The 284,926-nt window shown below is 48.3% G+C and overlaps 11 protein-coding genes, 2 long non-coding RNA genes, 3 other non-coding genes and 2 pseudogenes across 21 annotated transcripts; 10 read left to right on the top strand and 8 right to left on the bottom strand.

The window, feature by feature from the left end:
* Positions 1 to 82,535: 82,535 nt before the first annotated feature.
* On the top strand, positions 82,536 to 82,609 carry TRNAN-GUU (transfer RNA asparagine (anticodon GUU)). Its single transcript has one exon. It is a non-coding gene; the product is annotated as a tRNA-Asn (tRNA).
* A 93-nt stretch (positions 82,610 to 82,702) lies between these two features.
* TRNAN-GUU (transfer RNA asparagine (anticodon GUU)) lies at positions 82,703 to 82,776 on the top strand. The gene has a single exon. It is a non-coding gene; the product is annotated as a tRNA-Asn (tRNA).
* A 1,156-nt stretch (positions 82,777 to 83,932) lies between these two features.
* Positions 83,933 to 95,435, bottom strand: LOC541883 (RPD3 histone deacetylase homolog). Its single transcript, NM_001111549.2, has 13 exons — positions 95,113 to 95,435; positions 93,652 to 93,853; positions 93,402 to 93,548; positions 93,186 to 93,298; positions 89,023 to 89,234; positions 87,836 to 87,900; positions 87,343 to 87,513; positions 87,163 to 87,252; positions 86,103 to 86,456; positions 85,395 to 85,588; positions 85,139 to 85,295; positions 84,578 to 84,642; positions 83,933 to 84,445 (listed from the first exon to the last, which is right to left on the bottom strand). The coding sequence occupies exons 1-13, from the start codon at positions 95,277 to 95,279 to the stop codon at positions 84,280 to 84,282; spliced, it is 2,103 nt and encodes a 700-aa protein (NP_001105019.2). The 5' UTR covers positions 95,280 to 95,435; the 3' UTR covers positions 83,933 to 84,279.
* Positions 95,436 to 119,803: 24,368 nt separating this feature from the next.
* Positions 119,804 to 124,580, top strand: LOC103647816 (uncharacterized hydrolase YugF). Of its 2 annotated transcripts, XM_035965478.1 has the most exons (11): positions 119,804 to 120,248; positions 120,336 to 120,433; positions 120,596 to 120,693; positions 120,805 to 120,854; positions 121,315 to 121,410; positions 121,595 to 121,684; positions 121,978 to 122,067; positions 122,568 to 122,663; positions 123,704 to 123,769; positions 123,949 to 124,148; positions 124,261 to 124,580. In XM_035965478.1, exons 1-11 carry the CDS (start codon positions 120,015 to 120,017, stop codon positions 124,268 to 124,270), a joined length of 1,128 nt encoding a protein of 375 aa, XP_035821371.1. In that variant the 5' UTR covers positions 119,804 to 120,014; the 3' UTR covers positions 124,271 to 124,580. The 2 variants fall into 2 exon arrangements, with proteins under 2 accessions (XP_035821371.1, XP_035821372.1); XM_035965479.1 differs by lacking the exon at positions 122,568 to 122,663.
* A 592-nt stretch (positions 124,581 to 125,172) lies between these two features.
* On the bottom strand, positions 125,173 to 137,928 carry LOC109944397 (PLASMODESMATA CALLOSE-BINDING PROTEIN 3). The gene is made up of 4 exons (XM_020549149.1): positions 137,852 to 137,928; positions 126,419 to 126,687; positions 125,861 to 125,897; positions 125,173 to 125,615 (listed from the first exon to the last, which is right to left on the bottom strand). The coding sequence occupies exons 1-4, from the start codon at positions 137,926 to 137,928 to the stop codon at positions 125,348 to 125,350; spliced, it is 651 nt and encodes a 216-aa protein (XP_020404738.1). The 3' UTR covers positions 125,173 to 125,347.
* An 828-nt stretch (positions 137,929 to 138,756) lies between these two features.
* On the top strand, positions 138,757 to 143,533 carry LOC100191741 (uncharacterized). 3 transcript variants are annotated; one of them, XM_008668830.4, is made up of 11 exons: positions 138,757 to 139,201; positions 139,289 to 139,386; positions 139,549 to 139,646; positions 139,758 to 139,807; positions 140,268 to 140,363; positions 140,548 to 140,637; positions 140,931 to 141,020; positions 141,521 to 141,616; positions 142,657 to 142,722; positions 142,902 to 143,101; positions 143,214 to 143,533. In XM_008668830.4, exons 1-11 carry the CDS (start codon positions 138,968 to 138,970, stop codon positions 143,221 to 143,223), a joined length of 1,128 nt encoding a protein of 375 aa, XP_008667052.1. In that variant the 5' UTR covers positions 138,757 to 138,967; the 3' UTR covers positions 143,224 to 143,533. The 3 variants fall into 3 exon arrangements, with proteins under 3 accessions (XP_008667052.1, XP_008667053.1, NP_001130641.1); XM_008668831.4 differs by lacking the exon at positions 141,521 to 141,616; NM_001137169.1 differs by having other exon boundaries at positions 138,948 to 139,201; positions 142,902 to 143,508.
* A 632-nt stretch (positions 143,534 to 144,165) lies between these two features.
* On the bottom strand, positions 144,166 to 146,072 carry LOC100273994 (uncharacterized). The gene is made up of 4 exons (NM_001348899.1): positions 145,863 to 146,072; positions 145,372 to 145,605; positions 144,814 to 144,850; positions 144,166 to 144,568 (listed from the first exon to the last, which is right to left on the bottom strand). Exons 1-4 carry the CDS (start codon positions 145,921 to 145,923, stop codon positions 144,301 to 144,303), a joined length of 600 nt encoding a protein of 199 aa, NP_001335828.1. The 5' UTR covers positions 145,924 to 146,072; the 3' UTR covers positions 144,166 to 144,300.
* An 8,840-nt stretch (positions 146,073 to 154,912) lies between these two features.
* On the top strand, positions 154,913 to 155,482 carry LOC103647814 (uncharacterized). Of its 2 annotated transcripts, none has more exons than XR_002267721.1 (3): positions 154,913 to 155,011; positions 155,104 to 155,207; positions 155,378 to 155,482. It is a non-coding gene; the product is annotated as an uncharacterized lncRNA (long non-coding RNA). The 2 variants fall into 2 exon arrangements; XR_004856429.1 differs by having other exon boundaries at positions 155,104 to 155,294.
* Positions 155,483 to 185,522: 30,040 nt separating this feature from the next.
* On the top strand, positions 185,523 to 186,314 carry LOC103647813 (protein PELPK1). Its single transcript, XM_008672319.2, has one exon. It carries the CDS (start codon positions 185,604 to 185,606, stop codon positions 186,096 to 186,098), a length of 495 nt encoding a protein of 164 aa, XP_008670541.1. The 5' UTR covers positions 185,523 to 185,603; the 3' UTR covers positions 186,099 to 186,314.
* A 5,092-nt stretch (positions 186,315 to 191,406) lies between these two features.
* Positions 191,407 to 192,569, top strand: LOC100383538 (hydroxyproline-rich glycoprotein family protein). Its single transcript, NM_001176186.1, has one exon. It carries the CDS (start codon positions 191,457 to 191,459, stop codon positions 192,243 to 192,245), a length of 789 nt encoding a protein of 262 aa, NP_001169657.1. The 5' UTR covers positions 191,407 to 191,456; the 3' UTR covers positions 192,246 to 192,569.
* A 1,169-nt stretch (positions 192,570 to 193,738) lies between these two features.
* LOC103649290 (PH, RCC1 and FYVE domains-containing protein 1-like) lies at positions 193,739 to 195,224 on the top strand (annotated as a pseudogene).
* Positions 195,225 to 212,134: 16,910 nt separating this feature from the next.
* LOC111590950 (U1 spliceosomal RNA) lies at positions 212,135 to 212,290 on the bottom strand. Its single transcript, XR_004856740.1, has one exon. It is a non-coding gene; the product is annotated as a U1 spliceosomal RNA (small nuclear RNA).
* An 8,522-nt stretch (positions 212,291 to 220,812) lies between these two features.
* On the bottom strand, positions 220,813 to 223,231 carry LOC100272487 (uncharacterized). Its single transcript, NM_001146956.1, has 6 exons — positions 222,738 to 223,231; positions 222,547 to 222,644; positions 221,784 to 221,880; positions 221,598 to 221,683; positions 221,427 to 221,519; positions 220,813 to 221,309 (listed from the first exon to the last, which is right to left on the bottom strand). Exons 1-5 carry the CDS (start codon positions 223,114 to 223,116, stop codon positions 221,466 to 221,468), a joined length of 714 nt encoding a protein of 237 aa, NP_001140428.1. The 5' UTR covers positions 223,117 to 223,231; the 3' UTR covers positions 220,813 to 221,309; positions 221,427 to 221,465.
* A 5,338-nt stretch (positions 223,232 to 228,569) lies between these two features.
* LOC103649289 (uncharacterized) lies at positions 228,570 to 229,555 on the top strand. The gene is made up of 2 exons (XM_008673592.1): positions 228,570 to 228,911; positions 229,004 to 229,555. Exons 1-2 carry the CDS (start codon positions 228,570 to 228,572, stop codon positions 229,553 to 229,555), a joined length of 894 nt encoding a protein of 297 aa, XP_008671814.1.
* Positions 229,556 to 230,932: 1,377 nt separating this feature from the next.
* On the bottom strand, positions 230,933 to 239,168 carry LOC100276814 (uncharacterized). 2 transcript variants are annotated; one of them, NM_001350172.1, is made up of 7 exons: positions 238,353 to 239,135; positions 232,988 to 233,204; positions 232,301 to 232,780; positions 231,845 to 232,051; positions 231,617 to 231,754; positions 231,360 to 231,546; positions 231,063 to 231,219 (listed from the first exon to the last, which is right to left on the bottom strand). In NM_001350172.1, the coding sequence occupies exons 1-6, from the start codon at positions 238,982 to 238,984 to the stop codon at positions 231,364 to 231,366; spliced, it is 1,857 nt and encodes a 618-aa protein (NP_001337101.1). In that variant the 5' UTR covers positions 238,985 to 239,135; the 3' UTR covers positions 231,063 to 231,219; positions 231,360 to 231,363. The 2 variants fall into 2 exon arrangements, with proteins under 2 accessions (XP_035820580.1, NP_001337101.1); XM_035964687.1 differs by having other exon boundaries at positions 230,933 to 231,546; positions 238,353 to 239,168.
* An 11,035-nt stretch (positions 239,169 to 250,203) lies between these two features.
* Positions 250,204 to 251,832, bottom strand: LOC100280366 (C2H2-like zinc finger protein). The gene has a single exon (NM_001153292.1). It carries the CDS (start codon positions 251,565 to 251,567, stop codon positions 250,419 to 250,421), a length of 1,149 nt encoding a protein of 382 aa, NP_001146764.1. The 5' UTR covers positions 251,568 to 251,832; the 3' UTR covers positions 250,204 to 250,418.
* Positions 251,833 to 252,412: 580 nt separating this feature from the next.
* Positions 252,413 to 254,594, top strand: LOC103647811 (uncharacterized). Its single transcript, XR_563066.2, has 2 exons — positions 252,413 to 254,100; positions 254,215 to 254,594. It is a non-coding gene; the product is annotated as an uncharacterized lncRNA (long non-coding RNA).
* LOC103649288 (ribosomal protein eS1 pseudogene) lies at positions 257,335 to 273,042 on the bottom strand (annotated as a pseudogene).

Raw genomic sequence — 284,926 nt, 5'->3', positions numbered from 1 at the left:
TCAATATAACGTGGCCGATGTGTGAGGACCTTTATCCTTTTTCTTTTCGGTGCTGGCTCACTAGGAGCAACTGCAGCTTCTTCTTTCGCAGAAGTTGTGCCTTTTTTTTGCCCTCGAATGGGATAACGATAGTCAGGGTAGACGAACCCGATTGCATCAAATACCCGGTTGAGTCTTTTCTTTTTCCGGCCTCCGAAGGCTGCCGACAATGCAGTATCTTCGGCCTTTGAATAAACCCCAAGTAGTTCATCACTTACATTTTCAATGCTTTTTAGCCAGTCATCATCTGGCTCAACGAATTTATCTCCAAACTTGAAAGTATATTTCAGCCTGATAAGTCCACCTTCGTCAGCCTCCTTTATGGTCTCTTGCGGCATTTCCCATTTTTCCGCGAGCGGCCATACTCTGAAGGCAATATGCTCTTGGACCAAATCCCTCGTTCCAATAAAAGAGCAAATAACTCCGAAGGCTCTCTGGCATTCTTCGGCAGCTTCATTCATTTCAACCTTCGGCCTCCGTAGGCCGAAGCTTTGCCAAATAGGGCGCATAATTATACCTTTAATATCTTCCCGTGTTTTAAGGTCATTCTTCACATAAAACCATTCTGTCATCCAGTCGCCGGGCCATCTCTTCCGAAAGGTTGGCACGGGACAGCTTGACCCGGACCGAGAGACGAAACTGTAGCAGCAGAAATTATTGTGATACTGTTCCTTACCCCAGGGTTTTGTCTCGTATAACAATTCGTGTATGTTGCAGAAACTTTTCGCATCAGGTTCCAGACCTTGGCTTCTCACGGCCACATGAAAATATTCATCTTTATGATTGCTTCGGGGGTAAGTTGGTGAAGGTAGATTTCAAATATCTTCAGCACCTCTACGACAAAGCTGCTCAGGGGAAATCGTAGCCCAGCTTTCAAAAAGCTTCGGAACACTACGACTTCATTTTCCTCAGGAGTCAGACAAGTCTTTTCTCCTTCGTCGGCCCTCACAACGGACAAGTCCCGGAAATATCTTCCCCTCATGCTGACAAGATGATTTTCTTTGATACTTGATTTGCCGAAAACCGCATGGCTTGGTCGCCAAGGGCGATCTTCGGAGTCTTCACCACCACTATCCACATCATAACTGTCGCTATCATCAGTATCTTCAGATAAACCTTCTAAAATCTCTTTGGTGATCTTTTCTGTATTGGTCTTCGACATTGCTACAAGAAACCCCAGGTTTTTCTCTTCAGAGAGACTCAGCTTCATCTCGACAGCAGCCTTTTTATCTTCAGACATCTTCGAAAATGCTAAAAAACTGTTTTCAAAGACGAAGCTTAAAAACTTAAAAAGCCAAGCAAGTGTTGGTGCGCAAGAGCTAAAAATTGAGTAAGCAAGAGCAGATGGCAAGAAAGCGTACCAAGTGAGCTCGTGGTATGCTCTTATTTATACGCCCAGTGCATTGAAAATTGGAAAACCCCGCTTGTCAGTGAATGTTGCTATTCTAGCAAAGGAAAGGTGTTTTTTCGGACCTTCGGCTTAAGGCCTTCGTCCATGTCGCAATCTAAATTTATTATTCTAACAAATCAATATTGCGAGGGGCTACTGTTGGGGGCCTTCGGCTTCCGAAGGTCCTCAAAAACATGATTTAACGATGTTTTTGGAGTATATGTGAATAGGTATCTTCGGACTCGAATCAGTACCACAGTGGGAGAAGCCCAAAGAATACGAAGGTTGACACAGCGCCGAAGGTGTGAGCAGGAAAGCTTCGGCGTGATAGCAGAAAAGGAAACCGACTTAAAGATGAAAAGGCTATTTAGACCTTGGTGGATTACTATAGAATTACTACCAAATGTAAAGGGCATGGGTGTAATTTTACATGGACTGTGTCCCGCGCCTATAAATAGGTGAACAGTGCCCCCGTACTGTTCACGCTGACTTGGCATTTGCTTTTGCATCACGCTTGTACTATTACCTTCTTTTAAGTCGAAGGTACATTTGTAATTTGATCTCATTTCTATTTTTCCATAGTAATAATATAGAAATGAGTTAATAATAATATATAATTGTTTATGTTATCCTTTACATTTCATATGTCTTCTTCTTCATTATTATATGTTGTGTTTATGAAGGTAAGTCCTTCATAACCTTCGTCCGAAAATCATTATATCCTCAAGGGAAATAATGCTTCGAAGGACGAAGGACTTTAACGTTTAACATTTTTTGTGTTGCCTTGTTCTTAACTCATAGCATTTGAGAATAAGTCCCCAACAGTTACATTTGTTAGACCTAACACATGTTCTCCCTTTAGAAGTTTGTGAAGGTTCTTCATCCCCACATGTGCTAGACGGCGATGCCACAACCAGCCCATGCTAGTCTTAGCAATTAAGCATGCATCTAGACCGGCCTCCTCCTTTGCAAAATCAACTAAATAGAGTTTGTCGTCTAGTACACCCTTAAAAGCTAATGAACCATCACTCCTTCTAAAGACAGACACATCTACATTTGTAAATAAGCAATTATACCCCATATTACATAATTGACTAACGGACAACAAGTTATACCCGAGTGATTCAACTAAAAACACATTAGAGATGGAATGCTCAGATGAAATAGTTATTTTTCCTAGTCCTTTAACCTTGCCTTGATTCCCGTCACCGAATATGATTGAATCTTGGGAATCTTTGTTCTTGACATAGGAGGTGAACATCTTCTTCTCCCCCGTCATGTGGTTTGTGCATACTGTCGATAATCCAGCTTGAGCCCCTGGATGCATAAACCTGCAAGGCAAATTAGGCTTGGGTCTTAGGTACCCAACTCTTGTTGGGTCCTACAAGGTTAGTGACAATAGCCTTAGGGACCCAAATGCAAGCTTTATCTCCCTTGCATTTTGCCCCTAATTTCCTAGCAATCACTTTCATATTCTTTCTACAAATTTTCAAAGGAAGCATTGCAAGCATGGTAAATTGTAGAAGGTTCATTAATTACTTTCCTAGGAACATGAACAACATTTCTCCTAGGCATATGATGAATAACATTTTTCCTAGGCATATCTCTACCATGCACATAGGAAGAACTTGAAGCAATCATGGCATTTGAATCATAAGCATTACATTTCCTATGATAACCATTTCTAGAAAATTTTCTATCATAAATAAATGCATGATTCTTTTGAATACTACTAGCCATAGGAGCCTTCCCTTTTTCCTTGATGAAAATAGGAGTCCTTTGGCATGTTAAGTTCTTGGCTTCCTTCTTAAAGCCAAGCCCATCCTTAATTGAGGGGTGTCTACCAATAGTGTAGGCATCCCTTGCAAATTTTAGTTTCTCAAAGTCATTCTTGCTAGTCTTAAGTTGGGCATTAAGATTAGCCACTTCACCATTTAATTTCTCAATAGAAGTAAGGTGCTCAACACATGTGTCAACATTAAAATACTTACACCTATTACAAATTACTACATGTTCAATACATAAGCTAGATTTATTTGCAACTTCTAGCTTAGCATTTAAATCATCATTAATACTTCTTAAGCTAGCCATAGTCTCATGACAAGTAGATAATTCACTAGAAAGCATTTCATTCCTTTTAACTTCTAAAGCAAGAGATTTTTGCACATCTACAAATTTATCATGCTCTTCATATAAAAGATCCTCTCGCTTTTCTAATAATCTATTCTTCTCATTCAAAGCATCAATTAATTCATTGATCTTATCAATTTAAGTTCTATCTAAACCTTTGAATAAACTTGCATAGTCTACTTCATCATCACTAGATTCATCATCACTTGAAGAAGCATATTTAATAGTACTTCGAGTACTTACCTTCTTCTCCTTTGCCATGAGGTAGGTGTGACGCTCGTTGGGGAAGAGAGATGATTTGTTGAAGGCCGTGGTGGCGAGTCCTTCGTCGTCGGAGTCGGACGAAGAACAATCTGAGTCCCACTCTTTTCCAAGGTGTGCCTCGCCCTTGGCCTTCTTGTAAACCTTCTTGTTCTCTCTCTTCCCATTCTTTCCTTGTTCCTGGTCACTATCATTATCGGGACAGTTAGCAATAAAGTGACCAATCTTACCACACTTGAAACAGGAGCGCTTTCCCTTCGTCTTGCTCTTGTTGGGATGCTCCTTGCGACCTTTGAGCGTCGTCTTGAAGCGCTTGATGATGAGGGCCATTTCATCCTCATTTAGCCCGGCCGCCTCAATTTGCACCACCTTGCTAGGTAGCGTCTCCCTGCTACTTGTTGCTTTGAGAGCAACGGTTTGAGGCTCGTGGATCGGCATTGGGCCATTCAACGCCTCATCAACATATCTTGCCTCCTTGATCATCATTCACCCGCTTACGAACTTTTCGAGTATTTCCTCGGGCGTCATCTTGATGTACCTAGGATTCTCATGAATAGAGTTTACAAGATGAGGATCAAGGACAGTGAAGGACCTTAGCATAAGTCGGACGACATCGTGGTCCGTCCATCTCATGCTCCCATAGCTCCTTATCTTGTTGACCAGGGTCTTGAGCCTATTGTACGTTTGGGTTGGCTCCTCCCCCCTGATCATTGCGAATCTTCCTAGTTCGCCTTCCACCAACTCCATCTTGGTGAGCATGGTGACATCATTCCCCTCATGCGAGATCTTGAGGGTGTCCCAAATCTGCTTGGCGTTATCCAAGCCGCTCACCTTATGGTATTCATCCCTGCACAATGATGCTAACAAAATGGTAGTAGCTTGTGCATTTCTGTGAATTTGTTCACTGATAAACATGGGACTATCCGTACTATCAAATTGCATTCCATTTTCTACTATCTCCCATATACTTGGATGAAGAGAGAACAAGTGGCTACGCATTTTGTGACTCCAAAATCCGTAGTCCTCTCCATCAAAGTGAGGAGGTTTACCAAGGGGAATGGAAAGCAAATGAGCATTGGAACTTTGTGAGATACGAGAATAATCAAAAGAAAAGTTTGAATTGACCGTTTTCTTTTTCTCGTTATCGTCGTCTCTTTGTGAAGAGGAAGACTCGTCGCTGTCGTAGTAGACTATCTTCTTGATCCGCCTCTTCTTCCCGTCCTTCTTCTTTTGACTCGAGCCGGAGTCATTGGCTTTGTCATCCCTCGGCTCGTTGAAGATGGACTCCTTCTCCTTATCATTGACCACCATCCCCTTTCCCTTAGGATCCATCCCTTCGGGCGATTAGTCCCTTTCGTGAAGAGGATGGCTCTGATACCAATTGAGAGCACCTAGAGGGGGGGTGAATAGGTGATCCTGTAAAAACTTAAAACTTAAAGCCACAAAACTTGATTAAGTGTTAGCACAGTGAAATCAAGTGGCTAAGGACCAAGCTCTTGTGAAACACAATAGTCACAATAAGAACAAGCACAAGAGACACGATGATTTATCCCGTGGTTCAGCCAAGTACAACACTTGTCTACTCCACGTTGTGGCGTCCCAATGGACGAGGGTTGCACTTAACCCCTTTCAAGTGATCCGAAGATCCACTTGAATACCACGGTGTTTCTCTTTCTTTCACTATATCCCATTTGCGAGGAATCTCCACAACTTGGAGCCTCTCGCCCTTACACTTTGATGATCACAAAGAAGCGCGGATGTAGGGGAGGGAAAAGCAACACACACAAGTCTCAAAAGCAATAGCACAAACACGCACACTGGTCACAACTTGAGCTCTAAGATCACACACGGAGTTCTCAACTCAAGAGGAGCTCAAATTGCTATCACAACGAATCAAATGCGCTAGAATGAAGTCTTGGTGCTTAGAGATGATCAAACAATGCTTGGTATTTTTCTCCATGCACCTAGGGGTCCCTTTTATATCCCCAAGGCAGCTAGGAGCCGTTGAGAGCAATCCAGGAAGGCAATCCTTGCCTTCTGTCGGGTGGTGCACCGGACACTGTCCGGTGCTGATTGCTTTCCTATTCTGGCGCAGCCGACCGTTGAGGATTTGGAGCCGTTGGCACACCGGACACTGTCCGGTGCCCCCTTCTGACCATTGGCTCGGCCACGCGTCACGCGCGGATTGCGCGACCGACCGTTGACTCGGCCGACCGTTGGCTCACCGGACAGTCTGGTGCACCACCGGACAGTCCGGTGAATTTTAGCCGTACGCCGCCGACGAATTCCCGAGAGCAGCCTTTTCACCAGAGCCAGCCTGGCGCACCGGACACTGTCCGGTGCACCCAGACTGAGCAGCAGTTGGCTGTACACAGCCAACTCTTTTTTCCTTTTGTCTTTTCTCTGATTCTAGCACTTAGACAAATATGTTAGTACACAAAACCAATGTACTAAGTCTAAAATCATACATTCTTGATGTTTTGCACTTCATCCACCATTTTGCACACTTTGCACTTAAACCATTTGTGTTGGGCACTTAATCACCAAAATATTTAGAAATAGCCCAAGGGCACATTTCCCTTTCAGGCTCCCTAGGTTCTGGAGCTACCAGTATTGGTAGGGACACCAGGTGCTGCTTTAACTCTTGAAAGGCTTGTTCCGCCTCTTCGGTCCAAGAGAATGGGCCGGACTTCCGCAACAGCTTGAAGAAAGACAGCGCCCTCTCAGCCACCCTTGAAATGAAGCGGCTAAGGATGGCTAATGACCCCATAAGCTTCTGGGCGTCCTTGATACATGTTGGAGGCCTCATCGCCTCAATTGCTTTGATCTTCTCTGGGTTTGCTTCAATGCCCCGGTGCGAAACCAGGAAACCTAGCAACTTCCCTGCAGAGACACCAAAGACGCACTTGTCCGGGTTCAGCTTCGTGCGTGTAGCCCGGAGCTTGTCAAAGACCAGGGTTAAGTCTTCCACTAGGGTCGACCTTCTCTTAGTCTTGACCATGATGTCATCGACGTATACCTCTACTCTGTCCCTAATCAGGTCCCCGAAAGTCTTACTCGTCGCCCGCACAAATGTCGGCAAGGCGTTTTTCAGATCGTAAGGCATTACGACATAGCAGTAAAGCCCATCCACTATTACAAAAGCGGTATGCTTCCTATCTTCCCTAGACATCTAGATTTGAGGGAAACAGAGTAAGCATCTAAGAAGGACAAGAGGTCGCACCCGGAGGTAGAATCCATGATTTGATCTATACGTGGAAGTGGATATGGGTCCTTGGGACAAGCTTTATTAAGGATGGTGTAGTCGATGCACATCCGAAGCTTCCCGTTTCCTTTGGGACGATGACTGGATTGGCCAGCCACACTGGATGATGAACCTCTTCTATGAAGCCGGCGTCCAGCAGCTTCCGAACCTCCTTTCGGATGAAGTCCTGCCGCTTAACGGACTGTCTCCGAGGCTTCTGACTCACCGGTTTGGCATCAGGGTGGATCTTCAGATGGTGCTCGATCACCTCCCTGGGGATCCTGGGCATCTGCGATGGCTCCCATGCGAACACGTCGTCATTTTCCTGGAGGAAGGCGACGAGCGCGAGTTCCTATTTTTCCTCCAGATCACCCGCAATGCGAGTGGTCTGGGGGGAATCCGCGTAGAGCCGGACGGCCTTGACGGGGACGTCGTCCACTCCAGATGGCCGCACCTTTGGCACCTTGGTAGGCGACTTGGTACCGGAGGTCGAGGGGCCCCTCCCTCCGTCGTCCGAGCAAGCAGTTTCTGCCGCCAGGGCGTGCAGCTTCTCCACAGTCGCAAGCGCAACGGCGCGGTTGCCCCGCACGATGAGGACCCCGACTGGAGACGAAATCTTGAGGACCAAATACCCGTAATGGGCAATGGCCATGAACCGGTACAGGGCTGGCCTGTCAATGATGGCATTGAACGGGAGGTTAACCTCCGCAACGTCGAACTAGACGTTCTTTGTGCGGAAGTTTTCCTCTGTCCCGAATGTAATTGGGAGCGTGATGCTCCCGAGGGGATACACCGGTTGAGCGCCCACTCCGAAGAATGGGCGAGAGGGTCCCAGTCGGGACCCTAGGATCTGCAGCTGCTTGAACGTAGCGCGGCTGATGATGTTGAGCCCAGCCCCACCGTTGATCAGAACGTGATGCAGCTTGATGTTGGCAATGACAGGGGCGGTGATGAGCGGCAGTATGCCGGCCCCTGCCATGTTCTCGGGGCAGTCGGATGCCCCGAAGGAGATAGCGGTGCTCCGCCACCGCTGACGTAGGGCTGCCTTCGGGACCCCTAGGGTCGCCGACAGGACCTCGTGGCGCAGCGACTTCACGTTCCTGCGGGAGGTGAGCTCCCAGCTTCCGCCGTACATCACGTACAACTTCTTGCGGCGGTCGGTATCATCACCGGAGTCGGAGTCTCCAGTGAGGATGTCATTGAGGACCTGCTCGGGGGACTGATACCTGAGGTCCTGTTCTCCCATGGCCACGTCACCATCATCGATCCTCTCCTTGCCAGACCGGCGACGAGGCGGGGAGCCGTCCTTGGAAGTCTGCTCGCACCGCTCGCTGACGCGCTTCGCGAGCTTGATAATCTCGCGACACTCCGCGGTGCTGTAGCGACTGTTGTGGTGCACAGGGCATGAGCCGCTGTTGCCTCCTATTGGCCGTGGGCGCTTGTTGTGCTCGTTTGGGCCCCCAGTCGCGGCTGCGACGACTGGAGCTGCAGACGGCAGCCTCTCATGGCCGCGGTTCTTCTTCTTCTTCCTTTTGCCGTCCTAAGCGACGGCACCCGAGTCACCCATCTGGGCAACTCCGGTCTGTGGTGTCGAGTGCCATGCACGACCCTCAGCAGCTCTGGCACACTTGTCAGCCAGATCGAAGAGCGTGGTGACATTTTCCACGTCATGCGTGGCCAACTTCTCCAGCATCTTCTCATCACGTACCCCCTGGCGGAAAGCGGTGATGATGGAAGCATCGGTGATACGAGGTATAGTCCCTCGTACCTTAGTGAAGCGGGAGATGAAAGCCCAAAGAGTTTCCCCGGGTTCCTGCCTCACTGCATGGAGGTGAGCCTCCACGCCATGTTGTTGATAAGCGCTAGCGAAGTTCGCTGTGAACTGCACGCAGAGCTCTTCCCAGGAGTAGACCGATCATGGGGTGAGGTTTATGAGCCAGGTCCGGGCTGGCCCAGACAAGGCTACATGGAAATATGTCGCCATTACAGCAGTGTCTCCACCTGCTGCTGTAATGGCGGTGACATATACCCGTAAGAATTCCGACGGGTTTGACGTACCGTCGTACTTTTTTGGCAGGTGTGGCTGGAACTTGGATGGCCAAGTCACCGCACGGAGATGATCCGCCAGTGCAGCGCAGCCCACGCCGGCCAATGGGACACCCGCCTAGATCCGGGCGCCTGTTGGAGTTTGCGGTGCGACCGCAACAAAGTCGTAGTTGAGGTTGCGACCCTCGATGTTCTGCCGGCGCTCACGCGCCCTCTCTAGAGTGACTCGGGCATCCTGGCCCGTACGCCTATGGTTGAGTTCTGACCGCAGGTCATCAGGCCTCTCCAGAGAGACTGGAGCGTCCTCTCCCGCATGCCTGTGGTTGAGCTCCGCCCGCCGGTCCTCAGTCGGTGCAGCCCTCACCGAGGGTGAGCGCACCGATGCCGATGCCTCATGTTGACGCCAGGATGACCGAGGCCTAGGCTTGCTGAGCCAGAATGAGCCATGTCGAGCATACAGTCGACATCGTCACGCCACTGCTTCATGGCCCTGGCAAGGCCGTGGAGCTAGGAGGGTGGCGCAGCAACTCCCTGGCTGCAAACAAGGCCCCAGGCGCAACCCTTGACGCTCTGGATGTCTGCGCAGGAGTGCGCTGCTGCGCAGAGCGCACAACAGCAGCACCAGGCGCAGGGCCGATGGAGGTACGTGGCGTGGAGGACACAGCTTCTTCCCATCGGGAATTCCTCGAGAATGAAGTCGTGGTGCTCGACGATCTGAACCATGGTGTCGAGCAGGAAAGCAAGCAAAAACCTAATGCCAAGCCCCTACCTGGCGCGCCAAATGTCATAGAGGAAATTCTCCGGCCGGGTGGCGGAACGCACCCACCCTAAATCCTAAGATGAGGAGGGGCCTAAGCGTTTTGCTTGTCTATCGGGAGACCAATGAACACGAGGATTTAGAGTGGTTCAGGTCGCCAGAGCGTAATACCCTACTCCACTGTGTGTTGTATTGAGTCTATGAGCTTGAGAGCTTGTATGCACTTGTGAGTCTGAGAGTCTGAGTCAATCTGCCTTGTAATGTTGTGTGCCCTCCCTTTTATAGCTCAAGGAGGGCATGTACAAGGATGATGAGCCTGACATGTGGGCCCAGGAGCAAAATGGAGAGAATACATTATAGAAGTATATAATGCGAGTACGCCTGAGCAATCTTCTAGCGCCATGATATTCGTAGTCCATGTAGTATTGATATGCGGTGGCTGCTTCCTCGGTAACGCGTGAGTGATGATGAGCATAGTGCACGCAGCAGTATGGGCGTATTGCCTGCTAGTTGAATGGACAGGCATGTCGCCTGCGGAATGGACTGGTCGCCGCCTGCCCACGGAATGGACATGTCTCATTAAATGCGGAGGTGGCACATCGCCTGCCAGTGGAATGGACAGGGCTCAATTAATGTCGAGGCGGCACATCGCCTGCCAGTGGACTGGACAGGCGGCCGCCTTATCCGCAATAAACGCAGAGGCCGCGCAGCCCAGAGGCCTTACGTCAGGCCCCGTCCATTGGCTTACGTCACGTGCACCATGCCACGTGGCAGCATCGGGGCTCCGCCTGAGCGGGGAGCAGAAGCGTATACGGTAAGGTCCGGACACGTGTCGGCTCCGGACCCCCGCCTGGCCTTGATTAAGGCCTGGGTATTCTCTATCCCAGAATCTCGGGACCCTGCTGTGAGTGGCCCGGACCCCACACAGAGGGGTCCGGAACCCATCCTAGGGGTCCGATTTGCGCTCGTGGAGGTCCTGGACCTTACCCGGAGGCCCGGTCTGTATATACAGGGGTCCGACACTTTCCCATGGGGGTCCGGACTCACTGTTGATACCTTGGAATATATCATCTTCTTTGGCCACGTGGTGGTCCCGGAGTCGTCCACGTGGTGGGGTCGGGTGCTGTTGCTGGCACAGAGTAGTCGCCCGAGGCTGGGGCGAGCCATGGTCTGGTCGCACACACAGTTTCTTTACCACGTGACTAAAGATAGCCGCATGGGTACTGCGTCTTCGTACGGTAGTAAGGGGTACCCCTGTTTTAGGGTACTGACAAAGCCGATCCTAAGGAAGTTCACCTTAGGGCCGTAAAAAGAATCATGAGATATTTAGTTTATACTCCTAAGTTTGGACTTTGGTACCCCAAGGGATCCACCTTTGATTTAATAGGATATTCAGATGCCGATTGGGCAGGGTGTAAAATTGATAGGAAGAGAACATCAGGGACTTGTCAGTTTTTGGGAAGATCCCTGGTGTCTTGGGCTTCAAAGAAATAAAACTCAGTAGCTCTCTCTACCGCTGAAGCCGAGTATATTGCCGCAGGTCATTGTTGTGCGCAATTACTTTGGATGAGGCAAACCCTCAGGGACTATGGCTACAAATTGAGCAAAGTCCCTCACCTATGTGACAATGAGAGTGCAATCCGCATGGCGGATAATCCCGTTGAACACAGCCGCACTAAGCACATAGACATTCAGTATCACTTTTTGAGGGATCACCAACAAAGGGGGGATATCGAGATAGCTTGTGTTAGCACCAAAGAACAATTAGCCGATATTTTTACCAAGCCATTAGATGAGAAAACCTTTACCAAACTTAGGAATGAGCTAAATATACTTGATTCTCGGAATTTTGATTGAAACATTGCACACATAACACATTTGTATACCTTTGATCATATTTCTTTTCTGTCTACGACTATTGTGTTTTCAAGTGTATTTTTAAGCTAAGTCATAGATTGAAAGGGAAATGGAGACTTCGGCGAAGACAAGGCTTCCACTCCACTCTATCGGTATCATTTACCCTTCGTCGTCACTCCACACTACTCTTCGATTGGTATAATCTTCACTCATATTTACTTGTACCAATGGGAGAGAAAGTAAAATGGCTCACAAAAGACTTCGTTTTTGGCAATTAATGCCAAAGGGGGAGAAATATGTGGCGGAACTGCCCGAATTATTCCAATTTAAGTGCCTAAGCCCTGCCTTAGAGGCTAGACCACACTTAAATGGGAATAACCCGTCAATCCCTCGGATCTAGTCCGACACGGCCACTGACAGGATCAAGTACCACAATCTCACTCGATGGTGAGTCACAGAGCAAATACAATAAAGCATAAAACCATGCATGTAAGAGTATTAAATTATTACATCATCATCATCGGAGTTTTTGCAAAAGTAACAATCATTGTTTGAAGTGCAGCGGAAATAAACTAACGGTAAATAAACAGAGAGATGGGGAAGCCTGTCCCATCACTCCTCATGCTCCTCCTCAGCCGAGGTAGGGTCCCACTCGATAGTCCAACCCGGTGGCAAGATGGACGGCCAAGTCACTCCAGCAACCATGTCCTCCAGAGAACCTGTAAAATTATGCCACAAGCAAGGCTGAGTATACTAATACTCAGCTAGACTTACCCGGTGTGAGGAGTCTACTCCTCTACCTCTAGACATGCAGTTGTTTGGCTGTGGGGTTTGGTTGCCAAAAGCACTAGCTGAGTTTCTAAGTCAAGTTTCAACTTGGTCAAATTTAAGTGTGACTCTCTTAAGGCTAAAAGTGTACTATCTACTCATACATGGTATCAAACATTTTTAGCAATCAACCTCTTTTGTCAACTCATCACATTTCCACTTGTTACTCAATGTAGCAGCATGGATCAAGCAGTCTCATTAGCTGCGAGAAGCAGACGATTCGAACCGAGTTTTTATCCTTGCAAGGTAAACCTAAACACATGATATGTAGGGGCACTCCGTCCCCACACACATCAACCATCCCCATCGATTCCCCGTCAGCAGATTAGGGCTCACCGCCTTGGCGTACAATGCCTCACTGACCCCGACTGCCGTCGTGCAGTGACCGCACTTGTACCCACCATAACCGGAATGGGAGACCACGTCTCAGGTCGCGTGAGGGGTAAAGTCTACTGCCAGGTTCAATCAGGTACTAGGCTTACCGATTTACCATATTTCTCGGCATGTGCTTAGTACGTTCAAATGCTTGACTCACGGTACCACACCTTAATCCTTAATCCAATTTTTATCCCGTAGACAACCAATCCCCATGGATTGTTGCCCACAAACCAACATCAATATGATAAGAAAGTGGATACAGCCAATTCCTGACCTCGCGCGAGTGCTAGAAAAATCACTCGACTTCTACCGAGATCCTAATTAATAAAGCAGCTACTCGACTTAGCATACTAGTATTCATCTCAATGGGGTTCCTGAGATCATGCAACTAGGGTTTCAAACAACTCCTACATTTAAGTGCACAATCAATCCTACAATCATTAAGTATAGTAAAATAGCATAAATAACAGGTTATGCATAAACCGGGGCTTGCCTTCCAAAGCAGTGGCAGACAGGTCCTCTGGTGCTGGATCTGGGGCTACCTCCTGAGCAGCTCCTTGCTCCGGCACGAGGACGTACTCTCCGTCAGCAAGGTTACAGTCTATCGAAATGCAATGAACATGTATGTCATGATTATGCAGGATTTAATAACATTACGCTAAGAGAAGAAAAACTAAGTTAATGAGTAACTTAGGGTTTCTGGGTCATACGTGGCTTTTAATGGTTTATGCTTATCACTTCTAGGTTTAGGTTTTTTTGCTAGGGATAGGCACAGGGAATTGGTATGGCCTCTATATATTTCAGTGGACAAGTTATAAAGGGTTTTAGGATGACACAACTTTTCTATTATTCATCTTTCCCTTTTCTTTATTTTCTTTTTATGGTTTCTAGTGTAGGTTTGAACTACGACAGTGGTTTAATATTTCCAAAAATTCTGTAAAAATTACAGTGGGCTGCTATGGGTCACTATAGCCTTATTCTAGGAATTTGGGGTTTAAAATAAAAAGGCTATGTTTTAGACAAAAATGACAAAAGTTGTGTAAAATGGGCCACTTTGCACTACATCTCTTAATTAGGGTTGGGTTATGCCCTAAGGGTTATTTTTGTTGGCATCTAACAATAATAATAGGCTTCTGTGCCAAAAACCACAGAAAGCTAAGGGATGGTTATTTAGTTATGATTTTCTAAAGTTAAATACCAAAAAGGCACTTTCTACTACATTATTATTTGAAAAATGTCAAACAACAGATTTCATATTTTTCCTAAGTTCCTAATAACAAAACATTAATTATTCCAAGGGTTGAGGTGTTTTCACCTTGGGGTTATTTTTGTAGGGTTTTTCTAAATTTTCCTTGTTTTCTAAAAATAGAAGGGATCCTACTTATTTCATACTAAACCAGGGTGTAATAGATTTTTCTAGTAAACTACATTGAATAAGTACTCTAACAAAAATGGGGGTGCCCTCTGGTTCATTATTTAAATCACCTTTTCTATTTTTCTTAATCTTAAGCATATTGTAAATTAAATGGCAAAAACTAACTTAATGGGTTGGATAGAGAGTTTTAGCATTTTTAAACAGGTCAGTAGGTGGATATAAACTTCTCCAAATTTTTCTAACCCTAGTCAAATAGTGCAACTATTTTTATTCCTATTATTTAGCTTTTGATCAAAACAATAATTAAATCAGAACCTTATAGTTTTCTGTAGTACATAAAGGTTTTATATTTTTCCTAAGCAGTTTACATTATTTAAAGTCTGACAAAATTGGTTTGACCAAAATTGGATGAATAAAACAGAAGTTATGAATTAGTAAAGTTCTGTTCAAATTTAAAATCAGATTTAATAAAGGTTTTCTGGAAAAGCAGTTTACACCGAGGACCCAGGGGTATTTCCAAACTAACTCTCTCAGTTATACCCCCACGCTACTATTCATTTGAGTCACTGACAGTTCACAAAACCCCCCAGACTTCTTTCCTTCTCCCCCGCGGTCCTTCCCTAGGTTTAAACAGTGCCCGCAAGAAAGAAAAGGGTGGTGCGGCTTACCGGCGGCGAGATAGGTCCGGCGAGGGGCGGGGTTGGCTCGGGGAGGCTCTGGCGGTCACAGCGATGCACGGCTCGACGGCGGGGATGGCCGGAATCGCTCGGTCCACGTGCGCAGGCGGGTGTCCTCGTCGGCGGCGGGTGTGCCGGCCAAATCACGGCGATCTGGTTCAATCCAATGGCACGGTGAGCTTCACGGGGTGACGTAGAGACTGTGTGTGAAGCGTCCCGATCCTCTGGGACTCAAATGTGATACAATTACTAGTCCCAGGAGGCTAGTAAACACATTTATACATCAGATGTTTCCAGATCTGCTTAAACGAGACAAACCTATAAAGGTGGCGATCAACTTTAAGAGTTGGTCCACAACTCAGGACATATCATCAGAGTGGGGCTGAAGCAGCCCGGTATATGTAGTGAAGCAATTCAGCGGTCCAACAGCCACAGGCAAGGTTGGGAACAGTCGTAACTCTTACCCGATCTCCTTGTTCTGAAAAAAATAAATAAGCAAGGGTGAGTACAAACGTACTCAGCAGCCCACCTTCACCCGCGGAATGGAGAAATCAGATATAATGCATGGAATATGTGGAGCTCAAGATATTTTGCAGAAACAGCAATATTTTATGCAGAGTTGTTTTGAAAAACATTTTGTATTTTTGCAAAGCGCATCCTCTCCAAAAGGAGCAGGAAGTTTTTCAGTATTATAACAAAATCCCCTGGACTAAACCATCCAGGTATCTCAGCAGTTTCCCACTGGTTTTCCTTTTCAAAAACAGCTACTGGACTTCCCGTCCACCATAGCTCACGGCTCAACCGCCAAACCTTTTTAAAAACCCACTTTTCTCAAACCATCTCTTTTTTTTGAAAACAAAACATTAATTGTCATACCATACCAGACTCGTCCATTCCTGTGGACACAGACTATTCGAATAGGTTTTCAAACTCTGCGCAGAGGTGTACACTTTACCCACTAGTCCGGCTCTGCGATCTCATGATCAATGAGATCTGAATCCGAATCTCTTTCTTTCCTCGCACGTCCTAACCTTAACAGTTATCCGGAAGGAGTCAGGCCACCGCCATGTCCAAACCGGACAAAACTTTCCCCCTCCTTATCCTCCTGGTGCTCCCCAGCCTTCATAACCCTGGGGTCGGACCGCACGAGTTCAGATTGAGTGACTGCCCACACAGTCTCGAGTGGTTGTACTATTAAAGAGTACAGGTAGTGAAGATGACAAACCGGTCCTTATATGAGGGGACAATCCTTCTGCTCACGCCTAAACCAGCTGAGCCAACACCTTAGGCCCTCCCCTAAACCAGGGAGTCCCTGATTATCCCACTCACAAGGTGATAAGGGTGAAAACCCTTCATCACACACATTTTGAAAAGCATTTTCTTTTGAAAACTCACACCTGTTCTCAAATCATTTGGAACATATATATCAGGGATTGATTGCGGCAAGCGGCTGGGTGGCCATAATAACTTGTCTCAAAATCATATCATGCATAAAATAACAGGCTGAGGGTTGTGGTTGAAACATCATAGGTAATTTATGCATCAAAGGGATCCAGTGAGCTTGTCGTGCTTATTCGGCGAAGGGGGAAGGGAGCTCGCGGAACTGGCTTCTGGCTCCACCGCCTAGCGTAGACTTGCGGATCTGGCCTCCACGAGACGGCACGAACGCTCCGATAACTATGCAACATGAACAAGCAAACATACAAACGAGCAAGTATACCAACAAATATTTAGTATAGTGGTCAGAATAGTGATACATGGATGGGTAGAGTCTTGAGTAGAATATGTGTCATGTGGTGTTGAGATACTACTAGTGGTGGAGCGGAGGTGCTTACCAGGAGGGTGGACTGGAGGCGAAGCGACACTATGCGTGTAGCCGGCAGAGCAGAGTAACTGAGTGAGTGGGGTGTTTGCCTTGGCTAAGGGTGTTGAGTGTGTGTGGAGAGGGAGAGGGTAGCTGGGTGTATTTATAGCTGGGTGTATGTGGTGTAGCACAGTGAAGTTCACTGTTGGTGAGAATAGTGACGAATGAATCGTCTGACTTAGTATGAACAGGAGAGTTATAGGCAGAATATGGGACAAGAGTATTTTGGGAGTTTTCTGGAATATGGACCATGCTTAAGGGATGACATGGTTGGGTAGGGAATAGTTTGATAAGAATTTAGAAACGAGATTTATTGGAATCTGAGTTTGGGAGCCTGGTTCGAAGGAATCTCAAAGTTAAGTGTGCTCAACTTGGAGAAACCTGGGATGGGTGACCAGATGGGAAGTTCCCTACTGGAAGGAAAATCACAGTCACCAGAGTTCGTATGACTGGAATATGGGTCTGGCTGGTCTTATGTGGACTGGACAACATGATGGATGAGTAGTTGAAATTTGGGATGACTAGATGACCGATGAATAGTAACGATGATTAGTAACGATGAATAGTGGCGATGGAAAAGAAATTATAGATATCATCGATGAATAGTAACGATGGTGAATAGTAATGATAAATAGTAACGATGATGAATAGTGTATGTGAATAGTAACGATGAATAGTAATGGTGAATGGTGATAGTGAATAGTTCGTATGAACGAACGATGAACGATGAATAGGAACTATGAACGAACGGACGAACGATCGAATGATCGGACGAACGAACGATCGGAATTTCGATAGCATAACGGCAGGAAAAGATTATTTGGACGAACGAACGGACGAACGATCGAATGATCGTACGAACGAACGATCGGAATTTCGGCAGCATAACGGCAGGACAAAGATTATCTGGAAGAACGATGAATAGGGACTATGAACGAACGATGAACGATCGAATGATCGAACGAACGAACGATCGGAATTTCGGCAGCATAACGGCAGGACAAAGATTATCTGGAAGAACGATGAATAGGGACTATGAACGAACGATGAACGATGAATAGGAACTATGAACGAACGATGAACAATCGAATGATCGAATGAACGAATGATCGGAATTTCGGCAGCATAACGGTAGGAAGAAGATTATTTGGACGAACGAACGGACGAACGATCGAACGATCGGACGAACGGACGAACGAACCATGAACGATCGGACGAACGATCGAACGATCGGACGAACGAACGAACAAACTAAGAACAGGGGACGAACGATCGAAGAACGATCGAACGATCCTTGTGCTAGTGTGTGCTTGTGTGGAACATGGAGTGGGTGTGTGTGTGGGGGGGGGGGGGGGAGAGTTGCCATGAAATGGCTTGGGGTGGGATGAGAGGAGGCCCTTGCCCCTCTATTTATAGCCATGGTGGGGAGATTAGGGGAGGGATGAGAGAATTAGTGGGAGGATGAGATGATTAGTGGGAGGTTAGCATGTATTTGTCTTGTACAAGTGAGATTTGCTTGTAGAGCTCACCATATGACACTGGAGGCATACATATACGTATGAGCATGAGGAAAGTTATGAAGAAAATATTTGTAGGGACTTGAAAAATGATTCTGAAGGTATTTCTCAAGAGGAAAATACCTGGAGATATATTGGTGGAATATTTGGGCAATATTTCTGGAAAGAACTTGAGGGGGATTACTGGGGAAATATCTGGGCGGTATTTCTGGAAAGAAATTGAGGGTGATCACTGGGGAAATATTTGTAGGATATTTTGAGGAGGATTTTGGAGAGAATATAAACCACTATATTTTATTTGCTGATATCAACTCGCAAACAAACATTTTGAAATGAAATTTGAAATTCATTTTGAATTTAGAGCGAGTTTGAGAAAATTTCAGGATTTGAATTTTTGGGATGCTACAAATCTACCCCACTTAAAAGGAATCTCGTCCTCGAGATTCGGCTTAGAAGGGTTATGGGTATAGCTTTACTTCAGCTACATATCTTCACTTTGCAGACTCTTCGAGGAGATGGAACTTCAACAAAATCTGGCCTTTGAGGGGCATCCGGTTGCTGATTGCAAACGCTGGTTCTGGCTACTCAAGAATCATCTTCAGGCTTCTAGCTTTTGCTTGGCAGCTTGCTTATTGAAGGAGCATAGATGCCAACACACAAACCTTTCTCTTGCGAACTCCCACATGGATTCCTTCCTTGATTGTTCTTCTGGTGCTTCATCAACGGAACTTGGGTGACCACTTCTCATCCAGAAACTTATAAGCTTTGGTGATCTGGTCCTCCACAAGCTTGCTACAGGCCTTCTTCTTTTTCTCCATGACAGGAACCTTACTGGAATACTACCCCACTTAAAATGAATGAGGGTAGATCTCCTGAATCTTGGGGATTTGAACTCCTTGAAGTACCTCATAACAAGGGTGTTACGGGGCCTCCTTCTGCTGTTGCTGCTTGACTAGGCTGCGGAGAGATGACTGGCACAGGGTTGATTCTGGGAGAACCTTCTTCTTATCTTATCTTCACTATCTTCTTTTCTCTTCTCACTTTTCACTTTTCACTGCCTCTTTCTTTCTCTTTGCTCTTCCCACTGGAGGATTCTATCGATGAGTATTACCATCATACAGAGGAGGAAACCAAAGACTATGAACCATGTGCAACAGTCTTCAACCCAAGAATCACCAAGCATTGTGATCTTAGGGGCGAGGGAGTGGAAAATGGAGTTGCTTGCGATTTGGCAGAGGGGATTTATGGGAGTTGAGGGAGCTGGTGGGGGGATTTATAGGCGAGCGTTGGCGTTCGGTTGCGGAGTAGTGGTGATGGAGTAGGTGCTACGTGGCAACAGGTGCGACGGAGGGGAAGGGGGGCCTGGTGCCAGCGATGATGGCGGCGGTGGGTGCGCTGCAAAGGGGGGGTGGGTGGCGGTAGTGCGCTGCAAAGGGGGTGTGGGGCGGTGGTAGTGCGCATGGAGGCGGGCACGCGTGCGAGGGGCACGAGTGAGTGGTGGGGTCAATGACCCTGATGTTTTTGGTCTCTGGTTCCAAGAATCTTTGCCTCTCTGTATGGTAATAACTCCTTTTGTCCTCTTTTTCCGTTTACTTTGACTCAGGGGCAGCGTTTTGATTCTCACGGTCGGTCCTTTTGACTGAGCGCCTGGACAGGTTCCTTCTGTAGCTTATTCTAGGCTTCAAGGGTAATCTTCCCGGTATCTTCTTGGGTAAGGCACTTTTCTCTTGAGATGGGTTAAGATGAGAATGGAAGCATAAGGTGAGGATTGGATCTAATTTGTGATCTATGTTTTTAGAGAAAACCTTTCTTAAAAAGAACGAGAACACACAAGCTCAGCAATGATAAGCACAAACAAATCAAATGTTTTGAATAAGGGAAGAATAGAATTTTTCCAAAGTACGGACTACTCAGATTCGAGGGCTAAGCATAACTACTATTGCTTGTCTCCTGGATTGAGAACTATGCTAAACGCAACTTATGAGCACTAACGTTAAAGCGTCACATATGCACTCAAAAGGGGAGAAAACATCAAGCGAAATTCATTTTGAAATGCCCTAGGGGGCCACACAATTAGAGTTTTGCAAAACACGAGTCTACATGATTACCTCTCATACATGCAGGGCTCTAGCCAAAGTGAAGAAAAACTTCACTACCCAATGCATGCAGAGGACTGGGCATAACTAACTTCAGACTAGGCAGCTTCTCTTCTGGCAAGGCTGGCTCACAACTTCAATCTGAGACATCACCTGGATGGGTTAAGAGGGAGCTGATGTTGATGACTTCTTCCAGCATTGATTGAGATTGCAAGACGGGGTCGAACTCTTTTTCAAGCGGGACTGACTCTTGTAGCTCTTCAGAGGGCGGTGGTGCTGGCCGGGTGCTTGCAGCTTCTTCCTTGACTTCAAGGGATGGTGCTGGAATCTTCTTCATGGTGAGGGGCTCAAACAACTCCGGCTGGGGATCTTGGGAGGACTCAGGGTGCTCTTGCTTATCCATAGCCTGAGGGAAGACTGGAATTCCTTCCAAGACTATGGCTCCTTCTGGGAGTTCCCAAGCCTTCTTCTCTCCTCTGACAGAGACCGGGTGACCTTCAAGAATCTGGGGATCTTCAGCTCTCATGGGTTGAACTGGGTTGGATGGAGCGGGCTCTTCGATCCGCAGGGCTCTACGTTGGTTATGGGTTACCAAGTAGGCCTCCATCAACTTTTGGACATGCTCATCCTTGGCTTGCTTCAGGGCTTCAACAGCAATGACTTCACGACTTTCCAAGGCAGCTACACGGGCTTGAGCTGTGGTGAGATCCACATGGAGCTGACGGTTGAGCTTCTCTGCATCTTCTGCTCGGGCAATCATCTGACGGTGGTGCCGGGCCAAGAAATCATACTGGGCATCCAGGGTGAGCAGGTATGCAGTGAGGTACACGACTGTGGGGTCATCCTCAAGCAGCTGCTGCTCTTCCAATGCACGCATCCTGGCCATCCAAACTGGACGGTCTCTCTGAAAGGGCGGAAAGAATCTGAGCGGGGTGTCGGCCACTTCTTCTTCATAGATCTGACATAGGGCCCTCAATGCCTTGCGAGCGACGACTTGGCAGGTGTCTTTGAATCTGTGTCCAGCAGCAGTGACACTCCATTCCACATGGTGTGGACTGGATCCAATGTATACAGTCACGACACACTTCTCTGTGCCATGCTCGACGAATTCACGACCATCATACTCTGGCTGACTCCTGATTCCGAGACGAACTGTGCATGCTCTCAGCAACTTGGGGAAACCATCTTCATTCTGGCAGAAGCTGGTTTGGCACTGAACCTCCATCTGACTTCTGAGAGAAGGAAAGGGGGAAACATTTTTGAAATGAAGGGATGAGAGCAAGAATTTTTTAAGAAAATAGTTTTGACTCAAAAACTTTTGATCAGGCTAAGGGTTACGTCCTGCGGCCAACCTAACAGCTCTGATACCACCTGAAGCGTCCTGATCCTCTGGGACTCAAATGTGATACAATTACTAGTCCCAGGAGGCTAGTAAACACATTTATACATCAGATGTTTCCAGATCTGCTTAAACAAGACAAACCTATAAAGGTGGCGATCAACTTTAAGAGTTGGTCCACAACTCAGGACATATCATCAGAGTGGGACTGAAGCAGCCCGGTATACGCAGTGAAGCAATTCAGCGGTCCAACAGCCACAGGCAAGGTTGGGAACAGTCGTAACTCTTACCCGATCTCCTTTTTCTGAAAAAAATAAATAAGCAAGGGTGAGTACAAACGTACTCAGCAGCCCACCTTCACCCGTGGAATGGGGAAATCAGATATAATGCATGGAATATGTGGAGCTCAAGATATTTTGCAGAAACAGCAATATTTTATGCAGAGTTGTTTTGAAAAACATTTTGTATTTTTGCAAAGCGCATCCTCTCCAAAAGGAGCAGGAAGTTTTTCAGAATTATAACAAAATCCCCTGGACTAAACCATCCAGGTATATCAGCAGTTTCCCACTGGTTTTCCTTTTCAAAAACAGCTACTGGACTTCCCGTCCACCATAGCTCACGGCTCAACCGCCAAACCTTTTTAAAAAACCACTTTTCTCAAACCATCTCTTTTTTTTGAAAACAAAACATTAATTGCCATACCATACCAGACTCGTCCATTCCTGTGGACAAAGACTATTCGAATAGGTTTTCAAACTCTGCGTAGAGGTGTACACTTTACCCACTAGTCCGGCTCTGCGATCTCATGATCAATGAGATCCGAATCCGAATCTCTTTCTTTCCTCGCACGTCCTAACCTTAACGGTTATCCGGAAGGAGTCAGGCCACCGCCATGTCCAAACCGGACAAAACTTTCCCCCTTCTTATCCTCCCGGTGCTCCCCAGCCTTCATAACCCTGGGGTCGGACCGCACGAGTTCAGATTGAGTGACTGCCCACACAGTCTCGAGTGGTTGTACTATTAAAGAGTACAGGTAGTGAAGATGACAAACCGGTCCTTATATGAGGGGACAATCCTTCTGCTCACGCCTAAACCAGCTGAGCCAACACCTTAGGCCCTCTCCTAAACCAGGGAGTCCCAGATTATCCCACTCACAAGGTGATAAGGGTGAAAACCCTTCATCACACACATTTTGAAAAGCATTTTCTTTTGAAAACTCACACCTGTTTTCAAATCATTTGGAACATATATATCAGGGATTGATTGCGGCAAGCGGCTGGGTGGCCATAATAACTTGTCTCAAAATCATATCATGCATAAAATAACAGGCTGAGGGTTGTGGTTGAAACATCATAGGTAATTTATGCATCAAAGGGATCCAGTGAGCTTGTCGTGCTTATTCGGTGAAGGGGGAAGGGAGCTCGCGGAACTGGCTTCTGGCTCCACCGCCTAGCATAGACTTGCGGATCTGGCCTCCACGAGACGGCACGAACACTCCGATAACTATGCAACATGAACAAGCAAACATACAAACGAGCAAGTATACCAACAAATATTTAGTATAGTGGTCAGAATAGTGATACATGGATGGGTAGAGTCTTGAGTAGAATATGTGTCATGTGGTGTTGAGATACTACTAGTGGTGGAGCGGAGGTGCTTACCAGGAGGGTGGATTGGAGGCGAAGCGACACTATGCGTGTAGCCGGCAGAGCAGAGTAACTGAGTGAGTGGGGTGTTTGCCTTGGCTGAGGGTGTTGAGTGTGTGTGGAGAGGGAGAGGGTAGCTGGGTGTATTTATAGCTGGGTGTATGTGGTGTAGCACAGTGAAGTTCACCGTTGGTGAGAATAGTGACGAATGAATCGTCTGACTTAGTATGAACAGGAGAGTTATAGGCAGAATATGGGACAAGAGTATTTTGGGAGTTTTCTGGAATATGGACCATGCTTAAGGGATGACATGGTTGGGTAGGGAATAGTTTGATAAGAATTTAGAAACGAGATTTATTGGAATCTGAGTTTGGGAGCCTGGTTCGAAGGAATCTCAAAGTTAAGTGTGCTCAACTTGGAGAAACCTGGGATGGGTGACCAGATGGGAAGTTCCCTACTGGAAGGAAAATCACAGTCACCAGAGTTCGTATGACTGGAATATGGGTCTGGCTGGTCTTATGTGGACTGGACAGCATGATGGATGAGTAGTTGAAATTTGGGATGACTAGATGACCGATGAATAGTAACGATGATTAGTAACGATGAATAGTGGCGATGGAAAAGAAATTATAGATATCATCGATGAATAGTAACGATGATGAATAGTAATGATAAATAGTAACGATGATGAATAGTGTATGTGAATAGTAACGATGAATAGTAATGGTGAATGGTGATAGTGAATAGTTCGTATGAACGAACGATGAACGATGAATAGGAACTATGAACGAACGGACGAACGATCGAATGATCAGACGAACGAACGATCGGAATTTCGACAGCATAACGGCAGGAAAAGATTATTTGGACGAACGAACGAACGAACGAACGATCGAATGATCGTACGAACGAACGATCGGAATTTCGGCAGCATAACGGCAGGACAAAGATTATCTGGAAGAACGATGAATAGGGACTATGAACGAACGATGAACGATCGAATGATCGAACGAACGAACGATCGGAATTTTGGCAGCATAACGGCAGGACAAAGATTATCTGGAAGAACGATGAATAGGGACTATGAACGAACGATGAACGATGAATAGGAACTATGAACGAACGATGAACGATCGAATGATCGGAATTTCGGTAGCATAACGGTAGGAAAAAGATTATTTGGACGAACGAACGGACGAACGATCAAACGATCGGACGAACGGACGAACGAACCATGAACGATCGGACGAACGATCGAACGATCGGACGAACGATCGAACGATCGGACGAACAAACGAACAAACTAAGAACAGGGGACGAACGATCCTTGTGCTAGTGTGTGCTTGTGTGGAACATGGAGTGGGTGTGTGTGGGGGGGAAGAGAGTTGCCATGAAATGGCTTGGGGTGGGATGAGAGGAGGCCCTTGCCCCTCTATTTATAGCCATGGTGGGGGGATTAGGGGAGGGATGAGAGAATTAGTGGGAGGCTGAGATGATTAGTGGGAGGTTAGCATGTATTTGTCTTGTACAAGTGAGATTTGCTTGTAGAGCTCACCGTATGACACTGGAGGCATACGTATATGTATGAGCATTAGGAAAGTTATGAAGAAAATATTTGTAGGGACTTGAAAAATGATTCTGAAGGTATTTCTCAAGAGGAAAATACCTGGAGATATATCGGTGGAATATTTGGGCAATATTTCTGGAAAGAACTTGAGGGGAATTACCGGGGAAATATCTGGGCGGTATTTCTGGAAAGAAATTGAGGGTGATCACTGGGGAAATATTTGTAGGATATTTTGAGGAGGATTTTGGAGAGAATATAGACCACTATATTTTATTTGCTGATATCAACTCGCAAACAAACATTTTGAAATGAAATTTGAAATTCATTTTGAATTTAGAGCGAGTTTGAGAAAATTTCAGGATTTGAATTTTTGGGATGCTACAGTGTGCACAAGGAATCGGAAAATGGTTCAGTGGATTACCCGGTCCACGCACTCCGGCGGGGTTGTGAACTCCTGCGACCGTGGACTGGCCTCTCCGGCGAAGCAGGCTTCGATTCCTCGCTCGGGGAGCTTCATCGGGGTGTGCTCACTCGTCTCCGAGGGTTGGACGGGGTTGGGAAAGGCTGGGCGAGCCGGTCTACGGCGGCAGGGCTCGGGTGGCCACAGACACGCCACGTACGGGCAAACGGCGGTGAGTTGAGCTCCGGTGAGGGTTGAGCGGGCGCGGAAGAGTGTGGTCGACGCCTGGGTGGGCTTTATAGGCGCGGGCGCGGGCCATGGCGTCGGCTGGCCGTTGGCGCGACGCAGGGCGCGCGCGGGCGTGCTCTGTCGTGCACAGAGCGCGTCGAACACGTGGAGCTTTTCTTCTGCCCGTGTTCCATAGCTCACCCAAGTTGCAAACGTGCGAATCTTGGCAAAAATCTGGCGCGAGTCTTTTCCTGGCACCTAGGGTTGTCTCTCATCCGTGAGTTGCCATGGCAGATATGGCCTAGGTAGGGAGATCTTCGGTCGCCAAATCAGGTATGTCACTCTGCCCACCTCGCGACAAAAACCATGCCAAGGCATGTCAAACGTCAAGGTCTCGGGCTCAGCTTTTTCCAGTGGGTGCCCTAGGTGGTATGCCACATTTTTGGTATAGAACATAGGTGGTTTTGGTGCCATCTTCAAGGTGAACACGGCTGATCTTTAGTGTAGGTGTAGTTTTTTTGACTTAGAGGGAATTTGAGAGCTCTAGCTTTCTCTCCACTTAAGGAATGGATTTGGGGTTTCTCCAGGGGTCTTTTTGCAACATTTCCTTCCCACAATTGCTGGTTATAAAGTTACTTAAAGTTTGGTTAAAGATTAACTCATGGTTTGCACAATTGCTTATTCTCTCCCCCTTTCAACCATGGCTTTGGAAGGTAGGGTTCAAGAGGGGTCTAGGGTTTACTCCCCCCTTGTCCAAAGTGGTAATTGCACACAACTAGGGTAATGCTTTTGGTCATTCACATCTCTTGGTTAAAACCTAGCCTCCAAGGCTCTTACACTTTGCTCCTTAAGTTTCTCCCACATGTGATCACAGTCCTTAGTGCCAAGGTGTGCTCTAGCCATGGTAACACCTGAGGTGTTACAGCCCTCCCCCCTTAAAGGAATCTCGTCCCGAGATTTTAGGCAGAGTCCTCTAGAGGGGTGCTACGAAAGCGTGTTGGTGTGATGTTCCTTCTTTCGTTCAAGTTTCTCTAGTTAACTGCTCTTCGAATGTCATTCTCTTTGCAACTTCAGAAGGAAGCCCTTTTTAAGTTAATTCCACAACTTAGACTATCCTTGCTATCTAAGTTTTTCTTATAATTGTATTCAAAGGGCAGGTGGTGGTGGGGGTTTTGGGTTACATACCGACTCCTTTGGCCAGAAAGTCGGGGAAGCGAGAGCGTAGAAAATCCTCAGTCTCCCATGTAGCTTCTTCTGCCGAATGGTGACTCCACTGAACCTTATACATTCTGATTGATTTTGCCCATGTTGATCTCTCCTTCTGATCCAATACCTTGACGGGGTACTCTTGATAGGACAAGTCTGGTTCTATCTCAATGTCTGGTTCCGGTAGCACTTCAGTGGGTAGGTGAACACATTTCCGCAGCTGAGACACATGGAACACATTGTGAACTGCTGACATGTGAGGTGGCAACTCCAATTGATAGGCTACGGGTCCATAAGCCTCCTTGATCTCGTAGGGTCCAATGTAGCGAGGAGCTAACTTGCCCTTGATCCCGAATCTCTGGACACCCTTGGTGGGTGATACCTTAAGATAAACATGATCTCCCACTTCAAACTGTAGAGGCTTCCGCCTCTTGTCATGATAGCTCTTTTGTCTGGCCTGAGCAGCTTCTAAGTTCTTTGTAATAACTCTGACCTTTTCCTCTGCTTCAAGTACCAAATATGGCCCAAATATTTCCCTTTCTCCTGCTTGAGACCAATTCAGCGGGGTTCTGCATCTTCTCCCATACAAGACTTCAAAAGGCGCCATCTTTAGACTGGATTGATAGCTGTTGTTATAGGAAAACTCAGCCAAGGAAAGACACTTGTCCCAATCCTTTCCGTAGTGTAGTACACATGCCCTTAACATGTCCTCCAAAATCTGGTTTACCCTTTCTGTCTGGCCATCTGTTTGGGGATGGTATGATGAGCTTCGTATGACATGGGTCCCAAGTGATTCCGGCAATTGTTCCCAAAATCGTGCCACAAATGGTGCTCCTCTGTCTGAGACTATAGTCCTTGGTATCCCATGCAAACGAACTACCTGGTCGATGTAGATTTCTGCATACTTCTCTGTCCTGTGGGTGGTGTGTACTGGCAAGAAGTGAGCGGTCTTGGTCAACCTGTCCACAATAACCCAAATGGAATCATGGTGCCTGGAGGTATTGGGCAATCCTACGATAAAGTCCATGCAAATGTCCTCCCATTTCCAAGATGGGATGGGAAGGGGTTGCAAAGGGCCTGTTGCCTTCAAATGACTAGCTTTGATCCTCTGGCAGGTGTCACACTCGGATATGTACTTGGCAATTTCCCTCTTCATTCTGGTCCACCAATATAAAGATCTGAGATCATGGTACATCTTGTTGCTACCAGGGTGCATGGAGAACTTGGAAAGGTGAGCTTCATCCAGTATCTTCTTTCTGAGCTCAGGGTCCTTGGGAACAACCAATCGATCTCCAAACCATAGAATTCCCTTGTTGTCCTAACGGAAGCACTTGTATTTCTCTGCCTTCTGCTTGATCATTTCTTTGATAACTTGAACACCCTTATCTTCAATCTGTGCCCTGGCTATTTGCTCTTGCAATGTGGGCTCTACCGAGATATAACTTAAATCACCTGAAGCAACAACTTCCAGGTTCAGCTTGCACAATTCATCGCACAGGGTGGTAACTCTTGCATCCATGCTCATACAATTGCACTGAGCCTTTCTGCTCAAGGCATCTGCTACAACATTGGCTTTGCTAGGATGGTAATGCACTTCCAAATCATAGTCCTTGATTAACTCCAACCATCTCCTCTGCCTCATGTTCAGATCTGCCTGAGTGAAGATGTATTTGAGACTCTTGTGATCAGTGTAGATGTTACAGTGAGCTCCCATCAAGTAGTGTCTCCATATCTTAAGAGCATGAACCACAGCGGCCAATTCCAAATCATGGGTAGGGTAGTTCTGCTCATAGGGCCTGAGTGCTCGGGAAGCATAAGCGATGACTCTGTTATCTTGCATTAAGACACATCCCAATCCCGTACCAGAAGCATCACTATAAACCTCAAATGGCTTGGTGTTATCAGGTTGAGCCAGCACTGGGGCTGTTGTCAAATGCTGCCTCAAAGTATGAAAGGCATCTTCGCACTTTTGGCTCCAATCATACTTGACTCCCTTCTTTAACAGTTCAGTCATTGGTTTGGCAATTTTGGAGAAATCCAGAATAAATCGTCGATAATACCCTGCCAATCCCAGAAAACTCCGAATTTGCTTCACTGTAGTCGGGGGTTTCCAATTCATCACCTCTTGCACCTTCTCAGGATCAACTGATATCCCATCCTGAGAAATGGTGTGACCCAAGAATTTAATCTCCTTCAGCCAAAACTCACATTTAGACAACTTAGCATAAAGACGATGATCGCGCAGCCGCTGAAGCACGATGTGCAGATGCTCAGTATGTTCGTCTTCATTCTTGGAATAGACCAGAATATCATCAATGAAAATGACTACGAACTTGTCCAATTCTGGCATAAAAACTGAGTTCATCAGGTACATAAAATAAGCCGGGGCATTGGTCAGCCCAAAAGACATCACCAAAAACTCATAAAGCCCATATCTGGTTGAGAAAGCAGTCTTGGGAATATCACCGGCACGGATCTTGATTTGATGGTAACCTGAGCGAAGATCTATCTTGGAGAATACCTTGGCTCCTACCAACTGATCGAACAGAACATCAATGCGGGGCAGTGGGTATTTGTTCTTGATAGTCACCGCATTGAGAGGGCGGTAGTCAACACACATTCTCAAACTCTCATCCTTTTTCTTCACGAATAAGGATGGGAATCCCCATGGTGAAGTACTTGGGCGAATAAACCCCTTGTCCAACAATTCTTGCAATTGCTTTTTCAATTCTGCCAATTCCGCGGGAGGCATCCTATAGGGTCTCTTGGAGATAGGAGCAGTCCCGGGTTGCAATTCTATGGCGAACTCAATGTCTCGGACAGGCGGCATCCCAGGCAATTCATCCAGAAAAACATCTGGGTAGTCACAGACCACTGGGATCTTTTCCACTGGGGATTCTATCATAACGAAGGCACAAGAACGGGTGCATCCCTGGTCGGGCAGATATAGTGTAGTTTCACCACAAGTTGGTGAGTGCACCTCAATGGCCCTAGCTGCAATATCAATAACTGCTTGGTGCCTGGTTAACCAGTCAGTTCCCAATATAATATCCACGCTATCCAAACCCAAAATGAGGAGGGTGGTTTTAATTACAAGACTACCAAATTTTATGGGCACATGTCTGTTGACTAGATATGTGGCAACCCTGCCCCCTGGTGTTGAAATTGTGATACCCCCATTGGTGTGGTGAAAAGGCAACTGGCACTTGGCACTAAATTTGGCACTGATAAAACTATGCGATGCACCAGAATCAAAAAGAATAATAGCAGGATAATTCAAAACTGTAAAGATACCAGTCATGACGGGTGCTCCCTCTGGAATATTAGCCATGGTGGTGAAGTTTAGCCTGCCCTGCCTCACTTGCACCTTCTGCCTCTTGCCTTGATTTTGATTAACATTCTGCCCCTGCCTCTGCTGGTTCCTGGGGCAATTCTTGGCATAGTGTCCGGTGTTGCCGCATGTGAAACACCTGTTGTCATTTGCCTGGCGATACTGCTGCTGCTGCTGCTGATTGTTCCTCTGAGCTGGAAACTGGGTGCGGTTGGGTGCCTGCTGCTGCTGCTGCTGTGGTCGGATCACCCATCTTCCTTGTTGTTGCTGGGGTCCCCTGTTCTGAGTGTCGGACACAATCCTGAAGCGCTGTGGCTGAGCGGAGGGTCCTGCCACAGGGGTCTTCCTCTTCTTTTCTGCCTATCGGGCTGTGATGCAGTCCTCCTGGGAGATAGCCATGTTGACCAACTCATTGTAGCTGTTGGCCCTGACGGTGTTGAGACGGTCACGGAGCTTAGTGCTGAGCCCCCTCCTGAACCTGTCTCTCTTCTTCTCATCCGTATCTGCATGATACCCGGCATACTGGCACAAATCATTAAAAGCCTGAGCATACTGCAACACTGTCCTGTTGCCCTGAGTGAGTGCTAGAAACTCATTGAGCTTTCGGTCCATAATCCCGGCTGGTATGTGGTGTCCCCTGAAAGCTGCCTTGAACTCTCTCCATTCCACCTCTCGGTCCTCTGGCTGCATGGCAAGAAAATGGTCCCACCAAGTCCTTGCGGGTCCACGAAGCTGCTGGGTGGCGAACCTGACTTTAGTGACCTCTGAACAAGCTCCATGGAGTAGCGGGAATTTGGATTCCACTACTCTTAACCACACATATGCATCAAGTGGGTCCTCTGCCCTTGTGAACAATGGAGGCTGGGTACTGAGGAACTCCTGGTAGGTAGCTGCCGCGGGGTGACGCTGATGGTCTCCACCACCATAGTGCTGAGGTGGTGGCTGACGCTGAGCCAGCTGCCTCAAGATCTCATTCTGCTGAGCCATTAGCTCCTGCAGAGTGGGAGGCGGTGGCGGCGGTGGAGGAACGCGCTCATTCTGGCCACGGCGCTGTCTCCCGGCCATCTAAAAATCACATATATACTTAATACCATATCTCCAAGTTCAAGGTTTAATCGCGGCGAAAGAGTCAAAAGCAAATTGATAGATTCCGACATAAACCAAAAAGCATAAACTTTCCGTCCAAATTTAAAACTGACATCATCCATCAACCATGCTTCCAGAAGAGTTTATCACGGTTACATCAATGGTCCCAAAAAGACTCAACTCTACCTAGCCTAGTACCCTATGGGTGCAAAAACTAAGCTAGCTGCGAGGAGTCCTACCATCACCGACTTCTAAATCTATCCCTGATACCTAGTGAGCGAACGAGGCAACACTCGACTCGGGGGAAGGTGGTCTCCCGGAGCCAGCAGTGTCCACGCTGGAGGCAGGCTCCTCTCCTCCCTCAATGTCGTCGTCCTCGTTGGCTTCCATGTCCTGGATCTCCTGGTGATGCATATCCAGGTGCTCATTAGCCTCAGCCAGCTGCTTCTGAGTGTTAAGGAGCTGATCCTCGAGAACCTCGATGATGTTCTCCCTGGTCCCCACTAATTCCTCCAACTCCTGGATCTCATTGGATAGCTGCTCCACCTGCAAATCCTTTTCCACCATCTCAGTGGATAAATCAACCACAAGCTCCTCTCTGTTGTCCAAGGTGATCTTGGTCGCTTCCAACAATGCCATCAGATGGGACATCGCCTCACCGCGCATCACTTGCAGACGGTACAGAGCATTCATGCACCGTACAGTCAAGTGTGCAGTCTGACCTGGGTAGATGGCCCATATATCCTTGGCATGCTCCACCCGATCCTTCCACATTGGGTCGTCCTCCCTTTCGGCGGGGAACAAGCCAATGGGGTGGGTAGCCAGCTCCAAGGGATGGAATCCACAGAAAGTGGTCAACCCGTGCAGAGCAATCGCCTCTATCGTGTCCTCAGCCCGGTATCCAAAAGACTCAGAGTCCAATGAACGCCAGCATGGCTGTAGGGGATGAGGCTCCAGGGTCATCCTCACCCTACAGCGGGGCACTCGATGCTTCTCAAACTGCTGCACCGCGTACTGAGGAGGCGTCGTGTATCCGGCCCCCTGAAGTACCTCCCACAAAATGTCCCGTGCAAGCCCGTCAGTGTGGGACAGTGCATTTCCGTCGTCTGAGGATCCGTGGGAAGCCATCTGTGTACGGTTAAGCGTAAGTAAAAGAAAAAGAATTATAAAAAGAACAAGCAAAATAAAACTCAGCTTCTCTCCGACTATAAAATGGTATTAGGATACTTAGTTGGTCATCATTTTGTTTTTAAGTCTTTACTCAATTATCCATTTGCTTAATTAAGAATGCATGCATGCTCGTCCTGAACGACCTCTCATTAATGTAAAGGGAATGGGGAAGAACCCCCATCCTTTAAAGTGGCATGTAGGGCCTACTCAGTTAGCCACCTAACTACCCCTCTATCATCCTAAGGCTTCACGTCCTAGGTCTACCCTGATCGTCCTACGATCTATCCAACATTGTTTCTATCAATTTTTACTTCAGAAAAGGGATGGTATTTATATTTTATTGATTCCTCTGTGGTGGTACAAGCTCCGATACCAGCTGTGGCGGAACTGCCCGAATTATTCCAATTTAAGTGCCTAAGCCCTGCCTTAGAGGCTAGACCACACTTAAATGGGAATAACCCGTCAATCCCTCGGATCTAGTCCGACACGGCCACTGACAGGATCAAGTACCACAATCTCACTCGATGGTGAGTCACAGAGCAAATACAATAAAGCATAAAACCATGCATGTAAGAGTATTAAATTATTACATCATCATCATCGGAGTTTTTGCAAAAGTAACCATCATTGTTTGAAGTGCAGCGGAAATAAACTAACGGTAAATAAACAGAGAGATGGGGAAGCCTGTCCCATCACTCCTCATGCTCCTCCTCAGCCGAGGTAGGGTCCCACTCGATAGTCCAACCCGGTGGCAAGATGGACGGCCAAGTCACTCCAGCAACCATGTCCTCCAGAGAACCTGTAAAATTATGCCACAAGCAAGGCTGAGTATACTAATACTCAGCTAGACTTACCTGGTGTGAGGAGTCTACTCCTCTACCTCTAGACATGCAGCTGTTTGGCTGTGGGGTTTGGTTGCCAAAAGCACTAGCTGAGTTTCTAAGTCAAGTTTTAACTTGGTCAAATTTAAGTGTGACTCTCTTAAGGCTAAAAGTGTACTATCTACTCATACATGGTATCAAACATTTTTAGCAATCAACCTCTTTTGTCAACTCATCACATTTCCACTTGTTACTCAATGTAGCAGCATGGATCAAGCAGTCTCATTAGCTGCGAGAAGCAGACGATTCGAATCGAGTTTTTATCCTTGCAAGGTAAACCTAAACACACGATATGTAGGGGCACTCCGTCCCCACACACATCAACCGTCCCCATCGATTCCCCGTCAGCAGATCAGGGCTCACCGCCTTGGCGTACAATGCCTCACTGACCCCGACTACCGTCGTGCAGTGACCGCACTTGTACCCACCATAACCGAAATGGGAGACCACGTCTCAGGTCGCGTGAGGGGTAAAGTCTACTGCCAGGTTCAATCAGGTACTAGGCTTACCGATTTACTATATTTCTCGACATGTGCTTAGTACGTTCAAATGCTTGACTCACGGTACCACACCTTAATCCTTAATCCAATTTTTATCCCGTAGACAACCAATCCCCATGGATTGTTGCCCACAAACCAACATCAATATGATAAGAAAGTGGATACAGCCAATTCCTGACCTCGCGCGAGTGCTAGAAAAATCACTCGACTTCTACCGAGATCCTAATTAATAAAGCAGCTACTCGACTTAGCATACTAGTATTCATCTCAATGGGGTTCCTGAGATCATGCAACTAGGGTTTCAAACAACTCCTACACTTAAGTGCACAATCAATCCTACAATCATTAAGTATAGTAAAATAGCATAAATAACAGGTTATGCATAAACCGGGGCTTGCCTTCCAAAGCAGTGGCAGGCAGGTCCTCTGGTGCAGGCTCTAGTGCTGGATCTGGGGCTACCTCCTGAGCAGCTCCTTGCTCCGGCACGAGGACGTACTCTCCGTCAGCAAGGTTACAGTCTATCGAAATGCAATGAACATGTATGTCATGATTATGCAGGATTTAATAACATTACGCTAAGAGAAGAAAAACTAAGTTAATGAGTAACTTAGGGTTTCTGGGTCATACGTGGCTTTTAATGGTTTATGCTTATCACTTCTAGGTTTAGGTTTTTTTTGCTAGGGATAGGCACAGGGAATTGGTATGGCCTCTATATATTTTAGTGGACAAGTTATAAAGGGTTTTAGGATGACACAAATTTTCTATTATTCATCTTTCCCTTTTCTTTATTTTCTTTTTATGGTTTCTAGTGTAGGTTTGAACTACGACAGTGGTTTAATATTTCCAAAAATTCTGTAAAAATTACAGTGGGCTGCTATGGGTCACTATAGCCTTATTCTAGGAATTTGGGGTTTAAAATAAAAAGGCTATGCTTTAGACAAAAATGACAAAAGTTGTGTAAAATGGGCCACTTTGCACTACATCTCTTAATTCGGGTTGGGTTATGCCCTAAGGGTTATTTTTGTTGGCATCTAACAGTAATAATAGGCTTCTGTGCCAAAAACCACAGAAAGTTAAGGGATGGTTATTTAGTTATGATTTTCTAAAGTTAAATGCCAAAAAGGCACTTTCTACTACATTATTATTTGAAAAATGTCAAACAACAGATTTCATATTTTTCCTAAGTTCCTAATAACAAAACATTAATTATTCCAAGGGTTGGGGTGTTTTCACCTTGGGGTTATTTTTGTAGGGTTTTTCTAAGTTTTCCTTGTTTTCTAAAAATAGAAGGAATCCTACTTATTTCATACTAAACGAGGGTGTAATAGATTTTTCTAGTAAACTACATTGAATAAGTACTCTAACAAAAATGGGGGTGCCCTCTGGTTCATTATTTAAATCACCTTTTCTATTTTTCTTAATCTTAAGCATATTGTAAATTAAATAGCAAAAACTAACTTAATGGGTTGGACAGAGAGTTTTAGCATTTTTAAACAGGTCAGTAGGTGGATATAAACTTCTCCAAATTTTTCTAACCCTAGTCAAATAGTGCAACTATTTTTATTCCTATTATTTAGCTTTTGATCAAAACAATAATTAAATCATAACCTTATAGTTTTCTGTAGTACATAAAGGTTTTATATTTTTCCTAAGCAGTTTACATTATTTAAAGTCTGACAAATTTGGTTTGACCAAAATTGGATGAATAAAACAGAAGTTATGAATTAGTAAAGTTCTGTTCAAATTTAAAATCAGATTTAATAAAGGTTTTCTGGAAAAGCAGTTTACACCGAGGACCCAGGGGTATTTCCAAACTAACTCTCTCAGTTATACCCCCATGCTACTATTCATTTGAGTCACTGACAGTTCACAAAACCCCCCAGACTTCTTTCCTTCTCCCCCGCGGTCCTTCCCTAGGTTTAAACAGTGCCCGCAAGAAAGAAAAGGGTGGCGCGGCTTACCGGCGGCGAGATAGGTCCGGCGAGGGGCGGGGTTGGCTCGGGGAGGCTCTGGCGGTCACAGCGATGCACGGCTCGACGGCGGGGATGGCCGGAAACGCTCGGTCCACGTGCGCAGGCGGGTGTCCTCGTCGGCGGCGGGTGTGCCGGCCAAATCACGGCGATCTGGTTCAATCCAATGGCACAGTGAGCTTCACGGGGTGACGTAGAGACTGTGTGCACAAGGAATCGGAAAATGGTTCAGTGGATTACCTGGTCCACGCACTCCGGCGGGGTTGTGAACTCCGGCGACCGTGGACTGGCCTCTTCGGCGAAGCAGGCTTCGATTCCTCGCTCGGGGAGCTTCACCGAGGTGTGCTCACTCGTCTCCGAGGGTTGGACGGGGTTGGGAAAGGCTGGGCTAGCCGGTCTACGGTGGCAGGGGCTCGGGTGGCCGCGGACACGCCGCGTACGGGCAAACGGCGGTGAGTTGAGCTCCGGTGAGGGTTGAGCGGGCGCGGAAGAGTGTGGTCGACGCCTGGGTGGGCTTTATAGGCGCGGGCACGGGCCATGGCGTTGGCTGGCCATTGGCGCGACGTGGGGCGCGCGCGGGCGTGCTCTGGTGTGCACAGAGCGCGTCGAACACGTGGAGCTTTTCTTCTGCCTGTGTTCCACAGCTCACCCAAGTCGCAAACGTGCGAATGTTGGCAAAAATCCGGCGCGAGTCTTTTCCTGGCACCTAGGGCTGTCTCTCATCCGTGAGTTGCCATGGCAGATATGGCCTAGGTAGGGAGATCTTCGGTCGCCAAATCAGGTATGTCACTCTGCCCACCTCGCGACAAAAACCATGCCAAGGCATGTCAAACGTCAAGGTCTCGGGCTCAGCTTTTTCCAGTGGGTGCCCTAGGTGGTATGCCACATTTTTGGTATAGAACATAGGTGGTTTTGGTGCCATCTTCAAGGTGAACACGGCTGATCTTTAGTGTAGGTGTAGTTTTTTTGACTTAGAGGGAATTTGAGAGCTCTAGCTTTCTCTCCACTTAAGGAATGGATTTGGGGTTTCTCCAGGGGTCTTTTTGCAACATTTCCTTCCCACAATTGCTGGTTATAAAGTTACTTAAAGTTTGGTTAAAGATTAACTCATGGTTTGCACAATTGCTTATTCTCTCCCCCTTTCAACCATGGCTTTGGAAGGTAGGGTTCAAGAGGGGTCTAGGGTTTACTCCCCCCCCCCCTTGTCCAAAGTGGTAATTGCACACAACTAGGGTAATGCTTTTGGTCATTCACATATCTTGGTTAAAACCTAGCCTCCAAGTTTCTTACACTTTGCTCCTTAAGATTCTCTCACATGTGATCACGGTCCTTAGTGCCAAGGTGTGCTCTAGCCATGGTAACACCTGAGGTGTTACAAAATATTAAGCCCAAAGCAAAAGGACCGCACCACCACCAATATCAAAAAATTTCTAGAATTTTTCAAATTGGTATCTAGATGAATGATATTTTTAATTGGTATTTACAAAAATCAGTACAACACTATTGAAAACTAAGAGGAGAATTTTATTCAGGGGGAGTTTTGTTTAGTCAAAGGAAAAGCATTTGAAACAGGGATAAAATTTCGAATCTTGAAAATGCTTCTCGAAAATCTTATTCACATACCTTTGACTATTTGCAAAAAGACTTTGAAAAGATTTTCCCAAAGGAATTTGCAAAAACAAAACAACTGGTGCGAGCGTGGTCCAAAATGTTAAATAAAAGAAAACCAACCATGCATATCTAATAGAAGTATAAATTGGTTTAATTCAAAGCAACCTTTGCACTTACTGTCGGCGTTTCGAGACCGGGGGGGTCCCTGGGCCGACGAGTGAAATGTCGTCGTGTGCCCCAGCCCAGATGGGTCGGCGCGAGACGGAGCACGAAGGGGGGAACCAGAGGAGGGAGACAGGCAAAAAGGGGAAACCCGCGGCCTTCGTGTTGTCCTACGCCCAGGTCGGGTGTGCTTGCAGTAGGGGGTTACAAGCGTCCGCGTGGGAGAGAGCGAGGGACTCTACGCGTCGCCCCGTCCTCCCGTGCGGCCAACCTTCTCTAAGAGGGCCCTGGTCCTTCCTTTTATAGGCGCAAGGAAAGGATCCAGGTGTACAATGGGGGTGTAGCAGTGTGCTAACGTGTCCAGCGGAGGAGAGCTAGCGCCCTAAGTACATGCCATCGTGGCAGCCGGAGAGGTCTTGGCACCTGGTTCGTGTGGCATCGTGGCCATCGGAGGAGCGCTGGAGCCTGGTGGAGGGACAACTGTCGGGGCTGTCGAGTCCTTGCTGACGTCCTCCTGCTTCCGTAAGGGGGCTGAGAGCCGCCATCGTCATGGAGCGTGCGGGGCGCCATCATTATTTATCTGGCGGAGCGAGCCAGATGGGACGCCGGTCTTGTTCCCCGCAGCCTAAGTCAGCTTGGGGTAGGGTAATGATGGCGCCTCCTGATGACGTGGTCGGTCCGTGCCCTAGGTTGGGCGATGTGGAGGCTCCTCCGAGGTCTAGGTCGAGTCCGAGCCCCTGGGTCGGGCGAGGCGGAGACCGTCGGCTGAGGCCAGGGCTGAGTCCGAGCCCTGGGGTCGGGCGAAGCGAAGTTCGTCGTCTTCCGGGGCTTAGCCCGAGTCCGAGCCCTGGGTCGGGCGGAGCGGAGTTCGCCGTCTTCCGGGGCTTAGCCTGAGTCCGAGCCCTGGGTCAGGCGGAGCGGAGTTCGCCGTCTTCCGGGGCTTAGCCCGAGTCCGAGCCCTGGGTCGGGCGGAGCGGAGTTCGCCGTCTTCCGGGGCTTAGCCCGAGTCCGAGCCCTGGGTCGGGCGGAGCGGAGTTCGCCATCTTCCGGGGCTTAGCCCGAGTCCGAGCCCTGGGTCGGGCGGAGTGGAGTTCCCTATGGTGCCTGAGGTCGGGCCTGATTGCCTGTCAGCCTCACTCTGTCGAGTGGCGCAGCAGTCGGAGCGGCGCAGGCGGCGCTGTCCTTCTATCAGGCCGGTCAGTGGAGCGGCGAAATGACTGCGGTCACTTCGGCTCTGTCGATCGGAGGGCGTGCGTCAGGATAAAGGTGTCAGACCACCTTTGCATTAAATGCTCCTACGCTTTGGTCGGTTGGTGTGACGATTTGGCCAGGGTTGCTTCTTGGCGAAGACTGGGCCTCGGGCGAGCCGGAAGTATGTTCGTCGCTGGAGGGGGGCCTCGGGCGAGACGGAAATCCTCTGGGGTCGGCTGCCCTTGCCCGAGGCTGGGCTCGGGCGAGGCGTGATCGAGTCCCTCGAACGGACCGATCCCTGACTTAGTCGTACCCATCAGGCCTTTGCAGCTTTATGCTGATGGGGGTTACCAGCTGAGAATTAGGAGTCTTGAGGGTACCCCTAATTATTGTCCCTGACAGTAGCCCCCGAGCCTCGAAGGGAGTGTTAACACTCGCTTGGAGGCTTTTGTCGCACTTTTTTGCAAGGGGACCAGCCTTCCTCGGTTGCGTTTTGTTCCGATGGGTGCGCGCGAGCGCACCCGCCGGGTGTAGCCCCCGAGGCCTCGGAGGAGTGGTTTGACTCCTTCGAGGTCTTAATGCCTCGCGCAATGCTTTGGCTGGTCTGGTCGTTCCCTCATGCGAGCTGGCCGTAGCCCGGGTGCACGGTCGGGTCCCAAGTTCTCGGGCTGGTATGTTGACGCTGTCAACGGTTTGGCCGGAGCCGGGTTTGCGAGAGCAGCCCCCGAGCCTCTGCACAGGGCGAGAGGACGGTCAGGGACAGACTCGACTTTTTTACATACGCCCCTGCGTCGCCTTTCCGCAAGGAGGAGGGGGGAAAGCGCCATGTTGCCCTCGGAGGGCGCCGAACATGCTGTCTCCGGTGAGCTGCTGGCGGGTAATCCGAGCGGACGTCCGTGCCCCTTTTGCTAGGGGTCGGTTAGAGGCCCAGAGGCACGCCCAAAAGTACCTGCGGGTGATCTGCCGGACCCGGTCCCCTGTTGACGGGGTCCGAGGGCTCGATGCCTCCCTCTGATGGGATTCTGTTACAAGATCGTTCCCGTTGGTCTCGGAAATGTCCTAGGGTACCTCGGGAGCGTAGCCCGAGCCTTGGTTATGTATCGAACGTACCCATGGTCATCCCTCGCTCTATGTCTGAGGCGGCTGTGAACCCTTCGAGGGCCAGCCTTCGAACCCCTGATCAGTAGTGGACGCGGAGCCCGAGTAGCCTAAGGCGGTCGTTGAACCCTTCCGAGGGGTCGGCCTTCAAACCTCTGACCAGTAGTGGGTGTGGAGCCCACACGCTCTGAGGCGGCTGTTGAACCCCTCCGAGGGGCCAGCCTTCAAACCTCTGATCAGTAGGGAGGCTCGGAGCCTGTTTCCTTCACGGAGAAGGATCCTTTTCGGGGTATCCCCCTTTCCCGGTCCCTGTTGTAAGAGAGAGAAAGAGGAAGAGGAAAAGGATACGAAATCGAACGACGCGGCGTACCTTTTTTGACGCGGTCGTTATGGCGAAGGCGAAGCGTCGCTTGCTTCTCCTACCAGAGGCGCCGCCTGTCCCGCCGCGGAGTCAATGCGACGGGGCGAGTGGTTCGCGGGGCGGCCGTTGCGCGTGCGCGAGCCGTTCGAAGAACGGAACATGGGCGTGCCGTCTTCACGCCGTGAGAGAGGGTTCTCTCGCTGCCCCCGGATGGGACGTAAGCTTGGCTGACGACGTGACCGCTGCTCCTGCCCGCCTGCCACCGCCATTACTGTCGGCCCATTTTTGGCCGTATTGACCGTCGCGCCAGGCTGGCGCTGCTGGGTCGTGCGTAGGGTTGCCTCGAGTCACGGTACTGGTTCCGCAGTCGAGGAGGCGTGGCAGTGGCGCGAGTGGCGGTGCAGTTGCTCGCACGTAGCATCCGGCATGCCGGTTGCATGATGCGTGGGCCTGGGCCTCCATGCTGGGCGTGTCGGAAGTCGGAGAAGTGCGCCCACTTGGCGCGGTTGCATGCCGCCTGCATGGCTGCCCGCCCTTTCACCCGCTGGTCTGGGCGAAAGTGGAGGGACGCTTGTAACCGATGGACGGTTGCATGCACCGCGCGCGGCGGTTTGGCTTCTTCTGCCCTGGGCCAGCTTGCATGACGCGTGGGACCCAGCCCCCGCGCCGTAGGGGGAGGACCTTGGAGCGTGTTGGAGAAGACTCAGCCCATGACGGCTGGGGACGCAAGTAGGGAGAGTCGCCTTTAAAAGGAGGGTGACCCCCTTGAAAGGCGACCATGTCTTCGCGCTCGCTTATGCATCGTGTCTTTCCACCTTCCGAGCCCCCGGATGGGGGACACCCGTAATTCTTCCGCCTTGTCGTTGGAGGAACGCAACTTCGGGGAAGTTGGTACCTTTCAGCCATCGTTCGACTTCAAGGATTTTCATCACGCGGCCCGGCTACGTCCCCTCGCCGGTGGTCACCCGAGACGGTGACCACCAGCCCCTGGATGGGGAGAGGCAAACCGGGCTGCGATCTTGGTCCCGCACTCAGCTTCAAGGATGTTCATCATCCTTGCTGGGGCGGAGAGCGAGGCGAGCCGGGGCTCTACCTCCTGCGCGGGTCGGCTGGCCACCTCCTCTTCTAGCTTCTGGTGGTGGAAACCATCCTCCAGCTCTGCGGAGGAGGCGTCCTCCAGCCATGCCGGGGAAGGCGAACTGTGGCGGAACCACCCGAATTATTCCAGCTTAAGTGCCTAAGTCACGCCTCAGGGGCCGTAACACACTTAAATCGGAATAACCCGTCAGTCCCTCAGATCTAGTCTAATAGAGCCACTTAACCAGGATCAAATTCCACAATCTCACTCGAAGGTGAGTCACAGAAGAAATACAATAAAACAGGAAACCTCAAATTAAGTACTGAGTTATTACATAAATCGGAGTTTTCGAGTAGCAAATAAAGTTCACAAAATAAAGTGCAGCGGATAATCGATGTCGTCGGTATCGAGGAATTGGGCAAGGCCTAGCCCACTACTCCTCGTGCTCCTCTCGTGCCGGAGCAACATCCCACTCGACCGTCCAACCCGGTGGCAGGGTGGTAGGCCAAGTCACACCATCAACCATTTCCTGAATGGTACCTGCAAAAATTGTGCCACAAGCAAGGCTAAGTATACTAATACTCAGCTAGACTTAACCGGTGTGAGGAGTCTACTCCTCTACCTCTAGACTATGCAGCTGTTTGGCTGAGGGGTTTGGTTTGCCAAAAGCACTAGCTGTGTCTAAAAGCAAATTTTAGCTTTTCAAATTCTATCATCATTAACTTAGCTAGATTTGCTCCTTCTAAGCATACATGGTAACAATCATTTAGTTCAATCAACAAGTTATCTCATGTAACCTCATTTCACTTCTTACTTGATGCAGTACAAGGGGTCAAGCAGTCTCATTAGCTGCGAGAAGCAGACGTTTCAAATCGAGTTTTATCCTTGCAAGGTAAACCTAAACACACGGCATGTCAGGGTACTCCGACCCCACACATGACAACCGTCCCCATCGATTCCCCGTTCGCGTCCAGGCCTCACCGCCTTGGCATACAATGCTCCACTGACCCCGGCTGCCGCCGTGCAGTGACCGCACTTGTACCCACCATAGCTAGCATGGGAGACCCAGTCTCAGGTCGCATGAGGGATAAAGTCCGCGCCCGGCTTCAATCAGGTACTAGGTTTACCGGTTACCATTTTTCCCGGCATGTGCTTAGTACGTTCAAAAGCTTGACTCAGGTATCCACACATTAATCCTTAATTCCTTTTTCCCGTCTCATGGACAAGGCATCCTCCCTGGATCCAAATCCATAGACTAACATCTATCCCGTTATCAAGATGAATACAATCAATTCCTGATCTCGCGCGAGTGCTAGAAAAATCACTCGACTTCTACCGAGATCCTGATTTAGCATAGCAGCTACTCGACCTAGCATACTAGTATCCATCTCAAAACGATTCCTGAGATCATGCAACTAGGGTTTCAAACAACTCCTACACTTAAGTGCACGGTACAAGCCTACAAACATTAAGTGTAGTAAAATAGCATATAATAACATGGTTATGCATAAAACCGGGGCTTGCCTTCAATTGCTGGGGCTGCGGGGAGATCCTCAATAGCAGCCTCTGAAGCCTGCTCCTGGTCCTCCTCTTGGACAGGTCCTTGCTCGGGGATGAGCACGTACTCTCCGTCGGCAAGATTACAATCTAATGAATGCAATGCGTAAGATATATGCATGGTATGATATGTGCTTTTAGAAATTACAACTTTAAAGGTGTATGATCTTCTTGAGTTAAACAAAGTTAACTTTACTTATGTAAGACCCTTGGGTGGTACACTTGGTAAATTGGTTCAAACTTAGCTAAGGTAAGTGGTAGGTTTACTTTTGGGGTTCTACTGAATTCCTTTTTAAGCCTTAGTGAGAATTGATAAGTATCCAAGATAGGCTTATTGGGGTGAGGTTTATTTCTTCTTTCCTTTTCTTTTATTCTCTTAAGGTTTTGGAGTAGGTTTGAACTACAAGTTGCTTTTATAAAATTCTGAAAATTCTGCAAACATTACAGTGGCTTGGTACTGGTGTATGTTTCTCTGTCTCAAAATTTGGGGATCAGAAAGTGAATAGTTTTCTTTGGACAAAATTACCAAATTTTAGGGCAGAAGGGGTGCCTTGAACTACAACTATTATTTAACAGTGGGTAATTCTCTAGAACTTATTTTTGCTGGCTTTTAGGTGTTATAACATGACTTGATACAAATTTCTAGTCATTAATACCTTTTAATTATTTTTCTATGGTTTTCTCAAGTTTCTAGCCAAATGAGTGCTTTCTACTACCACTATATTTGAAAAACATCAAACAACAGAGTTCTGATTTTTCTTGGTTATTATTTTGTGCAAGAGCAATCATTCTGAAGTTTGGCCTCTTTTTGCTTAAGGGAAGGGGTGGTATGCATTATTTGAATTAAGTGGCCTTTCTCTTAAATCATTAGCAATGGGTATGAGTTTGCTTCTTATTCATGGGTTTGCATTTTTCTCTGGTGGTTTATCTCATTATGGACTTAGCAAATTTTTGGTTGCCCATTATTACATCATTAGGGGTTGTTCATGATTTATTTGGAAAATGCCTCATTACCATTTTATATTTATTTTCCTTACTTAAAATGTTGGGCTGAGGTGTTCATTATTTATGCAGTGGGGCTCTGGTGGTTGTAAGTCCACTGGATCTTTATGACTCATTTTGGTTATAGTTTTGCTACTCTAATAATTGATTTTCAGTCCATATAAGGCTAAATAAAACATTTTAATTTAAAACTGGTCTGGATTAATAGTCTCTGTATTTTTCCTAGGTTCTCTGTTACATAAGCAAACTAGGAAAAATAATTTTAATCACTGTTCATTAATTTCTAATGCCTTTCTGATTTTTCCTAAGTTTTGGGCAAAATAGTTTTAAATGAATAAGCACATCATAATTTCTAATGCTGGGGTTCCTACTATTTTTAAACAGTGTCTAAATGAGGTTTGATCATCTACAAATTTTCTTAAGTTCAGCACAGAAGAAAAACTAATTTTCCTTAATTAAACTAGGTTTGGTAAGTTTCTATTTTTAATTTTAAACTCTAAAATTTAGAACAGAAAGCATAGGATTTATCATTTTTAAATGATAGATCATAATATTCAGGAGCTAGCAAAATTAGTTTGACAACTTTTTATGAAGAATTCATCAAGTTATGGGTTTTCTAAGTTCTCTGGTCATTTTAAAAAGATTAACAGAATTGGTTTAATGGAAATCCACTTTGCACTAGGGTCCCTGGCGGGTTTTTAAGTTTTCTTCGCGGATCAGTCCTTAAGCTACTATTCACATGAGTCACTGACGTTGCAGAAAACCCCTCGGGTTCTACAAATCCTAACCCGAGGTCCTTCGTCTAACTCAAACAGTAACCGCGGTGGAAGAAAGGGCGGAGGGGCTTACCGGCGGCGAGATTGCTCCGGTGAAGTGGTCGAGGACGTAGGGGAGGTCTTGGGGATCACAACGGTGTGCGGGTCACCGTCGGAGATGGCCGGAGTCGGTCGGTCCAGGCACGCAGGCGGGGATGCTCGTCGGCGGCGAGGAGTCCGACCTGGTCACGGCGAGATAGAGCAATTGGATAGGTCAGAGAGGTTCACGGGATGCCAGAGAAGATATGGGTGCAAGGAATTGGTCGGAGACTCACTGGATAGCTCGGTCCACGCGCGGCGGCGGAAGACCGAAGTCCGGTGAGGTCGATCTCGGGCCTCCGGTGAAGTCCGGCCGGGTCCGAGGGCTTGGCAAGCTTCACGGGCTACTGGCGGAGCTAGCCGAAGCACTGTCTCGACTTGAGGATGACTGGAGTGGGCTGGCCACGGTGGCCGAAGCTCTGGCGGCAATGGCGGGCGGAATTGAGCTCGCCGGAGCTAAGGAGAGGTGGTTGGCCGGTGAAGGTGAGTGTGGGGCGAAGTGAGGCGCGCCCGGGGAGGCTTTATAGGCGCGGGCGGGCACGGCCGAGGGCAAGGGCGCGCGGCGGACTTGACCGGACGCCGGGGCGAGCGCGCGCGGGGGTTGGGCGAGCTCTGGCGTGCCGACCAGGGTCGAACACGTGTGCCCGTGCGTTCTGCCCAAGCTCTGGCGCGTGTGGTCGCTAATCCGAGCCTGCTCTCGCCTTAGTCAGTGCACAAAACCTCTTCTCCTCCCTACAAGCTACCAATCTTGTGTGGGGGTCATAGGATTTTGCCTACTGGTTGCAGAGATATGGAGCGAGGAAATCTGGTCTGTCTCCCTGCCCAAACCCGAGGCAAATCCAAGGTTTTGTCGTGTCTAGGGCTCGCGTCCCAATGCCATCTTCTGGCACACTACAGAGGGATTAGTTAGACACAATTTTGTCAATGGGGCCATTAGGATTCGAGTTAGGGATCAAGGTGAACATCCCTGATCTTTGGCTCAAGGTCTGGATTTCAGAATTCTGAAATTCAGAATTCCCATTAAGTCCCACATGAGAAGCTTGATTTGGGGTTTTATTTGAGTTATTTTGGCCAAGCTTTCTCAACCTTTCTTGTTGCTCATTAAATATACTTCAATTTTTATAATTAGCTCAAGTCATAATTTTAAACTTTTTATCCCCTTTTTCTTATTTTCTTGAATTTTGCTCATGGGGCTCACTTAGGGTTTTTATTAGGGTTGCACATTCTTACCTTTTTAAAAGACTCAATTGTTTTTCTCATGATACTTTTAAGTATATACTTGGTGAATCCTTTATTACTTAAGTTAATTTGATGCTCATGCTTACTTTGATTCACATAAAATAATGGTTCTTGGTTTGGCATTTTAAGAGAAACCCTAGGTGACACTGGGGTGTCACAGCCTTCCACCCTTAAAGGAATCTCGTCCCGAGATTCGGGCCAGAGTCCTCCCAGGGTGAAGCGAAGGGTGAGACTTATAGGAAATGGGTGATTATTGTTATTATTAGGGTAAAACTGCTCTTCGAATGTCATTCTCTTTGCAACTTCAGAAGGAAGTCCTTTTAAGTTTTACTTCATAGTTACTTCATTCTGAATTAAGATCATATTTTTGAAAATTAGATTCGAAGGGCAGGAGGAGGGGTTGGGGGTGATTACGTACCAGCTTCCTTAGGTAGGCAATCGGGGAAGTTGGATCTCAAGAATTCCTCGGTTTCCCAAGTAGCTTCCTCCTCTGAGTGATTACTCCACTGGACCTTGTACATCTTGATCGATTTAGCCCGAGTTGATCTTTCTTTGCAATCCAGAATCTTGGAGGGGTACTCTTGGTACGATAGATCTGGCTCTATCTCCAATTCTGGCTCTGCTATGATCTCGGTCGGCAATCGAACACACTTCTTCAGCTGAGATACATGGAATAAACTGTGAATGGCAGACATCTTTGAAGGTAACTTCAGCTTGTATGCCACGGGTCCACATGCTTCTATGATCTCATAAGGTCCAATGTAACGAGGGGCTAGCTTGCCTTTGATCCCAAACCTCTGCACTCCCTTGGTGGGTGATACCTTGAGGTATACAAAACTTCCCACCTCGAACTGGAGAGGTTTCCTTCTTTTATCATGATAGCTCTTCTGCCTGGCCTGAGCAGCTTCTAGATTCTTCCTGATTAGCTTGACCTTCCTTTCGGCTTCAGTCACTAAGTCAGGTCCAAAAACTTCTCTCTCACCAGGTTGAGACCAATTGAGTGGTGTCCTGCACCTTCTTCCATAGATAGCTTCAAAAGGTGCCATCTTTAGGCTGGATTGATAACTATTGTTATAAGCAAACTCTGCCAAGGAGAGGTGCTTATCCCAGTTCTTGCCACTATCGATTGCACTAGCTCTCAGCATATCCTCCAGAATTTGGTTTACCCTTTCCGTCTAACCATCAGTCTGTGGGTGGTAAGCTGAACTCCTGATTAGCTTGGTTCCCAAAGACTCCTGCAATTGTTCCCAAAATCTGGCAACAAATTGGGCTCCTCGGTCAGAAACAATGGTCCGAGGTAATCTGTGCAAACACACGATCCGGTCAATATACAATTCTGCATATTTCTGAGCCTTATCAGTGGTGTGCACAGGAAGAAAATGTGCCACTTTCGTCAATCGGTCCACAATAACCCAAATGGAATCATGATGACGAGAGGTGTTGGGCAGACCCACAATGAAATCCATGCTGATGTCGTCCCACTTCCACGAAGGTATGGACAGTTGTTGCAAAGCTCCAGCTGACTTCAAGTGGCTTGCCTTTATCCTCTGACAGGTGTCACATTCTGATACATACTGGGCTATCTCCCTCTTCATTCTGGTCCACCAGTATAAAGGCTTCAGATCATGGTACATCTTGGTGCTTCCCGGATGCATAGAGAATTTGGAGAGATGAGCCTCATCCAAAATTTTCCTCTTGAGGTCCTGATCTTTAGGAATCACCAATCTGTTCTTGAACCATAGCACACCTTTTTCATCCTGGCGGAAACAATTATACTTCTCAACCTTCTGATGGAGATTCTTCTTGATAATTTGCACTCCCTTGTCACTGAGCTGGGCCATGATAACCTGGTCTTGCAAAGCTGGCTCAACCGAAATGTGAGACAAAGAACCAGAAGGAATCACTTCAATTTGCATCTTGCTCAACTCATCACACAGGGTGTTAATGCGAGAATCCATCGGAACACAATTGCATTGCAACTTCCGACTCAAGGCATCTGCTACCACATTAGCTTTTCCTGGGTGATAATGTACCTCCAGGTCATAATCCTTGATCAGCTCTAGCCATCTTCTCTGCCTCATGTTGAGATCAGCCTGAGTAAAAATGTACTTAAGGCTCTTATGATCAGTGAAGATGTTGCAGTGGGTTCCCATTAGATAATGCCTCCACATCTTCAATGCATGAACCACTGCTGCCAACTCGAGGTCATGAGTGGGATAGTTTTGCTCATGAGGCCTGAGTGCTCTTGAGGCATAAGAAATGACTCGGTTGTCTTGCATCAAGACACAACCTAGCCTGGTGCCAGAGGCATCGCAATACACATCAAAAGGCTTGCTGCTGTCGGGTTGCGCCAATACTGGTGCTGTGGTCAGATGCTGCCTTAATGCATGGAAGGCATCTTCGCACTTCTGACTCCAAACAAAATTGACTTCTTTCTTCAGCAACTCAGTGATAGGCTTTGCAATTCAAGAGAAGTCCGGAATAAATCTTCGGTAATAACCAGCTAATCCCAGAAAACTCCGAATCTGGCGAACAGTTGTTGGTGGTCTCCAGTTCATCACCTATTGCACTTTATCAGGATCAACAGCTATTCCAGCCTGAGAGATAGTGTGACCCAAAAATTTGATTTCCTTTAGCCAAAAATCACACTTGGATAACTTGGCATAAAGGTGGTGCTCTCGCAGACGTTGAAGCACTACATGCAAATGCCCGGCATGTTCTTCTTCGTTCTTTGAGTACACCAGAATATCATCGATGAAAACCACCACGAACTTGTCCAATTCCGGCATAAAAACAGAATTCATCAGATACATGAAATATGCTGGTGCATTTGTCAGCCCGAATGACATCACCAAGAATTCATATAGCCCATATCTGGTCGAGAATGTCGTCTTTGGAATATCACTTGCTCGTATTTTGATCTGATGGTAGCCAGAGCGAAGGTCTATCTTGGGAAACACCTTGGCCCCGACCAACTGGTCAAAAAGAACATCAATGCGAGGCAAAGGATACTTGTTCTTGATAGTTACCGCATTAAGAGGGCGGTAATCTATACACAGCCTCAAGCTTTCATTCTTCTTCTTTACAAACAGTGTTGGACATCCCCAAGGTGAAGTGCTTGGGTGAATAAATCCCTTATCCAGCAACTCTTGCAATTGCTTCTTCAATTCTGCCAACTCAGCGGGTGGCATTCGGTAGGGCCTCTTGGAAATTGGGGTCGTTCCCGGTTGCAACTCGATGGCGAATTCAATATCCCGGTCCGGTGGCATTCCTGGCAATTCATCAGGAAAGACATCTGCATACTCACAGACCACTGGGATCTTTTTCAGAGTTAGCTCCGTCATAGAGAAAGCACACGACTGAGTAGAATCCCGACTAGGCAGAATTAAAGTGAAATTCCCGCATAACGGAGAATTAACTTCCACGGTACGGCTGGCTACATCAAGCACAACTTGGTGCAAGGTCATCCAATTTGCTCCTAGAATAATGTCCACATTTTCCAATCCCAACACAAGAAGAGTGGTTTTGACAATGTGGCTTCCCAGTTGAATAGACACACTTGGTTTAATTGATTAGTTGCAATTTTACCCCCAGGTGTGACTATCATGAATGACCCTTTTGAGTGAGAGAATGGCAGTTTGCATCTAGCACTGAACTTTTGGCTAATGAAACTATGAGATGCACCAGAATCAAACAGAATTAAAGCAGGTTGATTATAAACTGAAAAGGTACCGGTCATGATAGGAGCTCCTTCAGGTACTTCCTCCAGAGTAGTGAAGTTGAGCTTCCCTTGCCTGACTTGCACCTTCTGCTTTCTTCCCTTGTCTTGATTTGGTGCTGGCATCTGCCTCTGCTGGTTCTTGGGACAATTCTTGGCATAGTGGCCCACATTGCCACAAGTGAAACACTTGTTCCCATTGCCCTGGCGGAACTGCTGCTGCTGCGGAGGCTGATTGTTCCTTGGGGCGGGAGCTGGGTAGCGGTTGGGTGCCGGCTGGTGCTGCTGCTGAGGTGGCCTGATCACCCATCTGCCTTCCTGCTGCTGAAAACCCCTGCTCTGATTGTGAGAAACAATCCGGAACCTCTGAGCCTAAGCGGATGGTGCTGCCATTGGTGCCTTTCTCTTCTTCTCTGCCCGGTGAGCAACAATGCAATCCTCCTGGGAGGCCATGTTGACCAACTCATTGAAGCTATCAGCCTGGACAGTGTTGAGTCGTTTCCGCAGCTTGGTATTGAGACCCCTGCGGAAGCGATCCCTCTTCTTTTCATCAAAATCAGCATGATACCCTGCATACTGGCATAAGTCGTTGAAGGCTTGCGCATACTGCAGTACCGTGCGGGTTCCTTGATTAAGGGCCAGAAATTCATTCAACTTCCGATCAAGAATGCCAGCTGGGATGTGGTGTCCTCTGAAGGCAGTCTTGAATTCCTCCCAAGATACTTCACGATCAGCGGGGAGCATAGCACGGAAGTGGTCCCACCAAGTCCGAGCAGGGCCGCGAAGCTGCTGTGCGGCGAAGCGAGCCTTGGCCTCATCAGGGCAGTCTCCTGTGAGGAGGGGAAACTTGGACTCGACGACGCGAAGCCACACGTCGGCGTCCAACGGATCCTCTGCCTTGGTGAACAAGGGCGGATGCGTGCTCAGAAACTCATGGTAAGTTGCCATTGCCGGAGGTCGCTGATGATGGCCTCCACCATGCTGCTGAGGGTGGGGCTGGCGCTGCAAGAGCTGTCGTAGAATCTCATTCTGCTGGGCCATCAGCTCCTGCACTGTGGGAGCTGGAGGAGGTGGCGGGGGAACCTGCTCGTTATGCCCGCGACGCTGCCTAGCTGCCATCTGAAAACAGAGATTGCCGCCATTGTTATCCCAACTCACAGTTCGAACGACAAGATATCATCTCATATGGAAGGAAAAATGCCATAATCATAATATTAGGTTCGAAATGAAGATAACATGGTGATAAATATCCCACAGATTTCAAAAGTTCACAGGGTTACATCAATCAGGGGAAAGTACCCATAAGCCTAGTCCAAAATGTGATATTACTAAGCTCGCATAGGTTTCTATCCGCCTAAAAGTGTCGAAGTGACTGCTTAACCCTGAGCGGTGGAAGCGACACTGGATACGGGTGAAGGAGGCATCGCGGAGGTAGTCCCATTGGCACCAGGGGCTGGTCCTAGCTCCTCGGGAGCCTCTTCTCCCTCGCTTCCTGCTTCATTGGCCTCCATCTCCAAGTGGTGCATGTCCAAGTGGTTGTTTGCTTCTTCGAGTTCCCTCTGCACATCGTGAAGCTGATTCTCCAAGACATCAATAGTGTTGTCTCAGATCTCCACCTGCTGCTCCAGGGTGGTGATGCGCTGGCTCAGCCTCTCCACCTGCACATCCTTCTCCACCAACTCCGTGGATAGGTCGACCACAAAATCTTCCCGACTGTCGAGAGTGAGCTTGGCAGTCTGAGCGGTGTTAGCAAGGAGTGCCATAGCATCGCTCTGAAGGGCCTGAAGACGGTACAGCGCACTCATGCACTGGACGGTGACCCTCCCAACCAAGTCAGGATACATTGCCCACATATCCTTTACATGGCTCACGCGGTTACACCACATGGGATCATCCTTCTTCTCAGCAGGGAAGAGTCCCAAGGGGTGCATCACCATCTCCAGGGGATGGTAGCCACAGAAAGTCGTCAGAGTCTTCATGGCTGCTGCTTCAACGGTGTCATCCGTCCTGAGTCCAATCGTCTCAAAGTCAAGAGAACGCCAACCCGGCTGAAGGGGATGAGCCTCCAAAGTCAGCCAGACCCGACAACGAGGTACCCGATGCTCCTCATACAACTGCATCGTGTACAAAGGGGGCGTAGGGTAACCGGCGGAGTTAAGCACTTCCCACAAGATGGAAGGAAAGCCATCGCGAGAAAGGAAGTCAGAACTGAAACGAGAGTCTCCTCCACTGGCGGGGGTGGGTGAATTCATCTGCGGAAGGGAATCAAAGGTAAAGATTATGGTGGAAGGAAAAAGAAAAAGAGAGCCCGGATGGTTTTAAAGAAAGGGGGGTTAGCTCAAATTTTAATTCCTCTTTGTGTTTTATAATGCATGCATGCTGGAAGAAACGTTGCCTCTCAAAAAGAAAATAGGGTGCTTTTTAGGGCATCCTTAAAATATAAGTACTGGCCCATGGGGCCTAATTAGTTAGCCACCTATTTCTCCCCCTATGCCTAAGGCCTTTCGTCTTAGGTCTAGCGGTCTAGTCCTGACGATCCCTAGCAGTTTCTAGGCAAGTTTTAGATTTTGAAAATTGGTATTCATGGTTTATTGTCCTCATCTGTGGTAGAATTTGCTCCGATACCAGCTGTGGCGGAACCACCCGAATTATTCCAGCTTAAGTGCCTAAGTCACGCCTCAGGGGCCGTAACACACTTAAATCGGAATAACCCATCAGTCCCTCAGATCTAGTCTGATAGAGCCACTTAACCAGGATCAAATTCCACAATCTCACTCGAAGGTGAGTCACAGAAGAAATACAATAAAACAGGAAACCTCAAATTAAGTACTGAGTTATTACATAAATCGGAGTTTTCGAGTAGCAAATAAAGTTCACAAAATAAAGTGCAGCGAATAATTGATGTCGTCGGTATCGAGGAATTGGGCAAGGCCTAGCCCACTACTCCTCGTGCTCCTCTCCTGCCGGAGCAACATCCCACTCGACCGTCCAACCCGGTGGCAGGGTGGTAGGCCAAGTCACACCATCAACCATTTCCTGAATGGTACCTGCAAAAATTGTGCCGCAAGCAAGGCTGAGTATACTAATACTCAGCTAGACTTAACCGGTGTGAGGAGTCTACTCCTCTACCTCTAGACTATGTAGTTGTTTGGCTGAGGGGTTTGGTTTGCCAAAAGCACTAGCTGTGTCTAAAAGCAAATTTTAGCTTTTCAAATTCTATCATCATTAACTTAGCTAGATTTGCTCCTTCTAAGCATACATGGTAACAATCATTTAGTTCAATCAACAAGTTATCTCATGTAACCTCATTTCACTTCTTACTCGATGCAGTACAAGGGGTCAAGCAGTCTCATTAGCTGCGAGAAGCAGACGATTCGAATCGAGTTTTATCCTTGCAAGGTAAACCTAAACACACGGCATGTCAGGGTACTCCGACCCCACACATGACAACCGTCCCCATTGATTCCCCGTTCGCGTCCAGGCCTCACCGCCTTGTCATACAATGCTCCACTGACCCCGGCTGCCGCCGTGCAGTGACCGCACTTGTACCCACCATAGCTAGCATGGGAGACCCAGTCTCAGGTCGCATGAGGGATAAAGTCCGCGCCCGACTTCAATCAGGTACTAGGTTTACCGGTTACCATTTTTCCCGGCATGTGCTTAGTACGTTCAAAAGCTTGACTCAGGTATCCACACATTAATCCTTAATTCCTTTTTCCCGTCTCATGGACAAGGCATCCTCCCTGGATCCAAATCCATAGACTAACATCTATCCCGTTATCAAGATGAATACAATCAATTCCTGACCTCGCGCGAGTGCTAGAAAAATCACTCGACTTCTACCGAGATCCTGATTTAGCATAGCAGCTACTCGACCTAGCATACTAGTATCCATCTCAAAAGGATTCCTGAGATCATGCAACTAGGGTTTCAAACAACTCCTACACTTAAGTGCACGGTACAAGCCTACAAACATTAAGTGTAGTAAAATAGCATATAATAACATGGTTATGCATAAAACCGGGGCTTGCCTTCAATTGCTGGGGCTGCGGGGAGATCCTCAATAGCAGCCTCTGAAGCCTGCTCCTGGTCCTCCTCTTGGACAGGTCCTTGCTCGGGGATGAGCACGTACTCTCCGTCGGCAAGATTACAATCTAATGAATGCAATGCGTAAGATATATGCATGGTATGATATGTGCTTTTAGAAATTACAACTTTAAAGGTGTATGATCTTCTTGAGTTAAACAAAGTTAACTTTACTTATGTAAGACCCTTGGGTGGTACACTTGGTAAATTGGTTCAAACTTAGCTAAGGTAAGTGGTAGGTTTACTTTTGGGATTCTACTGAATTCCTTTTTAAGCCTTAGTAAGAATTGATAAGTATCCAAGATAGGCTTATTGGGGTGAGGTTTATTTCTTCTTTCCTTTTCTTTTATTCTCTTAAGGTTTTGGAGTAGGTTTGAACTACAAGTTGCTTTTATAAAACTCTGAAAATTCTGCAAAAATTACAGTGGCTTGGTACTGGTGTATGATTCTCTGTCTCAAAATTTGGGGATCAGAAAGTGAATAGTTTTCTCTGGACAAAATTACCAAATTTTAGGGCAGAAGGGGTGCCTTGAACTACAACTATTATTTAACAGTGGGTAATTCTCTAGAACTTATTTTTGCTGGCTTTTAGGTGTTATAACATGACTTGATACAAATTTCTAGTCATTAATACCTTTTAATTATTTTTCTATGGTTTTCTCAAGTTTCTAGCCAAATGAGTGCTTTCTACTACCACTATATTTGAAAAACATCAAACAACAGAGTTCTGATTTTTCTTGGTTATTATTTTGTGCAAGAGCAATCATTCTGAAGTTTGGCCTCTTTTTGCTTAAGGGAAGGGGTGGTATGCATTATTTGAATTAAGTGGCCTTTCTCTTAAATCATTAGCAATGGGTATGAGTTTGCTTCTTATTCATGGGTTTGTATTTTTCTCTGGTGGTTTATCTCATTATGGACTTAGCAAATTTTTAGTTGCCCATTATTACATCATTAGGGGTTGTTCATGATTTATTTGGAAAATGCCTTATTACCATTTTATATTTATTTTCCTTACTTAAAATGTTGGGCTGAGGTGTTCATTATTTTTGCAGTGGGGCTCTGGTGGTTGTAAGTCCACTGGATTTTTATGACTCATTTTGGTTATAGTTTTGCTACTCTAATAATTGATTTTCAGTCCATATAAGGCTAAATAAAACATTTTAATTTAAAATTGGTGTGGATTAATGGTCTCTATATTTTTCCTAGGTTCTCTGTTACATAAGCAAACTAGGAAAAATAATTTTAATCACTGTTCATTAATTTCTAATGCCTTTCTGATTTTTCCTAAGTTTTGGGCAAAATAGTTTTAAATTAATAAGCACATCATAATTTTTAATGCTGGGGTTTCTACTATTTTTAAACAGTGTCTAAATGAGGTTTGATCATCTACAAATTTTCTTAAGTTTAGCACAGAAGAAAAACTAATTTTCCTTAATTAAACTAGGTTTGGTAAGTTTCTGTTTTTAATTTTAAACTCTAAAATTTAGAACAGAAAGCATAGGGTTTATCATTTTTAAATGATAGATCATAATATTTAGGAGCTAGCAAAATTAGTTTGACAACTTTTTATGAAGAATTCATCAAGTTATGGGTTTTCTAAGTTCTCTGGTCATTTTAAAAATATTAACAGAATTGGTTTAATGGAAATCCACTTTGCACTGGGGTCCCTGGCGGGTTTTTAAGTTTTCTTCGCGGATCAGTCCTTAAGCTACTATTCACATGAGTCATTGACGTTGCAGAAAACCCCTCGGGTTCTACAAATCCTAACCCGAGGTCCTTCGTCTAACTCAAACAGTAACCGCGGCGGAAGAAAGGGCGGAGGGGCTTACCGGCGGCGAGATTGCTCCGGTGAAGTGGTCGAGGACGTAGGGGAGGTCTTGGGGATCACAATGGTGTGCGGGTCGCCGTCGGAGATGGCCGGAGTCGGTCGGTCCACGCACGCAGGCGAGGATGCTCGTCGGCGGCGAGGAGTCCGGCCTGGTCACGGCGAGATAGAGCAATTGGATAGGTCAGAGATGTTCACGGGATGCCAGAGAAGATATGGGTGCAAGGAATTGGTCGGAGACTCGCTGGATAGCTCGGTCCACGCGCGGCGGCGGAAGACCGAAGTCCGGTGAGGTCGATCTCGGGCCTCCGGTGAAGTCCGGCCGGGTCTGAGGGCTTGGCAAGCTTCACGGGCTACTGGCGGAGCTAGCCGAAGCACTGGCTCGACTTGAGGATGGCTGGAGTGGGCTGGCCACGGTGGCCGAAGCTCTGGCGGCAATGGCGGGCGGAATTGAGCTCGCCGGAGCTAAGGAGAGGTGGCTGGCCGGTGAAGGTGAGTGCGGGGCGAAGTGAGGCGCGCCCAGGGAGGCTTTATAGGCGCGGGCGGGCACGGCCGAGGGCAAGGGCGCGTGGCGGACTTGACCGGACGCCGGGGCGAGCACGCGCGCGGGTTGGGCGAGCTCTGGCGTGCCGACCAGGGTCGAACACGTGTGCCCGTGCGTTCTGCCCAAGCTCTGGCGCGTGTGGTCGCTAATCCGAGCCTGCTCTCACCTTGGTCAATGCACAAAACCCCTTCTCCTCCCTACAAGCTACCAATCTTGTGTGGGGGTCATAGGATTTTGCCTACTGGTTGCAGAGATATGGAGCCAGGAAATCCGGTCTTTCTCCCTGCCCAAACCCGAGGCAAATCCAAGGTTTTGTCGTGTCTAGGGCTCGCGTCCCAATGCCATCTTCTGGCACACGACAGAGGGATTAGTTAGACACAATTTTGTCAATGGGGCCATTAGGATTCGAGTTAGGGATCAAGGTGAACATCCCTGATCTTTGGCTCAAGGTCTGGATTTCAGAATTCTGAAATTCAGAATTCCCATTAAGTCCCCACATGAGAAGCTTGATTTGGGGTTTTATTTGAGTTATTTTGGCCAAGCTTTCTCAACCTTTCTTGTTGCTCATTAAATATACTTCAATTTTTATAATTAGCTCAAGTCATAATTTTAAACTTTTCATCCCCTTTTTCTTATTTTCTTGAATTTTGCTCATGGGGCTCACTTAGGGTTTTTATTAGGGTTGCACATTCTTACCTTTTTAAAAGACTCAATTGTTTTGCTCATGATACTTTTAAGTATATACTTGGTGAATCCTTTATTACTTAAGTTAATTTGATGCTCATGCTTACTTTGATTCACATAAAATAATGGTTCTTGGTTTGGCATTTTAAGAGAAACCCTAGGTGACACTAGGGTGTCACACGAACTGTTGCTGCCCAGCTAGGATGCAACATTCCGCCCTCTTCCTCGCTTTCATGGCGAGGGTGGGAGCGAGGACCTGCCGGTGCGCTTCGGAGCGGCCCGCGTTTGCCGGCGCGGAGTAGGTGCTGACGTGGTGGCGGCCGGAGGAAGCTTCCCCACCGTCGAGGTCGTCAGTGCCGCCTACGGGCCGGCCTCCGGCTCTTTGGCTTTGATGGCTGGTTCGCATCCCTTGAGCGGGGACGCGAACGAGAGCCTTCCGGTGGCTGCGTCCGTCCTGGGACCATGGATGCTGCTGCAGAGGTCGCCGGCGAGTCACCCGGAACTTGTCGCCCCGCAGGCTCCCCGGTACGGAGGTTGTTCATACCCGCAGGGACGGAACCGGAGTTCCGTTTGTGATGGCACCTTGAATGCCGGTCTTTTGTTCATCGTGGCTGTCGGGGCCTGAACATGTATGTATTTTTGGCGCGGAGACGTGTTTTTTCCTCATTTTCGAGCACTAAGACTCGCCTGTTGGTTGTCTGAACCGCTTCACCAAGCGTGAGTCACCCCGTGCAAAGGTGACGAGTGAGGTATCCGTATCCCGGAGGCGTAGAAGTCCCTCGGCTCGGTCGGCCTTGTTGTCTGAGGCTTCTCTTGCTTAGTTAAAGGAACCCCTCGGCCGCTCTTCGATGAGCCGAGGCCAGGGGTAGCGGTGTCAGCACGGACAGAGGCATAGTTGGCTCGAAAAGAAGACTTGGTCGGCCGGAGCCTGGCCGGGTCGTCCGTTAGCGGGGCCGACGCCGGAGTTGATCTGCCGAGGCCTCGGGCCGGGCTGTTGTCTTCGAGGGACAGTTGGCCGAGGCCTCGGGGTGACCAGCCGAGCCGCCTGCTCGAGCCGGATTCTCGGAGAAGTCCCTGGCGGCGATGGCCCGGACGTGATGATGACGTCATCCTTCAGAGTGGAGATCCTCGAACCGTGTCGCCGTCCGAGGCTAGGTCAGACCTCGCTGAAGGTGTAGTTGACGCCGAGGGTGCTGCTGCTCCCTTCAACTGTCGAGATCCGAGCCTGCAGGATCGGATGATCTTGTAGTGTGTGTTTCCTGTGGCCGCCGAGGCCCAAACACACTCTCGCCGTGTTGTAAAGCTGCGCTTCTTTTCCTCTTGCTTCGAGTATCTGGACTTTTTCGTCGGTAACAGAGTTGTCTGTGCGAGCGAGAGTTGCTATTCATGGAAGGTGATGAGTGAGGTATCCGTATCCCGGAGGCGTAGGAATCCCTCGGCTCGGTCGGCCTTGCCGCTTACGCGCACTCTTGCCCGTCCATAGGGTTCTGCCACCGACGCAGCCGAGAAGGCCCGAAGAATCGTTTCGGCAGAGGAGTTTTCGAGCGTGAAGACTTGTTCGATCCATGGAATCACCTATCCGAACGCGAGTTACTTATCGCAGAAGGTGATGAGTGAGGTATCCGTATCCCGGAGGCGTAGGAGTCCCTCGGCTCGGTCAGCCTTGGCTACTTACGTGTACTCCATCGTTTTCAGGATCCACTTTCGAAGTAGTCGAAAAGCACGAAAGACATTCTGGCAGAAAGGATCTTTTTTCGAGGAAAACTTCGACGCAGAGGGGGTTGCCCCCTTTTAGCCCCCGAGGGAGGGTCGAGCTTTGCCGAGGCAAGGCTGACCCTTCCTTGATGACTAAACTTTGCGTGGGAGCGAGGTATATGAACAACTTGAAAACATCTTAAGGGTAGAAGCGACGTAGCTGTTGGATGTTCCAAGCGTTGCTGTAGACCTTGCCTTGGTTGTTGGCCAGCTTGTATGTTCCGGGCTTCAGAACTTTGGCGATGACGAACGGCCCTTCCCAGGGAGGCGTGAGCTTGTGCCGCCCTCGGGCGTCTTGTCGCAGCCGAAGCACCAGGTCGCCCACCTGGAGGTCTCGGGACCGGACCCCTCGGGCGTGGTAGCGTCGCAGGGACTGCTGGTACCGCGCCGAGTGTAGCAAGGCCATGTCCTGAGCCTCTTCCAGCTGGTCCAGCGAGTCTTCTCGATTAGCTTGGTTGCTTTGGTCAGCATAGGCCCTCGTCCTCGGGGAACCATATTCTAAGTCTGTGGGCAAGATGGCCTCGGCCCCATAGACTAGAAAGAACGGCGTGAAGCCCGTGGCTCGGCTCGGTGTTGTCCTCAAACTCCAGACCACCGAGGGGAGTTCCTTCATCCATCGCTTGTCGAACTTGTTGAGGTCGTTGTAGATCCGAGGCTTGAGTCCTTGTAGAATCATGCCGTTGGCACGCTCCACTTGCCCATTCTTCATGGGGTGAGCCACGGCGGCCCAGTCCACCCGGATGTGGTGATCCTCGCAAAAGTCCAGGAACTTTCTGCCGGTGAACTAGGTGCCGTTGTCGGTGATGATGGAGTTTGGGACCCCGAAACGATGGATGATGTTGGTGAAGAACGCCACCGCCTGTTCGGACCTGATGCTGTTTAGGGGTCGGACCTCGATCCACTTGGAGAATTTGTCGACGGCGACCAACAGGTGCGTGTAGCCCCCGGGTGCCTTCTGCAAGGGGCCGACGAGGTCCAGACCCCACACAGCAAAAGGCCAGGTGATGGGTATCGTCTGCAGAGCCTGAGCGGGCAGGTGGGTCTGCCTCGCGTAGAACTGACACCCTTCGTAGGTGCGGACGATTCTAGTGGCGTCGGCCACCGCCGTTGGCCAATAGAAACCTTGCCGGAAGGCGTTTCCGACAAGGGCTCGAGGTGCCGCGTGATGGCCGCAACCCCCGAGTGTATCTCTCGTAGGAGTTCCTGACCTTCGGCGATGGAAATGCATCGCTGGAGGATGCCTGAGGGGCTGCAGTGGTAGAGCTCCTTCCCATCTCCCAGCAAGACGAACGACTTGGCGCGCCGCGCCAACCGCCGAGCTTCGGCTTGGTCGAGGGGTAGCTCTCCTTGGTGGAGATATTGCAGGTACGGGGTCTGCCAATTTCGATTAGGCGTGACCCCGCTTCGCTCCTCCTCGACGCGCAGTGCCTCACCCTCGGGGGCTGAGGGTACCTCGGGCTGAACCGAGGGTGCCTCGGGCTGAGCTGAGGGTGCCTCGGGCCAAGACGAGGGTACCTCGGACTGAGCCGAGGGTACCTCGGGCTCGGCCGAGGGTGCCTCGGGCTCGGGCGTGTCGTCGATCTTGACGGAGGGTTGATGCAGGTCTCGGGGGAAGACGTCCGGGGGAACCGTTGTTCGCCCCGAGGCTATTTTAGCCAGCTCGTCCGCAGTCTCGTTGTAGCGCCGGGCGATGTGGTTGAGCTCGAGCCCGTAGAACTTGTCTTCCAGGCGCCGAACCTCATCGCAGTAGGCCTCCATCTTCTGGTCGCGGCAGTGGGAGTTCTTCATGACTTGGTCGATGACGAGCTGCGAGTCACCGCGAGCATCGAGGCGTCGGACCCCTAGCTCGATGGCGATCTGCAACCCGTTGACCAGAGCCTCGTACTCAGCCACATTGTTGGACGCCGGGAAATGGAGGCGTAGCACGTCGCGTAGGTGCTTTCCGAGGGGCGAGATGAAGAGCAGGCCCGCGCCTGCTCCTGTCTTCATCAGTGACCCATCGAAGAACATGGTCCAGAGTTCCGGTTTGATCGGAGCTGTTGGGAGCTGGGTGTCGACCCATTCAGCCACGAAGTCCGCCAAGACCTAGGACTTGATGGCCTTCCGAGGGGCGAACGAGATTGTTTCGCCCATGATTTCCACCGCCCACTTTGCGATTCTACCCGAGGCCTCTCGACACTGGATGATCTCCCCCAGGGGGAAGGATGACACCACAGTTACCGGATGAGACTCGAAGTAGTGTCGCAACTTCCGCCGCGTCAGGATCACCGCGTAGAGCAGCTTCTGAACTTGTGGGTAGCGGATTTTGGTCTCAGACAGTACCTCGCTGATGAAGTAGACTGGCCTCTGGACGAGCAACGTATGCCCCTCTTCTCGTCTCTCAACCACAATCGCGACGCTAATCACCTGAGTGGTCGCGGCGACGTAGACCAAGAGGGCTTCTCCGGCAGCGGGGGGCACCAAGATAGGCGCATTCGTGAGGAGCGCCTTCAGGTTCCCGAGGGCTTCCTCGGCCTCAGGGGTCCAAGTGAAGCACTCGGCCTTTCTTAGGAGGCGGTACAGAGGCAGACCTCTTTCGCCGAGGCGTGAGATGAAGCGGCTTAGAGCCGCAAGACATCCCATGACTCTCTGTACGCCCTTCAAGTCCTTGATGGGCCCCATGCTGGTGATGGCTGCGATCTTCTCCGGGTTGGCTTCGATGCCCCGCTCGGAGACGATGAACCCCAAGAGCATGCCTCGGGGTACCCCGAAGACACACTTTTCGGGATTGAGCTTCACGCCTTTTGCCTTGAGACATCGGAATGTCACTTCAAGGTCGGAAAGGAGGTCGGAGGCCTTCCTCGTCTTGACTACGATGTCATCGACGTAGGCCTCGACTGTCCGGCCAATGTGTTCACCGAACACATGGTTCATGCACCGCTGGTATGCCGCACCCGCATTCCTCAAGCCGAACGGCATGGTGACATAGCAGTACATGCCGAAGGGCGTGATGAAAGAAGTCGCGAGCTGGTCGGACTCCTTCATCCTGATTTGGTGATACCCTGAGTAGGCATCGAAGAAAGACAGGGTTTCGCACCCAGCAGTGGAATCCACGATTTGATCGATGCGAGGCAGAGGGTAGGGAACCTTCAGACATGCTTTGTTTAGACCAGTGTAGTCTACACACATCCGCCATTTCCCTCCTTTCTTTCTCACAAGCACAGGGTTGGCAAGCCATTCGGGATGGAATACCTCTTTGATGAACCCTGCCGCCATTAGCTTGTGGATCTCCTCGTCGATGGCTCTGTGCTTTTCTTCGTCGAATCGGCGCAGAGGCTGCTTCACGGGTCGGGCTCCAGCTCGGATATCCAGCGAGTGCTCGGCGACATCCCTCGGTATGCCGGGCATGTCCAAGGGACTCCACGCGAAAACATCGGCGTTTGCGCGGAGAAAGTCGACGAGCACCGCTTCCTATTTGGGACCGAGCTCGGAGCCGATCCGGATCTGCTTGGAGGCGTCCCTGCTGGGGTCGAGGGGGACGGATTTAACCGTCTCCGCTGGCTCGAAGTTGACGGCGTGGCGCTTCACGTCTGTCACCTCCTTAGAGAGGCTCTCCAGGTCGGCGATGAGGGCCTCGGATTCAGCGAGGGCCTCGGCGTACTCCACGCACTCGACGTCGCATTCGAACGCGTGTCGGTACGTGGGGCCGACGGTGATGACCCCGTTGGGGCCCGGCATCTTGAGCTTGAGGTAGGTGTAGTTGGGGACGACCATGAACTTCGCGTAGCATGGCCTCCCCAGTACTACGTGGTAGGTTCCTCGGAACCCGACCACCTCGAACGTGAGGGTCTCCCTTTGGAAGTTGGAGGGTGCTTCGAAGTAGACGGGAAGGTCGAGTTGTCCGAGGGGCTGGACGCGCTTCCCGGGAATGATCCCGTGGAAAGGCGCAGCACCTGCCCGGACCGAGGTCAGACCAACTCGCAGGAGCCCGAGGGTCTCGGCGTAGATGATGTTGAGGCTGCTGCCTCCGTCCATGAGGACCTTGGTGAGCCTGACGTCGCCGATGATGGGGTCGACAACGAGCGGGTATTTCCCCAGGCTCGGCACGTGGTCGGGGTGGTCGGCTCGGTCGAAGGTGATGGGCTTGTCGGACCAGTCTAGGTAGACTGGCGCCGCTACCTTCACCGAACAGACCTCCCAACGCTCTTGCTTGCGATGCCGAGCCGAGGCGTTCGCCGCTTGCCCACCGTAGATCATGAAGCAATCGCGGACCTCGGGGAACTCTCCTGCCTGGTGATCTTCCTTCTTGTCGTCGTCGTGGGCCCTGCCACCCTCCGCGGGTGGCCCGGCCCTGTGGAAGTGGCGCAGAAGCATAGCGCACTCCTTGAGGGTGTGCTTGACGGGCCCCTGGTGATAGGGGCACGACTCCTTGAGCATCTTGTCGAAGAGGTTGGCACCTTCGGGGGGTTTCCGAGGGTTCTTGTACTCGGCGGCGGCGACAAGGTCCGCGTCGGCGGCGTCGCATTTCGCTTGCGACTTCTTCTTGCCCTTCTTCTTGGCGCCGCGCTGAGTTGACGCCTCGGGGGCATCTTCCGGCGGGCAGCCCTGGGGCTGCTTGTCCTTTCGGAAGATAGCCTCAACCACCTCCTGGCCAGAGGCGAACTTGGTGGCGATGTCCATCAGCTCGCTCGCCCTGGTGGGGGTCTTGCGACCCAGCTTGCTCACCAGGTCGCGACAAGTGGTGCCGGCGAGGAACGCGCCGATGACATTCGAATCGGTGATGTTGGGCAGCTCGGTGCGCTGCTTCGAGAATCGCCGGATGTAGTCCTGGAGAGACTCTCTCGGCTGTTGTCGGCAGCTTCGGAGGTCCCAGGAGTTTCCAGGGCGCACGTACGTGCCCTGGAAATTGCCGGCGAAGGCTTGGACCAGGTCGTCCCAGTTGGAGATCTACCCCGGGGGCAGGTGCTCCAGCCAGGCGCGAGCGGTGTCGGAGAGGAACAGGGGGAGGTTGCGGATGATGAGGTTGTCATCGCCCGTTCCACCTAGTTGGCAGGCCAGTCGGTAGTCCGCGAGCCACAGTTCCGGTCTCGTCTCCCCCGAGTACTTTGTGATAGTAGTCGGGGTTCGGAACCGGGTCGGGAACGGCGCCCGTCGTATGGCACGGCTGAAAGCCTGCGGACCAGGTGGTTCTGGCGAGGGACTCCGATCCTCCCCGCTGTCGTAGCGTCCCCCTCGCCTGGGGTGGTAGCCTCGGCGCACCCTCTCGTCGAGGTGGGCCCGACGGTCGCGGTGATGGTGCTCGTTGCCGAGGCGACCCGGGGCCGCAGGCGCTGTGTTGCGCGTGCGCCCGGTGTGGACCGAGGCTTCCCGCATGAATCGGGAAGTTGCGGCGCGATGTTCCGAGGGGTACCCCTGCCTTCGGGAGGCGGAGCTTTTGGCCCGTCGGACCGCGGCGTCCTCCAGGAGATTCTTGAGCTCTCCCTGGATTCGCCACCCCTCGGTGGTTGATGGCTCCGGCATCGCGCGGAGGAGCATTGCCGCTGCAGCCAGGTTCTGGCCGACTCCACTGGAAGCGGGTGGCGGCCTCATCCTGACATCGTCGGCGATGCGGTGCTGGAAGCCCTGGGGTAGATGACGCATTTCTCCGGCCGGAGGTTGGCCCGCCCATTCCTGCCCGACGTCCCGGCGGATCGGCTCAAGTGCTCCTGCTCCCTCGTCGAGCCTGGCCGGCACCCCGCGGATTTGCTCGAGCTGTGGGTCATGACCCCCCGCCTGAACGGGGACCACTGCTAGCTCCCGTGGGATGTCAACGCGAGGCACAGGCCTAGGGAGATCACCGTTCTCCGGCATACCAAGATGGTTGCCTTCGGAAGGACCCCCTAGATCGACGTGGAAACATTCACGACTTGGGCCGCAGTCCTCGTCGCCGAGGCTGCGGCTACCGTCGGAACAGTCGGAAAGGCAGTAGTCGCACGCGGTCATGAAGTCCCGCATGGCACTGGGGTTACCAAGTCCGGAGAAATCCCAACAGCAGTCGGGCACGTCGTCTTCCTTGGACCCAGAGGGCCCGTAGGTCGAGACGTCCGTCAGCCGGTCCCAGGGTGACCGCATACGAAACCCCAGAGGGTTTGGACTCGCCTCTACGAGAGCGTCCGCCAAAGCGAAGCCGCTTGGTGGGTCGAGGCTGAATCCGAAAGGCATGAGATGGGAATCGGTGGGTACCTCTTGGTCGACGGCGGTGACGAAGTCACGTCAGGGACTGACTGCACCGTCGTCTTAGGTACGAGGGTGACGCCCAGCAAGCCTTTCGCGAGCGTGCTGGCGTCGTCCGTTTGCTTGGGATTGGCGCGTTGCGGTGAGACGACGCTCATCTTCGTCTCAGACGCGAGGTCGATGCCCGACGTGCCCCCCGTTGGGGCGCCGTCGACTCGCTTGACAGCCGACGAGGCGCTGCCTCCTGCTTGGCCTTGGTTGCCCCGCCTCCTCCTCCGTCGGCGGGGGAGAGGATGGGGTGATCTCGAATGTTGTTCTTCCACCACGTGGGGAAGACGTTGTCGATTCCGCCGTGGGCGGGCGGGCTGTCGAACGCCATTGTCGTTTTCGCACGGCGGGGGAAGTAGTATCATGTCGTAGCTGCCGTCGAGGGACATGAACTCAAGACTCCCGAAACGGAGCACCGTCCCGGGCTGGAAAGGTTGCTGAAGACTGCCCATCTAGAGCTTGACGGGAAGCTGTTCGTCAACACGCAGCAGGCCCCTACCTGGCGCGCCAACTGTCGGCGTTTCGAGACCGGGGGGTCCCTGGGCCGACGAGTGAAATGTCGTCGCGTGCCCCAGCCCAGATGGGTCGGCGCGAGACGGAGCATGAAGGGGGGAACCAGAGGAGGGAGACAGACAAAAAGGGGAAACCCGCGGCCTTCGTGTTGTCCTGCGCCCAGGTCGGGTGCGCTTGCAGTAGGGGGTTACAAGCGTCCGCGTGGGAGAGAGCGAGGGACTCTACGCGTCGCCCTGTCCTCCCGTGCGGCCAACCTTCTCTAAGAGGGCCCTGGTCCTTCCTTTTATAGGCACAAGGAAAGGATTCAGGTGTACAATGGGAGGTGTAGCAGTGTGCTAACGTGTCCAGCGGAGGAGAGCTAGCGCCCTAAGTACATGCCATCGTGGCAGCCGGAGAGGTCTTGGCACCTAGTTTGTGTGGCGTCGTGGCCGTCGGAGGAGCGCTGGAGCCTGGTGGAGGGACAGATGTCGGGGCTGTCAAGTCCTTGCTGACGTCCTCCTGCTTCCGTAAGGGGGCTGAGAGCCGCCATCGTCATGGAGCGTGCGGGGCGCCATCATTATTTATCTGGCGGAGCGAGCCAGATGGGACGCCGGACTTGTTCCCCGCAGCCTGAGTCAGCTTGGGGTAGGGTAATGATGGCGCCTCCTGATGACGTGGTCGGTCCGTGCCCTAGGTTGGGCGATGTGGAGGCTCCTCCGAGGTCGAGGTCGAGTCCGAGCCCCTAGGTCGGGCGAGGCGGAGACCGTCGGATGAGGCCAGGGCTGAGTCCGAGCCCTGGGGTCGGGCGAAGCGGAGTTCGTCGTCTTCCGGGGCTTAGCCCGAGTCCGAGCCCTGGGTCGGGCGGAGCGGAGTTCGCCGTCTTTCGGGGCTTAGCCCGAGTCCGAGCCCTGGGTCGGGCGGAGCGGAGTTCGCCGTCTTCCGAGGCTTAGCCCGAGTCCGAGCCCTGGGTCGGGCAGAGCGGAGTTCGTCGTCTTTCGGGGCTTAGCCCGAGTCCGAGCCCTGGGTCGTGCGGAGCGGAGTTCACCGTCTTCCGGGGCTTAGCCCGAGTCCGAGCCCTGGGTCGGGCGGAGCGAAGCAGAGTTCCCTATGGTGCCTGAGGCCGGGCCTGATTGCCTGTCAGCCTCACTCTGTCGAGTGGCGCAGCAGTCGGAGCGGCGCAGGCGGCGCTGTCCTTCTGTCAGGCCGGTTAGTGGAGCGGCGAAATGACTGCGGTCACTTCGGCTCTGTCGATCGGAGGGTGTGCGTCAGGATAAAGGTGTCAGGCCACCTTTGCATTAAATGCTCCTGCGCTTTGGTCGGTTGGTGTGGCGATTTGGCCAGGGTTGCTTCTTGGCGAAGACTGGGCCTCGGGCGAGCCGGAAGTATGTTCGTCGCTGGAGGGGGGCCTCGGGCGAGACGGAAATCCTCTGGGGTCGGCTGCCCTTACCCGAGGCTGGGCTCGGGCGAGGCGTGATCGAGTCCCTCGAACGGACCGATCCCTGACTTAGTCGTACCCATCAGGCCTTTGCAGCTTTATGCTGATGGGGGTTACCAGCTGAGAATTAGGAGTCTTGAGGGTACTCCTAATTATGGTCCCCGACACTTACCTTATGCAAACTAGTTCAATTTTACACTTATATATTTGCTTTGGTTTGTGTTGGCATCGATCACCAAAAGGGGGAGATTGAAAGGGAAATAGGGTTTAACCTTTTCCTATAAATAATTTTGGTGGTTGAATGCCCAACACAAATAATTGGACTAACTAGTTTGCTCAAGATTATATATTCTACAGGTGCTAAAGGTTCAACACAAACCAATAAAAAGACCAAGTTAGGGTTCAAAAAGAAAGGAGCAAAAGAAACCGAAGAGGACCCTGGTCTGGCGCACCGGACTGTCCGGTGCACCAAGAGCGATCAACTCCAGCTCCTCACCTTCAGGTTTCTGAGGACGCGCTCCACTATAATTCACCGGACTGCCCGATGTGCCACCGGACTGTCCGGTGCACCAGCGAAGCAACGGCTCCAGCTCAACGGTCGACTGCAACTGTAACGCCCTGAATTTGGGGGTAGAATTTTTTCTTCTTTTCTCTCACCAAATTCAGGCGTTACCCTTTTCTTTTCTCGTTCCCTCGCTAAACCTTGATCTTTTCCAAAGTTATAGCGGAGTTCGGCTTGGAATTCCCGTGTAAAGAAAAACCCTAAATTACTTTATGATGTTTGATGCACCATGCCGAGCTGTGCATTCTTTGATTGCTTAGAGATGTAAGTGCATTCATCTAGAAAGATCGGATTTCGAAAAGGAGAAAAAAACCTTTTCTTTCTTTTTCTTTTTTCTTTCTCTCTCTCCTCCCTTTTTCTCTCTCCCGGCCGTGGGCCGCCCCGGCTCGGCCCAGCCCCCCCCCCCCCCCCCGCGCCCCTTTGGGCCCATTGGCCCAGCCGCCCCCTCCCTTTTCCCCCAATTCCCCCAAAATCCCTCTCCCTCCCTCTCATTCTCTTTCTTTCCCACCCCAGCCGCCGCCCCCTGCCCTAGCCGCCGCCCCCCTGCAGCTCGGCCGCCCCGCCGCTCGGCCGCCCGTCCCCGTCCCCGGTGAGGTCCCCCTCCCCCTCTCCTCCCTCCCCCATCTCCCCTCCTCTCTCCCCCGCCCGGCTCGGCCACCGCCGCTCCTGCGCCCCGGCCCAACCGCCCGCCGCCCAGCTCGGCCGCCGCCGCCCCTGCGCGCCCTGCCCCGCCCCTGGCCGGCTCGGCCGCCCCTGCGCGCCAGCTCGGCCGCCCCCTGGCCGGCTCGGCCCCCCCTGCCCCGCCCCCCCCCCCCCCCCCCCCCGCCGGTTTGGCCGCCCCTGCCCCAGGCCGGTTCAACCGCCCCCTGGCCGGTTCAACCCCCCCCCCCCTTGTTTTTATTTTTTTATTTTTATTTTAGTTTCTTTCATTACTGTTACTTATTTTATTTTAGGTAGGTTAATCATTGTTCATGTTATTGAAATAGGAAACTTAATTTATAATTTCGTTACACTAGTTAGTTCATATAATTAATTGTTTATCCAGTCCAATGTTGATCAACTAAAAATGACTAGGTTTCCATTAGTGCATATAACTAAATTCTTTTGTTAGAACCAATTGTAACCAATCATTAGTGCATAAGCTTTAACCCCCCCGCGAGACCTTTTCCCGTTTCTTTCTAGCCATAATGAATGCGATATCGAATGTCATACTTGATGCATATTCACTTTATTTGTTCCCTTGTATGATGTATTGTTTGTTTCCCAATTTGAATGGATGGATGTATGTATGCTTGCAATCGCATAGAGAACGATCCGGTCGAAGAGCCCGAGGAACTCGCAGGAGAAGCCCCTGAGCAGCAGTCGTTTGGTGGAGGCAAGTGTCCCTTGATCTATCTCTGTCCTATTCATTATTTAATTCACCTCCCGCTTTACACATTTATGCCTAAGGATTGACTAGCTTTTGTTAACCATGTCCTTGTTCACCTATTTGGGTTGGATTATTATTGTTTAGCTTTATGCTATTGCTCAACTATAATCAATGAACATGATGAGATCATCTATGATACGCTGTTTTCCCCTTTCTTATTATGATGTTGTACTTGTGGTCTTCAAGGGGGCTCGAGCGGTTTCTCGAGTGCCTCTCCGTAAGGACCTGTTCTATGGATGACCGCCCGGGAAAACAGTGCAACCATGAGGGTGGAATGGGATGCCCTTAGCTGAATAATTAGAGGATCCGGGGTGTAGTTCACTTAGCCGTCGTGCCGTCAATGGGGCTCGGTGTATGCGGCTCGCTCCGCCAAGTTTGGGTTCGCCCCTTGGGGAGGAGTGCGGTGCATTTAGGAAACCTAACGGGTGGCTACAGCCCCGGGGAATCTTTGTAAAGGCTACGTAGTGATGCCCTGCTAGGCCACCTAGGTAGTGGTCAATGGGGAGTAGCTCTCTCCGGGCAGAATGGGAATCACGGCTTGTGGGTAAAGTGCACAACCTCTGCAGAGTGTTTAAAAACTGATATATCAGCCGTGCTCGCGGTTATGAGCGGCCAAGGGAGCTCCAGTGATTAGTGGTACTTGATCAGAGATACTTTGGTACAGGTGGTTATGAGATCGATGATTCTAGTTATGACTATGGTACTGGTAAGTGGTATTCTTTCCGTTTGGAAAGGGTACATCGGGTTAATAACTTGGGTTAATGCTAAAACTTGGCTTTCTACTAGTAAGTAATAATCTGACCAACTAAAAGCAACTGCTTGACTTATCCCCACATACAGCTAGTCCACTACAGCCAAACAGGATACTTGCTGAGTATGTTGATGTGTACTCACCCTTGCTCTACACACCAAACCCCCCCATCCCCAGGTTGTCAGCATTGCAACCACTGCTCAGGAGAAGATGAAGCTGTGGAAGGAGACTTCCAGGAGTTCCAAGATTACGACGAGTTCTAGGTGTGGGTTAGCGGCAACCCCCAGTCGGCTGCCTGTGAAGGCCGCGTTTATCTACGTTTCTTTTCCGCACTTTGATTTATTGTAAGGACTATATGGACGTCTCAGACGTATGATGTAATCGACTATTTCCCTTCTTAATACTATTTTGAGCACTATGTGATGATGTCCATGTTATGTAACTGCTGTGTACGTGAATAACTGATCCTGGCACGTACATGGTTCGCATTCGGTTTACCTTCTAAAACCGGGTGTGACATAAGTGGTATCAAAGCCGTGCTGACTGTAGGACCGCTAACCTAGAGTAGAATGGTCGTTCTAAGGACTATAGACCTCTGTCCCTGCCTTGACTTTGATATCTCTTCAAAAGTTGGTCATGCCGACCAAACCTATGTTCTACTATATATTATACCTTGCTGAAAATCATGTTTTATTCTAATCCTTCATTTACTTATGATTCATTATTTGCTGGTCACATTAACTCTGTTCTCACCCTTTTGCTTGCGATGTCTTTTGTAGATGGCTCGACTTAGACACACTGCACGAAAGTCAGTCATTCCCTTCTTACCCTCCCGCCTTGCTGAGCGTCCGCTTCGCCGTCCCGTGGCCGGACAGTCCAGCCACTTGGAGAGACTACACCACCGCCTGCGTGAGGAGCAGGAGCGTCGACGACAGGAGCAGCAGGGCTCTTCTTTCTCGCTCCACCAGGAGATAGAGTCTGTGAGGAGCTGCTCCCCCGTGCTTCCTCTGGAGGCGCCCCCTGCACCACCACTGGGCGCCCCAGCTTCTGGAGTAGCTGCTGGAGGAGACCCAGACGACGGAGGTGGCGACGACAGCTCGAGCCACGACACCGACTTCTCTGCTAACCCTGAGCCGGAAGGATGGGTTGCTCGACCCATCACTCGTGACGCTGCTCGCGGGTGTCACTTCCACGATGCGCTCGACACCCTGCTACGTCGGGCATTTAACCGGCATACTTGGTCCGTCGAGTATCGCTGTGTGGTCTACCAGCATAGTCGCGGGGTCTACCCGGACCGCTGGGAGGCAACCTGCTTGGTGCGCTGCCCGGAGGACAGTCTCCAGGGTGCGGAGGCCTGCTCAGAGCACTATTCTATCTCTGAGCGGGACTCAGCTGAGGCAGCCATGCAAGATGCTGCACGGCGTGCGCTTTCGCACTACTGCTCGGTTTTCGGTGGGGCAGCTGACGGTCTTGACCTGAAGTATTACCCCCACCGTCCATCTGGCAGCACAGGAGGCGTGATTGTCTCACCTGTCGGTGAGGGCAATCCTAGGTTGAGCAGCACAGTCAACCTAGCCGCCGTGCTAAACACGGAGCTGGACCATGCATTAGACGAGCTGAGTAGGGCTCGTGCTGAGATCGCCCTGCTGCGGGCTGAGCGCGCGGAACGTCGTCACTTGGATGGTGGTTCCCCCGCTCCCGTCGGGACTCAGCACCCGTACCGCTCACCTCAGCGTGGACACCAGTCTTATGGCAATCCCGCCTGCAAGACCAAGATAACTCTAGAACCATAGCTCGTTAGAGTTAGATCTTGTAATTAATACGAAATATATACGTAGAAGCTTCAGTCTTAGCGTTAGTCTCGGTCTTGGTTAGTCTTAGTTAGACAGGGTAGTTTGCTATATCCTGTGCATCTATGTTTGTCATGATGAACTATGTTTGGTTTGGATCTTTGTAATGACTGTCACCAGAGTGTGGGTATCCCCCGCATTTTGGTTTACCTATTATGTTAATGGAGTTAGTTATATAGTTGGGAAACCTTTTATTCCACTTTCCTCTTATTCTGAGAAGCTGTGTGGTCTGTGTTGGAGATCAGTGAAGATGCTCATCTGTTCAGTGCTGTTGAAGAATTCTATACTCTTTTCTTATGCTGCAAGATTTGCCAGATCAGTTCTGATGTGTGGTTGCATTCTGCAGATGTCAGAGAACAGGCGCAGAGGAGGAAGGCGTGCTCAGCAGGAGCGAGCCGCTCAACAGGAAGAGGTGCCCCAGCAGCAGCATCTGCCGCCCCCGCCCCCGATGTCGATCGAGCAGATGTTTCTGATGCAGACTCAGGCAGTTCAAGCCATCGGTCAGACTCTGGCCGCCATTCAGCAGCAGCAGCAACAGCAGCAGGCCCCACCTCAGCCTCAGATGCCTCAGATGCCCAGAGACAAGTGTGCTGAATTCATGAGAGGTCATCCACCAACGTTCGCTCACTCTTCTGACCCCATGGATGCTGAAGACTGGCTACGCACTGTGGAGCGTGAGTTGCATACCGCTCAGTGCGATGACAGGGAGAAGGTTCTGTATGGTCCCCGTCTGTTGAGAGGGGCAGCCCAATCATGGTGGGAGTCTTACCTCGCCACCCATGCCCACCCTGACGCCATCACCTGGGAAGAGTTCAGAGGTAGCTTTCGCCAGTACCATGTTCCTGCAGGTCTGATGACAGTGAAGAAGGAGGAGTTCCTGGCCCTCAAGCAAGGGCCATTGTCTGTCAGTGAGTACCGGGACAGGTTTCTGCAATTGTCTCGCTATGCTCCTGAAGATGTCAACACTGACGCCAAGCGACAGTATCGTTTCCTGAGAGGCTTGGTTGACCCTCTGCAGTACCAACTGATGAATCACACCTTCCCGACATTCCAGCACCTGATTGACAGAGCAATCATGACAGAAAGGAAGCGTAAGGAGATGGAGGATCGTAAGCGCAAGAGTAGTGGACCCCAGCCTGGAAGCAGCAATCGTCCTCGTTTCTCAGGCAATCAACCTCAGCAGTTCAGGCAGAACCAGCGTCCACCTCAGCAGCATCAGCAGTTCCAAAGGCAGTATCCTCAGCACCAGTACCAGAACCGTCAGAGCAATCAGTCAGGAGGTCAGTTCCAAAGGCAGAATCAGCAGGCACCTCGTCTTCCTGCCCCCGCAAACCAGCAGAACAATCAGGCAGCACCAGCTCAGGTTGGAAATAGAGCATGTTTCCACTGTGGAGAGCAAGGCCACTGGGTGATGCAATGTCCGAAGAAGGCAGCCCAGCAGCAGTCAGGCCCCAATGCCCCAGCAAAGCAGAATATGCCTCAGCCTGGAGCAGGCAATCGCTCTCAGCCACGCTATAATCATGGAAGACTGAACCACTTGGAGGCTGAAGCAGTTCAGGAGACCCCCGGCATGATAGTAGGTATGTTCCCAGTCGACTCCCATATTGCAGAAGTGTTATTTGATACTGGAGCAACGCATTCTTTCATTACTGCATCATGGGTAGAAGCACATAATCTTCCAATTACTACCATGTCAACCCCCATTCAAATTGACTCAGCCGGTGGTAGAATTCGAGCCGATAGCATTTGTTTGAATATAAGTGTGGAAATAAGGGGGATAGCGTTTCCCGCCAACCTTATAGTAATGGGCACTCAGGGAATAGATGTCATCCTAGGGATGAATTGGCTAGATAAGTATCAGGCAGTTATCAGTTGTGATAAAAGGACAATCAAGTTGGTGTCCCCACTAGGAGAGGAAGTGGTGATCGAGTTAGTCCCGCCTGAGCCAAAGAAAGGAAGTTGTTATCAGATAGCTGTTGGTAGCAGTGAAGCAGACCCAATTGGGAGGATCAAGGTTGTGTCCGAGTTCCCAGATGTGTTTCCAAAGGACTTACCGGGTATGCCACCAGAGCGGAAAGTTGAGTTTGCTATAGAGCTTCTTCCCGGAACCGCCCCTATCTCCAAGAGAGCTTACAGAATATCTGGACCAGAGTTGGTTGAGCTTAAGAAGCAAATTAATGAGCTGTCAGAGAAAGGTTACATTCGGCCAAGCACCTCGCCTTGGGCCGCCCCTGTCCTATTTGTGGAAAAGAAAGATGGCACCAAAAGGATGTGTATCGATTATCGAGCTTTGAATGAGGTCACGATCAAGAACAAGTATCCCTTGCCCAGAATAGAAGATCTGTTCGACCAGTTGAGAGGAGCCAGTGTGTTCTCCAAGATTGATCTGAGGTCAGGTTATCATCAGCTCAGGATCCGACCTTCGGACATTCCGAAGACGGCATTCATTACCAAGTATGGTTTGTACGAGTTCATAGTGATGTCTTTTGGTTTGACCAATGCGCCAGCGTTCTTCATGAACTTGATGAACAGTGTATTCATGGATTACCTTGATAAGTTTGTGGTGGTATTCATTGATGACATTCTGGTTTATTCTCAAAGCGAAGAGGAGCACGCAGATCATTTGAGGATGGTATTGCAGAGATTGCGAGAGCACCAGTTGTATGCAAAGTTGAGAAAGTGTGAGTTCTGGATCAGTGAGGTCCTGTTCTTGGGTCACATAATCAACAAAGAAGGATTGGCTGTGGATCCAAAGAAAGTGGCAGACATTTTGAACTGGAAAGCGCCAACAGATGCTAGAGGAATCAAGAGTTTCATTGGAATGGTCGGATATTATCGGCGATTCATTGAAGGGTTTTCGAAGATTGCGAAACCAATGACAGCGTTGCTAGGCAACAAAGTTGAGTTCAAGTGGACCCAGAAATGCCAAGAGGCCTTTGAAGCGCTGAAAGAAAAGTTGACTACAGCGCCTGTCCTAGTCTTGCCTGATGTGCACAAGCCCTTCTCGGTATTGCGATGCTTGTTACACAGGTTTGGGATGTGTGTTGATGCAAGAGGGAAAAGTTGTGGCTTACTCGTCCCGACAGCTGAAGGTTCATGAGAAGAATTACCCAATCCATGACCTAGAGTTGGCAGCAGTGGTTCACGCACTAAAGACATGGAGGCACTACCTGTATGGACAGAAATGTGACGTTTACACAGATCACAAGAGTCTGAAGTACATATTCACTCAGTCAGAGTTGAACATGAGGCAACGAAGATGGTTAGAGTTGATCAAAGATTATGAGTTGGAGATTCATTACCATCCAGGTAAAGCAAACGTAGTGGCAGATGCTTTGAGCAGAAAGAGTCAAGTCAATCTGATGGTCGCTCGTCCGATGCCTTATGAGTTGGCCAAAGAGTTTGACAGGTTGAGTCTCGGTTTTCTGAACAATTAGCGAGGAGTCACAGTTGAGTTGGAACCTACCTTAGAGCGCGAAATCAAAGAAGCGCAGAAGAATGATGAGAAGATCAGTGAGATCCGGCGACTGATTCTAGAAGGCAAAGGCAAAGATTTTCGAGAAGATGCAGAAGGCGTGATATGGTTCAAAGACCGCTTGTGTGTTCCCAATGTCCAGTCCATTCGGGAGTTGATTCTTAAGGAAGCTCATGAGACAGCCTATTCGATTCACCCTGGCAGTGAGAAGATGTATCAGGATCTGAAGAAGAAATTCTGGTGGTACGGAATGAAGAGGGAAATCGCAGAGCATGTGGCTATGTGCGATAGTTGCCGAAGAATTAAGGCAGAGCACCAGAGACCTGCTGGATTGTTGCAGCCGTTGCAGATCCCTCAGTGGAAATGGGATGAAATTGGTATGGATTTCATAGTCGGATTGCCTCGCACTCGAGCCGGCTACGATTCCATTTGGGTAGTAGTGGACCACTTGACCAAGTCAGCCCACTTCATACCTGTCAAGACCAACTATAGCAGTGCCGTATTGGCAGAATTGTATATGTCTCGGATCGTTTGTCTTCATGGTGTGCCAAAGAAGATAGTGTCAGACAGAGGAACGCAGTTCACCTCTCATTTCTGGCAGCAGTTGCATGAAGCTTTGGGCACGCATCTGAATTTCAGTTCAGCTTATCATCCACAGACAGATGGCCAGACCGAAAGGACCAACCAAATTCTTGAAGACATGTTGAGAGCATGTGCGTTGCAAGATCAGTCCGGATGGGACAAGAGATTGCCTTATGCAGAGTTTTCCTATAACAACAGTTACCAGGCCAGTTTGAAGATGTCACCATTTCAGGCGCTTTATGGAAGGAGTTGTAGAACTCCGTTGCAATGGGATCAGCCTGGAGAAAAGCAAGTGTTTGGGCCAGACATTTTTGCTTGAAGCCGAAGAGAACATCAAGATGGTCCGAGAGAATCTGAAGATAGCGCAATCAAGACAGCGAAGCTATGCAGACACAAGAAGAAGAGAGCTGAGTTTCGAAGTCGGAGACTTTGTCTATCTGAAAGTGTCACCGATCAGAGGAGTCAAGAGGTTCGGAGTGAAAGGCAAGCTAGCACCCCGCTACATTGGTCCGTATCAGATTCTTGCAAGACGTGGAGAAGTGGCCTATCAGCTCAGTTTGCCAGAGAATTTGTCTGCTGTGCATGATGTCTTTCATGTGTCTCAGTTGAAGAAGTGCTTGCGTGTGCCAGAAGAGCAGTTGCCAGTGGAAGGTCTTGAGGTCCAGGAGGACTTGACCTACGTTGAGAAGCCAGTGCAAATCCTTGAGGTTGTAGACAGAGTCACCCGAAGGAAGACCATCAGAATGTGCAAAGTCAGATGGAATCATCACTCTGAGGAAGAAGCAACCTGGGAGCGTGAAGATGATCTGATGGCCAAGTACCCTGAGCTCTTTGCTAGCCAACCCTGAATCTCGAGGGCGAGATTCTTTTAAGGGGAATAGGTTTGTAACGCCCTGAATTTGGGGGTAGAATTTTTTCTTCTTTTCTCTCACCAAATTCAGGCGTTACCCTTTTCTTTTCTCGTTCCCTCGCTAAACCTTGATCTTTTCCAAAGTTATAGCGGAGTTCGGCTTGGAATTCCCGTGTAAAGAAAAACCCTAAATTACTTTATGATGTTTGATGCACCATGCCGAGCTGTGCATTCTTTGATTGCTTAGAGATGTAAGTGCATTCATCTAGAAAGATCGGATTTCGAAAAGGAGAAAAAAACCTTTTCTTTCTTTTTCTTTTTTCTTTCTCTCTCTCCTCCCTTTTTCTCTCTCCCGGCCGTGGGCCGCCCCGGCTCGGCCCAGCCGCCCCCCCCCCCCCCCCCCGTGCGCCCCTTTGGGCCCATTGGCCCAGCCGCCCCTCCCTTTTCCCCCAATTCCCCCAAAATCCCTCTCCCTCCCTCTCATTCTCTTTCTTTCCCACCCCAGCCGTCGCCCCCTGCCCTAGCCGCCGCCCCCTGCAGCTCGGCCGCCCCGCCGCTCGGCCGCCCGTCCCCGTCCCCGGTGAGGTCCCCCTCCCCCTCTCCTCCCTCCCCCATCTCCCCTCCTCTCCCCCCCCCCCCCCCCCCCCCGCCCGGCTCGGCCGCCTCCGCTCCTGCGCCCCGGCCCAACCGCCCGTCGCCCAGCTCGGCCGCCCCTGCGCGCCCTGCCCCGCCCCTGGCCGGCTCGGCCGCCCCTGCGCGCCAGCTCGGCCGCCCCCTGGCCGGCTCGGCCGCCCCCTGCCCCGCGCCCCCCCCTGCCGGTTTGGCCGCCCCTGCCCAGCCGCCCCTGCACGCCGCCGGCTCGGCCGCCCCTGCCCCAGGCCGGTTCAACCGCCCCCTGGCCGGTTCAACCGCCCCCTGGCCGGTTCAACCGCCCCCCCCCCCCCCTTGTTTTTATTTTTTTTATTTTTATTTTAGTTTCTTTCATTACTGTTACTTATTTTATTTTAGGTAGGTTAATCATTGTTCATGTTATTGAAATAGGAAACTTAATTTATAATTTCGTTACACTAGTTAGTTCATATAATTAATTGTTTATCCAGTCCAATGTTGATCAACTAAAAATGACTAGGTTTCCATTAGTGCATATAACTAAATTCTTTTGTTAGAACCAATTGTAACCAATCATTAGTGCATAAGCTTTAACCCCCCCCCCCCCCCCCGCGAGACCTTTTCCCGTTTCTTTCTAGCCATAATGAATGTGATATCGAATGTCATACTTGATGCATATTCACTTTATTTGTTCCCTTGTATGATGTACTGTTTGTTTCCCAATTTGAATGGATGGATGTATGTATGCTTGCAATCGCATAGAGAACGATCCGGTCGAAGAGCCCGAGGAACTCGCAGGAGAAGCCCCTGAGCAGCAGTCGTTTGGTGGAGGCAAGTGTCCCTTGACCTATCTCTGTCCTATTCATTATTTAATTCACCTCCCGCTTTACACATTTATGCCTAAGGATTGACTAGCTTTTGTTAACCATGTCCTTGTTCACCTATTTGGGTTGGATTATTACTGTTTAGCTTTATGCTATTGCTCAACTATAATCAATGAACATGATGAGATCATCTATGATACGCTGTTTTCCCCTTTCTTATTATGATGTTGTACTTGTGGTCTTCAAGGGGGCTCGAGCGGTTTCTCGAGTGCCTCTCCATAAGGACCTGTTCTATGGATGACCGCCCGGGAAAACAATGCAACCATGAGGGTGGAATGGGATGCCCTTAGCTGAATAATTAGAGGATCCAGGGTGTAGTTCACTTAGCCGTCGTGCCGTCAATGGGGCTCGGTGTATGCGGCTCGCTCCGCCAAGTTTGGGTTCGCCCCTTGGGGAGGAGTGCGGTGCATTTAGGAAACCTAACGGGTGGCTACAGCCCCGGGGAATCTTTGTAAAGGCTACGTAGTGATGCCCTGCTAGGCCACCTAGGTAGTGGTCAATGGGGAGTAGCTCTCTCCGGGCAGAATGGGAATCACGGCTTGTGGCTAAAGTGCACAACCTCTGCAGAGTGTTTAAAAACTGATATATCAGCCGTGCTCGCGGTTATGAGCGGCCAAGGGAGCTCCAGTGATTAGTGGTACTTGATCAGAGATACTTTGGTACATGTGGTTATGAGATCGATGATTCTAGTTATGACTATGGTACTGGTAAGTGGTATTCTTTCCGTTTGGAAAGGGTACATCGGGTTAATAACTTGGGTTAATGCTAAAACTTGGCTTTCTACTAGTAAGTAATAATCTGACCAACTAAAAGCAACTGCTTGACTTATCCCCAGATACAGCTAGTCCACTACAGCCAAACAGGATACTTGCTGAGTATGTTGATGTGTACTCACCCTTGCTCTACACACCAAACCCCCCCATCCCCAGGTTGTCAGCATTGCAACCACTACTCAGGAGAAGATGAAGCTGTGGAAGGAGACTTCCAGGAGTTCTAAGATTACGACGAGTTCTAGGTGTGGGTTAGCGGCAACCCCCAGTCGGCTGCCTGTGAAGGCCGCGTTTATCTACGTTTCTTTTCCGCACTTTGATTTATTGTAAGGACTATATGGACGTCTCAGACGTATGATGTAATCGACTATTTCCCTTCTTAATACTATTTTGAGCACTGTGTGATGATGTCCATGTTATGTAACTGCTGTGTACGTGAATAACTGATCCTGGCACGTACATGGTTCGCATTCGGTTTACCTTCTAAAACCGGGTGTGACAGCAACTGACACCTGCAAAAGTGCTACAGTGCGCGAACAGTTTGCGCAGAGTTAGAGCAGCTACCAGAAGGCGCACCGGACAGTGAACAGGGACAGTCCGGTGCGGCACCGGACAGTCCGGTGCGGCACCGGACTATCCGGTGCGGCACCGGACTATCCGGTGCCACATGAAGACAAAGCTCCAACGGCCGAAACCGTCAGAACTCTAACGGTTGGGTGACGTGACTGGCGTACAGGACACTGTCCGGTGGCGCACCGGACTGTCCGGTGCGCCCATCGACAGCAGCCTGCCCCAACGGTTGAATTGGTGGTTGGGGGCTATAAATACCCCCTACCACCTCCACTCCAACCATCCAAGCATTCACTACTCCTCATTCAATACAAGAGCAAAATACAACACTCCAAGACACAAATCAAAGCCTCTGATCCAATCAAAGTCCACAATTCAACTCTAGTATTTTAGGACTTGTGAGAAGATCATCTTGTGTTCTTTGTTGCTCTTGTTGTTTGGTTGACTTTCTTCTTTCTCTCATTCTTACTCTCAAAGCCTTGTAAGCGAAGCAAGATACACCAATTGTGTGGTGGTCCTTGCGGGGTCTAAGTGACCCGGGAAATCAAGGAAGAAAGCTCACTCGGTCTAAGTGACCGTTTGAGAGAGGGAAAGGGTTGAAAGAGACCCGGTCTTTGTGACTACCTCAACGGGGACTAGGTTCATTGGAACAAAACCTCGGTAAAACAAATCACCGTGTCATCCACTTTATTTTCTTGGTTGATTTGTTTTCCCCTCTCTCCCGGATTTAGATTTTATTCTAACGCTAACCCCGGCTTGAAGTGTGTTTAAAGTTGTAAATTTCAGTTTCCGCCTATCCACCCCCTCTAGGCGACTTTCATAGTGCGGCGCCGCTGGGTCGTGTGGTCGGGTGGGGAAGAGGGTCCCCGACCGTTGATCTGGTCACAAACAGTCCTGATTAGAGCGCGCTTACCCTTTCGCGCAAGCAGAACTGGGCTGTAAATCTGGGATCATGCGAGCGAGAAGCGATGATGGTTATTTTTAATCCGGAGCTAAGGGTAAGCTCCTGGAAACGGTCTAAGACTGGTGACAACACGAACCACAGGTGTGCACGAGGGCAAGGACATGTTTGGTTGAATGTCTAACGTGCCAAAAATTGTCACACATTTTCCGTTACACTCGTCTAAGGGTAGACACTCAAATTCTATGTCACACATTAAATTCATGCCAAAAATTGGCTGCATGCCGAGCTGTTTCGTTGGCCACAAGCGCAAGCTGTAGGGGAGAGCAGAGCGACCTTCGTGCCCCTCTAGTAGGGATGACAATGGATGTGATTTATCCGCGTACCCGCGGATAAAAAACCCGTTGGGCACAGTTTTGGGTACGAGTCTATATCCATGGATACGGATACGGGTAGCACTTGATATCCGTTGATATTTTTAAAACGGGTACGAAAAATCAGTATCCATACCTAAATACCCGAATATCCATTAAAATATCTCGTAATCCTGTCCCACAGGCCCACGGGCCACAGCCCACAAGGCCACATGCCTAGGTTCCAGGCTTCCAGCGAAGCCCTCGCTCGGTCGCTCTTGCTCCAGACCCTCTCCATCTCTCCTCTCCCACCCCTACCACGACTGTCGCCTAGAGTATAGGTACAGTACGTACATATAATTGTTGTTAGGATTTAAATATGTTGTATGTGTAGTGGCCAACAGATATATCCGCGACTGTCGCCTAGAATTTGCTGGATTTAAATATGTTGTATGTGTAGTGGGCAAACGGATATATCCGCGGATATCCATTACCATGGGTAACGGATGTGGATACTGTTTTTTATCCATAGCGGATAACGGGTACGGGTTCAGATATCGGATATAAATCGCGGATATAGATGTCCAGAGATACTATCCGCGGATAGTTTATCCGTTGCTATCCCTACCCTCTAGTCTCGTTTTCAGACGTGAGATTTGGAGCACAGGACACCGAATTCGTGGGAAGATCAAGCTGTGCCCGGTGCAAAGCCATGGATGGCTTCGAGGTACTTCCTGGGAGGGTTTTGCCGGGATGGAGGAGGGCAACCGACTGCGGATGGCGCCGCCGCCGCAGGGGCCGGCGGGAAGTCCGACGAGATCGAGCTCAGCCTGGGCCTGTCCCTCGGCGGACGCTTTGGACGCAAAACGTCGCTCTGGAAACGCTCGGGGGCGCGGCGCGGCCGCGTGCAATTTCGCGAAAAGGCGGTGTGGAAGGCGAAAAGGCCACACCGCGCCCGCCGGCCCGCCCGCAAACCGCCCGGGCTCCTCCCCACCCGCGCATCCCTGCCGTCCGCGCCCGATCCCGCGGTCTCCCCGCGCTCGGCGGGACGCGAGTTGCTTTCCGCAGCGGGGGTTCGGAATTCCGAAAGCAACCCGTGCCGCGCGCCGAGGCCGGGGACCACCGGGGCGGCGGGGAGGAAAAAGGGGAGGGATCCCCCGTTTGCCGTCGGTTGGCACGGGCCCCGCAGCCGTCAACGTGCCGGCGTGCCGCTGCACGCGCGACGCCACGCCACCCGCCGCGCTAGTGGGTTGGGCCGGCCTTGGCCGCGTGAGTCACTGGTTCTTCTGGCCAGTGGCGGCGTACGTATGCGTGCGTGCGCGCGCGAGGGCCGGTGCCACTGCCATGCCATCGCAGCGCCCCGCCCGGCACAGGCTCTTCTTCTCAGGCGCCGTCGTGTCACCTTTTTGTCTTCGGTTGCGCGTTAGGCAGGCTGTCGCGTGTGTCGGTGTGTGCGCGCGCTCGTTCCGTTCCATCCGCCGCGCGATACCAGCGTCCTCCTCCGCCGACGTTGTTGAAAACCAGCCACTCATGACTCATCCTAGCTTCCTGCGGCAACACAGGCTGTCTGGTTCATCCTTCCGCGCGGAACCCTTCTTCGACCGTGGCACGGAACCGCGTCGTCGCTTTCTGCCGTGATGCTCCCAAGATCCGACGACGTGCGAGTTCTGGTACAGGTTCGGAGTTAGGTCGCGTGTTCTTTGTCGCTGGTGACGGCGCAGTTAGCTACGAACGAGAAGCCATCTTTGGGTGGTGGAGATTGCGGCAACGATGGTTACGACGACGGAGCTTCCCGAAATACAATGGTACCCCAGCCAGCCTAGGAATGAGGGTCTTGAAGCACAAATGACGGGTGCAGCTCCACGGACAATTGGCCGTGCATATGAGCTCTAGAAGCTCCTGTGCGGCCTCGGACATCTAGAATGTAACATTATTTTGTTTTTGTTTGTTGTAAAAATGAACTAATCTATGTGAAGTTCCTGTAAAATCACTCCATTTCTCTAATAATACGGAGTGAATCGTCATAGAAAGCTTATCTGACCTCTTCCATTATACCTGGTCACCTGGGTGCATTTGCATCCTTGATCAGAACAGTCGTCTGATGTATCTAAATTACAATTTAGTCTCCTTCTAGCGTATGATTTTTTTTAAAAAAAACAATTTTGTCTTGGTGAATCTGTGAATGTATCTAAATTACACAACACTTGTATAATGTATCTAAATTAAATAAATTAGCTGGAATAGCTCAGTTGGTTAGAGCGTGTGGCTGTTAACCACAAGGTCGGAGGTTCAAGCCCTCCTTCTAGCGTATAATAGATTTTTTTTAATTTTTCAATTGTGTCTTGGTGAATGTATCTAAATTACACAACACTTGTCTAATTTATCTAAATTAAATAAATTAGCTGGAATAGCTCAGTTGGTTAGAGCGTGTGGCTGTTAACCACAAGGTCGGAGGTTCAAGCCCTCCTTCTAGCGCGTTTAAAGGATTTTTTTATTTTTCAATTGTGTCTTCGGTGACCTTTCGTGACTTCATGTTCTGATTTTTTTTTTGACTTTTTGTCGATACATTTCCCCCCTTCTTTGCTGCTGAATTAATTGTGCCTTCGTGAGCTTTTGTATTTTTAACACAGTTTTACTCCTCAATTCATCATGACTTTGTTTGGTTTTTGACAATTTGACCCCTCAGTTCATCATGTTTTAGTGAGTTTTTGTGTTTCTGCCACTCTTACCGGTCAATTCATCGTGAGCAACTGAGCATGGTCTGGAGCTATGACAACATTTCTTTTGTTTAATTGTTGTCTCTCTCTCTCTTTTTGGCTGTTTAGTTCAATACATATACACTTTGTTCATCGTGAGCACATACTGCCTGGGGCTACCAATCAGCTCATTGTGAGCACTCTCTGGAGCTCCAGGTAATACATAATTTGTTTTCCTGTTTTTGCGCTACTCAGTTCATCGTGAGCACTGGTTGCTACTATTAGCAACGTGGATCCAAATAGGGTCTGCCAGACTGCCACAACCACAAGGCCCACATCAAGTCTGGTGATGGGGCTCACCGGCCGCTCAACCCACACCCTCTCGCTACCGTGAGGCTATTTGGTTTAGCTTTTTTCTGACCAGCTTTTCTGAAAATCTGGCTTCGGAGAGAATCTGACTCTACCGTGAGGCTATTTGGTTTAGCTTTTTTCTGACCAGCTTTTCTGAAAATCTGGCTTCGGAAAGAATCTGACTGTAAGAAGAATCTAAGTATCATTACGATTACGTGTGATTACGTATGAAGGAAGATAAAGTTATTCATAGGGCTCAGAATATAGAAAGTGACGAATTCCTACTTTTACAACGACTCAACCGATTATGTGTTTATGTTGATTTTGAATGGTTTTTGTTCCAACGAATTTTATAAAAGCTGACTAAAAAGCTAAGCGTTTGACAGTCCACATCAGCTTTTGGTGACCAAAAGCTGAAACAAACAAGGCCACAAACAAGGCCACGTCAACTGGCCAGAGCTGCCGCTTGGGCACCAGGCGCGGCCGGCCAAGAAGGCGGAGTGCCAATCCGCTTCGACGAGTGGATATTACGCTGCCCAGCAGCAGCAGCGGTGGCGGCCAAACAACAATAACTCCAGGCAACAGAACATAATGCAGTAATTGCACAAATACCATCACCAGCATGCCATGCAAATACTACGGTATGTCAGACAAGCACGATACCAGTGCAGTGAGAGCACCTGTTGCAACCGCCAACTAGTGTTGCTCCACCCCGACACAGCTAGTGTTTCTCCCAGAATCAACCAGCCAGGGGAGATCACCGTTCACCAGTAATCAAGCTAGGGCAAGCTCGAATCATGCTTCCCAATTCAAATTGGATCCAAGTTCTCCATTTGCGGACAATGAAGGTTTCCTGGTGTCGCCACGCTAACAGATAGTGTATCCTTGCTACTCCTTACTGGCTGTACAAAAGCACACGCTGAAGCCGCCTTCACAAGGCTCTTGCAGCAGCAGCGTTGATGTAGCTGGCAGCTCCGTCCGCATCCATTTGCTTGCCTTCCACTAGTCCCTTTATCAGAGTGGCCGCATACGTCTCTGATGGAGGTGCTAAACGCAGCTCACCAGATTTATACCTCTCAATATCTGATGCGGGGCACCTGCACAGACCAGAGGAAAATTAGTTAAGAATCACATTGCAGGGAAAACACATTTCGGACACCCTTCAAAAAGTTGCATTCAACTGCCGTTCAGAAGGGTGGATGGGACTTCATGAATACAATGAAACTCACGTCATAGTTAGAATTGGAACTTCATCCTCATTCCCAAGATAAAGTACATTGGAGTACCAGCTATCCTGCAAGAAATTCATCCAACAGACATTAGATATATTCCAGAACTTTTGAGACTCAATATTGCCACATAGATTAAACATGGTGTCACAATTATACTGGTAAGGCTGGGTTTGAAATTCGTCCACTGATGACATGACACGATACTGTTTTTCTTGTGTACTTTTATCTTACTAAAATCAGCCTTCATTTCAAAGGTTTTGGAGCTCTGCCAACCTGATCATACAATCATTTCTAAGACCAGATGAACTTGAATACTCAAAGAGGCCTGTTCTGCTCCATGCTAAACAGATCAATATTAAAAGTGACCTACATCTCTATGGGAAAAAGATTTGTCATCTATCAATAAGCTCTTAGAACAGCAGTCAGCCTGTCATACGTTTAGCAGTAATGTTTTCAACAGCATGCTAGTACAGTGTTATTTAATCTCATTAAAAATCATATAGAAATTCTGTACAAAGGGAAGGGTACAATTGTAGAAGTGGGACAAGCAAATCAAACCTTAATAGGTTCAAGATGAACAGCTCTGTTTGTAGATATAAACTTGATTTCAGATGAACCAATCAAAGGAGAGTCAGGATACACAGTGTTTCCGTCTTTGCCATCCTCCAGCACTAAACGATTCTCCTGAAACAAGATGTCATTGAACTGCTCCAACCTGTTGAAGACAGGCAAATTAGATGAGATGTCAGGTACTAACAGAATGACAACATGCCACCCTGTCTGAATTGAAAAATCAATAACGTGTCATACATACGTTATTTTGTACATGCAGACATACGACTTCTCATTGTAGTTTATCTCAGGGTTGAGAAAAGCCACACCACCAGTTCCCCAACAAGGGGTAGACGATCTACCGAAAAGCAACCTGTGAGGTACAGTCTTCCACACGGTTCCTTTTGGTGAGCTTGTGTCACGTGATCCGCAGCATGGTATATTCATACCCTCAGCCTGCCCCAGATCAAAAGAATGGCAAATTTATCTCTTAAAGCATATTGCTTATATAAGATAAAACATCAAGTATTGACAGGAACACTGGAAACCAATTTATTCCTTAAGTATTGGCATATATCCCAAAAGAATCACGAAGGTCTCAAATACTGCGACATCAAACAAGCAGATCAGACTGATAAAAGGACCAATGCTCTGCAAAACATTCAGGATGATGCTAATCTGTGGGGTCTGGCTGGGGCAATAGACCTTAGAAGAATCTAGCCTTAATTTGCTGGGTGGTTGTCTTTTAGTCTGTTTCAGAGGGTTGTTTGGTTTATCTGTACTCTGGAGGGAGTGTCTTGCCCCCCCCTTCTTATTTTATCTTTTTTTTCTCCTGTTTAGTTGGTTGCCTTTTGGCTCTTTGTATTTGGTCTTCTCTAGACCTTTCTCTTCTTAATATATTTAATATGCCTGTGTATTCGAGAGAGAGAAACCAATGCTCCATGAAAAAACATTGAGTTTTGAACTTTACCTTCCCTCCTTGAATATAACATAGAAATCTTGGTCTCCACATGTTTGATCCAAAACTGGCATACCAGACATCAGTTTTCGATAAATCTGATCGCCACTCAAGAGATAAATCAGATATTTTTTTGGTCAGCACAACAGATGCATTGTTATGTACTTTTACTGAATCAACTGGATGCTGTTCTGCTGCTGAGCAACTTGAGTTAGTCTTCACTGCAAGGCTGTCATCATCAAGTTTCATCTTTGAGAGGTGTTCACTTATAGCAACACCAGTAGCTTCAATAACACTGACAGATGCAACAGTGCCAAGGAGCTCATCAACATCTTCACTATCAGATTCAGAATCAGAAGCGTAGAGCTGTTCATTAACACAAAGAAATACAAAAGGAAAATTATTCAAGCCTGACTATTGGATTAACGTGTCTATATAAATTTTGTCTCTTCCATCAATGAGTTTCAGTGCAGCACGCCACATAAATTATATTAAAAAAATGTAACATCATTAATGCAAATATAAACTGTAGATAAAATTGTCAATAAATTTGAGCTATATAACTCACATCTGATTTTTACCATGTGGCATCGAGGAGTTAGGATCTAGCAATAGACATGAAGCATTTATACGGAAGGGGGGGAGAGAGGGAGCGAAAGATGTCTTGATGACATGTCATGTGGGTTTTGGCCTTTTGGCCCACACTGTCAGCATACACAGGGATTTCACAATCAGTGTTAGCATTACACAGGGAATTCAAGATCATTTGGTTGCTGATACAGAAGTGTCTTTTCTCAATAGTTCATCAGGTGCTCTTAACATGGTTCATGTTCATGCAATCACATTTTGAATAAATTGAACTACAATACACTATTAAATCATGCACTGGAAAGTTCAATGTCATAAAAGGGTAAAAGCTGGAACTATTTTGACAATGTATCACCAGAAAAAGAAAAAAAATGAAGAAGATAGGGTCAAGCCACCAGAAAGCATGGCTAAGAGATAAACATTTCTTACACCAAAGCACAATTCATTAATCCAAGAGTAGTCCAAATGGGAAAAGGGAATATACCTCGCTTGGTGCAGGCTTAATCCTCAATGATACATTTTCTGGCAACTTGCTACTCAGAACAGGCCAGCATGTCTTCAATTCATTGCGTACCTAGCCAACGTGAAATTCAAAAGACAAAGCGACTATAAGTATCCAAATAGAGTAAAGAACTAGACAGCAATAGTGTATGCAGACCATTACCGCTTGTATTACTCTCCATGTAGATTCAAATGGTTGCATCTCTGGAGTGTTGAATGTGAATTTGTCTCCCAAGAGAACTTTTGCACAAGCACAAACTGAGTTCGCTATGGACCTAAGGTTATAACCTCCTTCAAGGGCCATCACTATCCTTCCTTGAGCAAATCCTAACAACTGCAGAATTTGGCATACAGATGAGAAGGGCAGGCAATGGGATTTTTTAAATCTTTTGTATAGACTTTGCATGACACGCCAAAGGGCCAAGATGCATATAGGAAACACTAGATAGATGGAAGAAATCAAATGAAAATTCTAACAGGCATAAAAGATGCAATGTTAGAGGCTTCAGACAACTTTGATCCATTTAACGTATTCCAGTTAATCTGAACTGTTTGAAAGTTCAAGCAACATTAATGTCTACTTTAGGGACAAGAAAGTGCATGATGTGATGAAAATTGAAATATGATTAAAACCTGTTTTTTCTGCAACTTCATACCTTTGTTAGTAGCAGTGCATATCCATTTGGTGTAATGCAGCACCCACCGAGAGGATCACCCAATGCTGACCATAGAATGGAAGATAGATATCAGAGTAGAATTTCAAAACCAATGGACGATAACCAGACATGATTTTTCACCAGCTTCGTCTTTCAGGTGTGTACCACCACACACCTCATTCACAAACATACACTAGAGTGAAGTGGAAATCAGAGTAAGAGCATGTTATGGCGTGGCTGGGTGTCTAGGGCTGGTAGTGGTGGCGGCGCGCCCAAGCTGCACAGGGCGTAGCCGCTGGTAGAGGCGGGGTGAGGTTTTTTCCCCTCGGCTATGTTGCTGGTAGAGAAGAGGAATAGGAGATAGATGAATTACTGCTTGATTCTATTACTTGCGTCGTGTGGCTTATATAGTCCTTGATCTAACAAGCTTTCTTAAAAACTCTCCTTGATCTAACAAACTTTCCTAAAATCTCTCCTAAAAAGTAAAAACTCTCCTTATCTTATTTGCTAACAATTCTATCCTTACCTATTTGCCAAAAACTCTAAACAAACTCTACTAGGCCGATCACATCTTGATCTGGCCGATTACATCTTGACCGTGCCCCCTATTTTGGCGCTGGTCTTGCCGGCGTCGTGCAAACGTCCGGCCCCACATGACAGAGCACATACATGAATTGGAGTTGCTGAACTGTCTAGGCTGCAGCTAGCCAATGCCTTCGTATAGAAGCAAAAAATCACAGAAAAGTAAGGGCCATGCTGCCTGCTACTTGTTACTATGATTGCTACCTACTACTGTACATGTTACTATAGCCCACTGCTGTCATATTGACTAGGAGGAAGGAAGTAGTCACTGTTCCTATGAGTTATGACAAAAGAGAGATGTGAGAGTAGCAGATTATTTTACAATGACCTACCACAAAGATGCACGAGAACTCCAATAGTATAGATTCTAATATAGTGTATCCACAGTTCAATGCTGAAACAAAGCTTCACAAGGTTATAAATTCATCGGCAGAAACCTCACTTATTACACAACAATATAATCAGGTAGATAAGTTGTACTAGTCTGAAGTTAGGCCATGGAATATTTAAAAACGCTTGCCAGCACAACATTGCCTTGATTTACATAAATGTTTAAAGTATCAAGTTCCTAAGTCAGTGAAATAGAAGAATTTCCAACTACATACCTGCATCAAACCCCGCTGATACCAGAATTATATCAGGATCAAAAACTTTAGTGACAGGAAGCAGTACATGGTCCCATGCAGCAATATAATCAGCATCACCACACTTGCCATGCTCCCAGGGAACATTGATGTTATACCCTTTACCAGCTTCTTCCCCGATGAAACAATGAGAAGCATCCCCTTCAGAAGGATAGAAGCTTCCATAATCAAATCTACAAAACAAACATTAGAACAATAAACATTTATTATATCTTTAGAACAATAGATATTTTATTATAGCTTCATTAAGGTGACTACAAATGATAGAGATAAACAGAGGTTTTGTGGCAGATTTTCTATTCCATTAAGCCACACCACAAACCATGGAAGGATTGGGTACATATAGAAGAAGCAAACTTGGAAACTAAGAAAGCTTCAGCGTATGCTATAGTAGATGCTAATCTAGGATTCTAGGTGCTAAGAAAGATAAGAAGATAAGGTGCTGACATATGCACCAACTAATCCTAAGATAAGCACAAGGCTTAGTCTATCAACAAACACACACTTTCTTTTTTTTCTCGAACACGCAGGAGAGTTGTGTATCATTATATTTAAGAGGAAAACAAAAGTTTAGGCCAAAAGATGGACCAAATACAACACCTCCTTATGGAGGCCAGAAGCAGGCATACAGAAAAAGATCCATCAAGAAAAACAGTTAGGCGACCTCTCTCCTAAACTCTGAACTATGGCCATAATATTCTAAGACCTGCAGCCCCAGCCAAGCCCCAAAGTCTAGCATCCTCTTTAATATCTTCAATAATTCGGGAGATGCTTGGAGATGCCCCATCAAATACACAAGTGTTTCTATGCTTCCACAGTCGCCAAGCCACCAGCAAAACAATTGAGTTGAAGCCTTTCCTTTGGAGTTTAGGGACAGCTAATTCAAACTTACTCCACCAATCCTGAAAGTGAGCAGCATCTCTTTCTGGAGAGACTTGCTGCAGCCCAATGAGGGAAAGAATATGATGCCAAACTTCCCGAGCAAAGACACACTGTAGAAGGATATGGAGAATAATTTCTTGTCCCTGGTCACATAGGAGACATTTAGCAGGGTGGTCCAATCCTCTGCGAGCCAATCTGCCAGCTGTCCAACAACGGTTTAGAGAGGCCAGCCACATAAAGAATTTACATTTTGGAGGCGCCCAACTTCTCCAAATCCTTTCTGCTGGTTCGAACAAGACGGCTGCACCAAAGAAGCGGTCATAAGCAGATTTTGAGTAATACCCAGAAGCAGTGGGTGTCCAACAGTGCTGGTCAGGTATTCCTGGGTGAATCTGCCCATGGAGCCAACGATCAGTCCAGAAACAAGTTTGGGTGTCGTCCCCCACTAAAGAAACCATCGAACAAGCCAACATAGCAGCAACATTGGTGTTTATTTTAATATCTAAGTCGCTCCAAATTCGATCCGGCTGTGTTTTCTTCAACCAAATCCATCTCATGTTCAGGGCCCAGCCAAGAATCTCCAGGTTATGGATTCCTAGCCCTCCTAAATCAAGGGGTCGGCACACCCTTTCCCATCTGACCAAGCAATGACCACTTTTAATATCCTTGCGACCCTTCCACAAAAAAACTCTTCTAATCTTGTCAATGGCCTTGATAACCCACTTGGGGCATTGAAGAGCGATTAAGTGGTAAATTGGGACAGCAGTCAGGACTGCCTTTACCAATACTGCCCTTCCAGCCGGCTGCAAAAAGGAAGCCTTCCAGCCAGGCAGCTTGTCAGCTATCTTATCAATGAGACCAAAAAAATCATTCTTGGACAGCTTGCGAACAGAAAGAGGAAGACCCAGGTATTTGCAAGGAAAAGACTCCAGAGTACAAGGCAGCAAGGTTTGGGCTGCATTAATGTGCTGGTCACTGCATTGGATAGGTGTCAAGGAGCACTTGCTAATACTCGTTACCAGACCGGAAGCCTCTCCGAAGATCCTCAGAATTCCTTGGTCAAAATTAATTCCTCTTCCCTTGGTTGCAGGAATAAAACCACATCATCCGCATAAAGGGAAATGTGTTGACCATTTCCACGCAGCAAGAGAGGTTGAAGCAGCCCCTGTTCACATGCTCTTGTGAACAAGGAGTTCAGGACGTCCATGACCAAAATAAAAAGCATAGTGGACAGAGGGTCCCCTTGCCTTAATCCTCGCCAGTGATAAATGATATCTCCAGGTTCACCATTGACCAAGACTCTAGTAGAACAGGAGGCCAGCAACTTGGAAAGCAAATTACACCATACATACCCAAACAGTCTATGATCCAAGATTCAAGTGACTGTATTGATTGCAACAACGGACATGTTCCATACTTTCCAAAGGACCAAAAAAAGAGAGCTTTAAATTCACAAAAATTAAGATTATGCAAATCAACCACAATAACACTACTGTGAACTAAAAAAAATCTATCTTATATAAGCATGTAAATGGCATTATACATAATAAATTTATAAGTTTGATATGCCACATCAGTGGAACTGGTTAGATGGTTCGAGGAGACTTCTTGGTATTGGGAGAAGAATAATCCGTTCTCAATCAGAACAGTTCAAGGTTACAACAATATATACACAAACCCTAAAAGGCCTAGTGGGTTAGGCCATAGAATGATAGAACGCCCATAACACACAGCCATAAACGATGTTGTCTAACACCCACCACAATAGAAACTCTAGCTACAACTGACTTTGAGACTGGATCGAGACTCTGAAAACACCAAGAATGGTAGACCCTTGGTGAAGATGTCTGCAAACAGCGAGCTAGTCGAGACATGGGAAACACGAACGTCCCTGATGGCAACGCGTTCACGGACGAAATGGAGATCAATCTCAACATGTTCTGTGGGCTGGTACTAGAGCGGGTTGACAGAGAGGTAAATAGTGTTGATGTTATCGCAATATACGAGGAGGGTACTCCTGGTGACCGGGTTGTGGAGTTCCTGAAGAAGCTGATGGAGCCAACTCGCCTCGGCCACGCAATTGGCGATGACGAGGTACTCCACTTTGGCACTGGAGTGGGAGACCAAAGACTAACGCTTGAAGGATCAGGAGATGAGCTTGTCCTAGAGGAACACAACATAGCCGGAGGAGACCAGAAGAAGAATGACGAGGGTGGCGGCCACCAGGCAGAGGATGAGGCTCAAGAAAGGCTTGATACCATATTGGGAGAAGAATATGCCATTCTCAATCCGTACAGTTCAGGGTTATAACAATATGTACATAGACCCTAAAGGGCCTAGTGGGTTGGGCCTTGAAGGCCCATAACACACAACTATAAAATGAGGTTGTCTAACACTTAGCCACATATCACAAGGAACACCATGTGAATCCATCATAAAGTTGATTCATACAACAATAGGTCCCCTTGAATATTAAAGGCCAAAGCATGAATTGGTTAGTGTGGATACAACTGAATAATGCTAAATAGACATGACTAAGAATCTAAGATTGTGTATGTGACAAGTGCAAGGTGACTTCTACTAAGAAGACAATAGGCACCAAATTTGAGAGGAAAGGGATCTAAACCTTGGTAAGAAGAATGAACGCCGCACCATCCAACTAAGCGCGGGTTCAATTCCTATCACTATGGCTGAAGCATTCAAGAGTACCATATTCTTACAAACTTCAATGGCCACAGTAACTGTTTAGTTTAATAGGTTCCATGACACAATACATTAGGTGAAGAAATTAGATCTATAAAACTGACCCCCCCGGTGATTGCGCAAGAACCAGGTCGTTTAGCCAGTCACGGAGCGCTACGAGAATATGATTTCATTATTTTCATTTGTAAAGGGTGAGTAATGAACAAAGTGAATTTGTAGAATGTGAGCACAAATCACACTGGATTGCATCATATAGTCAAACGGCATCAAAATGCAGCTCACTTACTCTACCCTAGAATATGCTGTTGATACCATACAGATAATTGGAGGCCTTAAATTATTCTATTAACTGCAAGTTTCCAGTGTTTCCAAGGAAAGTAAACCATGATATGGATGATATGGACGTTCCAAGAACAATTATTCTCCAAAGAAAAGAAAAAAACTGTCATAACTTTGCTAACATAATTTGTAATGGTACTGAAGCTGCTCTGAAGTCTAAAAGAAAGCCAGCAAAGAAATATCAAAGTGTTTGGTCAAACCTGTGAACTGAGAAGAACAATACACGAGGATCATCGTAAAACATTTTCTGTGTGCCATTTCCATGGTGAACATCCCAATCGACAATCAATATCTTCTTGATACCTAAATCAGGCTGCAATATAAAGAACAAAGTTCAAAAGTGAACAAATGGTCCCCCAAAAAAACAGGCGTGCGCGCGCGCACACACACAGAGGGAGAGAGGTTTCAGTATATACCCTCTCGTTTAAGAGATAATTAGCTGCAACTGCCACATTGTTGAAGAGGCAAAATCCCATAGCCTCATCATGTTCTGCATGGTGGCCTGGAGGTCTGACTAGAGCAATAGCAGAACTTAACTCACCTGCAGCAACTTTCTCAGCTACCTAATTGCCAAATAATCCACTTTTCAGTTATTTCCTACTAATAAGGTGGGGTATAATAGCAGCAGAAAAGAAGGAAATGGGCTTATGTAACATGTAAAATGACCTCTATGACAGAACCAGCTGCAAGAACAGCAGATTCCGAGGAACCCTTATTCAAGTAAATGGAATTGAATTTCCTAGCAATCTTGTTCCTGCTGGCATCATATATTGTTGAGCTAATTTCCTTCATCAGCTTTATATGCCTCTTGCTGTGAACAGAAGCTATATACTTGTCCTCAGCTTCCTTTGCCTTAAGGGCCACACACCTGGAAGAGAATTATGTTACAGTAGCATTGCTGAACCCCACCGCTGTCCTCAATATATAAGAAAAAAAATACTACCCTAACTAGCTAAGCAAAATAGTGAACCAGATCAACATAACAAAGCTGTAAAGTTGGCGTTTAAAGTTTAGTTTACTAGCATCGAACTTAAAGCAACACATGCATCTAGAATACTATAAACAACTTCATGGTGTGCAACCGAAAGCGGTTTTTTAAAAAAAATGATGCATTGTTTGAACCAAATTGTTGGCACCGATCTGGGCGCCAGTCACTAGAGATGTACCGCCTGGCGGTGCCCTCTGCAGCAGCGCGGACGGTCCGCGGCCCTGAGTCGGACGGTCCGCGATTTCACTGTAGGAGCGGCTCCTTCCCTGCGTCGCTCCGGACGATCCGCGCTCTGTGCGGGACGGTCCACAATGGCGCAGTGTCGTCTTCCTCCTCGCGGGAATGTATATCTCGCCCCCTAGGGAGAGATCCTAGGTGCTTCGGGTCAGCAGGCCATCCGGGGCGTCCCCAGATGGTGTAATGTTGCCTAAGGATTAAAAAATCAGCTCGAGGAAGAGACCTAAAGACATTCACCCTCCTAGCAGATGACCAGGTTTGTTAGGGTGAGATCCAAGGGTCGTCTTGGGATCGGCAGGCCAACTAAGTCGGATCTAGTCGACGTAGAGTCGAATAGGGGTGCATGTAGATATATAGAAAGCTACAACTAAAAATATGTTACATCTACTCATATGGCAGAACTGATAAAGAAAGGTAGATAAAGCAGATTAGTTCGATTGAATATGTTCGGGTGTTCTTAATCGGTCGTACCCGTTTATATTTATGGGGGAGTAGGTCTGTAACTGTTCATAGGCGAGATCTAACGGATTCCATTGATAGATTAGGATAACCACGCATGAAGATAAATATTCTCGCCCGTTCTCATCTGGTCGCGAGGGTGCGGACCGTAGAGGCCGGCCATGCCAGGTGCCAAATATGGTGCTCAACACAAATGTTTCATAAAGTTATTTTCAGATCGAAATGGGCCGCCACAGCAACAACATCGGGAGAGCACTCAGAGCAGAGTCAAGCAAGAGTCATGGGCCCACAGGCGGCGGAGGCTTTCGTTTCGTTCCAGGCAATTCGAACGGAAAAGGAACACCAAGGGCACCGGTTCGCCGTGCAAGTCACCCATCCCTACCAAAACCACGACTCTCACAGCTCGACACAAGGGCGCGGGAGGGCGGCCTCTGGCGCCATACCTGGACGCGACGCCCGCGGCGTTGAGCTTGCGCCAGATGGAGCGCAGCCGCTCGGGGTTCTCCGGGTGTTCCTCCCCGTTGGGCGTCGCGTGCGCGCACATCCGCTCGTCGTACAGCAGCCCCACCAGCGGCGCGGTCACCGGGGGAGCCGGAGCCGGCTCCGCCATCGCGCGGTGGGGATCGGGGTGGCGAAGCACCGGCGGGGATCGGGGTCGGGGTCGGGGTCGGTGGACGCGAAAGGGGCGAGCGAGGCGAGTGGAAAGCTGGGGTTCAGGCGTATCGACGACTCGACGTCCGCTCCGACGACTCAGTTGGAGGGCTTGATGTCGGATGTGGGTCCGACCTGTGAGTGGTAGCGACGGGCTTTCATTTGAGTTGTGTTGGCTCGATCAGATGGTGTTCAACGGTTAGTCTAAGGTGGTGTTTGATTTTTAGGAACTAATGTTTAGAAAAATTTCATCTTTCGTATTTCATTTTCGTGCCACATCAGCAATCTATGTCCTTCTATAGCATCTATTTTTATAGTTATTTTCTCTATATTTTCCCTATACTCCACCTCAAATGTATAATATCAATTTTCTCTCTCGACAGAAGCAAGGGGAGAGAATATCGCTCTACCGTACGGGAGGTATAGCGGAATCCCTCAACCGTTGCATGAGTAGATAAACGCTAGCGTCACTAACTAAACATGTGTTTGGGTGTAATGACAGAATTGAATAAGATAGAATGATCTCTTAAATAAGATAGTTTGGTTCAAAATTAGGGGTTGAAATAAAACTATCCCAGTGTTATCTTTTAACATTGGAGGGACGAGAGAGAACGCCAGGGGACGTCCCTATCATATCTATCACAGCTCTTCCGTGACTAAATGCATCCTAAATCGAGAGGAGGGGAGGTCTCGCCATAGGCGTCGTACTTGCTCCCTCAAAAATGCCATCTCCCTCCATCCAAAAAGAATACTCTATTTGTCCCAAAATAAATTTTGTTTTAGGTAACTAATAAATTCATACAATATCTGATATATATATATATATATACATTCATCATCATCGATTTGAATATAGACATAAAAAGAGTTAAAACGAAAACTATTCGAGAACAAAAGAAGTATTGAGTAAAGTGTGATAGTGATCTCTAAACTTGTTTAGATGTGTCAAGTCAGTGCCTAAACTCTCGGAATAGTCAATTATGTTCCTAAACATTATTCTGGTGTCATTTTAGTCCAATCCGATGTGAACAGGACTTGGTAGCTAACGTGGCATTGCCACCGTGTCGTCCATGTGGCACGGCATCATCGGAGTAGAATGTGGCGAAGACGAGGAGGCGGCCATGTGGCAAGGTCGTGCAACGTCTTCCCACGTCAGCTAATTAGATCATGTTCACATCCGATTGGACTAAAATGGTATCGGAACAATGTTTAGGGGTCTAATCAACTACTCTGAGAGTTTAGATATCGGCTTGACACACGTGAACAAGTTTAGGGGGCCATCAGCGCACTTTACTCAAAATATTATTATAGTGAAAGCTTCTAACTAATGTCAACTTTAGCTAGCTAACAATTAGGTCATGTATCCAACAAAACCTTGAACACTCTCCTTTGGTATAAAGCACGCACTACTTAGGCCTATAGTAGTTTTACCCATCTCGCCCTTATTTTAAACCTCACTCAACAAATTGTGCAGTTATAGAGAAAATAATGTTTTATATAGTCATATGGATAATCTGCCAGCTACATCCTCATTAGAGGTAGGAGGCAAGAGAAAGTGCAGGAGAACTTGGCCAAGGATTCCAACCGTATCTAGTCAAAAAAAAATAATTCCAGATTTCATGTTTAGTCCAGAACTCACTAAGTCACTATAATCTGCTGGAGTGACTGAGCTCAAGTACAAAAGAACTAGAATTTGCTGCATTTATTACTACGTACTTCCTAAGGACACACTATATATAAGACCGGGCAACTAACTCCAGCGCTAGGCCCAACAGTTCAATAAGCACACCCAATTAAGAGAAAGACCCAATCGCCCCAAAAGACTAGTCCAATTGGGGAAGGGTGGCTCTCCATTTTAAAGTGGCTTCCTCCTACCAAGTTAAGCGCTGTGGGATAATTCTGAGGCTCACACGGTCACCATCCGACTACAATTGGGCCAACTAGGCCAATTGCGTCTTTGCCAACGGGTAATAGTGGAGGATGTCCTCATCATTCCCACCTTCTTAAAATGGGTCCTAGCTCAATGTTTTTCGTTACGTGATGATTCAAATAAACATGTTCGCTGCGGTTTGTTGTTGCTTTAATTTGACTGCGGTTACGGTGTTAGGGACATCAGCCCATTGTGTCTAACGGCCCATGCTGGCCCAGGTACCTAAGGGGAAATACTACAAAGACGCAGTGGAGTCACCACGAAGGGGGCACGAAAGGAAATATCAGAACCTCTTATTGTTCATCTTCCTCCTCCGTCTACTGCTGTTCTTCTTCCAACAACTCTCATGTACCTCCAGTCGTCTTAAACCTTCTAGAGTTTCTTCTCCTACCTCGATTCTTCTGCTATCTTCCTACCTCGATTCTTCTGCTATCTTCCTACCTCAACTCTATTACTTTGTAATTGCTTCTATTGAGTTGAATCAATATACTCCGTTGGTGTAGTTGTTAACAATTGGTATCAGATTTCTACGTTCCTCGGCCCTCTCATCCATGGTGTCTTCATCACCGATTGATGCCCACCTTACCAGGGCGCTGCAGCAACAGACTCGTGAGATCCTCTCTGAGCTCGACAAGCGCTTCGCCACGATTGACTCCAAGTGGGCGCGCCGAGTCGGCGCTCCGGAGTCCCAAGCGGTGGAATCCGCTCAACACTGCGATGAGTTCTCCTCCGCCCTCTACGCCGGCGTCGAGGCACATCTCTCGGCGGCTACCCTACAGTCTACGGGTACTCGTGTCGCTGCCCTGCAATCTGCCCTGCATGTGTTCGATGCAAGGCGTCCACGGGCGCAGTGGAGGTCATCCGTGGAGGTCCGGCATGTGTTCGCAGACCGCGACATCAGTGAACAACCTGCCGGAGTCCATGGCCGCCTCGACAATTCCACCACCATCACCATGGGGTCCAACATCAACCCGGATGGCGTAGCTGCAGGTGGCGCCGCAGATCGACCAGTTCGTGCAGCAGCGGCAGGCTGGAGCTGCGTGCCAAATGCCGGACCTGTTCCACACAAGACCGACGATGCAGCACCTGCTCGCGGCTACACGGGAGTAGCAACACCAGCCCCTGGACGGCATGGTCGTTGCTTACCACAGCAAGCAGCACGCCACGACCAGGAGGGGAAGTACTGCTCTGGTAATCCATACTTCTGGCAGAGAGCGTCCACGGACCCATTGGTTTCAAAGACCGGTGCTCGCAAGTTGTTCGATGAAATGCCCACAAGCGACCGGAGATCACCAGACCGCGTCCTCGACGTCACTATACGCCAGGTCTGTTACCCCATGTCTGAGAGTGTGCTTCATGCAGTTTTTGCTCCTTATGGAAGGATCGAGCGCATCCATGTCATTGGGGGTTTAGATCCTGTGTTGGCTAAGGTAGTATTCCAATTAAAGCATGAAGCTGCAGAAGCCTATGGGGATTTACATGGCCGGAATATTTATGATGGGTGTTGTCAGATGGAGATCAATTGGGGATTCTCCCAGGAGCAGGATGTTTCTCGCTCCAGCGTTGAGTCCAACCTTCGAAGCTCTAATGCTTCTCATGCACGGCGATCTATTGCTGGCGTTACAAACAATGGTGTTCACAAGGTTCTATTCCCTGTTGGTCAACAAAGTGACAACGAACCTCCAAGTGCAGGCCTCCGGTATGCTACAGGAGGTGTCTACAACGAGAATGGGAGTGTAGTAGGGAGATTGGGGAACGATGACTTTGGTTCCAACAATCACACCTTTGATGAAGGGAGTGTGGGCAAGTTTGAGAATGGAGAGACTCATTCACATTTGGATCCATATGTTGAGTCGATGGCACTGCTTCAGCCGGCACAGGAAGCGTTTGAGAATGAGATCCAAAAGTTTGTGGAAATCAGGAAAGATACTGACGAAGATTCCACAAGTAGCCAAAGTGAAATAGAATGGAACAGCTCGCCTGTAGAAGAGTTAAATGATAAGATAAAGATGCTCGAGTCGAAGCCGGAAGAAGCCACCATGCTCATCAAGGAGCGAGATTCACAAATACTTGAACTAGATGCACTCAACCATGTACAACCACAGAATACCATAGCATGTAACGACGATCTGCTGGCTCTACAGTCTGATGTAGACCCGCTGCTCTTGGAGAAGATGGAGGCAAAAATTCAGTGTTTTATCCTTACAAGAGCTTCACGCGATTGGACACTCCTAGCCAAGGATCAATTTGCTCGTAGCGAGGCACTGAAATCCCTTCTAACAGATCACAAATCCTTAAAAACCAAACTGCAGCATGCCGAGAACAGGGTGATGCTGCTGGAGGATTGGACTTTCAGACCTACGGCAACCCAAGTTCAGAGCGCATGTTACTTCACTTATAGAGCATCACATCAGCACAAGTGGGGTGGTGATTTCACTGACCAAATTAGCGTCAGCATGTGGCTGTACAGTTCAGGCCAATCTAATTCATTTCAAGTATTGCTAACATGGTGTTTTGCTTATTGCTCGGCATACAACTTGCTTGATGGATTCCTCTCAAAGGATAACACCAAAAAACTACAAATGCCATGGGATCCTGGTTTACAAAATCTACATCGACTCGAGGGCGAGTCGATTTTTTTAAGGAGGGGAGAATGTTAGGGACATCAGCCCATTGTGTCTAACGGCCCATGCTGGCCCAGGTACCTAAGGGGAAATACTACAAAGACGTAGTGGAGTCACCACGAAGGGGGCACGAAAGGAAATATCAGAACCTCTTATTGTTCATCTTCCTCCTCCGTCTACTGCTGTTCTTCTTCCAACAACTCTCATGTACCTCCAGTCGTCTTAAACCTTCTAGAGTTTCTTCTCCTACCTCGATTCTTCTGCTATCTTCCTACCTCGATTCTTCTGCTATCTTCCTACCTCAACTCTATTACTTTGTAATTGCTTCTATTGAGTTGAATCAATATACTCCGTTGGTGTAGTTGTTAACATACGGCTACTACATTATTTTGTCTCTATAGATTATAGCTACAGCAACTGCAGTTGCAGGGCAGCCGAACCATAGTCTTTACTTGTGTGTGATATAATTCGATGTCAGTAGAAAACACATAGTTAATCACATACCATTCGAATCAATCAAAAACAACACACATTGGGAGGATTTCAGACTGGTCTGCTCGGCCATGGCTTCCCTTAACTAGTCCTCTGACGCTCTCTCGACTGGTTCTTCAACACCAAGTAGCTCCTCTTGTGTTGCCCAACTGATAATGCGACAGCGTACTCCAAGCTGTTATGTTTCTTTTCAAGAGTGCTGAATTGCTCTAGTTGCTTGCCCAACGCTTTCATCGTCTTTACCAGATAGAAGTCACGTTCCAAGGGTTAGGATTCGAGAAGGCAACAACACAAGAACAACCGACATAACGCGACGGTAGACGATGGTCTCAATGATAATACTCCATCATCCACTTTTTTTATTTGTTACGATTTAGTTTAAAAATAAATTAGCTGACGATAAATATTCGAGAACCAAGATAGTAGTAACTAAAGAGTTAGACTCATGAGAGAGGTGAGCAATGATCAGTTTGAGTCTCATCGTCACATTACGTTCCATGCAAAAAAAAATCATATGAGAATGAGAAATCAATGTTTTATATAACTTTTGTGAAGAGATAAAAATTATTAGAGCATGAAATAACAATTTAAAACGCCATTTTTTTAATTCGTGTCGTGTCGGCCTAAACACGGTCCATGTTTTGGTCTCTTTTTTTTCTTGGTGACGAACCATGTTTTGATCTCTTATTTTTCGTGTCGTACCATATTGTGCCAATCCCAAATAAACTCGGACCAAATTTTCAGGTCTAGTTGTGCTAATCCCAAATAACTTTTTTTTTGTTGGATTTTTTTTTGCGGCCAGAAGCATCGAAAATAAGCTATTTTCGTCGGCAAAGAACCTATTTTCGGTGGCTTATTGTAACTGCTGTAGTGATATTTTTATTTTTTACTACAACGTAACACCTCAAGATTACCGAAGTGACATACTCAAACTGTCTCTGCAGCATGCGAAAACACATCCATTACACCATTCCGAACACACGGATCGGAGCTCGACCGATGGATGGATCGATGTCGTCTCCCGGGCCGGACACATTCCGTATGATTGGTTTCCTGGTCGGCTGTGTCCAGGCCCGTGGAATGCGTTGACCGTAGCTGCGTGTTTGATTGTTTACCTGCACAGCACCATCCGAGCCTGTATGCATGGGTGCAGGCCAGATCTAAAAAGGGCTCGTTCACTTGCATGTCCAGGGCGCGGGGAATCGGCCGTATCCCGCGGGACAGGATTAGGCGAGCCTGCATGCGCTCGCGCATGCATCCAATCATACGGATTGCAAAGCATGCTCTAACCGTGGATCGAGATGTATCCGCGAGCGCATGCATCCAATCATACGGATTGCAAAGCATGCTCCAACCTTGGATCGAGATGTATCCGTGGTGCAGTGCAGACGCAGCGACACAAGCTGCAATATATAATGTTCATTGTTCACCGATCATCGCCCTGGTCCGGAGAATCCGGCTGGGATCCCGATGCGGGGCACACGGCGTGGACAGTGACAAACTATACACGCGCACGCACACAGGGACCAGCATGTGTACAGTGTACTTGTCTAACCGCAATGCATTCAGGACAGAGGCTATAGCATCATATGGGAGCTCAGCTCAATAGCATGCAGGCGTCACCCATCAATCGAGGTGCACATCGTGATCCTACCGCAACCACCAGCGTTTCCCCGTCACTCTCGTCTCGTCATCATAGGACTACTATCCTTTCTCACGTTGGGCGTCAAGACGTGCGGTGCGCGACCGCCGTGCCGACGCATGCATTGCATCGCATGGCTCCGATCCAAAAATCTAGCTGGCTAGCACCTAACGATGGCGATGGCGCGTGTGCTAGGGGCCTACGCCGGCGGCCACCAGTACCACCATCTCGTGTCGTGCAGTGCTTATTAGCTAGATAGCCGCCTGCCGGCCATGCCCCGATCTCCATGGGCAGGCGCAGGTCGAAGCCAAGAAGTGGCAGTAGAGACGTGGCACCCTGGCGGCCATGCCCTGCAGAGAGAGCAGAACCACCGACATGACGCTGCCCGTGGCAAAGACCGGCCACCAACTGAAGAGGACTCTACTGGATCTATGACGAGACGCGACACCATTTCGATCGGTACATCTATCATCTAACTTGTACATAGCATGCACGTACTTCACAATGGTTTCTAGTCGCTGACTGTCGGCGTTAAGGGCTCATTTGGCAATAATGTTTCGTGGAATCCTTGCTATATATATAGTAGACAAACTGGAGCACCATAGAATCAAAAAAAGTGTTTTCACCGATTTCTTTGTCGGCTTCTAGTCTATGGACGAACAAAGATAAAAAAAGAAAATAAACTTCTACTATACTCCCTCCGTTTCTTTTTATTTGTCGCTGGATAGTGCAATTTTACACTATCCAGCGACAAATAAAAAGAAACGGAGGGAGTATATATTAGTGGTTATTACAACGAACGCGTGAGAATGTCGCAGGTGAAAATAGGGAGAGCCCACCAAGACCTATAAAGGCTTCAGCCTACTACAAGCAACTCTTGTGTGTTATAGGTGTACATTTGGACCGAGTCTGATGGGCTAGCACGAAGCACGGAAAAAAGCACGGCCCAGGCACGGCACGACCCAAAATATTTTAGTGTCTGTCGGCGTTTCGAACCCGGGGGTCCCTGGACCGAGGAGTAAATTGTCGCCGCGTGCCCCAGCCCAGATGGGTCGGCGCGAGACGGAGCGCGAAGGGGGAAGAAGCCGGAGGGAGACAAGCGTAAAAGGGGAAACCCACGGCCTTCGTGTTTGTCCCGCGCCCAGGTCGGGTGCGCTTGCAGTAGGGGGTTACAAGCGTCCACGCGGGAGGGAGCGAGCGGCTTACGCGAGCGCCGTCCCGTCCTTCCTCGCGCGGCCAACCCTCTGTAAGAGGGCCCTGGACCTTCCTTTTATAGGCGTAAGGAAAGGATCCAGGTGTACAATGGGGGGTGTAGCAGTGTGCTAACGTGTCTAGCGGAGGAGAGCTAGTGCCCTAAGTACATGCCATCGTGGCAGCCGAAGAGGTTTTGGCACCCGGTTCGTGTGGTGTCGTGGCCGTCGGAAGAGCGCTGGAGCCTGGCGGAAGGACATCTGTCAGGGCTGTCGAGTCCTTGCTGACGTCCCCTTGCTTCCGTAAGGGGGCTGAGAGCTGCCGTCGTCATAGAGCATGCAGGACGCCATCATTACTTGTTTACCGGGGCGAGCCAGATGGGACGCTGGTCTTGTTCCCCGTAGCCTGAGTTAGCTTGGGGTAGGGTAATGATGGCGCCTCCTGTGACGTGGTCGGTCCGAGCCCTGGGTTGGGCGAGGTGGAGGCTCCTCCGAGGTCGAGGTCGAGTCTGTCTTCCAAGGCCGAGGTCGAGTCCGAGCCCCTGGGGTCGGGCGAAGCGGAGTTCGTCGTCTTCCATGGCTGAGCCCGAGTCCGAGCCCTGGGGTCGGGCGAAGCGGAGTTCGTCGTCTTCCGGGGCTGAGCCCGAGTCCGAGCCCTGGGGTCGGGCGATGCGGAGTTCGTCGTCTTCCAGGGCTGAGCCCGAGTCCAAGCCCTGGGGTCGGGCGAAGCGGAGTTCGTCGTCTTCCGGGGCTGAGCCTGAGTCCGAGCCCTGGGTCGGGCGAGGCGGAGCTTCCTATGGCGCTCGAGGCCGGACTTGGCTGCTGTCAGCCGCACTCTGCCGAGTGGCGCAGCAGTCGGAGCGGCGCAGGCAGCGCTGTCCTTTTGTCAGGCCGGTCAGAGGAGCGGCGAAGTGACTGCGGTCACTTCGGCTCTGTTGACTGAAGGGCGCGCGTCAGGATAATGGTGTCAGGCCACCTTTGCATTAAAAGCTCCTGCGATTCGGTCGGTCGGCGTGGCGATCGGGCCAAGGTTGCTTCTTGGCGAAGACTGGGCCTCGGGCGAGCCGAAGGTGTGTCCGTTGCTTGAGGGGGCCCTCGGGTGAGACGTGAATCCTCCGGGGTCGGCCGCCCTTGCCCGAGGCTGGGCTCGGGCGAGGCGAGATCATGTCCCTTGAGTGGACCGAGCCTTGACTTAATCGCACCCATCATGTTTTGCAGCTTTGTGCTGATGGGGGGTTACCAGCTGAGATTAGGAGTCTTGGGGGTACCCCTAATTATGGTCCCCGACAGTAGCCCCCGAGCCTCGAAGGGACTGTTAATACTCGCTTGGAGGCTTTTGTCGCACTTTTTTGCAAGGGAACCGGCCTTTCTCGGTTGCATTTTGTTCCGGTGGGTGCGCGCGAGCGCACCCGCCGGGTGTAGCCCCCCGAGGCCTCGGAGGAGTAGTTTGACTCCTTCGAGGTCTTAATGCGTTTCGCGATGCTTCGGCCGGTCTAGTTGTTCCCTCATGCGAGCTGGCCGTAGCCCGGGTGCACGGTCGGGTCCCAAGTTCTCGGGTTGGTATGTTGACGTTGTCAACGGTTTGGCCGGAGCCGGGTTTGCGAGAGCAGCCCCCGAGCCTCCGCACAGGGCGAGAGGACGGTCAAGGACAGACTCAACTTTTCTACATACGCCCCTGTGTCGCCTTTCCGCAAGGAGGAGGGGGGGGAAGCGCCATGTTGCCCTTGGAGGGCGTCGAACATGGTGTCTCCAGTGAGCTGCTGACGGGTAATCCGAGTGGACGCCCGTGTCCCATTTGTTAGGGGTCGGCTAGAGGCCCGGAGGCGCGCTCCAAAAGTACCTGCAGGTGATCTGCCGGACCCGGTCCCCTTTTGACGGGGTCCGAGGGCTCGATGCCTCCCTCTGATGGGATTCCGTTACAAGATCGTTCCCGCTGGTCTCGGAAATGTCCTAGGGTACCTCGGGAGCGTAGCCCGAGCCTTGGTTATGTATCGAACGTACCCAGAGTCATCCCTCGCTCTGCGTCTGAGGCGGCTGTGAACCCTTCGAGGGCCAGCCTACGAACCCCTGATCAGTAGTGGGCGCTGAGCCCGAGTGGCCTGAGGCGGCCATTGAACCCTTCCGAGGGGCCGGCCCTCGAACCTCTGACCAGTAGTGGGCGCGGAGCTCGAGCGCTCTGAGGCGGCTTTTGAACCCCTCCGAGGGGCCAGCCTTCGAACCTCTGATCAGTAGGGGGGCTCGGGGCTCGTTTCCTTCGCGGAGAAGGATCCCTTTCGGGGTATCCCCTTTCCCGGTCCCTGTTGTAAGAGAGAGACAGAGGAAGAGGAAAAGGATACGGAATCGAATGACGTGGCGCACCTTTTTTGACGCGGTCGTTATGGCGAAGGCGAAGCGTCGCCCGCTTCTCCTGCCAAAGGTGCCGCCTGTCCCACCGTGTAGTTAATGCGACGGGGCGAGTGGTTCGCGGGGCAGCCGTTGCGCGTGCGCGAGCCGTTCGAGGAACGGAACACGGGTGCGCTGTCTTCACGCTGTGGGAGAGGGTTCTCTCGCTGTCCCATGAGGGGACGTGAGCTTGGCTGACGACGCGACCGCTGCATTCGCTCGCCTGCCACCGCCATTACTGTCGGCCCATTTTTGGCCGCATCGACCGTCGCGCCTTCTCCCGCGGCTGACTGGCCCGTGACCGATGCGCCTGGCTGGCACTGTTGGGTCATACGCAGGGTTGCCTCGAGTCGCGGTACTGGTTCCGCAGTCGAGGAGGCGCGGTAGTGGCGCGAGGGGCGGTGCAGTTGCTCGCACGTAGCAACCGGCGCGTCGGTTGCATGACGTGTGGGCCTGGGCCTCCATGCTGGGCGCGTTGGAGTCAAAGGGGTGCGCCCACTTGGCGCGGTTGCATGCCGACTGCATGGTTGTCCGCCCTTTCACTCGCTGGTCTGGGCGAAAGTGGATGAATGCTTGTAACCGCTGGGCAGTTGCATGCACCGCGCGCGGCGGTTTGGCTTCTTCTGCCCTGGGCCAGCTTGCATGACGCGTGGGACCCAGCCCCCGTGTCGTAGGGCGAGGACCTTGGAGCGTGTTGGAGAAGACTTAGCCCGCGATGGCTGAGGACGCAAGTGGGGAGAGTCGCCTTTAAAAGGAGGGTGATCCCCTTGAAAGGCGACCATGTCTTCGCGCTCCCTTATGCATCGCGTCTTTCCACCTTCTGAGCCCCCGGATGGGGAACGCCCGCAATCCTTCCACCTTGTCGTTGGAGGGACGCAACTTCACGGAAGTTGGCACCTTTCAGCCATCGTTCGGCTTCAAGGATTTTCATCAGGCAGCCCGGCCACATCCCCTCGCTGGTGGTCACCCAAGACGGTGACCACCAGCCCCTGGGTGGGGAGAAGCAAGCCGGGCTGCGGCCTCTGCCCCTCTCTCAGCTTCAAGGATGTTCATCATCAGTGCTTGGGAGGGGAGTGCGCCGAGTTGGGGTCGGTCTCTGCGCGGGCAGCGGCCCGCTCCTTCCCTCAGTGATCGGGGGGAAGGGCGTTCGCCGTTCGTGGCGCTGGCAGCTGCCGCGTGCCCGGCTCTCTGACCCGAGCGGCTTCGGAGCCGCTTCCGGCGCCGCCTTCCGCCACGGCAGCCGAAAGAGGTTTCTCCGCCGACGAGATAGTCGGTGCCGCCCACGGACTGACCTCCAACTCTACGGCCTTCTGCTCGTCCTTACCTCTCGAGTGAGGAAGTGGGCGAGGTCCCTATGGCAGCAGCATCCGCCCTGAGGTCATCGCTGCTGCTGTTCGGCCCCTCGGAGCAGAAGTCGTCGTCGTCGTTGTTGGAGCGGGCGGCGGCGAGCCACCCGTCGGCCTTCTGTTGCTCCGCAGGCCCCCCAATCGTGTGGGGTTGTTCGTACCTGCGGAGGTGGAACTGGAGTTTCGTTTGTAATGGCACCTTGAGTGCCGGTGTCTTGTTCATTGTGGCTGTCGGGGCCTGAACATGTATGTATTTTCGGCATGGAGCCGTGTTTTTTCCTCATTTCGAGCACTAAGACTCGCCTGTCGGCTATCTGAACCGCTTCACCAAGCGTGAGTCGCCTCGTGCGAAGGTGATGAGTGAGGTATCCGTATCCTGGAGGCGTAGGAGTCCCTCGGCTCGGTCGGCCTTGCTGTCCGAGGCTTCTCTTGCTTAGTTAAAGGAACCCTCGACCGCTCTTCGATGAGCCGAAGCCGGAGGTAGCGGTGTCAGCACGGACAAAGGCAGAGTTGGCTCGAAAAGAAGATTTGGTCGGTCGGAGCCTGGCCGGGTCGTCCACTGGTAGGACCGACGCCGGAGTTGAGTCGCCGATGCCACGAGCCGGGCTGATGTCCTCGGGGGACAGCTGGCTGAGGCTTCGTGGTGGCCGGCCGAACCGTTTGCTCGAGCCGGATTCCTGGAGAAGACCCTGGCGGCGATGGCCCGGGCATGGTGCTGATGTCGTCCTTCGGAGTGGAGATCCTCCGACCGTGTCGCCGTCCGAGGCTAGGCCGGACCTCGCCGAAGGTGTAGTTGACGCCGAGGGTGCTGCTGCTCCCTTCAACTGTCAAGATCCGAGCCTACAGGATCGGGTTATCTTGTAGTGTGCGTATGTTTTCTGCGGCGGCCGAGGCCCAAACATACTGTCGTCGTGTTGTAAAGCTGTGTTCCTTTTCCTGTTGTCTCGAGTATCTGGACTTATTTGTCGGTAACAGAATTGCTTGTCCGAGCGAGAGTTACTTTTCGCGGAAGGTGGCGAGTGAGGTATCCGTATCCCGGAGGCGTAGGAATCCCTCGGCTCGGTCGGCCTTGCCGCTTACGTGCACTCTTACTCGTCCATAGGGTTCTGTCACCGATGTAGTCGAGAAGGCCCAAAAAATCGTTTCGGCAGAGGAGTTTTCGAGCGTGAAGACTTGTTCGGTCCGCGGAATCACTTATCCGAGCGTGAGTTACTTATCGCAGAAGGTGATGAGTGAGGTATCCGTATCCCGGAGGCGTAGGAGTCCCTCGGCTCGGTCAGCCTTGACTACTTACGTGTACTCCGTCGTTTTCAGGATCCACTTTCAAAGTAGTTGAAAAGCACGAAAGACATTCTGGCAGAAAAGATCTTTTTCCGAGGAAAATTTTGACGCAGAGGGGGTTCCCCCCTTTTAGCCCCCGAGGGAGGGTCGGGCTTTGCCGAGGCAAGGCTGACCCTTCCTTGATGACTAGACTTTGTATGTGACCGAGGTGTATGAACGACTTGAAAGCATCTTAAGGGTAGACGCGACGTAGCTGTCGGATGTTCCAAGCGTTGTTGTAGACCTCGCCTTGACTGTTGGCTACCTTGTACGTTCCGGGCTTCAGAACCTTGGCGACGACGAACGGCCCTTCCCAGGGAGGCGTGAGCTTGTGCTGCCCTCGGGCGTCTTGTCACAGCCGAAGCACCAGGTCGCCCACCTGGAGGTCTCGGGACCGAACCCCTCGGGCGTGGTAGCGTTGCAGGGACTACTGGTACCGCGCCGAGTGTAGTAAGGCCATGTCCCGAGCCTCTTCCAGTTGGTCCAGTGAGTCTTCTCGATTAGATTGATTGCTTTGGTCGCCGTAGGCCCTCGTCCTCGGGGAACCGTATTCTAAGTCTGTGGGCAAGATGGCCTCGGCCCCATAGACTAGAAAGAACGGTGTGAAGCCCGTGGCTCGGCTCGACATTGTCCTCAAACTCCAGACCACCGAGGGGAGCTCCTTCATCCATCGCTTGCCGAACTTGTTGAGGTCGTTGTAGATCCGCGGCTTGAGTCCTTGCAGGATCATGCCGTTGGCACGCTCTACTTGCCCATTCGTCATAGGGTGAGCCACGGCGGCCCAGTCCACCCGGATGTGGTGGTCCTCGCAGAAGTCCAGGAACTTTCTGCCGGTGAACTGGATGCCGTTGTCGGTGATGATGGAGTTCGGGACCCCAAAGTGATGGATGATGTTGGTGAAGAACGCCACCGCCTGTTCGGACCTGATGCTATTTAGGGGTCGGACCTCGATCCACTTGGAGAATTTATCGATGGCGACCAACAGGTGCGTGTAGCCCCCGGGTGCCTTCTGTAAGGGGTCGACGAGGTCTAGACCCCACACAGCAAACGACCAGGTGATGGGTATGGTCTGCAGAGCCTGAGCGGGCAGGTGGGTCTGCCTTGCATAGAATTGACACCCTTGACAGGTGCGGACAATTCTAGTGGCGTCGGCCACCGCGGTCGGCCAGTAGAAGCCTTGTCGGAAGGCGTTTCCAACAAGGGCTCGAGGTGCTGCGTGATGGCCGCAAGCCCCCAAGTGTATCTCTTGTAAGAGCTCCTGGCCTTCGGCGATGGAAATGCATCGCTGGAGGATGCCTGAGGGGCTGCGGTGGTAGAGCTCCTTCCCGTCTCCCAGCAAGACGAACGACTTGGCGCGCCGCGCCAACCGCCGAGCTTTGGCTCGGTCGAGGGGTAGCTCTCCTCGGTGGAGATATTGCAGGTACGGGGTCTGCTAGTTTCGATTAGGCATGGGCCAGCTCCGCTCCTCCTCGACGCGCAGTGCCTCACCCTCGGGGGCCGAGGGTACCTCGGGCCGAGCCGAGGGTGCCTTGGGCTGAGCCGAGGGTGCCTCGGGCCGAGCCGAGGGTGCCTCAGACTGAGCCGAGGGTGCCTCAGGCTGGGCCGAGGCCTTCTCGGGCTCGGGTGTGTCGTCGGTCTTGACGGAGGGTTGAGGCAGGTCTCGGGAGAAGACGTCTGGGGGAACCGTTGTTCGCCCCGAGGCTATTTTAGCCAGCTCGTCTGCAGTCTCGTTGTAGCGTCGGGCGATGTGGTTGAGCTCGAGCCCGTAGAACTTGTCTTCCAGGCGCCGAACCTCATCGCAGTAGGCTTCCATCTTCGGGTCGCGGCAGTGGGAGTTCTTCATGACTTGGTCGATGACGAGCTGCGAGTCACCGCGAGCGTCGAGGCGTCGGACCCCTAGCTCGATGGCGATGCGCAACTCGTTGACCAGAGCCTCGTACTCGGCCACATTGTTGGACGCCGGGAAATGGAGGCGTAGCACGTAGCGTAGGTGCTTCCCGATGGGCGAGATGAAGAGCAGGCCTGCGCCTGCTCCTGTCTTCATCAGCGACCCGTCGAAAAACATGGTCCAGAGTTCCGGTTGGATCGGAGCTGTTGGGAGCTGGGTGTCGACCCATTCAGCCACAAAGTCCGCCAAGACCTGGGACTTGATGGCCTTCCGAGGGGCGAACGAGATCGTTTCGCCCATGATTTCCACCGCCCACTTTGCAATTCTGCCCGAGGCCTCTCGGCACTGGATGATCTCCCCCAGGGGGAAGGATGACACCACAGTTACCGGATGAGACTCAAAGTAGTGTCGCAACTTCCGCTGCGTTAGGATCATCGCGTACAACAGCTTCTGAATTTGTGGGTAGCGGATCTTGGTCTCGGACAGTACCTCACTGATGAGGTAGACTGGCCTCTGGACGGGCAATGCATGCCCCTCTTCTCGTCTCTCAACCACAATCGCGGCGCTAACCACCTGAGTGGTAGCGGCGACGTAGATCAAGAGGGCTTCTCCGGCAGCGGGGGGCACCAAGGTGGGCGCGTTCGTGAGGAGCGCCTTCAGGTTCCCGAGGGCTTCCTCGGCCTCAGGGGTCCAAGTGAAGCACTCGGCCTTCCTTAAGAGGCGGTACAGAGGCAGGCCTCTTTCGCCGAGGCGCGAAATGAAACGGCTCAGAGCCGCAAGGCATCCCGTGACCCTCTGTACGCCTTTCAAGTCCTTGATGGGCCCCATGCTGCTGATGGCCGCGATCTTCTCCAGGTTGGCCTCGATGCCCCGCTCGGAGACGATGAACCCCAAGAGCATGCCTCGGGGGACCCCGAAGACACACTTCTCGGGATTGAGTTTTACGCCTTTCGCCTTGAGACATCGGAATATCGCTCCAAGGTCGGAAAGGAGGCCGGAGGCTTTCCTCGTCTTGACTACGATGTCGTCGACGTAGGCCTCGACCGTTTGGCCAATGTGTTCGCCGAACACGTGGTTCATGCACCTTTGGTATGTCGCACCCGCATTCCTCAAACCGAACGACATGGTAATATAGCAGTACATGCCGAAAGGTGTGATGAAAGAAGTCGCGAGTTGGTCGGACTCTTTCATCCTGATTTGGTGATACCCTGAGTAGGCATCGAGGAAAGACAGGGTTTCGCACCCAGCAGTGGAATCCACGATTTGATCGATGCGAGGCAGAGGGTAGGGAACTTTCGGACATGCTTTGTTTAGACTAGTGTAGTCTACACACATCCGCCATTTCCCTCCTTTCTTTCTCACAAGCACAGGGTTGGCAAGCCATTCGGGATGGAATACCTCTTTGATGAACCCTGCCGCCATTAGCTTGTGGATCTCCTCGCCTATGGCTCTGCGCTTTTCTTCGTCGAATTGGCGCAGAGACTGCTTCACGGGTCAGGCTCCAGCTCGGATATCCAGCGAGTGCTCGGCGACATCCCTCGGTATGCCGGACATGTCCGAGGGACTCCACGCGAAGACGTCAGCGTTTGCGCGGAGAAAGTCGACGAGCACTGCTTCTTATTTGGGATCGAGCTCAGAGTCGATCCGGATCTGCTTGGAGGCGTCGTTGCTGGGGTCGAGAGAGACGGATTTAACCGTCTCCGCTGGCTCGAAGTTGCCGGCGTGGCGCTTCACGTCTGGCGCCTTCTTAGAGAGGCTCTCCAGGTCGGCGATGAGGGCCTCGGATTCGACGAGGGCCTCGACGTACTCCACGCACTCCACGTCGCATTCGTACGCGTGTCGGTACGTGGGGCCGACGATGATGACCCCGTTGGGGCCCGACATCTTGAGCTTGAGGTAGGTGTAGTTGGGGACGACCATGAACTTGGCGTAGCATGGCCTCCCCAGCACTGTGTGGTAGGTTCCTCGAAACCCGACCACTTCGAACGTGAGGGTCTCCCTTCGAAAGTTGGAGGGTGTCCCAAAGCAGACGGGTAGATCGAGTTGTCCGAGGGGTTGGACGCGCTTCCCGGGGATGATCCCGTGAAAAGGCGCAGCGCCTGCCCGGACCGAGGATAGATCGATCTGCAGGAGCCCGAGGGTCTCGGCGTAGATGATGTTGAGGCTGCTGCCTCCATCCATGAGGACCTTGGTGAGCTTGACGTTGACGATGACGGGGTCGACAACGAGCGGGTAATTCCCCGGGCTCGGCACACGGTCGGAATGGTCGTCTTGGTTGAAGGTGATGGGCTTGTCGGACCAGTCTAGGTAGGCTGGCGCCGCCACCTTTACCGAGCAGACCTCCCGACGCTCTTGCTTGCGGTGCCGAGCCGAGGCGTTCGCCACTCGCCCACCGTAGATCATGTAGCAGTCGTGGACCTCGGGGAACTCTCCTGCCTTGTGATCTTCCTTCTTATCGTCGTCGCGAGCCCTGCCACCCTCCGCGGGTGGCCCGACCTTGTGAAAGTGGCACCGAAGCATGGCGCAGTCCTCAAGGGTGTGCTTGATGGGCCCCTGATGATAGGGGCACGACTCCTTGAGCATCTTGTCAAAGAGATTGGCACCTCCGGGAGGTTTCCGAGGGTTCTTGTACTCGGCGGCGGCGACAAGGTCCACGTCGGCGGCGTCGCGTTTCGCTTGCGACTTCTTCTTGCCTTTCTTCTTGGTGCCGCACTGAGTTTACGCCTCGGGGACATCTTCCGGTAGGCGGCCCTGGGGCTGCTTGTCCTTCCGAAGATGGCCTCAACCGCCTCCTGGCCAGAGGCGAACTTGGTGGCGATGTCCATCAGCTCGCTGGCCCTGGTGGGGGTCTTGCGGCCCAGCTTGCTCACCAGGTCGCGGCAGGTGGTGCCAGCGAGGAACGCGCCGATGACATCCGAGTCGGTGACGTTGGGCAGCTCGGTGCGCTGCTTCAAGAATCGCCGAATGTAGTCCCGGAGAGACTCTCCCGGCTGCTGGCGGCAGCTTCGGAGATCCCAGGAGTTTCCAGGGCGCACGTACGTGCCCTGGAAGTTGCCGGCGAAGGCTTGGACCAGGTCGTCCTAGTTGGAGATCTGCCCCAGAGGCAGGTGCTCCAGCCAGGCTCGAGCGGTGTCGGAGAGGAACAGGGGGAGGTTGCAGATGATGAGGTTGTCATCGTCCGTTCCACCCAGGTGGCAGGCCAGCCGATAGTCCGCGAGCCACAGTTCCGGTCTCGTCTCCCCCGAGTACTTTGTGATAGTAGTCGGGGTTCGGAACCGGGTCGGGAACGGCGCCCGTCGTATGGCCTGGCTGAAAGCCTGCGGATCGGGTGGTTCAGGCGAGGAACTCCGATCCTCCCCGCTGTCATAGCGTCCCCCACGCCTGGGGTGGTAGCCTCGGCGCACCTTCTTGTCGAGGTGGGCTCGACGGTTGTGGTGATGATGCTCGTTGCCGAGGCGACCCGGGGCCGCAGGCGCTGTGTTGCGCGTGCGCCCGGTGTGGACCGAGGCTTCCCGCATGAATCGGGAAGTCGCGGCGCGATGTTCCGAGGGGTACCCCTGCCTTCGGGAGGCAGAGCTTTCGGCCCGTCGGACCGCGGCATCCTCTAGGAGATTCTTGAGCTCTCCCTGGATACACCGCCCCTCGGTGGTAGATGGCTCCGGCATCGCGCGGAGAAGTATTGCCGCTGCAGCCAGGTTTTGGCTGACCCCACTGGAGACCGGTGGTGGCCTTACCCTGACATCGTCGGCGATGCGGTGCTGGATGCCTTGGGGTAGGTGACGCACTTCTCCGACCGGAGGTTGGCCCGCCCATTCCTGCCCAATGTCTCGGCGGAACGGCTCAAGTGTTCCTGCTCCCTCGTCGAGCCTGGCCTGCATCTCGCGGATTTTCTCGAGCTGTGGGTCATGACCCCCCGCCGGGACGGGGACCATAGCTAGCTCCCGAAGGATGTCAACGCGAGGCACAGGCCTAGGGGGATCACCGTTCTCCGGTATACCAAGATGGTTGCCTTCGCCGGGACCCCCTAGATCGACGTGGAAACATTCACGACTTGGGCCGCAGTCCTCGTCGCCGAGGCTGCGGCTACCGTCGGAACAGTCGGAAAGGCAGTAGTCGCATGCAGTCATGAAGTCCCGCATGGCACTGGGGTTACCAAGTCCGGAGAAATCCCAACAGAAGTTGGGCTCGTCATCTTCCTTGGAACCCGAGGGCCTGTAGGTCGAGACGGTCGTCAGCCGGTCCCAGGGTGACCACATACGATACCCCAGAGGGTTTGGACTCGCCTCTATGAGAGCGTCCACCGAAGCGAAGTCGCTTGGTAGGTCGAGACCGAATCCAAAAGGCACGAGATGGGAATCGGTCGGTACCTCTTGGTCGACGAGCGGTGACGAAGTCACGTCAGGGGCAGACTGCACCGTCGTCTCAAGTACGAGGGTGACGCCCAGCAAGTCCTTCGCGAGCGTGCTGGCGTCGTCCGTTTGCTTGGGGTTGGCGTGTTGCGGGGAGATGGCGCTCGTCTTCGTCTCAGACGCAAGGTCGATGCCCGACGTGCCCCCCGTTGGGGCGCCGGCGCCGTCGACTCGCTCGACAGCCGACGAGGTGCCGCCTCCTGCTTGGCCTTGGTTGCCCCGCCTCCTCCTCCGTCGGCGGGGGAGGGGACGGGACAAGCCTGAATGTTGTTCTTCCACCACGTGGGGAAGACGTCGTCGATTTCGCCGCCGGCGGGCAGGTTGTCGGTCGCCATTGTCGTTGTCGCGCGGCGGGGGAAGGAGTATCATGTCGTAGCTGCCGTCGAGGGACATGAACTCAAGACTCCCGAAACGGAGCACCGTCCCGGGATGGAAAGGTTGCTGGAGACTGCCCATCTGGAGCTTGACGGGAAGTTGTTCGTCAACACGCAGCAGGCCCCTACCTGGCGCGCCAACTGTCGGCGTTTCGAACCCGGGGGGTCCCTGGACCGACGAGTAAATTATCGCCGCGTGCCCCAGCCCAGATGGGTCGGCGCGAGACGGAGCGCGAAGGGGGGAAGAAGCCGGAGGGAGACAGGCGTAAAAGGGGAAACCCGCGGCCTTCGTGTTTGTCCCGCGCCCAGGTCGGGTGCGCTTGCAGTAGGGGGTTACAAGCGTCCACGCGGGAGGGAGCGAGCGGCTTACGCGAGCGCCGTCCCGTCCTTCCCCGCGCGGCCAACCCTCTGTAAGAGGGCCCTGAACCTTCCTTTTATAGGCGTAAGGAAAGGATCTAGGTGTACAATGGGGGGTGTAGCAGTGTGTTAACGTGTCTAGCGGAGGAGAGCTAGTGCCCTAAGTACATGCCATCGTGGCAGCCGGAGAGGTTTTGGCACCCGGTTCGTGTGGTGTCGTGGCCGTCGGAGGAGCGCTGGAGCCTGGCGGAAGGACAACTGTTGGGGCTATCGAGTCCTTGCTGACGTCCCCTTGCTTCCGTAAGGGGGCTGAGAGTCGCCGTCGTCATAGAGCATGCGGGGCGCCATCATTACTTGTTTACCGGGGCGAGCCAGATGAGACGCCGGTCTTGCTCCCCGTAGCCTGAGTTAGCTTGGGGTAGGGTAATGATGGCGCCTCCTGTGACGTGGTCGGTCCGAGCCCTGGGTTGGGCGAGGTGGAGGCTCCTCCGAGGTTGAGGTCGAGTCTGTCTTCCAAGGCCGAGGTCGAGTCCGAGCCCCTGGGGTCGGGCGAAGCGGAGTTCGTCGTCTTCCGGGGCTGAGCCCGAGTCCGAGCCCTGGGGTCGGGCGATGCGGAGTTCGTCGTCTTCCGGGGCTGAGCCCGAGTCCGAGCCCTGGGGTCGGGCGAAGCGGAGTTCGTCGTCTTCCGGGGCTGAGCCCGAGTTCGAGCCCTGGGTCGGGCGAGGCGGAGCTTCCTATGGCGCTCGAGGCCGGACTTGGCTGCTGTCAGCCGCACTCTGCCGAGTGGCGCAGCAGTCGGAGCGGCGCAGGCGGCACTGTCCTTTTGTCAGGCCGGTCAGAGGAGCGGCGAAGTGACTGCGGTCACTTCGGCTCTGTTGACTGAAGGGCGCGCGTCACGATAAAGGTGTCAGACCACCTTTGCATTAAATGCTCCTGCGATTCGGTCGGTCGGCGCGGCGATCGGGCCAAGGTTGCTTCTTGGCGAAGACTGGGCCTCGGGCGAGCCGAAGGTGTGTTCGTTGCTTGAGGGGGGCCTCGGGCGAGACGAACTTTGTATAGAGATGATTATACTCTTTTTCCTTCTAACAAAATGATTTGTAAACGAGGTAGTCATTGCATAACTATGGTAACTTTAATACAAATATTAAGTTTGCTTTTGTTCAAAATTATTTGTCTTATCTTTTATTTGTTTGTTTTTTTGAATTTAGGGCTCTCATGTGAATTTCGGACCAAAAAATGAATTTCGGACCCTAATGTGAATTTCGGTCTTTTATAATTTCGGACCGCATGAAATGAGCCCGTCACGACCCGAAATTCAAACGGATCGGACCAAACCGAAATTCAAACAATATGGGCCTTTTCGGGCTTGGGCCCGGCCCGAATGTACACCTATACATGTGCCGAGAACTCGAGATGATAATGCCCACAGGTTGATAGGAAGCAGGACTGATGACATAGTTCACACAAACTTTTAGGCCCCGTTTGTTTCGTTGGAATTGAATTCCATTTTAATAATTATAATTTAGACAAAACTAATTAAGTTCATATATTTATATATGTAATATATTTGTATATTATCTTAAATCATATGAGAAAGATAGTTATATACTACATTCATGTTATAACGAAACAAGTAGAAGAGTGTGCTATAAGTTGTACATCGGAAAAATAGCATGTAAATCTATAGAATCAATTTCCATCTCACACCCCATGAATTTGAGATAGGCTTATATGATAACTTTGGAAAGTGGTGGAATGTCACATTCTAAAAAAATAATCTATTCCAATAGTAAGATTCTAATTCCTCAAAATGAAAGGAAACAAATGGGACCTTAAGGAAAAATTCTCATTATGTCTCTACGACTTTGTTCAATACTTTATTCTGTCTTCGTAAATGTTATAAAATATTCTATACCACCCGGATACAATTTCTTAACATTTCATGCCACCGTCAAGTAGTCAACTACTTTGACTCTGACGGACTAGATAAAATAACGAAATTACTATGGTTATGTTTGGTTCACGAAATGTAACGTAAATGTTAATGATAATTGTTTACACTTGAGTACCAGCGGTAACAAATTTGAATAGTCTGGTATCATTTTTCAGTGTGGTATCCAATTACGTTTTGACTAAAACAAACATGATTTATCGTTATCACTTATCCATTACATTATAAATATGTGAATTAAACGACACCTAAATGCTTTTCTTACAGAATAACAATATCTTAAGTACTATTCTTACAAAATTATAATCCCTTAAATGCCACTCTTAAGTACACAATTATTCTTTTCCATTAAATTTAACATATATGATAATTAGTAATTTTAACATATCCAGTCATTACTACTGGCTTCGTCTCAATTTATAATTCATTTGACTTATTTTTTACCAAGATTGGCCGGCTCGTCTTATTAAAAAAATTTATGAAAAAAAAATTAAAAACAAAAAACATATTTAAAGTATATTATAAGCTAAACCATATCACAATAAAAATTAATAATAATTATATTTTTTTATTAAGATGAGTTGATCAAACTTAATGTTGAAAAGTCAAATGAGTTGTAAATTGGAACAGAGTAATAATTAAAATTTTCAGCTGTTTAGCCCACTTGTAAATTAAAAATTTAAATCATCGTGTAACTTGCTTATGTCTACAAGAGCAGTTATTTTCTTAAGACACCTAAATTATATAAGCTGTATTTTGGTGAAATGCTAGTAGGGTAAAATATTATTTTGAAAATGATAAATAAACTGAAATAAACTACTCAATACTAATTTATTTTAGCTTATTTACGGTTTCAAATTAATATTTTACCTTTATACTATTTTATTATAATCCAAATTATATATAATTTAAGATAAGACTGAAACCAACAGACCATTAGTCGTTATCTCCCCATCATTTTCCAGTACCCTCCCAAAGACCCGTGTCGCATGCACAAATCAATCAATCAATGGCCAGTCAGTCTATTCAGCCATTCCAGTGGGTGGAATGGTCGCCCCCAATGACGTCAGTGTCTGGCAAGCATGCAACGACGTTTCGACTCACAAGGGTAAAGTTTGGTCCATATCAAACCAGCTGTTTGAATATCGATTCGAATATCAAATATAATGTAATTACAAATTTTATTTTATAGATGAAGGCTAAATAATGAGAAGAAATCATTAAGACAAATAAATATATTATTATCAAATGTTTACCTAGCATCACATGAGGAATCAATCATAATACATCTATTATTCATTTGTGTGTCTATCTACGAGATTTTACCGTGTTATAGATGTCCTTGCCAATCATAAAACAACCTCCACGTGTTTCTTCCTGACGAGTCTCCTTCGAAAGGTGTTTAGGAGTTTACATGGCGATAAATATGATCAACATGAGTTTAATCGATCTCTAGAGATCAGTTTTATCATTCTGCTATGTTCCTCGCTGCGTGTCAATGCTGACGCACTAGCTCTTACTGTCTGACTCTTCCTTCGTTAATAAGTGCTGATCACATGACCATTTTATCGTGTTGCAGCATTGTCAAAGACAACTGCCGTTGTCAAGAGCAATGGACCATTCACAAACAGGTACGGTGTTTAAAGAAAAAGAACCTGCATTATTTGGTGTACGACATCGACACCATAACCCCCTTGCTAGCCTCATCGAGGTGGGAGACGTGGTGATGGTGTTCCCTCATCACGGTCATTGCGATATGAGAATAGTGCTGTCTCCGGCGACTCAGTGAGCAGTTCGTGCTCGGTGTCATCGAAGGAAACCCCGCGCCTGATCTATACCTCTCTATGGTAGACATGTTAAGCTCCGTTCGTTTTAGATCAAATGTACATTCATTAATTAACCTATAAATATACCTATAAATATAATTTGTATGTATGTCTTTATTTATTATCATTAATTGAATATTGATAAAAAAAAGCTAAAAATAATTATATTTTAGTATAGAGGGAGTAATGATTTTAAGAAATAACATGCTCTTCTAAATATCATCCACATACGTGGATGATATTTAGAAGAGCATGGTATTTCTTAAAATCATTACTCTCTCCGTATCGATTTATATTGGTTCTACAATATTTTTGTCCTTTTCAATTATAGTCACAGTAGTCTAAACAATTGACTTTAATCAGAAGCGAACAATTTTTCTAGCTTTAAGAAGACTCGTAATCCAAAGCCTTGTTCATTATTTTTATATCTAATGGATTAAAAAGGACGAAAGATTTTGACTTAATGGCCCTGTTTGGCACAACTTATTTTCAGCTTCTTCACAAATTTAAGCAGAGGTTCCGCCAAACAGGCAGCTTCTGCAGCAGCTTATCAGTTCAGCTGCTTCTTAGAATACACTAAAAGCAGCCAACAAGCAGAAGCTGCTTTTCACCAGCTTCTCAGATAAGCTGCTTTTTCAACAAGCACCCGCTGTGCCAAACAGAGCAAATATACTCACTCAAACCCTCTCTAGAGAGGGTGCCCCAAGTTGGGTGTTTCTCGCATTTTTTTTGTTTCCGCCGAATCTTTCCTTCCCATTCTCTTTCGTCTCGTTCGTGTTAAAAAATCACATCTGCCTAGCCCGTGGCCGTGGCATGGCAATGCGGCACCACACGATGCCACGCGGCCTCCACCGTCCTAGCGCCCTATAACACCCGTGCAGCGGAGTGGGCATGGCACACAGCTCCAGGCCACGAGACCGTCCAGCGCGCGGGCAGGCGCGCCGCTAAACTAAACCCGACCAAATGCCGCCTCTCCTCACCTCCTCCTCCGTACCGGCGCTGCCGCTGGCCGCGTGGTCCAGGTACCGCCTCAGGGTTGCGGCTTCCAACGCCGCCTCCGCCCCGGACGGGGCCGGCGCCACTGCCAGATGCACCAGCACCGGCGGGTTCCCGTCCTTCCTTCCCGGGGCGGTGGAGCGCATCCGCGACGGCGCTGCCATCCGCCTGGCCAAGCGAATCGAGCGCGTGCCCGTCCAGGCGAGCCGATTTCTCCCGATTTACTGTGCTGTCGTACGCTCAAATGCGCAATGGCTGAGCCTGAACTTATCCTATCTTCATCTTCAGACCAGTTTCTCGGGTAGCGCGATATCGAGCAGCTGTGTGAGGCCGCTCAAGCAGCAACAGGACGGTGATCCGGTCGTGCTGCTGCATGGATTCGACAGGTGGGCTCCAAATTTCTAATGCACAGCAAAGTTCGTTGCTCAACTAGGTCAGGTTTTTAGTGCTAGCTGGTCATCATTGCTCGAGGAGCCTGTCCCAATATTGAAATGCGGTGGTTCTGCTATCTGCTATCAGTGTGGACCATTTTAATGTATCGTCTACAGTTCTGTTCTAGAATGGAGATACACCTACCCATTGCTCGAGGAGGCCGGATTGGAGGCTTGGGCTGTGGACATCCTTGGGTGGGGCTTCTCTGATTTGGGTACGCCCCATCCTGCACACCATGTGATCTGGTTTGGTTACTGTACCTGGTAAGGTTGTGATTTCGTACTTTGTAGGCCCCTTGTAATATCTTTGCTTGTCTCGTTCGTAGAAACACGGCCGCCATGTGATGTTGCATCCAAACGCGAGCATTTTTACCAGGTACTATGAAAGTACTACTATCGCTGGTGCTGTACCCTGTGCTAATTTCCACGTGATGTGTCCTTCTCCTTTCGTGAACTTATTTCTGATTTTAATATGGCAAATGCTAGAATGACACTGATAGTAGCTGATCTGAGCAACTTAATTAACACTATAGTACATGATTCAGCAACTTAGCATGAGAGTAACTGAACAACCGTCCTTGTCAGGCATGCTATAAAATATAGAACTTCCAGTTTACTTTCCACTTCCCTATTTATTTCTCAAACACGTCACTTCGCTAAGGAAAAAGTACGACAGAGTATGACACCGCACCCACCGTTTCTCCCTGTACCCAGCAGTTCAGCCAATTAAGACCAGACAGTTCTTGTCGTGAACTGACGCCACTATCTAATGGTTACATTGATCTGTTTTTTTTTCTTGGTTACAGTGATGTGATCCTTACAACTTTTATGTGTAGTTCTGGAAATCTTACATCAAAAGGCCTATGGTGTTAGTCGGGCCCAGCCTTGGTGCTGCTGTTGCCATTGATTTTTCAGTCAACTACCCCGAAGCGGTACATGCTTAAAATACTTTTGTTCTCTATATTTCTTTACTGCAGACTACAGAGCAGTACACAGGTATCTGTAGGGCTTTCTTTTATGTGAAGCTTGGCTACCGTGCGATAAGCCTTCATACAAGACAGATCTTACAAGTCTGAGAGTTTTTATATTCCAGCTAATTTAAGCTTGGTTTCACAGGTCTCGAAATTGATCTTCATTGGTGCAAGTGTATACTCTGAGGGCCCAAAAGATATGACCAGGATGCCTAAATTTGTTTCATATGCTGGGGTGAGTCATTCTGATTTCCACGCTAATCTTATTTGTTTTTCTTTTACATGTTACATGTTTTATTTTGGATGTCGCAATGTCCGTATTTTTCATTAGGTGCTTAGTAATATTATCACTTGTTGGTTATGGCTGTGCTAATTTTTTCTCGATAATGATGGTTGTGCTACTTAAGAGGAATGTTTCATGTTGACCTATTATCTCTAATTGGATGAAAGAAATCTTGTGGTGTGTGTCTGTATTGACTGGGCAACTGGACTACTGGAGTAAACTGATTGTTTTCTTTGCTTCCCCAGGTGTTTATATTGAAGAGTCTTCCACTGCGATTTTTAGCAACAAGATTGGCATTTAAAAAAACTCCAAATGAATTCTTTGATTGGGTGCAAGTAAGCCTCTATGGATCACTTTCAGATTTAAAAGGAATGCGAAAATAAGATAAAATCATGTCCTAGTTGCTGCTCTAGTAGTTTTCTCTACCTTTTGGAATTAGGGAGAAGCCCACTTTCTCTTCCAATAAAGTCTGTCTTTCTCCAATGCTGTAAGAAACTGGCGGTAACAGTGTCTCTGTTGGAACTACTTATACAATAATCATGTTTTTGTAGATGGGAGCAAACAGATTAATCCAAAATTTCCTGATTCATGCTAAAATTATATTGAAAATAAAATTATTACCTGCCACTCCAATTTTCCTTTTCTCTGTCTGACATCCTAATTTTAACAGTGCAAAATTATTGCCTTAACTAATCTAATAAATTTTGCAAACAGGCTATTCAAGCTATTTTTTTTTTTTTGAAAGGAAGCGGCAAAAGCTATTTTAGTTTCCTGTTCCTCTGTGTCTTGAGCATATGAAGTTAGGCATTTTGACATGATTCCCCTAAAATTTCAGATTGGCCGTCTGCATTGCCTACTTCCCTGGTGGGAGGATGCTACAGTAGATTTTATGATTAGAGGGGGTTATAATGTCATAAACCAAATAAAACAGGTTCTTTTCTTTAAAGACTCTGCTTATGAATTTTCACTGTCCAAGGATGTTAAAGTTTCTATTTTTATAGTTCATCCGTGAATTGCTTTTGTGTTTAGAATTGAAGTTCCTTTGTGGCATATATTTAGCGTGCCAAATTTTATATCATGTGTCCTTAGAGCCATGCATAATCTTCCAAATCCATTTAACTAGTAGTACTCAATTCATTACTTTTGTGTCAATTATCCCTGGACCTCCTTGATCTTTTGGTCTTGTCATCATTTCCCACCTGGCCATGTGCGACTTGTGTTTTTGCCCAGCCCCTTGCCCGAAAAAGTTTGCTCTTATAGAGTCCATCTTACTGTGTGTCCCATCAACCTGTAGAAGCCCATGGTATAAGTTGGGATACCCCTTAAACAAGTATTGGTAAGAATTAGGTTCCCTTGATTTTACTCTTCGATGGTCCTAACTTTTGCTCATTTTACTGAAAATTTTCTGTAGATGACGATAAGGGCAAGTGCACATCTGATAAGATATATTTTTGTTCTCCGTATAAGGGCTTTCAACTGTTTCCTTGTCATTAACAAAACCTATTGAGTGAGAACTGCAGTACCTTGAATATTCCATGTTCTAAGTGAAAACACCAATAGGCTGTTGCACTGTTGTTCGTCATACTCTTGCCAAGATTAGAGTGTATGGAAGGGATGCTGCATGTTGCATCTAGGGGTGGTAATGGATCACGATCCAAATATTTCTTCAAAATAAGTTAGGGTCTTTAATTAATTTTAGATTAAAAATGAATAGAAATAGAGTCCAATCCTAATTTGATTTGATCCTTAAATTTTATAGTGTGAAATCTAGAGCCCATTACCAGCCTTAGCTGCATCATAGCTTTACAGTACACTGTATATTACTGTCACTGTATATTACTATAAATTTTATAGTGTGAAATCTGGATGCTAGCTCCCACCTTTCTGGATCAAAGCTAGGCATGAAAAAGAAATAGAATGGGTTCAGTAGAACAGATGCATTACTAATGATGTTCCTGTTTCTCTTTACAGGTGAAGCATAAATGCCTGATCCTGTGGGGAGAGGATGATGGAATAATAAGCAGCAAACTAGCATATGTAAGTTGACATGTTATGCTTTGCGGAGCACCAATTTGAAGTTGTACTGGCATTTAAAAAGCGAGGAAATTCTAGCTAATGCCGTGTCAACACAATAACAGTAGCATAAAGTAGCATCAGTGTGTGCCCTGTTAGATATTATATTACGCTCACGCTAGCTGTTACTGCATCACTTGCAGAGGTTGCATCAGGAACTCCCAGACGCTATTCTGAGGCAGGTCCGGCAGTGTGGCCATATTCCTCACGTGGAGAAGCCAAGGGAGGCCGCAAAACATGTTCTTGAATTCCTCGCAAGAAACACGTCAGACAAGTCAGACCAGTCTCCTTCCGAGCCGTCAGACAAGTCAGACCAGTCTCCTTCCGAGCCGTCAGTAGTCGTGTAAGCTACCATGATTACTATCCTGCTGGATGCTTCACTGTTCGTGCATTCAGTCGTGAACACCGTTGTACCGATTTAATCGCTCAATTTCATATGCCCGGAAACGGTACAGGAACCGCTGAGCAGATCACAGATCCTTGAAGGGTAGGCTGTACAAAGTGGAATGTTTGGCCATGGATGATGGATACAGTCGCTAACTCGCTATGCTCAGCCAAGCTGCTGCTGCGGAAGGCTGAAGCTGAACTCGGCGATGGTTCTCAGCGACACTAGAAGATAGGTTGTTGGTCAGTTAGGACTAACTGTACTGTACGGTAGCACTGCAATGCAAGGGACGCAGTGGATGGGAGCATGACAATTTCGGCTGTTGCCAGTACTGTAAATTATGCAATGTAAAATTATTTGGAGTTTGCAAGGGCATTGCCCTTTTCCCTCGCCGTTGATATCCAGACAGCGCCGCCATCGGCACAAGCCAAGCTAGCAACCGAGACTGTTTTCACCTTCCCCTTGGTGGAGCAACGGCGTCAGGACTCAGGAAACACAGGACTGGACTTGTTATGCAGGCCCGGGTCATGACTCATGACACCGCGCTTCTCCCGCGCAGGCGCAGCAGCACGCGTGCTCTGCTCTTGCGCGCGCGCGTCATTACCACTCCGCGCCGTAATTCGCCCGGCCCCGTCACCGTCATCAGGTAGTAGTACCCGTCAATCATGCTACTCGCCGCGCGACGCCATGTGCGGCCGCACGGAACCAGCGCCCCCGCCGGCCCTCCATTGGTACCATGCTGCGCTTTGTACAGCCGGGCAGCCTGTGACCGCATCATTCATCGCTAGTCACGCACGCAGCTGTCGGCTGGATCCAGGACGCCGTCGTACGACGCCCGCTGGCCGGCCCCGGGCGTGGGACCTGTAGGTTTTGCAACAACTTTGCGCATCTACCTGACGTCCTGTTTGGTTCACATGTTTTTTTTTTGACCCATGAGCGGTGGTTCTGCTCTGTTTGACCCATGAGCGCCCAGGCGGCACCGAACAAGAAGCAGGCGCTAGTGGGATGCATTAGTTTTTTTCCCCAATAATTCCCACCCTTTCTCCATAGATAATCAGAGTACTCCTGAACTACATACACCTCCCAAAAGGGCAGCGCTTTCTACTACTACTAGCATGCAGGCAGTAGGTTGTTGTTTCCGAGGTCATGTGAAGGCGTCACGCGAGCACGATGGCGGAGAGGAGGAGCGCGACGAGGGCAGCGCACAGCCCAGCCTCTGGGAGGAGGAGCAAGCCCCCCGCCGCCGCCGCCGCTGTGTCCATGCCTGCTGGTCCTAGGCCGCCGAACCCGGTACCCGTAGTGCCTGCAGTCCCCATGCCGGTAGTGCCGGCTGTGCCTGCGCCTGTCCCGGCGGGCGTCAAGGTCCCTGGGCCTCCCGCTCCTCCCATTGTGCCGCCGGTGGTCGGGGTCACGGTTCCCGCGGCGCTGTGTAAACAAGGCAGTGCTGTTAGTGTTGTGGCTGGTAATACTGATACACGACACACATGCTGAATGTTCCGCGATTCTTAAGTACAAAAAATCCGCCGAACAAACTGCATCCCGGCCCAAAGATCTGGTGGCGCAACATGATGCTCAACTTCCTTGGGGGTGTACCAGTTCCCAAAGCGCGCAGGTTTGAAACATGAACTACATGGATCATGGTGCACAGTTAATTTAAGCTCGCCACGTACCTTGCACTGGTGGTGGGGTAAGAGCAGCCCGAAGAGCCTGAAAGTTTGGAACACAAAGGTCATATAAGGTACTACAGGTAGGACTCTGAATGGGTGGTAAAAATGGACAGTGTCACAAGACTGAAGAGCATGGAAGCAGCAGAACACAGACACCACACACCATAGAAGACATTGGAATCTGGCTTTGGAGTTTGGAGTCATAAAACAAAACAAAAGACCGCGTTACAGTTTACTTTCCCTTTTGGAAAAATCGGGGGGAAAATTGGACGCACTTTGATGCCAATGTCTGCCCAGTAGACACTATGATAGGGTTTTACTTTTAGGGTCGAGAATAATAAAGCATATATACCGCAAACAGCTTTGCACTTTGCAAATCTTATTTTACAGTTATTCGCTCAGAAAGTTGGTGTTTTTTTTCTTCTTCTTCCTATTATTAGTTATTAGGCGAGGCTACAGTGCTACACCGATAGCCAAAATTAATTACCCTGTACAGAACCCGATTCCTTGAAGCTTAACAATGCTACACGGCATGCATGATCGTTCGTTGGTTCCACTTACTCGGGTCGCTGGTGGTGAGGGTGGCGGTGCCGGCGAAGTCGCAGGTGGCGCCCTTGGCCTTGTTGTTCTGGTAGTAGCTGTTGGCGGCCCAGGAGCAGTGCGCCGGGACGGTGTTGGGGTTGTAGCACGCCCCGGTCTCATGGATGGAGTTGCAGTCCGCCCCGGAGCCGCACGCGTAGTCGATGGTCTTCTGCAGCGCCGTCCTCCGACCGTGTCGCCGTCCGAGGCTAGGCCGGACCTCGCCGAAGGTGTAGTTGACGCCGAGGGTGCTGCTGCTCCCTTCAACTGTCAAGATCCGAGCCTACAGGATCGGGTTATCTTGTAGTGTGCGTATGTTTTCTGCGGCGGCCGAGGCCCAAACATACTGTCGTCGTGTTGTAAAGCTGTGTTCCTTTTCCTGTTGTCTCGAGTATCTGGACTTATTTGTCGGTAACAGAATTGCTTGTCCGAGCGAGAGTTACTTTTCGCGGAAGGTGGCGAGTGAGGTATCCGTATCCCGGAGGCGTAGGAATCCCTCGGCTCGGTCGGCCTTGCCGCTTACGTGCACTCTTACTCGTCCATAGGGTTCTGTCACCGATGTAGTCGAGAAGGCCCAAAAAATCGTTTCGGCAGAGGAGTTTTCGAGCGTGAAGACTTGTTCGGTCCGCGGAATCACTTATCCGAGCGTGAGTTACTTATCGCAGAAGGTGATGAGTGAGGTATCCGTATCCCGGAGGCGTAGGAGTCCCTCGGCTCGGTCAGCCTTGACTACTTACGTGTACTCCGTCGTTTTCAGGATCCACTTTCAAAGTAGTTGAAAAGCACGAAAGACATTCTGGCAGAAAAGATCTTTTTCCGAGGAAAATTTTGACGCAGAGGGGGTTCCCCCCTTTTAGCCCCCGAGGGAGGGTCGGGCTTTGCCGAGGCAAGGCTGACCCTTCCTTGATGACTAGACTTTGTATGTGACCGAGGTGTATGAACGACTTGAAAGCATCTTAAGGGTAGACGCGACGTAGCTGTCGGATGTTCCAAGCGTTGTTGTAGACCTCGCCTTGACTGTTGGCTACCTTGTACGTTCCGGGCTTCAGAACCTTGGCGACGACGAACGGCCCTTCCCAGGGAGGCGTGAGCTTGTGCTGCCCTCGGGCGTCTTGTCACAGCCGAAGCACCAGGTCGCCCACCTGGAGGTCTCGGGACCGAACCCCTCGGGCGTGGTAGCGTTGCAGGGACTACTGGTACCGCGCCGAGTGTAGTAAGGCCATGTCCCGAGCCTCTTCCAGTTGGTCCAGTGAGTCTTCTCGATTAGATTGATTGCTTTGGTCGCCGTAGGCCCTCGTCCTCGGGGAACCGTATTCTAAGTCTGTGGGCAAGATGGCCTCGGCCCCATAGACTAGAAAGAACGGTGTGAAGCCCGTGGCTCGGCTCGACATTGTCCTCAAACTCCAGACCACCGAGGGGAGCTCCTTCATCCATCGCTTGCCGAACTTGTTGAGGTCGTTGTAGATCCGCGGCTTGAGTCCTTGCAGGATCATGCCGTTGGCACGCTCTACTTGCCCATTCGTCATAGGGTGAGCCACGGCGGCCCAGTCCACCCGGATGTGGTGGTCCTCGCAGAAGTCCAGGAACTTTCTGCCGGTGAACTGGATGCCGTTGTCGGTGATGATGGAGTTCGGGACCCCAAAGTGATGGATGATGTTGGTGAAGAACGCCACCGCCTGTTCGGACCTGATGCTATTTAGGGGTCGGACCTCGATCCACTTGGAGAATTTATCGATGGCGACCAACAGGTGCGTGTAGCCCCCGGGTGCCTTCTGTAAGGGGTCGACGAGGTCTAGACCCCACACAGCAAACGACCAGGTGATGGGTATGGTCTGCAGAGCCTGAGCGGGCAGGTGGGTCTGCCTTGCATAGAATTGACACCCTTGACAGGTGCGGACAATTCTAGTGGCGTCGGCCACCGCGGTCGGCCAGTAGAAGCCTTGTCGGAAGGCGTTTCCAACAAGGGCTCGAGGTGCTGCGTGATGGCCGCAAGCCCCCAAGTGTATCTCTTGTAAGAGCTCCTGGCCTTCGGCGATGGAAATGCATCGCTGGAGGATGCCTGAGGGGCTGCGGTGGTAGAGCTCCTTCCCGTCTCCCAGCAAGACGAACGACTTGGCGCGCCGCGCCAACCGCCGAGCTTTGGCTCGGTCGAGGGGTAGCTCTCCTCGGTGGAGATATTGCAGGTACGGGGTCTGCTAGTTTCGATTAGGCATGGGCCAGCTCCGCTCCTCCTCGACGCGCAGTGCCTCACCCTCGGGGGCCGAGGGTACCTCGGGCCGAGCCGAGGGTGCCTTGGGCTGAGCCGAGGGTGCCTCGGGCCGAGCCGAGGGTGCCTCAGACTGAGCCGAGGGTGCCTCAGGCTGGGCCGAGGCCTTCTCGGGCTCGGGTGTGTCGTCGGTCTTGACGGAGGGTTGAGGCAGGTCTCGGGAGAAGACGTCTGGGGGAACCGTTGTTCGCCCCGAGGCTATTTTAGCCAGCTCGTCTGCAGTCTCGTTGTAGCGTCGGGCGATGTGGTTGAGCTCGAGCCCGTAGAACTTGTCTTCCAGGCGCCGAACCTCATCGCAGTAGGCTTCCATCTTCGGGTCGCGGCAGTGGGAGTTCTTCATGACTTGGTCGATGACGAGCTGCGAGTCACCGCGAGCGTCGAGGCGTCGGACCCCTAGCTCGATGGCGATGCGCAACTCGTTGACCAGAGCCTCGTACTCGGCCACATTGTTGGACGCCGGGAAATGGAGGCGTAGCACGTAGCGTAGGTGCTTCCCGATGGGCGAGATGAAGAGCAGGCCTGCGCCTGCTCCTGTCTTCATCAGCGACCCGTCGAAAAACATGGTCCAGAGTTCCGGTTGGATCGGAGCTGTTGGGAGCTGGGTGTCGACCCATTCAGCCACAAAGTCCGCCAAGACCTGGGACTTGATGGCCTTCCGAGGGGCGAACGAGATCGTTTCGCCCATGATTTCCACCGCCCACTTTGCAATTCTGCCCGAGGCCTCTCGGCACTGGATGATCTCCCCCAGGGGGAAGGATGACACCACAGTTACCGGATGAGACTCAAAGTAGTGTCGCAACTTCCGCTGCGTTAGGATCATCGCGTACAACAGCTTCTGAATTTGTGGGTAGCGGATCTTGGTCTCGGACAGTACCTCACTGATGAGGTAGACTGGCCTCTGGACGGGCAATGCATGCCCCTCTTCTCGTCTCTCAACCACAATCGCGGCGCTAACCACCTGAGTGGTAGCGGCGACGTAGATCAAGAGGGCTTCTCCGGCAGCGGGGGGCACCAAGGTGGGCGCGTTCGTGAGGAGCGCCTTCAGGTTCCCGAGGGCTTCCTCGGCCTCAGGGGTCCAAGTGAAGCACTCGGCCTTCCTTAAGAGGCGGTACAGAGGCAGGCCTCTTTCGCCGAGGCGCGAAATGAAACGGCTCAGAGCCGCAAGGCATCCCGTGACCCTCTGTACGCCTTTCAAGTCCTTGATGGGCCCCATGCTGCTGATGGCCGCGATCTTCTCCAGGTTGGCCTCGATGCCCCGCTCGGAGACGATGAACCCCAAGAGCATGCCTCGGGGGACCCCGAAGACACACTTCTCGGGATTGAGTTTTACGCCTTTCGCCTTGAGACATCGGAATATCGCTCCAAGGTCGGAAAGGAGGCCGGAGGCTTTCCTCGTCTTGACTACGATGTCGTCGACGTAGGCCTCGACCGTTTGGCCAATGTGTTCGCCGAACACGTGGTTCATGCACCTTTGGTATGTCGCACCCGCATTCCTCAAACCGAACGACATGGTAATATAGCAGTACATGCCGAAAGGTGTGATGAAAGAAGTCGCGAGTTGGTCGGACTCTTTCATCCTGATTTGGTGATACCCTGAGTAGGCATCGAGGAAAGACAGGGTTTCGCACCCAGCAGTGGAATCCACGATTTGATCGATGCGAGGCAGAGGGTAGGGAACTTTCGGACATGCTTTGTTTAGACTAGTGTAGTCTACACACATCCGCCATTTCCCTCCTTTCTTTCTCACAAGCACAGGGTTGGCAAGCCATTCGGGATGGAATACCTCTTTGATGAACCCTGCCGCCATTAGCTTGTGGATCTCCTCGCCTATGGCTCTGCGCTTTTCTTCGTCGAATTGGCGCAGAGACTGCTTCACGGGTCAGGCTCCAGCTCGGATATCCAGCGAGTGCTCGGCGACATCCCTCGGTATGCCGGACATGTCCGAGGGACTCCACGCGAAGACGTCAGCGTTTGCGCGGAGAAAGTCGACGAGCACTGCTTCTTATTTGGGATCGAGCTCAGAGTCGATCCGGATCTGCTTGGAGGCGTCGTTGCTGGGGTCGAGAGAGACGGATTTAACCGTCTCCGCTGGCTCGAAGTTGCCGGCGTGGCGCTTCACGTCTGGCGCCTTCTTAGAGAGGCTCTCCAGGTCGGCGATGAGGGCCTCGGATTCGACGAGGGCCTCGACGTACTCCACGCACTCCACGTCGCATTCGTACGCGTGTCGGTACGTGGGGCCGACGATGATGACCCCGTTGGGGCCCGACATCTTGAGCTTGAGGTAGGTGTAGTTGGGGACGACCATGAACTTGGCGTAGCATGGCCTCCCCAGCACTGTGTGGTAGGTTCCTCGAAACCCGACCACTTCGAACGTGAGGGTCTCCCTTCGAAAGTTGGAGGGTGTCCCAAAGCAGACGGGTAGATCGAGTTGTCCGAGGGGTTGGACGCGCTTCCCGGGGATGATCCCGTGAAAAGGCGCAGCGCCTGCCCGGACCGAGGATAGATCGATCTGCAGGAGCCCGAGGGTCTCGGCGTAGATGATGTTGAGGCTGCTGCCTCCATCCATGAGGACCTTGGTGAGCTTGACGTTGACGATGACGGGGTCGACAACGAGCGGGTAATTCCCCGGGCTCGGCACACGGTCGGAATGGTCGTCTTGGTTGAAGGTGATGGGCTTGTCGGACCAGTCTAGGTAGGCTGGCGCCGCCACCTTTACCGAGCAGACCTCCCGACGCTCTTGCTTGCGGTGCCGAGCCGAGGCGTTCGCCACTCGCCCACCGTAGATCATGTAGCAGTCGTGGACCTCGGGGAACTCTCCTGCCTTGTGATCTTCCTTCTTATCGTCGTCGCGAGCCCTGCCACCCTCCGCGGGTGGCCCGACCTTGTGAAAGTGGCACCGAAGCATGGCGCAGTCCTCAAGGGTGTGCTTGATGGGCCCCTGATGATAGGGGCACGACTCCTTGAGCATCTTGTCAAAGAGATTGGCACCTCCGGGAGGTTTCCGAGGGTTCTTGTACTCGGCGGCGGCGACAAGGTCCACGTCGGCGGCGTCGCGTTTCGCTTGCGACTTCTTCTTGCCTTTCTTCTTGGTGCCGCACTGAGTTTACGCCTCGGGGACATCTTCCGGTAGGCGGCCCTGGGGCTGCTTGTCCTTCCGAAGATGGCCTCAACCGCCTCCTGGCCAGAGGCGAACTTGGTGGCGATGTCCATCAGCTCGCTGGCCCTGGTGGGGGTCTTGCGGCCCAGCTTGCTCACCAGGTCGCGGCAGGTGGTGCCAGCGAGGAACGCGCCGATGACATCCGAGTCGGTGACGTTGGGCAGCTCGGTGCGCTGCTTCAAGAATCGCCGAATGTAGTCCCGGAGAGACTCTCCCGGCTGCTGGCGGCAGCTTCGGAGATCCCAGGAGTTTCCAGGGCGCACGTACGTGCCCTGGAAGTTGCCGGCGAAGGCTTGGACCAGGTCGTCCTAGTTGGAGATCTGCCCCAGAGGCAGGTGCTCCAGCCAGGCTCGAGCGGTGTCGGAGAGGAACAGGGGGAGGTTGCAGATGATGAGGTTGTCATCGTCCGTTCCACCCAGGTGGCAGGCCAGCCGATAGTCCGCGAGCCACAGTTCCGGTCTCGTCTCCCCCGAGTACTTTGTGATAGTAGTCGGGGTTCGGAACCGGGTCGGGAACGGCGCCCGTCGTATGGCCTGGCTGAAAGCCTGCGGATCGGGTGGTTCAGGCGAGGAACTCCGATCCTCCCCGCTGTCATAGCGTCCCCCACGCCTGGGGTGGTAGCCTCGGCGCACCTTCTTGTCGAGGTGGGCTCGACGGTTGTGGTGATGATGCTCGTTGCCGAGGCGACCCGGGGCCGCAGGCGCTGTGTTGCGCGTGCGCCCGGTGTGGACCGAGGCTTCCCGCATGAATCGGGAAGTCGCGGCGCGATGTTCCGAGGGGTACCCCTGCCTTCGGGAGGCAGAGCTTTCGGCCCGTCGGACCGCGGCATCCTCTAGGAGATTCTTGAGCTCTCCCTGGATACACCGCCCCTCGGTGGTAGATGGCTCCGGCATCGCGCGGAGAAGTATTGCCGCTGCAGCCAGGTTTTGGCTGACCCCACTGGAGACCGGTGGTGGCCTTACCCTGACATCGTCGGCGATGCGGTGCTGGATGCCTTGGGGTAGGTGACGCACTTCTCCGACCGGAGGTTGGCCCGCCCATTCCTGCCCAATGTCTCGGCGGAACGGCTCAAGTGTTCCTGCTCCCTCGTCGAGCCTGGCCTGCATCTCGCGGATTTTCTCGAGCTGTGGGTCATGACCCCCCGCCGGGACGGGGACCATAGCTAGCTCCCGAAGGATGTCAACGCGAGGCACAGGCCTAGGGGGATCACCGTTCTCCGGTATACCAAGATGGTTGCCTTCGCCGGGACCCCCTAGATCGACGTGGAAACATTCACGACTTGGGCCGCAGTCCTCGTCGCCGAGGCTGCGGCTACCGTCGGAACAGTCGGAAAGGCAGTAGTCGCATGCAGTCATGAAGTCCCGCATGGCACTGGGGTTACCAAGTCCGGAGAAATCCCAACAGAAGTTGGGCTCGTCATCTTCCTTGGAACCCGAGGGCCTGTAGGTCGAGACGGTCGTCAGCCGGTCCCAGGGTGACCACATACGATACCCCAGAGGGTTTGGACTCGCCTCTATGAGAGCGTCCACCGAAGCGAAGTCGCTTGGTAGGTCGAGACCGAATCCAAAAGGCACGAGATGGGAATCGGTCGGTACCTCTTGGTCGACGAGCGGTGACGAAGTCACGTCAGGGGCAGACTGCACCGTCGTCTCAAGTACGAGGGTGACGCCCAGCAAGTCCTTCGCGAGCGTGCTGGCGTCGTCCGTTTGCTTGGGGTTGGCGTGTTGCGGGGAGATGGCGCTCGTCTTCGTCTCAGACGCAAGGTCGATGCCCGACGTGCCCCCCGTTGGGGCGCCGGCGCCGTCGACTCGCTCGACAGCCGACGAGGTGCCGCCTCCTGCTTGGCCTTGGTTGCCCCGCCTCCTCCTCCGTCGGCGGGGGAGGGGACGGGACAAGCCTGAATGTTGTTCTTCCACCACGTGGGGAAGACGTCGTCGATTTCGCCGCCGGCGGGCAGGTTGTCGGTCGCCATTGTCGTTGTCGCGCGGCGGGGGAAGGAGTATCATGTCGTAGCTGCCGTCGAGGGACATGAACTCAAGACTCCCGAAACGGAGCACCGTCCCGGGATGGAAAGGTTGCTGGAGACTGCCCATCTGGAGCTTGACGGGAAGTTGTTCGTCAACACGCAGCAGGCCCCTACCTGGCGCGCCAACTGTCGGCGTTTCGAACCCGGGGGGTCCCTGGACCGACGAGTAAATTATCGCCGCGTGCCCCAGCCCAGATGGGTCGGCGCGAGACGGAGCGCGAAGGGGGGAAGAAGCCGGAGGGAGACAGGCGTAAAAGGGGAAACCCGCGGCCTTCGTGTTTGTCCCGCGCCCAGGTCGGGTGCGCTTGCAGTAGGGGGTTACAAGCGTCCACGCGGGAGGGAGCGAGCGGCTTACGCGAGCGCCGTCCCGTCCTTCCCCGCGCGGCCAACCCTCTGTAAGAGGGCCCTGAACCTTCCTTTTATAGGCGTAAGGAAAGGATCTAGGTGTACAATGGGGGGTGTAGCAGTGTGTTAACGTGTCTAGCGGAGGAGAGCTAGTGCCCTAAGTACATGCCATCGTGGCAGCCGGAGAGGTTTTGGCACCCGGTTCGTGTGGTGTCGTGGCCGTCGGAGGAGCGCTGGAGCCTGGCGGAAGGACAACTGTTGGGGCTATCGAGTCCTTGCTGACGTCCCCTTGCTTCCGTAAGGGGGCTGAGAGTCGCCGTCGTCATAGAGCATGCGGGGCGCCATCATTACTTGTTTACCGGGGCGAGCCAGATGAGACGCCGGTCTTGCTCCCCGTAGCCTGAGTTAGCTTGGGGTAGGGTAATGATGGCGCCTCCTGTGACGTGGTCGGTCCGAGCCCTGGGTTGGGCGAGGTGGAGGCTCCTCCGAGGTTGAGGTCGAGTCTGTCTTCCAAGGCCGAGGTCGAGTCCGAGCCCCTGGGGTCGGGCGAAGCGGAGTTCGTCGTCTTCCGGGGCTGAGCCCGAGTCCGAGCCCTGGGGTCGGGCGATGCGGAGTTCGTCGTCTTCCGGGGCTGAGCCCGAGTCCGAGCCCTGGGGTCGGGCGAAGCGGAGTTCGTCGTCTTCCGGGGCTGAGCCCGAGTTCGAGCCCTGGGTCGGGCGAGGCGGAGCTTCCTATGGCGCTCGAGGCCGGACTTGGCTGCTGTCAGCCGCACTCTGCCGAGTGGCGCAGCAGTCGGAGCGGCGCAGGCGGCACTGTCCTTTTGTCAGGCCGGTCAGAGGAGCGGCGAAGTGACTGCGGTCACTTCGGCTCTGTTGACTGAAGGGCGCGCGTCACGATAAAGGTGTCAGACCACCTTTGCATTAAATGCTCCTGCGATTCGGTCGGTCGGCGCGGCGATCGGGCCAAGGTTGCTTCTTGGCGAAGACTGGGCCTCGGGCGAGCCGAAGGTGTGTTCGTTGCTTGAGGGGGGCCTCGGGCGAGACGAACTTTGTATAGAGATGATTATACTCTTTTTCCTTCTAACAAAATGATTTGTAAACGAGGTAGTCATTGCATAACTATGGTAACTTTAATACAAATATTAAGTTTGCTTTTGTTCAAAATTATTTGTCTTATCTTTTATTTGTTTGTTTTTTTGAATTTAGGGCTCTCATGTGAATTTCGGACCAAAAAATGAATTTCGGACCCTAATGTGAATTTCGGTCTTTTATAATTTCGGACCGCATGAAATGAGCCCGTCACGACCCGAAATTCAAACGGATCGGACCAAACCGAAATTCAAACAATATGGGCCTTTTCGGGCTTGGGCCCGGCCCGAATGTACACCTATACATGTGCCGAGAACTCGAGATGATAATGCCCACAGGTTGATAGGAAGCAGGACTGATGACATAGTTCACACAAACTTTTAGGCCCCGTTTGTTTCGTTGGAATTGAATTCCATTTTAATAATTATAATTTAGACAAAACTAATTAAGTTCATATATTTATATATGTAATATATTTGTATATTATCTTAAATCATATGAGAAAGATAGTTATATACTACATTCATGTTATAACGAAACAAGTAGAAGAGTGTGCTATAAGTTGTACATCGGAAAAATAGCATGTAAATCTATAGAATCAATTTCCATCTCACACCCCATGAATTTGAGATAGGCTTATATGATAACTTTGGAAAGTGGTGGAATGTCACATTCTAAAAAAATAATCTATTCCAATAGTAAGATTCTAATTCCTCAAAATGAAAGGAAACAAATGGGACCTTAAGGAAAAATTCTCATTATGTCTCTACGACTTTGTTCAATACTTTATTCTGTCTTCGTAAATGTTATAAAATATTCTATACCACCCGGATACAATTTCTTAACATTTCATGCCACCGTCAAGTAGTCAACTACTTTGACTCTGACGGACTAGATAAAATAACGAAATTACTATGGTTATGTTTGGTTCACGAAATGTAACGTAAATGTTAATGATAATTGTTTACACTTGAGTACCAGCGGTAACAAATTTGAATAGTCTGGTATCATTTTTCAGTGTGGTATCCAATTACGTTTTGACTAAAACAAACATGATTTATCGTTATCACTTATCCATTACATTATAAATATGTGAATTAAACGACACCTAAATGCTTTTCTTACAGAATAACAATATCTTAAGTACTATTCTTACAAAATTATAATCCCTTAAATGCCACTCTTAAGTACACAATTATTCTTTTCCATTAAATTTAACATATATGATAATTAGTAATTTTAACATATCCAGTCATTACTACTGGCTTCGTCTCAATTTATAATTCATTTGACTTATTTTTTACCAAGATTGGCCGGCTCGTCTTATTAAAAAAATTTATGAAAAAAAAATTAAAAACAAAAAACATATTTAAAGTATATTATAAGCTAAACCATATCACAATAAAAATTAATAATAATTATATTTTTTTATTAAGATGAGTTGATCAAACTTAATGTTGAAAAGTCAAATGAGTTGTAAATTGGAACAGAGTAATAATTAAAATTTTCAGCTGTTTAGCCCACTTGTAAATTAAAAATTTAAATCATCGTGTAACTTGCTTATGTCTACAAGAGCAGTTATTTTCTTAAGACACCTAAATTATATAAGCTGTATTTTGGTGAAATGCTAGTAGGGTAAAATATTATTTTGAAAATGATAAATAAACTGAAATAAACTACTCAATACTAATTTATTTTAGCTTATTTACGGTTTCAAATTAATATTTTACCTTTATACTATTTTATTATAATCCAAATTATATATAATTTAAGATAAGACTGAAACCAACAGACCATTAGTCGTTATCTCCCCATCATTTTCCAGTACCCTCCCAAAGACCCGTGTCGCATGCACAAATCAATCAATCAATGGCCAGTCAGTCTATTCAGCCATTCCAGTGGGTGGAATGGTCGCCCCCAATGACGTCAGTGTCTGGCAAGCATGCAACGACGTTTCGACTCACAAGGGTAAAGTTTGGTCCATATCAAACCAGCTGTTTGAATATCGATTCGAATATCAAATATAATGTAATTACAAATTTTATTTTATAGATGAAGGCTAAATAATGAGAAGAAATCATTAAGACAAATAAATATATTATTATCAAATGTTTACCTAGCATCACATGAGGAATCAATCATAATACATCTATTATTCATTTGTGTGTCTATCTACGAGATTTTACCGTGTTATAGATGTCCTTGCCAATCATAAAACAACCTCCACGTGTTTCTTCCTGACGAGTCTCCTTCGAAAGGTGTTTAGGAGTTTACATGGCGATAAATATGATCAACATGAGTTTAATCGATCTCTAGAGATCAGTTTTATCATTCTGCTATGTTCCTCGCTGCGTGTCAATGCTGACGCACTAGCTCTTACTGTCTGACTCTTCCTTCGTTAATAAGTGCTGATCACATGACCATTTTATCGTGTTGCAGCATTGTCAAAGACAACTGCCGTTGTCAAGAGCAATGGACCATTCACAAACAGGTACGGTGTTTAAAGAAAAAGAACCTGCATTATTTGGTGTACGACATCGACACCATAACCCCCTTGCTAGCCTCATCGAGGTGGGAGACGTGGTGATGGTGTTCCCTCATCACGGTCATTGCGATATGAGAATAGTGCTGTCTCCGGCGACTCAGTGAGCAGTTCGTGCTCGGTGTCATCGAAGGAAACCCCGCGCCTGATCTATACCTCTCTATGGTAGACATGTTAAGCTCCGTTCGTTTTAGATCAAATGTACATTCATTAATTAACCTATAAATATACCTATAAATATAATTTGTATGTATGTCTTTATTTATTATCATTAATTGAATATTGATAAAAAAAAGCTAAAAATAATTATATTTTAGTATAGAGGGAGTAATGATTTTAAGAAATAACATGCTCTTCTAAATATCATCCACATACGTGGATGATATTTAGAAGAGCATGGTATTTCTTAAAATCATTACTCTCTCCGTATCGATTTATATTGGTTCTACAATATTTTTGTCCTTTTCAATTATAGTCACAGTAGTCTAAACAATTGACTTTAATCAGAAGCGAACAATTTTTCTAGCTTTAAGAAGACTCGTAATCCAAAGCCTTGTTCATTATTTTTATATCTAATGGATTAAAAAGGACGAAAGATTTTGACTTAATGGCCCTGTTTGGCACAACTTATTTTCAGCTTCTTCACAAATTTAAGCAGAGGTTCCGCCAAACAGGCAGCTTCTGCAGCAGCTTATCAGTTCAGCTGCTTCTTAGAATACACTAAAAGCAGCCAACAAGCAGAAGCTGCTTTTCACCAGCTTCTCAGATAAGCTGCTTTTTCAACAAGCACCCGCTGTGCCAAACAGAGCAAATATACTCACTCAAACCCTCTCTAGAGAGGGTGCCCCAAGTTGGGTGTTTCTCGCATTTTTTTTGTTTCCGCCGAATCTTTCCTTCCCATTCTCTTTCGTCTCGTTCGTGTTAAAAAATCACATCTGCCTAGCCCGTGGCCGTGGCATGGCAATGCGGCACCACACGATGCCACGCGGCCTCCACCGTCCTAGCGCCCTATAACACCCGTGCAGCGGAGTGGGCATGGCACACAGCTCCAGGCCACGAGACCGTCCAGCGCGCGGGCAGGCGCGCCGCTAAACTAAACCCGACCAAATGCCGCCTCTCCTCACCTCCTCCTCCGTACCGGCGCTGCCGCTGGCCGCGTGGTCCAGGTACCGCCTCAGGGTTGCGGCTTCCAACGCCGCCTCCGCCCCGGACGGGGCCGGCGCCACTGCCAGATGCACCAGCACCGGCGGGTTCCCGTCCTTCCTTCCCGGGGCGGTGGAGCGCATCCGCGACGGCGCTGCCATCCGCCTGGCCAAGCGAATCGAGCGCGTGCCCGTCCAGGCGAGCCGATTTCTCCCGATTTACTGTGCTGTCGTACGCTCAAATGCGCAATGGCTGAGCCTGAACTTATCCTATCTTCATCTTCAGACCAGTTTCTCGGGTAGCGCGATATCGAGCAGCTGTGTGAGGCCGCTCAAGCAGCAACAGGACGGTGATCCGGTCGTGCTGCTGCATGGATTCGACAGGTGGGCTCCAAATTTCTAATGCACAGCAAAGTTCGTTGCTCAACTAGGTCAGGTTTTTAGTGCTAGCTGGTCATCATTGCTCGAGGAGCCTGTCCCAATATTGAAATGCGGTGGTTCTGCTATCTGCTATCAGTGTGGACCATTTTAATGTATCGTCTACAGTTCTGTTCTAGAATGGAGATACACCTACCCATTGCTCGAGGAGGCCGGATTGGAGGCTTGGGCTGTGGACATCCTTGGGTGGGGCTTCTCTGATTTGGGTACGCCCCATCCTGCACACCATGTGATCTGGTTTGGTTACTGTACCTGGTAAGGTTGTGATTTCGTACTTTGTAGGCCCCTTGTAATATCTTTGCTTGTCTCGTTCGTAGAAACACGGCCGCCATGTGATGTTGCATCCAAACGCGAGCATTTTTACCAGGTACTATGAAAGTACTACTATCGCTGGTGCTGTACCCTGTGCTAATTTCCACGTGATGTGTCCTTCTCCTTTCGTGAACTTATTTCTGATTTTAATATGGCAAATGCTAGAATGACACTGATAGTAGCTGATCTGAGCAACTTAATTAACACTATAGTACATGATTCAGCAACTTAGCATGAGAGTAACTGAACAACCGTCCTTGTCAGGCATGCTATAAAATATAGAACTTCCAGTTTACTTTCCACTTCCCTATTTATTTCTCAAACACGTCACTTCGCTAAGGAAAAAGTACGACAGAGTATGACACCGCACCCACCGTTTCTCCCTGTACCCAGCAGTTCAGCCAATTAAGACCAGACAGTTCTTGTCGTGAACTGACGCCACTATCTAATGGTTACATTGATCTGTTTTTTTTTCTTGGTTACAGTGATGTGATCCTTACAACTTTTATGTGTAGTTCTGGAAATCTTACATCAAAAGGCCTATGGTGTTAGTCGGGCCCAGCCTTGGTGCTGCTGTTGCCATTGATTTTTCAGTCAACTACCCCGAAGCGGTACATGCTTAAAATACTTTTGTTCTCTATATTTCTTTACTGCAGACTACAGAGCAGTACACAGGTATCTGTAGGGCTTTCTTTTATGTGAAGCTTGGCTACCGTGCGATAAGCCTTCATACAAGACAGATCTTACAAGTCTGAGAGTTTTTATATTCCAGCTAATTTAAGCTTGGTTTCACAGGTCTCGAAATTGATCTTCATTGGTGCAAGTGTATACTCTGAGGGCCCAAAAGATATGACCAGGATGCCTAAATTTGTTTCATATGCTGGGGTGAGTCATTCTGATTTCCACGCTAATCTTATTTGTTTTTCTTTTACATGTTACATGTTTTATTTTGGATGTCGCAATGTCCGTATTTTTCATTAGGTGCTTAGTAATATTATCACTTGTTGGTTATGGCTGTGCTAATTTTTTCTCGATAATGATGGTTGTGCTACTTAAGAGGAATGTTTCATGTTGACCTATTATCTCTAATTGGATGAAAGAAATCTTGTGGTGTGTGTCTGTATTGACTGGGCAACTGGACTACTGGAGTAAACTGATTGTTTTCTTTGCTTCCCCAGGTGTTTATATTGAAGAGTCTTCCACTGCGATTTTTAGCAACAAGATTGGCATTTAAAAAAACTCCAAATGAATTCTTTGATTGGGTGCAAGTAAGCCTCTATGGATCACTTTCAGATTTAAAAGGAATGCGAAAATAAGATAAAATCATGTCCTAGTTGCTGCTCTAGTAGTTTTCTCTACCTTTTGGAATTAGGGAGAAGCCCACTTTCTCTTCCAATAAAGTCTGTCTTTCTCCAATGCTGTAAGAAACTGGCGGTAACAGTGTCTCTGTTGGAACTACTTATACAATAATCATGTTTTTGTAGATGGGAGCAAACAGATTAATCCAAAATTTCCTGATTCATGCTAAAATTATATTGAAAATAAAATTATTACCTGCCACTCCAATTTTCCTTTTCTCTGTCTGACATCCTAATTTTAACAGTGCAAAATTATTGCCTTAACTAATCTAATAAATTTTGCAAACAGGCTATTCAAGCTATTTTTTTTTTTTTGAAAGGAAGCGGCAAAAGCTATTTTAGTTTCCTGTTCCTCTGTGTCTTGAGCATATGAAGTTAGGCATTTTGACATGATTCCCCTAAAATTTCAGATTGGCCGTCTGCATTGCCTACTTCCCTGGTGGGAGGATGCTACAGTAGATTTTATGATTAGAGGGGGTTATAATGTCATAAACCAAATAAAACAGGTTCTTTTCTTTAAAGACTCTGCTTATGAATTTTCACTGTCCAAGGATGTTAAAGTTTCTATTTTTATAGTTCATCCGTGAATTGCTTTTGTGTTTAGAATTGAAGTTCCTTTGTGGCATATATTTAGCGTGCCAAATTTTATATCATGTGTCCTTAGAGCCATGCATAATCTTCCAAATCCATTTAACTAGTAGTACTCAATTCATTACTTTTGTGTCAATTATCCCTGGACCTCCTTGATCTTTTGGTCTTGTCATCATTTCCCACCTGGCCATGTGCGACTTGTGTTTTTGCCCAGCCCCTTGCCCGAAAAAGTTTGCTCTTATAGAGTCCATCTTACTGTGTGTCCCATCAACCTGTAGAAGCCCATGGTATAAGTTGGGATACCCCTTAAACAAGTATTGGTAAGAATTAGGTTCCCTTGATTTTACTCTTCGATGGTCCTAACTTTTGCTCATTTTACTGAAAATTTTCTGTAGATGACGATAAGGGCAAGTGCACATCTGATAAGATATATTTTTGTTCTCCGTATAAGGGCTTTCAACTGTTTCCTTGTCATTAACAAAACCTATTGAGTGAGAACTGCAGTACCTTGAATATTCCATGTTCTAAGTGAAAACACCAATAGGCTGTTGCACTGTTGTTCGTCATACTCTTGCCAAGATTAGAGTGTATGGAAGGGATGCTGCATGTTGCATCTAGGGGTGGTAATGGATCACGATCCAAATATTTCTTCAAAATAAGTTAGGGTCTTTAATTAATTTTAGATTAAAAATGAATAGAAATAGAGTCCAATCCTAATTTGATTTGATCCTTAAATTTTATAGTGTGAAATCTAGAGCCCATTACCAGCCTTAGCTGCATCATAGCTTTACAGTACACTGTATATTACTGTCACTGTATATTACTATAAATTTTATAGTGTGAAATCTGGATGCTAGCTCCCACCTTTCTGGATCAAAGCTAGGCATGAAAAAGAAATAGAATGGGTTCAGTAGAACAGATGCATTACTAATGATGTTCCTGTTTCTCTTTACAGGTGAAGCATAAATGCCTGATCCTGTGGGGAGAGGATGATGGAATAATAAGCAGCAAACTAGCATATGTAAGTTGACATGTTATGCTTTGCGGAGCACCAATTTGAAGTTGTACTGGCATTTAAAAAGCGAGGAAATTCTAGCTAATGCCGTGTCAACACAATAACAGTAGCATAAAGTAGCATCAGTGTGTGCCCTGTTAGATATTATATTACGCTCACGCTAGCTGTTACTGCATCACTTGCAGAGGTTGCATCAGGAACTCCCAGACGCTATTCTGAGGCAGGTCCGGCAGTGTGGCCATATTCCTCACGTGGAGAAGCCAAGGGAGGCCGCAAAACATGTTCTTGAATTCCTCGCAAGAAACACGTCAGACAAGTCAGACCAGTCTCCTTCCGAGCCGTCAGACAAGTCAGACCAGTCTCCTTCCGAGCCGTCAGTAGTCGTGTAAGCTACCATGATTACTATCCTGCTGGATGCTTCACTGTTCGTGCATTCAGTCGTGAACACCGTTGTACCGATTTAATCGCTCAATTTCATATGCCCGGAAACGGTACAGGAACCGCTGAGCAGATCACAGATCCTTGAAGGGTAGGCTGTACAAAGTGGAATGTTTGGCCATGGATGATGGATACAGTCGCTAACTCGCTATGCTCAGCCAAGCTGCTGCTGCGGAAGGCTGAAGCTGAACTCGGCGATGGTTCTCAGCGACACTAGAAGATAGGTTGTTGGTCAGTTAGGACTAACTGTACTGTACGGTAGCACTGCAATGCAAGGGACGCAGTGGATGGGAGCATGACAATTTCGGCTGTTGCCAGTACTGTAAATTATGCAATGTAAAATTATTTGGAGTTTGCAAGGGCATTGCCCTTTTCCCTCGCCGTTGATATCCAGACAGCGCCGCCATCGGCACAAGCCAAGCTAGCAACCGAGACTGTTTTCACCTTCCCCTTGGTGGAGCAACGGCGTCAGGACTCAGGAAACACAGGACTGGACTTGTTATGCAGGCCCGGGTCATGACTCATGACACCGCGCTTCTCCCGCGCAGGCGCAGCAGCACGCGTGCTCTGCTCTTGCGCGCGCGCGTCATTACCACTCCGCGCCGTAATTCGCCCGGCCCCGTCACCGTCATCAGGTAGTAGTACCCGTCAATCATGCTACTCGCCGCGCGACGCCATGTGCGGCCGCACGGAACCAGCGCCCCCGCCGGCCCTCCATTGGTACCATGCTGCGCTTTGTACAGCCGGGCAGCCTGTGACCGCATCATTCATCGCTAGTCACGCACGCAGCTGTCGGCTGGATCCAGGACGCCGTCGTACGACGCCCGCTGGCCGGCCCCGGGCGTGGGACCTGTAGGTTTTGCAACAACTTTGCGCATCTACCTGACGTCCTGTTTGGTTCACATGTTTTTTTTTTGACCCATGAGCGGTGGTTCTGCTCTGTTTGACCCATGAGCGCCCAGGCGGCACCGAACAAGAAGCAGGCGCTAGTGGGATGCATTAGTTTTTTTCCCCAATAATTCCCACCCTTTCTCCATAGATAATCAGAGTACTCCTGAACTACATACACCTCCCAAAAGGGCAGCGCTTTCTACTACTACTAGCATGCAGGCAGTAGGTTGTTGTTTCCGAGGTCATGTGAAGGCGTCACGCGAGCACGATGGCGGAGAGGAGGAGCGCGACGAGGGCAGCGCACAGCCCAGCCTCTGGGAGGAGGAGCAAGCCCCCCGCCGCCGCCGCCGCTGTGTCCATGCCTGCTGGTCCTAGGCCGCCGAACCCGGTACCCGTAGTGCCTGCAGTCCCCATGCCGGTAGTGCCGGCTGTGCCTGCGCCTGTCCCGGCGGGCGTCAAGGTCCCTGGGCCTCCCGCTCCTCCCATTGTGCCGCCGGTGGTCGGGGTCACGGTTCCCGCGGCGCTGTGTAAACAAGGCAGTGCTGTTAGTGTTGTGGCTGGTAATACTGATACACGACACACATGCTGAATGTTCCGCGATTCTTAAGTACAAAAAATCCGCCGAACAAACTGCATCCCGGCCCAAAGATCTGGTGGCGCAACATGATGCTCAACTTCCTTGGGGGTGTACCAGTTCCCAAAGCGCGCAGGTTTGAAACATGAACTACATGGATCATGGTGCACAGTTAATTTAAGCTCGCCACGTACCTTGCACTGGTGGTGGGGTAAGAGCAGCCCGAAGAGCCTGAAAGTTTGGAACACAAAGGTCATATAAGGTACTACAGGTAGGACTCTGAATGGGTGGTAAAAATGGACAGTGTCACAAGACTGAAGAGCATGGAAGCAGCAGAACACAGACACCACACACCATAGAAGACATTGGAATCTGGCTTTGGAGTTTGGAGTCATAAAACAAAACAAAAGACCGCGTTACAGTTTACTTTCCCTTTTGGAAAAATCGGGGGGAAAATTGGACGCACTTTGATGCCAATGTCTGCCCAGTAGACACTATGATAGGGTTTTACTTTTAGGGTCGAGAATAATAAAGCATATATACCGCAAACAGCTTTGCACTTTGCAAATCTTATTTTACAGTTATTCGCTCAGAAAGTTGGTGTTTTTTTTCTTCTTCTTCCTATTATTAGTTATTAGGCGAGGCTACAGTGCTACACCGATAGCCAAAATTAATTACCCTGTACAGAACCCGATTCCTTGAAGCTTAACAATGCTACACGGCATGCATGATCGTTCGTTGGTTCCACTTACTCGGGTCGCTGGTGGTGAGGGTGGCGGTGCCGGCGAAGTCGCAGGTGGCGCCCTTGGCCTTGTTGTTCTGGTAGTAGCTGTTGGCGGCCCAGGAGCAGTGCGCCGGGACGGTGTTGGGGTTGTAGCACGCCCCGGTCTCATGGATGGAGTTGCAGTCCGCCCCGGAGCCGCACGCGTAGTCGATGGTCTTCTGCAGCGCGGCCTGCGACGCGTCCTGCCTGCACACGCACCATTCTGCACCGAGAGAGAGAGAGATCTGGTCATCAGAGCTTATTTACAAGGGTCGCTACAGGAGAGGTTGATGGAAACCCTTTTTACGTTCCAGAAACGAGCTTTGAAGCACAGCAGGTAAAAAAAAAAACGGGCGCAGAAACACAGAGAGCAGGAGTAGGAGTGGCGATTCGGCAGAAGGATGAACAAGAAAGCCCGCAAACAATTATGGCAGTCCAAAATGGCAGAGGAGAAGGTTAGAAAAAAAGAAGAGGGCTCACGTGCTGCGGCGAGGGTAGAGGAGAGGAGGAGAAGAAGCACCGTCACCAGCAGCGCCTCCATGGCCTGCCGCTGCCACCCACCAAGGTCTCTTCTCCCGTGTCCCAGTCACCAGGACGCGCCTGCCAGCACGCGAGAGATCTCCGCACGGAGAGGAGCAGTGCGGTCGGACTCGCCGTCGCCGGTGGAGAGAGAATGAGGCAGAGAGATTCGGAGGCGATTGGGGGGGGGGGGGGGGGGGGGGGGGGTGAATGAGGGAGGGTGTGTGTGCAGTGCAGGGGCTGGCGGTCACTCCTGGACTGTCTGGAGGACAAGCAGAGCGGCTGGCTGGCTGGCACAGTGGCACTGCCGGTATGCGGAGTGCGTGCACTGTGCACTGGGTGTAGGACGAGTATCCGCCGGCACGGGCGCCTACGACTGCTACTCGCATCGGCGACGGTTAGACCTCGCACACCTGACACCACCACCACCTCTGCTTTTGCAGGTTCCCGTTCGCCGCCCTACGTTCTCCCCGCCACGCCGGTACGCCACCGCAGCAGAACCAGAACACGCCAACATGTTTCGTGTGGAATTCGCCCTCCGCTTTGTGCGCCCAACTTTGCAAAAAAGCATCTGGTTCTTGCTGCCGCTTTCTCTCGAGGAAGGAATTGAAGCAGGGTAACGGAAGCGGCATAAAGTGAAGTCTTGCTGTCCGCATTGCATTCATTCTCTGGGCGATGGTGGCGACACAGAACCTGCGCTGTTGTTGTATGGGGACGGTCAGTTTTTTTCAGTCGTCAGGTTTACAGCGGACTGCTAAATGCCCGCACAGTCGTTTTAGCAAAACCCGTCTAAAATCAAACTAAATATAGGATATGTCGAGTCTATCATTTTTTAATCCTAAATCCTATAGACTCCTCTATCTTTCTCTCAGCACCTAATATGTCTACGATACTAGGATTATTCTCAAGGCGCGGGGGCCATATATGCCTGGCACAGGATCAATTTGAGATTTGCAGTATAATAATCCTCTCTTGAGCGCGGATTGTCCGCTGCTGGAGGAGGTAGTTTTGAATTTGCAGAGCAGAAAATAACCCAATGTGTGTAGTAAACTCCCATTTATTACTAGTTACTACGGCGAAAAGTCAGCAACGAACTTTTTTCCCCAGTACTGTCTGCCGTGGTGGCAGAAGCAAACGGTCGCATCATCAGTCAGCAGAGTAGTATGCGGTCGCCGAGGATTTCAGTACGACTCATTATTTTCGGGAGGTGTGTACCCAGCACATTCCTACTTGCAGTCATGCTTGGAGGCTGGGCGAGGCATTAAAACCAGCTACTCTAACTGATATAGTTATAATTTATAAAGATAAAATACTTTAAAAATAATATAATTGATATAAATTAAAGACAAACAAGCAAATTTGCTTTCGATCTTTGGATCTTGCTCCAACACCTTGCTCGCAGTGGGACGGCCAATACACACCCAACCAAGTTTTAAACTAGAAATGACATGGGATATGATACATAATAGACACACAAAGCCACATTTATATCCACTAGAGAAAAAATATCCTATATCTGTACCCACTACGGTTAGCGGGTACCCATACCCACTAATATTACAATAGATATGATCATTTGAATTGCAAAAGTAAATACCAAATACAAAATGTTGAAATCACATACCTCATCCATATTGAAAGATGCTAAAAAACATATTATCTTTGTGCCAGCATGACAAAATTATCGAACCCAACATAATTTTATTACAAGATCAACAACGGTCAACATTAAACGACAACATCGTACAAGCTCATGCATGAGATACACTACACCAAACTCATACACTTCCTACGGTTTTTAACTTTCTACAGCTTTTATAACAAACCGTAGGAAATAAATAACTTCTGAGAGGCAACTGTTAGCTCTAGGAAATAAACATAACTTCCTACGGTATTTTATAAAAGTTGTCGGAAGTTAAAAAACCGTAGGAAGTTAGCTAACTTCCTACGACCTCCTCTAGGAAGTTAGGTTTTAGCTGTTGACCAGTCAAACGAAAAGCTAACTTTCTACGGCTGACTCTAGGAAGTTAGCTGTCCAGCTAACTTTCTACGACCTCCTTTAGGAAGTTAGGTTTCAGCTGTTGACCAGTCAAACGAAAAGCTAACTTCCTACGGCCTCCTGTAGGAAGTTAGGTTTCAGCTGTTGACCAGTCAAACGAAAAGCTAACTTCCTACGGCTGGCTCTAGAAAGTTAGCTGCCCAGCTAACTTCCTACAACCTCCTCTAGGAAGTTAGGTTTCAGTTGTTGACCAGTCAAACGAAAACCTAACTTCCAACGGTTAGCTCTAGACCCAGCTAACTTCCTACGATCTCCTCTAGGAAGTTAGGTTTCAGCTGTTGACCAGTCAAACGAAAAGCTAACTTCCTACGGCCGGCTCTAGGAAGTTACTTAACTTCCTACGGCCTCCTCTAGGAAGTTAGATTTCAGCTTTTGACCAGTCAAACGAAAAGCTAACTTCCTACGGCCGGCTCTAGGAAGTTACTTAACTTCATAGAGTAATTGTACAAACTCTAGAAAGTTACGTAACTTCCTACGACTTTACTCTAGGAAGTTATTTTTTTATTTTAAACCTCTCCTCATCTCTTCTCTCACCTTTCTCAACCCCGTCTCTCACCTTCCTACGACCAGTCAAGCGAAGCGAGCCAACCCAGCCATGGAGAAGGCGATCGATCGGCAGCGGGTCCTCCTGGCGCACCTCCTCCCCTCCCCCTCCCCCTCCGCCACCTCCTCGCAGCCTCAGCTTGCGGTGAGCGTCCCGATCTGCTGCTCTGTTCATCCCTCTCACTCTCACGAACTGTATCGGATCCGATCGAATTGGGTTGGCTGATCGATTCCCTGCTGCATCTGTGTGACGGTGCAGGCGTCGTCGTGCGCGGCCGGGGACAGCGCCGCCTACCAGAGGTCCTCCTCCTTCGAGGACGATGTCGTCGTCGTCGCGTAAGCCTCCCTCCCTCTTGCCTCCAACGGCCCCCTCTCTCTCCGATATACTCTTTTCTTCCTTTTCTGTTCCTTTCCTCCTTTTGTGATCCTGCTCGATAACTTTAATTCAGGCATTCTAAATCTTAAGTCTGCTTTTGTGCCAGAATCTTGTGGAGGAGAAAGAGAAAAAAATAAAGGAGCTAAAGGACAATGTTGCTGCTGTCAATTTTACTCCATCCAACAAACTGGGGAAATGCTAATGGCTAAATGTAGAACATTGCAAGAGGAAAATGAAGAGATTGGGGCGATGGCATCAGAAGGAAAAGTAAGCCGTTTTGCAGACTCCTGCTTAACTTTGCAACCATATAAATTTGGATATGCTTTCTGGTTGTTTTTAATATCATCGAAACGGAAAGTGTCCTTGGTCATTTTCTTTTGAGACAACAGACTTCATCAGAAAAGCTAGATCTGCTCTTATTTTTCTGAAGTACCCCCACTTTCATTTTGTAGGATGCTTTATGGTTTGGAGAAGTATTTAAAAGACATTATATTTAGAATTACTACAAAATTAATGTTAAGTTAAAAGGTATGTGAAATATAAATATATTCATACAACTTCACTACACTAAGTATGCATAAAATTTGACTTCCTAAGATGCTAATATGCCCCTGTAAAAGGAGATGAACTTCTAACCATCTCAGTTTTCACCATCTCGCAAGCTCTAGAAACAAGGGCATTTCCATTCCAATACAAAATCTTAGGATTTTGATGGTGGCTGAAAATCTTATGATTTTGAATTTTGGTGCATGTCCTTGCAGGCATGTGTTCTTCCTGCCCCCAGGAGATCTTTTTGTGGCAATTATGCCAGAGTCGTGAATCAAATTTTGCAAGGCCTGACCAATGTGCATGTATTACCCTCCTTCTCCCACTCCTCATTCTGTCAGTTTTATCTGTGTTCTAGATATGCTTATACCTGAATGGTATTTTTTCTTATGTTTTTTCTCAAGTTGTGGCTTAGGTTGCCTCTGGAGAAGTCCGAGCCTATGGATGATGATCTTGATAAAATAAAGAATAACAGTCACACGATATTTTTTTGAAAATTTAGTGTGCCTGGAACATGATATAAAAGTATTTTAGCATTATACACAATGCACATGTTTATGTGTTTTCTTTAGTTACAGAGTGAAATTAGGCTCATGGGAATTATGGAATTCATTCAGATTGCTATGTGACCATAGTAGCCAACTATGTGTGGCACTTGATATTTTTTGTAAGTGTCATACTTGCCCATACCAGTACTTTTGCAGCTATTTATTATTTTAATCTCTAATGCAATAGTATTGGTTGTGACGGAACCTCCCAAGTAATTAGGCCCACCTACAGTTGTCCTTGTCTAACAGACATCAGACACCCTGTAGATGTTCCTAAGTCACTTGACAAGCTCGGTATCATTCCTTACCTTACCAGGAACGTCTCACCCGTCTTGCAGACATTACAGAACATCGGAGATAAAGAAATGCGGAAGCAGTTACATAAACTTACATTTATTTCAAAAGCAAGCTTGAGTTATTTTATTACAGACCAGAGCTAACAGTGAGTGCAGAGTAGTAATATTATACAAACCAAGGGAGGCACAGACTCCTCCCGATAAGCTATAAGCAAAAGATCCTAAGTGGAGGACCGAGTCCTCCCGCACTTCAGTCTTGTTTTTCCTCGTTTGGTACCACCTTAGAGCAAAAGCAACAAAAATTTGTCGCTTCCTCACCTAAAAACAACAAAGGGATAAACCCTGAGTATGAAATACTCAGCAAGTCTTACCCGACTAAGGAAAAGACTCTCAAGGGTATGCTGGATAAATAGGAGTCAAGGAGAGGCTTTAGCAAAAATCAACTTATACTTTTGCAGAAATAGCTTACTAAAGTGAGTCCTTACTTTCAATCTTTTAACGCCATATTAAGTATTAATAGACTCTATTTGCATCTAGTCTAATTTCACATTACATCAAGACAACATCATTTTTATCCATCGTGTTCACTTCCTGACTTACGTTGTAGAAAAGTGACCAAGTCTTCATAACCGCGAAGGTACGGCGATCCGAATCGATTATACTCAGCTGATGATCTCCAATCACACGACATATGTAGCACTTAACCCTTGCATATGTCAACCCGCCACCGGGGTTCTTAAGACCGGATCAGGTTCACGCAAACCGAGAGCACAGATACACCACCGTCCAGCCTCTTGCCATGGAGGGTACACGCTACTCTCGCCACCGCTCCACGCCCATTTCGTGTTATCTTATTCCGGCCTTAGTCTGCCCGAGGCAAGGCTTACCCATGACGAGGCATGTGACCAGTTAAAGGGTCCTCGGTCAGCACGCCTACATACGCGTTAATCCTTAACCAACCTGGGTAGAACATCACCTGTTCCTAACCCAAGTCTCAATTTAAGTATTTCCATCCTTAGGATTGTGTCTGTTCCTTAGGATGAAAGAGCATCATAGGGAACTTTGCAGTAAGATCCCACTATTGCTCCAAATGAAAATATTCTTGCAGGTAGAAGCCATCCTCTCCATGGTTAAATTGAGGACAACCTCTATCCACAAGATCTAAGCAAGGCTAAGCATTTTTGTAAATCATAATTTTGATACTTCCCAGAAGTATCTATAAAGGTATGGATATCAAGGAAAGCAATGCATCAAAGGGTTTCAAGTAACTCCTATGAACCTAATGCACATTTCACTAGACTTAAGTGTGCAAAAAGTATTTAAAAACACAAGGAAAGGGGTTGCATGCACCGGGGCTTGCCTTCGTTCACAGGTGAATCAGGCTCAGATCCACAGATATCAAAGTAGAAATGATTCCCGGCCTGAGACTCCGAAGGTGGTGGTGGTGTCTCCTCTTCAGTTACTTCGATTTCTTCTTCACGTTCTAATCATAACCATACATATGTATAAGGATGGATGCCATGGGATGCTCATGAGGATGCAAAGATAATATAAACTTATTATCTATATCTTGAATACAACTTTCCTTCACGGGATTCCGGGAACTTAGGGTTTCCGGAGTCGGTAAAGGAGTTCATAGGGCAGGGGGGGTGGTTTTGGGGTTTGGTGATCAAACAAGGTCCAAAACAATTCAAACTCTACCCAAGGCTTCTAAATAATGTTTTAAGTTCCCATAAAAAGTTTGGGCATTTTTGGACTTACCAATTATTTTCTAAAAATCCATAACTAATACTTTTAACTACTTTAAATACCTTAAAATTTCTTATTTCCACTAAAAATCATAAAACTATTTTTACTAAATTCTAGGGAAAATAAGAATCCTAGGAAAATTGGTCTCATATTTTTAGGATTTTTCTGTAATTTTCTACAGGTTTTCAAAGTTCTACTGAAAAAGAAAAGGAGAAAAGTTAAACAGTGTTGGGCGAGAAGCAGCCCATACGACCCAATCCTCAGAGAAAACGGGGCGCGCCCGCGCCCGCGCTGGCATTTATGCAGAAAAGTCCTCGGGTTCTCGGCTATCTGGAGATAAGTTCCTTTACTGTTTCGCCGTGTCGCTGACAGATTACAAAATAGCCCTTCGGTTTCTATTCCTTCGCACGGTGAAGTCCTCGATGACGGCAGCGCACGGAGGAGCTCCGGCGAGCTAGCAGGCCGGTCGATTGGGGAAAGGACTGACACCCTTCTTCGGTCGAAACCGAATTCACACCCCAACCATCGATTCCCCTAAGTTAATTGCACATTTGGTGAACTAATATGGTCTGGCCACGGTGAGCGCGCGGATAAACCAAAGATTCATGCGTTCCCAATGGTCAGTGGACCTCTAGTCTAATTGGACGGGTCAGCAAGCATTGTAGGCATGTGGGAATGCTTAAACGAGGGAGAGGGAGGGTTGGACTGACCGGAGTACGGCTGGCCGTAGTGAGCAGTTCCTTGCGGTGGCGGAAAGTGAATTTGGGGCGAACGTGAAATTGGAGAGCTGTGGGAAGTAATCGGAGCTGCGCGTGGGTTCTCTGGACGCACAATTACCTAGCGGCACTGGCCGAGGCTCCAATTTATAGGCAACTTCGACGGTGGCTGGGAATTTTAACGGCGATGTGTGGCGGTCGGAGATAAGGAAGAGGTCTGGCGTCGTGGTTACGTGTCCCCAGCCGTGGCGAGCTCATCGGCGATGATGGGACGGCAGTAGGGAGTCACGGCGGTGCCATGGAAAGGCTCGGACACGCGGCGGGCACAGAGATGGCACGACGGCGGCGAGCGGCTTTATCTACGGCGGTGAGCAAAAGGGAGAGGGGTACCGCGGCGGAATCCACTGAGTCACGGCGACCACCGGTGAGTAACTCCGGCCAAGCTCAGGAGATGGTGCCACGTGCGAGTACTCTTTTCCCGGCGTTATCCATCCTTCACCGTGAACGAATCCGGGCGGCGATCAACGACGGCGAGATAAGCTGTCGTTCTGATCCACCCAAAACACTATACCATGGCACTTTCCTTATTCAGTCGCCTGACAAAGCAAGTTCAGGTCACATTTTCTCTGATTTTCAAATGGCAACACATCCAGTGACCTATAGCAAAGTTGTAGCGCTATACACCATCTACAATTCGACTATAGGGACTGAGCTTATTTGATCACCAGATCATGGTTGAATTCAATACCAAAGATGTCTCTGTTACACTAAGAATCTGAATTTCAGAATAAACCAGCCTGACAGCCAATCTTTAGGCTTAATTATTTCCAATATTTACTTAACAACTCTGCTCACACTCTTAAGCAAAGTTGTGCTCCTATGATGGGGCTATAATTTTGATGTGGTGACCTAGGGCAAAAACCCTATATTTCAAAAGATACAGGGCTCCAAAGTTGAACCAACTAATCTGAATTTCAGACTTAGGCTCTATAGTGCTTAAGAGGGGATTTTTGCAAATAAGCCCAAAACTTAGGGTTTAACTTGCAAATTCACATATTTGTGAACCAAATGACTTAAAATACTTATTTGGCTTGGTTTTTTGCACTTTAGCCCAAAAGTGGACTAATTTTGCACATAAGCCCCTAGGGTTTAGTTTTAGGTTTTTCCAGGGTTCTAATTAGGGTTTCTGGTATCCCAAGGGTATAAAAAGTGATTCAAGTTTATTCTTGGGGTCATTTTATGACTTTTACCCTAAAGCTTTTAGGTTTTCTCAACTTGGGTTAAGTTTTACCCCTTTAACCACTATTTAGGGTTAAGTCCATTAACCAGGGTTTCATTTGCAAAAACATTAAAACAATACAACTTGTTTGAAATTTTTGCCTAGTGAATGCACTCTAGGTGTGTCAAACATATGCAATGCCAATGCTTATGATGTCATGCTCAAGTTTTAGTTACAGTAACACCAGGGGTGTTACATTGGTGTTAACAAAGATTCATTCTTCTATCAGGAGCACTCTGCCATCAATAAACTCATTAGCAAGGTGGTTTGGAGAGCCTATAAGGGTTGCTATTCTGCAAACCGAGGTAATCACACAATTTTTTTGATCTAAAAATTCACGTTTATGTGTCAGCCAATGATAACTCAGGTCACCGCTTGTTGTTTTGCCTCACAGGCTTTTCTTACAAATGCAAAAGGATATCCTTGTTTATCAAAGCACCATCAGAGTCTGCTAACTAGATTTTTTAAACATTCTGTTCAGGTTTGTTATTTTTATTGCCTTTATGCTTACGCTTAGTCAACATTTCTATTTTCATATCTTCAGAGTCAATGATCCAATCATGTTGTATTTGCCATTGATTCTATAGTAAGGCAGACTTAGTGATGGAGGCTCCCACATGGGTGGGGTCTAGGGAAGGGATAAACCAAGGCAAGTTTCCCCCCACAAATGCGGAGAGGCTGCTTTAAACCTGTGACCTGGTGACTGAGTGAGAGAACTCTCACCACTGCATCAGACCTGCCCTTCCCATTGATTCTATAATAAGGATAGATCCAATGTTGGTGGCTCCCACATGATTCTGATCTAGGTAAAGAATAACTGAGGCAAGCCTTACCCCTGCTGACATCTTGTACCGTATAAGTGTTCACAAATATTTTGATTTGATCTATTTTGGGTGATGAAACAGAGTTTGATCAAATTGGAGGGTTGGGAAAGCCTGGTTACTGTAATTTCTAGTGACAAGCGGTGTTGGGACGCCCCTCAAAAGGCAGATGTTTTGGTATGGTGATATTTCTTTCTTGGAAATGGTCATGCTATACATTTCCAACCTGTTAGATTTTAAAAACCCTCTTACAAACCTATATGAATCAGGTCAGTGAATTGCTTGGGTCCTTTGGTGACAATGAACTATCTCCTGAGTGTCTTGATGGTGCTCAGAGATTCTTGAAGCCTGATGGGATTTCCATTCCTTCATCGTAGTGGACCTTTTCTTATACATATATTTTCTTAATTCCTGATGTCAAAAATATGTTAAATAATATCATTTGTTTGAACTAAATGAGGTCTGTGCCGATTGCCTTGATCTACACCCTCTTCTCTCACCTATTTATCCATAACATCTGATTACTGAATCATCCATGCTTAGGCCTTTGCCTCTCAGTTTGTCTATTGCTGCAACAAGTTGGGGCTGGACCGTTCCAAAGTAAATGTAAATGGAGGCGTGATTGCCCTTGGACACCCTCTAGGTGCAACAGGTAATGGAACATCTACTTACCTGCTATATTTTTTTCTGAGCAAAGTCGATTAAACTTGTGATTCTTTGTATGTTCAGGTGCCCGGTGCGTGGCTACTCTTCTAAATGAAATGAAGCGCTGGAGCAGAGACTGCAGATTTGGTGTTGTCACCATGTGTATCGGTTAGTCTTACTTATCAGTTATCACATACTAACGTGTATAGGCAAAGCATGTCAACCCATAGATGTAATTTGATCTTCTGTAGTTGACCATGATGCGTCGTAACAATTGCAGGATCTGGAATGGGGGCAACAACTGTGTTCGAGCTGTGTTCGGCCTGGCTGGAGGTATCTGAAAGGGAAATAGGCTTACACCTTTTCCTATTTGATTTTGGTGGTTGAATTGCCCAACACAAATAATTGAACTAACTAGTTTGCTCTAGATTATAAGTTTTATAGGTGCCAAAGGTTCACAATAAACCAATAAAAAGACCAAGAAAGGGTTCAAACAAAGAGAGCAAAAGACAACCGAAGTGTGCCCTGGTCTGGCGCACCGGACTGTCCGGTGTGCCACCGTACAGTGTCCGGTGCACCACCGGACAGTGTCTGGTGCACCAGGGAACTCAACTCCAAACTGCTCACCTTCGAGAATTCTGGGAGCCTGAGAGCACCTAGAGGGGGGGGTGAATAGGTGTTCCTGTAAAAACCTGAAACTTAAAGCCACAAACTTGATTAAGTGTTAGCACAATGAAATCAAGTGGCTAAAGAGAGCTCTTGTGAACCACAATTGACACAGTGAGAGCAAGCACAGGAGACACAAGGATTTATCCCGTGGTTCGATCAAGTACAATACTTGCCTAGTCCACGTTGTGGCGTCCCAATGGACGAGAGTTGCACTCAACTCCTTTCAAGTGATCCAATGATCAACTTGAATACCACGATGTTCTTCTTTCTTTACTCTTTCCCGTTTGCGAGGAATCTCCACAACTTGGAGCCTCTCGCCCTTACAATGAGATAATCACAAAGAAGCACAAATGTAAGAGTGGGAAGAGCAACACACACAAGCCTCAAAGCACGAGCACAAACACGCACACAAGTCACAACTTGAGCTCTAAGATCACACACGGAGTTCTCAACTCAAGAGGAGCTCAAATTGCTATCACAACGAATCAAATGCGGTAGAGAGATGTCTTGGTGCTAAGAGATGATCAAAGAATGCTTGGTGTACTCCTTCATGCGCCTAGGGGTCCCTTTTATAGCCCCAAGGCAGCTAGGAGCCGTTGAGAGCAATCCAGGAAGGCAATTCATGCCTTCTGTCGACTGGTGCACCGGACAGTCCGGTGCACCACCGGACACTGTCCGGTGCTGATTGCTTTCCTATTCTGGTGTAGCCGACCGTTGAAGATTTGGAGCCGTTGGCGCACCGGACACTGTCCGGTGCACACCGGACAGTCCGGTGCCCCCATCAGACCGTTGGCTCGGCCACGCGTCACGCGCGGATAGTGCGGCCGACCGTTGGCTCGACCGACCATTGGCTCACCGGACAGTCCGGTGCACCACCGGACAGTCCGGTGATTTTGGCCATACGCCGCCGACGAAATCCCGAGAGCAGCCTTTTCACCAGAGCCAGCCTGGTGCACCCAGACTGAACAGCAGTTGGCTGTACACAGCCAACTCTCTTTCCTTTTGTCTTTTCTCTGATTCTAGCACTTAGACAAATATGTTAGTACACAAAAACCAATGTACTAAGTCTAGAATCATACCTTTGTATTGATTTGCACTTTGTCCACCATTTGGCATAGTTTAACACATAACCATTTGTGTTGGACACTTAATCACCAAAATACTTAGAAATGGCCCAAGGGCACATTTCCCTTTCAATCTCCCCCCTTTTGGTGATTTATGCCAACACAACAAAAAGCAACATATAGAAGTGCAACATCAATGCAAATGAGAACAAGAATTTGTTTTGATTCAAATTTGGCATATTTGGATCATTCTTTGCCACCACTTGGTTTGTTTTTACAAATTAAACTCAATTTCCTATCTCTAAGTCAAATTCACTTGTTGATGCATAGAGAAAGGTATTCCAAGAGAAATTGATCAAAGATTCAAAACTCCCCCTTTTTCCTATAATCAAACATTCTCCCCACAAGAGACCAACTTTTGACAAGAAGAGACATAAGAGTATTTTGACAAATCAAAAGCTCTAACTCTACTATTTTCAAAAATCTCAAGTGGTAGCTGATCCATTTCTTGCTTTGGCCTTAATTTCTCCCCCTTTGGCATCAAGCACCAAAACAGAATCATTTTTGGCCCTTAAACCCCATTGCCTCACCAAAATCTTCAAATAAGAATAAAAGGCAATAAGAGTATGGAGATGAACTTGGAGTAAGTTACCCTCTCATCGGAGTGCAGTGGAAGCCTTTCATGGTCCAAGTTCACATTTTCCTTTCAATCCACCTTTGAGACTAAATCAAGTAAACTCAAGCACACAGTTAGTCTCAAAGGGTCAAGTTGTAGCACATCTCCCCTAAATATGTGCATCACTCACACATGGACTTTTGAGGTCCGGGGAGTGCTTGTACAACTTGAACACTATAAATAAACAACAATATGCATAAAGGAACATGATCAAAGGCATAAGGCACATGTATGCTATAGATCAATCCAAGTTCTGCGAATCTAAGACATTTAGTTCACTACGTAGCCCACAAAAGGTCTTCTCATCTAGAGGCTTGGTAAAGATATCAGCTAGCTGGTTTTCGATGCTAACATAAAACACTTCGATATCTCCCTTTTGCTGGTGGTCTCTCAAAAAGTGATCCTAGATGTCTATGTGCTTTGTGCGGCTGTGTTCAACAGGATTATCCGCCATGCGAATAGCACTCTTATTATCACATAGGAGTGGGACTTTGCTCAGATTGTAGCCAAAGTCCCGGAGGGTTTGCCTCATCCAAAGTAGTTGCGCGCAATACTGTCATGCGGCAACATACTCGGCCTCAGCGATGGATAGGGCAACAGAAGTTTGTTTCTTAGAACTCCAAGACACCAGGGACCTTCCTAAGAATTGGCACGTCCCTGATGTACTCTTCCTATCAACCTTACATCCAGCATAATCGGAGTCTGAATATCCAATTAAGTCAAAGGTAGACCCCTTTGGATACCAGATCCCGAAGCAAGGCGTAGCGACTAAATATCTAAGAATTCGCTCCACGACCACTAAGTGTCACTCCCTTGGATCAGATTGAAATCTAGCACACATGCATACACTAAGCATAATATCCGGTCTACTAGCACATAAGTAAAGCAAGGAATCTATCATAGACCAGTATGCTTTTTGATCAACGGACTTACCTCCTTTGTTGAGGTCGACGTGTCCGTCAGTTCCCATTGGAGTCTTTGCGGGCTTGGCGTCCTTCATCCCAAACCGCTTGATCAAGTCTTGCGTGTACTTCGTTTGGGAGATGAAAGTGCCGTCCTTGAGTTGCTTCACTTGGAACCCAAGGAAGTAGTTCAACTCGCCCATCATCGACATTTCAAACTTTTGAGTCATCACCCTGCTAAACTCTTCACAAGACTTTTGGTTAGTAGAACCAAATATTATGTCATCGACATAAATTTGGCACACAAATAAATCGCCATCACACGTCTTAGTGAATAAAGTTGGATCGACTTTCCTAACCTTGAAAGCATTAGCAATTAAAAAGTCTCTAAGGCATTCATACCATGCTCTTGGGGCTTGCTTAAGTCCATAGAGCGCCTTAGAGAGCTTACACACGTGGTCGGGGTACCGTTCATCCTCGAAGCCAGGGGGTTGCTCCACGTACACCTCCTCCTTGATTGGTCCGTTGAGGAAAGCGCTCTTCACATCCATTTGGAACAACCTGAAAGAATGGTGAGCGGCATAGGCTAACAATATGCGAATTGACTCTAGCCTAGCCACAGGAGCAAAAGTCTCCTCAAAGTCCAAACCTGCGACTTGGGCATAACCTTTTGCCACAAGTCGTGCCTTGTTCCTTGTCACCACCCCGTGCTCGTCCTGTTTGTTGCGGAACACCCACTTGGTTCCCACAACGTTTTGCTTGAGACGTGGCACCAGTGTCCAAACTTCATTTCTCTTGAAATTGTTGAGCTCCTCCTGCATGGCCAACACCCAGTCCGGATCTAGCAAGGCCTCTTCTACCCTGAAATGCTCAATAGAAGAGACAAAAGAGTAATGCTCACAAAAATTAACTAATCTAGAGCGAGTAGTTACTCCCTTGCTAATATCACCCAATATCTGGTCGAAGGGATGATTCCTTTGAATCGTCACTCGAACTTGAGTTGGAGGGGCATGTTGTGCTTCTTCCTCCATAACATGATCATCTTGTGCTCCCTCTTGATCACACGCCTCTTCTTGATGAACCTGTTCATCGTCTTGAGTTGGGGGTTGCACCATTGTTGAGGAAGAAGGTTGATCTTGCTCCTTTTGTTCCTATGGCCACACATCTCCAATTGCCATGGTGCGTATTGCGGTCGTTGGAACGTCTTCTTCATCTACATCATCAAGATGAACAACTTGCTCTCTTGGAGAGCCATTAGTCTCATCAAATACAACGTCGCTAGAGACTTCAACCAAACTCGATAATTTGTTGAAGACCCTATACGCCTTTGTATTTGAGTCATAACCTAACAAAAACCCTTCTACAACTTTGGGAGCAAACTTAGAATTTCTACCTTTCTTCACTAGAATATAACATTTGCTCCCAAAAACACGTGAAAGCATCTAGGCCCCTGGTTGGTTTTAGTGATTAATGACAACGTAATATTATATGTGACTAACGTGTGTTTTGCAGAGACAAATGGTAAGTTAGGTCGCATGACAGGTAAAAGTACTACAAGGGTGAAAACAATCCCGGAGATAAGAACTCGAAGCGACGGCTAAAACGACGGAACAAAAGGTGAAGGTCTAAGGAGTCCGAGTGTCAAGGAGATGTGGACACTCGCGATTTAGTTAGGTCTTTTATTCTCTTTTAGCCGTACTATAAAGAGGGGTTGTCGATGAGTAGTTTGACCAAGAGAGTTCTAGTGTAGTGTTGGTGCACAATCACACTCATATACAGTGCTAGGTGTCACTCTAGGACTCACACACAAGTTAGAACGAAAACCGATTTGAAAATCAGCTGAAAAACAAGACTTAGTGTTTCTGGCTTTGGGGCACCGGACTGTCCGGTGTGCACCGGACTGTCCGGTGCACCCTCTGCCAGGTGGGCCAGGCTGGTCCACGGCAGGGACTCTCCCAGTCGCAGAAACCCGAGAGCGCAGCCTTCGGAAATGAATTTTAGCGGCACACCGGACACCGCACCGGACTGTCCGGTGTGCACCGGACAGTGAACTGTTCACTGTCCGGTGCGCCATGAGTCCAACGGCTAGCTGTCAGAACTAGCCGTTGGAAGTGACCGTTGGCGCACCGGTGGCGCACCGTTGGCGCACCGGTGGCGCACCGGACTGTCCGGTGCGCCATCACGCAGCAAGTTTCCTGTAACGGCTAGTTGGTGGGTGAGGGCTATTTATACCCCTTCCACCCACCATATTCAATGTCTTGCACTCCACATTTATTCCAGCACCTTGGTAGAGTATTGCAAGCACCAAATGCCTTGTGAGGAGATTAGAGAATCATAATCCACGTTTGTTCCTCATTAGCGCTAGTGAGAGCCACCTAGAGCACACACCACTTGCATTAGGCTTCTCTTGGTCAAGCGAAAGTCTATGGCTTGTTACTCTTGGTGATCGGCATCACCTAGACGGCTTGGTGGCGTTGGGAGCTCGGTGATCACCGTGAAGATCTTGTTGGTGACCCGACTCAAGTTTGTAAGCGGTCTCGAGGGATCCACCGCGCCGGAGTGGCAAAGGATCATCTCGTAGTGAGCACTTGGTTCTTGAGAGGACCAAGGGGGAGCGATACCCTTGCGCGGGTGCTCCAACGAGGACTAGTGGAGAGTGCCGACTCTTCGATACCTCGGGAAAAATTGGAGGAGTCTTCTAAACTTTGCTTTACATTCCGCACTTAATTCAAGCACTTTACATTGTGTATTTGTTTAGCAAGTATTTGAAGTATTATCTTATCTTTGTTGTATTTCTAGTATTATATTCTTAGTGCTAGTTGTTGGGGTGAAGTTGGGCTCTTGTTTAGCTCTTGCTTAGGTTTTAATTAGTGTTGATTTTTAGAAAAGCCCAATTCACCCCCCCTCTTGGGCATCGTGATCCTTTCAATTGGTATCAGAGCCTTGTTGCTCATAGATTAGCTTAACCGCTAGAGTTACGATGTCCGGTGGGGATGGACCTCCTCCCGTTTTTGATGGTGACGATTTTCCTTATTGGAAAATTCGTATGGAAGCATACTTAGAGGCTATAGACATCGGTGTCTATAAAGCCGCCACACAAGGGTTCCCCGAACCTAGAGACGCCACAAATCTTGTAGGTGATGAGTTCAATTATGAGAAATGGAATGCGAAGGCCAAAAACACCCTTTTTAGAGGCCTTTGCAAAGATGTGTTCAATAGAGTTCGGAATCATAAAAATGCTCATGATTTGTGGATGGACATTTGTGCTCTACACGAAGGAACTAGAAGTGAACGTGAGGAAAGATATCACATAGCTATGCGAAAGTTAAATTCCTTTGAAATGCTTGCTAATGAAAATGCAAACGCTATGTACTCACGACTTAATATTCTTGTAGAGGAAGTCAATGGATTGGGGCTTACTCAAATCTCACAACCGGATGTTGTGAGGAAGATTCTCAGTGTCCTCCCAATAGACAAATATGGACACATTGTCACTGTGCTACATCAAATGGATCTTTCAGTTACCACACCTACACAAATTTTGGGAAAGATCAATGCTCATGAGATGTACATGCACATCAACAAAGAAGAATCATCTTCCAAAAGAAAGGATTTGGCTCTCAAAGCAAATCATGAAAGAAAGGGAAAAGCGAAAATACAAGTTGAGGAAGAATCCTCAAGTGATGATGACCTTGATGCAAACATTGCCTTGATGGTAAGGAAGACCACCAAGATGTTGAAGAAGCTAAATAGAGAAGGCATCAAATTTGATTCAAGAAAGAAGAAGTTCTTTTCCAACAAAAGAAAGCCCATTTCTGAGATGGACTGCTACAACTGTGGTGAGCTTGGTCATCTTGCTCATCAATGCAACAAGCCCAAGAAGAACAAGTTCAAGGGAAAGAAGGAAGATGACAGCGATGATGAAAAGAAGGAAAAGAAATTCTTCAAGAGGAAGGATGGGAAGCAAAAGAGGTTCCACAAGAAGAAGAATGGAAAGGCCTATATTGTTGGCGACTGGCTCACCGACGTCGAATCATCAAGTGGATCTTCTTCAAGTGAAGAAGAGGATGATGAAAAGGTTGCGGCCATCGCCGGGGACTTCTCTTCACCACCACCATCGCTATCATCCACTTCTCACCTATGCCTTATGGCTAGGGGTGAACGAAAGGTGAACTACAAGACCGGTGGGAGCCATTGGGTTATTGACAGTGGATGCACACAACATATGACAGGCAACCCACGGATGTTCACCTCATTAGATGAGAATGTTGATGGTCAAGATAAAATCACATTTGGAGACAACTCAAAAGGAAAAGTGCAAGGACTTGGCAAGGTGGCAATCTCAAATGACTTATCAATTTCAAATGTTCTCTTAGTTGCACCTTTGAGCTTCAATTTATTATCAGTGGGACAACTCTGTGATCTTGGACTTCAATGCTTATTCACTCCATCAGAGGTTATTGTAACAAAAATGGATGATGAATCAATGGTATTCAAGGGATTTAGATACAACAACCTCTACTTAGTGGATTTCACTTCAGAAGATGCAGACTTAAGAACTTGCCTCTTCACCAAAGCTTCTCTTGGATGGCTTTGGCATAGGAGGCTTGCACATGTTGGAATGAGCACACTCAAGAAGGTATTAAAGAAAGATATGGTTAGAGGATTAAAGGATGTGGTGTTTGAAAAAGACAAGCCATGCAGTGCATGTCAAGCTGGAAAGCAAGTTGCTAATACACATCCTACTAAAGCTTTCATGTCAACATCAAGGCCACTGGAACTACTACATATGGATTTATTTGGACCTACAAATTATGTCAGTGCCGGTGGCAACCTCTACTGTCTAGTGATTGTTGATGATTTCTCAAGATACACTTGGGTGTTCTTTCTCCATGACAAATCTGAAGTTGCATCTATATTCAAGAAGTTTGCCAAGAAAGCTCAAAATGAATTTGATTGCAAGATTAAGAAGATTAGAAGTGACAATGGCAAAGAATTTGACAACACCAACATTCATGAGTACTGTGATGAAATTGGGATCAAACATGAAGTATCTGCCACATATACACCTCAACAAAATGGAGTTGTTGAAAGGAAAAATAGGACCTTGATCACTCTTGCAAGAACAATGATTGATGAGTATAACACACCGGAGAGGTTTTGAGCCGAAGCTGTCAACACTGCTTGCTATGCATCAAACAGGCTATTTCCTCACCGGCTACTTGCGAAGACTCCTTATGAATTGCTAAATGGGAAAAAGCCAGACGTCTCTTTCTTCCGGGTGTTTGGGTGCAAATGCTACATCTACAAAAAACGCCATCATCTAGGGAAGTTTCAAAGACGTTGTGATATTGGTTTTCTTTTGGGTTATTCATTAAAGTCCAAAGCATATCGAGTATTCAACCATGCCACTGGCGTGGTAGAAGAAACATATGATGTGGAATTTGATGAGACTAATGGCTCCCAAGGAGCACTTGAAAATCTTGATGATGTAGGTGATGAGCCACTTAGGGAAGCAATGAAGAACATGCCTATTGGAGCTATCAAACCAAAAGAAGATGAAGAAGAGGTGCAAATCATTGACAGGCCTTCTTCATCAAATGTACCACAAGATGATGAAAAAGATGAGAGGCATGCAAATGAAGATACATTTGTCTCTCATGAACAAGCAAGGGTACAAGCCGAAGATGTTGATGCTCCAGGATCTTCTTCCCAAGTGGTTGACAGGAGAAACTCATCACTACTTCAAGCTCATCCTCAAAACCAAATCATCGGGAGTCCTTCACAAGGGGTTATTACTCGATCACATAAACATGCTAATTTTATTGAACATCACTCTTTTGTTTCTTGTGTTGAGCCTACTTGTATAGATGAGGCGCTACAGGATCCGGACTGGGTGAATGCCATGCATGAAGAATATAACAACTTCACCCGTAACGAAGTTTGGACCCTGGAGAAGCCCCCACAAGATGCAAGAATCATTGGAACAAAGTGGGTGTTCAGAAACAAACAAGATGATCAAGGTGTGATTGTAAGAAACAAGGCAAGACTTGTCGCAAAGGGATTTTCTCAAGTTGAAGGCTTAGATTTTGGAGAGACCTTTGCACCGGTTGCTCGACTGGAAGCCATCCGTATCCTACTTGCATATGCATCATGTTATGATATAAAACTTTATCAAATGGATGTAAAAAGTGCATTTTTAAATGGCTTCATAAATGAACTTGTATATGTTGAGCAACCGCCTGGATTTGAAGACCCTAGATATCCTAACCATGCTTACAGGTTGTCCAAGGCGCTTTATGGGCTAAAGCAAGCTCCAAGGGCTTGGTACGAGCGTCTTCGCGATTTCCTCATCGAAAAGGGCTTCAAAATCGGGACCGTCGACACAACTCTCTTCACAAAGAAACATAACGGTGATATTTTCATTTGTCAAGTATATGTTGATGATATAATCTTTGGCTCGACAAATGACTGTCATTGCAAGGAATTTGGTGAGTTGATGTCGAAGGAGTTCGAGATGTCAATGATTGGTGAGCTAACATACTTCCTCGGCTTTCAAGTCAAGCAAATGAAAGATGGTAACTTTCTCTCACAAGAGAAGTATACCAAAGACTTGTTGAAAAGATTCAACATGGAGAAGTGCAAACCAATCAAGACCCCCATGCTTACAAATGGACATCTCGACTTAGATGAGGGAGGTAACCCGGTTAATCAAACTCTCTACCGTTCTATGATTGGTAGTTTATTATACCTTACCGCATCTAGGCCCGATATTATGTTTAGTGTCTGCATGTGTGCTAGATTTCAATCCAATCCTAAGAAAGCTCATCTTCGCGCTGTTAAGAGAATTCTTAGGTATCTCAAGCACACCACAAGCGTTGGTCTGTGGTATCCCAAAGGAGCTACTTTTGATTTAATTGGCTATTCCGATTCGGATTATGCCGGTTGCAAAATTGATAGGAAAAGTACTTCTGGGGGATGCCATCTGCTTGGTAGATCACTAGTTTCATGGACATCCAAAAAGCAAAATAGTGTTGCCTTGTCAACTGCCGAAGCGGAATACATTGCCGCAGGTGCTTGTTGCACACAGATTTTATATATGAAACAAACTCTTCTAGACTATGGCGTAGTTCTAGAAAAGGTACCTCTGTTGTGTGATAATGAGAGTGCTGTTAAAATTGCTAATAATCCTGTACAACACTCTCGCACCAAGCACATTGATATCCGTCATCACTTCCTTAGAGATCATGTTGCTAAAGGAGATATTGTTTTAGAAGGAGTGAGATCGGAAGATCAATTAGCGGATATTTTCACTAAGCCACTTGATAAGACCCGCTTTTGCATATTGAGGAATGAACTAAATATTCTTGATCTCAGAAATTTTATGTGAAATGTCAAATGGTGTTGTCACTTGCATTGCATATTTAAATTCCGTGTATTGCATCTAGGGCTTGTCTAACCTAGTTGAGATAACCGCCAATAAAGCGAGTGAAAAAGCTTAACTCGGGTCAAACTTGACAAGTCTTAGTTTTTAAGCTTTTTAGCACTTAAATTCTTACTTTTCATGCAATAATTGGTTCTTGAAATATGCATAAGGTACTGCACTTAGGGGGAGTATTCAAAACTCAAATCACTCTTGAAAACCCCTAGTGCAAGCACAAATGCAAATTTCACCATTTGCCTATTTTCTCTAAAAATTATCTAGCCTATGGCAAAATATTTTGAAAAATATATGAGGGTGCCAATACCTATCCCAACAAGTGTTATTTTGTGTGATTATAAGTTGGGATTTGGTTTGGTTAGGAGTTAGATAGAAAAATTCAAAATTTTCCAAACTCCCCTCTGTCTGGGCTCACCGGACAGTCCGGTGTGCACCGGACACTGCACTGTGCAATGTCCGGTGCACCGGCAGCCGCGCGCAAAATCTCTCTTTTCCTGTGCGCTGTCCGGTGGTTCACCGGACATCTACTGTGCGCTGTCCGGTGTGCACCGGACAGGCACTGTAGACTGTCCGGTGCGCCCATATCGCGTTTTTAAAAATGCCTCCAGCCCGCAGAACCGAGCCAGAGGCACAACTGCTCTCTGTCTCACGGCTCTCTCTCTGCTCCTGGCGACTCCGACTCCCCCGCCGGCGATCTCCACCGGCGTCCTCCGTCTCCGGCCGCGCTCCGGCGATCTCTTGCGGCTTGGGCTCGTCCTTCCCTCTCTCTCGGTCAGCTTCTGCCCTGTCTCTCTTTCTCTCTGTGTTCTTAGCAGTTCACCACCCTTTGATGCATTTCCAAATCTTTTTGAATTCCTGTCAATTCCTGTGAATCCAATTGGTGGTATGAGTTTCAGTATCTCTCTTGTGTATCCCTGCAAATTTTTAGCTCCTTCGGGAGGGCATTCCCACCTCAAATGGACATATACCTAAAACCCAAAATCCCCGCCCACCAAGTGTTCGGTGAAATGCCTAAACCAGCCAAACTTGCTCCAATTGAACCCAAATTTTTCAGGCACCTTCACCACACTTCCAGTAACCTACTTGCAAAATTTCACGCCAATCCGAGATCCCAGGCTTAAATTTCACCAAAATTCCCGATTTGCGCGATCGTTTCCGAGCCGAGTGCCCCAAACCCTATTTCTTCGCCTAAATTCAAACCAAGCACACACTTCACTCATATTGACCTATATAAACCTATTCGTGAAGTATCGGCTCAATCCCATATCGTTTCGTGCCTCAATTTGAATTCCAATCATCCTATGTCTCTATTTGTCTGTCAAACGTCGTTTTCACGGCTTTTGACTTATCGATCGTCCCGTCTCATGCCATATCTCTTTGTGTATGTATTTATTCACATTTCATATGCTTATGACTATGTGACTAATACGTGCTCACCTCTTCTGTCATTTCAGTGACCTTGTGTGACCGTGTGCCGTCTTCCGTTCTGCCTGGATCGTCACCTCCAGTGTGCGCTTTCCAGGTAGACATCTCACTCTTTGCTAAATCTATCAGTCACTATTTGCTCTGTGCTTAGTCTCTCTATCTCATTTGCAGACTTTAGTTCAGGATGCCGCGCACGAAGAATGCGTCGGCGTCAGGGGGTGGCGATGACGAGGACCCTCGTCGCCCCTTCAGGCAGGTGAAGGGGAAGACTGTCTTTTTGGAGCAGCAGGAAGGCCGCAAGAAGCGGCGTTCGGACAGAGAGGCTCGTGCAGCAGCAGCAGCTGCAGCAGCCGCTGCACAGGCAGCCCTTGGAGATCAGCCGGATGTTCCTTCAGATCAGATTGCTTTCCGTGCTCGTCGTCTCGCCTCCCGGTCTCGCTCCTCCACTCACACCTCCGCTTCCACTCCGCCACCCACTCTGCCTGCCCCAGTCACTCCTATTGCTCCATCCACCTCCACCGCCATACCCACTACCAGCACCACGCCAGCTTCCACTGCTTCCCCTGCCCCCGCTCCCGCTTCCGCTCCACCTGTCCCTCCACCTCGCTTCCGGGAGCGTGATGAGACTGAGGTTCGTCCTCTGGCTTCGGATCCTCGTCTGTTTGATCTTCAGCGTGCTACTGCAGCCCGGGTACGTCGGTTCAGGTACGTACCCGTGGAGTCTTGGCTGCCAGCTCAGAGAGACCCCGCAGCAGGAGTTCTTTTCAGCACACGGATTCAGGAGTCTTTCTTCAGGGCTCAGATGTCTGCTCAGATTGCGCTACGAGTTCACCGCCTATTGGATCTTCCAGCCTTCTTGCTAGCAGCCAGTGCTGAGTCTGAGGCGCATCTCACCTACTTGCCAGGCCTTCTGTCCTTTCTGACTATCAGCGGCAGATATGTTGAGGAGTGGGTCCGCGTCTTCTATGCCTCTGTTTGGATTGACCCGGATCACCATTGGATGAGGTTCCGCTTTGAGCGCGAGGATGTCACGATCACTGCCAGTCAGATCAGACAGCTTTTTGGATTCCCTGAGTCGACTACTCGCCTCCACAGTCTCTGCTACGGCACTTCAGATCCTCCACGTCGCCCTCACGGTGGTGTGGCTCCAGGGACAGCTCACGTCGCGGCTCTGTTCCGCCCGCCTTTTTCAGATGGGTCGCGACGTTCTCCAGCAGACTTCACTACGGCAGCGAAGTACTTGTATGAGCTCGTCAGACGGACACTCCTGCCTAGGATGGGATACAGGGAGGCCACCACTCATATTCAGCTTTGGCTCCTTGGTGCCCTGGTATCCCACTCTGAGTTTGATGTTGTTGACTTTCTGATCTGTGAGATTGAGGATACTGTTCTGGATGGGATTCGTGCTCGACGACAGCTGCCCTATGCTCACTACTTGTGCCACATCTTTGCGCAGCTGATCCAGCCACCTCGTTTTCAGAGTACCCTTGAGGCCTCACGCCTTGTGTTTGGATCTTACCGTCCTGCTCCTGAGATTCCAGTGCCAGCTTATGCTCCTGTGTTTGACACTCCGGCCGAGGATGCTGCACTTCGACAGTTTGACACCCAGGGTGCAGCAGCTGATGATGATGATGATGATGATGATTTTGGGATTCCTCCTCCGCCTCCGCCTCCTATGCCTCCACGCTCCCATGATCATGAGGCTGGGAGCTCTAGTGCTGCCCCTGCTACTCCTCCGGCTATGGACCCTGCTCTTGCTTCGATTCTCCAGACTCTCACTCAGCAGCAGGCTCACCTGGCTGCCGAGCAGGCCCGTTTATCAGATAGGATGCTCTCCATGTTTCAGAACATGCAGGACAGGCAGGATGCACTTCAGCAGCAGCTTATTCAGGATAGGGCAGAGAATAGGGCATTCATGGCCCTCATGCTTCAGCATTCTGGTATCTCAGTACCTCCAGTTCAGTCTGCTCCGCCTTCTTCGCTTCACTCTCCAGTGGTGCCTTCGATCTTGTCTGCACCCCCTGCTGTCACCTCTCCGCTCCGGCCGGTCACCTTGGCGTTCACTTCTCCGGTTCTCAGCTCTATCTGCCCGCAGCCGCCAGTGCCACCAGCATCTGCTGTTACCACTACCGCTGTGGTAGTATCTGTGACCGCTTCTGTTCCGGTAGCTCCTGCAGCGCTGCCTGCGTCCGAGTCAGTACCAGCTCCAGCTTCTACCGCAGATCCTGGATCCGAGACTGACTCTGACCCTCCGTCAGCGTTCGCTCTGCTACCTCGACCTCGACCGGATGCGCCCCCGCCGCCTCCTCCTGCATCAGATGTTTAGGTCCCTTTTGGTGTTTGACGCCAAAGGGGGAGAGATATGAGTTGTGAGAGCTAGGGGGAGTTAGAGAGTTAGTAGAGAGTCAGTGTCCTTTTGATGTAATATTTGTGCCTGCTACTCTCTGTACTAGCTTTATGTTTCTGGCTCACAAACTCGTCATATACTCTCGTCGCGTATGTTTGACTGTGTGTACTATGTTTTCACCTTATATCATATCACCAGTCTTCTAGCTCTTGTTTCATTAATTTACTTTCTCTTTTATATGAACAAGAATCTTATGATGTGTATGCGCTCACTCTTATTATTATGGTACACCTTCCTTCTGTCAAAAATTACTGAGTATAACTAACCATTCTTTCTATTGACAGAATCTTCAAAACAAACTCTCTCACAAAACTTGTAGGGTTGTCATCAATCACCAAAAAGGGGGAGATTGAAAGCATCTAGGCCCCTGGTTGGTTTTAGTGATTAATGACAACGTAATATTATATGTGACTAACGTGTGTTTTGCAGAGACAAATGGTAAGTTAGGTCGCATGACAGGTAAAAGTACTACAACGGTGAAAACAATCCCGGAGATAAGAACTCGAAGCGACGGCTAAAACGACGGAACAAAAGGTGAAGGTCTAAGGAGTCCGAGTGTCAAGGAGATGTGGACACTCGCGATTTAGTTAGGTCTTTTATTCTCTTTTAGCCGTACTATAAAGAGGGGTTGTCGATGAGTAGTTTGACCAAGAGAGTTCTAGTGTAGTGTTGGTGCACAATCACACTCATATACAGTGCTAGGTGTCACTCTAGGACTCACACACAAGTTAGAACGAAAACCGATTTGAAAATCAGCTGAAAAACAAGACTTAGTGTTTCTGGCTTTGGGGCACCGGACTGTCCGGTGTGCACCGGACTGTCCGGTGCACCCTCTGCCAGGTGGGCCAGGCTGGTCCACGGCAGGGACTCTCCCAGTCGCAGAAACCCGAGAGCGCAGCCTTCGGAAATGAATTTTAGCGGCACACCGGACACCGCACCGGACTGTCCGGTGTGCACCGGACAGTGAACTGTTCACTGTCCGGTGCGCCATGAGTCCAACGGCTAGCTGTCAGAACTAGCCGTTGGAAGTGACCGTTGGCGCACCGGTGGCGCACCGTTGGCGCACCGGTGGCGCACCGGACTGTCCGGTGCGCCATCACACAGCAAGTTTCCTGTAACGGCTAGTTGGTGGGTGAGGGCTATTTATACCCCTTCCACCCACCATATTCAATGTCTTGCACTCCACATTTATTCCAGCACCTTGGTAGAGTATTGCAAGCACCAAATGCCTTGTGAGGAGATTAGAGAATCATAATCCACGTTTGTTCCTCATTAGCGCTAGTGAGAGCCACCTAGAGCACACACCACTTGCATTAGGCTTCTCTTGGTCAAGCGAAAGTCTATGGCTTGTTACTCTTGGTGATCGGCATCACCTAGACGGCTTGGTGGCGTTGGGGGCTCGGTGATCACCGTGAAGATCTTGTTGGTGACCCGACTCAAGTTTGTAAGCGGTCTCGAGGGATCCACCGCGCCGGAGTGGCAAAGGATCATCTCGTAGTGAGCACTTGGTTCTTGAGAGGACCAAGGGGGAGCGATACCCTTGCGCGGGTGCTCCAACGAGGACTAGTGGAGAGTGCCGATTCTTCGATACCTCGGGAAAAATTGGAGGAGTCTTCTAAACTTTGCTTTACATTCCGCACTTAATTCAAGCACTTTACATTGTGTATTTGTTTAGCAAGTATTTGAAGTATTATCTTATCTTTGTTGTATTTCTAGTATTATATTCTTAGTGCTAGTTGTTGGGGTGAAGTTGGGCTCTTGTTTAGCTCTTGCTTAGGTTTTAATTAGTGTTGATTTTTAGAAAAGCCCAATTCACCCCCCCTCTTGGGCATCGTGATCCTTTCAACACGAAAGTATGATACATTGGGTTTGTTACCGGTTAGGAGTTCGTACGATGTCTTCTTGAGGAGGCGATGAAGGTAGACCCGGTTTATGGCGTGGCAAGCCGTGTTCACGACTTCCGACCAAAACCGCTCGGTGGTCTTGAACTCTCCAAGCATCGTCCTCGCCATGTCAATGAGCGTCCTGTTCTTCCTCTCTACCACACCATTTTGCTGTGGTGTGTAGGGAGCGGAGAACTCGTGCTTGATTCCTTCCTCCTCGAGGTACTCCTCCACTTGAAGGTTCTTGAACTCGGACCCGTTGTTGCTCCTTATCTTCTTCACCTTGAGCTCAAACTCATTTTGAGCTCTCCTTAGGAAGCGCTTGAGGGTCCCTTGGGTTTCTGTTTTATCCTGCAAAAAGAATACCCAAGTGAAGCGGGAAAAATCATCAACTATAACAAGACCATACTTACTTCCTCCTATGCTTAGGTAGGCGACGGGTCCGAAGAGGTCCATATGAAGTAACTCCAGAGGTCTTGATGTGGTCATTACATTCTTGCTGTGATGAGCACTTCCCACCTGTTTACCTGCTTGACAAGCTACACAAGGTCTATCTTTTTCGAAAGTCACATTTGTTAGTCCTAACACATGTTCTCCCTTTAGAAGTTTGTGAAGGTTCTTCATCCCCACATGTGCTAGACGGCGATGCCACAGCCAACCCATGCTAGTCTTAGCAATTAAACATGCATCTAGACCGACCTCCTCCTTTGCAAAATCAACTAAATAGAGTTTGCCATCTAGTACACCCTTAAAAGCTAATGAACCATCACTCCTTCTAAAGACAGACACATCTACATTTATCCGAGCGATTCTACTAAAAACACATTAGAAATGGAATGCTCGGATGAAATTTCTATTTTTCCTAGTCCTTTAACCTTGCCTTGGTTCCCATCACCGAATATGATTGAATCTTGGGAATCCTTGTTCTTGACGTAGGAGGTGAACATCTTCTTCTCCCCCGTCATGTGGTTTGTGCATCCGCTGTCGATAATCCAGCTTGAGCTCCCGGATGCATAAACCTACAAGGCAAATGTAGGCTTGGGTCTTAGGTATCCAACTCTTGTTGGGTCCTGCAAGGTTAGTGACAATAGCCTTAGGGACCCAAATGCAAGTTTTATCTCCCTTGCATTTTGCCCCTAATTTCCTAGCAATCACTTTCTTATCCTTTCTACAAATTGCAAAGGAAGCATTGCAAGCATAATAAATTGTAGAAGGTTCATTACTTGCTTTCCTAGGTACATGAACAACATTTCTCCTAGGCATATGATGAATAACATTTTTCCTAGGCATATCATGCACAATAGAAGAACTAGAAGCATGCATAGCATATGAATCATAAGAATAATTCCTATAAGCATTTCTAGAGAATTTTCTATCACTATAAATGAAAGCATGATTCTTTTGAATACTATTAGCCATAGGGGCCTTCCCTTTCTCCTTGGCGGAGATGGGAGCCTTATGACTTGTTAAGTTCTTGGCTTCCCTCTTAAAGCCAAGCCCATCCTTAATTGAGGGGTGTCTACCAATAGTGTAGGCATCCCTTGCAAATTTTAGTTTATCGAATTCATTTTTGCTAGTCTTAAGTTGGGCATTATAGCCACTTCACCATTTAGTTTTGCAATAGAAGTAAGGTGCTCAGCACATGCATCAACATTAAAGTCCTTACACCTATTGCAAATCACTACATGTTCTACACAAGAACTAGATCTATTTGCTACTTGTAGCTTAGCATTTAAATCATCATTAACACTTTTTAAACTAGAAATAGTCTCATGGCAAGTAGATAATTCACAAGAAAGCATTTCATTCCTTTTAACTTCTAAAGCAAGAGATTTTTGGACATCTACAAATTTATCATTCTCTTCATACAAAAGATCCTCTTGCTTTTCTAACAATCTATTCTTGTCATTCAAAGCATCAATTAATTCATAGATTTTATCAATCTTAGTTCTATCTAAACCTTTGAATAAACTTGCATAGTCTATTTCATCATTGCTAGATTCATCATCACTTGAAGAAGCATATGTAATAGTATTACTAGTGCATACCTTCTTTTCCTTTGCCATGAGGCAGGTGTGATGCTCGTTGGGGAAGAGGGATGATTTGTTGAAGGTCGAGGCGGCAAGTCCTTCGTCGTCGGATGAAGAGCAATCTGAGTCCCACTCTTTGCCAAGGTGTGCCTCACCCTTCGCTTTCTTGTAAGTCTTCTTCTTTTCCCTCTTCTTTTCTTGATCCTGGTCACTATCATTATCAGGACAGTTAGCAATAAAGTGACCAACCTTACCACACTTGAAGCAGGAGCGCTTCCCCTTCGTCTTGCTCTTGTTGGGATGCTCCTTGCGACCTTTGAGCGCCGTCTTGAAGCGCTTGATGATGAGGGCCATTTCATCTTCATTCAGCCCGACTGCCTCAACTTGCGCCACCTTGCTAGGTAGCGCCTCCCTGCTACTTGTTGCTTTTAGAGCAATGGTTTGAGGCTCGTGGATTGGGCCATTTAACACCTCATCAACATATCTCACCTCCTTGATCATCATTCGCCCACTTACGAACTTTCCAAGTATCTCCTCGGGCGTCATCTTGTTGTACCTAGGATTTTCACGAATAGAGTTTACAAGATGCGGATCAAGGATGGTGAAGGACCTTAGCATAGGCCTGACGACGTCGTGGTCCGTCCATCTCGTGCTTCCATAGCTCCTTATTTTGTTGACCAGGGTCTTGAGCCTGTTGTAGGTTTGAGTTGGCTCCTCCCCACTGATCATCACGAACCTTCCTAGTTCACCTTCCACCAACTCCATCTTAGTGAGCATGGTGACGTCGTTCCCCTCATGCGAGATCTTGAGGGTGTCCCAGATCTGCTTGGCGTTATCTAAGCCGCTCACCTTATGATATTCTTCCCTGCACAATGATGCTAACAATACAGTAGTAGCTTGTGCATTTTTGTGAATTTGTTCATTGATAAATATGGGACTATCCGTACTATCAAATTGCATTCCATTTTCTACTATCTCCCATATGCTAGGATGGAGAGAGAACAAGTGACTACGCATTTTGTGTCTCCAAAATCTGTAGTCCTCTCCATCAAAGTGAGGAGGTTTACCAAGTGGAATGGAAAGTAAATGAGCATTGGAACTTTGCGGAATACGAGAATAATCGAAAGAAAAGTTCGAGTTAACCGTTTTATTTTTCTCCTCGTATTCGTCGTCCTTTTGGGAAGAGGAAGACTCGTCGCTGTCGTAGTAGACTATCTTCTTGATCCGCCTCTTCTTCTTCCCGTCCTTCTTCTTTTGACTCGAGCCAGAGTCAGTGGCTTTGTCGTTCCTCGGCTCGTTGAAGATGGACTCCTTCTCCTTATCGTTGACCACCATCCCCTTTCCCTTAGGATCCATCTCTTCGGGCGATTAGTCCCTTTTGTGGAGAGAACGACTCCGGTACCAATTGAGAGCACCTAGAGGGGGGGTGAATAGGTGATCCTGTAAAAACTTGAAACTTAAAGCCACAAACTTGATTAAGTGTTAGCATAATGAAATCAAGTGGCTAAAGAGAGCTCTTGTGAACCACAATTGACACAGTGAGAGCAAGCACAAGAGACACAAGGATTTATCCCGTGGTTCGGCCAAGTACAATACTTGCCTAGTCCACGTTGTGGCGTCCTAATGGACGAGAGTTGCACTCAACTCCTTTCAAGTGATCCAATGCTCAACTTGAATACCATGGTGTTCTTCTTTCTTTACTCTTTCCCGTTTGCGAGGAATCTCCACAACTTGGAGCCTCTCGCCCTTAAAATGAGACGATCACAAAGAAGCACAGATGTAAGAGTGGGAAGAGCAACACACACAAGCCTCAAAGCACGAGCACAAACACGCACACAAGTCACAACTTGAGCTCTAAGATCACACACGGAGTTCTCAACTCAAGAGGAGCTCAAATTGCTATCACAACAAATCAAATGCGCTAGAGAGATGTCTTGGTGCTAAGAGATGATCAAAGAATGCTTGGTGTACTCCTTCATACGCCTAGGGGTCCCTTTTATAGCCCCAAGGCAGCTAGGAGCCGTTGAGAGCAATCCAGGAAGGCAATTCTTGCCTTCTGTCGACTGGTGCACCGGACAGTCCGGTGCACCACCGGACACTGTCCGGTGCTGATTGCTTTCCTATTCTGGCGTAGCCGACCGTTGAAGATTTGGAGCCGTTGGCGCACCGGACACTGTCCGGTGCACACCGGATAGTCCGGTGCCCCCATCAGACCGTTGGCTCGGCCACGCGTCATGCGCGGATTGCGCGGCCGACCGTTTGCTCACCGGATAGTCCGGTCACCACCGGACAGTCCGGTGATTTTTAGCCGTACGCAGCCGACGAAATCCCGAGAGCAACCTTTTCACCAGAGCCAGCCTGGCGCACCGGACACTGTCCAGTGCACCCAGACCGAACAACAGTTGGCTGTACACAGCCAACTCTCTTTCCTTTTGTCTTTTCTCTGATTCTAGCATTTAGACAAATATGTTAGTACACAAAAACCAATGTACTAAGTCTAGAATCATACCTTTGTATTGATTTGCACTTTGTCCACCATTTGGCATAGTTTAACACATAACCATTTGTGTTGGACACTTAATCACCAAAATACTTAGAAATGGCCCAAGGGCACATTTCCCTTTCAGAGTCGCTCCGCTATAATTCACCGGACTGTCCGGTGTAGCACCGGACTATCCGGTGTGACAGCGGAGCAACGACTACTTCACGCCAACGGTCATCTGCAGAGAGAAGTTAATGCGCTACAGTGCGCGCAGAAGTCAGAGCAGAGCCAGAAGGCGCACCGGACAGTCTACAGGACCTGTCCGGTGGCCTAGAAGACAGAAGCTCCAACGGTCAAACCCTAACGGTCGGGTGACGTGGCTGGCGCACCGGACAGTGTCCGGTGGCGCACCTGGCTGTCCAGAGCGCCATGCGACAGCAGCCTCCACCAAATGACTAGTTTGGTGGTTGGGTCTATAAATACCCCCAACCACCCACCATTCATTGCATCCAAGTTTTCAGCCTTCACACCTCATACAAGAGCTATAGCATTCAATACAAGACACAAATAAGAGATCAAATCCTCTCCCAAGTCCAAAGACAATTCCAATCAAATAGTGACTAGTGAGAGAGAGATACGTGTGTTCATTTGAGCTCTTGCGCTTGGATTGCTTTTGTTCTTCCTTCTTTCTTGATTCCAACTCAATTGTAACCAAGGCAAGAGACACCAATTGTGTGGTGGTCCTTGTGGGGACTTAGTGTCCCGTTTGATTGAGAAGAGAAGCTCACTCGGTCTAAGTGACCGTTTGAGAGAGAGAAAGGGTTGAAAGAGACCCGGTCTTTGTGACCACCTCAACGGGGAGTAGGTTTGCAAAAACCGAACCTCGGTAAAACAAATCACCATGTCATCCGCTCTTATTCGCTTGTGATTTGTTTTCGCCCTCTCTTTCAGACTCGCATTTAATTCTAACGCTAACCCGACTTTTAGTGTGTGCTTAAGTTTGTAATTTCAGATTCGCCCTATTCACTCCCCTCTAGGCGACTTTCAATTGGTATCAAAGCCCGGTGCTTCATTAGAGCCTAACCGCTCGAAGTGATGTCGGGAGCATCCGCCAAGAGGGAGATCGGGACCGGCGACAAGTCCGCAAGCTCAGGGAGAACGCACTCAAGGGAGTCCGCCCACAAGCACAAGGAGGAATCCTCTTCCTCCATCAAGTCCCAACAGAAGATGAAGAAGGTGGACTACTACGAGACCGACTCTTCGTCACCCTCCACCTCTGGCTCGGAATCGGCATCCACAACTTCTAAACGCCATGAGCGCAAGAAGTATAGTAAGATGCCCCTTCGCTATCCTCGTATTTCAAAACGCACTCCATTACTTTCCGTTCCATTAGGCAAACCACCTATGCTTGAAGGTGAAGATTATTCTATGTGGAGTGATAAAATGAGGCATCACCTAACCTCACTCCACAAAAGCATATGGGATATTGTTGAGTATGGAGTGCAGGTACCAAAGAAGGGAGACAAGGATTACAACTCGGAGGAGGTCGAACAAATCCAACACTTCAACTCCCAAGCCACTACTATACTCCTCGCCTCTCTAAGTCGAGAGGAGTATAATAAGGTGCAAGGGTTGAAGAGCGCAAAGGAAATTTGGGACATGCTCAAGACCGCGCACGAAGGAGACGAGGTGACCAAGATCACCAAGCGGGAGACGATCGAGGGGGAGCTCGGTCGCTTCATGCTTCACAAAGAGGAGGAGCCACAAGCGATGTACAACCGGCTCAAGACCTTAGTGAACCAAGTGCGCAACCTCGGGAGCACCAAATGGGATGACCATGAAATGGTCAAGGTTATTCTTAGATCACTCGTTTTCCTTAACCCTACGCAAGTTCAATTAATTCATGGTGATCCTAGATACACACTAATGTCTCCCGAGGAAGTGATAGGAAAGTTTGTGAGCTTTAAACTAATGATCAAAGGCTCCAAACAAATCATCGAGCGAGGCGCCACCTCCACACCCGAGGTGCAACCCGTTGCCTTCAAAGCGACGAAGGAGAAGAAGGAAGAGTCTACGTCAAGTAGGCTCCCCATGGACGCCTCCAAGCTCGACAACGAGGAGATGGCTTTAATCATCAAAAGCTTTCGCCAAATCCTCAAGCAAAGGAAGGGGAGAGATTACAAGCCCCGTTCCAAGAAGGTGTGCTACAAGTGTGGTAAGCCCGGTCATTTCATTGCTAAATGTCCATTATCTAGTGATAGTGACAGGGACGACGACAAAAAGGGTAAGAGAAGAGAAAAGAAGAGGCACTACAAGAAGAAGGGCGGTGACGCCCATGTTTGCCGGGAGTGGGACTCTGACGAGAGCTCCACCGACTCCTCCTCCGACGAGGACGCCGCAAACATCGCCGTCACCAAGGGCCTTCTCTTCCCCAACGTCGTCCACAAGTGCCTCATGGCAAAGGACAGCAAGAAGAAGAAGGTAAAATCAAGATTCTCCACTAAGTATGCAACCTCTAGTGATGAGGATAATTCTAGTGATGATGAGGATAACTTGCTCACCCTTTTTGCCAACTTAAATATGCAACAAAAAGAAAAAATAAATGAATTGATTAGTGCTATTCATGAGAAGGATGAACTCTTGGATAGCCAAGAGAACTTCCTAATTAAAGAAAACAAAAAGCATGTTAAGACTAAGAATTCTTATGCTCTAGAAGTAGAAAAATGTGAAAAATTAACTAGTGAGCTAAGCACTTGCCATGATGTTATTTCCAACCTTAGAAATGAAAATGCCAAACTTATTGCTAAGGTTGAGAAATCAAATGTTTGTGATGATTCAATTGGCAATCTTAGAAATGATAATGCTAGTTCAATTGCTAAGATTGAAAAATTGAATGCCTCTCTTGCTAGCCTTAGAAATGAGAATGAAAAATTAATTGCTAAGGCTAAGGAATTAAATGTTTGCAATGTTTCTATTTCCAATCTTAGAGATGAGAATTCTATCTTACATGCTAAGATTGTTGAACTAAATTCTTGCAAACCCTCTACATCTACCGTTGAGCATGTTACTATTTGCACTAGATGTAGAGATATTAACATTGATGCTATTCATGATCACATTGCCATGATTAAATAACAAAATGATCATATAGCAAAATTAGATGCTAAAATTGCCGAGCATGAGTTAGAAAATGAAAAATTTAAATTTGCTCGGAGTATGCTCTATAGTGGGAGACGCCCTGGCATTAAGGATGGCATTGGCTTCCAACAGGGAGGCAATGTCAAACTTAATTCCCCTCCTAAAAGATTATCTAACTTTGTTAAGGGCAAGGCTCCCATGCCTCAGGATAACGAGGGTTACATTTTATACCCTGCCGGTTATCCCGAGCACAAAATTAGGAGAATTCACTCTAGGAAGTCTCACTCTAGCTCACCATGCTTTTATTTATAAGAGTGAGACATCTAGTTCTAGGCAATCAACCCGTGCTAAATTGCCTAAGAAGAAAACTCCTATTGCATCAAATGATCATAACATTTCGTTTAAGACTTTTGATGCTTCCTATGTGCTAACTAACAAATCAGGCAAAGTAGTTGCCAAATATGTTGGGGGAAACACAAGGGGGTCAAAGACTTGTGTTTGGCTACCCAAGGTGCTTGTTTCTAATGTAAAAGGACCCAAGACCATTTGGGTACCTAAGAACATGGCCTAAAATTGTTTTGTAGGTTTATGCATCCGAGGGCTCAAGTTGGATCATCGATAGCGGGTGCACAAACCACATGACAGGGGAGAAGATGTTCTCCTCCTATGAGAAAAACCAAGATCCCCAAAGAGCGATCACATTTGGGGATGGAAATCAAGGTTTGGTCAAAGGATTGGGTAAAATTGCTATATCACCTGACCATTCTATTTCCAATGTTTTTCTTGTAGATTCTTTAGATTACAATTTGCTTTTCGTTTCTCAATTATGTAAAATGGGCTACAACTGTTTTTTTACGGATATAGGTGTTACTGTCTTTAGAAGAAGTGATGATTCAGTAGCATTTAAGGGAGTGATAGAGGGTCAGCTATACTTAGTAGATTTTGATAGAGCTGAACTCGACACTTGCTTAATTGCTAAGACTAACATGGGTTGGCTCTGGCACCGCCGACTAGCTCATGTTGGGATGAAGAATCTTCATAAGCTTCTAAAGGGATAGCACATTTTGGGACTAACCAATGTTCATTTTGAGAAAGACAGGGTGTGTAGCGCATGTCAAGCAGGGAAGCAAGTTGGTATTCATCATCCACACAAGAACATCATGATGACCGACAAGCCACTTGAGCTACTCCACATGGATCTATTCGGCCCGATAGCTTACATAAGCATCGGCGGGAGTAAGTATTGTCTTGTAATTGTGGATGATTATTCTCGCTTCACTTGGGTGTTCTTTTTGCAGGAAAAAATCTCAAACCCAAGAGACTTTAAAGGGATTCTTGAGATGGGCTCAAAATGAGTTCGGCTTAAGGATCAAAAAGATTAGAAGCGACAACAGGACGGAGTTCAAGAACTCACAAATCGAAGGCTTTCTTGAGAAGGAGGACATCAAGCATGAGTTCTCTTCTCCCTACACGCCACAACAAAATGGTGTAGTGGAGAGAAAGAATAGAACTCTATTGGACATGGCAAGAACCATGCTTGATGAGTACAAGACTTCGGATCGGTTTTGGGCTGAGGCGGTCAACACCGCTTGCTACGCCATCAACCAGTTATATCTTCACCGAATCTTCAAGAAGACATCTTATGAACTCCTCACCGGTAAAAAGCCCAATGTTTCATATTTTAGAGTCTTTGGTAGCAAATGCTTTATTCTTGTCAAAAGAGGTAGAAAATCTAAATTTGCTCCTAAGGTTGTAGAAGGCTTTTTACTTGGTTATGATTCAAACACAAGGGCATATAGAGTCTTTAACAAGTCCACTGGACTAGTTGAAGTTTCTTGTGACATTGTGTTTGATGAGACTAACAGCTCTCAAGTAGAGCAAGTTGATCTTGATGAGCTAGATGATGAAGAGGCTTCGTGCGTCGCGCTGAGGAATATGTCCATTGGGGATGTGTGTCCTAAGGAATCCGAAGAGCCTCCACAAGCACAAGATCAACCATCTTCCTCAATGCAAGCGTCTCCACCAACTCAAGATGAGGATCAAGCCGAGTATATTGTCGCAGGCCATTGTTGCGCGCAATTGCTTTGGATGAGGCAAACCCTCAGGGACTATGGTTACAAATTAACCAAAGTTCCTCTTCTTTGTGATAATGAGAGTGCAATCCGCATGGCGGATAATCCCGTTGAGCATAGCCGCACTAAACACATAGCCATTCGGTATCATTTTTTAAGAGATCACCAACAAAAGGGGATATCGAGATTGCATATGTTAACACCAAAGAACAATTAGCCGATATCTTTACCAAGCCATTAGATCAGCAAACTTTTACCAAACTTAGGCATGAGCTAAATATTCTTGATTCTAGGAATTTTGATTGATATTTTGCACACATAGCTCATTTATATACCTTTGATCATATCTCTTTCATGTGCTATGACTAATGTGGTTTTCAAGTGTATTTCAAGCTAAGTCATAGATTGAAAGGGAAATAGAGTCTTCGGCGAAGACAAGGCTTCCACTCCACTCCATTGCTTATTCATCCTTCGCCGTCACTCCGCAACACACTCTCCAATTTGGTATAATCTTCACTCATATGTTATTTACCATAAGGGGAGAAAGTAGTTGAAAGGGCTTATATTTCACTCACAAGTATCCGTTTTTGGCGATTCATGCCAAAGGGGGAGAAAGTATTAGCCCAAAGCAAAAGGACCGCACCACCCGCACCACCACCAATTTCAAAAATGTAGTCTTTCAAATATGGATTAAGAAAAGATTTTGGTATGTTTTTCAATTGGTATCTTACTTATTGATATAATTTCAAATTGGTATACCCTCTTCAAAATTAATATCTAAAACCCTCTTGAACACTAAAAGGAGGATTTCATTAAGGGGGAGTTTTGTTTAGTCAAAGGAAAAGCATTTGAAACAGGGGGAGAAAACTTCAAATCTTGAAAATGCTTCTCAAAATCTTATTCATATACCTTTGACTATTTGCAAAAAAACTTTGAAAAGAATTTCCAAAACTTTGCAAAACAAAATAAGTGGTGCAAGCGTGGTCCAAAATTTTAAATTAGAAGAAAGCCATCCATGCATATCTAGTAGAAATAATTATTGGTTTCATTCCAAGTAACCTTTGCACTTACATTATGCAAACTAGTTCAATTCCGCACTTCTATATTTGCTTTGGTTTGTGTTGGCATCAATCACCAAAAAGGGGGAGATTGAAAGGGAAATAGGCTTACACCTTTTCCTAATTGATTTTGGTGGTTGAATTGCCCAACACAAATAATTGAACTAACTAGTTTGCTCCAGATTATAAGTTTTACAGGTGCCAAAGGTTCACAATAAACCAATAAAAAGACCAAGAAAGGGTTCAAACAAAGAGAGCAAAAGACAACCGAAGTGTGCCCTGGTCTGGCGCACCGGACTGTCCGGTGTGCCACCGGACAGTGTCTGGTGCACCAGGGAACTCAACTCCGAACTGCTCACCTTCAGGAATTCTGGGAGCCGCTCCGCTATAATTCACCGGACTGTCCGGTGTGACAGCGGAGCAATGGCTACTTCGCGCCAATGGTCATCTGCAGAGAGCAGTTAATGCACTACCATGCGCGCAGAAATCAGAGCAGAGCCAGAAGGCGCACCGGACAGTCTATAGGACCTGTCGGGTGCACCACCGGACTGTCCGGTGGCCCAGAAGACAGAAGCTCCAACGATCGAACCCTAACGGTCGGGTGACGTGGCTGGCGCACCGGACAGTGTTCGGTGGCGCACCGGACTGTCCGGTGCGCCATGCGACAGCAGCCTCCACCAAACGGCTAGTTTGGTGGTTGGGGCTATAAATACCCCAACCACCCACCATTCATTGCATCCAAGTTTTGAGCCTTCACACCTCATACAAGAGTTATAGCATTCAATACAAGACACAAATAAGAGATTAAATCCTCTCCCAAGTCCAAAGACAATTCCAATCAAATAGTGACTAGTGAGAGAGAGATACTTGTGTTCATTTGAGCTCTTGCGCTTGGATTGCTTTTCTTCTTCCTTCTTTCTTGATTCCAACTCAATTGTAACCAAGGCAAGATACATCAATAATTGTGTGGTGGTCCTTGTGGAGACTTAGTGTCCGTTTGATTGAGAAGAGAAGCTCACTCGGTCTAAGTGACCGTTTGAGAGAGGGAAAGGGTTGAAAGAGACCCGGTCTTTGTGATCACCTCAACGGGGAGTAGGTTTGCAAAAACCGAACCTCGGTAAAACAAATCACCGTGTCATCCGCTCTTATTCGCTTGTGATTTGTTTTCGCCCTCTCTTTCGGACTCACATTTAATTCTAACGCTAACCCGACTTGTAGTGTGTGCTTAAGTTGTAATTTCAGATTCACCCTATTCACCCCCCCTCTAGGCGACTTTGACCATCACTCGTCTATGTAACCCGATGGTGATCGGCGACCGTGAGCTTCCATGTTATTGCGTTCTGATACTTGAGACTTTTATTATGACTATGTATGAGATACTATCTCTTGTTATTACTGGATGATGATATGTGTCCTATTATGACTATGGATGAGACTTTTGTGATGTAATTGATGAGACTATGGATTTAAATATTGTTATGTGATTGTGTGTGAGATGTATTATGTGAAAATATGTTGTGCTATATAGCTGTTGATATATTTGTTATGTTGTGGAATGTGGTGTAAAATAAAAATAAACAACATTTATAGTGCTGGTCAAATTAACTTCCTAGAGGCTTATTAAGTCGTAGGAAGTTAGCCAGCTAACTTCCTAGGGGCTACAGTAAGCCATAGGAAGTAAGCCAGCTAACTTCTTAGGGGCTACGGTCAGCCGTAGGAAGTTAGTTGTAGAAAGTTAGTCAGCTGACGGTGCTGACGGTGTGAAGCTACTAACTTCCGAGAATCTACTAACTTTCGAGAGGTTTTTTTGGCTGTAGGAAGTTAGCTAACTTCCTAGAGGGCTTTAGAAAGTTAAGCTAACTTCCGACAAAAAATTTCCGAGAGCCAAACTTTCGACGTGATGGCTTAACTTCCGAGAGTTTAGCTAACTTTCTAGAGTTTAGGTCTAACTTCCTAGGGTTTAGGCTCTAGGAAGTTTACTACTTTGGTGTAGTGAGAACAAGCTCCTTAATCCAGACCCACGTGCCATATGTCAGCGAGTTTCCTATTGAGCAGCGGGTATGAGGCAAGAGAGAATATACCCATGCGTACCACGTGGATATAACAAATGACCCAATAAAATACACCAAATCCATATATGTACAAATGACCCTGCGGCTGTAGGGCAGCAGACCTATATGCCTTTATCAGCAGTAGGACTGAGCAGACAAAGGTGGCTCGCGAGTCGTCTCGAGCCTAGCCGAGCTAGCCTTATTGGCCGAGCTCTCTTCTGGGAAACGAGATGGTGCACGTATTGAACCTGAACCTAAAATGATGACGGAAAAAAAACGACCACAACCTACTGCCACACCCACACGCATCAGCAGCTGAGCTACCATGAACCCGATCCGTTAATTTTATGGGCCAGATGATCTGCAAGGACGACGACTCTTGCGATCGAGGTGTACTTGGCCATCTGAACTGAGGGAGATAGAAGCTACTCCCTCCGTTTCTTTTTATTAGTCGCTGGATAGTGCAATTTTGCACTATCCAGCGACTAATAAAAAGAAACGGAGGGAGTACTAGTTACTGCTGCTATAGATTTTCGGTAGCCTAACAACCACCAGTATAAGCACACAGAAGCTGTGCAGCACACACGTGTTACCAACAACGCCACTGTCCACGGCCCGTAGAGGTAGAGCTTGCCATCACCAACCAGATCACGCACGTTTCAGGTAGATGACCTACCAGTGCCACCTTGCAGACACAGATCGATTGTTTGTAGCAACTATAAATAGCATGCATGCCGCCGCTCTTCCTCTTCCAGCAGGCAACACAACACAACGACATCACAGGAAGAACCAACTATCTACATTACCACGTGATACACGGAGAACCATGCCGTCCTCCTCCCTCGCCTTCCTCATGGCACTGCTGCTGCTCTCTTGTAGCACCACCATGAGTAGCGCGGCACGGTACCTGGAGGAGGAGACCAAGCCTGCACCGCATCCCACCACCACCACCGTGCCAGAGCTCCCCAAGCCTGAACTGCCTCCACACCCTACAGTGCCGGAGCTGCCCAAGCCCGAGCTACCACCACACCCTACGACTGTGCCGGAGTTGCCCAAGCCCGAACTGCCACCGCACCCTGCTGTGCCGGAGCTCCCAAAGCCTGAACTGCCGCACCCCGCTGTGCCGGAGGTTCCGAAGCCTGAGCTGCCGCACCCGGAGCCGGAGGTGCCAAAGCCTGAACTGCCGCCAAACCCCACCGTGCCAGAGGTGCCGGAGCACGTGCCGGTGGTGCCAAAGCATGAGTTCCCGCCACTGCCCGAGCCGGAGCTGCCACCCAAGCCGGAGAGCCACTACCCGGCCGTACCAGATGCCAAGCCATGATCGACCTACGATCGACGTCAGTGTTGTTGTTTCAGGAATAAATAGTTGTTGTCCCAGTGTCTATGTGTATTGTATGTTGTAGGATCAGTAGCTAGTGTGACCTTCAGTGTTGTACGTTGTGCTGCATGCTTTGAGATGTACCTATATATCTCTATTGCCTTGAGTGTACAATATATACATGCATGTATATTGAGATTTGAGTCGGTTTCCTTCAAATTACTTATATATATATGCTAACTATTTTGTCTTATACACACACTATATATCACCTACATGATCCCCATCATCTGGACCAAATCATTCATTGAAACAAATACATCCATTGATTTAACGTTCAACAAAGTATAGCAAGAAATCATTCGACAATTCAAAATTTAGAGAAGACCACCATGAGAAAGAGATCAATGAGTTGAGCGCAGGAGATGACCGCGAATGATGGAGGTTGTAGAACAGGGGAGAAAAAAACACGGTACTGTTCATCCACTGCACTAACATTTTTTCTTCTTCTTTTGCTAAGCTGTTGTTTCATTATCTAAACTGATCAAAAAAGCGCACACGAGTAGTTAAGCGAAAAACATTAATATATATATTAAAAGACACAATTTTGGTTTCGTTTTACAGCCGATCAAAAGCCAAAAAACATTAATGCATATTAAAAAAATATATAATTATAGCACACGTATATACTCGGGGTATTATATTTATATATAACATGCATATCACTATAGTAAACAGTAAAAGTCCGATGGCCCCGAACAGCCGTCGGACGTAACGCGGTATATCCGAGGGTTGTCCGTCGGACATAAGCGTATGTCCGACGGTCTTCTAGCAGGCTGTCGGAAATAAACGATTTTAACCGACAGCCCCTGCCCGCACCGTTTCATTCTGTCTCACGCTCCCGCATGTCCACCAGCCGCCGCCGCAAGGTGCTTCCCGCGCCGCCCAAGCGGCTCCCAGCGACCTCCCGCCCTAACGCCCAGCCGCCCGAGCACGAGCGCGTGGCCGCCTCCGTGACCATCCCGACGCCACCGGAGCCGCCCCGACGCAGCCCGCGCTCGCGCCCGCCCGAGCCTCTACCCCCGTCCCCGACGCCACTGGCGCCCGCCCCGACCCCACCGACGCTTGCTTCACCGGCTCAACGTCCGACTAAGTGAGTAATTTTATGATTTTTAGTATAATTTTGTATATGCATATAGATTGTTTGCTAGTAGTCATGTTTGGTTTTGTTATGTCCGACGGCTTGAGTTAATTATGTAATTAAATTATCTTGTTTTAGTTTATTTATTAGTGCCTATATAATTTAAACTTTTAATTTCCGAGGGTAATTATTAAGCCCTCGGAAATAAGGTTATTTATTTGATGTAGGGTCCTGTAAAATGATTTTTCTGTAGTGATATTGTATTAGTGTGGTTCATTAGTAATCATAACTAATTAAGTTAACGTCTCGTATCTAGTATGGAGGAGGATCGTCGATGGATGTATGAAGGTTGGAAGAAAAGAGGTGCTCTATCAAGTGAGTGGGTTGCCAAGACTGACGTGTTTCTCGACCGTGCTTTTGCTTGGTCAGAAACTGGAACCAATGTTAGGTGCCCTTGTAGCAAGTGTCGGGACATTTATTTCCTTGACAGGAGGACTATGTCGATAGATCTTTGTAAGAACGGTTATATGCCAGGCTATGAGGTGTGGGTGCACCACGGTGAGGACCCACCTCCTCGTATTGTATCGGAAGTTCAGTCACATGAAGAGGTGGACTACGATAGGATGGAAGAGATGCTTGACGATGTACGCCATGAGCTTCTAACCGTCGATTTGGAGAACTTCGGTCAACCCACCGATTATGAGGATCCAGCTACACCTGAGGTTCAGAAGTTCTTCGAGCTCCTTAAAGCTGTCGAAGAGCCATTGCATGAGCACACGAAAGTGACCGTCCTTGTATTTATGACTCGAATTATGGCTATTAAGTCTAAGTTTGTATTCTCAAACAACTGCTACACGGACTTTTGAACATGATTAGTGATGTACTTCCGGAGAATCACAAGATGCCAAAGGACATGTATCAGTCCAAAAAGTTGCTCTCTGGGCTCGGTATGGACTACGAAAAAATCAATGTCTGTGACAATAACTGTATGCTTTTCTAGAAGGAGACAACGAGTGATAAGAAGTGTACTGTATGTGGTGAGCGTAGATCCGTAGAGGTTGAAAACGGCGATGGTTTGCTGTATGTGAGGAGCAATACCTTGAGGTAAACAAGTTGTTGCATCTCATATTGCACGAATCCATGTATTTGCTTTATTGAAAAAATTCATGTAGGTGTCAGTGTCGTGGATGGCCACCCGATCAGAGGGTTATCGAGCCTTGTGCAGATGGTGGGCTTTCCCTGAGTTTCGTGCCATTTCCGAAAGGAACAGGGGAAACCGTGGGACTGAGTCGTTCCACAACTACGACAGCGATGGACATGTGCGCTTGGCTAAGCGAATGGTATGTCACAGTATGTTGTAACTTTGAATTACATAGAAATGTATCATTCTAACTTGTATGTACATGAAGTCAAATCCGGTCGTACGCCCATGGATGTGGAGGTGTATATGCAAGGGCATAGAGGTTCTGATCCTCAGAATCCTGATGTTTTATGCACTCAGACGACCACCGACCGTCTAGTGAGTTTTTGGTACTCTATTATGTGTTTGTCCATGAATTTGGTGATGCACTTATATTTGGTATTGCTTGCCTCCAGGCTTTGTATGGGCATGAGATGGTTCAACGTCATGGACAGGAGTACGATTGGAGGAGCCAGCCAATCGACCCTTAGGCAGCATATGTTAGCGCAGGAGGACTAGCCCATGGATGGGATTATTTGATTTGGATTTCAAAATTATCCTCATATGCTTGCGATTCAACTGAGTCCATGATTTACTATACTAAGTGCATGGTTCACTCTTGTAGGTTGGGTATTTTTGATTCTACGATTGATTCTAGGGAGCTGAGACGCCGTGGACGACGGTCCACATCCTCGTCTTCGCAGTCGTCCTGTTCACGATCATCTGCCCAAGAGATAGAGCTTGCAGTGTTGCGTCAACAGGTAGAGTATCATCAATCAGTTTTGAGGGAACAATTGGAGTACCAGAGACAACAAGCTGAGTACAAGAGACAACAAGCTGAGTACCAGAAGAAGGACGAGTATTATGCAAACCTCCAGGCCCATAATCAAGCTCTTCTCTTGGTAAGTTGAAGTAACATTTTGTACCTTATTTTGCAAAACACATGATGTGTAACTTATTTTCTCAACAATGGCTTTTATATAATTTTTAGCAACTCGCACAACAAGCGGGCGTCCCGATGCCAACATATGGGATGTCGCCTCCGGACTTTGCACTGCCGATGCCAATGCTGTCGCCTCCACCTCCGCCTCCGTCACAATTCCCTATGGTATATACACATATGCGTGTGTGACATGTTCATAGATGCCTTATGTGTTTAAATGAAAAACTGAGTGGTTACTATTTCATGTGCCTGTGTTATAGGGATTTCAGACACCACCCGCTTCAGTTGCCGCACCTGGAGATGGGTCTGGTCAAGACGACACATCACATTCTTGGGTGAACAACCTTTTCAACACGCAGAGTCTAGACGGAGGAAGTGGCTATAACTCGAACCAACCAGGCGATGGATATGAGTGATAGTTCATCAAATGTGTTTAATTTGGAACTATCACTGTTCATGTCAAAGACTATCCGTCGAACAATGTTAGTTTTTATTTTTGAACTATATGTTGATGTAAAAGACTTGTTGCAACTATTTGGAACTATATTTTTGTGAATGTAAGGTGATGTTAAATTTATGAACGTGAATACTTATGTGAATGTATTTGTGATTGTGAATATGTAGTTGTATATGAACTCTGTGTATATGTGTATGCAATCTGTGTTTTTTTGTAAATGTCAGAAATTTTAAAAAAAAACATAATTTTTTTGCAATTGCTGAAATTTGTTATGTCCGACGGCCTGGCGTCAGCCATCGGACATAAGAGCCTGTTATGTCCGACGGCTTAAGATATGCCGTCGGAGATAACAAGTTCTTATGTCCGACGGCTGACGCTAGGCTGCCGGACATAAGGGATGTGTGGGCCCCACCTGCGACCGTTAAAACGGTTGACATGTATTATGTCTGACGGACTGATGTGGTCGTCGGAGGTAGCCTATGTCCGACGGCGACCGTCGGACATAATACTATTTCTGACCTCTTATGTTTGACGGTCAATTGTCGTCGGAGATAAACGGATGCCGTCGGATATAGGCTATCTCCGACGGTTTAATGCTTATATCCGACGACTTTGGCTGTCGGAAGTTTTGTGATTTATTGTAGTGCATGGAGTAGTAGTATTTGTTGGCGAATATGCATGTGCAGCACCTCATGTACCAAATTAATTAAAGAGTATATTTTTTTGTCACTTGTATGATGAGATCGGCCGGGGAAGCTAAGCTTGCTGGCGGGTGTCCATATGATAGCTTAATCTGATGAACTTGCAGAACAAAAGTTCAATAAATGAGAATAATGATCTCAAAACGTGTAATCGATTTTGTAAGAAATCTCCTTAGTAACACAAGTACTTAGGGTGTATTTGGTTGCGGGACAGTCAGGACAGAGATATCCCCTGGCGTCCTCTCTTTCCCCTCCAATTTTGAGCTGGGGGCAACACTGGAATAATCATGTCCCAACCCTTGACCCTGAACCAAAACCTTATTTGAGGAATCGTCTCATCCCATCTCGTCCCGTTATTGCAACCAAACACACCCTTAATTAGCTGATGAAAGCGAGTTGTCTGAAAAATGGTCATGCCATATTTCTGTTCTCAAGTTCAACTCGCTTTACAACTACTACGCAAAAAAAGGCTCCCTGCTATGTTCTCAATTTGACCTTGACATGCACATCGTGTCATTATTCGCGTTATCCGGTGGCCAAACACAAACACATCGATGAGAAAAATGAGATGCGTCGCACACGTGTAGCCCCACAATCGCAAGCCTCAAGGTGATTCAACTACCCAGATCTCTCAGCATTCCCAACAAACTATACCAAACTATCTCTCTCTCTCTCTCTTGATGAGAAACAACTATACCATACAACACATACATGAGATGGATGAGGAGAGAGCAAGCACACCCAGAGAGATCCAAAGCTGACAACCATGGGATGCAGCAGATAGCCAACCAATTACCAAACGATCTATACGGATCAGCTAGTAGGGTTCCATTTGGCACTATACAAATACCATGCACCCCTCCCTTCCCAGTCACCACACAACGATCTAGCTACTTCCTCTCTCAAGCCCATAGGTGTTGTAGAGCAACTCAACTAGCAATGGCTTCCAAGAGTACAATGCGTTCCCTTGTCCTCATCATGGGGCTCCTGCTGCTCTCGTGTAGCGGCATGAGCAGCGCGGCGCGGCTGCTGGAGGAGATGGCGCCCAAGGAGGAGTACCCGCACCCTGAAGTGCCAGAGCTGCCCAAGCCTGAGCTCCCGCCGCACCCTACGGTGCCGGAACTCCCTAAGCCTGATGAGCTACCGCCACATCCGGTCGTGCCGGAGCTGCCAAAGCCTGAGGTGCCAGTGCACCCCGCCGTGCCGGAGTTGCCGAAGCCCGAGATACCGCCACATTCGACCGTGCCTGAGCTGCCGAAGCCCGAGATGCCGGAGCTACCAAAGCCTGAGGTGCCTGAGCACCCCGCCGTGCCGGAGCTGCCGAAGCCCGAGCTTCCTCCTCACCCCACCGTGCCTGAGCTACCAAAGCCCGAGGTGCCGGAGCTGCCAAAGCCTGAGGTGCCTGAGCACCCCGCCGTGCCGGAGCTGCCGAAGCACGAGCTTCCTCCTCACCCCACCGTACCTGAGCTACCAAAGCCCGAGGTGCCGGAGCTGCCAAAGCCTGAGGTGCCTGAGCACCCCGCCGTGCCGGAGCTGCCGAAGCCCGAGCTTCCTCCTCACCCCACCGTGCCTGAGCTGCCGAAGCCCGAGGTGCCCGCGCACACCGCGGTGCCGGAGCCGGAGCCGGAGCTGCCAAAGCATGAGCTGCCACCTCTACCTGAACCCGAGTTGCCATTGCCACCAAAGGCCGAGAGCCACTACCCGGTGCCAGGGATGGCCAAGCCGTGATCGGCCTAGCACTACCCGGAGGCCGGAGCTAGAGATGATCACGATGTGATCGGCCTGTATTAGTGAACACTTCATGTATATGTATTTACGTACGCATGCTTTATATTTTATACTTTGATGTCTGCATGCGATGTTGTGGACGTGCCCCATGCACACAACTCGCTAGGAGCGTGATGATGTTTGCAGTTATTGCAGTAGTGTATTTGTATTCCCTTTGTAATTTTGTATGTAACTACTAGTATAGTGCCCGTGCGTTGCGACGGCAACGACATGTAAATTGTTCGATAAAATATTAGTTCACAATGATTACAATATTTTATGACGATATGTAAGTTGAAGACCAATTTACATTGGCAATACTTTCTTAAGAAGGTAGTTGAATAAGTAGAGAGACTGGCATTGCAACCAAGAAGCAAGAAAGTAAGAAAAGGGATGCAAAAGTAACTACCTACTGTTTGCCCCCCCAACAAATACAAGAGTGAAGTATGGAGAAGTCGTTGAATGTATCATAAAGAGCATAAAAAAACATGCAGAATAATCATCCATCTATTCTTTAAAAGAAATTATGTAAAATATAATTAAATGTGGCCATTTTAACACAGAATACCGAATACAGATGTTAGATACACAAGTTACAGAATTCGTTAAAAAGTTGCGCCCTTCACAGTTTCAAAGAGAAAAACAAAATATGGCAACATTTAAGCATCGAACAGGCATAACTTTATACATAAACTACCCGCATGAGTAGCGTCCAACCAAGCTCCTTAAGACGAGTCTTTCTATCTATCTCAAGCATTGCACACATAGCAACATCAGCTGCAGTGCCCTGTGGTGTTAAAAGAAAATAATTTCAGCACAAAACTAATTTTCCAACAACAAGTTGCAATAGACAGTAACCACATGTACAGGAGCATTGATAGCAGCATGCTTAATGTGACCTCTTTGGCCAGAAGTCGCATGAGCCATATTTAGAAAATAGCGTGATCGCCAAAGCAAAGTATAAAATTCACACTTCTCATGTGCTAGTTGTTTCTGTTTCACTTGCCAAGCTAGAACCTTCTTTGTATCTTTTGCTTCCTTAACAAAAATCTGACAAGAGAGAAAGGGTTACAAGAGCCCATGAAGGCTACATTTCTTGTAAACATCGCTACTCAACAAGTTTGTTGTTTTCAGGTTTCTAGCTAACCAGCACAGACCAATCCAAAGGCCAAAGCTCATATTTAAGTGTAATGCACACTAAGGTTGATTGCTGCTTAATTTAGAGCTATGTTTGTTTGACAAGTTTGTACCTTCCTACGTTTTCCGTATGCAATGGAGAGATTTAGCATCTTATAGCTTTCCTCCTCTCAGCGCCAAAAGCATCCTACATCACAAGAAAAAGCATTAGAGTCCATTTTGTTCCATACACGCCATGTATATTTTCATGCTAATAATATTTCATAGATCCATATCCATACTTAACCCCACAGTGTACAAGTTCTGCACCAGACGACATGGAAGGTATAAGAAAAAAGAAAAAAATTGTATGTGTGTGGAAGTGCAGTACAAAAAGCTAATAACCTGGTAGTGAACATAATTTTAACATTTAGAAGGAATCAACAGAATTCTCAAAAACACCATTAAAGGTAGCATACCTTCAACAACAGCACGGGAAGTTATAGTCACCCAATCCAGTTCAAGTATGTCTTCTGGAAAGCTCTTCACATGGGGAGATGGTGACAAACATCGGCTTGGTCATGGTGACAAGGAACCAAAACTTAAGCCTACGTGTGTGGCTTCACTTATTGATTATGACTTCTGCAGGATAGCATGTGGTCATAGTCTTACGGTAGGACTGACAACATCTAGACAGGTTCTGAGCATGGGTAATATTGTCTATGGTCAGCTTGGGAATCCTCGTTCAAATGGTAAACTCTCCATGCTTAATTGAAGATATCATGGGTGAACACGTTGTCCAAGTTGCATGTGGTTCCTACCATGTTGCAGTCTTAACAAATAAGAGTGAGGTTTTTACATGGGGAAAGGGGGCCAATGGAAGACTGGGTCATGGAGACGTAGAGGATAGAAAAATACCTACAGTGGTTGAATCATTGAGAGACAGGGCTATTAGGCACATAGCTTGTGGTTCAAACTTCACTTCAGCTATCTGTCAACATAAGTGGGTTTCTGGAGCTGAGCAGTCGCAATATGCCTCATGTCGGCAACCATTTGGGTTCACCAGGAAGAGGCATAATTGCCATAATTGTGGTCTTGTCCATTGTAATGTGTGCACCTCACATAAGGTCCTGAGAGCAGCATTGGCTCCTAATCCTGCAAAACCATACCGTGTTTGTGATTCATGTTTTATGAAATTGAATAGTGCAACATACTCAAGTACAATTAATAAGAAGAAAGAGGTTGTGCCTCGCCATTCTGGTGAAAGCAACCATGATGCTAAATTAGCTAGAGCAATTGTGCCCAGCAATTTGGATATGATTAGAAGTTTGGACAGCAAGGCAGCAAAACAAGGGAAGAAAACTGATGCATTGTCATTCCTTCGGACTCCCCAAATGAGTTCACTTCTTCAGCTAAGAGATATCACATTATCTGGTGTAATTGATCTGAACAAGTCAGTTCCAAGAGCAGTTCGCACATCAGTCCGATCATTGAACTCATCTAGGGTTGTTTCCCCTTTCTCTCGCAAGCCTAGTCCACCACGCTCAACCACACCAGTCCCAACAACTCATGGTCTTTCAATTGCTAAAACTGCTGCTGATAGTCTTGCAAAAACTAATGAGATGTTAAGTCAAGAGGTTGAAAGACTCCGTGCACAGGTATTGACTTTGATTCTTGCAGCTTTGTGTTATTACATGGACAAACTCTTAAATTTGTGGACTTGTTTAGGTTGACAATCTAAGGCGCCGTTGCGAGCTTCAAGAACTTGAGTTGCACATGAAGTCAATACAATGCCAAAATTGCATGGGGACAATTCAGATGTAATTCGCAAGACAAGGTGAAGAAAAAGACATAAAAATTAAAGAGTATGACTGTATGAGAGATTAGTAAAACAACTATACATCACCATGCGAATAGAATTTTCAGTATGAGGGATTAGTAAAACAACTGCACATCACCATACTAATAGAATTTTCAGTATGTACTCTCGGTCTCTTCTATTATCATAGGAAAAATCATCTTGCATTTTTAAATAGCACTCCAATGAACTCACAACACAAATTAGAAACCATGAACGTACAATTTCATCTACCACATCAACTCGAAGTACAATAACAGAACCACATATGTCGCTATGGTTTCTATATATTTTGTTTAAATGGGATAATTGTTTAAACATGTTCTAAATATTTACAATAATACTAACCACAAAAAATACATAGGTAAGGTATACTAAAGCAACTGTGTTACACCGCACACAGTCTATAATTCTGATTACCATGGGCTGATAAGAACAACAGAGAGATTCACGTTGCTGGTAGAATAATTTATTCCACCGATTCAAAACTTCTATACAACTGTTAAACTTCTAGCATTGTGAGACATGGTAGCACCCAGGCTATCGTTGCAGTTAATAGTAAGAGTGACAGTAAATACATGTTGATGATTGAGGGAATCTTTTGACATGAAAAGTAAGACAAAGTAGGTTATACATATATAGATGTGCACCAGTGCTCTATCTGAAGTAGATGTCCTTGCTGAATAACAGCATCAGCCACCCATTGTATCTCCAGAATGAAATGCTCACTCCAGGCTATCCTCTAGATACCGTTAAAAAACAACATCATTTTGATTTTTGAGTAGGACTTTGAGAGAGTTGAAGCAAGCTTCTACCAATCGCCAGAAGGTCCAAATCTCCAATTTGACATATATCGTCCCATGGTGTGGCATTTAGTGTAGCGAGCTTGTATAGAACAAAGAGTACCTCTCCACGAATTTCATCGCTGTATTGAGAAAGTTAAAGATGCTTCCAGATAAGAGATAATCACCAAAATTCTGTTGTCTTCACCTTGGAAGTCGGAGATCGTTAAAAAATCTAAGAAAAGAGAGCACCTGCCCCCTGTGTATGCTCCAGCATCTCCAGTAGAGTTTTGCCAAAGCCCCAAACAATGCAACTACACTGGCATAAAGGAAAGATACATATATAACAAGGTAAATTAATTCAGTAAAAGTTATAAGAGAAGAACCATTGTGCCTCACATCTTGGGCAAAATGGATAGTTCACCATAATTACAATAACAGGGAAAGGAAGCAGATCACCCTCCAACCATACACTGAAACCTAATTGTAGGTCTTACATCTAGGGCAACCTTTGAGCACATATCCAGGAGTGACACCAGTACTATGTTTACTCCAAATGGTGCACTGGTGTGTCAAGGATACAACTACTGCTCTAATTTTGTTGAATATACAGGAAACCCAAATATAGCAAACAAGCATTTTTTGGATTGGATTGCAATAAAAAGCTCTAATTTTACTCATTTACCTTCAACTGGGCGCAACAACGCAGTTGGTGTGAATTTAGAACCCATCAGTTGGAAAAACACCAACAAGCATCTCACGAACGCATGAATGGGAATGGCACCTAGGAAAATGTAATGGATTCAGTTTTAAATTTATTGCAGATACTGCAGGAAAACGTAATGTTGGGCGCACCTAGGAAAACGAAAATGAAAGAGGAGCTCACCATGGAAGAGGTACAAGCAGATATTGCCACGGTTCTTTTTCTTGGAGAAGATCTACGATAGATGGGTGCAAAATCACGTTGAAATCCGCTTTGGAAGACGAGTCCGGTCATTTTCCAAGAACCCGCCCCATCCTCCTCTTCTTCCGCACGCCGCAGGTCGTGCCCTCCCCATCCTCAGCGCTGATGAGCTCGGGGAGGAGAACGACGGCAAGACGAAGCCCACTCGAGTGAGAGGACAACAAATCTGGAGAAGGCATGACTGGATCCACACTTGGACCCATGAAAACACCTAGAAAAAAAGGCACATTTGAATTCAGGAAGCAAAGCATAGCACCAAGTGAGAACCTAGGATCCAATAGCTTCGAACAAGACGATAATAGTAATGACTGACATGTATGCCACATAAAGCATTGAATCTTTTTAATATTAGATTGATATACAACAGAATTAAACTATATAATAAAATAGGCTAACATTGCAATTAAAATATTAAACATCTTAATGGTAATATAAAATCTAATCATCATTGAAACAGGAACTCCTTCAGACAACTCACACATAACTAAAATTCACAGCCTAATATGTATTTGTTTCATCTAAACATCCTGGTTGAAAAAATAAATACCCGTGCGTTGCCCAGTATTGCTAGGCAACCCATGACTACCTAGTATTGCTTGGCCCTTGTTTCTAATGAGAATATGCTGGCTGAAAGAGCACAAACAAACAATATGTACAGTAGTTAATATGCCCAACCTAGTCAGCCGACTGTTATCCTGTTCCATTCCTCCAAAAGTTTTAGAACAATGTCTAGCTGTAGTCTGAACCAAGCACTAAACAACATTACTAATTATATTCCATGCTAAATAATCTAGCCAAACAACAAGATGCTATCGGAAGACCAGAAATTCACCCCTAACATCCTAAAAGTTGGATCTTTATGCTTGGCCCCTGATTCCTACAACATATACACCAAGATTATCCAGTAATCGGCTGCTAGCAGGTAGCCGCCAGTTCACTGTACCTATGAGCACTGCGAGAGCAGCTTTGCCCGTGGCGCTGCGGGTTGCTGTTGCTCTGGCTCCTTTCTCCTCTTTGAACTCTCGGCCACGGCGGAAGAAGGCTTATCCGCTCCTTGATCTACATCAAAGCATCAAAACCCCATGAACGCGATTCCAAACCCGCCCCCACCAAACCTTAGAATCCCAAAACACACCCACCTTTCTGTGCAACCGCCGCCGCGTCGTCGACCGAGCCGTCGCTCCTCGCGGGTGCCGCTCCCGCCACGGAATCCTCCTCCGCTCTCGCGAGCGCGGAGGCCATCGGTGACCCCGGAGACTCCGCCTGGTCATGGCCACAGTTCAGATCGGTTCGCCGACAGGTCAAATCAGCAGGCCGCGACGCGATATTATTCGATCCGCTGGGGGAGGGGGGTCTCGCCTTGGGCCACTTCGGGGGAGGTACGGACGAAGAGGACGGTGACGGGGACGGGCGCTTCGCAGCGGCCGTGCTCCGGCGAGTCTTCACCATGGCGATTCTGAGGAGAGTGGGGATGGGTTGAAGGCCTCACCTCTGTCCATCCTTCTAATAGCAGTCGATTGAGGGCGCGGAGGTGGCGGGTCTCACCTTACGGTGATGCCTGGCGGCTTTCTCGGCGGCGACTCGCGCGGCGTTCCTTCCTCTCCCTCGCACGGCATCACTGTGATGGCTACTATTGACGCGCGGAACTCGCCCCGGATCTCGCCTTCCGGTTTGGTTCCCGGCGGCGGCTCGCGCGGCTGGTGGGCGGAGCGCGGAACTCGCCCCTGATCTTGCCTTCCGGTTTGGTGGAGCGCGCGGAGCTGGCGGGGGCGGGCTGCCGGGGAAGGAAGGGCGGCGTAGGTGGGGGAAGGAAGGGCGGCATTGGCGGGGGCGGGCTGCCGGGGAAGGGCGGCATTGGCGGGTGCGATTGCTGCCGGGGAAGGAAGAGCTGGAGGGGAAGGAAGTGCTGGCGGCGCGCGTGCGGGCGAGGAAGACGCGAGCGGGGGCACGGTGATGCTGTGGACGCCCTCATTGCACCCTTAAGGTGTAGTAGAGATGTATGCGTCTGTACTTTTGGTTATAATGTCTATACAGAGTATATCCATGTATGATATACGTTTCATTTATTTACTAGGTCCATGCCCGTACGTTGCAACGGGAGTAAAAAATAGATACAGATCGACAAATATCACTAATCACTTGAAAACATTCTCCTTGCATCTCCAGAGTACATTAAAGTGCCTGATTACAAAGTATGAATAATTCCAATAAAGACAAGCTTACATAGTTTAGGCAGACACATCACCACGACAACACTTGTTCAGCATGTCAAGGTAGAACTTTAATATGCAAAATCTGTATGGTTGTCAAGGTAGAACATTTGTATTATATTATTCACAATAGATTGTGCTTAGGGAGTTCATACATCTTATGGGGGGAGAGTAGTAGGGATTCTGTGTTCCAAGGTGACAAACACAGGGAGAGCTGCTCTACAATCTGAAAAAAGAACAAGAACAAGGACAAGTATTTTTCCTTTATTTTTATCCCACCTCCTAAATTGTCTGTATTGCCTCTGGTTCCTATTTCCCATTTGTTGGTTCGTTTCTTCTCAGCGTGGTCAAGGATGAAATAGTACATGTGCAACAGGGGTGTTCTAGCAAACCAAAAAGGCCACCCCTGATTCCTCCACCATCAGAGAGTAAATATTAATAAGATTCTGTTTCTGTTCATAAGCACAGCAGAAACAACAAGTCCCTTGTCACACACACACAACATGCTTTCATATTTAGTACACTGAAAGGTAGCCAAGGACACCCTCTAAAAAAGAAAGACATCCAAAGGAACTCAAGGAACCTGATTAATAGTCTATTAACTTATGTAACCTGAATGTTCGTTACCTTTTCCATGGCATTACTGATTACCCCCACGAAAACAAGAAAATTCTCAGCGATTTCTCCACAGACAAAGGCAATGTATCTTTCTAAAGAAAAAAGGAAACAAAATCGTACGTGGACACTACGAAAAGGCAACCAATCTTCTTATCGTACATATTGAACATTTCGATTCCAAGCTATCACATCAAGCATGAACAGAAGTAATCCCTAAGCAGTCAGCACGAAATGATTATAGGCAGGCCGAAGGCTCACATGATTAGAATCTGAGTAAGGGATAAACCAACATAAATCTCACCGTAAATACAGCCATAAATACGGAAAGTGACTTGGTGAAGAAACACGTATTGGAAGAAAATTCCCGTACAAACACTGAAGGAGCAAACACATAAACCCACAGCTTTTTTTTAATGAGGTATGAAATCAAACAGGGCTCCAAAAGGAAGAATCTTTTCGCAGCAACAGCGACCAGAATCCCAGCAGGAACCATGATCCACCAGCATGCATTTGATAGCGCAAAAGCAGGGGGAAGAAAAAGCGTATCCGATTCCGCTTTCCCGTCCTCTCCCTTTTCCTCAGAAATGGCCGGCAATGACCATCCTGCTCCCCCGCGAGAACCCGTCGACCATGAAAGATCCCCGTCCCTCGTCAGGGAATGAATCCGAGAACTGAGACTGTTGCTGCTCACCTCAGATGCGGCCACGGCGGTGGCGGCGAAGACGGAGGAGTGGAGAACCGGGATGCTGCGGCCGAAGAGCTTAATGGTGGCGTCCTATGCACAGTCCTGGTCCAGGCCTCCGAGCGCGGCCATGGCGCGCCGATCTCGGCCCCGCGGTCACCGGGAACAGGCGGCGCCTTGTGCGGAGGGCATGCGACGTTCCCGAGGGCATGGTGCCGAGGAATGGAAGGGGAAGAGAAGAGCGACAGGAAGACGACGGTGATGATTGCGTGGGTGCTCGAGCGGAAAGGCGGCCTGCTGGTTTGGCCTGGACTGTGGAGCGAGGTTGTGCCCGGGCGAGGAGAATTCGGTGGCCTTTTTGCCCCCTTTTCTGATGGCTGCAGGAGAAGGAAGCGCGACCGGGGCAGTCGGTGAGAATGTGATAGCGGGAAGCATGAATCTGCGCGCGATTTGTGGGCACGGACAGAGCTGCCATGAATGGCGGCGGTGATGATTGCGTGAGTGCTCGAGCGGAAAGGCGGCTGCCATGAATCTGCGCGCGATTTGTGGGCGCGGACAGAGCTGCCATGGATGGCGGTGGATTGCAGAGAGGAGCGCGGAGCGGGGCAGACTGCAGAGGTGTGGGCGCCAAGAATCGTGGCGGACTGCAGAGAGGAGAGCAGGGCGGGGCTGCCATGAATCTGCGCGCGATTTGTGGGCGCGGATAGAGCTGCCATGGATGGCGGTGGATTGCAGAGAGGAGCGCGGAGATGGCGGCGATTCTTGGCGCAGATGGCGGGCGAGAGAGACATCAGAGAGGAGAGCGGAGTCGGACCTTCCAGAACCACACGGACCTTCCCTCGATGTGTTGATTCTCCTTCCATGATGGCGGGCGAGGGCGGGGGCGAGGGCGAGCAGAGTGAGAGGAGAGCGGGCGACGGAAGATGGCAGAACCGTGCACCAAAAAATGTGGACGTCTACACTAACGTCTTATATAATAGTAGAGATATCTTGGGTTAATTATACATGTGCCTTAAAAACTTCTCAAAATTTTAGAAAACTTCTTTTTGATAGCTTGTCGCATACTATTGAAGTTTCACAGGCCGCCTTTGGTGGCATTCTATTATATTATTGTCTTCTGAGCCCCTCCACAAACTATCTTTTTTTAACTTATCGATCTATTTGATTACTCATCTCCTCTATCAAACGGGTGACTTCGTAGTTGAAATCCCGGCCCTGATTAATTAGTAAAGGGGTGAGATTAGAGCCCCCTGAGGACTTGTTCAGTTATTTCCAATCCATATTTTGCAGGGGATTGATACGGATTGAGAGAAATTTTGACTTACTAGGGATTAAAACCCCCTCAATTTATATGGATTGGGGAAGAACTGAACATGGCCTGAAAGGGGTATTTTCTTCTATCACCTAGTATCGCGGGACACTAGTAGAAAAAGACTCAAAGCCTGCGGTGCGTTATATTTTTATAGACGGATTCAGTTATCAACCGTCTGTGCTATTTTTAAGAAAATCGCCACTAGAAATCGTATTTCTAGAGGCGGTTCCTTATGAAAACCGCATGTACAAATCTATGATTACTAGTGGCGGTTTTCTTAAGGAATCGCCACTAGAAATCGATTTTATCCTTAATTTTTCGAGTTTTTCAAGTTGATAACTTTTTTATTTTAAATCATTTCGGCTCTCAAAAATTGTATCTAAATTTGTCAAATTTAAAATTCAAATTTTGCAAACGACCTCAGATGAAAAAGTGTCAAAATGAAAGTTTTAGAACTTCAAAAATTATTCAACTTTGTAGTTGACAACTGTTTTATTTGAATTCGTTTACGGTCTCAAACAAGCAATTTACACTCAGTTAGTTGTAATATGTGGGCAACAAAACTACACACTAAATACAAAGCATGTCATAGCCGGAGTGACAGAGGAGGGTATGCGTGAGGCTGAGGTCACAGGTTCGATTACTAGCAACTGTCAACTGTGTAGTGCACGAAAAATTCCGCGACCTGCGACTTCGACGGAGACGAACAGGTGGGTGGGCGGGCGGGCCGCGAGGTCTCCCTAATAAAAATATTTTTTTACTATTTTTAAAATCTGTTTTATGTTTCCTGGAAACGATTTTCACTAGCGGTTTTATTACGCCGACCCCCAGTGAAAATCGATTTCCACTGGCGGTTCTGTAAAAACGGTGATTTCTACTGACTCCTAGCACTGGCGGTTACGAAAAACGCCACTGTAAATAGGTTTACGACCGCCACTATAGAGCTTATCTGTACTAGTGGGAGGTGGAGTTGTTGGACTGTATTGTATTGAAGGGCTGTGGTACACAGAATCGCGAGAGAGGGAGAACGTCGTGGGAAACGTTGGAGGACTTTCTATATATGGTAAGCCAAAACACAGTTTTGAATTGTAGACTGTACTTCTTACATAATCTATCTCTACTACTACTTATGTTAGTAGTGTAGGCGTCCACACACCCCCACGGTTCTGCCTCTGCTTGCCCCGCTTCCGTCAATCACGCGCCTCGCCCAACCGCCCCATCTGCAGCGCTCCCACCCCCGTCCGCCCAGATCTGGATCCCGCCCCCGTCATCGGCGCCTCCTCCCCCGCGCGTCTGAGACCCGGATCGGCCGCTTCCCCGTCAAGCTCCTCAGTCTCGCCTCACCTTCCTTCCCTCCCCTCCTTGCTCGGTCCGTATGGCGGCTTGACGGCGAATCGGATCTTCCTCGGCCTCCTCTCCCTGCGCCCCTCTGGTCGCCATGGAGCTCGTCGCCCGGACCTCCAGCCACCGCGCCTCCCGTCGCCGACCGTCAAGCGCCGCATTGGGCGCTCCTCCCAAACCCTACCGTCCGCGGATCTCCCTACACGACCATGGATCTCCCCCGTGGCCACCGTCCGCGGATCTCCCAGCACAACCTAGCTTTGAAGCAGTCGCGGCGCGAGTTTGCCGCCTGTGTGGAGGTTGTGGCCACCGTCGCTCAGATCGACCTCTGTTTCACGCCTTCGTCTCCGCTGCCCTCAGCCCCCTTCCGCTCTCAGATTTCGGCATCTCCCGGACTCACTAGCATCCTTCTCTCCTCCCGCGCAGATGCTTCGTGGCGGCAGCGAACCGGATCTGGCCGCTCGCTAGGGCCTTCTGCGGTGCGCCGGCCTCGCGAACGGATGCGGGGCCAACGGGACGCCCAGCCCGCAGGTACTTCCTTCCCTCCCCCTCCCTGCTCGGTCCGTATGGTGGCTTGACAGCGAATTGGATCTTCCTCGACCTCCTCTCCCTGCGCCCCTCTAGTCGCCATGGAGCTCGCCGCCCGGACCTCCAGCCACCGCGCCTCCCGTCGCCGACCGTCAAGCGCCGCATTGGGCGCTCCTCCCAAACCCTGTCGTCCGCGGATCTCCCTACACGACCATGGATCTCCCCCCTGGCCACCGTCCGCGGATCTCCCAGCACAACCTAGCTTTGAAGCAGTCGCGACACGAGTTTGCCGCCTGTGTGGAGGTTGTGGCTGCCGTCGCTCAGATCGACCTCTGTTTCACGCCTTCGTCTCCGCTGCCCTCAGCCCCCTTCCGCTCTCAGATTTCGGCATCTCCCGGACTCACTAGCGTCCTTCTCTCCTCCCGCGTAAATGCTTCGCGGCGGCGGCGAACCGGATCCGGCCGCTCGCCAGGGCCTTCTGCGGCGTGCCGGCCTTGCGAGCGGATGCGGGGGCTAACGGGACGCCCAGCCCGCAGGTACTCACACCCGATCACTCTGCCTCCCGTTGCCGTGTAGGATTTAGGCATCCATGGGAATGGCATCGTTTGGGGTGCCCACCTGTGATTACTCTGTGCGGCGCTCGCTTCTTGATCTGAACTCTGAAGATGTCGTCAAGGGGGGGGGGGGCGAGGCGCGGGAGGGCGACCTGGTGCAGTTCAACTACATGTGTCACCGCGCGAACGGTGACTTTGTGCACGGGTGCGTGGTGGAGTTCCCAGATGCCATAGCGTTGTTGTTCGGCGCGTGCACTGAAGACGTGTGCTACACAACTCCAGACTTTGAGTCGGATCGAGTCCAGGTAATCCGGTGGTCTCAGTCTAGCTCACCGTGGTTTCCCTCTCTACTGCAACTCAGCACGGTGGACCAGTTCAGCGGTGAGAGCAGGCTGGTGACGCTCGCGCTCGGCGGTGAAGAGGTCACAAGCTTCACTCCTGAATTTGTCTATCCACGAGAGATGATTCCATTGTGGTGTGGTCAGCCTTATTCTCTCTTATCCTCTCTTTGGCTGCTAATTTCATTATGCTCATGGATCTTTACTGATGTTTATAATTTACAACCATATTATGCCCAATTTTCTTAATGAACACACACCATGATATTGGGAATAGATGCAAAATTGCAACTGTAATTTTCTGGGTATGACAACCGGTCATAATATTAATAGAGCAAGTCATTATCACTCAAGACAAAATTGATGGCCTAGGTAAAAATAAATCGATATCGAACCATGATCAAGATGTCGATTATGATGAGTGCATATGTCGTCCAGCAGATATCTTTGAGGAAGCTGACAAACCTGCAAAAAAGCCCACTGTCCTTTCAAAGAAGCCTGTCATAGCAGTTGTAATGGTTCAAAACATGTTAAGCTTGATAGCAGCAGCTCTGAAAGTAGCTCATATGAGGATGAAGTAAGAAAATTTGAGGTCTACATCTCAAAGTATCCACACAAAAAATACAAGATCTCATAAATGCAATTTAAATTATGACCAATAGTTGCACTATGCAAACCACCTAAAATAGGTATTCTAAATAGGCCAGTCCTAGAGCCACCAGTGTTACTCCCACCACTTCAAGGAGTGCCAACATCATCTGTTTAGTGGCATTGATGTCCCTGCTTCACGTAGATTCACCAAATGTGTCAGGGTGCCCAAACGGTAATAGCTTATGAAAGAAAACATTTCTCCAATTTTTAAAAATAAGAAGCATGGAGATTTATGAGTGAGCAGGTGAGCATTGTCGTAGTTCATTGCCCCCAGCATACACTTCATTATAGCTGCTTGTAATTACTGTGAGTCTGTGACATTGTTGTGTCTTGTAGTCTTGATTATTTAGGCATCGAACACAATCAAACAAAAAAGAACATGTGTTTACAGTAATATTATTGAGTAATGATTGTATTGATTGGTGATATGATTTATAAAATAGACATAGAACCAATTACTTTCGCTCATGCTCATGATATCTCAAATTGTAGGAGAAGTTAATATAAGCCAAAGGATGATTCAATTTGATGCACAAGAAGTAGACAATCTTAATCTCATAAGTTGCATTAATCAAAGGGAGCAATTGTAGAGACCATTAACAAGCAAACACTTATATGTCAAAGGACTTTAGGAAGAACAACAATAGTAAGATAGCAACCGAATGTTCCATGCACAGACTACTATTGTGTTCACTTTATTATTCCTTGAGCTATTGATATGCCAAAATAGGAAATTCATGAGCTAAAACTAGATGAAAAGCAACTGAACCTAACAAAAATAAAAGCCTGGACCCTTGGGATTAGGCAAAAACATGATTAAGCCAAGATTTGACTTTATTCATACATTCGCGGAACATAGTCATATGTCTATTTTATTTCTGACCATACCTGTACTTTGAATGAGTTAAAGCATACCAAAGAAAGGTCTGCCAAGATCATAACAGAGGCAAAATAGAAATTTCTCCGTTGATAGCTAGTTGTTCTATATCCACAGTTTTCAACTCAAACTGCATGCAATTTCTTTTTGGCCTATATATGGTGATATCAGCTATCTCTACGCCAACTTTGCTTTTTGACCTGCTGTCCAAGGATCTTTTGCTACTTTTCACTTGCAGATTGTTTTGCTTTAACCTAATTTGTTTTAGATAAAAGCAAATAAACAAATTTTAGGGGTCATTGTTATTTCAAGATACAGTAACATCTCAGGAAGTTATGAAGACAGTACTGGAGACATAAAAGGAAAATACGACCAACCTCTAGAATGGAGCGATTACAAGTTGATGTCGTTTACAGAATGTGTAACTCCGTGTTTCCTTCAAATCACCTCTGCTCTACCATTGAAAAAGGCAAAATGCCATTTTATTTTTCTTTTTGCAGATAGTAAGTGAGACGTTGCAAGTGGCTAACTTGACAAGTGGCTAACTTGATTAACATGGTGTTCAGGTGGGGCAAACACATATATTCATTTCAAAGGTGTATCTTATCTTCAAGCTGGGACGATATCCGTTCATTAACATTCGATTAGGTATGTACACAAATGTATCACATGTCATATACACTTTATGTAGATTGTGCTCACCCTCTCTATTTTGCTGCAGCAGGGTTTGACATTTGGTTAACTCTTGCTGTCCTTGTAGTGTACTGCAGTAGTATGGCAATAGGCTAATCTAAATAGTGGAAAACATCATCCATGTAGGGAGTAATTAGGGCTGAGATCAGCCATAATCCACTGTACCTTATGTAGTTGGTATTTCTAATAACTGATGCAAAGGTATTGTAAACAATTATAGGTGTCATGGTGGCCTACAATGTTTTAACAAAGAAATCCTCACTTTTCAGACTTTGTTTTTTTCTAATATTTGTATTATATTATTCTTTGATCTGTATCGGTTTAGTTGTGTATTGGTTGTTGCCAATAAATTTGTGAGACATTGAGGTCGATAATATATGTGGTCTTCGTTTTATGTAACCATTGTGCACTGACATTGTGCAATTGCATCTAATACAATTGCCTTCTTTCGCCTAGGTAATGGTTTCATCATATACATGATCTTTCTTGAACAAAAAGGAATAATTCTCTAACCTCATATAATGGTGTACAATAATGAAAATGGATTGGGGATACATGTAGTCACAGGGACTGGGGATACATGTAGTCACAGGGTTAGCAACATGAGCTTTATGAGCCCACCCAGCGTGGATGGGATCTGGCCGCGCACACCGTCCACGCCATCTATGAAGACGTTGTTCAAGTGCTTGGTGTCGTTGCACCGGAGGTGGTCCTACGCACAGCAGTTGGGCGACACCAAGATCCACGTCGACAGATCCACGTCGATAGTGTCACCGGGTTGCCTAGCGTTTTCTTCATGCTCAACAACACATGTAGGTCGCTAGGTGAGCAGGGCCTCGCGCGGCGCTGTGGATGCTGCTACGAGTAGGAAGACAACGAAGAAGATGGTAGTGGACGCCATCACACTCGTGTGCTGAGAAGATGGTCACGTATATTATAGTGATGTTTCTCATTTTTGTATTTATAGTTTATACTCATTTTTAACTTCCGTGACAAAGCATAGGCACATACCTAGTACTACTATGAAGAATGTAAGGGGGTAGGCTGCCACCCCGTTCTGCCCCTCCCTCGTTCTGCCCTCCCCGTCCGTTATTGTCGCAGCAAAAAAATTGCTGCCAGGCTCAGGAATCAAACCCTGGATGCCTTGAGCAGAACACCTAAGCTCCCACCCACTAGCCAACTTGACCCATGTTGGTTTATATTCAACCTCAACTACGATATCTAAGTGATGCTTAGTTTTTCATTTGGTGACCCTGGTTGTATAATTTTTTATCTACTATGGTATTTTTAACAACAACTTACACACTTACAGGTGATAGACTATTGCATAAATTTAATAAAATCTCAAAAATTACGCATCAGGGGGCATAGTTCACATGGAAAATTGAGCATTATAAAAAATAGTTCACATGACAAACTTGCGCGGCAGGAAAAAAACGTGGATTAGTTCACATGGAAATTTTACTCGAAAAGGTGGTTTAGTTCACATGAAAAAAACGCAGGAGGGAAAATGTGGATTAATTACATGGTAGTTTTATATGTTTAGGCTCCTTCGAAATGCAGAATTTTTTTAAAAAAAATTGATTTATGATAAAGCCAAAAAGATACCCTATTGAGGCTTAATTTCTGCATTTTACCAAAAATTGTCTGAAATCATCTACTTGGAGGACTGTGTCCTTTGTCATCTATAGTCAATAATGGAGGGCATGTTTTTTCCTTGCCATTCACAACAGTCGAGGAAAAGCTTGAGTTGTATTGCAACATTAGGGTCGTAGTATATGATGTGATATCTGTCTCATAATTGTGATAGGTATTTTTAACAACAACTTACACACTTGCAGGTGATAGACTATTGCATAAATTTAATAAAATCTCAAGATTATCTAAAGTGCCAATCTGGAGGTCGTGTCCACATAGAAAATGCTTTTCAGTTCAACTTTCTAAAGCGAGACGGTGATGTTGAAACTAAAACAGACGAGCTATATCCAATTAAAGACATGTCACAAATATGTAGTGCTGAATGAAGGGTTTTACTTTACCTAGACCATGACATAGTAAATATGAGTTTACAATTTACATGGTTATTGTTTGCATGTATTTTATTTTTTATGCAATATTTATAATTGTTTTGTAGGTGTATCCAATTAAAGACATGTCACAAATATGTAGTGCCTCCTTGTCTCCCTCTCCTCCTGCGGTGATAGCTTCCTCGAGGAGATGAGCGCACCGCCCCCACGATCGGCCTACCTCCGCCGTCCCCGCGTGCACCACCCCCATCGGGTGGGAGAGGCAGTAACAACTCGCTCGAGGCCAACCCTCGGTGGGAGGGGCAGTTATGACTTGCCCGAGGCAAAGCCAAAACAGGACAGGCAGTCACGACTCTTCCTAGACCAATCTCGGACGGGAGACACAATCACGACTCGTCCGAGGCCAAGCCTAGGCGGGACAGGAAATAACGACGCGCCTGAGGTCATCCGCGGGCGGGACAGACAGTCACGACTCGCCCAACGCCAACCCCCCGGGTGGGATACACAGTTACAGCTCGCCTGAGGCCAACCCCGGTGGGATACAAAGTTACAACTCACCCGAGGCCAAGGCAAGACAGAACTGGCAGTCCGCCCGAGGCAACCCTCGGGTGGGAGAGGCAGTCACGACTCGCCCGAGGCCAAGCCCAGGCAGGACAGGCAGCCACGACTAGCCCAAGGTCATCCTCTGGCGAGACAGGCAGTCACGACTCGCCAGAAGCCAACCCCCGACGGGAGACACAGTCACGACTCACCCGAGACCAAGCCCTGGCTGGACAGTTAGCCACGACTCACCTGAGGCCATCCTCGGGTGGGATAGGCAGTCACGACTCGCCCGAGGACAACCCGGGGTGGGAGAAGTAGTCACGACTCGCCCGTGGCCATCATCATGCGGGATAGGTAGTCACCACTCGCCCGAGGCCAACCCCCGGTGGGATACGTAGTCACGACTCGCTTGAGGCCATTCTCGGGCGGGAGAGACTGTCAAGAATCGCCCAAGGCCAAGCTCGGATGGGAGATGCAGTCATGACTCGTCCGAGGCCAACCTCGGGCGGGAGACACAATCATGACTCGTCCGAGGCCAAGCCTGGGCAGGAGACGTAGTCACGACTCGCCCGAGGCCACCTTTGGGCGTGAGACGCAATCATGACTCGCTCAAGGCCATACCCAGATGGGACAGGCAGTCACGAGTCGCCCGAGACCAAGCCCAGGCGAGAGACGCAATCACGACTTGGCTGAGGCCACTCTCGAGTGGGAGAGGCAGTGACGACTCGCTTGAGGCCAAGCCTACACGGGACAAACAGTCACGACTTGTCCTAGGACACTCTTGGGCAGGAGACATAGGCACGAGTCACTCGAGGCCATGCCCAGGTGGGACAAGCAGCCACGACTCTCCCGTGGCCACCCTCGGGCGGGACAAGCAGACACGACTCGCCCGAGGACAACCCCGTGCGGTACTGGCAGTAATGACTCGCCCGAGGCAACCCCGAGCGGGAAAGGCAGTAATGATTCGCCCGAGGGCAACCCTGGGTGGGAGAGGCAGTCACGATTCACTCGAGGCCATCCTCGGGGGGAGAGGCAGTCACGACTCGCCTGAGGCCACCCTCAGGCGGGAGACACAATTACGACTCGTTCGAGGCCAAGCCCGAGCAAGATAGGCAACCACGACTCGCCTGAGGCCATTCTCGGGCGAGACAGGCAGTCATGACTCGCCCGAGGCCAACCCCCAACGGTAGACGCAGTCACGACTCAACCGAGGCCAAGCCCTGACTAGACAGTCAGTCACGACTCGCCTGAGGCCACCCTCGGGTGGGACATGCAGTCATGACTCGCCCAAGGGCAACCCCTGGCGGGAGACATAGTCACGACTCGTCCGTGGCCATCCTCAGGTGGGACAGATAGTCACAACTCGCCTGAGGCCATCCGCGGGCGGGACAGGCAGTAATGACTCGCTCGAGGCCATCTGCAAGTGGGATAGACAGTCACGACTGGCCCAAGGCCAACCTCCGCAAGACAAGTAGTCACAACTTGCCCGAGGCCATCCTCCGGTGGGATACACAGTCATGACTCGCTCGAGACCACTCTCGGGCGGGAGAGGCTGTCAAGAATCGCCCACGGCCAAGCCCGGTGGGAGACACAGTCACGACTCGCCTGAGGACACCCTCGAGCGGGAGACATAATCACGACTCGTCTGAGGCCAAACCCGGGCGGGATAGGCAGTCACGACTCATCCGAGGCCAAGCCCGGGCAGCAGACGCAGTCACGACTCATCCGAGGCCAAGCTCGGGTAGCAGACGCAGTCACGACTCGCCTAAGGCCACTTTGGCAGAACTGTCCGCACCCGGTCTCCTCCACCTCTTCCCGCCTCTCGCTCTAATCGCGCCACGTTCCACATGTCGCGGCCTCCATCCACCTAACGCCCTCCAATCTGCCTCCCGACGCAATTCGCGGTCCCACACACCCGACGCCCTGCCCCCCGAGCCTACCTCCCAATGTCACCTCCCTCGCATGTCGACCCGACACATGAAGTTTGGTTGATAACATCACTAAACAATGACCTATACATACACAAGTGTCACCCTGCCGGTTGATTACCTCACTAAACAATGACCTATGCCTGCATTAGTATTACCCGTCGCAACGCACGGGCATATACCTAGTAGAGATTAAAATGTGTAATGAGAATGAGTAACATGCTGGAGATAGTGTAATGGTGGCAAAGTGAGGGTACACATAAAAAGTTGGGAGACTATGACTGAAAAGTTAAGACAACACCGTCGGCAGCAGGATATAGGAGAGACTCGACAGATCCCGACACACGAAGGGCGTCTATCGTCGGTGGCGAACGTGGAGGTGGTGGCGCGGTGGGAGACATGGTGTGAAGGGCGGTTGATGCAATCGCTTGTTTTTAAATTTTAGTTTGATCAAATAGTATTTGTATTTATATACAAACTCACGTACTCAAATAAAAGCACCGAACGTCACACCAAGAAACCAAGAAATTTTAGGGACTTCAGTTCAAAACAAAAATCTAAGCAGACGGTTTAAAAAATCAAAACAAAATCTACGCAGACGGTTAAAAGAAAAACCGAACAAAATTGTGAGCAATTCGAATCATAGATGCAGACGGTCATTTTTAAATTAAGTCTGATCAATAGTATTTAAATTTATATACAAACTCACATAAACAAATAAAAGCACACAACGTTACACCAAAAAAACGAAGAAATTTGAGGGATTTTAAATCAAAACAAAATCTATGCATACGGTTAAAAGAAAAAAAAATTGCACAATTTAAATTGGCAGGTGCCGCGTGAACGCGTTCCCTTACCACAAATTGTGACGTCCACTCTCCCACTCGGGGAGATGGTAAACCAGCGCGCCCTCCAAACTGCAATGAGAGCCACTGATCTAGACCACGGGTGTTCATGATTAACAGTTGATCCCGTCCAGGTGCTCGGGGCGCTCATCTTGTAGCAGGTGCTCGCGCGTTTGCCTTCGTGTGGAGAGGCGGTACTAAACACTCGCTAAGCAAGCATGCCCGTCTCCGCTCTGCCGCCGAATCTTCCTGGGCTGCAGTGAGTGGACTGAATCTGTCAGTGTAGGTGTTGTCGGCCTGCTCCGGGCTAGAAAAAGGCCGCGAGAGTGTTAGCACGTGCGTGGGCAGTACTTCCCAACGTGTGTGGTCCATGAATGTATTCTCCTGTGCACGGTGTGCGTTGATTCTATAAGACCAACTCCAGCAGTCTCCGTATAAGGCCGTGTATCCATCAAATATACGCGCCCGCGCACTGTTCACGGCTCCAGCAGGTACCGCAAACAGCTCCGCAAAAAACGGGGCAGGGGTTGGCGCTCCCTTTTCTCGCGTATTCTCTCTCATCCGCGCAACCCAACCGTCACTCCATCCGAACCAGGTTTGCTTTCCTTCCTTCCTCGGTACACCAGATCTACTTTGTTCCTCCAAGCTGCCGGCCTCGCACTGACCAAGTTTTGGAGGTTTATCTCCTAGGTCGAAGAACGGCGCCCCCATCTGCGGCGCTGGAGCGTGGGCAAAAGCGTCGGCGGCGGTCGACATCTCCCGGTAGCGCGTGCTCGTCGTCGGCGAAACCCATTTCAAGCACAAGGTATGAAGCCGCTACCGGATCCGTGAACTTGTATTTCATTCCACAGATTGTAGTTCGCAGTAATGTTGATTTTATTGAATAGGGTTCGAATATTGCGCAGAGAGGTGCACCTTCAGTGATTCGTTGGTGTAGGTAGATCTACCCCTTGCAAACCCTAGGTGTGTCCAAATAATTTGGTAAAGCAAAACAGATCGGCTGGTAGTTTGATGTGTGCATACTTTTGATCCAGTACTGTCTACCATGGATGTCGTTGCATCTGTGTTCATGTTTGTACAGTCCATAGTCGTAGTTCAACCTCTTTTCACATTGCTGTATTTGAGGTTGACCAAAAAAGTCCACTCGTACCAACAATAACTGACCACATTCTGAATTGGTCATTTTCAGTTTCAGACAATGGACAAAGACCCCCTCGACATGGTTCAGACTGCAGTTCAAGTGATGGAGGCACATGTCGACATCATTCGCAGTCTTGTAACTGATGGGGTTGTCGAAACTTCTTTACCTGAGTCGGTCTACACACTTAAGACTACTTTGTTTCAGATTGGAGATGTTTGCGACAAGCTAGAGAAGTGTGCATTGTCCATTAAAAAATATGCAACATCCAAGAGACAAGCACTTGCTGAACATGAGCAATGTCAGTTAGAACATGATATCGATGCAACAGTTGAGGTCCAGTCCCTTCCGAGCCCTGACGACATATCTCAAAGGGAAATTTTGGAAAAACATTTCGGAATCGAGTACGATAGCGACCAGTCCTGGGGCTGTTGATGCAAATTCTGGAGTTTCACAAATAACTATATATAGAACTACCAGTCGTTAGGTCATGAACAATCTACTATGTAGTAATGTCGATGGTTGTATGTTGTTGTCGAAATGGTAGGTACAATTGTGTGTGTTTATGTTTGGATTTGTCGAACGATGTCTGAACTCCATCCACTAGTATTCCAGTGCTGCTGCATTGCCTCTTTTATTAGTATCACTTCAGTACTAAATTGGTATATGTTTGTTGTTTGTTTTAACGCAGTCGTAAAATGGACCAGTTCACTGAGGGAGAACCTTCTCATGGCCACGAACCTTTTGTTTACACCGAAGGAATTGATTTAACTCAATTTGATGATGATGCAACCTTCCACAACGCTTGCAACATTGATGTGAACTTGCAGGCATCTGAAAACAATACTACTCCTCCAACTCAACGAAACAAAATTGTTAAGAAGACAGTAACAAGAAGACTTGCAAACTACAGTCAGGCTGAGGATGAGGTCCTTGTGTCGGCCTACCTAAACGTCTCCAAAGATCCGGCTATTGGAACTAATCAATCAGGAAAGTCGTATTGGCGTCGCATAAGTGAGTACTACAATGAACACACGAAAGCACCTACCTCAAGAACACAACATTCATTGGAACACAGGTGGGGTGACATCCAACGGGAAACCTCCAAGTTTTGTGGTGCTTATGACAAAGTTATAAGGCTGAAGCAAAGTGGTAAAAGTGAAGACGACCAGGTTCGAAGCGTTTCCTAATTCCCCTCTATTCGTACTGTGTCCTTCAAATTTGTAACCCACTTGTTTCGTAAACTGTAGGTCAAAGATGCACTGCAAATGTTTGAAGGCATCCACAAGAAACCATTTAGATACATTCATTGCTGGTACATGCTTCGGAACGAGGTCAAGTGGACAACTTGGCTATCCAATACTGAAGTCATTCCTCCCAAAGTGGTTCCCAATGAGACGGACAATGTGAGTACACCGAGTGATCCCTTTCGCCGTCCACCCGGGAGGGACCGCACCAAAAAAGCTCGCAACAGTAACGCTTCCATGAATTCGACAGCATGCATCGAGATGATCGAAAAATTCCAACTGGACAGAGCTAAGTTTGAAGAACAAGCTGCTACATCTGCAAATGCCGAGAGGGAAGACCTAAAACAATATAGAGAAAGGAAGATGAAGCTCTCTGAGGACATGTTCAAGCTTCAGCAGCAGGAGCGCGATGATCGGATTATGAATATGGATTTGGAGAAGGTCGCTCCATACGCAAGAAATTACTACTTGTCCATGCAGAAGGCCATTTTGTCTAGGTTGCCACCACCTGAGGAATGATCTGCAGATGGTCGTGTTGCTAAAGAGCTGCTGGATGTAATAAGACTTATTTATTTGCGTTTTAGCGAGTTTAATTCGGCTTAGACTTCTTTGTTTGCTTCAGTTGTGTGTGACATTCAGCGGTGTTGTCGAAGTAATAAGACTTATGTAGTTTGCTTGAGTTCTGTGTAACATTCAGCGGCGTTGTCCAAGTAATAAGACTTATGGAGTTTGAGTAAGTTGTGTGTGACAGCCTGCATTTTTGTCGAAGTAATTTTATATGTTTGGTTCACTTGTGTGTGACAGCCTACTTCGTTGTCGAAGTAATATGACCAGAAACCTGGCAACACAGCTGTCTTTCTTGTTTACCAGAAACCTACAATATTACCAGCTTTCTCTGTTGGACATTTCACAAGCAGTGCGAACAATATACATATATTTACATGTTGAAAGCACTAGATTAGTCTGTTACAAAAAGCCTGATTTCCTCACAGCTGGTCATATATAGTTCACTTGAAAGCTGTGTTAGAAAAGGCTCACAGCTGGTCTTACATAGTGCACTTCAAAGCTGTGTTACAGAAGGTTCACAGCTGGTACATAATTCAAATAAAGTGCACTACACAGCTGTGTTACAGAAGGTTGTTTTGGTCACACTACATAATTCTGGTACTAATGCAGAACGTTGAGTTTAGTCACCTGGCGAACAACATATCTGCAAAGTTAGCAACAAAAATTAGTAGTGGACTACAATACAAACAAACTTTCGGTACCATCTGAGTTCATAATTCATACCTTGCCTCACATGTTCCCATGCTTGTTCCACACATGTTCAATTAGATCATTCTTCAATTTTTCATTGGCTGATTTGCACCTAATCTCCTTGTGTTTTTCAATAAGTTGTGCAATTTCTGGAACATCTCTGGTGTTTGGAATGTGAACTCTTGTCGCTGCATCGTAGTCAACCCCATCGAGACTTGGAAGGTGCCTTTCAACTTGCACAGACATATTATGCAATATGACAACACAGTCTACTATGAACTTCAAATCGACCGGATGCCATAATCGTGCAGGACCTTTTATTATTGCGTACTGACCTTGAAGAACGCCGAAGCAACGCTCGACGTCTTTTCGATACTCTGCTTGTTTCATAGTGAATAGTCGTTGCTTGTTGCTAACAGCTGATGGTACTCCACTAATTAAAGTTGCCCAAGGAGGGTAAATTCCATCACACAAGTAATAAGGCATATCATATTGTGTGCCGTTAACTTCATAGGTAACAGGAGGAACATCACCTGTGGCTATGCTATCGAAGACGGGTGATCTGTGAAGAACATTTATGTCGTTGCAAGATCCAGGCAAACCAAAAAATGCGTGCCATATCCAAAGATCATGTGATGCTATTGCTTCGAGAATCAGTGTTGGTTTTTTGAAATGGCCACGATAACTCCCTTGCCATGCAGTGGGGCAACGTTCCCACTCCCAGTGCATGCAATCTATGCTACCTAGCATCCCAGGGAAACCTCTTTGCTGTGCTACTTGTAGGAGACCAGCTATGTCATGTTTGTTTGGCTTGCGAAGGAACTCGTTAGCAAACAACTGCACAATTGTCCGAGTGAAATGGCCAACTGTTTCAAGAATAGTACTTTCGCCCATGCGTAAGTACTCGTCGAGGCTGTCGGCTGGACCTCCGTACGCTAGCATCCGAATTGCTGCAGTGACCTTTTGTATGGTGTGAAATCCTGGCACGTTGGCAGCATTACACGATTGCCTGAAATATGGGTTTGCCGCTTCGAGAGCCTGACATATGTTGTGGAACATAGCCTTCGTCATCCGAAACCGTCGTCTGAATATGTCGTCATTGTACACCGGGTTGTCGGAGAAATAATCTTGCATCAGTCTGACATAACCGGATTCCCTGTCCCGGTTTATGACACTACGACCGACAACTGACCCTCTATGTACATGTATCTCCTCATCTTCGTCTTGAACCATGGACGAATGTAGCATATGGAGAATGTGTTCGTCGTCGTACATTCGTCGGACAAGACGTCGGTGCCTATCCGAAGAAGTCGACATGAATCTGGCAAATCCCTTGCAAACAGTCAACATGCCAACTCCAAATTGAGTACTAAACCCTAAACAGAAAATCGCTCAATGTTGCGCATCCAGTGGACAACGATTAACTCGCATCTACGGGGAAAATGGAGATTGGGGCGCGGGAGTGTAGGCGCGGCCGAGCCGGAGACGACGCGGAGCTAAAATCCGGCGGAGAGTTGCCGCTGTCGACGTCCGGAGACGAGGCGAAGCTTGAATCCGTCGGAAGGAAACCCGTTGCCGAGGCGCTGACGACACGGAGATCCAAACCGCCGGGCCGCCGAGCCGGAGACAAGGTTGAAGACGGAGCCGGAGACGAGGTTGAGCCCGGCGTTGCTGTCGCGGTCCGCCCTCGAGCCCAAGCTGCAATCCGTCGGAACGAAACCCGTGGCCGAGGCGCTGACACGGAGATCCAATGCGCCGGGCCGCCGAGCCGGAGACGAGGTTGAAGACGGAGCCGGAGACGAGGTTGAGCCCGGCGTTGCTGTCGCGGTCCGCCCTCGAGCCGAAGCTGCAATCCGTCGGAGCAAACCCGTGGCCGAGGCGCTGACACGGAGATCCAATGCGCCGGGCCGCCGAGCCGGAGACGAGGTTGAAGACGGTGGAGTTGATTTGGGCGACCGGTGTCTTCGCCCAGGGGCAACATTTCAGCGGAAACGCGGCAACAGAAACGACCCAAGTTTTACGGAGCATTGCTGGAAACCACACTCGTTCCGCACCTCCGTATCCACTCCTGGACTCCGTAGGATACGGATTCGGAGCCATGGACTGCTGGAGTTGGTCTAATAGTTTGTCCTTATGAATTGTAGTTGCAGCGGTCCGAACCGCTGCAGCAGGTGTGGCTGCAGAGCATAAATTTATCCTTATAAAAAGTTGGGTTTTTAAGGTGGTGCCCTCAGTTTTACTCGTGTGCTCAATTTTACCCTTAGTCGTGTTTTTTTCTCAGTTTTACCCTTCCAGCGTTATAGAACAGAAGGACAAAACTGAGAAAAAAAACATGACTAAGGGTAAAACTGAGCACACCAGCAAAATCGAGGGCACCAGTTTAAAAAACCACACCTCCAGAGTACTCTCGATCGTGAGCATAGATATATTCATGTTGGTCTCTTTCTTAGTCGGTTCTTGGCATGAAATGCAAGATTGCAGGTCGTGAGATCCACAGCTTTGCGCAATCTGGTAGCCAACCAGATGTAGATCACTGCCGCTGCATCGACCGACCAGATCACACAGGTCGTCAAGTTTTCCCAACTAACCAAACCATACACAAGTGCAGCAGAGCTCAAGAAAGTATCGCAAAGGACAACAACCACATCGATGCAGATGACCAAAACCAGCCATGGAACGACCAACGACGAGAAGCACACAATGTATGCTGCCTGCCTTCGCTCCGGTCCTCGTGGCGCTGCTGCTTTGCTGCAGCGGCATGAGCAGTTGCTCGAAGAGGCGCCCAAGGACGAACACCCTGCCCCTGCCATGCCGGAGCTGCCAGAACCCGAGCTAGAGCTTGCATACGATGTATGATTGCTATGGTGTCTGCTTGCGTACGAGCTAGAGCTTGCTTGTGTTGAACTAGCTTTCAGTTTGGATCCATATATACGTACGTAAACGAATAAAGATTTCTAGCTACTATGTTTACGCTGTTGATAGTTATTCATGTGTACACAATGTATGTGTTTTTTCATCTTGCTTGTTACTGCTTTTCTTTTTGAGTTAATTAGAAATATATCACTCCAATTTTGAAAAGTTAGAAACTAGTGTGTTTCCATGGCATCAAAATGAACTCACCATTTGAATATTTGAATGACAACTACGAGTATGTTAAAAAAATTCTAATTATAAAACTAATTATACAGATAAAGACTAAACGAAGACTAAACGACGAGATGAATTCATTAAGTCTAATGAATCCATAATTACCAAATGTTTACCGTAGTATCACATATGTGAATCATGGAGTAATTAGCCTTAATAGGTTAATCTTGACGTTTGATCCTTATATATGCAATTAGTTTTATAATTAGACTATATTTAGGGCGTGTTTGGTATGGCTCTGCTCCACCCCAGAGCAGCTCTACTCCAAAACTCTAGGTGGAGCAGCTCTGCTCTAGAGTTTAGATTGTTTCTCATAACCGGTGGCAGTGGCGGGTAAATAACTCCAAACTCCATGACAAGGTTTTTTTTTTTTGAGTTTTCGGAGCATCAAAAGAGGTACTCCAAAAAATTGTACTGTAGCTCCAAAAGCTCCATAGAGTTTACAACTCTGGAGTTAAGGTGTTTGACATGCTCTGGCCAGCTCCTCCTTGGAGTTTTGCTCTGAAGCCATACCAAACAGACCTAAAGGTATGGCTTCAGAGCAAAACTCCAAGGAGGAGCTGGCCAGAGCATGTCAAACACCTTAACTCCAGAGTTGTAAACTCTATGGAGCTTTTGGAGCTACAGTACAATTTTTTGGAGTACCTCTTTTGATGCTCCGAAAACTCAAAAAAAAAACCTTGTCATGGAGTTTGGAGTTATTTACCCGCCACTGCCACCGGTTATGAGAAACAATCTAAACTCTAGAGCAGAGCTGCTCCACCTAGAGTTTTGGAGTAGAGCTGCTCTGGGGTGGAGCAGAGCCATACCAAACACGCCCTTAATATTTAAAATATTGTAACGAGACTAAAATTTAGTCTCGTGGATCCAAACACCCCTTTATCTGGCAAGGATTACCAAATGAGGGCTAGTTTGGAACTCCATTTTTTCAAGTTATTTCTATTTTCCCAAGTGAAAAAGAACTAAATTTCTGGGGGAAATAAAAATCATTTGGAAAAAAATGAGATTTCCAAACTAGCCTTAAGACTTCCCAACAGGAGAAATAACATGAAAAAAAAGAAAGAGATCTGCATATCTTTTCATAAACCGGATAGTTGGATAGTTCAAAATGACAGCTTAACACTTAATAGTTGTGCGTGAGTCCATGTACATCATTTCTTTGCCGAATCAACAGAAGTTAGATTATATTTTTGTGAATTTATCATGTGTACAGTGTACTCTTTAATTTGTGTGCCCATTGTATTGTATCTAAAGTAATTCTAGAAAATGTTTGAAGTCGATCATGAGTAATAACCCATCAATGTAGGCCATATATATAGAAAAGAAAGCTAATCAAAACTTTAAATCTATCAAAATGTCTGAAGGACCGTTTGGATCCCTTTATTTTAATGGAATTATAATTTATTTAATAGAGTAAGTTATTTTATTTGAAATTTGACATTCTACCACTTTCTAAAGTTTAGATATAAGCATATGCTAAATTTATAAGACTAGAGATGAAAATTGATTTTATATATCATAGATCTATGTTTTTAATGTGTAACTCATAACACGCTCTTCAACTTGCTCCCTTACGTCTGAACAATCTTCCATCCAAGAGGTTTCTGGTACACAGTTCCTTCCTAATCTTGAGGTTCCGGTTTCTACTTGTCCATCGTACTGATGAAGTCTACGGTCTTCATATTTAGACAACTTCTGATGATTTCTGATCTGTGATCACTCCCTTCCAAAACTGAATTATTATGTATCTGCAATGGTGTCGGTTGCACTCACCATTGGTCCGGTAGTTTCGCCTCACCATTGTTTGGAGTATCATAATTTATTCTGTCATTAACTCATTAAGTTGCAGTGTTGTCATGAAACAGAAACAGTACAGTTGCAACTTTCTTTTGAAAAAGGAGGATAAATTGCTAATACAAATCAAATTAATCTGGAGCTGCAGAGCCTTAAGGAAGTGATGGGGGGAAGGGGTGGAGAAGTGACTGGAGCTCAAGTACGTGCAGGCCCTCCTGGCCTCCTAGACGCTGGCGGCCGTGGATGCCGTGGACAAGAACATAACCTTGAGCTGGAACCGAGATAGATAGTACAACACGTCATGCTATTACTTGCTGAAACCAAAACTGAAAATTCCATTTGGTTCTTGTTCAGCTCGGCCTGGTTAGTCAGTAGCCATGACAGTACTCCAACACCGCAAATGGATGAACGCAAACTATGGGAAACAGTAAAACGGAGCACAAATTGCATCAGATGGCAGCAGTAGCTCGTTGCAATTTGCATGAAACAACAGCCCTTGCGTGATTTCCGCCCCCCAGTAGTGCAGAGAGTGAAGACATTCCAGAAGTAGCATCATCCCAAGGCAGCAGCGCATCCTACGCAACATATAAGTCATCCATCAGAACTCTGCAAATAAAGTTTGTGGTACCATAACATAAAGCCGCAGCATTTGTTTACAACTAATCCCGCATGTAAACTGAGAAGGAACTTACCATGAGCTGCCCTTCACCCTCGGTAGGGCCTATATATCTCTACTTGTGAAGAACACTCTTCTTGGGAATTTTAGGCTTCCTTTGGACATGATTCTGAAGGATGGAAAAGCATGGACGAAATTAGAGGAGACATGGAGAGCAAAACACATAACGAAGGAGATGGATAGCTACCTTTTGTCTTTGCAGAGCCTCAACATCTGTCCTCTCCTTCCAGTTACTCTTACGCAATTTAATAGGGCGATTCCCAACATACTTTCCTGAAAGAAGTTTGTCCAAAAGTAACAAGGGGAACAGTCAACTGAAACATGCACATAAGTGGCAGCAACTGAATCTGCAGAGCATATTAGAGATACAAACCATTCATCTCTTTTATTGCTGCAGCCAAGTCAGTAGGGTTTGAAAAGCTCACAAATCCATAACCTTTAGTCTTGCCAGTCCTCTTATCTCTAACAACCTGAAATAAAGAGTGCAAAGGCAAATTAAGAATGTATAAAATCAAGAAATGCATGCCAAATGCTGCACACAATGACTGACATAAGCCTCGCTACTTAGAGATCAGCATATGGATTTCTTTGTGAGTCAATATCTTAACTCCTCTCGCAATCAGGTAGTTTATGCTTCTTTAGGCGAAAAGATTTATAAGCATCGAAGGAAGCAGAGAACAAGTCCAACAAAGTGTAGAATGTTACTACAAATTTCTTCAGGGATGCATAAGCTTATACGAACCCTGTTACTTTTGTTTTGGTTTTTGCTATCTTCATATGATAAATCATTAACAAACTGCCGTTAATGCAATTCTCAGAACTAGCTAGCATGAAGTAGCACATTATTATGAAAGGATCCACAAGAAATATCTTCTAACTGCTGGTTATCTCCAATTCGTACAAAATTTTATACAGAAAACAGTATCACTAATTCACCATGTGCATCGCTGATGTTCTGTAAACTGCTAAAATTTGCAGAAATCAGTGTTATTTTGATTTGGATTTCTCATTTCTACAAAATGGAAGGATCCAAACAGCCCCTAAAAGAATTTGACAATAGGTATTGCATAACAATAATTGGATTGTTGAACAAGTTTTGCTACAAATAAGCCTTTTGGATAAAAAGGGATATTTACCCTTGCCATGTTGAAGGATGGAAACCGTGAGAATGCTTTGGATAGAACATCATCATTAACTTCGTTGCCTAGATCTCCACAGAACAGCCGGTAGTCGTCTGCAAATTGTTAGGAGTTGAGACACAAGCAAACCAAATAAGGGTGATCCATTAAACACAAAGGAAACTGAATTAATAAGTTATGTTAGCTACTTTCAGGCCAGTCAGTGAGGGTAGGATCCTCCCAGGATTGTCCGGCAGCGCGGCGGGGGATGGGCTTCTTGCTGGTAGAGGGATCGGAGGGCCTGGCGTTCGCGGCGGCGGCGGGGTCGAGGACGTCGCTGGTGGCGAGAGCAGCCTTGACGCTCTGCAGCGCCTCGGGGGTTATGGTCTGCGCGTCCCGCTGGAAGAGCTGATGCGCCTGATGCAGCTGTTGCTGGTACTGTTGGTAGCTGCTCGCCGCCATAGGCGGCGGCATCTGCGGCTGCGGCTGGTGCTGCTGCAGGTGGAAAGGGAGAGGGAAGTAGCTGGGCCCCGCCGGCGCCGAAGACGCCGACCCAGGAGGCGGCGGGGGAGGAGGATTCATAGGCATGTAGGCGGATCGATTCGGGAGTGTCCCAAACGACGCCGCCGCGATCAAAGCATTAGGGTTTACTCGTCGCTCGTCAAGCGCTACCGCCAAATGCTCTCACCCTCATCTATGCGTCTGCCACCTTCCGCAAGATCTTTCTGCTGGCTACAGATTTATGTTTCGGTGGAGTAGAAGAAATTGGGGGTGATGCCGTGATGAATTGATGATTGCGGTGGGGGATCGGATTTCTAATACATGTCATATAACATCTATCAGAGTTTTTCTAAATTTAACTCTCTAAATAATAATTATTATTATTTAGATTATACTCCCTCCGTTTCTTTTTATTAGTCGCTGGATAGTGCAAAATTGCACTATCCAGCGACTAATAAAAAGAAACGGAGGGAGTATATCTTTACAATATTCAACAACTTTTTATATTTTTCGCTATTTGCACTCTAGAGAGTCATTCATGTTTTTTTTAATTTAGCTAGCGAAAAATCTAAAATAGAAGATGACTATATTTAGATAGTTGTTTAGAAAAAACTTTATTTACATAGATTGAGAAGGATATATATAGAGTCTCTCAGAGTTAGTCTGACTTTCTAGCTTTGAAAATACGACAATACAATTCAAATACGCCATTACAATTGGATCCTACCACATCCATGCAAATTAGGATCAGACTCTATTTTTATTTATTTTTAAAATAAAAATAATTTAGAGCACTTACAAACTGTGAAGAAATAATTGGTTCGCGAAACTACAACAGGTTTTATAAAATCAAAAATTCGGGTACTAGGATTTTTGGATTTATTTCTGAACTACCCGAATTGTTATATCAACTTCATAGAAACACATACACCTTTTTTAAACTAGTATAAAAAATGCAGCTTGTATAATGATATACATGAACATAAAGAACATAGACAATCTACAATAACAAGTCATGCACACTTACACATAATTACTTAATTATAGATACATAAATCAATAAATAAACATGACACGTGAAAGTTCAGGTACTCCGGGTACCCAATTATGATAACCGAGTTACCCAAAATAAGTTCGGGTTGTGTAAGTTGCTATCCGAAATTCTCGGACGAAATTCAGTTCAGATTCGAGTATTTTGGGTTTAGGTTCCAAGTTTTAGCCCAGCCTTACACACAAGCAGGTAATTTTTTTGTACTGTACCAGATGCCTTCTGCTCTCCTTAATTTTGATGGACAACCCTCACCAGGCGCTTGTCAAGATCCATAAACACCCAGATGACGGGTTGATTCTTCCTCCATCTGTCAATTTTTTGTTCTTTATTAGCCCTTCTGGTATGTGCCCTGGATTCGTGCTCAGACCAGGATTTTGTTTAGTTTGTATACCTTCACATTAGTGCCGTCCATGACAACCGAGGCTCCACGGAAGAGCCAAGGGCCTCCCTCCATCACCCTATTCTAGTCTTCCAAGCATTGGAATTCACCAGGAACAAACTCTCTCCCAACACCTTGAAGGTCACTACTCCCTTCGCCTCCAACCATGCCATGCGCATAGCATTAAGCAGATCCGCATGACTTAAGGGTTTTAGTTTGAACTCTAAACAGTGCTAGCCAGCGGACATTTAATCAGCCCCTCCAACTCTTCTCAGAAGTCTATATCATCATCTCCCTCCCCTGATAACATCAATCCCCTTCAAACCCCTGCCTCAATCCTCTCTAAACCTCTTGCTCCTGTACACGACTTGTTCGGTTCAAGGGGATTGAGTGAAATTAAATATCTTTCTGTTTAATTTTAATTAGTAAGAGATTTAATCCTCTCCAATCCACTCTTAATTCTATCCGATCTACTCTTAATCGAAGAATAGGAAGCCCATGAGCGGGATGTGAACTCTAGGCGTGTGCGTCGCTGCAGCCGCCTCCAAGAGGAAGAAAAAAAAATCATCCCAAGACTTTATTTGGATACTCTAGTATTGACCCCAATCCATATGCGTTGAGGTGAATTAGAGTATAAATTAGTTTAAATTACACCCCAAATCCACCTTAATACATATGAATTAAGCTCAATACTAGGATAACTAAACTAGGCTCTAAGAGGAAGAAAAAACACGAGGGGTAAGTTACCCGTTGAGAAGAGTTCGGCACAAGTACTCCTTAGCTTCTTTTTTATTTGTCACAGTTTAGTTTAAAAATAGATTAACAGTCAGTTTAGTTTAAAAATAAATTAACAAGCGTCTTCAAATATTCAAGAACCGATGTAGTATTTTACAAGAACAGCAGCTTTTGGAGAAGCTGCGACCTAATCGTTCCAGGACTTCTTCTTTAGTTACGAGTTTTAAACAGAGCCGAAAACAACTATGGAGTCACGTAAGAAGTGGAGCCATGTAGAGCTACAGTTTATAGGGGGGGGGGGAAACTGACATTTTCGGATTTTCAAGCAAACAAACCGTATGTTTGGTTGCCCGTGTCCCCTGGTGCATGGCCCATTGGATGCAGAAATAAAAGAAGCTCATTTGTTTGGTTGACTGTTTTCAGTTTTGGGCCAGGCCACACGCGTGCAAATACCCACGCTCATCCAGGCCCACGCGATACGACCAAAATCCTCTTCCGTCGCGAGCCAGGACGCGCTCGCGCAGTCCGAGCGCAGTCTCGCTAGGGTTTTCTCTCGCCCTCGAGCTCTCCGCCTCTCCCCCCGTCTCCTCTCGCCCTTGAGCTCTCCGCCTCTCCCCCCGTCTCCTCTCGCCGTCGAGCTCTCCCCCCGTCTCCTCTCGCCGTCGAGCTCTCCCCCCGTCTCCTCTCGCCCTCGAGCTCTCTGTCCCCTGTCTCCTCTCGCCCTCGAGCTCTCCCACCCCGTCTCCTATCGGCCTCGAGCTCTCACTCCCCCGTCGCTTGTCGTCCTCGAGCTCTCGCACCCTCCACTCTCGTCGCTGGTGAGGATCTCAATCCTTCAGGGTGCGTCAAAAGGTATGAGGTTCGATATTCTCTTGCACTCTTCCCCTTGCTACAAGATCTTGGTCTGATTTGATTGTCCCAAGTGTTAGGTTTTCTCAGATCTAGTCCATGTCGAGCTCTTTCAATTGCCTGCTCTCTAGCTAGATTTGAAGGTATTTTCTTTTAGCTAGATTTCAGATCTGAGAATATGGGAATTTTATGTGTTGCGAAATGTTGGCTCTGAGCTCCATTTGCCTGCTCTCTAGCTAGATCCATTTGCAGTGAATATTAACTGAATGTTGGCTCTGTATTTTGCTTGGATGTTAGTTGAATGGTGACTGTCACTTTTGCCTGAATATAGCTAAATGTTGGCTTTGAGTATTGCTTGAATGATAGATCTCATACTTGTTGTAGCAGGATCTGTATACTTGGCTTTGAGTACTTGGCTCTGTTTACTGAATATAGCGAAATGTTGGCACTGTATACTTGGCTTTGAGTATTCTGCTCTCTAGCTAGATCTTGTTGTTCTCATACTTGGCTCTGTTTACTGAATATAGCGAAATGTTGGCTCTGTATACTTGGCTTTGAGTATTCTACTCTCTAGCTAGATTTTGCTGTTCTCATACTTGGCTTTGTTTACTGAATATAGCGAAATGTTGGCTCTGTATACTTGGCTTTGAGTATTATGCTCTCTAGCTAGATCTTGTTGTTCTCATACTTGGCTCTGTTTACTGAATATAGCGAAATGTTGGCTCTGTATACTTGGCTTTGAGTATTCTGCTCTCTAGCTAGATCTTGCTGTTCTCATACTTGGCTCTGTTTACTGAATATAGCGAAATGTTGGCTCTGTATACTTGCTGCTCTCTAGCTAGATCTTGGATGTTACCTTGAATGTCTAAACTGGTTGAGCTATTGTTGCAACTTGATGTTCTCATACTTGTTTAAGTCTCTAAGCTGTGATGTTACCTTGAATGGTATGTGATGCTTGAATCAATGACATTTGTTTGATCCTAATTAGCTAGGATCAACATGGCACCTATCTTAGTCCTAATTATCTAGGATCAATGATGTTGAACTGAGTTCTATGGTTACTTTTGAATATATTCATACTTTTTATTACTCTCTGAGCTGTCGATCAATGGTATGTGATGTTTCAATGCCTCTGGGTGGCGCATCTCTTGTATGTCGCAGCCGTGGCTCGTGTAAGAATTTGTTATCATATATTTGCAACTAGCACATCACTATGTTAAAATTGTTATGTTCTGAGCTATAGATCAATGTTCTATGATGCTAATATGCCTCTGAGCTATAGATCAATGTTCTATGATGCTAATATGCCTCTGAGCTATAGATCAATGTTCTATGATGCTAATATGCCTCTGAGCTATACATCTGAGCCAACTTAGACCTCTAATCTCATTTTTTCTATTTTATCACTCTAGCAATGAATCCTGCTATTGCACGCCGTCGGCTAATTGCAAAGGCAGTGGTCCTTGTAGCAGTTATGTCAGCTTGGTTGGATGCATGGTTGAGACACAGAACATCTTAGCTGCTGTAGACTTTGATCTAAGGTTTACATATGTTCTTGCTGGCTGGGAGGGATCAGCACATGATGCCCTTATCCTTGCTGATGCCCTTGAGAGAGAAGATGGTCTAAAAGTGCCCCAAGGTAAAAACTAGTTTCCTTGGTATCCCCTAATATTGGTCTACAATGCCCTAATATATGATATATGATGTTAGGTAAATTTTACCTTGTGGATGCTGGTTATGCTGTCAGACCTGGGTTTTTACCCCCTTATCGTGCCACACGGTACCACTTGAGTGAATATGGGGGGAGGAATCCACAGAACCCCAAAGAGCTCTTCAACCTTAGACATTCATCACTAAGGGTGACAATAGAGAGGGCCTTTGGTGCTTTGAAGAACAGATTCAAAATATTATACAACAAACCTTTCCATCCATACAAGACACAAGTAAAGCTAGTCCTAGCCTGTTGTATCCTCCACAACTGGATTCTTCGTCATGGGAATGATGAACATATTCCACTGGAAGAAACATGGGCTGCAAATCAAGTTCATGAGGAAGCTCCCCATGACCTTGTCATGGACAATGCTGCATGGTCCGCTACCAGGGACAATTGGGCTCAACAAATGTGGCAGAATAGGGCCTCACATAGGGGATAATGGTCATTATGTATTGTGCTAAGTTGGCTGAGAACATTGTCTATTAGCAATGATGAACTATCTACAATTTTGAACTCACTTTCTTTGTGCTAAGTTGGCTGAGAACATTGTCTATTAGCAATGATGAACTATCTTCAATTTTGAACTCACTTTCTTTGTGCTAAGTTCCTTTATGTGATGTGCTCAGTTGCAATGATGACATTACTTACATCCTGATACCATTGTCGACTAGCAATGATGAACTTTCTTATGCTACTTCTACTATTTTGTTACTCTTCTATGCTACTTCTGCTATTTTCTTCTACTATCTCCCCCCTAATCTCTATCTCCCCCCTAATCTCTATCTCCCCCTAATCTTTTACTTGTTCCAGCTATGGCTGACATGGTCTCTGAGGTTGCTGGTCAGGGGGCTAGGCCTGCTCTTAGGTGGACTGCTGTAATGTCTGGGTTTGTTCTCCGTCGTTTTGTTGACTTGATAGGAAATGGGGTTAAGACTGACAAAGGTTTTAAGGAAATCCACCTTAACTCTGTTGCTAAAAATGTATCTGAGTTCTGTGGCCAAGAAGTAACAGGCCAACAAGTGTACAATCACCTTCGTAAGTGGAGGTCTAGGTGGGTCAAGGTTTGCAAACTGAAGGACATTAGTGGCGCTCTTTGGGATGAGGATAACTTTGTCATAAGCTTAGAAGAGGGTCATTATGCTGCTTACATCAAGGTTAGGACCAATACCTTCTATTTTTCTAACCTGTTAATGCCACTCTTCCACTTCAAATTCCCTTGTTCTAACTTGAGTTGCTAACTCAATAGGATCACCCAAAAGATGCTGATTACCTCAATAGGCCCATAGAGAACTATATGCCTATGCAAATCATATTTGGAAGTGGGGTTGCCACAGGTAAGTTTGCAATGGGTTCAAATGAGCCTTTGGGCAAGCCAACTGACATTGTTGACATCCTAGATGATGGCATTGAAGTGACCTCAAAGTTTGTTGATTGTTCCAATCTAACTAACAAGGGGAAGACTGTTGACAAGGGTACCCCTGGTGAGTCCAATGATAACAAGCCCAACTTAGGGAAGAGGAAGAGGTTCATGACTGATGAGGATGTTGCTGTGTTCAATGGGATGAAACAAGCTGTTTCAGATGTTGCTGCTGCTGTCCGTGAAAGCATCCATGCTGAAGCAGCACCTGGGATCTACAATGCTGTAATCAATTGTCCTGGGTTCTCTAGGGAGGCTCTCATGTATGCCCTAAACCACATGATGGAGCACAAGGCCACCTCCCTGGTGTTCCTGGACATGACTCCTGATGATCGTGACCTATGGCTCAAGACTTTCCTAGCCAAGCACTACCACAACTGATGTGATCTGATCTGTCTAAGAACAATGATGTATCCCTGAGTTCTATGGGTGTATGGGTTTAGGACATCTATATTGTCTAAGAACAGATTTGGTCCACCTGCTCTATTCCATCTATCCTAGATGCTACTTAAGAACAATGATGTATCCCTGAGTTCTATGGGTTTCCCTGTTTAAGAACAGATATGCTATAGTTTATCTGATGTGTCTCTCCTTTATCCTGATTAAAAACAGATTTGGTACTTGAGAACAATGATGTTTCCCTGTTTGAGAACTGATATGCTACACTTGATCTGATGTGTGTGTCCTTTATGCCAATGATGATAACAAAAGTGAATATTAAGCCTACTCAGTTAGCCAGCCACTAATGACAGTCATTTATGTTGTTTTGCTGTTTTTGGTGTTTAAGAACAGATATGCTACACTTGATCTGGTTTTGGTTTTTGAGAACTGATACTCCCATCTTGACCTGATGCTATTTGGTTTAAGAACAGATTCTGTTCTGTCATCTTGAGCTAGTTACACTGTCATGTGTGGTTCTGTTCTGTCATGTGTGGTTCTGTTCTGTCATCTTGAGCTGGTTACACTGTCATGTGTGGTTCTGTTCTGTCATCTTGAGCTGGTTTTAGAACAATGATGAACTGGTTACAATGATGAACTGTTCTGTCATCTTGTTCTGTCATCTTGAGCTGAACTGAATATCTAGTAGCTGGCTACACTGTCATGTAGGATCATTTTTGATGAGATGAGGCTAATATTAATAACTATTTCAGATTTACCCTTGATCTGTTTAGCTGGCTAATATCAATTTTTCTGATTTTGAGTTACTTGTAACTGATGGTTTTCTTGTAACTGAATTTTAACTGATGGCATTTGCTGCACTTGATCTAAGAACAGAATTTTAACTGATGGTATTTGCTGCACTTGATCTAAGAACAGAATTTTAAGTGATGGTTTTCTTGTAACTGATGGTTTTCTTGGTGTTTGAGAAGTGAGAACAGAATTTTTGGTGTTTGAGAACTAAGAACAGATACTCCTATCTCTGGCTACACTGTTTTTGGGACCAAGCCAAATTTTTGATTCAGCTGTTGTAATCCAAGCCAAATTACAACAGAACAGTGTAATTTTTGGGACCAAGCCAAATTTTTGATTCTGCACTTGATCTCGCTGTTGTAATCCAGATTACAGTGCGAAATTTGTAATTGTTTTGAAATTTGTAATTGTTTTATAACTGTGTAAATTTGTAATTGTTCTATTTTATAACTGTGTAAATTTGTAATTGTTTTGAAATGTGTTTTAGTTTATGGCATTGTAATTTATAACTGATTAGATATGTAGTTGAGTCGTGCAACAAAACAGTAAACCAAACAGAGGCTCTGCTGATCCTGGTTAATTGTGGACAAACAACCAAACAAGTAGAGTTGTTTTGATTTGCACGAATGCATGCAGGCTATGCCCAGCCTGCATCTGGGCTTTGACCAGGATATGCTGGTCCTGACAACCAAACAGACTCAAAGTGTCATCTTATTAGCAAGTCCTAAAACGAACCCTGCGAGCACAAATGATGATCGAGAAACTGAAAATTTGCTTAAGAATCCTGGTACATCCAAGTAATTTACAAGCTGCAATGTCTGTGCTCTCCCAATGGCTAGCAAACTCAGTAGCAACTGCTTATCAAAATGAAGACAACACCAGTCAGGAGAAACAGCCAGGAAAGCATAACTAGCAAGATGCAACACTAATTGTCAGGGTGAAAACATAACCAACCACTACATGGGCAAAATCCAACAGATGAACAAGTACTTACTGTTTCAGTACACAGGATTGTATTCTATGCTATAAAGCATCTCTCTACGGTTCTCACCACCCATTCGGTAGTTGAACTGCTTTGCCAGGGACTGGACTTTCTCGTCACTGTCGAAGTCTGATTCACGAGAGCACCGTCTTCGAACCTTCCTGAGGGTATCCTTGGAAGGAGTGAAGCCAGCATCAACCTGAACCGAACATAGTTAGAGAAAAAAGTTCCCATGTGAAAATGCATTTTAAATTGCAGGTTGGACTAACCATCTCATCAATTATGGCAAGAGCAGCTTTTGGATCTTTGTTTGCAAGATGGGCATCGACAAGCAAGGAGTATGTCGTTGCATTTGGCTTAACACCAAGAGTTAATACATGCTGGAACACATTACATGCTTCTCCTGTCTGCAATACAAAAGGCCAAATGGATTTGAAGGAATTGTTGCAGAACAACTTAAAAGGAGGCCATAAGTTATATCACACAAATAACAATACCTGTTTCAACTTCCCAAATGCACACAGAAGAGCATTGTATGAATGAATGTCTGGAGTGAGGTCAAATTTTTCCTTAATAGCCACAAAAGTTTCATAAGCTCGATTAATATCCCAAATGTTTGCACACCCCAATACAACACAGTTGAGAGCAGCAAGAGATTTGTACGGTGGATCAGCATGTATCAGATTCTCCAACTGACCATACACCTGTGAGAATAATTTATGCAATTAGGGTATTCCATCCTACTCCATTTCAAATTGTAAGTCGTTCTTTTTATATATGTAGTGTTTATTATGTATCTAGACATAATGTGTACATCTAGGTGCGTAGCAAAAGCTATGTATCTAGAAAATTAAGAATGACTTACAATTTAGAACAGAGGGAGTAATTTGTAAAATAAAAGTACAAATGACCATCTTAACGAATCATGTATAACAAGTGATGCGTGAATTTACCGAATCCAATGTGCTAAAGCCATCTTTGCAGCAAGCAACAACAAGAGGATGCAAAGAAGTAAATGGTGAGAAGAGCTCTAAATCAATGTCCTCAGAGTTCCCATAGGCATTTTCAAATTCACGCAATGTACCAAAAGCCCTTTGAAGCTGGCCAATTGATGAATGAGCATAGATCTTGGCAAGATATGTCTCTGGGGTGGGTGCCCTTTTCTGGCGCAGGGATTTCCGTAATAGCGACCAAGCAGCATTCAAGAGGTCAGTATTATAAGTTCTGCCAGCAGCACTCAGAGCTGATATTACAAGACCTTCATTAACTGACAGCTGAACAGGAGGTTTAACATTCTCACCACGAGCAATCCATCTTGCAAGATATTCCAAAGCAAAAAGAGCTAATTTGCTGTTGTTAGCTTCAAATGCAGCATCTGCTATGTCAATGCACCAAGTCCATTCCGGACACAAGACTTTGTTCTTATCAGTTGTCTGGAAGAAAAAAAACAGCATCATAAACAAGGCAGCAAGATATTTTTCGAGTTGACATAAACATGCAAAAGGTTACATTCCAAAAATGAGAATGCCAAAGGTTCAAAGGTGCATAACTCAAAAACAATAATAGAGAACTGAGACCAGTTGCAATTAACAATCCAAAATAAATCAGGTTCACTAGATTAAGTATTCCAAGAATAGTACCTTGCATTTCTCTATAATTGATGTCAACGTGTCCAACCTCCCAGATCTCATACATGCTCGGATATAATCTGTGAAAACAGTTAGTGATAACGTGTAGCCCGATTTAAGCATCAGATCCAAATACTTCAGAGATGAATCGACGAGGTTCTGTCTGATAAGCAGGCCTACAACCAAATTGTAGGATTCATCGTCTGGAAATGTTCCTGTTTGCAGCATCCTGATTTTAACAAATAAAGAATTGTTTCATAGTCAAATACAATGTAGTAGTCACAAAGTGACCTTGAAACAACAAATTTTGGTACAAATTATAGTAAAGGTTGTTGCCATGCAAGAAAAAAAGATGGTAAAAGCAACACAAGAAATTTATTGTGCCCAAAAACTTTTCCAATATTACGTTTGTTACATTAATGCTGCACATAATTCTTTAAGAAGTAAGGACCTATCTGGGACACCACCACCAACTCCAGATTCACCAAAAACAGTTCCACTCAACGAAAAGTTAACGGGTTAACCAAACAGACTAGATCCACCAGATCCAAATGCACTAACATGGTGAATCTAGGGGGTCAGATTCACCATTTTTGTGGAGCTCCTCAAGAGATCTACCAAACCGAGTTTGGTGAGTTGGGTGGAGTTGGGAAAAATTACCCACCATGCCACTGATTAGTGATTACACATGTACCCATTCTTTTTTTTCTTTTCCTTCTTTCCAAGCATTTCTTCTTCCCTGACCGCACCCTTCTTCACTGTCCCACCATGGCTCAGTGTCCCTTCTTCACCGCCCCCTCGCACCTTCCCCAGCCATGTCGCCACCCTAGCTCGTCCCTAGACGCATGTGGCCACGCCGTGGCCGGCCGCCATGGCCATGTTGTTCCCAGCCCACGCCCGCCACCCTTCCTGTCCACGTTGCATCCATGCTGTCCCCTGCCGCGCCGTATGCCGCACACTTGTGCCACTTCTCAGCCGCGCCACAGCCTTGGCTCGGCCCTGGGGACGCGTGGTTGGCCGCCGGCCGATATGGTCGCGTCGTGTGCGGTGTGTCCATGCCGTGCCACCTGGCCACGCTCGCGCTCCTTTTTTCCTATGCCCGTGGCTGACGGGGGGAAGAAAACAAGGGGTGGAAGTGGCTATTCCACCAAAATTGCCCTCCACTAGATATGGAGCTGGAGCCAAACAGTTTTCACAGTGGATCTCAGATCCACCAGTGGAGCTGATCCACCGTGAATCCTAAATCCATATTAACATTTTTATTAGTGAAGTTGTCCCAAACAGGCCCTAAACTACAGCAGTGTAGATAAGACCAGTTCCTGGAATTAACAACCCAACCTAAAAGGCACTTTAATAAGGATACACCATGTATTGTAAAGGATACATATTTACTATAGAACATTAAAAATCCATAATATAGAGGTAGTCTGAGCAAACCAATTTTCATGGAGCCTCAGGAATCAACAATCTCCACACATCCATAAAACAAAATGCAAAACCAGCAGACATTAAGCATGAGATCATAAAATCTCCATTTCCCATCATTATGTGTGTCAATCCAAATTATATGCGGACCATTCCGTGTACCTTAGGTCAAACTATCAATCTATTAGCCTAACATACCAATATCCAAAGTAAAACAGGTTAACTATGCAGGTAATCATATCAGACATTCAGACTTGGCAACAGTCATCGGAATCAACCACAACCCACTAGTCTTTTTTTCAGGCAATTCTGGTTTCAGCTCCTGCAGATAATTGGCCTCCAGTCCCTCTGTCCACAGCCAGGAGATCTTTCTTTTGAGAATTGGTGGAGGAGATGTAACCAGGCTACCACTGGTCTGGTAAGAAAAGGATTGAACTCAGCCATCATCTTGGGAGTCTGGTGTTTGTGGAGACATCGTAATAGATGTGTGTTTGACGTGACCTCTCCTAACCTTGCTAATCTTTTAATTGTGGCAGAGGATGATTTGAAGCTCTAGAGTTTAGCAGGCGCAAAGGGTCTTTACCTCCTGCGTGGTCTATTAGGTGGAAATGAAAACTGACCCACTAGTCCTTTTTTAGTCTTAGTCTTCTGTGTTTTAGCGCGTTGTAATCAGTGGATGATGTAGGGTTTCTAAACTCATAGTTTCTTCTTAATATAAATGATACGCAACTCTCTAGCGTATTCGATAAAAAAAACCACAAACAAGTATCACAAAAGATAACTCAATATTGTAACCCACAGGTTCCCAAGCGCCAACAGATACTTGTATGGTTATGTCAAGCCCGCTACCATAACAGAGTGAGAAGGAGGATGAGTCAGCAGGCATCTTCCAAGTAGAGAGACGCCTCAGGTGAAGATGACGCACTGTTCAACACTTCCCCTTACCAGTTACATTCACTGAGTTGAGAGCCTTTTGGGACTCACAGGATACTACTATAAGAAGTTTGTCAGGGGATACGGAATAATAGCCAAGCCACTCGCTAACATCCTTCAGTACAAAGCTTTTCAATGGACAACTCGGGCTCAAGGGGCTTTTGACAATCTCAAGCTAGCTATGACACAGACCACGGTGCTGGCCTTGCCCAACTTCCATGCTCCTTTTACAGTGGAAAATGATGCCTGTGGAGAAGGGATTGGAGCAGTTTTGATGCAAGCGGGTCAACCAGTTGCATTTCTGAGTAAAGCAATGGGTGAAAAACACAAATCTCTATCTACGAAAAAAGAGTTCTTAGCACTGATCATGGCAGTAGAGAAGTAGATACACTATCTGCAACACAGGAGTTCACCATTCTCACTAATCACAAGTCGCTGTCATATCTCAGAACAAAATCTGCACTCCGAGATGCATAGGAACACAATGACTAGACTCATGGGCTTACAGTTCAAAATTGTGTACAGGAAAGGCGAAGAAAATGTTGTTGTGAATTGTCCAGAATAGCTCACCTCAACACTCTCGAAGCTGTGTCCATGGTAAAGCCTGATTGGATTCAAGAAGCCCTCAACTCCTATGTTACTGACCCTAGAGCCCAACAGTTGTTGAGTCAGCTAGACATTACAAGTCCAAATACCACAGGCTACAATAAGGACAATGGACTCATCAGATACAAATCATAACTTTGGATTGGCCAGAATTCTGCACCGCACACCAAGGGCCTGTTTGATACAACTTTTTTCTGAAGAGATTTTTTAAGAATCTGGATTCGTGGATAATCTAGCTGTCATGAGAATCTGAATATCATGGGGCTTACGTGTAAAGGAAGATATAGGGGGTCCATAGGATTTAGGATCTAAAAAGCGATGGATTCCTCCCATCACGACAACTCGACGTATTCTATATTCACATTGATTTGAGCGATTTTCACAGAAGTGGACTGAGAAGGTGTTTGGCTGACAGAATCAGATTCTGACAGACAGAATCCAATTTTAAGCTGAAACAATCACCTTCCATTCCAGTGCTATTGGTGGTCACTCTGGAACTAAGGCCACTTATCAACTTCTCAAGAATCACTTTGCTTGGAAGGAAATGAAACAAGACACAAAAGAGTATGGGCATATTTGGTTCAGCTTTTTCTGACGAGCTTTTCTGAGAATCTGGTTGTAGGGAGAATCTGAGTATCGTGGAGATTACGTGCAGAGGAAGATAATAGGGTTAGGGTCCATAGGGTTTAGGATCTAAGAAGTGTCGGATTCCTCCTATCGCGGACTCGGGCTATTCTGTGTTCGCGTTGATTTTTGGACGATTTTCACCAAAGCGATTCTCACAAAAGCAGGCTAAAAAGTTGAGCGTTTGGCAATCCGCAACAATTTCTAGCGTCCAGAAGCTGGATTCAAGCTGAAAACAAACACCCCCCATATGTCAATAGGCTAAACATTCTAACACTTTGCATGCAGGCCTTCTCTAGCCCCTACCAATTCCAGAAGGTGTTTGGATGGATTTGTCCATGAACTTTATTGAAGGACTACCCAAATCTCAAGGGTACAATGTCATTAGGGTAGTGGTGGACAGACTGACCAAATTTGCTCATTCCTCATTTTATGGCAGTCAAACACATAGCCACCTCTGTAGCCCAACTTTTTATGGAGAATATTGTCAAACTGCATGGCTTCATCATTCTATTATCAGTGAAACAATATTTGTGAGTTCATTCTGAGGAGCTCACCAAGCTGTACAAAGTCAATCTAGCCATGAGCTGAGCCTATCACCCTCAATCAGATGGGCAAACAGAGCGAGTAAACCAATGCCTTGAGATGTATTTGCGTGGAGTTCAAGATGCTCCTAAAACATGGAAAGCCTGGCTTTCACTGGAAGAGTTGTGGTATAACTCTTCTTATCAAAAATCCTTGGGCTGTTCTCCATTCAAAACTCTCTATGGGGTTGAAGCTAACATTGGCGTCACACTTAGCATTCCGAATGACACTCCAGTCAATGTTTCTGAATTAGTGGAGAACAGAGAGTTACACCTCAAACCTCTGAAACACCATCTTGTTAATGCTCAGAACAGGATGAAAACAATGTCTGACAGGAAACGTTCAGACCTGCAGTTCCAAGTAGGCGATCAGGTCTTAATGAAACTTCAACCATACACTCGATCCTCAGTGGCTACTGGCTAACAGGCCTTTCTCAAAGCTTTCTTACAAGTACTTTGGCCTGTTCAAAGTCCTGAAACGAGTGGGCAATGGCTTATCGCTTGGAGTTACCAGTTGACATTAAGATTCACCCTGTTTTCCATGTCTTCTAGATCAAGTCTTCTGTTGCAAATCACACCCCTGTCTACTCCGATCTTCCGGACACCACCGACAGCGAGGCTGCCTCCGCGATACCTGAGCATGTCCTCGATCGCCGTCCGGTGAATAAGGGCAATGCAGCTGTATCACAGGTGCTGATCAAATGAGCCCGTCTTCCGGAGGCATCCGCTACCTGGGAGGATTACAATGTGTTGTGTGAGGGCTTCTCAAACGCCCCTGCTTGGGGACACGCAGGATCTTCGGAGAGGGGAGCTGCCAAGCCAACTACCACAACAGAGTGAGAAGGCACATGAGCCAGCAGGTGTCTTCTAACTAGAGAAGCACCGTTACCTTTTATTTACTGAGTCTATGACAGTAGGGGGCCGAGAAGGTGTACTCCTTAAGCTTGCGTTGTAAGACTGAAACGCTATTCGAATTCTGATAACACAATGAGTAATAGAAGAACGTGTCCTCTTCTCATTACCGCATTTGAGCTTGCTGCATATCCTCACGTGAATGTCAAACGTCAGTGGCCACCGGGTTTTACAGGTTATACCATTATAGGTCGTCACCTATAAGTACGGTAAACAAAACTAGGTGCCGGAACAGAAATCAGAATGCCTCATTGGCAACGACAATGCCGCCCGTACAAGAATAGCGCACTCACCGTTCAATGAGCTTCTCGGCGCCCTCGGTCTCCTGGCTGGCGACCATGCTCTTGAGCACGAGGTTGTACGATGCAGCGTTGGGTTGGAGCTCGAACTCGAGCATGTGGTCAGCGAGATCGAGCATCTCGTGCGGCAGGGCCCTGGTCATGAGGTTGGCGCGGAGGTAGTGATTGAAGAGGTCGACGTCGGGGTGGTTGGGCTTCCCCGTGGCGGCGTCGAGGGAGCGCACCCAGTGGTCGAACAGATGCTTCATGTCTTCCCACCGCTGCTCCGCCATATACTTGGCGAACGTCTCCTTGAGCCCCGTGACGTCGGGTGCATCGTAGAAGGCGGCCATGAAGTGCTGCGCCCCGAAGGGGCTGCCGGCGACGACGGTGGGCAGAAGCGAGGAGGGCGGGTTGGCGGCGGCTGGGTTGCGCCAGTTCTGGGTGTAGAAGGGGCTCCCCGTGCTGGGGTTTGGAGGGAGTGGGGCCGCGCCGGCGAGGTCGGGGGTGCCGGCGGTCGGGTCGGGGGACAGCTCCGGCTGCTGGGGCAAAGCACGGGAGGATGAGATCGCTGCGCGGAGGAGGAGAAGGTGGGGGTTGCGGTGGTGGCGTAGGAGGTGCGAGGTGGCCGCCGCAACAGCCGCCATGGCGGCTAGGGATTAGGGTTTTAGAGAGGCGGTGATGGGGGGAGGTGCGGCGGAGCGACGGAGACGACGGCGGCTGAGATCTTTGAGATGAGCGGGCGTGATGAGGTCAGGAAGACAACATATCGGATGTCCATGACAGTTTAGTTTATATGTTGCATATATTAAGGACTTGTTTGGTTTCATTAGTTCTAGGACTAAAGTTTAGTTCAGAGATTAAATTTTAGTCCATACTCTGTTTGGCTGTAGGGACTAAACAGATTCTAAATATATTAAATACAACACATAAAGACTAAAATGCCCTTTTTTTTGTTTGATACTAATTTTCTAGCAAGGGTAATTAGAGTAAATGTTGCTCTTTAGTCCCTTTTAGCACTCATATGAGGGACTAGAGACTAAATCCAATTAGTCCCTACTTTAGTCCTACTGTTTGGCAAAATAAAGACTAAACGAGACTAAAAACTAGGAACTAAAGATTAGTCCCTCTATCCAAACGGGACCTAAATCATTGTGATCCTTCTTAGATCTAACATTTCTAGTTGGTCTATATATTTTACAAACAATATTACTTAAAGTGGTGGAGTATAGTAATCTCTACTACTCTATAATAACCAACAGTGGGCGTTCACATTGCTACACTATGCCCCCGCTCGCGCAAACCTTGTCCCTGCGTTCGCTCTCTGAGCTCGGACAGGCGTCGTTTTCTCCGAGCTCGGGCAATACCATTTCATACTTATACCCATCAAAAAAATTCTACCCACCGGGTTACCCATATATGCTCCCGAAGATAAAATCTACACATACCACGGGATAATTTTATTTCGATTAATCCGTACCCACTAAGAAATTCTTAAATTCTAATATACTAATCACTCAAAATATTAAATAAACAGACAAAAAACAAGTTTAACTTCATATGGGCATGTTGTCTATTAATGATAACAATAGAGACAATCTAATTCAAGGGTTCAAAAACAGATGACTGAACTGTCTGCAGTCTGACAAAAAATGGCTAAGTATGAGATTTTGAATCTCTGAAAATAACAGCGATTAACTATTTTTGAAGCAGGTTTCTGAATGATTTTTATTACCGCCTTGAACCACAACAGAAAAAATGGGATGTACAAGCTTGACATTATTAGGTGGTGCTTGATATACAATAAAAAGTGGAATTGCAAGTGTATCTGTCAACAGCCATTGCATTATCATGCCTAAAACCTGCAAATGGTTGGTCAGGTGGGAGTTTTGGAAAATTTATGTAAGCAACAGGTAATTTGAGACCAGCTAAGTTTTTGGACATAAGGCCCATGAGCCTAGACAAGCATCGATAAGGAAGACTGAGTGATCCTCAAATTGGAAAGTTTAACTTAAAAAGAAAAAATACAGGAAAAAAACTACAATTTTCGAATTGTGAACTTGAGAAAGTTCGGATAAATAATTAGAGTACTTTGAGCTAAAAATGAACCTAGTCTTGCAGTACACACTTAAGTATACTAAGGCATATCAAAAATTGGCTTTTTGGCTGAGTCTAAAGGCAATGCAAAATAACTATCTGAACCATTAGTGACTGCATAAATTGTGAGCCAGAGTTGAAGCATGACAAGAAAACTGATGTCCAGGACTTCAGGTACTTTGAAGAGCAAGACATGATAGATTGCAATCAAGGAAGAATATATTTAAATATCCAAATGGAAACTTCCAAAATGAAGTGTCGTTGTGCCTCAACTGTCACTGAACATTTTAGAGTGTTAGAAGCAGGTTAGATTCCTGTTGGATTTTATAGGCACACAAATTCTTCAAGATTTGGTCGTAGGAACAAAAGCTTAATTAAGGACTGAAGCTCTATATACCAACTCCAACTTGGGTACAGAGAGTAAGATCATTTATATTCGAACTTTTCAGAAGAAATTAGAGTGAAAACTCAATAAATGTTCTATCTAACTTTGCTTTTTGAGAATCTTCAGAAATGCACCTTACACAAGATCAACCAAAAACGAGCTCCCTAATCTATGATTGACCAGCCTAGGTAGTTCTTAAACAAAACGAAAGTGGGATTTGAAGTTATGAGGCCACCTAAAGGGGTTGAATATGTGATCCTGCGAAATATAACTTAAAAAACACAAACTTGGTTTAAAAGTTAGAGTTAGAGTAAATTAAACCAATTTTGAGAGGAGAGAAAGAGAGATGTTCTCTTTACTTGCTTGCTCTATCAAGATATAAATTAGACTTAGAGCAATATTGCAATTGAGATTAGATAACTTTAGAAGAGAAAAATTGCAGTAAAGTAAATAACACAAGAAACACGACAAATTTATCATGTGGTTCGGTCAAGCATAATATGCTTGCCTACTCCACGTTGTGGCGTCCCAATGGACGAGGGTTGCATTTAACCCCTCTCAAGTGATCCAAAGATCAAACTTGAGTACCACGGTTCTTTATTATATATCGATATCCTATTTGTGATGAATCTCCACAATTTGGAGTCTCTCACAGCCTTACAGAATGATCACAATCAAAACCAGGATAAGGGAGGGAGAAAGAACGCATACACAAGAGCAAATCACAGCACACAAGAGATGCAAAGACAAGAGTGCAAGAACACAGTGACAAACTTACAACTCAAAACAACGCTCAAATCTATCCTGAATCACTCAAAAGCGTGGTCCCAGCGTATCAGAATGATGCGTAGCTCTTGAGATGCAAGGGTACTGCTTCAAGGCGCCTAGGGGTCCTTTTTATAGCTCCAAGGGGCCTAGGAGCCGTTGGCTTCTCCAAATGGAAGCCACAACTTGCCCTGTCTGCGGGTGCACCAGACAGTTCACAGTGCAACGATCATCAGATCGTTGATTGTCTGCTTTTCACTTCGAGGGCGGGGCACCGGGCTGTCCGGTCCGGGTACCGGACTATCCAATCCTCCTAGTCGACCGTTGCAGACGAGCCTAGCCGCAAGGTAGCCATTGCCTCTGGTCACACCAGATTGTCCACTGATGAACCCGGACTATTGGTGATTTTAAGCGCAAGATCCCGAGGCCCGAAGAGTTTGTGTCGTACAACCACCCGGCTGTTCGGTGCACACCGGATTGTCCAGTGGGTGGCACCAGAATGTCCAGTGTTGCCCAGACCAGCTCACTTTATTTTCTTTTGTGCCAAACTTCTTTAGCTTCTTTTGTCTCGACTTGAGAGGTTCCCTAGCACTTAGACAAACATATTTAGCACATAAAAACAATTGAAAGTGTTGGGACCACACCTTTCATTCAATTTCTTCCAAGATTTGCAATATGCCTAAATCAAGCCCAAAAGGCACTTTCCATGCAAAACTGAGTTAGTAGCCAAAATAAAGTGCTAGAAACATATCTTAGGGTGTGTGCCACTTATCCAAACACTTAAACCACATGTTTATGTTGGTTTGCTCAAAGTTGCACCTTTGGCCCTCCAATTTAACTCATTTGAACTTGGTGTCTTCAATTTGCTTTTTCTAAATTTGTGCTCATGCTCATATAAAGAGAGACAACAGTCTAAAGGCACATTTCTCTTTCAAGTTATCCTAGAACCTAACGAGGAGCACATCACTTCAGTTTTTTCGCGGTTCTCGGTATCAATAGAAAACAAACTACTTCCTTTAGCTAGCTTTCGATCATCCTCACCAACCTACAAACAGAAAAGAGACAATAGTGAAAATCAATGCACAACATGGAGTACTAAATGCTACGCGACGGACAGAGATCTTCTCCCTCAGTCGCTGTGTGGATCTTCTGACCAGACATGCCTTCGCCCCGTCTGTCGGCTCGAGTCGACTACAAAGGGAAGTCTAGTATGCCGACGTATGTAGGGGCCGACCTTGCTGACATGCAGCTGAGTTAATGGTGATAGACCTGAGCGAGAAGCGGGTCCCGTGGCCAGTGGTCTTGTCAGATGGGTTCGGACCCATGGACCTAACTGCTCAGTTCCTCATGACGCGATTATATGTAACCACACGGGTATCTGCCTTGACACGGTAGGAAAGGGTACCCTAATTACAAGGTATCGACATGCACCTTTGGCAAGATCAACTAAAAATGAGCTCTCTAACCTATGACTGGCCAGCCTAGATAGTTCTTAAAAAATAAAGTGGGAATTGAAGTTATCCTAGAACCTAACGAGGAGCACATCACTATAGTTTTTTCGTGATTCCCAATAGCAATAGAAAACAAACTACTTCCTTCAGTCAGCTTTCGATCATCCTCACCAACCTACAAATAGAAAAGAAACAATAGTGAAAATCAATTCCATGTAATAGCAAATGATTTCTTAGAGGCATATAGAAACATTTTGTTTATAATAGAATAGATCACACATAGGAAACCATATACAAGAATCAACCCTATATTTTTGTTGATTAGAAGTGTCCTCCATTACAAATAACAAACAACATTGCCAAGAACTTATCACATTTTAGGGCAAGTTACAATGAATTGCAGGAAATATCATTCTAGACCAATGCACTGTGACAGTTACCCAAACACATTGGTTGTTATCACGAAATAAAAAGTGTTACACCAACATCATTTTTTCTATCAATAGTTAAAAGAAAGACCTGAGATTTCCTAGTGTGTCCAAACCTGTACCATCCCCTTTTCTCAAGCGCCTTAATAATTCGTAGAAAACCAAAAAGAAAAATAAAATGGAATGCACCATTAAAACTCCAAGTACATTGAAATATCATGAAATATGATATTGTACTTAGAAAAGCTGGACACACGACAAAGTTCTTTTTTGACAACACACGATAAAGTTGATATAACTTATCTGTTCATACAGCATAAAAATCTACCATAAGATAGGTGCTTCCTAGGCCACAACATGGAGTCGCTACTTCAATTTTGTTGACAAGCACGACAGGAGCCTTTCTCATGGAACCATTCTGACAGATGCAAAATGGTTGGACGGGAAGACATATGTAGTTAAGAAGTAGGATGAACGTCCTCCTTGATGATATCCCAGCATACTTAGCATGGATGGGGCGGATTTTCGTTTACTCAACTCTGCCAACATCGTGCTTATACCTAAAAAGCCGGATGCTTTGACAGTGGGGGACTACCGCCCCATCAGTTTGATACACAACATCGCAAAAATCTTCTCCAAACTGCTTGCTAACCGGCTGGCCCCCCTCCTCAACACTCTAATCTCCAAGTCCCAAAGTGCCTTCATCCAGAAAAGATGTATACAAGACAACTTCCTTTATGTGCATAACGTAGTTAGAAGACTACACAAGCAAAAAAAACCGGCGCTCTTCCTGAAGCTTGACATCCAGAAGGCTTTCGACACAGTTAATTGGGGCTATCTCCTGGAAGTCCTCCAGACCATGGGTTTTGGCCCTCGTTGGCGTGAGTGGATTTCCATCCTTTTTGGGTCCGCCTCGTCTCGAGCCCTCCTCAATGGCCGACAAGGAGCAACCATCCAGCACAGGAGGGGGGTTAGGCAGGGAGACCCCCTTTCCCCTATGTTGTTCATCCTTGCCATTGATCCGCTGCAGCGTATCCTGGACCTTGCAGCCAGAAATGGGATCCTTTCCCCCATTCCGCTAACTACAGCAAAACTGAGGACTTCTCTCTATGCCGATGATGCTGCTATCTTTATCAACCCCTCTAGAGAAGACCTCCTGGCGGTCAAAGACATCCTGCACGCTTTTGGCTGTGCCTCGGGCCTGGTCACCAACCTTGAGAAGAGCTCTATCCACCCGATAAGATGTGATAACATAGACCTAGACCACGTGCTCCAGCCATTCCAAGGGACCAGGGGGACCTTCCCGTGTAGTTACCTAGGCCTCCAACTTCACACCCGGGCGCTCCAGAAAATTCATGTCCAACCTCTGATCGAGAAAATCCAGAACCGTCTGGCCGGATGGAAAGGAAGCATGCTCAATCGGGCTGGTCGTCTCACGCTTATGTCTTCCGTCCTGTCCGCTATGCCCACATACCACTTGTCGGTCTTTCCCCTCGCGACATGGGCCCGTAAACGCATCGATAGGATCCGCCGCTCCTTCCTCTGGAGAGGAAAGGCTGAATCAAATGGAGGCCATTGTCTTGTGGCTTGGCCACTAGTCTGCAAGCCCAAAACCCTAGGCGGTCTGGGCATTCTCAACCTCGACAAATTCAGCTGCGCCCTCCGGCTAAGGTGGCTTTGGAAGAGCTGGACGACAGAGGATCATCCTTGGAAAGGGTTTGATGTGCCTTGTAACCTTGCGGACAGGCTCCTCTTTAGCGCCTCCACCATCGTCACCGTTGGAGATGGCAAGACAACCAAATTCTGGCACGACAGTTGGCTTGATGGCATGGCGCCAAGAAACCTAGCACCACACCTCTTCGAGCTAGTCTCAAGAAAGAACAAGTCAGTTGCCATTGAGATCAATGACGGGAATTGGATCAGGTCGTTGAGAGGCAAGATTACCTCCACGGTGCAGATTGAGGAATTCGTCTCCCTCTGGTTTAGACTCCATGATTTCCACCTCCAACCACAGGTGCCGGACTCCATTGCCTGGAAATGGAACCCCGACGGTGTCTTCACGGTAAAATCAGCCTACAATGCACAATTCATTGGATCGTACAGCCACATTAATTCTGATTTTGTTTGGCGGGCACGGGCAGAGCAAAAGTGCAAGATTTTTGCTTGGATTCTTCTACAGGACAAGCTCCTCACTGCTAACAATCTGGCCACTCGGGGTTGGCCGCACCAACCAAACTGCTCCCTCTGCAATGGTCCCTTGGAGACCGGCCCCCACCTCTGTTTGCATTGCCCTTTTGCCCGGGCGGTGTGGCGTCAGATTCTAGTTTGGGAGGGCTTGGGCCTCCTGGCCCAGGCTGACCCTACTCACTTCTCCAGCATAAAAGACTGGTGGGAAGCTACATCCTCCCCGCTCCCAAAGAACCAAAAGCGTGACTTCAACGGCCTCATGATATACACCCTGTGGAACATCTGGAAGGAGAGAAACCGGAGGATATTCGAAAACAGCGCCCTCACCCCTATCCAATTAGCCTTGAAGATTAAAGAGGACGTGTGCACTTTCAAGAGAGCCATGTTCCTCCAGTATTAGGGTTGCTGCATTGGTTTCGCGGATTTGTGCGGGTCTGTTGGGAGCGCTCCTCACGTTGTGTTTGCTAGTCTGTCTTATCTCGGTCCTCGGACCTGTACAGTGTATTTTCTGAACTATCTCCTTTTAATGATTAGGCAGAGCTCCTGCCATTTCCTTCAAAAAAAAAAGAAGTAGGATGAAGTTGGCAGGGGCTTACTCAGTCCATATCCTTCCTCTTCCTGCAATAAAACAAATATTGTGGCAAATTAAAAATGCTCTAGATGGATGATGTTCAAATTAAACTTGCTTCTGTACTGTGACCAAGAGAACATGCACCTTCGGCGATTCGTAAAGTAGTTGTTTACTAAGGAAAGAATTGCCAAAAACAGACGACATTTTGAAGGTAAAAAGTAGTATACTTGAGTCTGTCCAACTGCTAGTAATTTCATTTCCAACAACCTATAACAGAAGGTATATATTGACAGCTCTTTCTCCAGCCTGCAGAATACTAGCATAGCCTGCAGCCTACTAAACATTTGAGACTTGAAGCTTATAGGCTGTTGGAACCTATGAAATGCCAATAATGCAAGATTAAAGCGATGCACACAACTTGCATACATGCACAACAGTATTCAAATATGGAACTGGCAGAATCGAAATCTATTGAGAACAAATACTGTAGCAGCAGCAATATTACCTACCTGGATAAATTGAGGTACTTGGGAAAACTCACAAGAGAGGAAGGGCGTTAAATTATGTTAAATTATGTTTGTTTAAGTCTAACCGTAATCTATTACACTAGAGATAGATACAGACTTATTCAAATTTATTATCGCCGATATTCAAGTGTGAATCATTATCATTACTATTTACGTTATATTTCGTTAAGCAAACAGCACCTTGGTTCCTGAGGAAGACGAAGGGCTCCAGGAGGGGAAGCCGACGACAAGCAAACGGCACCTTGGTTCCTGAGGAAGGCGAAGGGCTCCAGGAGGGGAAGCCGACGACGGACATGGCGATCTTGAGACAACAGTGGATTGGGAAATTAAATTAAGGGCTACTCGTTTGGAAACTTCAAACTAGGGGCCAAGGGGAATCCAACCTCTGTGAGGAGAAATAATCGGAGGATTTGTGATGAGGTGCCTTACGATCCGTTCCCGTAAAAAAGAAGAAGCATTAGCCGTGTATATATATGTCTGTTCTGGTGTGATCTTTTGCTCACTATCCAAACAATCCTAATAAATTATTACATTCTTGAATTCACTCATATATAACACTAACTTGGCATCTGCCATTCCAGTATCATCATCATCTAATAACAATATGCCGAGTTATAGTCAAAACAGTTAGCTACAATTATTTATGGCGTTTTGCAGCTAGTGGTTGCCGGCTAATCCGGCCGGTCACAAACAACCAAGTAGAGCTGCCTCGTACTTCATCTCGCCTGGCTATTTTTAGTAGCATGGTACTGACCGCTGAAGCAGGCAGATCTGGATCTGTCCTGGCTGGCCGCTAAAGAAAGGTTGTTTTAGGTTGTTTACAAGGCAGCAGAGCGATGGCTCTTTGTCTTTGTGGACTGGTGACTGGTGACTGGTGTCTGGTTTGGTTGCGCACAGAACCACGCTAACAGAAGTTGCCTGCACTGCATGCACACCATGACACCAATGGCCTCTCATGACTTTGTTGATGGACCTTCCATTGTCTCTGCAAGGAAGCTGGAGTGCGACCTGGGCCTTTTGTCTAGATGCAAGAAGGACCGGTGACAGCTCATTTCGTTCTAGGCTTTGGCTCGTGGCGCCTGCTATTCCAGTTTGTTTCGGAGTGAAGTTGTGAGTAAAAAGTGGCGCAATATATAAAATGCCCTGTTGGTTGGGGGTGACCAATTCATGTCAATGCTAATGGAGAGTTGGAGACTAATATCCAACATCTCCTCTTACAGATAAGTAGATAACTTTGAGACAAATGGAAGCTAACTGGCAAATCGACTAAGTAAAGTAATTATTATGCCCTTATGCTATTCTGATCCACAGGTGTTCTGAAATTTATTTTCTGCAAGCACCACCAGCATGCAGACTCTTGTTTGAAGCAGATCAGCCTGGGTCTGCACTATGCAGAATCAAAGCCAGACTTCTCGCCGGTTGGCTCTGCTCTGCTATATAGTAACTGTGGTCAAAATGAGGCCATGGACCAATCTTTCGCGCCATAAAGAAAAGAGACGCCTTGCTCGACCTGTGGGTTGCCAGCGTCGAGAGCTCCACCCAATAGGATGGGGAAGAAGACCTGCATATGGCCGTGGTCCCATCCATCCGATTGGCGCCCATAAAGAGAGGTGCTTGTGCTTGGAGATTTCCATCGCACCTGCTTCTTGGAAACCCGTAGCCATCGAGCGTCACAAGAATTCCTTGCATCTTGGCAATTGTAGCAACCGTGACAAAATCCATATGGATTGGAGCGGATTGAGGGCTTGTTCGGTTAGCTCTCAATCCATGTGGATTGAGTGAGATTAGGGCATGTTCGCTTCTTCAAGAATGAACCCGGATTCATTCCACCTCATCAAAATTTATATAAATTAGAGAAGTAATCCGGTCAGTAACTATTCCAAGGCTTCAATCCGTGAAAACCAAACAGGGTATGAGTGAGTTTAAATCCCAAACAAGTCAAAGTTTTTCTAATTTTTTTCAAATCACATCCAATTTATGTATAATGGGAATAACCGAACAAGGTCTGAGTGGGTTTCAAACCATAGTCAAAATTCTTCATAATTTTTTAAAATCCCTTTCGATTCATAAGATATAGGAATAACGGAATAAAACCTAAAGACGCATGGTATCCATACAGTACAGTACGCATACACACACATGCTTATGCACAATAATGGACCTATGGGACATTGTTATCTGAATCTCTGATGTTCTGGTTTACTGCACTGAAGCAAGGAATGTGCCAGTACTAGCCCACTACACACATGTGACTCGAATAACAAACGCGCCATGAGCACAGCTGGTAACGCCTACGGTCCAAACAAGAGAAGGATTAAACTCCTGCTGGAGGCTTCATGCTAACCCTGTGCTCTGGAATTGTGGACTATAGAATTCGGGCAGCCGGCGGGAGTTGCAGCAATGAGCAAGCAAGCGTCCTGTGTGTGCGTCTCTAAAGCAAGAACAGTTCAACGAAGCCGGGCAAGAAAGAGACATGGGCGACACAACACAACAATCGCGTGACCTGTCTGTGCTGTGTGCGTCTCTACTCTTCTCAACAGAAGGAGAGAAAGATGGCATGATTACGATTCTTAAATCTTTAGTGAGGGAAGCACATAAACTATCTCGGAGCAGGCCTGCTAAAGCAACAAAGAACACCAGAGGAGAGTGGGGATGAGAGAGAGAGAGAGAGAGAGAGAGAGAGAGAGAGATGGTGAGTGAGAAGGCTTGTCCAGTGGTGGACAAGTGAACAACCCCCCTCTGCAGTCTGCACACTGCACTGCACTGATCCCACACCACATGCCATCATACAACACATGCATGCCAAATCTATCCAGCAGCACCTATTGCTGCATAAAGATTTGCTGTTCCACTGTCCTAGCCAATCAGTGTGTCACCAAAGGCCACATAGCTTGCAGCTCCGGAGCTTCCATCACTGTACCCTTCCGGCCCCTCCCCCTCTCCTTGCTTGAAGCTGCTCCCTGCTGTTTCAGCTGGCACCTAGCAGGCTCACATACTCGATACCTGGCTCCATTGATCTAGCTTGCACAACACAACGGCTTCTAACCTTTACGCATAGTAGCGTTGCTTTGCTTCGCTGTCTGTCTGTCTGTCAGAGAGAGAGAGAGAGAGAGAGAGAGAGAGAGAGAGAGAGGTGCAGTGCAGTACCGTACTCTCGTTGCTTGCTTCCCAGTTCCCTCTCTCACTCTCTGGTACGAAGTGAACCGTAGTTTGCAGAGCCACACCAACCTGTAGCGTGACAGTACCGTAGTACACTGGGCATGCAGCGGCTGAAGCAATTGGTTACTTCGGGGCAACCAATCGGCTCCAGCCTCGCACAAGCACAAGGTAGACCTCACACCTCAGGTTGGTGAGCAAAAGCAGGAGCAGAGCAAAGGCTACCAGTTGGCGAAGTTAAAAATAACAAAACTGACCGAGTAAACAGATGGGTAGCTTTCGAGCTAATCTTAGCATCTGCTAAACTGAAGCACCTCGGGATATCATCATCATAGGCAGTCTTATTGATCTAGTGTACTGAAGAACAGAAATGCTAAAACCATTGAAGTAATAACCTGATAGAAAACCCGACTCCTGCTTCAAGACTCCCTTGGTAAGCTTGGGGGAAAAAAATAAATTGAATTGGATGAATCTGTACAGAGCCCCACATTCATCACTTCGCGGCAAACTTGGTTCAGGTCTCCTCCGCTGCAGCCGGTGGGAAGTTGAGATCAAGTAACCCGTCGGCGACTGCTGAATGCTGCTCCTGATGGTCTGCGCCGGCGCCGGCGACATAGTAGAGATCGACGCCGTTGGACTCGCAGGACATCAGATGCGACCGCTTGTGCTCCAACTCCGCGTCGGGCACCGCCTCGTCGTCCTTGGGCTTGCCGAAGCCGATGGCCACCGAGTCCGGTGACGCGGAGGGGGACATCGTGTTGAACGACGTGTACGTCTCGGTGCTTGGCTCCGGCGGCGCGGAGGACGCGGCGGGAGTGATCTTATTCTTAGGGGAGCTGCAGCTGGCGTTCATGCGCTTGTGGCTCGCGCGATGGCCGCCGAGCGCCTGATACGAGCTGAACAGTTTGCGGCATCCCGGACACTCGTACCGGGTCCGCTTCGGCGCCACGGGCACGGGATCGTGTTGATTCTTCCGGGAAGCTCGCTTCCTGTTCTTGGCGACGCCGCCCTTGATCTTGATCTTGATCTTCTTTGCGCTCTCCAAAGTCTCGTTCTTGGCCGGCGAGCTACACATACCGGTGTCGCGCGAGAGCATCAGTAGACAGAGCGCGACGTCTTCAGTCTCTTTCTCGAGCCCACTCAGCACCCGCGGCGGCGGAGCCGCCACGCGCATCGATCGGCGCCTCCGCCTAGGGGACGCCGACAGCACCGTCAGAGCCGCCACAGGCGCCTCCGTCGGCTTCACCATTTCTGCTTCCTCTGCTTCCCCCTCCTCTACAGAGAATTCATCCTCTTCCACGTCCTCGTCGTCGTCGACGTCGTGATACCTGTCGCCGGACGCATGATTGCGTATGTGGCCGAACAAAGACTTCCACGACTTCCCGCACTCAACGCCATGGCCGACATCCTTCTCGTCAGCAAAGTCGGATAGGCGCCGAGTCTTCCTGGGATTCTCCCTCAGCCCGTACGCGACCAGTCCGTCACAGCCCCGGCCACCATTCGACGAAACAGGCGTCAGCTCGTCGGCGGCGTGAACCTCCAGCGCTGCCTCGCCGAGCGAGATGTGCGATCTCATATGTCCTCCGAGCGACCGGCCGGACAGGAAGCTTTTTCCGCAGACCTTGCATCCATGCCTCGCCGCATCGAGCTCCACGACATCCATCAATAAGCGAGAAGCCGTGAAACTGATTGAGGATCGAGGGATCAGGAAACCGACCTGGTAGCCATCAGGAGTTCAGGACGCGATCGCGAGGAGGATCCGCGGCGCGATCTGGGAGTGGGAGGTGGGGGGAGCAAGCGTTAGGCAAGCAGAGTGCTGAAAGAGTGAGAGGTGAGGAAAGGTAGGATGGTGTGGTGTGGTTAAGCGGGATGACGAAGCTAGCGGAGGTCGTGATCTGCTCGGAGGTTTTGTTGGGGCGACGGGTGCGGTTGGGGCCTTGGGGAGTTGGGGGAGGAGGAATCCATGCATGGAAGCAAAGTTAAAAACCGATAGGAGAGAGAAGAGAACCACATGGGCTGATGGGCCCTGCCTGCAATGGAGACAGGTGGTGGGTTACTTTAGAAGAAAAAAGAGGGCCTCCAACGTGGAAGGGCTGCCACATCATAGTCTGATGTGGTGTTAAATCTACGTAGATGACACGTGGCTCTGTAGCAGCATCACAGCTTTGAATGTGTCAGACAGAGGTTTTTTCTTGGGTAGTAGTAGCGGATTGCGTGATACCAGCTGTTGTGATAACTCTATACATGCCATGGGTAAATTTGGTCTATATATAGACTCATTATTCACGAAATTCATGAGGTATTACACTAGGAACGGTTCTTCTCTATCGATAGAATCTCTACTACACCTTAAGGTTGGAGCGAGGGCGTCCACCACCCTCACCGTGCCCCCGCTCCAGCCCCCGCCCGCGCCCGCGCCGTCTTCCTCCCTGCTATCCCGCCTCCGCCCGCGCCGTCCCTTCCCTGCATCCCGCCCCCGCCAGCGCCGTCCCTTCCCTGCAATCCCGCCCCCGCCAGCACGCCAAGCGTGGATCTCGCGCAACTCCCAGCGCGCAGCCGCTGATCCCATCCCCGCGCTCCCCTCCGCTACCCCATCCATCTCGCCTCCTCACCTCATGCCATCAGCGCGTCCGCGGCCCTCCGCCCTCGCCCTCGCCCCGTCGTTCTCGCGTCCTCCCTCTCCTGTAATGGCGCGCGGTGAGGACCACGCATATTCGATTTGGGTCGGGGAAGGTCCGCCTCCGAGCTGTTAATGGAAGGTTCGTCTACGCGTCGCTCTCTACCGCCCGCCAATCTCGCGTCTGCGCGCCGCTCTCTTCCGCCCTCCAATCTCGCTCAACCGCACCCTGCTCAATTAAACCCTAGCTACGCTTCCTCCAGATCCCGGCATCTCGGCTCCATGGCCATCCTCGTCCCTCGCTCCAGCCTCAAATCTCACCCTGTCGATATTCGTTTCAGGGATAGTTGTACTCGTCACGTTCCTGCTCAGGGACAAGCTCAGCTACATCTTCACCGGCGACAAGGTCGTCTCGTGCACCGTCACTGACCTGTGTCCGCTGCTCGTTGGGACCATCGTGCTCTTCGGGATCTAGCCCGTGTTGTCAGGTGGTTTTTCTTTTTCCCTTATCCAAACTGAAATTGTGGTGCATCTTCTCTCCCCTCGCCCCAGATCGCCGCCCCACTCTCCTCTCTCTCCCGCACACCAAGCGGTCGCAAATCCCAGCCAGCAGCCACCACCGATCTCCTCTCTAATCGCCCCAGATCGTCGCTCTCCATGGAGGGCGCGTGGTGGCCGGGCCGCGAATCTCGAATACCCCGCGACCGCACCCCAGATCGTCGCCCCGACTCTCCATGTAAGGCTCGTCCGCGACATCCCAATCTTCGCGGCTCCGTCGTCCATGGAAGGCGCGACCTCCCCCCAGATCCACTCTCCTCTCTCACGCAATCCCTGCTGACGCGACCCAGATCGCGACCCTCGCTCTCAATCCTCGCCCACACTCTCCATGGATCTGGGTAATCTGTCCTCGCCCACGGTCCTATCTGCTCACATGGATCTGATTGAGGTTTCCATCGACGGGGTAATCGGTCTTGCTCTCGATCCTCGCCCACGCTCTCCAGGATATCGCCCACGCTCTTCAGAAAACAGTGAAAAGATAACTGCTTGTTGGTTTCTTTTGATTTCTCTACTCATTTTCTCTACATGTTTTACAATCCTTCAAAAATCATGTTTATTGCAGCATCTTATTGCATATCTGTTTTTGCTCTTCTATGTTTGCTTCCTATTTTTGAGAAGCATTTGCTATTCTCTATCTTTGAGATTATGAATACTGCCGAATCCATATGCTGGCAAACAAATTTCTTAACTGTACTCTTTTGTATATTCAGGCAATTGATCACATAAATAATTCAGCTGCCAAATCGAGTATGTTTGTCCATTCATTGCCCATCATGAATCCCAGACAAATATCGATCTTGACTCCACGCGCATGCATGCACTTTTTAGAGTTTTTCATTCACTGAACAAAGACATTTTAGAGTGAATAAATGAGGCTCCATACACTTCAGTTCACTGAAACTGAATTGCTCTTGTATACTTCATTTCATGCTTTATTCGAAGAGTAAAGGAATACTCGGAGCAGACCCGAGAAGGCGACGACCAACATGTTTTCAAGTTCTCAAGCCTTCTTGATGACGAGGTATATTCCACAATCCTCCCACCAACAATTCCATATAGTCATTTCAGTTAATAAATGAATATATTACACGCCCATCAGATGATCTCATGTAATTTTTCTTATCGGATCGAAAAGATTGTGATATTCATGATATAACAGCAAGGACTGATTGCAACAAGACTTGAAGATCTAGGGAAGAAAGAGGCAAGACTTCAAGAACTGCCACTTCTACATGAGATATCTGGCCGTTTGATTACATTAGTTTCATAGGTGTCCAGAGAGGACCTCATGGAGTAGTATGCATTTTCAAGCTGCACCAAATTCCTCATTACCCTCTCCTCATAAATGCTCGACTTGTATGACGCTGGTAACAAACCTGACAACAATGCACCTTGAAGGGCACTCACAGAAGCTCCTGACAAAGCACTAGAACTTGGTAGTACATCTGTATCATCTAAGCTCAACCTCATTCTTGCTGAGTGTCTTTTATCAACCTCTGTGATATCTGTTTGTAAGCTTCCAAGCTCTACCGATAACTTGGCAGACTGCATCGCCTTTTCTTCTTTCAATTGAGAAAGGAAGTTAAGTAGCAAACTAGATTCAGTGTCATCTTCACCGATGGAAACTGGTGCCTCATCTAACAAAGAGAAATCCTAACCCCCATTTATCAAGTCAAATCCAAGAATCTCTCTAAAAAACAGTATGATGGCTGTTAGGCACGAACAACCATATAATTATTATTTCCAGTCTTTAGATAGCAAAGAAACATCAGGTAGAAGGGCATGAAAGGGATAATATTAAGCATACCTAACATATTTCCACATACAATGAATGGCAGAAGTAATCTTCATACTTGGAAACATTTTGGTCAGCTCACACTGGATTGCATTGCTTGATGGTTGATTTTGTAAAAAAAGAATTTTGGACGTACTTTTCATCTTTTGGAAAGAAAGAGAACATCAGGAATGTATAATCCAAACAAACACCCCTAAATTAGTATCGATAAAAGGTCAACATTCTTCAAGAAACATATGATGATGAACAAAATATCCTTTGTGCATCATGATGTTCCTCTCGCTAATTTTCCGTTATGTATTGCTTGGATGGATTTTAATCTAAGAGGTGGTGAAAAGGTAAAACTGCCATGTTAAAGTAAGGGGTAGCATTTTATTTCTATTTTTCCATCTATGTTAGTTCAATGCACAATCAGCTACTACTACCACCTGGGGGTCTGGGGTCACTTTAGTTACTTTTTGATTCGACTCATGGAGGATCAGTTATTATAGTTGTAATAGTTGAAGGTGAGAGTATAACTTTTTTAGAAGATGGCCTATTATGGTTCGGTATGTTTTCGTGTGTTAAGTCATAGTAATAACATATTTTTTGTGAAACATGATATGAATGTGATATCGTTAGCGTTCTCCTACATATCACGTCTACCCTAACCAAACTTGGTTGAGGCCAAAGGCTTTTGTTGTTCTTGTATTTCGTTGATAACAAGATATCTTAGTGACATCTAACATACAAGTTTAATACAACAGAGACTTATCGGTATCTCTAAAAGGATTAGATTAGTGTACAAGGTGTCGACATTTGTTTATGATTAAACGTTCTATATTTACTCTTTGTAAATAATTTATGTGATATGATAATGTTTGTTCGACATCAGTTTAATTTATAATAATATTACATGTTTATATCGTTTCGTGTCTATGTTTAATCATGGATTTTACCATCATCATTGTACTCACGTTGCCCGTCGCCACCGTCCTGAGTTATTGGAGGCTCGTCAATTTGTGTTCCGTGGCATCGCACGAGCACGTACCTAGTAGCGTAATAAGCCAAGTAGCCATAGTCACAGTCTATTAGCGTTTGAAAAAACAAAAATATGCATATAGTTTTTTACACATATCTTCTGGTGGTGAATAAACGGCAAACTGGCGTTAGCACGATTTTAGACGAAGTGGTCTAGAGGGTGATAGCTAGGTCACTTAGGTCAATACATGTGAGAGATTACAAGGTACAGACCCTACCATGCATGGTAATGTACCTGTTAGGTTTCAAGCGTTGGAAACCAAGGATCTAATCTTTCTTAGGCTTTGTTTAAAGTGGCTTGGAGTGCGAATTGGTTGGATTGAAGTGAATACTAGATCAACCAAACAAAGTCTTAGACGGAGAAGTGTGAGAGAGTCCTCTACAAAACATTGGATGGGCCTTTTTATATCAAGAGCTCGTCCTACATCTGAGCATAATGGCATTGAGTGGAAAAAAATACAATGAGGATGAAGCAGATCTTTATGTGCACCACCACCACCGTACAACACGAGTCTCCATAAAGGTGGAAGAGTATGCGGAGCAAAAAAATGAGAGTAAGAAGGAATGATGAGTAGTGAAGAGGGCGATGACTCTTACACCGTGTCCAACAAATTACTTATATGATTACCTAAAACACTATTTTATAATATAGATTGTACTGTTTGCAGAGTAAATTTTAAAATAGAAAAAGAGATAAAAGATGGCTGGAGATAGTCGTAATGGAGCAAAACCCTAGTGCGCGGTGAATTCTCTCCCTTGGCGTGCAGACTGCAGACCGCGTGAGCTAGCCAAAGCGTGAGGCGAAAAGGAATGGTGATGTAGCGATGTGTCGAGCCCGAGAGAAACGATAGGCATTCTCGTTTTCGTATAGCCTGGCGCATCGCACACGTCTTTTGACTGAGGCTGGTTGTTGGAGGCATACAAGAAAATAGACATAAACGAGTGCATGAGCCATGTCCGGCACGGCGGCACCAAGGCCCTACCAATCGAGGGCCTCAACAACTTTTTCCCGGCCCGGCCACGGAAACGAACACGCGCTAGTACCTGTTATCGGTTTGGGCCCAACGGGCTTCAGATGGCCTGCCCATTTCTGAGTCGTCCCATCATTTGCCTATAAGTCGTGCTCCCCAAACCTTAGGGTCTGTTTGGTTGGGCTGTGGCTGTGAAAAAAGTTGCTGTGGGCTGTGAGCTGTGGAAAAAACTGCTGTAGGCTGTGAGCCGTTAAAAAGCTAAAAACCGTTTGGTGGAAACCACTAAAAGTCGTTAAAAGTTCTTCGATATATGTTTTCACAGTTCCATCCGAAAAGCCACTAAAAGCAGGTTCAGGGGTGCTTTCAGATTTACACTGTGAGAAAGTCGGCTTTTAGAAAAAGCTGCTTCCTGAATCCAGCCTTTTGGTTGGCTTTTGGCTTTTAGGGGGCAAAAGCCAAAAGCTAAAAGTCAAACCAAACACACCCTTAGGGTCGTCTCTTCACGGACGCCGCGCCGCCGCACGGTCGCAACTCGTGCCAACAATGATCGTCGGAAAAAACAAATGTATCTCCAAGGGCAAGAAGGGAGGGAAGAAGAAGACGTGAGCTATCTCCCTTCCTCGTCATCTTTCGTTCTGCGGATATGAAACCGTTGGTTCTGACCCGTCCCTTGGTGTGGCCACATCTCTTTTGTGCAGTGTGGATCCATTCAGCAAGAAGGACCGGTATGATATCAAGGCTCCGCCAGTCTTCAGCGTGCGCAACATCGGCAAGACCCTGGTGTCCAGGACACAGGGCACCAAGGTATGCCTACTCTTCGCTTTGTTTGGGTATCGTACTGTTGCCTTCGTTTATTATGGTTAAGTAGTGGTTGCTTAGTCGATTTATTGTTGAACGTTACCGAAACCATTTTGTTAGGTCACTTGTCTTGGCAGGCCAGACCTATTCTTGGTCTTGTGCAGTGTTGTCTAGATTTGTATGCTAGACAATCTGGTCTGTGTACATGCTTTCTATGGTTTCACTGGTCCATGTATCTTGACTTCTCTCCTGTGTCCTGTGAAATCTTACCAACAACCAAGTTTACATGGCATTTTGTAGTACTTCTGATTAAACATTGTTCCTGATTTACAATAGTATTATTCCACTCAGACCTTTGTTGGGTAGAATCTGCTCTGTGAAATGGAACCTTTGTAGGCAGTCACATTTGTTATTCGTTCATATAATAAGTTGGGAGTCCCAAGCTTATGCACTCTTTGGTCTGTGTCTCTATGTATCACTATTCCGGTAAAGGATCCATGCCATTATTTAGTTAGAGAGCTTTAAAAATATTCAGTGTTGATCTTCTAAGATATATGTCAGTTGTTACTAGACTTGAGCTTAGGATCAGTAACCTTGTTGGTTCCTTTCTAACTTTACCATAATCTTCAATTAATCATTTCAAAAAGTATACATTTTTACCTTTTTGTGATTTCATAACTTCCTGTATCTCAATTTCGTCGATTTGTTTCTAGATTGCCTCTGAGGGTTTAAAGCACAGAGTATTTGAGGTCTCCTTGGTTGATCTTCATAGTGATGAAGACAAGACGTACATGAAGATCAGACTTTGTGCGGAAGATGTACAAGGGGGAAATGTTATCACAAACTTCTGGGTAATGATCTATATTATCTGGTTCGCTTCACACTGCTATGAGGCTTATGTTCCAAGTTCCATATTAACCATCTTGTCAACTTGTTAGGGTATGAGTTTCACAACGGACAAGCTCCATTCATTGGTGAAGAAGTGGCATAAAGGTGGAAGACTATGCAGAGCAAAAAAATGAGAGAGTAAGAAGGAATGATGAGTAGTGAAGAGGGCGCTTATTGAGGCTTATTGAGGCTCATGTCAATATCAAGACCACTGATAACTACATGTTGCGGCTGTTCTGCATTGGGTTCACCAAGAGGCGGCCCAACCGAGTGAAGCGCACTTCCTATGCTCAAGCAAGCCAAATCAGACATGTAACAATTCTGGAGATATCTCATGTGTTTTTGTCTCTCTTAGCTTGTTGATTGTCTCATCATATTAACACCATCTCTATTTGCAGATTCTTTGGAAGATGACTGAAATCATGAGCAACCAAACTTCAACTTGTGATCTAAAAGAGCTCGTGTCCAATTTTATCCCTGAGGTCATTGGAAAGGAAATCGAGAATGCCACCTCTACCATATTCCCCTTGCAAAATGTCTTCATCCGCAAGGTGAATACCCTGTGTCGGCGTTTCGAGACAGGGGGGTCCCTAAGCCGACGAGTGAGTGTGCTGCGTGCCCCAGCCCAGATGGGTCGAGCGCGTGGGCGAGCGCGAAGGGGGGAGAGGCGAGGCGGCCGGAGCCGAGCGTGAGAGAGGTGGAAGTCCCGCGGCCTTCGTGTTCGTCCCGCGCCCAGGTCAGGTGCGCTTGCAGTAGGGGGGTTACAAGCGTCCACGCGGGTGAGGGAAGCGAGCGGCCCCAAGAGAGCGCCTGTCCCGTCCTCGGTCCCGCGCGGCCAACCTCCTCTGAGAAGGCCCTGGTCCTTCCTTTTATAGTCGTAAGGAGAGGATCCAGGTGTACAATGGGGATGTAGCAGAGTGCTACGTGTCTAGCGGAGGGAGAGCTAGCGCCCTAGGTACATGCCAACGTGGCAGCCGGAGAGATCTGGGCACCCTGCTGGCGTGATGTCGTGGCTGTCGGAGGTGCGGCGGAGCCTGATGGAGGGACAGCTGTTGGAGCGGTCGAGTCCCTGCTGACGTTGTCCTGCTTCCGTAAGAGAGCTGGGGGCCGCCGTCGTCATAGAGCTTGTGGAGCGCCATCATTGCCTCTCTGGCGGAGCTGGCCGGATGAGACGTCGGTCTTGTTCTCCGTGACCCGAGTCGATTCGGGGAGGGATGATGATGGCGCCTCCTGTTGACGTGGCGGTCTGTGCCCTAGGCAGGGCGACGTGGGGTTTCCTCCGAAGCCGAGGTTGAGTCTGCCTTCTGTTGCCGTGGCCGAGCCCGAGCCAAGGGGTCGGGCGAGGCGGAAGTCGTTCGGCCGAGGCCAGGGCGGAGTCCGAGCCCTGGGTCGGGCGAGTCGGAAGTCGTTCGGCCGAGGCCAGGGCGGAGTCCGAGCCCTGGGGTCGGGCGAGGCGGAGTTTCGTCGTCTTCCGGGTCTTAGCCCGAGTCCGAGCCCTGGGGTCGGGCGGAGCGGAGTTCGCCGTCTTCCGGGTCTTAGCCCGAGTCCGAGCCCTGGGGTCGGGCGGAGCGGAGTTCGCCGTCTTCCGGGTCTTAGCCCGAGTCCGAGCCCTGGGGTCGGGCGGAGCGGAGTTCGCCGTCTTCCGGGTCTTAGCCCGAGTCCGAGCCCTGGGGTCGGGCGGAGCGGAGTTCGCCGTCTTCCGGGTCTTAGCCCGAGTCCGAGCCCTGGGGTCGGGCGGAGCGGAGTTCGCCGTCTTCCGGGTCTTAGCCCGAGTCCGAGCCCTGGGGTCGGGCGGAGCGGAGTTCGCTGTGGCGCCTTTGGCAAGACCTGACTGCCTGTCAGACTTACTCTGTCGAGTGGCACTGCAGTCGGAGTGGCGCAGGCGGCGCTGTCCTTCTGTCAGACTGGCCAGTGGAGCGGTGGAGTGACGGCGGTCACCTCGGCTCTGCCGGGGGCGCGTGTCAGGATAGAGGTGTCAGGCCACCTTTGCGTTAAATGCCCCTGCAATTTGGTCAGTCGGTGTGGTGATTTAGTCAAGGTTGCTTCTGAGCGAAGCCAAGGCCTTGGGCGAGCCGGTGATGTGTCCGCCATAAAAAGGGGGCCTCGGGCGAGACGGAAGTCTCTCGAGGTCGGCTGCCTTTGGCCGAGGCTAGGCTCGGGTGAAGCGTGATCGAGTCACTCGTGTGGACTGATCCCTGACTTAATCGCGCCCATCAGGCCTTTGCAGCTTTATGCTGATGGGGGTTACCAGCTGAGAATTAGGCGTCTTGAGGGTACCCCTAATTATGGTCCCCGACAGTAGCCCCCGAGCCTCGAAGGGAGTGTTAGCACTCGCTTGGAGGCTTTTGTCGCACTTTTTTGCAAGGGGACCAGCCTTTCTCGGTTGCATTTCGTTCCGGTGGGTGCGCGCGAGCGCACCCGCCGGGTGTAGCCCCCGAGGCCTCGGAGGAGTGGTTACACTCCTTCGAGGTCTTAATACTTCGCTTAACGCTTCGGCTGGTCTGGTCGTTCCCTCATGCGAACTGGCCGTTGCCCGGGTGCACGGTCGGGGCCCAAGCTCTCGGGCTGGTATGTTGACGCTGTCAACGATTTGGCCGGAGCCGGTTTTTGCGAGAGCAGCCCCCGAGCCTCTGCACAGGGCGAGAGGACGATCAGGGACAGACTCGGCTTTTTACATACGCCCCTACGTCGCCTTTCCGCAAGGAGGAGGGGGGGAGTGCGCCATGTTACCCTCGATGGGCACCGAACATGGTGTCTCCGGTGAGCTGCAAGCGGGTAATCCGAGTGGGCGTCCGTGCCCCGTTCGTTGGGGGTCGGCTAGGGGCCCAGAGGCACGCCCAAAAGTACCTGCGGGTGATTTGCCGGACCCGGTCCCCTGGCGACGGGGTTCGAGGGCTCGATGCCTCCCTCCGATGGGATTCCGTTACAAGATCGTTCCCGCTGGTCTCGGAAATGTCCTAGGGTACCTCGGGAGCGCAGCCCGAGCCTCGGTTATGTATCGAACGTACCCCTGGTCATCCCTCGCTCGGTGTCTGAGGCGACTGTGAACCCTTCGGGGGCCAGCCTTCGAACCCCTGATCAGTAATGGGCGCGGAGCCCGAGTAGCCTGAGGCGGCCATGGAGCCCTTCGGGGGGCTGGCCTTCGAACCCCTGACCAGTAGTGGGTGTCGGGCCCACGCGATCTGAGGCGACTGTTGAACCCTCGGGGGGCCAGCCTTCGAACCCCTGATCAGTAATGGGGGGCTCGGAGCCCGGTTCCTTCGCGGAGAAGGATCCCTTCCGGGGTATCCCCCTTTCCCGGTCCCTGTCGCAAGAGATAGAGAAAGAGAAAAACGGAAAAAGGATACGAAATCGGATGACGTGGCGTACCTTTTCTGACGCGGTTATTACGGCGAAGGTGAAGCGTCGCACACTCCTCCTACCCGAGGCGCCGCGTGTCCCGCCGCGGAGTTAATGCGACGGGGCGAGTGGTTGGCGGGGGGGGCCGTTGCGCGCGCGCGATCCGTTCGAGGAACGGGTCACGGGTGCACTGTCTTCACGCCGTGAGAGGAGGCTCTCTTGCTGTCTCAGGATGGGTCGTGAGCCTGGCTGACGACGTGACCGCTGCGCCCGCCCGCCTGCCACCGCTATTACTGCCGGCCCACTTTCGGTCGCTTTGACCGATGCGCCAGTCTGGCGCTGTTGGGTCGCCTCGAGTCGTGGCATAGGCTTCGCAACCGAAGAGGCGCGATGGTGGCACAAGTGGCGGTGCGGTTGCTTGCATGCAGCAACTGGCGCGCCGGTTGCTCGACGCGTGGGCCTGGGTTCCAAGCTGGCGTGTCAGAAGTCGGAGAAGCGCGTCCATCTGGCGCGGTTGCATGCCGCCTGCATGGCTGCCCGCCCCTTCTGCCCGTTGGTCTGGGCGAAAATGGGGGGTCGCCTGTAACCGCTGGACGGTCGTGCGCACCATGCGCGGCGGTTTGGCTTCTTCTGCCCTGAGCCGGCTTGCATGACATGCGGGACCCAGCCCCCGAGTCGCAGGGGAGGGCCTTGGAGCGTGTTGGAGAAGACTCGGCCCGCGGCGCCTGGGGGCGCACGTAGGGGGAGTTGCCTTTAAAAGGAGGGGGGCTCCTTTCGTAAGGCAACCATGTCTTCTTCCTCCCTTAAGCGTCGGGTCTTCCCATCTTCCAAGCCCCCGGATGGGGGGTGTTCGCCGCCTTTCCGCCTCCTCGTTGGAGGAACGCAACTCCATGGGAGTTGGTACCTCTCAGCCATCGTTCGGCTTCAAGGATTTTCATCACGCAGCCCGGTCGCACCCCTTCACCGGCGGTCACCCGAGGTGGCGACCTCCAGCTTGATGGTGGGGGAAAGCGAGCCGGGCTGCGGCCTCTGCCCCTTCCTCAGCCTCAAGGATTTTCATCACTAAGGCTGGGGAGGGGAGAGTGCCGAGTTGGGGTCGGCCCCTGCGTGGGCGGTGGCCCGCTCCTTCACTCAGTGATGGGGGGAGAAGCGGGCATTGCCCGTGGCGTCCGGCAGCTGCAGCGTGCCTGGTCTTCAGCCGCGAGCGGCTTCGGGGCCACTTGCGGCGTCGGCGTCTGCCACGGCAGCCGGAAGAGGTTCTTCCGCCGGCGCGGCGGCCGGGGCCGGCCACGGGCTGACCTCCAACTTCTACGGCCTTCTGCCCGTCCTTGCCTCACGAGTTTTGGCATGGGCGGGGGCCTCCTGGCAGCGGCATCCACCCTGAGGTCAGCGTTGCCGCTGTTCGGCCCCCCGGAGCAGAAGTCGCCGTCGTCGCCGCTGCTGGAGCAGGTGACGGCGCGCCGTTCGTCGGCCTTTCGTTGCTCCGCAGGCCTTCCCCCTCGGAGTGGGGTTGTTCGTACCTGCGGAGGGGGAACCGGAGTTCCGTTTGTAATGGCACTTCGAATGCCAGTGAGTTCGTTCATTGTGGCTGTCGAGGCCTGAACGTGTATGTAATTTTGGCACGGAGCCGTGTTTTTTCCTCATTTTCGAGCACTAAGTCTCGCCTGTTTGATTATCTGAACCGCTTTGCCAAGCATGAGTTGCCCCGTGCCCAAGTGACGGGTGAGGTATCCGTATCCCGGAGGCGTAGGAATCCCTCGGCCCGTTCGGCCTTGTTATGTGAGGCTCCTCTAGCTTAGTTGAAGAGACCCCTCGGCCGCCCTTCGGTGGATCGAGGCCGGGGGTAGCGATATCAGTACGAACGGAGGCGGAGTTGGCTCGAGAATGGGGAACCTGGTTGGCCGGAGCTTAGCTGTGTTGTCCGTCAGCGGGGCCGACGCCAAAGTCGGTCAGTCGAGGCCTCGGATCGGGCTGGCGCCCTTGGAAGCCGGTTGACCGAGGCCCCAGGGGTAACCGGTTGAGCCGCCTGCTCGGGCCGGATTCCCGGAGGGGCCCCTGGGCCGCGGCGCCGCCCGAGGCTGGGTCGGGCTTTGCTGAAGACGTCGTCGATGCCGAGGGTGCTACGGCTCCCTTCGGCGTGAAGACCCGAACCTGCAGGATCAGATCATCTTGTAGCGTGTGCTTTCTGCGGCCGCCGAGGCCAGAAGAACACGCCCTCGCCGCGCTCGCGAAGCTGCGTCTTTTTTCCTCCTGTTTCGAGCATCTGGACTCTGTCGGTAACAGGGATGTTTGTGTGAGCGAGAGTTGCTTTTCGCGGAAGGGACGAGTGAGGTATCCGTATCCCAGAGGCGTGGGAATCCCTCGGCTCGGTCGGCCTTGCCGCTTACGCATACTTTCACCCGTCCATGAGGCCCTGTCCCCGACTTAGTCGAGAAAGCTTGAAAGACTGCTCCGGCAGGAGAGCTTCCGAACGTGATGACTCGTTCGGTCCACGGAGTCGCTTTATCCGAGCGCAAGTTACTTATCGCAGAAAGGGACGAGTGAGGTATCCGTATCCCGGAGGCGTAGGAGTCCCTCGGCTCGGTCAGCCTTGGCTGCTTACGTGTACCTCGTCGTTTCCAGGGTCCGCTTTCCGAAGTAGTCAAGAAGTACGAAAGAAATCCTGCCAAAAAGAGATCCTTTTTCGAGGAAAAATTTGACGCAGAGGGGGTCTCCCCCCTTTTAGCCCCCGAGGGAGGGTCGGGCTTTGCCGAGGCTAGGCCGACCCTTCCTTGACGACTAAACTTTGCGTAGGTGCGAGGTATATGAACAACTTGAAAACATCTTTAAGGGTAGAAGCGACGTAGCTGTTTGATGTTCCAAGCGTTGCCGTAGATCTCGCCTTGATTGTTGGCCAGCTTGTATGTTCCGGGCTTCAGAACTTTGGCGATGACGAATGGCCCTTCCCAGGGGGGCGTGAGCTTGTGCCTCCCTCGGGCGTCTTGTCGCAGCCGAAGCACCAGGTCGCCCACCTGGAGTTCTCGGGACCGGACCCCTCGGGCGTGGTAGCGTCGCAGGGACTGTTGGTACCGCGCCGAGTGCAGCAAGGCCCTGTCCCGAGCTTCCTCCAGCTGGTCCAGCGATTCCTCTCGGCTGGCTTGGTTGCTTTGTTCGGTGTAGGCCCTCGCCCTCGGGGAGCCGTATTCCAGGTCAGTGGGCAAGATAGCTTCAGCCCCGTAGACCAGGAAAAACGGCGTGAAGCCCGTGGCACGACTCGGCGTCGTCCTTAGGCTCCAGACCACCGAGGGGAGTTCCTTCATCCATCGCCTGCCGAACTTGTTGAGGTCGTTGTAGATCCGAGGCTTGAGCCCTTGCAGAATCATGTCGTTGGCACGCTCTACTTGCCCGTTCGACATGGGATGAGCCACGGCGGCCCAGTCCACCCGGATATGGTGATCTTCGCAAAAATCCAAGAATTTTTTGCCGGTGAACTGGGTGCCGTTGTCGGTGATGATGGAGTTCGGGACCCCAAAGCGATGGATGATGTTGGTGAAGAATGCCACCGCCTGCTCGGACCTGATGCTGTTCAGAGGTCGGACCTCGATCCACTTGGAGAATTTGTCGATGGCGACCAGCAGGTGCGTGTAGCCCCCGGGCGCCTTCTGCAAGGGACCGACGAGGTCCAGACCCCATACAGCGAAGGGCCAGGTGATGGGTATTGTCTGCAGAGCCTGAGCGGGCAGGTGTGTCCACTTCGCATAGAATTGGCACCCTTCGCAGGTGCGGACGATCCTAGTGGCGTCAGCCACCGCCGTTGGCCAGTAGAAGCCTTGCCGGAAAGCATTTCCAACAAGGGCTCGGGGTGCTGCGTGGTGGCCGCAAGCCCCCGAGTGTACTTCTTGCAGCAGTTCCCGACCTTCGGCGATGGAGATGCATCGCTGGAGGATGCCCGAGGGGCTGCGATGGTAGAGCTCCTCTTCGTCGCCCAGCAAGACGAATGACTTGGCGCGTCGCGCTACCCGCCGAGCCTCGACTTGGTCGAGGGGTAGCTCTCCTCGACGGAGATATTGCAGGTACGGGGCCTGCCAATCTTGGTCTGGCGTGGCCCCGCTCTGCCCTTCCTCGACGTTCAATGCCCCGCCCTCGGGGGCCGAGGGTACCTCGGGCTGGGCCGAGGGTGCCTCGGACTGAACCGAGGGTACCTTGGGCTGAGCCGAGGGTACCTCGGGCTGAGCCGAGGGTACCTCGGGCTCGGGCGAGTCGTCGAGCTTGACGGAGGGTTGATGCAGATCCCGGGAGAAGACGTCCGGGGGAACTGTCGTTCGCCCCGAGGCTATCTTGGCCAGCTCGTCTGCGGTTTCGTTGTAGCGCCGAGCGATGTGGTTGAGCTCGAGCCCGAAGAACTTGTTTTCCAGGCGCCGAACCTCGTCGCAGTAGGCCTCCATCTTCGGGTCGCGGCAGTGGGAGTTCTTCATGACTTGGTCGATGACGAGCTGCGAATCACCGCGGGCGTCGAGGCGTCTGACCCCTAGCTCGATGGCGATCCGTAATCCGTTGACCAGAGCTTCGTACTCGGCCACATTGTTGGACGCCGGGAAGTGGAGGCGCAGCACGTAGCGCAAGTGCTTTCCGAGGGGCGAGATGAAGAGCAGGCCCGCGCCGGCCCCCGTCTTCATCAGCGACCCGTCGAAAAACATGGTCCAGAGCTCCGGTTGGATCGGAGTCGTCGGCAGTTGGGTGTCGACCCATTCGGCCACGAAATCCGCCAACACTTGGGACTTGATGGCCTTCCGAGGGGCGAACAAGATCGTTTCTCCCATGATCTCCACCGCCCACTTTGCGATCCTGCCCGAGGCCTCTCGGCACTGGATGATCTCCCCCAGGGGGAAGGATGACACCACAGTTACCGGATGGGACTCGAAGTAGTGTCGTAGCTTCCGCCTTGTCAGGATCACAGCATACAACAGCTTTTGAACTTGTGGGCAGCGGATCTTAGTCTCGGACAGCACTTCGCTGATGAAGTAGACCGGCCTCTGAACGGGCAATGTATGCCCTTCCTCCTACCTTTCGACCACAATCGCGGCGCTAACTACCTGAGTGGTCGCGGCGACGTAGACCAAGAGGGTTTCTCCGTCCACCGGCGGCACCAAGACTGGCGCCTTTGTAAGGAGTGTCTTCAGGTTGCCGAGGGCTTCCTCGGCCTCAAGGGTCCAAGCGAAACATTCGGCCTTCCTTAAGAGGCGGTACAGAGGCAGACCTCTTTCGCCGAGGCGTGAGATGAAGCGGCTCAGGGCCGCGAGGCATCCCATGACCCTCTGTACCCCTTTTAAGTCCTTGATGGGTCCCATGCTGGTGATGGCCGCAATCTTCTCCGGGTTGGCTTCGATGCCTCGCTTGGAGACGATGAACCCTAGGAGCATGCCTCGGGGCACCCCGAAGACACACTTCTCAGGGTTAAGCTTGACTCCTTTCGCCTTGAGACACCGGAATGTCACTTCAAGGTCGGAGAGGAGGTCGGAAGCCTTCCTTGTCTTGACTACGATGTCATCGACGTAGGCCTCGACTGTGCGACCGATGTGTTCGCCGAACACATGGTTCATGCACCGCTGGTACGTCGCGCCCGCATTCCTCAAGCCGAACGGCATGGTGACATAGCAGTACATGCCGAACGGCGTGATGAAAGAAGTCGCGAGCTGGTCGGACTCTTTCATCCGGATCTGGTGATACCCCGAGTAGGCATCGAGGAAGGACAGGGTTTCGCACCCAGCAGTGGAATCCACGATTTGGTCGATGCGAGGCAGAGGGTAGGGAACCTTCGGACATGCTTTGTTGAGACCAGTGTAGTCCACACACATCCGCCATTTCCCCCCTTTCTTCCTCACAAGCACAGGGTTGGCAAGCCATTCGGGATGGAATACCTCTTTGATGAACCCTGCCGCCATTAGCTTGTGGATCTCTTCGCCAATCGCTCTGCGCTTCTCCTCGTCGAATCGGCGCAGAGGCTGCCCGACGGGTCGGGCTCCGGCCCAAATATCCAGCGAGTGCTCGGCGACATCCCTCGGTATGCCGGGCATGTCCGAGGGACTCCACGCAAAGACGTCGGCGTTTGCGCGGAGAAAGTCGACGAGCACTGCTTCCTATTTGGGGTCGAGCCTGGAACCGATCCGGATCTGCTTGGTGGTGTCGCCGCTGGGGTCGAGGGGGACGGCCTTGACCGTCTCCGCTGGCTCGAAGTTGCCGGCATGGCGCTTCACGTCTGGGACCTCCTTGGAGAGGTTCTCCAGGTCGGCGATGAGGGCCTCGGACTCGGCGAGGGCCTCGGCGTACTCCACGCACTCCACGTCGCATTCGAACGCGTGTTTGTACGTGGGGCCGACGGTGATGACCCCGTTGGGGCCCGGCATCTTGAGCTTCAGGTAGGTGTAGTTGGGGACGGCCATGAACTTCGCGTAGCATGGCCTCCCTAGCACGGCGTGGTAGGCTCCTCGGAACCCGACTACCTCGAACGTCAGGGTCTCCCTTCGGAAGTTGGAGGGCGTCCCGAAGCAGACGGGGAGGTCGAGTCGCCCGAGGGGCTGGACGCGCTTCCCAGGGATGATCCCGTGGAAGGGCGCAGCGCCTGCTCGGACGGAGGACAGATCGACGCGCAGAAGCTTGAGGGTCTCGGCGCAGATGATGTTGAGGCAGCTGCCCCCGTCCATCAGGACCTTGGTGAGCCTGACATCGCCGACAACGGGGTCGACGACGAGCGGGTATTTCCCCGGGCTCGGCACATGGTCGGGGTGGTCGGCCCGGTCGAAAGTGATGGGCTTGTCGGACCAGTCTAGGTAGACTGGCGCCGCCACCTTCACCGAGCAGACCTCCCGGCGCTCTTGCTTGCGGTGCCGAGCCGAGGTATTCGCCGCATGCCCTCCATAGATCATGAAGCAGTCGCGGACCTCGGGGAACCCCCCTGCTGGGTGTTCTTCGTTCTTGTCGTCGTCGTGGGCCCTGCCACCTTCGGCGGGTGGCCCGGCCCTGTGGAAATGACGCCGAAGCATAACGCATTCCTCGAGGGTGTGCTTGACGGGCCCCTGATGGTAGGGGCACGGCTCCTTGAGCATCTTGTCGAAGAGGTTTGCACCTCCGGGGGGCTTCCGAGGGTTCTTATACTCGGCGGCGGCGACAAGGTCCGCGTCGGCGGCGTCGCGTTTCGATTGCGACTTCTTCTTGCCTTTCTTCTTGGCGCCGCGCGGAGCAGACGCCTCGGGGGCTTCTTCCGATGGGCGGCCCTGGGGCTGCTTGTCCTTTCGGAAGATAGCCTCGACCGCCTCCTGGCCAGAGGCGAACTTGGTGGCGATGTCCATCAGCTCGCTCGCCCTGGTGGGGGTTTTGCGACCCAGCTTGCTCACCAGGTCGCGGCAAGTGGTGCCGGCGAGGAACGCGCCGATGACATCCGAGTCGGTGATGTTGGGCAGCTCGGTGCGCTGCTTCGAGAATCGCCGGATGTAGTCCCGGAGCGACTCCCCCGGCTGTTGCCGGCAGCTTCGAAGGTCCCAGGAATTCCCGGGGCGCACGTATGTGCCCTGGAAATTGCCAGCGAAGGCTTGGACCAAGTCGTCCCAGTTGGAAACCTGCCCCGGAGGCAGGTGCTCCAACCAGGCGCGAGCAGTGTCGGAGAGGAACAGGGGGAGGTTGCGGATGATGAGGTTGTCGTCGTCCGTTCCACCCAGTTGGCAGGCAAGGCGGTAGTCCGCGAGCCACAGTTCCGGTCTCGTTTCCCCCGAGTACTTTGTGATAGTAGTCGGGGGTCGGAACCGGGTCGGGAATGGCGCCCGTCGGATGGCCCGACTGAAGGCCTGCGGACCGGGTGGTTCGGGCGAAGGACTCCGATCCTCCCCGCTGTCGTAGCGCCCCCCACGCCTGGGGTGGTAGCCTCGGCGCACCCTTTCGTCGAGGTGAGCCCGACGGTCGCGTCGATGGTGCTCGTTGCCGAGGTGGCCCGGGGCCGCAGGCGCGGTGTTGCGCGTGCGCCCGGTATAGACCGAGGCCTCCCGCATGAATCGGGAAGTCGCGGCATGAGGTTCCGAGGGATATCCTTGCCTCCGGGATGCAGTGCTCTCGGCCCGCCGGGCCGCAGCGCCTTCCAGGAGATTCTTGAGTTCTCCCTGGATTCGCCGACCCTCGGTGGTTGACGGCTCCGGCATCGCGCGGATGAGCATTGCTGCGGTTGCCAGGTTCTGACCGACCCCGCTGGATGCGGGCGGCGGCCTGAACCTGACATCGTTGGCGACGCGGTGCTGGAGACCTTGGGGCAGATGACGTACTTCTCCGGCCAGGGGTTGGCCCACCCATGCCTGTCCGACGTCCCGACGGATCGGCTCAAGCGCTCCTGTTCCCTCGTTGAGCCTGGCCTGTGCCTCGCGGACTTGCTCGAGTTGTGGGTCGTAACCCCCCGCCGGAGCGGGGACCACAGCTAGCTCCCGTGGGATGTCGGCGCGAGGCACCGGCCTGGGGGGGTCACCATCCTCCGGCATGCCAAGATGATTGCCTTCGGTGGGATCCCCTAGCTCAATGTGGAAACATTCGCGGCTTGGGCCGCAGCTCTCGTCGCCAAGGCTGCGGCTTCCATCGGAACAGTCGGATAGACAGTTGTCACATGCGGTCACGAAGTCCCGCACGACACTGGGGTTGCCAAGTCCGGAGAAATCCCAACCGATGCTGGGATCGTCATCTTTTGGTCGACGAGGAGCGACGTAGTCACATCGGGGATTGGTTGCGCCGTCATCTCTGGTTCGAGGGCGACGTCCTACAGGCTTTCCGCGAGCGCGCCGGCGTCGTCTTCTTGCTCAAGGTCAGCGTGCCGCGGGGGGACGACGCTCTCCTCCGTCTCGAACGCGAGGTCGACGTCCGGCGTGCCTTCCGTCGGGGCGTTGGGGGCGTCGATTCGCTCGACGGCCGACAAAGCGCGGCCTCCCGCCTGGCCTTGACGGCTCCGCCTCCTCCTCCGTTGGCGGGGGAGAGAACGGAGCGAGCCCAAATGTTGCTCTTCCACCACGCGGGGAAGATGTCGTCGATTCCGCCGCCGGCGGGCGGGTTGTCGGCCGCCATTGTCGCAGTCGCGCGGCGGTGGAAGAAGTGTCATGTCGTAGCTGCCGTCGAAGGACATGAACTCCAGAGTCCCGAAACGAAGCACCATCCCGGGCCGGAGAGGTTGCTGGAGACTGCCCATCTGGAGCTTGACGGGGAGCTGTTCGTCAGCACGCAGCAGGCCCCTACCTGGCGCGCCAACTGTCGGCGTTTCGAGACAGGGGGGTCCCTAAGCCGACGAGTGAGTGTGCTGCGTGCCCCAGCCCAGATGGGTCGAGCGCGTGGGCGAGCGCGAAGGGGGGAGAGGCGAGGCGGCCGGAGCCGAGCGTGAGAGAGGTGGAAGTCCCGCGGCCTTCGTGTTCGTCCCGCGCCCAGGTCAGGTGCGCTTGCAGTAGGGGGGTTACAAGTGTCCACGCGGGTGAGGGAAGCGAGCGGCCCCAAGAGAGCGCCTGTCCCGTCCTCGGTCCCGCGCGGCCAACCTCCTCTGAGAAGGCCCTGGTCCTTCCTTTTATAGTCGTAAGGAGAGGATCCAGGTGTACAATGGGGATGTAGCAGAGTGCTACGTGTCTAGCGGAGGGAGAGCTAGCGCCCTAGGTACATGCCAACGTGGCAGCCGGAGAGATCTGGGCACCCTGCTGGCGTGATGTCGTGGCTGTCGGAGGTGCGGCGGAGCCTGATGGAGGGACAGCTGTTGGAGCGGTCGAGTCCCTGCTGACGTTGTCCTGCTTCCGTAAGAGAGCTGGGGGCCGCCGTCGTCATAGAGCTTGTGGAGCGCCATCATTGCCTCTCTGGCAGAGCTGGCCGGATGAGACGTCGGTCTTGTTCTCCGTGACCCGAGTCGATTCGGGGAGGGATGATGATGGCGCCTCCTGTTGACGTGGCGGTCTGTGCCCTAGGCAGGGCGACGTGGGGTTTCCTCCGAAGCCGAGGTTGAGTCTGCCTTCTGTTGCCGTGGCCGAGCCCGAGCCAAGGGGTCGGGCGAGGCGGAAGTCGTTCGGCCGAGGCCAGGGTGGAGTCCGAGCCCTGGGGTCGGGCGAGTCGGAAGTCGTTCGGCCGAGGCCAGGGCGGAGTCCGAGCCCTGGGGTCAGGCGAGGCGGAGTTTCGTCGTCTTCCGGGTCTTAGCCCGAGTCCGAGCCCTGGGGTCGGGCGGAGCGGAGTTCGCCGTCTTCCGGGTCTTAGCCCGAGTCCGAGCCCTGGGGTCGGGCGGAGCGGAGTTCGCCGTCTTCCGGGTCTTAGCCCGAGTCTGAGCCCTGGGGTCGGGCGGAGCGGAGTTCGCCGTCTTCCGGGTCTTAGCCCGAGTCCGAGCCCTGGGGTCGGGCGGAGCGGAGTTCGCCGTCTTCCGGGTCTTAGCCCGAGTCCGAGCCCTGGGGTCGGGCGGAGCGGAGTTCGCCGTCTTCCGGGTCTTAGCCCGAGTCCGAGCCCTGGGGTCGGGCGGAGCGGAGTTCGCTGTGGCGCCTTTGGCAAGACCTGACTGCCTGTCAGACTTACTCTGTCGAGTGGCACTGCAGTCGGAGTGGCGCAGGCGGCGCTGTCCTTCTGTCAGACTGGCCAGTGGAGCGGTGGAGTGACGGCGGTCACCTCGGCTCTGCCGGGGGCGCGTGTCAGGATAGAGGTGTCAGGCCACCTTTGCGTTAAATGCCCCTGCAATTTGGTCAGTCGGTGTGGTGATTTAGTCAAGGTTGCTTCTGAGCGAAGCCAAGGCCTTGGGCGAGCCGGTGATGTGTCCGCCATAAAAAGGGGGCCTCGGGCGAGACGGAAGTCTCTCGAGGTCGGCTGCCTTTGGCCGAGGCTAGGCTCGGGTGAAGCGTGATCGAGTCACTCGTGTGGACTGATCCCTGACTTAATCGCGCCCATCAGGCCTTTGCAGCTTTATGCTGATGGGGGTTACCAGCTGAGAATTAGGCGTCTTGAGGGTACCCCTAATTATGGTCCCCGACACCCTGAAAGCACCAAAGTTTGACATTGGAAAGCTCATGGAGGTAACTACTTGGTCAAAGCATATGCGCTGATAACATATTCACGTGGTCCGTGATAACTCTCCTCCAATTAATTCACCCTGATGGTGATTTGCCTCACAAATAGGTTCATCATGATGATGAAATTTCCAGCAATTCTTGCAATATCGTTGTTCTGGGAATAAGGAACAATGAATCTTTCATTTTGGGAAATGACGAAGATCATGATTAAATGTGGGAGACAAATGTGTCGACACCTATATTGTCTCTCTAAGTTACATCTGGATCCAATACAAAGTCCTAGACATGAGTGCTTGAAGCTCTCTTATCGGGTCACTGATAAATGCAATCGAGGATGAACCAAGAATCGCAAAGTGAAAGTCACGAGCTTGAAGTTTGGACATTTATGGGCACTATTAAAATAATGTATGGTGAATGCGATGGTTTAAGTGGTCTTGTGAGAAACCCATCCCACATATGTGTTGAATAAACATTGTTCTGCTATGTAATACATCTGAAAAATGGCATGATTTAAATATGTAGTTAAAAGGATTTTGAAGTTCCATCATGAGATCCTAGGAAGACTCACATTATTGAATTATAAATATGCAACATATAAATCTCATACCGAATAATGCATTTCTGATGAATGATCACTCTCCTATTAAGAGAGAATATCTTCTAGTTGAGATTATAGTTCCCTGATGGAACCTTTCTAGAAGAAACGAAGTCTGTTGAACACCAAAGTTTGATAACACCTATAAGGCTTTGTTCGGTTATTCCAATTCCATGTGGATTGGACTGTATTGGAATGGACTAGGATGCATTTTGACTTGTAATTAAACCGACTTAATACCATAATCCACATGGATTAATGCTGAAATGAACAAGCCCTAAAGGGATAAAGACCCATATATACCCGAAAAGGAATAACATGAGGTACCAAAGGACTTAAAATTGAAAGGGAAATAAGGTCAAACCTTTTCCTAAATGATTTTGGTGGTTGAATTGCTCAACACAAATAATTGGACTAACTAGTTTGCTCTAGATTATAAGTTCTACAGGTGCTAAAGGTTCAACACAAACCAATAAAAAGTCCAAGATAGGGTTCAAAAAGGAAAGGAGCAAAACCAACCGAAGGCTACCCTGGTCTGGCGCACCGGACAGTGTCCGGTGCACCAGGGAGAATCACTCCGAACTTGTCACCTTCGGGTTTCTGGAATTGCCCTCCGCTATAATTCACTGGACTGTCCGGTGTGCCAAGCGGAGTAACGGCTACAGTGCCAAAGGTCATCTGCAAAAGTGAACAGTGATCAGTGAACAGTGCCGACTGCACGCACAGAGTCAGAGCAGGCGCTAGATGGCACACCAGACAGTGAACATGACCTGTCCGGTGCACCACCAGACTATCCGGTGGCCCACATGTCAAAAGCTCCAACGGTCGAACCCTAACGGTTGGGTGACGTGGCTGGCGCACCGGACAGTGTCTGGTGCGCCCTTCGATAGCAGCCTTCCCCAACGGCCACTTTGGTGGTTGGGGCTATAAATACCCCCAAACCACCAACACTTCAAGGCATCCAAGTTTTCAGCCAACACATTTAATACAAGAGCTAGTGCATTCAATACAAGACACAAATAGAGTGAATCGAAATCTCTCCAAGTCCCAATTCCACTCAAAGCAATAATGACTAGAAGAGAGAGTTTTGTCGTGTTCTTTTGAGCTCTTGCGCTTGGATCGCTTTTCTTCCTCCTCCTTTCTTGTTCTCAACTCACTTGTAATCAAAGCAAGAGACACCAAGTTGTGGTGGTCCTTGTAGTGGACTAAGGGCCCGTTTGGCAAAGCTCCAGCTCCTGCTTCTTTAGCTCCAGATCCTGATCCTCGTGAGGAGCTGATCCTCCTGATTCTTCTAGAGAATCAGAATTATTTTTAAAACTGTTTGGCAAGTAAACTGATTCTTGTCTGCTGAGAGTTGGTGGTCTGTGGCGATTGTCTGTTTTACCCTTTGCAGTTCAACTTTGTTACAAACCAATAAGTAGGATGCATATACGGAAAAAAGTTATGAAACGATAACATATAAAATATTCCCATCATAGTAGTGCATAAAATGGTCTTAAATGTTTAATCCATAAATTGGCTCGTTATGTTTTTGTCCAATGTCAATTGCTTATAATTTTGATCAAACTTTAAGGGGAGGTCCATATTTGGTTGGTTGAGGAGCTGTTTTAAAGGAGGGTGGAGCAGGTTTTTTTAGATCCCACATTTCTTCACAAAAACGACTCCCAATCTTTCGGCTCCACACGAGAATCAGTTTAAAAAAATACCCGTTTGACACGGCTCCTCAAGATCCTGGCTTAGAATCAGGAGCTGGAGCTGTGCCAAACGGGCCCTAAGTGTCCGTTTGATTGAAGAGAAAAGCTCACTCGATCTAGGTGACCGTTTGAGAGAGGGAAAGGGTTGAAAGAGACCCGGTCTTTGTGACCACCTCAACGGGGAGTAGGTTTGCAAGAACCGAACCTCGGTAAAACAAATCACCATGTCATCTGCTCTTATTCGCTTGTGATTTGTTTTCGCCCTCTCTTTCGGACTCGATTATATTTCTAACGCTAACCTTGTCTTGTAGTTGTGCTTAAACTTTATAAATTTCAGATTTGCCTATTCACCCCCTCTAGGCGACTTTCAATTGGTATTAGAGCCTGGTACTTCATTAAGAGCCTAACCGCTCGAAGTGATATCGGGAGCTCACGCCAAGAAGGAGATGGTGACCGGCGAGAAGCCCGCCACAAGCCACGGGAAAGCTCCATCGAGGGAGTCCGGCAACAAGAAGAGGGAGGAATCACCTCCCCGTGTCAAGTCGCACCGGAGTGGCGACAAGAAGAAGAAAATGAAGAAAGTGGTCTACTACGAGACCGATTCTTTGTCGCCTTCCACCTCCAGCTCCGACACACCGTCCGTCACTTCTAAGCGCCATGAGTGCAAGAAATTTAGTAAGATCCCCTTATGCTATCCTCGCATTTCCAAACACACTCCTTTACTTTCCGTCCCACTAAGCAAACCGCCGGTTTTTGACGGTGAAGATTATTGTATGTGGAGTGATAAAATGAGGCACCATCTAACCTCACTCCATGCTAGTATTTGGGACATTGTTGAATTTTGTGCGTAGGAACCATCCGTAGGGGATGAAGGCTATGACTCAGACGAGGTAGCCCAAATCTGGCATTTTAACTCTCAAGCCACCACTATACTCCTCGCCTCTCTAAGTCGAGAGGAGTATAATAAGGTGCAAGGGTTGAAGAGTGCCAAAGAGATTTGGGACGTACTAAAGACCACGCACGAAGGAGACGAGGTGACCAAGATCACCAAGCGAGAAATGATCGAGGGGGAGCTCGGTCGCTTCATGCTTCATCAAGGGGAGGAGCCACAAGTCATGTACAACCGGCTCAAGACCTTGGTGAACCAAGTGCGCAACCTCGGGAGCACCAAATGGGATGACCATGAAATGGTCAAGGTTATTCTAAGATCACTCGTTTTTCTTAATCCTACACAAGTTCAATTAACTCGTGGTGATCCTAGATACAAGTTAATGTCTCCCGAGGAGGTTATAGGAAAATTTGTGAGCTTTGAATTAATGATCAAAGGCTCCAAGAAAATCATCGAGCAAGGCGCCTCCTCCACACCCGAGATGCAACCTGTCGCATTCAAGGCGACGGAGGAGAAGAAAGAAGAGTCTACATCAAGTAGACTCCCCATCGACGCCTCCAAGCTCGACAACGAGGAAATGGCGCTCATCATCAAGAGCTTCCGCCAAATCCTTAAGCAATGGAGGGGGAAGGACTACAAGACCCGCTCCAAGAAAGTTTGCTACAAGTGTGGTAAGCCCGGTCATTTCATTGCTAAATGTCCATTATCAAGTGATAGTGACAGAGGCGACGACAAGAATGGAAGAAGGAAGGAGAAGAAGAAGTATTACAAGAAGAAGGGCGGCGATGCCCATGTTTGTCGGGAGTGGGACTCCGATGAGAGCTGCACTGACTCCTTCTCCGACGAGGACGCCGCAAACATCGTCGTCAACAAGGGTCTTCTCTTCCCCAACGTTGGCCACAAGTGCCTCATGGCAAGGGACGGCAAAAAGAAGGTAAAATCTAGAGCCTCCACTAAATATGCAACATCTAGTGATGAGGAGAACTCTAGTGATGATGAAGATAATTTGCTTGCTCTTTTTGCCAACCTCAACATGCAACAAAAGGAAAAATTAAATGAACTAATAGGAGCCATTCATGAGAAGGATGAACTCTTGGATAGCCAAGAGGACTTCCTAATTAAAGAAAATAAGAAGCATGTTAAGGTTAAAAATGCTTATGCTCATGAAGTAGAAAAGTGTGAAAAATTGACTAGTGAGCTAAGCACTTGTCATGATGTTATCTCAAACCTTAGAAATGAAAATGCCAAATTAATTGCTAAGGTTGAGAAGTTAGATATTTGTGATGATTCAATTTTTAGTCTAAGAAATGATAATTATTGCTTGATTGCTAAGATTGTCAAATTGAATGCTTCTCTCTCTAGCCTTAAAATTGAGAATGAAAAATTAATTGCAAAGGCTAAAGATTTAAATGTTTTCAATAATGTTATTTCCAATCTTAGAAATGAAAATGTCATGTTACATGCTAATATTGATGAATTAATTGTTTGCAAACTGTCTACATCTACCATTGAGCATGTTACTATTTGTACTAGATGTAGAGATATTAATGTTGATGCTATTCATGATCACCTAGCTTTAATTAAACAACAAAATGATCACATAGCTCAACTTAGTGCTAAGATTAATGAGCATGACTTAGAAAATGAAAATTTTAAATTTGCTAGAAGCATGCTCTATAGTGGGAGACACCCAGGCATTAAGGATGGCATTGACTTCCAACACGGAGACAATGTCAAGCTTAATGCCCCTAAGAAACTATCTAACTTTGTTAAGGGCAAAGCTCCCATGGTTTAGGATAACGAGGGTTACATTTTATACCCTGCCGGTTATCCCGAACACAAAATTAGGAGAATTCATTCTAGGAAGTCTCACTCTGGATCTCATCAAGCTTTTATGTATAAGAGTGAGGCATCTAGCTCTAGGAAATCAACCCATGTTAAATTGCCTAAAAAGAAATCTCCTATATCATCAAATGAACCTAATATCTCATTTAAGACTTTTGATGCTTCTTATGTGCTCACTAACAAATCAGGCAAAGTAGTTGCCAAATATGTTGGGGCAAACACAAGGGGTCAAAGACTTGTGTTTGGGTACCCAAGGTGCTTGTTTCTAATGTCAAAGGACCCAAGACCATTTGGGTACCTAAGAACAAGGCATAAAATTGTTTTGTAGGTTTATGCATCCGGGGGCTCAAGTTGGATAATTGATAGCGGGTGCACAAACCACATGACTGGGGAGAAAAGGATGTTCTCCTCCTACGAGAAAAACCATGATCCCCAAAGAGCTATCACATTCGGGGATGGAAATCAAGGTTTGGTCAAAGGACTTGGTAAAATTGCTATATCACCTGACCATTCCATTTCCAATGTTTTTCTTGTAGATTCTTTAGATTACAACTTGCTTTCAGTTTCTCAATTATGCAAAATGGGCTACAATTGTCTTTTTACGGATATAGGTGTTACTGTCTTTAGAAGAAGTGATGATTCAGTAGCATTTAAGGGAGTGTTAGAGGGTCAGCTATACTTACTTGATTTTAATAGAGCTGAACTCGACACTTGCTTAATTGCTAAGACTAACATGGGTTGGCTCTGGCACCGCCGACTAGCCCATGTTGGAATGAAGAATCTTCACAAGCTTCTAAAGGGAGAGCACATTTTGGGACTAACAAATGTTCATTTTGAGAAAGATAGGATTTGTAGCGCGTGCCAAGCAGGGAAGCAAGTTGGTGTTCACCATCCACACAAGAACATTATGACGACCGATAGGCCGCTTGAGCTACTCCACATGGACCTATTCGGCCCGATAGCTTACATAAGCATCAGCGGGAGTAAGTATTGTCTTGTAATTGTGGATGATTATTCTCGCTTCACTTGAGTATTCTTTTTGCAGGAAAAATCACAAACCCAAGAGACCTTAAAGGGATTCTTGAGACGAGCTCAAAATGAGTTCGGCTTAAGGATCAAAAAGATTAGAAGCGACAATGGGGCGGAGTTCAAGAACTCACAAATTGAAGGCTTTCTTGAGGATGAGGGCATCAAGCATGAGTTCTCTTCTCCCTACATGCCACAACAAAATGGTGTAGTGGAGAGGAAGAATAGAACTCTACTTGACATGGCGATGACCATGCTTGATGAGTACAAGACTTCGGACCGGTTTTGGGCGGAAGCAGTCAACACCGCTTGCTACGCCATCAACCGCCTCTACCTTCACCGAATCCTCAAGAAGACATCCTATGAACTCCTAACCGGTAAAAAGCCCAATGTTTTATATTTTAGAGTCTTTGGTAGCAAATGCTTTATTCTTGTTAAAAGAGGTAGAAAATCTAAATTTGCTCCTAAGGCTGTAGAAGGCTTTTTACTTGGTTATGACTCAAACACAAGGGCATATAGAGTCTTTAACAAGTCCACTGGACTAGTTGAAGTTTCTTGTGACATTGTGTTTGATGAGACTAACGGCTCTCAAGTAGAGCAAGTTGATCTTGATGAGCTAGATGATGAAGAGACTCCGTGCGTCGCGCTAAGGAACATGTCCATTGGGGATGTGTGTCTTATGGAATCCGAAGAGCCTCCACATGCACAAGATCAACCATCATCTTCAAATCAAGCATCTCCACCAACCCAAGATGAGGATCAAGCTCAAGATGATGAGAATGAGGAAGATGAGCCACCTCAAGAGGAGAGCAATGATCAAGGGGGAGATGCCCATGATCAAGACAAGGAAGATGATGAGGGTCCAAGACCGCCTCACCCAAGAGTCCACCAAGCAATACAACGAGATCACCCCGTGAACACTATACTCGGCGATATTCAAAAGGGGGTAACCACTCGATCTCGTGTTGCTCATTTTTGTGAACATTACTCTTTTGTGTCTTCTATTGAGCCATACAGGGTGGAAGACGCATTAAGAGATTCGGATTGGGTGTTGGCGATGCAAGAGGAACTCAACAATTTCACGAGGAATGAGGTATGGCATCTTGTTCCACGTCCTAACTAAAATGTTGTAGGAACCAAATAGGTCTTCCGCAACAAGCAAGATGAGCATGGTGTGGTGACAAGGAACAAAACCTGACTTGTGGCCAAGGGATATTCACAAGTCGAAGGTTTGGATTTCGGTGAAACCTATGCACCCGTAGCTAGGCTTGAGTCAATTCGCATATTACTTGCCTATGCTACTTACAATGGCTTTAAGCTCTATCAAATGGACGTGAAGAGTGCCTTCCTCAATGGACCGATCAAGGAGGAGGTATAGTGAGTACCCTAATCATGTCTATAAACTCGCTAAGGCGCTTTATGGGCTCAAGCAAGCCCCAAGAGCATGGTATGAATGCCTAAGGGATTTTCTTATCGCTAATGGCTTCAAAGTCGGAAAAGTCGATCCTACTCTCTTTACTAAAACAATTGCAAATGATTTGTTTGTATGCCAAATTTATGTTGATGATATTATATTTGGGTCTACTAACAAATCTACTTGTGAAGAGTTTAGTAGGATCATGGTACAAAAATTCGAGATGTCTATGATGGGGGAGTTGAAGTATTTCTTGGGATTTCAAGTCAAGCAACTCCAAGAGGGCACCTTCATCAGCCAAACTAAGTACATTCAAGACATACTCACCAAATTTGGGATGAAGGATGCCAAGCCCATCAAGACACCCATGGGAACTAATGGGCATCTCAACCTCGACACGGGAGGTAAATCCGTAGATAAAAAGGTATACCGGTCGATGATAGGATCTCTACTTTATTTATGTGCATCTCGACCGGATATTATGCTTTCCGTATGCATGTGTGCAAGATTCCAAGCCGATCCTAAGAAAGTTCACCTTAGGGCCGTAAAACGAATCTTGAGATATTTAGTTCATACTCCTAAGTTTGGCCTTTGGTACCCCAAGGGATCCACTTTTGATTTAATTGGATATTCAGATGTTGATTGGGCAGGGTGTAAAATTGATAGAAAGAGCACATCAGGGACTTGCCAGTTCTTGGGAAGATCTCTGGTGTCTTGGGCTTCAAAGAAACAAAACTCAGTGGCGCTTTCAACCACCGAAGACGAGTACATTGTCGCAGGCCATTGTTGCGCGCAATTGCTTTGAATGAGGCAAACCCTTAGGGACTATGGTTACAAATTAACCAAAGTCCCTCTCCTATGTGATAATGAGAGTGCAATCCGCATGGTGGATAATCCCGTTGAGCACAGCCGCACTAAGCACATAGCCATTCGGTATCACTTTTTGAGGGATCACCAACAACGGGGGGATATCGAGATTGCATATGTTAGCACCAAAGAACAATTAGCCGATATCTTTACCAAACCACTAGATGAGAAAACTTTTACCAAACTTAGGCATGAGCTAAACATTCTTGATTCTAGGAACTTTGATTGATACTTTGCACACATAGCTCATTTATATACCTTTGATCATCTCTTTCATGTGCTATGACTAAGGTGTTTTTCAAGTGTATTTCATGCTAAGTCATAGATTGAAAGGGAAATCGAGTCTTCGGCGAAGACAAGGCTTCCACTCCACTCCATCGAATTATTCATCCTTCGTCGTCGCTCCACACCGCTCTCCAATTTGGTATAATCTTCACTCCTATATTATTTACCAAAGGGGGAGAAAGTTTAAAAAAGGGCTTATATTTCACTCACAAGTATCCGTTTTTGGCGATTCATGCCAAAGGGGGAGAAAGTATTAGCCCAAAGCAAAAGGACCGCACCACCACCAATTTCAAAAATTTGTAGTCTTTCAATTTGTATTAAAGAAATTTTTCAATTGATATCTTATTTTTGATATAGTTTCAAATTGGTATGACCTCTTTCAAAATTCATATCTAAAACCCTCTTGAACACTAAGAGGAGAATTTCATAGAGGGGGAGTTTTGTTTAGTCAAAGGAAAATCATTTGAAACAGGGGGAAAAAATTTCAAATCTTGAAAATGCTTCTCGAAATCTTATTCATTTACCTTTGACTATTTGCAAAAAGACTTTGAAAAGAATTTCCAAAAGAGTTTGCAAAAACAAAACATGTGGTGCAAGCATGGTCCAAAATGTTAAAATAGAAGAAAACATCCATGCATATCTTATGAAATGTATATTGGTTTAATTCCAAGTAACCTTTGCACTTACCTTATGCAAACTAGTTCAATTACTGCACTTACATATTTGCTTTGGTTTGTGTTGGCATCAATCACCAAAAAGGGGGAGATTGAAAGGGAAATAGACTTACACCTTTTCCTAAATGATTTTGGTGGTTGAATTGCCCAACACAAATATTTGGACTGACTAGTTTGCTCTAGATTATAAGTTCTACAGGTGCCAAAGGTTCAACACAAACCAATAAAAAGTCCAAGAAAGGGTTCAAATAAAAAGAGCAAAAGACAACCGAAGGATGCCCTGGTCTGGCGCACCGGACTGTCCGGTGTGCTACCGGATAGTGTCTGGTGCACCAGGGAGAATCACTCCGAACTTGTCACCTTCGGGTTTCTGGAATTGCCCTCCGCTATAATTCACCGGACTGTCCGGTGTACCAAGCGGAGTAACGGCTACAGCGCCAACAGTCGTCTGCAAAAGTGAACAGTGAATAGTGAACAGTGTCGACTGCGCGCGTAGAGTCAGAGCAGGCGCCAAATGGCGCACCGGACAGTGAACATGACCTGTCCGGTGCACCACCAGACTGTCCGGTGGCCCACATGTCAGAAGCTCCAACGGTCGAACCCTAACGGTTGGCTGACGTGGCTGGCGCACCGGATAGTGTCCGGTGGCGCACCGGACTGTCCGGTGCGCCCTTCGACAGCAGCCTTCTCCAACGGCCACTTTAGTGGTTGGGGCTATAAATACCCCCAAACCACCAACACTTCAAGGCATCCAAGTTTTCAGCCAACACATTCAATACAAGAGCTAGTGCATTCAATACAAGACACAAATAGAGTGAATCAAAATCTCTCAAAGTTCCAATTCCACTCAAAGCAATAGTGACTAGAAGAGAGAGTTTTGCCGTGTTCTTTTGAGCTCTTGCGCTTGGATCACTTTTCTTCTTCCTCCTTTCTTGTTCTCAACTCACTTGTAATCAAAGCAAGAGACACCAAGTTGTGGTGGTCCTTGTAGTGGACTAAGTGTCCGTTTGATTGAAGAGAAAAGCTCACTCGGTCTAGGTGACCGTTTGAGAGAGGGAAAGGGTTGAAAGAGACCCGGTCTTTGTGACCACCTCAACGGGGAGTAGGTTTGCAAGAACTGAACCTCAGTAAAACAAATCACCGTGTCATCCGCTCTTATTCGCTTGTGACTTTTTTTCACCCTCTCTTTCAGACTTGATTATATTTCTAACGCTAACCCCGGCTTGTAGTTGTGCTTAAACTTTATAAATTTTAGATTTGCCTATTCACCCCCCCTCTAGGCGACTTTCAAGTCTTCAACAAATCCACTAGTTTAGTTGAGGTCTCTTGTGACATTGTGTTTGATGAGACTAATGGCTCTCAAGTAGAGCAAGTTGATCTTGATGAGCTAGATGATGAAGAGGCTCCATGCGTCGCGCTAAGGAACATGTCCATTAGGGATGTGTGTCCTAAGGAATCTAAAGAGCCCACACAAGCACAAGATCAACCATCATCTTCCATGCAAGCATCTCCACCAACTCAAGATGAGGATCAAGCTCAAGATGATTAAAATGAAGATCAAGAGAAGTCACCTCAAGAGGAGGACAATAATCAAGGGGGAGATGCTACTTACCATGGCTTTAAGCTTTATCAAATGGACGTGAAAAGTGCCTTCCTCAATGGACCAATCAAAGAGGAGGTCTGTATTGAGCAACCTCCCGGCTTTGAAGATAGTGAGTACCCTAACCATTTGTATAAACTCTCTAAGGCGCTTTATGTGCTCAAGCAAGCCCCAAGAGCATGGTATGAATGCCTAAGAGATTTCCTTATCACTAATGGCTTCAAAGTCAGCAAAGCCGATCCTACACTCTTTACTAAAACTATTGCAAATGATTTGTTTGTATGCCAAATTTATGTTGATGATATCATATTTGGGTCTACTAACAAATCTACATGTGAAGAGTTTAGTAGGATCATGGTTCAAAAATTCGAGATGTCAATGATGGGGGAGTTGAAGTATTTCTTAGGATTTCAAGTAAAGCAACTCCAAAAGAGCACCTTCATCAGCCAAACTAAGTACATTCAAGACATACTCACCAAGTTTGGAATGAAGGATGCCAAGCCCATCAAGACACCCATGGGAACCAATGGGCATCTCGACCTCGACACGGGAGGTAAATCCGTAGATCAAAAGGTATATCAGTCGATGATAGGATCTTTACTCTATTTATGTGCATCTCGACCGGACATTATGCTTTCCGTATGCATGTGTGCAAGATTTCAAGCCGATCCTAAGGAAGTTCACCTCAGGGCCGTGAAAAGAATCTTGAGATATTTAGTTCATACACCTAAGTTTGGTCTTTGGTTTTCCAAAGTATCCACTTTTTATTTAATAGGATATTCAGATGCTGATTGAGCAGGGTGTAAAATTGATAGAAAGAGCACATCAGGGACTTGTCAGTTCTTGGGAAGATCCCTGGTGTCTTGGGCTTCAAAGAAACAAAATTCAGTAGCTCTTTCTACCACCGAAGCCGAGTATATTGCCGCAGGCCATTATTGCGCGCAATTACTTTGGATGAGGCAAACCCTTAGGGACTATGGCTAAAAATTAACCAAAGTCCCTCTCCTATGTGATAATGAGAGTGCAATCCGCATGGCGGATAATCCCGTTGAGCACAGCCGCACTAGGCACATAGCCATTCGATATCACTTTTTGAGGGATCACCAACAATGGGGGGATATCA

The sequence above is a fragment of the Zea mays genome, chromosome 2, assembly GCF_902167145.1.
Source record: "Zea mays cultivar B73 chromosome 2, Zm-B73-REFERENCE-NAM-5.0, whole genome shotgun sequence".
Lineage (NCBI taxonomy): Eukaryota > Viridiplantae > Streptophyta > Magnoliopsida > Poales > Poaceae > Zea > Zea mays.
Note: the sequence above shows the minus strand (reverse complement) of the source record. Positions and strands in the feature narration are given on the sequence as shown.

Bases quoted from the DNA above. Each gene is read 5' to 3' on its own strand.
- LOC100273994 (NM_001348899.1), bottom strand. From the start codon at position 145,923: ATGGAGGCGCTGCTGGTGACGGTGCTTCTTCTCCTCCTCTCCTCTACC. The intron at 144,851-145,371 runs GTAAGTGGAACC...CCAAACTTTCAG, and splicing joins CCTCACCACCAGCGACCCGA to GCTCTTCGGGCTGCTCTTAC. The intron at 144,569-144,813 runs GTACGTGGCGAG...TTGTTTACACAG, and splicing joins TACCCCACCACCAGTGCAAG to CGCCGCGGGAACCGTGACCC.
- LOC100191741 (XM_008668830.4), top strand. From the start codon at position 138,968: ATGCCGCCTCTCCTCACCTCCTCCTCCGTACCGGCGCTGCCGCTGGCC. The intron at 139,202-139,288 runs GCGAGCCGATTT...CTTCATCTTCAG, and splicing joins TCGAGCGCGTGCCCGTCCAG to ACCAGTTTCTCGGGTAGCGC. The intron at 141,617-142,656 runs GTTCTTTTCTTT...TTCTCTTTACAG, and splicing joins TCATAAACCAAATAAAACAG to GTGAAGCATAAATGCCTGAT.
- LOC100280366 (NM_001153292.1), bottom strand. From the start codon at position 251,567: ATGGATGTCGTGGAGCTCGATGCGGCGAGGCATGGATGCAAGGTCTGC.
- LOC100276814 (XM_035964687.1), bottom strand. From the start codon at position 238,984: ATGGCGGCTGTTGCGGCGGCCACCTCGCACCTCCTACGCCACCACCGC. The intron at 233,205-238,352 runs GTGAGTGCGCTA...TGTTAAAATCAG, and splicing joins GCCGAGAAGCTCATTGAACG to GATGCTGCAAACAGGAACAT. The intron at 232,781-232,987 runs GTACTATTCTTG...TTTTTCTTCCAG, and splicing joins CAATTATAGAGAAATGCAAG to ACAACTGATAAGAACAAAGT.
- LOC100272487 (NM_001146956.1), bottom strand. From the start codon at position 223,116: ATGCCTATGAATCCTCCTCCCCCGCCGCCTCCTGGGTCGGCGTCTTCG. The intron at 222,645-222,737 runs GTAGCTAACATA...AACAATTTGCAG, and splicing joins CCTCACTGACTGGCCTGAAA to ACGACTACCGGCTGTTCTGT. The intron at 221,684-221,783 runs GTTTGTATCTCT...AACTTCTTTCAG, and splicing joins AGCAATAAAAGAGATGAATG to GAAAGTATGTTGGGAATCGC.
- LOC103647816 (XM_035965478.1), top strand. From the start codon at position 120,015: ATGCCGCCTCTCCTCACCTCCTCCTCCGTACCGGCGCTGCCGCTGGCC. The intron at 120,249-120,335 runs GCGAGCCGATTT...CTTCATCTTCAG, and splicing joins TCGAGCGCGTGCCCGTCCAG to ACCAGTTTCTCGGGTAGCGC. The intron at 123,770-123,948 runs GTAAGTTGACAT...CATCACTTGCAG, and splicing joins TAAGCAGCAAACTAGCATAT to AGGTTGCATCAGGAACTCCC.
- LOC541883 (NM_001111549.2), bottom strand. From the start codon at position 95,279: ATGGCGGAGCCGGCTCCGGCTCCCCCGGTGACCGCGCCGCTGGTGGGG. The intron at 89,235-93,185 runs GTTTGACCAAAC...TTTGTTTTGTAG, and splicing joins TTGTTCTTCTCAGTTCACAG to ATTTGATTATGGAAGCTTCT. The intron at 87,514-87,835 runs GTATGAAGTTGC...CAAATTCTGCAG, and splicing joins ATGCACTGCTACTAACAAAG to TTGTTAGGATTTGCTCAAGG.
- LOC109944397 (XM_020549149.1), bottom strand. From the start codon at position 137,928: ATGACCGTGATGAGGGAACACCATCACCACGTCTCCCACCTCGATGAG. The intron at 126,688-137,851 runs GTACACCAAATA...AGGGAGCAGCAG, and splicing joins GGGGTTATGGTGTCGATGTC to CACCCTCGGCGTCAACTACA. The intron at 125,616-125,860 runs GTACGTGGCGAG...TTGTTTACACAG, and splicing joins TACCCCACCACCAGTGCAAG to CGCCGCGGGAACCGTGACCC.
- LOC103649289 (XM_008673592.1), top strand. From the start codon at position 228,570: ATGGCTGACATGGTCTCTGAGGTTGCTGGTCAGGGGGCTAGGCCTGCT. The intron at 228,912-229,003 runs GTTAGGACCAAT...CTAACTCAATAG, and splicing joins ATTATGCTGCTTACATCAAG to GATCACCCAAAAGATGCTGA.
- LOC100383538 (NM_001176186.1), top strand. From the start codon at position 191,457: ATGGCTTCCAAGAGTACAATGCGTTCCCTTGTCCTCATCATGGGGCTC.
- LOC103647813 (XM_008672319.2), top strand. From the start codon at position 185,604: ATGCCGTCCTCCTCCCTCGCCTTCCTCATGGCACTGCTGCTGCTCTCT.